General features: G+C 43.2%; 3 protein-coding genes across 5 annotated transcripts; all 3 read left to right on the top strand.

Moving 5' to 3' along the window:
- The first annotated feature begins 79,979 nt into the window (after positions 1 to 79,979).
- Positions 79,980 to 165,946, top strand: LOC144493697 (uncharacterized). Of its 2 annotated transcripts, XM_078213054.1 has the most exons (12): positions 79,980 to 81,135; positions 104,181 to 104,279; positions 110,543 to 110,627; positions 113,834 to 114,007; positions 139,658 to 139,903; positions 142,926 to 143,000; positions 146,970 to 147,068; positions 150,340 to 150,455; positions 153,117 to 153,233; positions 155,001 to 155,114; positions 156,025 to 156,175; positions 162,659 to 165,946. In XM_078213054.1, exons 1-12 carry the CDS (start codon positions 80,812 to 80,814, stop codon positions 162,724 to 162,726), a joined length of 1,668 nt encoding a protein of 555 aa, XP_078069180.1. In that variant the 5' UTR covers positions 79,980 to 80,811; the 3' UTR covers positions 162,727 to 165,946. The 2 variants fall into 2 exon arrangements, with proteins under 2 accessions (XP_078069180.1, XP_078069181.1); XM_078213055.1 differs by lacking the exon at positions 155,001 to 155,114.
- A 6,685-nt stretch (positions 165,947 to 172,631) lies between these two features.
- Positions 172,632 to 212,638, top strand: laptm4a (lysosomal protein transmembrane 4 alpha). 2 transcript variants are annotated; one of them, XM_078213052.1, is made up of 8 exons: positions 172,657 to 172,862; positions 185,561 to 185,681; positions 189,492 to 189,568; positions 189,674 to 189,796; positions 197,665 to 197,760; positions 200,477 to 200,575; positions 202,696 to 202,777; positions 208,526 to 212,638. In XM_078213052.1, exons 1-7 carry the CDS (start codon positions 172,764 to 172,766, stop codon positions 202,768 to 202,770), a joined length of 690 nt encoding a protein of 229 aa, XP_078069178.1. In that variant the 5' UTR covers positions 172,657 to 172,763; the 3' UTR covers positions 202,771 to 202,777; positions 208,526 to 212,638. The 2 variants fall into 2 exon arrangements, with proteins under 2 accessions (XP_078069177.1, XP_078069178.1); XM_078213051.1 differs by lacking the exon at positions 208,526 to 212,638 and having other exon boundaries at positions 172,632 to 172,862; positions 202,696 to 203,650.
- Positions 212,639 to 222,272: 9,634 nt separating this feature from the next.
- On the top strand, positions 222,273 to 269,608 carry LOC144494000 (uncharacterized). The gene is made up of 12 exons (XM_078213573.1): positions 222,273 to 222,399; positions 229,274 to 229,843; positions 239,118 to 239,240; positions 240,759 to 240,881; positions 243,542 to 243,664; positions 250,550 to 250,681; positions 261,865 to 261,987; positions 263,083 to 263,205; positions 267,989 to 268,111; positions 268,595 to 268,710; positions 268,793 to 268,862; positions 269,556 to 269,608. The coding sequence occupies exons 1-12, from the start codon at positions 222,273 to 222,275 to the stop codon at positions 269,606 to 269,608; spliced, it is 1,806 nt and encodes a 601-aa protein (XP_078069699.1).
- Positions 269,609 to 288,358: the final 18,750 nt, after the last annotated feature.

The following is a 288,358-nucleotide window of genomic DNA, read 5'->3' as shown; positions in this document are numbered from 1 at the left end:
ACGTCATGGCACAAATCAATTCCAGCCTCCCGGACTGCCTGGGTCCACTACAGTTCGCCTACTGCCGCAACAGGTCCACAGCAGACTCCATCTCCCTGGCCCTGCACTCAACCCTGGAACACCTAGATAACAAAGACACCTATATCAGATTCTTATTTATTGATGACAGCTCAGCCTTCAACACCATTATTCCTACAAAACTCATCTCCAAACTCCGTGGCCTGGGCCTCGGCTCCTCCCTCTGCGACTGGATCCTGAACTTCCTAACTCACAGACCACAATCAGTAAGGATAGGCAACAACATCTCCTCCACAATCATCCTCAACACCGGTGCCCCACAAGGCTGTGTTCTCAGCTCCCTGCTATACTCCTTATACACCTAAGACTGTGTGTCCAAATTCCCCTCCAACTCGATTTTCAAGTTTGCTGACGACACAACTGTAGTGGGTCGGATCTCAACCAATGACGTGACAGGGCACAGGAATGAGATAGAGAATCTAGTGAACTGGTGCGGTGACAATAATCTTTCCCGCAATCTCAACAAAATGAAGGAGATTGTCATCAACTTCAGGAAGCATAGAGAAGAACATGCCCCTGTCTACATCAATGCGAGTGAAGTAGAAAAGATCGCGAGCTTCAGGTTTTTAGGTGTCCAGATCACCAACAACCTGTCCTGGTCCCCCCGACACTATAGTTAAGAAAGCCTACCAACGCCTCTACTTTCTCAGAAGACGAAGGAAATTTGGCATATCAGCTATGACTCTCACCAACTTTTACAGATGCACCATAGAAAGCATTCTCTCTGGTTGCATCACAGTTTGGTATGGCTCCTGCTCTGCCCAAGACCGCAAGGAACTACAAAAGGTCGTGAATGTAGCCCAATCCATCACGCAAACCAGCCTCCCATCCATTGGCTATATTGATGTTTTGGATACTTTGAGGGGGATGGCCTGTCAGGGGGAGATACCAGTGGTAGCCAGCCCTGTAGCACCACACCTGGTTCTGCTGTAGAGCAGGGGCAAAGAGCAAGTGAGCAGTAGTAATAGGGGACTCGCTAGTTAGAGGCTCAGACAGGTGTTTCTGTGTCCGCAATCAAGACTCCAGGGCGGTGTGTTGCCTCCCTGGTGCCAGGGTCAAGGACGTCTCTGAGCGATTGCAGGACATTCTTAAGGGGGAGGGTGAACAGCCAGAGGTGTGAATATAGAGAGTTAGGCAGTGTAGGAACTCGAATGTAGTAGTTTCTGGACTATTGCCGGTGCTACGTGCCAGTGAGAATAGGAATAGAAAAATTAGGCAGCTGAATGCGTGGCTTGAGAGCTGGTGCAGAGGGCAGGGATTTAGATTTTGGATCATTGGGATCTTTTCTGGGGAAGGGGTGACCTTTTCAAGAGGGACGGGTTACACCTGAACTGGAGGGGGACTAACATCCTGGTGGGCAGATTTGGTAGAGCCACTTGGGAGGATTTAAACTAGTTTGGCAGGGGGGTGTGATCCAAAGCAGTAGGGAGACAGAAGAGAAGGTTGAGGACAGCACAGAAGTTAAAGAGAGCACATAAAGTAGTAAAGGCAGTGTCAGTAATCCTAGTACCAGACAGATCAGGCAAAAGCAGAGCAGAGAGCAAGGGAAGCCCAGATTAAACTGCATTTATTTCAATGCAAGAGGCCTGATGGGCAAGGCAGATGAACTCAGGGCATGGATGGGTACATGGGACTGGAATATTATAGCAATTACTGAAACATGGCTAAGGGAGGGACAGGACTGGCAGCTCAATGTTCCACGGTACAGATACTATAGGAAAGAAAGAACAGGAGGTAAGAGAGGAGGGGGAGTTGCACTTTTGATTAGGGAAAGCATCACGGCCGTACTGAGAGGAGATATATCCGAGTGTTCAGCCACTGAGTCTATATGGGTCGAACTGAAAAATAAGAAGGGGGAAATCACTTTGATAGGGTTGTACTCTAGGCCCCCAAATAGTCAGCGGGAAATTGCGGAGCAAATATGTAAGGAGATTACAGGTAGCTCCAAGAAAAATAGGGTGGTAATAGTAAGGGATTTTAACTTTCCCAACATTGACTGGGACAGCCATAGTATTAGAGGGTTGGATGAAGAGAAATTTGTTGAGTGTGTTCAGGAGGAATTTCTCATTCAGTATGTGGATGGCCCGACTAGAGAGGGAGCAAAACTTGACCTCCTCTTGAGAAATAAGGAAGGGCAGGTGACAGAAGTGTTAGTGAAGGATCACTTTGGGACCGGTGACCATAATTCCATTAGTTTTAAGATAGCTATGGAGAATGATAGGTCTGGCCCAAAAGTTAAAATTCTAAATTGGGGCAAGGCCAATTTTGATGGTATCAGACAGGAACTTTCAAAACTTAATTGGGGGAGTCTGTGGGAAGGCAAAGGGACGTCTGGTAAGTGGGAGGCTTTCAAAAGTGTGTCAACCAGGATTCAGGGTAAGCACTTTCCTTTTAGAGTGAAAGGCAAGGCTGGCAGAAGTGGGGAACCCAGGATGATTCAGGATATTAAGGCCCTGGTCAAGAAGAAGAAGGAGGCACATGACATGCATAGGCAGCTGGGATCAAGTGAATCCCTTGAAGAGTAGAGGGGGTGTAGGAGTAGAGTTAAGAGAGAAATCAGGAGGACAAAAAGCGGGCATGAGATTGTTTTGGCAGATAAGGCAAAGGAGAATCTGAAGAGCTTCTACAAATACATAAAGGGCAAAAGAGTAACAAGGGAGAGAGTAGGGCCTCTTAAGGATCAACAAGGTTATCTATGTGCAGATCCACAAGAGACGGGTGAGATCCTAAATGAATATTTCTCATCAGTATTTACTGTTGAGAAAAGCATGGATGTTAGGGAACTTGGGAAAATAAATAGTGATGTCTTGAGGAGTGTACATATTACAGAGAAGGAGGTGCTGGAAGTCTTAAAGCGCATCAAGGTAGATAAATCCCCGGGACCTGATGAAGTGTATCCCAGGACATTGTGGGAGGCTAGGGAGGAAATTGTGGGTCCCCTAGCCGAGATATTTGAATCATCGATAGTCACAGGTGAGGTGCCTAAAGATTGGAGAGTGGCAAATGTTGTGCCTTTATTTAAAAAGGGCTGCAGGGAAAAGCCTGGGAACTACAGGCCAGTGAGCCTCACATCTGTGGTGGGTAAACTGTTGGAAGGTATTTTGAGTGACAGGATCTACAGGCATTTAGAGATGCAAGGACTGATTAGGGACAGTCAGCATGGCTTTGTGAGTGGAAAATCATGTCTCACAAATTTGATTGAGTTTTTTGAAGGGGTAACCAAGAAGGTAGATGAGGGCAGTGCAGTTGATGTTGTCTACATGGACTTTAGCAAGGCCTTTGACAAGGTACCGCATGGTAGGTTGTTGCATAAGGTTAAATCTCACGGGATCCAGGGTGAGGTATCTAAATGGATACAAAGTTGGCTTCTTGACAGAAGCCAGAGAGTGGTTGTAGAGGGTTGTTTTTCAAACTGGAGGCCTGTGACCAGCGGTGTGCCTCAGGGATCAGTGCTGTGTCCACTGTTATTTGTCATTTATATTAACGATTTGGATGAGAATATAGGAGGCATGGTTAGTAAGTTTAGCAGATGATACCAAGATTGGTGACGTAGTGGATAGTGAAGAAAGTTATCTCCAATTGCAACGGGATCTTGATCAATTGGGCCAGTGGGCTGATGAATGGCAGATGGAGTTTAATTTAGACAAATGGGAGATGATGCATTTTGGTAGATTGAACCAGGGCAGGACTTACTCAGTTAATGGTAGGGCATTGGGGAGAGTTACAGAACAAAGAGATCTAGGGGTACATGTTCATAGCTCCTTGAAAGTGGAGTCACAGGTGGACAGAGTGGTGAAGAAGGTATTCGGCATGCTTGGTTTCATCGGTCAGAACATTGAATACAGGAGTTGGAATGTCTTGTTGAAGTTGTACAAGACATTGGTAAGGCCACACTTGGAATACTGTGTGCAATTCTGTTCACCCTATTATAGAAAGGATATTATTAAACTAAAACGAATGCAGAAAAGATTTACTAGGATGCATTATAAGGAGAGGCTGATAGACTGGGACATTTTTCTCTGGAGCATAGAAGGCTGAGGGGTGACCTTATAAAATAATGAGGGGCATAAATCAGCTAGATAGTCAATATCTTTTCCCAAAGGTAGGGGAGTCTAAAACTAGAGGGCATCAGTTTAAGGTGAGAGGGGAGAGATACAAAAGTATTCAGAGGGGCAATTTTTTCATGCAGAGGGTGGTGAGTGTCTGGAACAAGCTGCCAGAGGCAGTAGTAGAGGCGGGTACAATTTTGTCTTTTAAAAAGCGTTTAGACAGTTACATGGGTAAGATGGGTATAGAGGGATATGGGCCAAATGCGGCAATTGGGATTAGTTTAGGGTTTTTAAAAAAAGGATGGAGTGGACAAGTTGGGCCGAACGGCCTGTTTCCATGTTGTAAACCTCTCTGACTCTCTGACTCTATGGCTCTGTCTACACTTCCTGCTGCCTTGGCAAAGTAGCCAGCATAATCAAGGACCCCACGCACCCCTGACATTCTCCCTTCAACCTTCTCCCCTTGGGAAAAAGATACAAAAGTCTGAGGTCACGTACCAACTGACTCAAGAACAGATTCTTCCCTGCTGCTGTCAGACTTTTGAATGGACTTACCTTGCATTAAGTTGATCTTTCTCTACACCCTAACTATTACTCTAACACTACATTCTGCACTCTCTTGTTTCCTTCTCATAGCGCACAAGAAACAACAAATCAAATCAAATCAAATTAATTTTTGGGAGAGTGGTGAGTTGCACGCCGGTACTGGAAAGAACACGCCGGTGATCCCGGCTACAAAGTGATTGGGTGCTGTTTTGAAAGAGCGCTCTGATCTCATAGTGCACTGGGAAACTCCCTCCCCCGCCCCCATGGGCATTGGGACCCCCTTCATTGGCGGCATACTTCCCCACCCTCTCCCCGACATTAATCACCAGCATCGGGGCATTGGGACCCTTCCAATGGGTCCCTGTCCACCCCTTTGTACCCCACTTCATGCTCATCCCTTCATGACACCCCCTTCAAAATCCCCCCATCATAACTCCCCTGTCATAGTCCCCCGCCATACCGCCCTCACCATTGCCCTCCCCTGTCATGACCACCACTCAGGCCCCAACCCTACTCAGGCTCCGTCCTCGGCCCTGCCCCTGGCACACTGGCAGTGCCCAAATGAAATTGCCAGGATGCCAGATGGGCACTGCCCAGCCATGTCTCCGACCACCCCAGGGCTTCAATGGCCTTCGAGCCTCTCAGCGTGGCCATCATGCCTGGTCTCTGCTAATGGAGACCTGTAGTGATTCTCACTGGGTTCTCTCCACACCTAAGGGGCAGAAGATCCCGTGAGCTAGGAGAATTCAGCATTGAACGGGCTAAGCATATTTAAATGACACTTTAAATATGCTAATCAGTCTTGCACCCTTTCTGGGAGAGATACGGTTTTTGCCAATAGCAGGAGACAGGGACGATCGCAAACCATTTGGTGCTAGGCATAAAACCTGTTCTAGCTATTTCTCAATACCATTGCTGAATCCCCCACTATCAATGTCCTGGCAGTTACTATTGACCAGAAACTAAATTGAATCAGCCATACTGTGGCTACATGAGTAGATCAGAGGCCATGAATTCTGTGTTGAGTAACTCACTTAACTCTCCATAGCTTTCCCACCATCTACAAGACACAAGGCAAGAGTGCGATGAAATACTCTTCACTTGCCTCGATGAATGCAGTTCCAACAACACTCAAGAAACTCAGCATCATCCAGAACAAAGCAGCCTGCTTGCTCAACAACCCATCCAACACCTTAAACTGTCACTAAGGAACACACCGTCCTGAATTAGAATTCTATTCCTTCATTGTCTCTGGGTCAAAATCCTGGAACATGTCCCCTAAAAGCACAGTCATTGTACCTATTCCACATGGACTGCAGCAGTTTCAGGAAGCATTTCACCATCACTTTCTCAAGGGCAATCAGAAATCTGTAGAAATTCTTGGCAATGACCTCTGCTGTTATTGCTTGCCATCATCTTTTGAACATGCGTCTGGAAGTGAAATACTAGAGGCATGATTACATGTGCATGACAATTTGCCAGAAAAGGGAAATGTGCCAGAGGACTTGTAGGCAGCTAATCTGCTTCCTGTATTTTTTTTTAAAAGAAGATAGAACAAGTCCAAGGAGCAGTTCCAAAAACACCCAAGGAGCTTGGCACCATCCAGGAAAAGCTGGCTCCCCATTCATCACATTAGACACCCACTTCCTGCACTTCTGGCACACAGTGGCAGCAGTGTAGAGCATTTAAAATTTGCACTGCAACAACCTCCCAGGCTCCTTTCAGAGCATCTTCCAAACCCACGGCCTCCTCCAAAGATGTGCAGGCTAGGTTCATTGGCCATACTAAATTGTCCCTTAGTGTCCCAAGATGGGGGCTAGGGGGATTATCAGGGTAAACACATGAGGTTACGGGGATAGGACAGGGAGGGGCGGTGGGCGTGGGTAAGATGCTCTGTCGGAGGTTCGGTGCAGACTTGATGGGTCGAATGGCTGCTTTCTGCACTGTAAGAATTCTATATTCTATGTAGAAACAGCAGGTGCTTGGGAACATCCCCTCCCTCCCACCCTCCTGCAAGTTCCTCTCCAAGTCACGCACAATCTTGAACTGGAAATATATTGTCATCCTTCACTGTCGCTGGGTCAAAATCCTGGAATACCATTGCTAATAGCGCTGTCAGTGTACCTATACCACAAGGACTGTCATGGGTCAAGAAAACAGCTTACTGCCATCTTTCCCTGGGCAACTGGGAATGGAAAATAAAAACTGGATTTTCCAGCGATGTCCACACCCCTTGGAGAATTTAGAATAAGACTTTTTTGACATTAGGATAGTTCAAAATGTTTTATAAACAAGTAAATATTTTGGAGTTGAACTAATGTTGTAATGTAAGAAAGAAAATTCTGGCTGTGTATCAGATGGACAGAGATAACTAATAAGGTCTTCAGGTTGAACATCCTTTTGAAATGTAGATAAATGCTACAGTGGTACAGAGAAGGTTAAAACCTACTCCACATTCTGCTTTCTGCTCACTTATTTAGCCCAGACACAGTGAGCTGGTATCTTTTCTCAAAGAACTGTGGTTCAGTGACGTAACTGCAGACTTTCACTTCTTGTGTAACATGGAACCAATAACATTGGACTAATTCAAGCATTGAAACGGGTGATCTGGGTGTTTGCATATAACATCCAATAGCAATCTATCACTACAAGCTGAGCAGGCTAAACAAGTGAGAACAGATTGCTCTTCCCAGACAAAGTTTAAAAAGACATTTACTGTAATTAGATACAAAGCAATGAGTAATTAATTGAATGCAAGTAATGAGTAGTCAATTTAGAATCATAGAATTATGCGGTGCAGAAGAGGCCCTTCGGCCCATTGGGTCAGTTCTAAAACATGAGAAACACCTGACCGACCTACCTAATCCCATTTACCGGCACTTGGCCCATAGCCTTGAATATTAAGATGTGCCAAGTGCTCATCCAGGTACTTTTAAAGGATGTGAGGCAACTTGCCTCTACCACCTTCCCAGGCAGTGCATTCCAGATCCATCGCCACCCTCTGGGTAAAAAGGTTTTTACCCTTAAACCTCCTGCCCCTCACCTTGAACCTATGTTCGGTAGCACGGTAGCACAGTGGTTAGCACTGCTGCTTCACTCAGGGTCAGGGTTCGATTCCCGGCTCGGGTCACTGTCTGTGTGGAGTTTGCACATTCTCCTCGTGTCTGCGTGGGTTTCCTCCCACAGTCCAAAGATGTGCGGGTTAGGTTGATTGGCCAGGTTAAAAATTGTCCCTTAGAGTCCTGGGATGTGTAGGTTAGAGGGATTAGCGGGTAAAATGTGTAGGGGTAGGGCCTGGGTGGGATTGTGGTCGGTGCAGACTCGATGGGCCGAATGGCCTCCTTCTGCACTGTAGGGTTTCTATGTTTCTATGTCCCCTCATGGCTGACTTTTCAACTAAGAGGAACAGCTGCACTTTATCCACTCTGTCCATGCCCCTGAAAGTTTTGTACACTTCTATCACATCGCTCCTCAGTCTTCTCTGCTCCAATGAAAACAGCCCAAGCTTACACAACCTCTCTTCATAGCTTAAATGTTCCATCCCAGGCAGCATCCTGGTTAATATCCTCAGCACCCCCTCCAGTGCATCCTTCTTGGCGACCAGAACTGCACACAGCATTCCAGCTGTGGTCTCACCAATTTAATGCAAACAATGGTGATAATATTGATGTTTGTTCTCTTTTAATATTCATTCATAGGACATTCTATTTAAATTTCTAAAAGGTATATGCATGTACATTGTCTCCAGGAAGGAATGGCGTATTATAAATGGACTCCTTTTAAATAGACGTATTAACAAAGATTGACTCATAAAAAGCCATTTTTTTAATGAATTGGCTTTATTGTATCTTTAAATGAAAATTTGACTTATTCAAGGATTAAAGAAAGGAGAACAGTTTTGGAAAGTTCTCATGTCTTCGAAAGTATGTATCCCCTACCATTTTGTTTGAAGCACAGATACACGCACTGATAGATCAAACTTTGGATTTTCTGATTGAAGTAAACTGTGGTTGCTTTTCAGTTGTGGGAAGGAGGAAGAACAGGCAGCCTATTGAATCCAAATTACAAGGCTCCATTTGCCAGCGAAAGGCCATTGGCTGCAGTGTATAATGAAATGGCTCTTTTTTTTCAAATAGCATCTTGGGTTAAAAATCTATCCTTTTTTTGATTTTCATGGGAATGCATGATCTGCAAGGATGTTTGAATTCCTTCCGAATACAAAAATAAAGTTCTGAATACTGGTGATTGAAATTTAGCCCCGTGGAACAAATAAATGTTGGACAAAGAATGATATTGCCAAATATTTTTGTGTGGAAACAAGTAACAAGGAACAACAGTATTGACCATTGCCAAACTGGAAGGGACAAAATGATTTCTTGAGAATAAATGATCAATCGTCTTTATACAATTGTGCTTTTTTTTCATTGAAAAGGTAAAGATTTATAGCATAATGGCCAAAGAAACTGCCACTGTTTCATTTTATTGTCATCTAATGTGTTTTCAAAAGTTATTGCTTAATTTCAGCATATTTTCTACATCACTGATAAAAACATCAGTTAGGTGGAAAAGCTTTTAAAGATAGAATAAGTTTGAAATACAATAACATTTTAATTATTAGTTAGAAGCAATGTAAATGCATTTCTTTGACCACAATGTTCTAAAGAGCCACAATTTGCTGGAAAATTAGCAACAAATTAATGGTATTCAGTGTTATCAATGTATAAATTGTCCAGTAATTTGAGGAAAGGAAGAGTTGCAAAATTGTTGGACAGTTTGAATCGTTCTGCCTTTAGGCCCATTAAAATAATCACCAAATAATGCATTCATTATCAATTCAACACACAGTGGAAAGTTAGGACTGGTAATTAATGATGGGAGGACCCCTTTAGCAAGGGATTTATGTTCCTGCAAAGCCATGTAATCTCTCCAGCCAAGAAAGGAAACTGTGGAGTTTCATACCTGCAGTTAATAATTATGTGCTAAAGATTTATTTAAGGTCTAAATTTAAATGTCTTTCTTACTTGTCCTTTTATCTCTTTTTCTCACTCGCTTTCTTTTCCTCTCTTTATTTCTCTTTCTGTACCTGATTTGACTGTAATTCACCCAATCACCCTTTTCCATTGTTCCTGTTTCACTGTCAATACTTCAATTTCATTGGTTAATGAGATGGACTGTTCAATAATGTCCCAGACTCCCGGTTGTTCTCGCCAAGTTATTATCACCTCTCATTTCCAACATTTTGCAGCACAAAATTGTTTTGAGCAAAGCAGTGAAGGAAAAAAGTTGAACTAATGGGCATGTCGCGAGATGCCCCACTACAGCAAATTCTGGGCCAATATTTTTTCAATTATTTGGAAGTAGGCTAAACCCAAAGGGAATTTCATGATTCACTATTGTATTGTAAGTTCTGTGCTGACAAGTCTGCATGTGCTGTATCACAAATGTACCTCTGTGCTCAGCTTACATAAGATGTATTTGTCAAGGGTGGGTCAGTCTCTATTACTCATCTCTCCGAAGCAAGACACTCCCAGTCCAACTCAGTAATATAACTAGAGCACAAGTGGTTGGATGTTCAAACAGCATAGCATCATAAGCATGATTGAAAAATACAATATGCAATAGGTTTTGGGAACAAACAGTACTTACAGGTCATCTTCTGTTAGTCTGTATTGACCCACACAGCCAATAGATCAAAATGGTGTTGAAAATCCCAGATAAGGTGGATATAGCCCCTCTGTTAAGTGAAAAGTCAACTGTGAACTGAACAACACCACTACAGACCACTAAAGTGTTGCATTCAGAGGTATACTGAACAAAAAAGGATTAAAGCACAAACTTATAGTGAAAGACACCCTTAGATCTTTTTTTAAAGGTCCTTGAGGTTAACATTTACATTTCTACAATCAAAGAGTAACCTTATACTTTTGGCTCTAATTCCATAACTACATTTGCAAAGTATGATTACATCTGTTGTGAAATGTGGCATTTGAAAAGGCTGGGAAAGAAAGGCTTTCTTTCATGCTCGGCAACCCTTCCCACTTTAATAGTTCAGTGGTTTAGAGGGAAACTAAAGAAATCATCACCAACATGCACCAACAGGCTTTCAGCTGATGGCTTTGGTTAACTGAGCCTGTGGTTGAAAGCAAGTCACAGGATGCTTGCAGGTTGCATACTTCCAGAGGGGGCCTATTAGTGGTAGATGTTTAGCAGGCTCCATCCTGTTTGTTATTTGGTATTTTTTTAATCTGCTCTCCTCCTACACATGACGAAAATTTAAAAAAAGTAACTTTAAAATATGCTTCCCATATGGGGAAGTCAAAACCGCAGAATTACTGCTTAAATCGCTACATTGTGATGAATCCATATTCAATACCATATTGTCCACAGTCATACTAGCGACAGGAGTGACTATAATTATAACGGCGTATATATGGTTGAAAATAAGAGAAATTGCAAAAATATGTAATGAGTTTGAGAACAAAACATATTCATAGCCATTTATTAAACATGGGTAAGGAGATAAGAACTGTCTCCAATAAGTTGGATTTTGTCTTCCTCGTAAAGTTTAGGAAATAATGCTGCTGGACTGGGAGTAAGATCAGCAAACTCCTTCAATTCTGCCTTCAACTGCATCCACAATTTCCTTTTCTCCACTATTAGTTGCCACGCCTTCAGACACCTAGGGTGTAAGAATCAAGAATCCTGAATCATAAAATCCCACAGTGCAGAAGGAGGCCATTCGGCCCATCGAATCTGCACTGACCACAATTCCACCCAGGCCCTATCCCCATAACCCCATGCATTTATCCTAGCTAGTCCCCCTGACACTAAGGGGCAATTTATCATGGCCAATCCATCTAACCTGCACATCTTTGGACTGTGAGAGGGAACTGGAGCACCCAGAGGAAACACACGCAAACAGTGACCCAAGCCGGGAATGGAACCCAGGTCCCTGGCACTGTGAGGCAGCAGTGCTAACCACTGTGCCACCATGCCAGCCCATCTAGATGCCCTTCCCTAAACTCAACCCTTCTCAACCTTTCTTTCCCCCTTTTAAGATGCTGTTTAAAACCTGCATGTTTGGCCAGTCTCTCAGTTATCTTTTAAAATATGTGCCTGGTGTCAGATTTTGTCTGATGACATTCCGGTAATGCACCCTTGGGATGTCTTGCTACGTTAAGGGTATTATATAAATGAAAGTTGTTGTTATTTCATGAGTGTAGAAGGCCTGTCCAGCTCACGTAATAAACACAGAGCTCACAGGATGTCCTTTGAATATCAGTGCTGCAATTCTAAACAGGCAAAAAGAAAAAAAAAACTAGAGCAGAGGGAGGGTTCCTAGATTCACAAATGTGGCGTTGGGTGCTTTATTGATCGAGGCGCTTTCATGGACAGCCAGGAAGCCCTCACGAACCATTCTGAAAAGGGGTGGAAGCAGGTAGCCAGTGACATCAATCCCCAGAGACAAGCCCAAGGACTTTGTCATAGTGCCGCAAGAGGTCAAATGACCTCATGGGATTTGTCAAAGTGAAGGATAGTGAATGCATTTTCATATGGCATTACCTACCCACCGCTCCATCAACCTCTTATCTTCTTCTTGGGCAGTCCCTTGAAGTCAAGAACGACTTGCTTCAACACTAAAAATGAGTTCTCAGGTAACTAAGAACTTACAGTCTCGGTCACAGTTGGGGCAGACGAAAGCTGGAGGATTAGGTGGGTGTGGTGCCTGGGTGCCGCGCACTCCTCTTACTGTGGATGCTTGGCTTCAGCTTTCTCTGAGCAATGAAACTCAAAGTGTTCAGCTCCTTCCTGGATGCTTTACCTCCATTTTGGGCAGTTTTGGACCAGGGACTCGGAGGTATCGGTGGGGACGTTGCATTTTTTCAAGGAGGCCTTGAGGGTCCTTGAAGCGTTTCCTCTGCCCTCCTGGGGCTTGCTCGTTATGTTGAAACTCCCAATAGAGCGTTTGTTTTGGGAGTCTCGTGTCAGGCATGAGGATTATGTGGCCCGCCCAGAACTGCTGATTGAGTGTGGTCAATGCTTCAAGGCTGGGGATGTTAGCCTGAGAAAGAACACTGATGTTGGTATGATTATCTTGTCCATGACTTTAAAGAATTTTGTGGAGACAATGCTGGTGATACTTCTCCAGGGTTTTGTGGTACCTGTACCCTTCATCATGTTGTGTGGCACTACCATCGTGCTCAATGGGATGGATCAAAAACAGATCCAGAAGCTCAAAACTGAGCATTCATGAGGCACTGTGGGCTATCCACCAACTTAAACATTCACTGCCTGCACCAACAATGCACAATAGCAGCAGTCTTTCCAATGTACAAAATGCACTGCACCAACTCACCAAGCCTTAGAGAATGCCTTCCAAACCCTCAACCTCTATCACCTAGAAGGATGCATGGGACTGCTATCACCCGCAAGTTCCCCCCCAAGCCACACACTATCCTGACTTGGAACTACATTGCTGTTCCAAGCAGGAGGTCTTTGAAGTGCTCCTTCCAGCAGGCACTGACTACCTTTTTGTTCTTGATGAGCACCTCTCCATTCTTGTTCAGCAGTGAGCTGGGATCCTGGTTCTTGGGCTATAAGTTGTCTTGACTGCACTCAATCAACCATGTGCATCATGGCTGTTAGCTAACTGCTGGATCTCCTGTGCTATTTCCACCCACCATCTGTTCTTTAAGTCATGGTTTTTTTGCTGGACCTCAGCCTTCAGCTGTCTGTTGAGCTTCTTTCTTGCTCTGGAATTGGGTTCCTGTTTCTGGTTTAGAAAAGCCTTGCACTTGCACCTTATCAGTTCCTGGATCTCTTGGTCACTCTCATTGAACCAGTCTTGGTATTCCCTGGTTAAGTGACCAGGTGTCTCTTGACAGGTGCTGATTATGGAGGCCTCAAGAGCAGACCAGCTGCTGTGAACACTCTGCATCTCTGGGTCACTGGGTGTCGTCAGGTTGGAGTGAGGTGCTGGATAAATAGAGCTCTCTTAACAGGATCTTTGAGTGCCTCAGCATTGATTTTACTGTGGCATTGTTTCTGTTGGTGTCGCTGCTTTGGACTACAATTTTATTGATGTTGATCATAGAGTAGATTAGACAGTCATCCGTCCAGCAGTCATCGGCTCCTGTCATGGCGTGGGTGATGTAAGCATCTTTGTGGCCCTCACTTGGATGATGACATAGTCGAGCCGGTGCCAGTGCTTTGAACAAGAGTGTTGCCATAAGGCCGTGTCTTGTCTCTCTGACAGAACAAGGTGTTGGTTATGTCAAGGCTGTGTTCTCAACATTTTGCCAGGAGCAGTGTTACATTGTTTTTGGATTTCCCTTACCCCTTTCTGCCGATTATACCTCCCCGGTGGTCTGTGTCCTTTCCAAGTCTGGCACTGCAGCCATTAAGGAGGATTCTCCAATCTATCTTCGTAACTGAAGTTCCTCATCCCTGGAATCCGGCCCTTGGGCCAAATGGATCAAATGTCATTCAGAGAATTTTTAGGTGAAAGTGATCACTATATCATAAGCTTTAGGTTGGTTATGGAAAAGGACAAAGAACAATCCAGATTAAGAAAAATAAGCCAACATCAATGAGGCACGAATGGAATACTCTTCACTTGCCTGGATGAGTGTGGCACCAACAACACTCAAAAAACTCAACACCATCCAGGGTTAAGCAGTCCATTTGATTGGCACCCCATCCACAAACATTTACCCCCTCCACCACTGATGAACTGTGATAGTCGTGTACACCATCTATAATCATGTCTTCTGCTGAACAGAAAGAATTGTGTACATAAATTACCCTCCACTTCTGCTAAATTTATCAAGAATTCCCTTTCAGTTTTTGCAGCTATGAATTCATTTCCACTTCAAACTAGAATGCTGACATGCTGCTGGCTGTGTGGCATCGTAGATACAAGCTCCAATCTACTGAGATTTGAACTCAGTCATGTTGGTCAGGAAAGCACCCAGCACAGGAGGGAACGTTTATTAATGGGGGTGAAATTCAGCTTGAGTAATAGTGGAAAATGGATGATGATGATGAATTGGCCGCTCTTTTTACATTCAACATCTAGAATAACTCCAAGAGTCGGCTGTGAAGGAACTGTGCTTTCATTGCACAAAATAAACAATAACCATAAGCCTGTAGCAAACACAACAGATCCCAAGTGGGACTAAAAGGTTAATAGACTCTCTCAGGGTCTTGCTTTATACAGGGCTTGATATACAAGCTCCACCTGGTTGGCGAATTACCAATCCCCAGGGAGCTCGTATTCAATGAGCTCAACTGGGAGGTCAATTAGTGATTCCCCAGGCAGATCATGGGGGTTATCACAAAATCAAAGTGGACAGAGTGCAGAGCAGGCTGCCAATCCACATTGGCCATCACTGCAGCATACATTGATTACATCCCTTCTGACAGCTGGCAGTGAATGCAGTTGTGTTAGCCTGAGAACAGTCAGTCTTCCCTTCATCTCTGCCATAAAGCTACACACCAGAAAAGACCTGCAAGGGAATTAAAATAAAGAGAGGGAAAATTTGATGATGGAGGTGAAATTCATCACTGGAGGGCATCATACTCTTTCAACAATGAATGTATTAATCTAACAAAAGCAGTGCAGCGGTAATAATGATCACTGTTCCTACGACCAATAGGTAAATGACATCCCAGAGTATGCCAAATTTTCAACAATAATACCACACTTCTGTTTTGCATCAGCAAAACTATTTTGTTAACAATGGGTTGCTTTTCTTGCAGTGGCTGCATGTTTATAAAAACTTATATTTATAAGGAGACTTATTACTGTTGAAAACTTTTTGCATGTAAGACTTTGGTAAGGTATGTTTGTGCCAATTTAACAACAGCAATGTATCCCTGCAAAACTTCATGGTAATTTATATTCCTCAAATGTATTGATCTGGACCACAATCATTGGTAATAGGTTAAGTTTCACTGAATGAATCATTTGGGATGTAAATTATCTGATATCAGTGCTTGTGTCTTCTATTAACTCTTAACAGTAGGACTGAAGATTTTGCATTGATCATACTAAGTTATTTTGTGAAGAGGTTCCCAACCATGTGGAAAATTGCTCAAATAATCCCAATCCGTAAAAAATACCAAAGCAACCTAGAGACTAACTTTTCTCTTCAATTAGAGTGAGTACTTGTACCAATTGCTCATTGAAGTGTAATAAATGTGGCTACTGTTAACAAAGTGGTTATTAGCTTCTGCCCACAATCCCCAACATTGCTGCTGGGAGTAAACATATGTCAATTATGTTCACACAGTGACATGGCGTGAATGACATTTGTTTTGTTGTTAACCAGCAATTAGTGGGTGGAAGGACTTGTTGAGCCGAGGAGGAGGAAGCTCAGCTACAATCAATACTTTATGAGTACCATTTATGTGATATTGGCTCAGCAAGACTGGGGTTTCTGCTCCAAGTAGCTAGTGGCTGATGACAGAAATTGGAAACCAATGAAGCTTACCATTGCCTTTTACAAACAATGGCAGTGACACTTAGGTACATCCAGCTTGTCCCACGCAACATTGTTACCTTGTGCATTACAACGTATAAAGTTCCACCTTCAAAACAAGTGGTGTGGGAGTTTAGGGCTTTGAGCATTAATTTTTTGTAAGCACAATGAGTACCCTGAGCATTCCATGTTAGGATCCACAGTGCATGTGTATACCTGTGGGACATATCACACCGGATGCCATACTGGTGAGGGCCTTAGCATATGCAGTGTCATCTGCTATAAGTCTGAAGGACAGGCAGATCATGACATCCATTGGTTGAGTGACTTGCGGGGGAACTTCCAGGTAGTGGTGTTCCCATGTGCCCACTGCCCTCGCAGCTGGTAGCAGTTGTGGGTTTGGAAGTTGTTGCCCAAAGAGTCTTGGTCAGTGCATCTTTAGATGGTGCATACTGCTGTCACTATCCATCGGTGGTGGAGGGATTGCATGTTTGTGGATGGGCTGCTTAATCCTGGATGATATTGAGTTCTTTGAGTGTTGCTGGTGCCGCACTCATCCAGGCAAGTGGAGAGTATTCCATCACACTCCTGACTTGTGCCTTGTAGATGGTGGATAGACTTTGGGGAGTCAGGAGTTACTCATCACAGGATTCCTAACCTTGACCTGCTCTTGTCTCCAGATATGGCTAGTCGACTTCAGTTTCTGACCAATGGTAACCCCCAGGACGTTCTTGGTCAGGGATTCAGCGATGTTTATGCCATTGAATTTCAAGGGGCGATGGTTAGATTCGCTTCTGCTGGAGATGGACATTACCTGACACTTGTATTGTGCGAATATTGCTTGCCACTTGCCAGCCCAAGCCCTGAATATTGTCCAGGTCTTACTGTATTTGGAAAAGGGTGACTATAGTTCTTGAGAAGTTATGAGTGCTGTTGAATATTGTACAATCATTAGCGAACAACCTCACTTCTGACCGTTTGATGGAAGGAAGCCATTAATGAAGCAGCAGAAGATGATTGGTCCTAGGACACTAACCTGAGGAAAATCTTATGTCCTTGAACTAAGATGATTTACTGCCAACCACCAAAACCAACTTCCTTCGTACCAGGTATGGCTCCAATCAGCAGATGATTTTCCCTCTAAATCCCATTGATTCCAGTTTTGCTGGGACTCCTTGGTGCTGCAGACAAATGTTGCCTTGATGTCTAGGGCAGTCACTCTCAACTCACCTCTAGCGTTCAACTTTTTTGTCCATGTTTCAACCAAGGCTGTAGTGAGGTCAGGAGCTGAATGATCCCGGCGGACCCCAAACTGAGTATCAGTGAACAGGTTGTTGCTAAGCGAGTGCCACTTAATAGCACTATTAATGATCTCTTCCATCACTTTACTGATGATCGTGAGTAGACGGATGGGGCGATATTTGGCCGGGTTGGCTTTATCCTGCTTTTTGTATGGAGGACATGTGTGGGCAATTTTCCACATTGCCAGGTAGATGCCAGTGTTGCAGCTGTACTAGAACAGCTTAGCTAGGGCAGGGACAAGCTCTGGAGCACGTCTTCAGTTCTAATACCAGAATATTGTCAGGGCCCATAGCCTTTGCAACATCCAGTGTTTTCAGTCATTTCTTGATATCACATGGGGTGAATCGAATTGGCTGAAGACTGACACCTGTAATGCCGGGGGCCATGATGTGGAGATGCCAGTGTTGGACTGGGGTTGGTACAGTACGAAGTCTCACAACACCAGGTTAAAGTCCAACAGGTTTATTTGGTAGCACAAGCTTTCAGAGTGTCGCTCCTTCTTCAGGTGAGTGAAGAGTTGTGTTCACAAACAGGGCATCAATTGACAAGATAATGGTTGGAATGCGAGTCTTTACAGGTAATCAAGTCTTTACAGGGGTACAGGCAATGAGAGTGGAGAGAGGGTTAAGCACAGGTTAAAGAGGTGTCTCCAGCCAGAACAGTTAGCGAGATTTTGCGAGCCCAGGCAAGTTGTGGGGGTTACAGATAATGTGACATGAACCCAAGATCCTGGTTGAGGCCATTCTCACGTGTACGGAACTTGCCGATCAGTTTTTGCTCGGTGATTCTGCTTTGTTGTGTGTCGTGAAGGCCGTCTTGGAGAAAGCTTACCTGAAGATCAGAGACTGAATGCTCATGACTGTTGAAGTGTTTCCCGACAGGAAGAGAACACCCCTGCCTGGTGATTGTCGAGTGGTGTTCATTCATCCATTGTCGTAGCGTCTGCATGGTCTCTCCAATGTACCATGCCTCGGGACATCCTTTCCTGCAGCGTATCAGGTAGACAACGTTGGCCGAGTCACAAGAGTATGTACCGTGTATCTGGTGGAGATGATGGCATCCGTGTCGATGGTCCGACACGTCTTGCATAGATTGCTGTGGCAGGATTGTGTGGTGTCGTGGTCACTGTTCTCCTGAAGGCTGGGTAGTTTGCTGCGGACAATGGTTTGTTTGAGCTTATGCAGTTGTTTGAAGGCAAGAAGTGGGGGTGTGGGCATGGCCTTGGCGAGATGTTCATCTTCATCGATGACATGTTGAAGGCTCCGGAGAAGATGTCATAGCTTCTCCGCTCCGGTGAAGTACTGGACGACGAAGGGTACTCTGTCCGCCATGTCCCGTGTTTGTGTTCTGAGGAAGTTGGTGCAGTTTTTCGCTGTGGCACGTTGGAACTGTCGATGGATGAGTCGAGCGCCATATCCTGTTCTTAAGAGGGCGTCTTTCAGTGTCTGTAAGTGTCTAGTTGTGATCCTCCTCATCTGAGCAGATCCTGTGTATACGGAGGGCTTGTCCGTAGGGAATGTCTTCTTTAACGTGTCTAGGGTGGAAGCTGGAGTTATCTGTGGGCTTGCGGTACAGTGAAGTACTGAGGTGACTGTCCTTGTTGGAAGTGCGTGTGTCCAAGAATGCAACCGATACTGGACAGTAGTCCATGATGAGTCTGATGGTGGGATGGAACTTGTTGATGTCATCATATAGTTGTTTCAGTGATTGTTCGCCATGAGTCCAAAGGAAGAAAATGCCATCGATGTATCTAGTGTATAGCGTCGGTTGAAGGTCCTGTGCAGTGAAGAGGTCTTGTTCAAACCTGTGCATGAAGATGTTGGCATATTGAGGTGCGAATTTGGTCCCCATGGCTGTTCCATGTGTCTGGATGAAGAACTGGTTGATGAAGGTGAAGATGTTGTGGTCCAGGATGAAACGGATGAATTGTAGAATTGCATCTGGAGATTGGCAGTTGTCAACGTTGAGTACTGAGTACTGACAGCAATGCTGTCGTCGTGGGGGATGCTGGTGTAGAGTGCCGAGACATCCATTGTGACGAGAAATGCTCCTGGTTCAACTGCTCCATGTGTGCTGAGTTTCTGTAGGAAGTCCATAGTGTCATGACAGAAGCTGGGGGTTCTTTGTACAATGGGTTTCAGGATGCTCTCGACGTCGCTGGATAGGTTCTCACACAGGGTCCCATTGCCTGATACGATGGGATGGCCAGGTGTGTTGGCCAAGAGGAGGCCAAGATTAATCATTCACTTGTCAATGCTGCAGTCTTATCTTTTGCACTGATTTGCTGGGCTCCATCACCATTGGGGATCCAGATATCTTTTTTTTATTCATTCGTGGATCATGGGTGTCGCTGGCTGGCCAGCATTTATTGCTCATTCCAAGTTGCCCATGGAGGGCAGTTGAGAGTCAACCACATTGCTGTGGCTCTGGAGTCACATGTAGGTCAGACCAGGTAAGGATGGCAGATTTTCTTCCCTAAAGGACATTAGTGAACCAGATGAGTTTTTCCGACAATCAACAATCGTTTCATGGTCATTCAGTAGACTCTTAATTCCAGATATTTTTTATTGAATTCAAATTCCATCATCTGCTGTGGCAGGATTCGAACCTGAGTCCTGAGAACATTAGCTGAATTTCTGGATTATTAGTCTAGCGATAATACCACTAGGCCATCGCCTTCTCCTCCAGTGAGTTGTTTAATTGCCCACAGCCACTCACGACTGGATGTGGCAGGACTGCAGAGCTTAGAGCTGATCTGTTGGTTATGGAATCACATAGATCTATCTATTACTTGTTGCTTATGCTGTTTAGCATGCAAGAAGTCCTGCATTGTATCTTCACCAGGTTTTCACCTCATTTTTAGATATCCCTGGTGCTACTCCTGGAATACTCTCCTGTACTTTTCAATGAACCAGGGTTAATTCCCTGGCTTGGTGGTAATGGTAGAGTGGGGTATATGCTGGGCCGTGATTTTACAGATTGTGGTTGAGTACAATTCTGCTGCTGCTGATGGCCCACAGCACGTCACCTTTGCCCAGTCTCGAGTTGCTAGCTCTGTTCAAAATCCAACCCATTTATGACAGTGGTAGTGCCACAGAACATGATGGAGAGTTTGTTCAATGTGAAAACAGGACTTTGTTTCCACAAGGACTGTGCAGTTGTCACTCCTTCTGATACTGTCGTGGACAGATCTATCTGTGGCTGACAGGTTGGAGAAGATGGGGTCAAGTGTGTTTTTCCCTCTTGTTGGTTCCCTCACCACCTGCTGCAGTCCCAGTCTAGCAGCTATGTTCTTTAGGACTCAGCCAACTCAGTTTGTGGTGGTGCTTTCAAGCCCCTCTTGGTCATGGACACTGAAATTCCCCACCCAGAGTACATTCTGTGTCCTTACCACTCTCAAGCAGCGTGCCTTAATGACTATCGGCCGGTAGCTCTGACATCCATTGTTATGAAGTGCTTCGAAAGATTCGTCATGGCACGAATTCCAGTCTCCCGGACTACCTGGATCCACTACAGTTTGCCTATCACTACAACAAGTCCACAACAGAAGCCACTTTCCTGGCTCTGCATTCAACCCTGGAACGCCTAGATAACAAGGACACCTATATCAGATGCCTATTTGTTGACTACAGCTCAGCCTTCAACACTATTACTCGCACGAAACTCATCGCCAAACTCCGTGGCCTGGGCCTCGGCACCTCCCTCTGTGACTGGATCCTGAACTTCCTAACTCACAGACCACAATCAGTAAGAATAGACAACAACACCACCTCCACGATCATCCTCAACATCGGTGCCCCACAAAGCTGTGTTCTCAGCTCCCTACTATACTCCTTTTACACCTCTGACTGTGTGGCCAAATTCCCCTCCAATTCGATTTTCAAATTTGTTGATGACACCACCGTAGTGGGTCGAATCTCAAATAATTAAGAGACAGAGTACAGGAATGAGGTAGAGAATCTGGTGAACTGGTGCGGCAACAGTAATCTCTCCCTCAATGTCAACAAAACGGAAGAGATTGTCATTGACTTCAGGAAGCATAAAGGAGAACATGCCCCTGTCTACATCAATGGGGACAAAGTAGAAAAGGTCGAGAGCTTTAAGTTTTTAGGTGTCCAGATCACCAACAACCTGCCCTGGTCCCCCCCATGCCGACACTATAGATAAGAAAGCCCACCAACGCCTCTACTTTCTCAGAAGACTAAGGAAATTTGGCAGGTCAGCTACGACTCTCATCAACTTTTACAGATGCACCATAGGAAGCATTCTTTCTGGTTGTATCACAGCTTGGTATGGCTCCTGCTCTGCCCAAGACCGCAAGGAACTACAAAAGGTCATGAATGTAGCCCAATCCATCAGGCAAACCAGCCTCCCATCCATTGACTCTGTCTACACTTCCCGCTGCCTCGGCAAAGCAGTCAGCATAATTAAGGACTCCACACACCCCGGACGTTCTCTCTTCCACCTACTTCCTTCGGGAAAAAGATACAAAAGTCAAGGTCACGTACCAACCAACTCAAGAACAACTTCTTCCCTGCTGCTGTCAGACTTTTGAATGGACTTACCTTGCATTAAGTTGATCTTTCTCTACACCCTAGCTATGACTGTAACACTACATTCTGCACTCACTCCTTTCCTTCTCTATGAATGGTATGTTTTGTCTGTATAGTGTGCAAGAAACAATACTTTTCACTATATGTTAATACATGTGACAATAATAATTCAAATCAAATCAAATCAGTGCTTCCTCCAAATGGTATCCACATGGAGGAGTACTCCATAGGGCAGCACGGTAGCACAGTGGTTAAGGGCGGCACGGTAGCACAGTGGTTAGCACTGCTGCTTCACAGCTCCAGGGACCTGGGTTCGATTCCCGGCTTGGGTCACTGTCTGTGTGGAGTTTGCACATTCTCCTCGTGTCTGCGTGGGTTTCCTCCGGGTGCTCCGGTTTCCTCCCACAGTCCAAAGATGTGCGGGTTAGGTTGATTGGCCATGCTTAAAAAAATTGCCCCTTAGTGTCCTGGGATGCGTAGATTAGAGGGATTAGCGGGTAAAATATGTAGGGATATGGGGGTAGGGCCTGGGTGGGATTGTGGTCAGTGCAGACTCGATGGGCCGAATGGCCTCTTTCTGTGCTGTAGGATTTCTATGATTACTGATTCATAGAGTCATAGAGCCATACAGGTTTACAGCATGGAAACAGGCCCTTCAGCCCAAATTATCCATGCCGTCCTTTTTTTAAAACCCCTAAGCTAATCCCAATTGCCCGCATTTGGCCCATATCCCTCTATACCCATCGTACCCATGTAACTATCTAAATGCTTTTTAAAAGATAAAATTGTACCCGCCTCTACTACTACCTCTGGCAGCTTGTTCCAGACATTCACCACACTCTGTGTGAAAAAATTGTCCCTCTGGACACTTTTGTATCTCTCCCCTCTCACCTTAAACCTATGCCCTCTAGTTTTAGACTCCCTTACCTTTGGGAAAAGATATTGACTATCTACCTTGTCTATGCCCCTCATTATTTTATAGACCTCTATAAGGTCACCCCTCAGCCTCCTACGCTCCAGAGAAAAAAGTCCCCGTCTATTCAGCCTCCCCTTATAACTCAATCTATCAAGTCCCGGTAGCATCCTAGTAAATCTTTTCTGCACTCTTTCTAGTTTAATAATATCCTTTCTATAATAGGGTGAACAGAATTGCACACAGTATTCCAAGTGTGGCCTTACCAATGTCTTGTACAACTTTAACAAGACGTCCCAACTCCTGTATTCAATGTTCTGACCGATAAAACCAAGCATGTCGAATGCCTTCTTCACCACTCTGTCCACCTGTGATTCCACTTTCAAGGAGCTATGAACATGTACCCCTAGATCTCTTTGTTCTGTAACTCTCCCTAATGCCCTACCATTAACTGAGTAAGTCCTGCCATGGTTCAATCTACCAAAATGCATCACCTTGCATTTGTCTAAATTAAACTCCATCTGCCATTCGTCAGCCCACTGGCCCAATTGATCAAGATCCTGTTGCAATTGGAGATAACTTTCTTCACTGTCCACTTTGCCACCAATCTTGGTGTCATCTGCAAACTTACTAACCATGCCCCCTATCTTCTCATCCAAATTATTAAAATAAATGACAAATAACAGTGGACACAGCACTGATCCCTGAGGCACACCGATGGTCACAGGCCTCCAGTTTGAAAAACAACTCTCTACAACCACCCTCTGGCTTCTGTCAAGAAGCCAATTTTGTATCCATTTAGATACCTCATCCTGGATCCCGTGAGATTTAACTTTATGCAACAACCTACCATGCGCTACCTTGTCAAAGCTAAAGTCCATGTAGACAACATCAACTGCACTGCCCTCATCTACCTTCTTGGTTACCCCTTCAAAAAACTCTATTAAATTTGTGAGGCATGATTTTCCAATTCATCGGCAGAGGAGGGGTGGTACGTGGAAATCTGTAAGGGGTTTCCTTGCCCATATTTGACCTGGTGCCATGAGACTTCATAGGGTCCAGAGTCAATTTTGAGGACTTCCAGGGTAACTCCCTCCCGAATGTAAACCACTGTGCCACGCCAACTCTGGTGGGCCTGTCCTGCTGATGGGACAGGACATAGCCAGGTTTCTGTGAATATAATTATGTCAGGCTATTGCTTGACTAGTCTATAAGACAGCTCCACTAATTTTGGCACCAGCCACAGACACAGCGTCGACAATGCTGTGTTTACCATTATCATTTCTGGTGCCTAAGTCAATATCTCATGTTCAGCCTGGTTTCATTCATTTTTATTGACTGTAGCAGTTTGATAAATGGGTCCTTCCCTGGCTGGAGAAATGTAACTAGCGGGGTGCCGCAGGGGTCAGTGCTCGGACTGCAACTGTTTACAATCTTTATAAGTCTTCTGCAAGCAGGGACAGAGTGTAACAGAGCAAAATTTGCAGATGATACTAAAATAGTATAGCAGGCAGTGAAGAGGATATAAAGATTCTACAAACGGATATAGAGAATGGAGAATGGGCCAAAATTTGGTAGATGGAGTTTAATGTGGACAAGTTTGAGGTTATCCATTTTGGCAGAAAAAATAGAAAAGCAAATTTATTTAAATGGAAAACAGATTCAAAATGCATCCGGGCAGAGGGATCTGAGTGTCTATGTTCATGAATAGCAAAAGTCAGTACGCAGGTGCAGCAATTAATAAAAAAGGCAAGTGGGATGGAGGTATTTTTATTGCAAAAGGACTGGAGAATAAAAATAGAGAAGTGTTGTTGCAATTGTATAAGGTGTTGGTGAGACCACAACTGGAGTATTGTGTCCAGCTTTGGTCTCCTTTTCTGAGGAAGGATATGGTGGCATTTGAGGCAGTTCAGAGGAGGTTCACCAGGTTGATTCTGGGGGTGTAGAGGATGATGTATGAGGAGAGATTAAACGGTTTGGGCTTGTACTCGCTGGAGTTTAGAAGAATGAAAGGGGACCAGATCAAAGTACATAAAATTTTTAAAGGGATTGATAAAGTAAATGTGGACCAAATGTTTCCTCTTATGGGGCAATCGAGAACAAGAGGTCACAGGTATAGGTTGAGAGGTGGTAGATTTAAAACTGAGAAGAAGAGGAACTACTTCTCGCAGAGGGTGGTAAATTTGTGGAACTCATTGCCCTATAGCGCAGTGGAGTGTAAATCATTGAATGATTTCAAGAGGGAGATAGATATATTTCTAATAAAAAAAAGGGAAAGAGGGATTTGGGGAACAGATGGGGAGGTGTATTTGAGACCAGGGAGAGATCAGCTATGATATGATTGAATGGTGGAGTAGACTCGAAGGGCTGAATTTGCCTGCTCCTAATTCCTATGTTCCTATGATACAACTGAGTGGCTTGCTAGATAATTTCAGGGGATATTTAAGAGTTAACTCATATAGTAGCATGGGTTCTGGAGTCACAAGGTCTGGACAAGGATCATAACAATCCTCACTAAAATCTGCCAATAGCTGTAGGCTCTCTATTCAAAAGGGAGCTAATTACATTTCCTTCCCTCTTGTCAGAGATAACCAGGCGGACTGAGCACACAGCCTTGCCAGGAGTGCATTCTTCTCCTTGATGCAGGCTAACATTGACTGGACACACACCATCTTGCAGACACTGCATCATCCAATACCAAAATCAAAAAGAGTTCTGCTCCCTCAGTGTCTATCTGGTGTGTGACCATGCAGAAGAGAGAATCATGCAGGTCACTATCTGGTATTCTGCAACTGTTATAATGTCTTCATTCTGCAGTAGTTCACTTTGCCAGCTGTATTTCAGTCACCACAGTAACTAAGCAAAGTTGTTGGCCGACAAGGACTATCAGCTGACAAAATGGCTGATGTCACCTGTGTGCAAGGCCCAAGCACATGGTTATGGTTTTGAAGGGAGGAAAGTAAGCAGTGTATGCTTAAATCATTTGCTGTTTGTAAATCAGAAGAGAGTGTGGGATGCAGGGTAAGTGGGAGGTGAGACAAGGAATTAAGTATGAGGAAATTGTCACATTTAGTGGTTTTAGCTCCAACAGTATTTACTGCCTCAGCAAATGCTTCCCCTTAATGGCTAATGCCGTCTCCTCTATGGAGATTAGAACATGCCAGCAACCTATCCACAGCTTCCACTGCCTCTGGTATTGCACCACTTTGTCTTGTTAGAGAAAGGAAGAGTGTCAATGAATATCATGTAATTTGTTTGGTTGATGTGATGTCAGGAGGGGCATTGTGCTCAACCTGTTTGGATATGAGACTTGCAGCAGTGTGTGAGGATGCAGTGAAGCTTATGAATATTAGATATGAGGCCTAATATATAGAGATTGATGGTAGGGGAGTATGGATGTGGTGATTTGAGCAATGCCTGAGGCTAGGCTGCAGTTGGTTGGATATGGCATTTGAAGATGTATTGACTGACCAAAATTAACCAGTAGCATGAAGTCATTGAACTTCTTCCAGCACAACATTCAGGTCCTCAGAGTTTGAACCCTAGCATTGACCTCCATGGCTATCTACTTCCACTGTCTTTTGAGCATATGTCTAAGACCCTCATGCCTTTTTTGCTGATACAAGTCATCTCTCCTTCTTTCAATGTGTGCTGACAAAGGCCTCCAATGCAACATTCAAAAATGTTGCAGCCTGCTCTCTCTCATGTTGTGCCATTTTTCAAGGGAAAGAAAATTGGAATTGAGATTGAGAGAAGAAATAAAAAGGTTTTTTAAAAAATGAAAAGTTTAACATTTTACATTTTTAGTGATATTTAAAATCTAAGAGAATAAGACACTTGTAAAAAATAATTTTCACTGCCAGCGAAGTTGCTTGATTAAGTGATTAATCATTTAAAATTTACTAACGCTGCAATGGACATGCCCTAATATTTTCTTGGTATGTACTGTGTAGGCACAGCAACTCCACACCATTCCTGGTGTTTCATTGTTAAAGCTCTTGGTGAGATATCAGTATGGTGCAGCTTCTGGAGGAGCAGGGTATCCCAGATTGCAGCTTCCTGATATCCATGTTTAACTGTATGCACGTTCACTCGAATTTGCCATCCAATTTACACCTTAAACATGATAAAGGCTGATAGTCTCGATGTTGCCTTTAACACAAAATCCAAGCCAATAACTCACATTTAACAAACTAAGTGCGCTAAGATAATTGGTCCCTCCAAGTTTTGTTTCCCTCTTTTTTCTCATAAAATTCCCCAAAAGTGGTAATTATATTGATAGACATTATTGCTGAATTTTCCATTAACCCCAACACCAAATTGTAATAACTTCCTTTGCCTTGCAATGGAGAGATCTCAGAATATACGCACACATTTTCAAATCAGTATAACCAATGTGGGCTGATACACCAAACTTCACCCATTTCATTATAGACGTTTGTTTGCATAGAATTCCTGCTGTTGACAAATCCCAGCACTCGGATAGCACCACACCCAAATATGGTGTGTGTTCTGAGAGGTTCTGATGATAGGGTCCTCGGCCTGAAATGTTAACTCTATTTCGCTCTCCATAGATGCTGCCAGATATGCCAAGTATTTCCAGTATCTTTGGGTTTTATTTATGGCTAGTGTTAATTATCTTCAAGATTTATGTTATTTATCCAGTGGTCACATCTTGTAATTTTTCAGATTTTGAGCCATTTTTCTCAAAGAATATATATATATAATATATATATTCCAACATTGTATTAATATCTTGAAAGTATTTCTGAATAAAAGATACTGCAATTTTTCAACAATCTAAGTGAGGAGTTGATGTTATCATTAATGTAATTTATGTACAACAAAAGAGCCTATTGTGCCTTGGAGGGTTCCAGATTCCACATGCCTCTTTTAGTGAGTCTGCATCTATCACAGCATATTCTGTCCTGCAGTGCACTTATCTACTTCATCATTTTGCCTTGATGCCAATAAAAACAGCTCATATAAAAAAACCTTTGGTGCCGAATACTTTTAAAGAATCTCGTATTCAGAGGTCAGACTGCTCTTTGCTGCAGAGGATTTCTTATTAAATCAACAATCAATAGTAACTAAATTTCACATGAATGTTCCAAGCACCACCCACATTGGCAATGGACAAGAAATCAATGCATATTGAGATGTAGAAAGAAAGCGAGAGGGAGCAAGAGAGAAAGAAAATCAAATAAATTGATTCTTTGTTTAGCATTTTTCACAACAATACATCCCAAAGTACTTTACAGTCAATTAGGAATTTTGGAAATGCAGTCACATTTGTAATGTAGGTAGACGCAGCAGGCAATTTTTCACACAGCAATATTACAAAAAGCAGAGATAAATAACCAATTAATATTTATAGGTATTGGCCAGGACAGTAGAATCACTCCTTGGCTCTTCTGAGTGTTTTTTTTTACAATATTCATGTGCAAAATCTTAAATTTCTAAATGTTTTAAGTTGCACTTAAAATACAGAAAATACCTATAAATTTTTGAAAAATGAGTTTATTATAGGAAACTCTTTGGTCTCCAAAGACTAATAGAAAAATATGACAAAATTGATTCCGCATAAACAGCCACTTGATCTACTAAATGGTATTTGGGCCTATTTCCCACCTTATGTCAATTAACTCTAATGACTATTTGTTACCTTTAATTTAATTTGGCCTTCTTCATAACAAATATAAATGATTTTTGTGTAGTTAGTGGATTTCTTAAATTTCATCAAACAAATTAAATTCAAAAAGGCAACTGACATAGCTGGTAGCTAAAACTATGGGATTAATTTGAGACTGGGTTCAGCTGAAACAGGTTTCTGAAAGTTTGGAGAGGATAGCTTTGAAATATAGTAATGGTGTATGAAGTTTGTACTGTTCACTTATTTGTAATGTGATCAGTTCAAATTGGCTCAGCAAGGTGTAATTTTCCCTCAGACCAGTCCCTGCCTTTGTACTTGCTAAAAACCTGTTCCATCTCTAACTTTGTACAGCTATGATGAAAGGTGTGTGACATGGAGGGGAGCTTGCAGGTGGTGGTGTTCTCATGCACCTGCCACCCATGTCCTTTTAGGCAGTAGAGGCCATGGGTTTTGGAGCTGCTGTCTCTATTACTTTTGTTTTTGGTCTCATATGTGATAGTCGTGGCTCTGGACTTACTGATAAGGCTGGAGACCCTTTTATTGAACATTATGTCATCTATTTACAAGATAGGCTCTGCATGAGGCTTTACATATAACTGTCTCTCTCCATGCTTCACGCAGTCCATGTAATCTTACGACGCTGACGTGGTAGACTATATATTTAATATTGACCCTTTACATTACATCTCCCCAAATCTCTGACACAATAAATACTATTTACATTATCCTAAAGCTCACCTTGAAATCTCTGCCTTCATCTCTGGCTCACAGAAGCACTATTGAGGTTTCACCAATCTCCTCAACCTTGTTTGCATCTCTCTTGGAGGTTGCTTAGGATTCAGATTCTCCCTGTTCTCTCTCAAACTCTGTGGAGAAGCTTGTGAATTTTCAGGAACTCTTGGTTCTCTGTCCAGATTGTCATCATCATATTGGTCCATTCAATTGATGGCCTTCTTCTTGTTAATAATGAGTGCACTTTTATTTCTTCTTTTCCCATTCTCAGTCTCAACAAGATCTCAGACTCTGTGGCCGCAATTCTCCAAGTTCGCCAATGACTGGGATTCTCCGGTCTCGCTGCAGTGAATGGAGTTTAGGATGAGCATCAAATTCTCTGTTCTCACTGGCAGCGGTGGTGGGGTGAGATCAGAGAATCCCACCCTGTGTCTTTTCCAGTACTTGGCCTTCTCTGCTTTGGTCTCTGATCCAGACTGGTTCACCCGGTTGGAATTCTGGTAAGTCATGCACCTTTTGACAGCAATTGTAATTTTTGTCTGATTTGCATGATATTCATCTTCCTTCTCCCTTACTCCCTCAATGTCAGGGGATTTTAGACATGGCACAAGCATATGTTGGAGAACAGGATGTTTAGTGTGTAATCTTCTTCCCACCATCTGATCACATAGAATCCCATAAAATTTCAACAGTGAAGAAGGCCATTCAGCCCATCGGGTCTGCACCGACTCTCCAAGAGCATATAAGATGCAGCTCAGTATCTTACTCTATGCCATAAGCAGTATTGCAGATGATGTTATGGTCTGACAGGGCATAAAAAAGACATATGAAGAGGTTATCAAAGGCTTTGATACTTATTTTAGCCTTTGGATTGTTGTGGGGATAAGTGTGCTGCAATTTTAATGTACTATAAATTGGACTGTATCAGTGTGGTAATGTGGGCCCTTTAAAGGGGCAATGCTTTCCAGGCCGTGTGATCAGGCCTGATCCTATATAGCAGCCATGTGGGAAGCAGGGCCAATCAGGAGTGAGGGTGCATGTCCTGGGACGGGAAGAGCCTTCAGTTGGAACCAGGGAGAAGAAGAGAGTAGACCTATTCATGTATTCTGTCAGACACTGATCTTGTACATAGTTATATTAGTTTAATAAACCTTTTGTTGTTGGAGTTACATTGGAGACTCACTTGATGAAGGAGCAGCGCTCCTTCCGAAGACTCGTGCTACCAAATAAACCTGTTGGACTTTAACCTGGTGTTGTGAGACTTCTTACTATGCAAGAAATCTGAGAGTGTCCCTTCTAAGACTCCCACAACAATGCAATCCCTAAATTAGTTGGTCTTTCAGGGCTACATATTCATAACTTTCTGCAAATTGGTATAGAAATCCATGCTCTCTTCTGGTCTTTGGGTGGTCCTATTTAATTTTGATTGTACTATAATGCTGTTTTGCCGAATATTAAAATAAGTATTAAAGGCTTTGAAACTTCTTCATATGATGTTTATGCTCTGTCAGGCCATAACATTAACTGCACTATTGTCAATGGCAGAGAATAAGGTCGAGACCTGCTCCTTGCTAGTCTTTTCTGCTGTTCCATACCTGGCAAACCTGTTTTACCACTTCTCAGCTTGATCCAGGCTTACCAGGTGGTCAAAGCACTCTGGCAAAGGTAGTATTTTTTCATCCTGTTCTTTTATTGTTGCTTTTTCTGCAGTACGATTGAAAATGTCCCCACTATCTTTCCCCATGCTCCGTTATCACGTGATCTTGTGTCACTAATGATATAGGGATACATTTTCTGGTCTCGCCTGCCACGAGAATCATGGCAGGCGGAAAAGACAATTTGAGGACCATTGAAAGGTCCGTTGACCTGGGACAGGAATTTATTTGAAAGAGTAACAAGCAAATGGATAAAGGGAACAAAGGGATGTGCTGTACTTAGATTTCAGGAAAGCAGGTGCTACATCAAAGGTTACTATGCAAAATAAGAACTTATGGTGTAGGGAGTAATATATTAGCAAGGCTGGGGGTTGTTTAACTAACAGAAAGCAGAGGGTAGCGATAAATGGGTTATTTTCGGGTTCGCAGGATGTAATGAGTGGAGTGACACAGGTTGAGTCACTCAGTCACAGGCTGAGGCCTCAAATATTTACAGTTTATATCAATGTCTTGAATGAAGGGTCAGAATGTATGGTTGCTAAATTTGCTGATGACACAAAGTTGGCTGGAAAGTAGGTTGTGAAGGGGACATAAGGAGACTGCAAAGGGACTTAAACAGATTAAGTGAGTGGGCAATAATTTCACAGATGGAGTATAATGTGGGAAAATGTTGGAAAATCTCAGCAGGCCTGACAGTATCTGTGGAAAGAGAATAGAGCCAACATTTCGAGTCTGGGCGACCCTTCGCCGGAGCTGAAAGCAAAGACAATCGGAAGAGGTTTGAAAAATGTGAACTTGTCCACTTTGGCAGCAAGAATAGAAAAGCATCATATTATTTAAATGGAGAAAGATTGCAGAACTCTGCGGTATAGAGGTATCTGGGTATCCTGGTGCATGTATCAGGAAACGTTAGCATGCAGGCACAACAAGTGATTAGGAAGATAAATAATCTCTCCCTCAATGTCAGTAAAATGAAGGAGCTAGTCATTGACTCCAGGAAATGTAGTGGAGAACATGCTTGGTATGTCTCCTGCTGTGACCAAGACCAGAAGAAATACTAAGTATTGTGAACGTAACTCAGTCCATCACGCAAACCAGCTTCCCATCCATTGACTCTGTCTACACTTCATGCTGCCTCAGGAAAGCCACCAGCAAATTCAAGGACCCCATGCACCCCAGATATACTCTCTTCCACCTTCTTCCATCGGGGAAAAAGATATAGGAGGCAATTCTCCCCCAAAAATTGTAAGGGTCGAATTTACGTGCAAACTAGAGTAAATCACGCTGATTTTTTCAGTGGGAGTTCAGAGAAGAATCTCCCACACTCTGTGGACTGCAGAGAATCCTGTTAAAATTCAGGGGGCGGGGCCTATTCCTGTGGAAGAGGCTGGCAGCGTAATGCTGGGTGGGCCACTGCACATGCACTGATCTGTTAGTGCTGAGACCTCCGCACTGCTGGCCCTCCGAGCCTCCATGGCCCGATTGCTGGTCTCCTGGACATGTCTGGGCCAGCCGCGACCTCCCCCCCCTCCACCTGGCCCCCCTCAATCTCCTGCCCCACCTCCCCACCCCCACCCCACCAGCAGTCCTGACGTCCCCCCAACAAACTGCTTCCCCCCCAAACTGATGGCCAGCCCCAATCACTGGCCTCCCTCCCTCCCCCACTGATCCTGACGGCAGAGTGGCAGTGGGACCCACCCCCCCATCCCCGCCGAGCAACTCCCCAGAGGCCTCGCCCCAGGCTGGCACTGCCAAGGTGGCAATGTCCAGGGGGCATCCCCCAACTCTCTGGGGGGGCCTCGATTGCCATCCCCTTCACTCCAGCGGGGTCGGGACACCAGCCCCCGGCAAGTGGGGAACTATAATAATCCCCGTTGGAGTGAAATACTCCTGCTGGGTGGGAGGAGAGGCTAGTGGACCTGGAGACTTCAGTCCCGGGCCCGCTAATGCCATTTAAATCATATTTAAAATCGGCACTGCATATATAATGCAGCTCTGCGTCTATTTGTGGTGTGGAGCTGACGGCGCCGGAAATCCAGCGCTGAGAGACGTGCTCGGGGCCGGACGCCAAGCACGGATCGCACTAATCCAGCGCCGCTTAAATCCCCTGGCCCGCTCTGCTAAAAATCAGCGCAGCGGGATGGGAGAATCGCCCTAATGAAGCCTCAAAACACATACCAACAGATTCAAGAGCAGCTTGTTCCCTGCTGTCATCAGACTTTTAAATGGACCTGTCATATATTAAGCTGATCTTTCTCTTCACCCTACCTTCACCTGCAACACTATATTCTGCACCCTATCCTTTTCCTTTTCCCCTATGTACTTTATGAATGGTATATTTTGCCTGTATAGCGCACAAGAAACAATACTTTTCACTGTATCTCAGTACGTGACAATAATAAATCAAATCAAATCAAATCAAATGGAATGATGTTGTTTATTGCAAGACGAATGGAACATAAAAGTAGGAATGTTATTTTACAAGGAAATGTTGGACAGACTGGGCCTGTATTCATTGGAGTTTAGAAGAATGAGAGGTGATCTTATGGAAACATACGATCCTGCGGAGAGCTGACAGGGTGGGTGCTGAAGGGATGTTTCCCTGTGTGGGAGAAACTAGAACTTGGGGACACAGTTTAAAAACAAGGGGTCTCCCATCTCAGACAGAGATGAGAATTTTGTTTTCTTTTTATTGAATGGCAGGGTGGGTTCAAGGGACCGAATGGCCTACTCCTGCTCTTACTTTGTGTGTTCGTGTATTTGTCTGTATGTCCATAGACATATATATATTTAACATTAGGGCAACATGGTGGCACAGTGATTAGCACTGTGGGGGTGTTCTTTCAGTGCAGACTCGATGGGCCTCCTTCTGCACTGTAGGGATTCTATGATTAACCTTTTATATTACTGTGTTGAAGAAGCCTCGGCTAGTTGCTGCAGTGTGTCTTGTAAATGGTACACACACCTGCCACTGTGCGCCGGCGATGACAGATGTGGATGTCTCAGATGGTGGATGAGGTGCTGATCAAATTGGCTGCATTGTCCCTGATAAATGCAGAATGTTCCATCACACTCCTGCAGTGTGTCTTGTATATGGTGTAAAGGCTTCGGGGAGTCCAGAAGTGAGTCACTCACTGCAGAATACCCAGCTTCTGACTTGCTCTTGTAGCCACAGTATTTCTGTAGCTGGTTCAATTACATTTCTGTTAAATGTAGACCATCAGAATGTAATGGTGGAAGGTTCAACAATAGTAATGGTATTGAACGTGAAGGGAAATAGATTAGGCTGTCTCTTCTTGGAGATGGTTATTCCTTGGCACTTACTTGGCTCAGATGTTACTTGACACACATCAGCCCAAGCCTGAATATTGTCCAGATCTTGCTGTATGTGGGAACAGATTGCTTCATTAATTGAGGAGATGTTAATGGTATGAACACTGAAATCATCAACAAGCATCTCTCCATCTGACCTTATAATAGAGCAAAGATCATTGATGAAGCAGGAAAGGAACTCTTGGATTGGCTGTAAAGCAATGTCCTGGGATTGAGTTGATTGGCCTACAAAAACCATAGCCATCTTCCTTTCTGCTGGGTATGATTCCAGTCGGTGGAGATTGAGTTTCCCTTGAGTTCCATTAACGTCAGTTTTACTTAGGTTCCTTGATGCTCGACTCAGTCAAATACTGCTTTAATGTCAAGGGCATTACTCACATCTCATCTCTGTAATTCAGCTCCTTTCTCCTTGTTTGGACAAAGAATGTAATGAGGTCTGGAACTAGTGGTCCTGATGGAATCCAAATTCAAGGGCGGAATTCTCTCATCTGGGACTAAATCCTGTGGCGGGGGAAGGAACGTGGAGCGTTTCCCACTGTGGAATTCAGTGGGAAAACACATCATATCTTCTGGCTCAACTTCATTAATTTGGCAACCAGGTGTTTTGCACTATGTTCTGTGGGGGAGGGCGGGTGGTGGTGCAGGTCTGATGGCACATTGTCTGCTGTCCTATCCAGAAGCCATATTGGAAAGGCGCGCAACATCCCTGTTGAAGAAAGAAGATGGACCTCCTGAAAATGAAGATGGATTTCTGGGATCAGCCTGAGGCCGTGAGCTGGATCTCCTGAGAAAGAAAATTGATCTCCAGGCATTGTATAGGCACAAGAGATGCCCCCACCATATGAGGAGACCACCAGGTATATTGAGGTGGTCTTCTAGCATGTTCCTGGTGGGGAGGGAGTGGTGGCATTGTTTTATGTCTGCTCCATGGCTCATGCCCCTCCTCCCTATCCCACCCCACCTCGGCGACCATTGGCTGTCTCTGAGGCCCCAGTGGCACGGCTGGGTGGTTCACCCCTCTGATCAGGGTTCGCCTGCCTGCCCCTGGTACAGTATAAAATAACCCTTGCCTGGCTTTCAAAGGTGCCTCAACATGGAGATTCCCACTTCTACTGCAAGCAATCTCTACTGTGGCCACTGCCGGAGTTGCTGAGCTGCTAATCTGCTATTTGGGCTGGCAATGCAGAGGTGAGTTGCTGTCTTTATTGGGACAACACTCCCCACCATCTGCCTGCATGTGCTTGGGATGAACTTTTGGTCCTGGCAGCAGGGTTACCTATGTTTTTGGAAGATCCAACTCGTAGTCTTTGATTCTCTACCTTCCACTGCTATGTCTGAATAATGTATTTTGGCCCTCAATTCTTTAAGTCTAGTTTTCACAAACATTGCTAACTCTTCCTGAAATTATTATTATCTAGCTCAGCATAATTTACTGTGCTCAATCAGCATCTGTGAATAAAATCCTCACCCCTGCTGTCTCATGCATTGAGTTATTTGTTTAGCAAACACTGCTAATATAATTCATACTGAATTGTGTCATTACACTAAGAGAACAACATGACATATCTGCCTGTGATGTTATCTGAATAAAAATGAGATTTGGTTGTTCCAGCTCTTCATCATGGGAAGCAGGAAGTATTGTCCATAACTCGCAGCTTTAAACACCATCTCCAATCTTGCTTTGCAGATTGGGTCTGTTTTTTCCAGTTCGCCTATTTTAAAGTTCTAATTCAAGCCTCATGAATGACTTTAAATTACCAGCACCATTAATCCTTGGCCTGTGGATTTCTTCCTGCTTTTCCTGATGACGTTATTCCCCAGTCCAATACTCAAGCTGCACTGATCGTCCTATTTTTAAATAAGCTGCATGACATTAGCAGCCTGTCCAAATCTATCCTGAGTGCTTTTTTTTTGAAACCTCTCTAAGTGTTGTTGTGTACCAGAGTCTGGAAATCACAGTCTGCAGAAATAGAACACAAATGTTGAATGAGCTCAAGTGAAATTCCCTTGCCCATTTCTTTAGCAGATAGGATAGCCAGTCAAGCAAATAACATGTACCCTCTGCATTTGAAAATTCTCCCTCAGCCATTATAGATGCTCTCAGTCTGTGTTAAACAGATAATTTTGTTGTTAACGTTATATAAATTCCAAGTTAAGTCAGGGCCAAGTTCAATAAGGGGGTGGAGGGGTGAGTGTCTAGTTCCCCTGACCACGCTGCCAGGACCATCTTAACTCTGCCTCATTTCTGTCCCTCGGTTGAGTCTTCCAGTTGGTCAGTACCTGTCTGGGGCAATGGGAGTGGGATTGCAGGTAGCAGCCTTCCTTGGGGTTGGGGAGAAGCCTGCTGCAGGACAGGCACAACGTTTCCTCACAGGGCCAGGCGAGTGAGCATGTGAATTAGGAGCAAGAGTAGGCCATTCAGCCCCTCGAGCCTGATCTGTTGTTTGGTAAAATCTTGGCTGATGCGGCCACAACTCTACTTTTCTGACTATCCCCTATACCCTTTGACTCCCTTCTCAATCAACAATCTATCTAACTCAGCCTTAAAAACATTCACTGTATTGGGAAGAGAATTCCACAGACTAACAACATGCAAAGTTCTGCAATCTGTTGCTATTTAAATTATATACTTCCTGCAAAAGTGGACAAGTTCACATGTCCCCACATTATACTCCACCAAGGAATATTTTCTTCCATTCTTCCGTCTATTCTGAGGTATTCTGTAAGCCAACACCTATGAGTATGACTAAACCTTCATTATCTTTAATCTCTATCTGTATGGATTGTATTTTTATCTTGCTGATTGCTGTGTCCCTTTTTCCTACTGCCATTTTGTAATTCTTCATATGTACTTCGCCTTCCCATTTCCCTCTCTATCATTTCTAAATCTGTTATATCCTGCAATGCCTAATTCCCAGTCCTCATTTTTCTGTCGCCAGGTCTCTGTAATCCCTACCATATCTGCTTCCTCCCAACCCATTAATGCCTCCAGCTCCCCTGTTTTATTATGGACATGATATACATTAATGTACAGGAAGTTTTACTCACTTTTAACAGGATTTGACTCAATTTTGTTTAATCATTTTTTTAGACTCACATTCTGTAACACTAATTTTTTCTTTGACATTAGTGTCCTCCCTTACTTTATTCTTTCCTATACTCTCCTATCCTGTTCTGTTTGCATTTAGGATGCTTATGTTTCTTTTAGATCCCTCCCGCCTCTTACTAGTTCGACCCATTTGCCCTTGTCCCTATTTATCCTTTCCGTTACTAAGATATAAATCCTATCCCAGTTCAAGTAGAGCCCATCCCATTGGTACAACTCCTTCCTATCCCGTGAAATGGAGCCTTTCTTTCCCAGACCAGCCCTTTAGCCACATATCAATTCTCCCTCTCCAAGTTCCCCTCCAACTACTATGAATATTTCTTACCCTGGCATTGGGCAGGCAACACACCCTTCAGGATTATCTTTTTTTGGCTGCAGAGAACGCTATCTATCCCCATGGATATGGAATCCACTATTGCTACCACATTTTTATTCTGCTCTTTCATGTGTTGAACAGCCTCCTGAGCTACAGTGCCTTGATCTACATCGTGTCTGTCCTCCCTGCTGTCTTTCTTCTTGCCCAAGTACGTCCAGTGTCAGCAGGATCTCCTTCTCGACCTCTCTCAAATCCCTTGTTAACTTGCTGCCTATCAGTCACAACCTCCCTTCGCTGGACTTGTGTTTCGCCCTGGGTTCTGACTATATTTTGGATAAAGCTTTCTAAATAAGCCCTCTACCCTCCACAACCTCCCTCAGACCACTCCCCCGCCACCTCAGCCTCATCCCTTATGTGTTGGAGTCTCTCCAACTCACACCCAAACTCAATGGGTCTGAGCCAGAGTGATTTGAGATGGCAACATCTGCTGCAGGCATGTTTGTTTGAGATAATCTCACTCTGCAAAAACACCCACATTCTGCAGTCCAGACCTATAATGCTGAAGTGTTCTCTTCACAGATATTTATACAAATTTAGAAAAGAATAATTTATCATTTCCTTTCAGTTACTTCCATCATTGTTAATTTTTCCCAAATGTCACAGATTTAATCAGATGCGTCTTTTTTGTCCGTTTATATTTTATTGAGGGAACCGGTCTGATGAAAAAATTTAATTAACAAAATCTTCATCCAAAGATATTATCTCCCTGTAAATATCTTTATTCATATATTATGAAATTGCATCATTCTTCTTTTCAAAACTTTATTTTCATTGACCCTTGCCAAATATACATAGAAACATACATAGAAAATAAAAGCTGGAGGAGACCATTCGGCCCTTCAAGCCTGCTCCACCATTCATTATGATCATAGCTAATCGTCAAAATCAATATCCTGATCCCCCTTCCCCCATATCCTTGATCCCTTTAGCCACAAGAGTGATATCCAACTCCTTCTTGAAATCACACAACGTTTTGGCCTCAACTACATTCTGTGGTAGTGAATTCCACACATTCACCACTCTCTGGTGAAGAAATTTCTCCTCACTTCCATTCTAAAAGGTTTACCCCTCATCCTCAAGCTATGAGCCCTAGTTCTGGACTCCCCCACCATTGGGAACATACTTTCTGAATCTACCCTGTCTAACCCTGTTAGAATTTTATAAGTTTCGATGAGATCCTCTCTCACTCTTCTAAACTCCAGTGAATATAATCCTAACCGATTTAGTCTCTCCTCATATGACAGTCCTGCCATCCCAGGCATCAGCCTGGTAAACTTTCACTGCACTCCCTCTATAGCAAGAACATCCTTCCTCAGATAAGGACTCCACAACTGCACACAATACTCCAGGTGTGGCCTCACCAACGCCCTATACAATTGCAGTAAAGCATCTCTATCTCTATACTCAAACCTTCTCACTATGAAGGCCAACAAACCATTTGCCTTCTTTACTGCCTGCTGTACCTGCGCACTCACTTTCAATGATTAATGAACAAAGACACCAAGGTCTCGCTGAGTATCCGCCTCTCTCAATTTATACCCATTCAAATAATAATTGTCTTCCTATTTTTGTTACCGAAATGGATAACCTCACATTTATCCATATTATACTGCATCTGCCATGCAAATGCTCACACACTCAACCTGTCCAAATCACACTGAATTATCTCTGCATCCTCCTCACAGCTCCCCCACACATCCAACTTTGTATCATCTGCAAATTTGGAGATAATACATTTAGTTTCTTCGTCCAAATCATTAATATATAATGTGACCAGTTGGGGCCTTAGTGGTACCCCACTAGTCACTGCCTGCCAATTGGAAAAAGACCCATTTATTCCAACTCTTTGCTTCCTATCTGCTAACCAGCTTTCTATCCAACCACCTGAAATCCCACGTGCTTTAACTTTACAGAGTAATGTGATACATGAGATCTTGTCGAAAGTCTAAATAAACCACATGCATCGGTTCTCCTTGGTCAACTCTATGAGTTAATCCTCTAAGAGTTCCAGTAGATTTGTCAAACATGATTTCCCTTTCATAAATCTGTAATTTTATAAGTATTTTTACAAATATGGGTATCATTATCATGAAATGCAATAAATGTGATGCCCAGGGTTGTTAATGACATTGAATTAAGGTGTAAAAATACATAACTATTAACCCATTATACTATACACCCAAGTATAATGTCAACTTCTATAACAATGTTAAACTACTTCTTAAACTATTTACATTACTTTTCTGAAACTTTCTTTTACTGTTACTGATGCTATCTGACTCCTACACCTGTTCTTGCCCTGCACTGAGAGCTATCTAAAAATGTGACTTAAAACGCAAACTTTGGATGGTTCCAACAGGATTACACCAAAAGTTACCCAGAAAAACTTAGAAGTAAAACCTCTTCTAAATTCTGTGTAACTATTGTATAGACCCAGACCAAATGTCCTTTGGACATCTTCCCCTCAGCCAGGCCCAACCTGACCTGATCCAAAACCCAACCCTGCATCCCGACTGGATGTGACTAGACATCCTCCCATCGAAGGTCCAATCTCCCCACCTCCATTCATCACCCCAAGGCTGACACCCACACCTGAGGCCCAAACTCCCTCCCCAAGCCCCTCCATGCCCCCCACACTGCTCCGCCCTGAGGTCTGACCACATTCCCAATAAACCCAACCACCATCGCTGAGGCCTTCAGTGCTTTCCACTGAGGCCTTCCGCGCCCCCCACCCTCCCCCATTCCCATCCTTCCCAGGCCTCTGGTCCTCGCCCAGGAACTTCGACCTTTCCAGGCCTCCAATCTCCCCAACTGAGGCCTCCAATCTACCTTCCTGGACCTCCGATCCCTCCACCCAACAAATCCTAACCACTTACCTTCTCCCTGGCCTGTCAATTTCAATGGAACCCTTAAACGTACCTGGCTTATGGCAACATGGGGTGTGGTATCTTCACTCAGACTCTGGACCTCAAAGACACACTGTAATGCCTGCATCGTTCTTCGGCCTGAGTTGGAAGGTCAGGCAAGACAGGCTGTGAAAATAAATAAGGGAAGTAATTAGGCATGGGGTGGCAATCTGACGCTAATTGCCACTCCAAGAAAGTTACAACTTCTGATTTCCCAATGATGTTTTAGAAATAACTTTCACTTTCTATGGATTGTGGTAACATTGCCACGTTTTCCTCAGTGTGGGGCTGCTTCACCATGGACAATGGGAAGGCTGTGTCAGGATAAGAAGATAAGACAACACCAATTCCAGCAATGGAATGAATCTCCAGAATAACATCGAGATGAAATTCTTGTACAGGACTCTGAATTTTTGAAGCTCTGAGGATTTGGCCTCAGCTTTTGTGCTGAAGGACAGCTTTAGAGGGAAGAAGATTTTTGGATGACATTGAAGTGGGGGCATCAGCTTAATTCACCAAAGCCTTGGCAGTTTGAGCCTCGCTAGAATCAAGAATTTTGTTCTCCTGGGTCAACACTTCTTGGTCAACCAATGATATACAAGGCATTGCATTGGTGGGACAAAGATCCGAAATCTGCTCTTCCACAATAAAGACCTGACTCTTCAACAAAGAAACCAGAGAATTTATATGCTTTGGTGGTAGATTTGAGTAGTGTACTAACCGCTAGGAGCACATTTTCCAATGGACCACTCAGTAATACAACTGCTTCTTTCTCATAACCTTCTTCAGGAAAGAGCCAGCCCAGGTCCAAAAGTTCTTCTCACAGACAAACCTGCTGCATGAAAATCCACTGGCTCTAAATGTGACATTGGGAATTCCTCTATGAAAAGGCATCTAGTTGTCCAGCTATAGGTTGTCATCTGCTCTTTCCAGAATGCCCAGATGTAAACAGACATTGCCACTCATTAAAGATATGCCTTGATTGTAGACAACATAGAGGGCCTCAGTAATCTGTAGCCATTTGTAGCAAATGATGGTGATTAACCAACCTTGCAAACCTTGCAACCTTGCAATGGACCTTGCAATTTAGTATCTGATGGATAGAATATTATTTGGAGGCAATTGAAATGATCAGCCAGTATTGTAACACCAGCTTCAGTGTCAATTGAAAGTCAGTGTTGAAGCCTTTAACTTCCACTGTAATTGACCAACAGTCTTCAGAGTGACCAGTTACATCTCCTAGGAAATCTGTAATTTCATGTCTGTCATTTCTTCCAGTTTCTTGAATAGTTTTCATTTCATAAATATTCTCCTGTCTTGTTCCTCTATTGAAATTATTAGACTGACGGAAGTACCTGAAATGTCCTATCTTTTCACACTTGGAAGGACTCTGTGCCCTTACTGGGCAATCGTGCTCTCTGTGCTTCCTCTTTGCACTTAGAGTAAAGACCACAAGATGGTTGATGGAAAGGTTCCTGCCTTTTCACCCATTTTGGTGGGCTTTTGAGTGGGCAGGATTGCTGCCCTTAGACCTACTCAGCTAACAGAGTAATCTAAACATTCAGTGTTGTGAGTGATTATAGCCCGATTTAGCTCTCTGAGTTTGGCCTGCCTTGTGTACTGAACCATTTGGTTGAGAGTGAGGTTGCCTTCCATCTGTAAAACAAAACCCAAGAGCTTTTCATCACTCACTCCATGACAATGCGATCGTGAATAAGTTAATCTTTTAATGTACCGTACCCACAAGAACTGGCTAGGCAATATAGTCTTTAAGAAGAAATCCAACAGATTTGCCTAATCTTTGATTAAATTACACTCACTCAATCACAAGGTTTCATTTCAGACTGAAATACGTGCCAAACACTTTTAGGATTGCCTCAAAGTCTGTGGAAATCAATTCCAACCCCTGTCTCAAAAGGACATCATCAGTGATGACTAGTCTTACAGTGTAGAGAATGAACTAACCTGGTGATTCTGCTCTTTGGTTTATAACCCTCATGTTGTTTGATATCTTAGGGACTGTTTCTCCCTTAACTCCCAATGTTGACCTCTCTCCAGGTCCTCAAGACTTTTGAAGGAGTGGGGTGGGGCAGCAACTGCTCACCTGCTGTTGACATTACCATTTCTTTCCAATGTACCTCCCTTGTAGGTAAGTTTTCAGGTTCTTGCTTTTTACTGGTTTGCTTCCAGTTTTGCGCCATGTTCTGTCGTTGGCACCAACCCTTCATTATATTGGTGTCACCACCACTTCTACCGCATTTCATATGTTGGTCATGTGGCCTAAATTACTTTGAGTAATTCTCTGACTTAGTTAATTATTTCAAACTGCCTTATTAGCACTATATATACATGATCAGCTACAGAGTAGGTATGCCTATCTTGAGCACAGACTGTTCCATCTGCTCTACAACATCTCTTGCACATGACCGCTGATGTCTCTGTTACATTATGATACACATCACTAACTCATTACCATAACTATTAAGCCATGATACTACAATTTTTGAGATTGATTCTTCATTGAGAGGATATATGTTCCTCAGCTGCCACCTCCTCTCCCCACCATCACAAAAACCCAGGTGCAGGTCCAACCCCTTAGTTGAGCTTTATCTGTCAAAATTACTGAGCAAATGCGACCATGGAAATGTGATTAATGACCTCCTTTAATCAACAGTGTGGTGAAGCTGGGCAGCAATGTCATGCTCCTCTTGTATCCACTGGCAAAGGACGGGAAACATTTACCTTGCTCAGGAATGCATTGACCTGTTTGATAATCTGTGGGCAACAAATGGTCAATAAATAGGAACCAGAGTGCGCCTTGACTTGGCAAAACCTGGATAAATGGTGCAAAGTCTGGAGGTTAAAATAAATTAAAACCCCTGTCAATCTATATGACTTACTGGAACATATCATGCCACTTTACACTCTCTTTATCTTTGCTAATTAGCAAAGCTATTATTGTTGGAAAGTCATTGGTAGCACTTGCCTACATTTATGACATGCTGAATCACAGGTGCATATTCATAATTCTATCCCTATTAAGGCACAGTAGAGGCAACTTTGTTCATCTGGTGTATGCTATAGGTGAATGCGGAGATTTCAAAAAACATTTCTTGATGTTTCTTTTGTATCTGTATGATCAAAGAAAATCATGAGTTAAGTTTAGTTTTATTTTTACTTGTATAAATTTTATTGATTCATTTTGAACGTTGGCACAATGAAGATTTCTGTACCCAAGCAACAATTTGCATGTAACAACACATGCAGGTGCTCAGAATTAGCTGAGGTAACAAAAGTTCTCTTGCGTAATAATGTTTCCATGTCTTCCAAATGCAGTTAGTTGCTTCACAAAACTTGTTTGCAGTTGCATTATACCCCCCGGTCATTTCGCATTTGCTATAGGCTTTAATTTTTTCTCACAAAAATGGTTGAGGACAGGATGTCCTGTGTCATTGCTTGGAGGCAGTGATATTAGATAGTGTGAAATTATGACATCTTCTAGGCTTGTCACAAAGATTATGGAGGGTGAATTCCCTTGGGGATTCCATCACTCCACCAGTAAAACTTAAACAGAAATTCAAAGGAAGCCACCAAAACACTTGAGGAATTGCAGCGATTGTTGTGCTGAAAAAGACAGCAACAATTTTATATACAGTCAGGTCCCGGAGACAACAATGAAACAGAAATGATCGATTAATTTCCTTCAGTGTCATTGATTGAGGAAGGTACATTGGGAAGGACACTGGGTGAGGTTCCTACTCTTCTTTAATTATGATGTGGAGATGCCGGCGTTGGACTGGGATGGGCACAGTAAGACGTGTCACAACACCAGGTTAAAGTCCAACAGGTTTATTCGGTAGCACGAGCTTTCGGAGCTCGTGCTACCGAATAACCTGTTTCATCAGGTGAGGTTTAATTAGTAGCTTGAGATTGTTAATATCCATTGGAGTCATTGGAACAGGCAGTTGGGGCTCTATTTTAATACCTCATCTTTCCATGTGCTAAGTGATGCGCTATCAATAAGGCGAAAGACCACCGATATGCCAATACAAGTGTAGGCTTTTATTCACAACAGAATCAGGAGCAGATCCCAACAAATAACCGACCTAGACTGAACAAGGGGGAGGAGACAGCCACCTTTATACTAGGTGCCGAGGGGAGGAACCAAACTGGAAGGGGATGTGTCCAGGTATGACAAGCACACACAACGGTGGTCCATATAGGACAAAGGCACAACTGAGGTCCACCACATTCACCCCTTCCTTGTAAAAAAAACAACACGGGGGTGAAGCGGAAACAATATTACAAGTCCAGACAAACCGGTGGCTTGATCCGCCGTCGCGATCGTCGTAGTGCAGGTCGCAGAGTCGTCCGAGCAGGGAGCGATGTCGGCCCAGGCTCCGCACAGTGAGCGTCGAGGGAAGGCGCCAGGTGGTGTGAAGCGGACCGATCCGTCGTCCCGTCCAGTCGTCGGGTACTGCGTGGCGACGGCTCCGGCGACTCAAGCGAGCTGTACACAGGGGCGAGAGGAGTGAGCAGTGGCCCTGGTGGCGTATGGGGAACAGTGGGAACTGGAGCTGGAGGGTGGGGGGCCGCAACAGGCTCTGGGCGCACTACCTTGGGGACAGGGACTGAGGGAGGAAGAGGCGTAGCAGTCTCCGAGTGGACAACACCAGGGACCGTGGGGCGGAAGGACGTGGTGACCTCAGGGGCACCCGCGGGTGCCAAGTCACGGACAGAAACCGTGTCCTCCCGCCCATCAGGGTAAGCATATTGAGGATTAGCGTGGAGCAATTGGACCTCCTCGACCAAGGGATCTGCCTTATGGGTCCGGACATGCTTCCGAAGCAGGACGGGCCCTGGGGATATCAGCCAATCCGGGAGCGAAGTACCCGAGGAGGACTTCCTGGGAAACAAAAACATCCGCTCGTGAGGGGTCGTATTGGTCGCTGTGCACAAGAGTGACCTAATGGAATGTAATGCGTCCGGAAGGACGTCTTGCCAACGGCTGACTGGAAGGCCCCTAGACCGTAACGCTAATAGAACGGCCTTCCAGACGGTTGCGTTCTCCCGCTCTACTTGACCATTGCCCCTGGGGTTATAGCTAGTGGTGCAGCTGGAGGCAATGCCTTTGGCGAGCAGGTACTGCCTCAGCTCGTCACTCATGAAAGAGGACCCACGATCGCTATGGACATAGGCTGGGAAGCCGAACAGGGTGAAGAGCTTGTTCAAGGTCCGAATCACTGTAGCTGTGGTCATGTCCGAGCAGGGGAAGGCAAAAGGGAAACGTGAGTATTCATCAATGATATTCAGGAAATAAACATTGCGGTTAGAGGAGGGGAGGGGGCCTTTAAAATCAATGCTAAGGCGCTCAAACGCGCGAGTGGCCTTTACAAGGTGCGCCCTACCTGGCCGGTAGAACTGCGGTTTGCACTCAGCACAGACCCTGCATTGCCTGGTAATCGTCCGGACTTCCTCGAGGGAGTAAGGCAGGTTACGGGACTTGACAAAATGGAAAAACCTGGTGACACCCGGGTGATAGAGGTCGTTATGGAGAGACTGCAGCTGGTCTAGTTGGGCGCTGGCACATGATCCACGGGACAGGGCATCTGGAGGCTCATTGAGCTTCCCGGACCGGTACATGATGTCATATCTGTAGGTGGAAAGCTCAATCCTCCACCACAAGATCTTGTCATTCTTAATCTTGCCCTTTTGCCTGGTGTTAAACAGGAAGGCAACTGACCGCTGGTCTGTAATTAAGGTGAATCGTTGGCCCGCAAGATAATGGCGCCAAAGCCGGACGTCTTCCACGATGGCCTTGGCCTCCTTCTTGACCGAGGAGTGTCGAACCTCAGGGCCTTGTAAGGTCCAGGAAAAGAAAGCCACCGGACGGCCCCTCTGGTTAAGGGTGGCGGCTAGGGCAAAGTCAGACGCATCACTTTCCACTTGGAATGGGATGGATTCATCCACAGCATGCATCGCGGCCTTCGCGATGTCCGCTTTGATGTCGTCGAAGGCCCGACGGGCCTCCTCCGCCAGGGGAAAAGAGGTCGATTTTAGGAGCGGACGGGCTTTATCCGCGTAACGGGGAACCCACTGGGCATAATAGGAGAAGAAGCCCAGGCATCTCCTCAGTGCTTTGAGGGTAGTAGGAAGGGGAAGCTGCATAAGGGGACGCATACGGGCTGGGTCGGGGCCAAGGACACCATTTTCTATCACGTACCCAAGGATGGCAAGGCGGCGTGTCCGGAAAACACACTTCGCCTCATTATATGTGAGGTTCAGGAGAGTGGCCGTACAAAGGAATTTTTGTAGGTTGGCATCATGGTCCTGCAGGTCATGGCCGCAGATGGTGATGTTATCCAGATATGGGAAAGTGGCTCGTAGCCCGTACTGGTCTACCATTTGATCCATAGCCCGCTGGAAGACTGAGACCCCATTGGTGACACCAAAGGGGACTCGGAGGAACTGGTAGAGGCGGCCATCCGCCTCAAAGGCGGTATATGGGCGATCCTCCAAGCGGATAGGGAGCTGGTGGTAAGCCGATTTCAAATCGATCGTCGAGAAAACCCTATAGTGTGCGATGCGGTTGACTATGTCCGCGATACGGGGAAGAGGATACGCATCTAGTTGGGTATACCTGTTTATGGTCTGACTATAGTCAATCACCATGCGGTGTTTCTCCCCCGATTTAACTACGACCACTTGCGCCCTCCAGGGGCTGGTGCTGGCCTGGATAATCCCTTCCCGGAGCAGACGTTGTACCTCGGACCGAATGAAGGCCCAGTCATCCGCACTATAGCGCCTACTCTTGGTGGCTATGGGCCTACAATCCGGAGTGAGGTTATCAAATAAGTGGGGGGGGGTGATCTTGAGGGTCGAGAGACTGCAGGTGGTGCGCGAGGGGCGCTGCCGTGACGGCGCCTGGCAGACGGAGAGCGGGGGATAAGGGCCATCATACTGCAGGGTAACACTCCTATGATGGCTGAGCAAATCTAACCCCAGCAGTACAGCTGCGCAGAGTCGTGGCAGCATGAGGAGCCGGAAACGCTCGTAGACTGTGCCCTGTACCGTCAGCATCACCAAACAGCACCCGAGGACCTCCACTGAGTGGGAATTCGAGGCCATGGAGATGGTCTGGCTCCAGGGTCGCACGGGAAGGGCATATTGACGCACTGTGCGAGGGTGTATAAAACTTTCTGTGCTCCCACAGTCGAACAGGCGGTTTTCTGCATGACCATTTACCTTGATCTCCATTATTGACTTGGAGAGTTGATGAGGCTGCAACTGGTCCAGGCAAATCGATGCCACCGTCGAATCAAAGAAGAATCCGTCTTCATCGCCGTCTGATGACGTCACGGATAAAGCTTCCTGCTCAGCGCGTCTTGATGCCAGTCTCAAAGATGGCGATTCCCGCGCTTCCGGTGACCGCCTCAAAGATGGCGATTCCCGCGCTTCTGGTGACCACATCAAAGATGGCGATTCGTGCGCAGCCGCCGCCTGCATTAAAGATGGCTGCGCCCGTGGAACACACATGGTGCCACGAGGCTTCGGAAGCGGCTTTGCCCGGCAGACTTTAGCGAAGTGGCCTAGCTTACCGCATCCGGAGCAAATCGCGTCCTTCGCCGGGCAGCGACGCCGAGGGTGCTTGGGTAGGCCGCAAAAGTAACATTTGGGCCCCGCCAGAACAGCCGTCGTGGTGGAGCCATCGGTAGAACGGGATGCAAGGTAAGACCTGAGATTGTGAGAGGCCGCTTCTAACGTTTCAGCCATCGTGGCTGTTCTTCGGAGATCTCGGTCATCTTGTTCCAGCAGGCGCTGCCGGATGTATGTAGACTCAATGGCCGCAACGTAGGCGTCGCGGATCAGGTCCTCCGTGTTCTGAGCTGCTGTAACAGCCTTACAGTCACAAGCTCGAGCTAGGACCCGCAGGGAGCGCAGAAATTGGGCGCACGAGAATCGTGCGCCCAATAAGGTGACCAATACTGCAGACAATACTCCAGATGTGGCTTCTCCAGTGCTCCTTATTACTGAAGCATAGCCTCCCTACTTTTGTATTCAATTCCCCTCATACTAATAAAGTTCACTTTATTTGTACAAAACGCGCTGGCATCCATCCACTCAGGAATTGATGAAGATTGCCTAATCTTATTTCATGTTGGATTCTTGCAGCTGGGAGAAGGGTGCAGACTCATGCCATAAGTTTGAGCTGTTTTCAACCCACATCCCAGAGGCAAAAGAGTTATGCACTAACTCACAGCACCACCCAAGCCCTCAGGTTTCAATTTTTTAACCAGAATGACTAAGATATAACATGCCCTTCACAGGATGTGTTGCGAAATACCGGTTCCACATTCTTACTCAAATGGTACATTATCGCCTGATTTAATTTGAGTTTCCTGCATTAGGCATTGCTTGGGGGTTTGGGATTGCATTTGCCTGTTTGATTAACAAAGCAGTAGATTCATTAATTAAAACATCATTTATGTGTAGTGACTCGTTCCCAACAAATTGAGGGCCTCAGTTTCCGGAACTCAGATACTGAATTTTTTTTTAGACCATGAGAATAGGAGCAGAATTAGGCCACTTGGCCCATCGAGTCTGCTCCGCCATTCAATCATGGCTGATATTTTTCTCATCCCCATTCTCCTGCCTTTTCCCCATAGCCCCTGGCACCTTATTAATCAAGAACCTATCTATCGCTGTCTTAAAGACACTCAATGACCTGGCCTCCACAGCCTTCTGCGGCAAAGAGTTCCACAGATTCACCACTCTCTGGCTGAAGAAATTCTTCCTCATCTCTGTTTTAAAGGATCATCCCTTTAGCCTGAGGTTGTGCCCTCTGGTTCTAGTTTTTCCTACTAGTGGAAACATCCTCTCCACGCCCACTCTATCCAGACCTCGCAGTATCCTGCAAGTTTCAATAAGATCCCCCCTCATCCTTCTAAACTCCAACGAGTACAGACCCAGAGTCCTCAACCATTCCTCATACGACAAGCTCTTCATTCCAGGGATCATTTTTGTGAACCCTCTCTGGACCCTTTCCAACGCCAGCACATCCTTTTTAGATATAAAATCTTTTCCCACAGCTTACCTTTTGTCATAAGTAATCAATTTGGTTAATGAATGAGCCCACATATGTGGTGTACTTTTTTTCAGTAGAAGTTTAATTAATAAATACAAACACGAGAGGGAGCAAATACATCTGATGTGAATCCTGACTAAATCTATAACCTTGCCATCAATTACACTCCACACCATTGTTTCAAACTGGGGCAGAGAGTTCACAACCTCAGCATTCTATTCTATCCTGAGTTAAATTATAAACTCCAGCGCTGGAATTCTACCGCCCCGCCAACATGGAATCGGAGCAGGCGAGGGGCGGATGGAGGCGTTGACCTCGGGCGGGGTTTTCCGGTCTCAGGTCATGTGAGGCCGTAAAATCCCGCCCATCGATATTTTCCCTATCACTAAAAGTGCTCCTTCCAGCTCTGTAATGTTGCAGTTTCACTTTATAGTTCAGTCCTTCCACCCTTGAAACACTCATTTATTGATTTATCATCTCCAAAGTCAAATATGTCAATGCTCTCCCGACCAGCTCCATATGCACCTATTCATCAACCACCCCTTTCCTCGCTGATCTTCACCGATTCCTCATTCACAAGGTCTCTCATTTTAAATTCACAGCTTTGTACTTGAATCATTTCAGGTCTGATCTCTCCCCACCTTTGCAAACAATGCCAGTTCTACAATCCACCCCCAACCAGCTCCCAACCCAAACTTTCTGTTCCTCTAACTCTGAACTGTTATGCATTTTCTCTCCGTTCCCGGTGTTACTCACTCTCAAGCCTTCAGCTAATTAGGCCTCATAATCTACAATACCCTCCCCAATCCCCTCTGCCTCCCCAGGTCTCTGCTTTCCTTTAAGACCCTTTCTAAAATTCACCTCTTTTAATTCAACTGCTAGCTTTCTTACAAATATCTTTCCTTCAGTTTGACATCCATTTGTTTTGGCAATGTCGCAGTAAAGTGCTTTGGAATGTTTTTCTGCACTAAAGGCATAATATATTGCCATTTCTGAATAAGAGACAAGACAAAAAAAAGTTGATTTTTCACAGAACATTGTAATGATTTTCTAATAAAGGATTATTATCAAAGCCCACTGGGATCACGCTGCCTAGCATTCCCTCAGTGTAAGCGTGCTTTAATTAAATCAAAAATTATGCTGTAGTCAAATGGCGCCATCCACTGTTTGCTTGTAGAATCTGTAACAGCAGCACTGTGACCCAGTCAGTCAGCATTTAGGGAAACGGTTAACCTCAGCTAGCACAAGAAACAAGCTGAAGTATTCTTAAGTGAAGATATTGTCTACTGAACTACCCATGAACACAATTACTAAAATCACTGTCTTTCAGTCACTCTTGATTAACTTGTTGAAGTGTAGAATTGTAATGCTTCCTTGAACCACATTTAAGCAGGATGCCTCAAGCGCCAGGGGCCCGGGTTTGATTCCCACCTTGGGTCACTATCTGCGTAGCGTTTGCACGTTCTCCCCGCATCTGCATGGGTTTCCTCTGGGTGCTCTGGTTTCCTCCCACAGTCCAAAGATGTGGGGGTTAGATGAATTGGCCATGCTAAATTGCCCATTACTGTCAGGGAGACTAGCAGGATAAATGGGGTTATGGGGATAGGGTCTGGGTGGGATTGTTGTCGGTGCAGGCTCAATGGGCTGAATGGCCTCCTTCTGCATTTTAGGGATTCTATAAATCAGTTGAAACTCAAATCTTCTTCCAGCCGTGTTTCCATCAATGTAACCAATGATATAGCAGAGCAGTGAGGACAAATGTTATATGAAGAACAAATTACTCATCACTTCTCAACTGATGAGAATTCCAACGGAAAGGAGGAGGGAAGGGAAGATGACATTGCTCCTCAGGATTATCTAAAAGCTCAAAGGTTCAGTTAGTTAGATACACTGGGCTAAACTATCACACTCTCCAGCCAAACCACTTACACAGGCAGTCCTGTAAGCAGCTATCCACCTGTTGCACATGCACCCATTTATCTCAGTCACTTAACATTGAAATCTTTGATAATTTTAATAGATATTACGGGCTTGGGTGGGACTATTGTCAGCAAAATCACATTCAGAAGACTTCGATATTTGGGCAACTGGGCCAATAAATTGCAGATGCTGTTCAACATGAGTAAGTGTAAAGTGCAAGGAACCAATCAAGGGTATAATGTGCTGACAAGGAACAATGTCAGTGAATGTAATTTTTTAATTGTGTGCAGTAATCACCAAGCCAGGCAATAGCTTCCACAGGGGCTAAATGGGGCTCTCTGAGGCCTCCATTGAATTTTGTCAGGGGACAGTCTTCAATGATGTGAGCCAATGATTGGGGTGCATCAAACTGCAGTCCAGGTTCCTGGCAAGGGCCCACTTGTGCTGATTTGCTGCACAAAGGTCTTGACCAGTGTGGAAATGGTTGAGGAGTGCCCAATGTTGGTGTGGGAGGTTGAAACAGGGTGGGCGGGCTGTGGTATCCGTGATGAGGAATTGGTTTTTAATGGTGATGTGTTGGTTCCATTCCAGCTGCCATAGGGCCTGCACTGTTATTCCTTGGCACAGTGGCCTTAGTCATGCAGGCTGGTCTGATGGGAGATGAGCAGCAGGTGGATAGGTAAGGTTCTTGTGTAGCGGCAGGCTTGGGTTAATGTAAACCTTCTCCAAGAGCTTTCTTGTTGTAATCCTCCTACTTATGTGAGGGGGTGGGATGTTGCTCAGGACTGGGAGCCAGGGGAGTTGAGTTGATTGGTGGGTACCCAAGATGATGCGCATTGTTGTGTTGATCTGGGTACTTATAAGACTGGTATGAGATGAGTCGTACCAGATTGGTACACAGTTCTCTGCAGTCCAGTAGACATTGATATGAGCTGATGTGCTTAATGTTCAAGTATCTGCACCCCATAAAGAGCCAGTCAGTTTGCAAAGGCGATTGTTTTGCATTTCGATCTTTGCTACAGTCTTGCTCAGATGTTTTTGTATGATAATGTTCGGTGAAGGGTAACAACACCAAGATAAACGGGATGTTGTTCATGATTCAGTCTCGTGCCATTCAAGGTGATGTTGGGGGTGATTCTCCCAGCCCACTGCACTGCTCTAGTAGCACAGTGGGTCAGGAGATATAAGCGGAGGCCAAGAGAGTGGGTTTCCTGCTGGGCGCCATGCCCTCCATGTGTCTCCGGGCCCCAGATTTCTGGTAGCGTCATCTCTGTTCTGGAAATCGGCGCAGAGCTGGTTTAAATATTATAATCTGTATTTTAATATCATTAGCGGGGCCGGGACTGAAGTCTCCAAGCCCGCTAGCCTCTCCTCCCCCCCCCCCCCCCCCCCCAGGATTGGTTCAGTGGGGTTTAACAGGGACCTGGCTGCCTGACTCCACTGGAATGAAGGGAGGCCATGGAGGCCCCCCTCCCCCCAAGAGGTCTTGGGTAATGGGAGTTCCCCCTGGGCATTGCCAGCCTGGCAGTGTCAGCCTGGCTCCCTGGCACTGCCCAAGGGGCAAATTGGCAATGCCCAAGAAATACCTTGGCACTGCCCACTGGGTATTGGGCAGTGCCAAGAGGGTGGGGCCAGAGGAGATGTGGCCTATGGGGTTGGGGCCTATGTGTCCTTGTCCAACAAGTACTTGCTCCCTGTGTGGATGAGGAAAAGGGCTGTAGGGAGGATGAGCTAGCCGACACTGCACCGTGGTACAGGGGGCCATTCAAGTGGGGGGGAGCAAAAAGACAAGTGGTAGTTGTAGGGGATTCTATAATTAGGGGGATTGATAGCATCCTTTGTAAGCCAGGTCATGAGTCCCGCATGGTATGTTGCCTGCCTGGTGCCAGGGTGAGGACATCTCTGACCGGCTTGAAAGGAGTGGGAGGGAGAGGATCCAGTTGTTGTGGTCCACGTTGGGACAAACAACATACGCAAGACTAGGAAAGAGGACCTGTTTGGGGATTATCAGGCACTAGGAACTAAATTAAAGAACAGGTCCTCAAGGACTCCAATCTCTGGATTACTACCCGAGCCACATGCAAATTGGCATAGGGTTGAGAAAATTAGGGAAGTAAACACATGGCTAAAGGAGTGGTGCAGGAAAGAGGGGTTTCATTTCATGGGGCATTGGCATCAGTATTGGAACAGGAGGGATCTGTACCGTTGGGACGGTCTTCACCTGAACTGATCTGGGATCAGTGTTCTAGCGAAAAGGATAAATAGGGTGGTCACAAGGACTTTAAACGAGCAAGTGAGAGGGAAGGGAAGAGTAAAACTACAGGAAATATAATGGTTAATGGGAAGCAAAGCAACAGGTTAGCATGGATGTCGCAACTACATCGAAAATTAGGAAAATGTTAAAAGGAAGGAGAACTCAGAAGATGTTATTAATGGAGATGTTAGGATTCAAAAAGATGTAAAAACTAGCATAAGGGCACTTTACCTAAATGCTCACAGCATTCGAAACAAGGTAAATGAGTTGATGGCACAAATCGTCATGAATGAGTATGATTTGGTGACCGTTACAGAGACATGGTTGCAGGGTGGTCACGACTTGGAGTTAAATATCCAGCAATATCAGACTATTCGGAAGGACAGACAGGAAGGTAAGGGAGGTGGTGTAGCTCTGATATTTAAGGATGACATCAGGGCGGTAGTGAGAGATGATATAGGTTCTATAGAGAAAAAGGTTGAATCCATTTGGGTGGAAATTAGAAATAGTAAGGAGAAAAAGTCACTGATAGGCGTAGTCTATAGGTCACCAAATAATAACACCATGATGGGGTGAGCAATAAACAAAGAAATAACTGATGCATGTAAAAATGGTACGGCAATTATCATGGGGGATTTTATCTACATGTCAATTGGTCAAACCAGGTTGGTCAAGGCAGCCTTGAGGAGGAGTTCCTAGAATGTATCTGCGATAGTTTCCTTGAACAGGATCCAATGGAGCTTATGAGGGAGCAAGCTATCCTAGATCTGGTCCTGTGTAATGAGACAGGAATAATTAATAAACTCACAGTTAGGGATTCTCTCGGAAGGAACGATCACAGTGTGGTTGAATTTAAAATACAGATGGAGTATGAGAAGGTAAAATCCAATACCAGTGTCTTGAGCTTAAACAAAGGAGACTATAATGGGATGAGGTAGGAGTTGGCTAAGGTAAACTCGGAGCAAAAACTTTATGGTGGGACAATTGAGGAACAGTGGAGGACTTTCAAAGCAATTTTTCACAGTGCTCAGCAAAAGTATATACCAGTGATAATGAAGGACTGTAAGAAAAGGGATAATCAGCCATGGATATCTAAGGAAATAAAGGAGGGTATCAAATTGAAAGAAAATGCACACAAAGTGGCAAAGGTTAGTGGGAAACTAGAGGATTGGGAAATCTTTAAAGGTCAACAGAAAGCCACGAAAAAAAGCTATAAAGAAGAGTAAAATAGATTATGAGAGTAAACTAGCTCAGAATATAAAAACAGATAAAGTTTTTACAAATATATAAAACAAAAAAGAATGGCTGAGGTAAACATTGCTCCTTTAGAGGATAAGAAGGGGGATTTAATAACAGGAAATGAGGAAATGGCCGAGGCATTGAACAGGTATTTTGTGTCAGTCTTCACAGTGGAAGACACAAATAACATGCCAAAAATTGATGACAAAAAGGCTATGGCAGGTGAGGATCTAGAAACAATCATTATCATTAAAGAAGCAGTGTTAGGCAAGCTAATGGAGCTAAAGGCAGACAAGTCTCCTGGCCCTGATGGAATGCATCCCAGGTACTAAAAGAGTTCATAGAAATCATAGAAACTCTACAGCGCAGAAGGAGGCCATTCGGCCCATCGAGTCTGCACCGACCACAATCCCACCCAGGCCCCACCCCCACATATTTTACCCACTAATCCCTCTAACCTACGCATCCCAGGACTCTAAGGGGCAATTTTTTTAACCTGGCCAATCAACCTAACCCGCACATCTTTGGACTGTGGGAGGAAACCGGAGCACCCGGAGGAAACCCACGCAGACACGAGGAGAATGTGCAAACTCCACACAGACAGTGACCCGAGCCGGGAATCGAACCTGGGACCCTGGAGCTGTGAAGCAGCAGTGCTAACCACTGTGCTACCGTGCCGCCCTACTGTGCTACCGTGCCGCCCTGGCGAGGGAAATAGCAAATGCACTTGTGATAATTGACTAAACTTCGCCGGACTCTGGGGCGGTTCTGGCAGATTGGAAAACAGCAAATGTGACGCCACTGTTTAAAAAATGAGGTAGACAAAAGACGGCTAACTATAGGCCAGTTAGCTTAACTTCTGTAGTGGGGAAAATGCTTGAATCTATCATCAAGGAAGTAATAGCAAGACATCTGGATAGAAATTGTCCCATTGGGAGGACGCAGCATGGGTTCATGAAAGGCAGGTCATGTTAACTAATTTACTGGAATTCTTTGAGGACATTACAAGTGCGGTGGGCAATGGGGAACTGGTGGATGTGCTACATTTGGATTTCCAGAAGGCATTTGACAAGGTGCCGCACCAAAGACTGCTGCATAAGATAAACGAGCACAGCATTACGGGTAATGCATTAGCATGGATAGAGGATTGGTTAACTAACAGAAAACTAAGAGTGGGGGTAAATGGGAGTTTTTCTGGTTGGCGCTCAGTGACTAGTGATATGCCTCAAGGATCAATGATGGGACTGCAATTGTTTACAATTTACATAGTTGATTTGGAGTTGAGGACCAAGTGTAGTGTGTCAAAGTTCGCAGATGACACACAGATGAGTGGTAGAGCAAAGTGTGCAGAGCACACTGAAAATCTGAAAAAGAGATATAGATAGTTTAAGTGAGTGGACAAAGGTCTGGCAGATAGAGCACAATGTTGGTAAATGTGAATAACAGCAAAATGCACTATTATTTAAATGTTAAAAGGTTGCAGCATGCTGCTGTGCAGAGGGATCTGATTGACCTTGTGCATGAATTGCAAAAAGTTGGTTTGCAGGTGCAGCAGGCATAAAGAAGGCAAATGGAATTTTGTCCTTCATTGCTAGAGGGATGGAGCTTAAAAACAGGGAGGTTATGTTGCAGCTGTATAAGGTGCTGGTGAGGCCACACCTGGAGTACTGTGTATAGTTTTGGTCTCCTTACTTGAGAAAGGATACACTGGCACTGGAGGGGGTGCAGGGGAGATTCACTAGGTTGATTCCGGAGTTGAGAGGGTTGGCTTATGAAGAGAGACTGAGTAGACTGGGACTATATTCATTGGAATTCAGAAGAATGAGGGGGGATCTTACGGAAACATGTAAAATTATGAAGGGAATAGATAAGATAGAAGCAGGGAGGTTGTTTCCACTGGCAGGTGAAACCAGAACTAGGGGGCATAGCCTCAAACTAAGGGGGGGCAGATTTAGGACTGAGTTAAGGAGGAATTTCTTTACCCAAAGGGTTGTGAATCTGTGGAATTCCCTGCCCAGTGAAGCAGTTGAGGCTACCTCGTTGAATGTTTTTAAGGCAAAGATAGATAGAGTTTTGAACAGTAAAGGAATCAAGGGTTATGGTGAGCGGGCGGGTAAGTGGAACTGAGTCCATGAAAAGATCAGCCATGATCTTATTGAATGGCGGAGCGAGCTCGAGGGGCCAGATGGCCGACTCCTGCTCCTCGATCTTATGTTCTTATGTGGAGGAGATTGGTGGGGGTAGGGGGGTCCTGTTGCCATTCTGGACTTGGAATAGGTGGCAAAGGAAGGGAAGGCCTGATCAGGGCTGATCCTTGAGGTGGTGGTGGCACTATGGCGGCGGGGGGGGGAGGGTGTCGGGGACATCACAATGCTGGGGGGGCGAAGGGTTGGGGTGATTGGAGCTGGCGGAGTTGGGGAACATTGGGAGAGACCCGGGAGGCTAGCGTTCGAAGGGTGGGAGGCCCTTCAACTCAGATCCCTGGAGCTGCGAGACAGCAGTGCTAACCACTGTGCCATCGTGCCACCCCCAAATATAAATGTTGAACAACATGGGATGAAATAGTAAGTAGTAGTTGGCCAGCTGTGCAAGATCATTGTTTAGTGTTGCCTCTAATTTAGAAAATGTCCAAGCTTGAGAGCTCAGCAAATATCGTCAGCATTGACAAACTTCTGAGACAGGGTTGGAGGCAGTTCATTGATATAGAGATTGAAAAGGGTTGGGGCTAAAATAGATCCCTGTGGAAGCCCATTGTACTGTGCACCCTGAACCGTCTATCCCGGAGTAATAGTTCGATGGCATCAGTAACACACAGAGGGAGATTTGAGATTTTGACAATGTATTCAATCTTATTCAAGGGCCATGGTTAGTGATCAGGTCTGATTTCTATCTTGCCGCTCACTCTGGCAGCCCACTCACTAGCCTAGGTTGCCCATTACTGCTTTAAGACCTCACAGCACACAGAGAGCAGAGATAGTTTGAAGGTAAGTTTGGGTCTTTGCCTGGTTTTGGGAAGCGATGACTTTTGACATGCAGCAGGCTTTAGGCAGTCTTCCTTCACAGATGATGCTTGTGAGGGATTGGGCCGCAAGCAGTGGGCACCTGGGCCAAGGTGTTTGAGCAACTCAGGAAGAATGTTGTCATAGCTGGCTGATTGAACATATGTGGCCCGCCCATGCTTTGGATGGACAGCATGTTGTATCAGGTCAAAGCCGGTGATCTTATATCTCCCAGCTTCGTCGTATGGGGCTCACGTTTGTTGGATACAGATCTCATTAGTTGTGTATTGCTGGGCGAGAGTGCTGATTGCTTGTCATTTGGCACCCTAGACCCTCAACATTGAGTTGCAGGTCTGAGGGCGAGGGGTTTACAGGAATTCATATTGCTGCCGGTTTTCGGTATGTTTATACCAGGATTCTTGAAGACTGAATTCGGTTTGCTTGTAGAATTATTGTCTTCCCCGGGTTTTATCGGGTATTGATGGGTGGCGCGATGTGAATGCTAATCCATAGCCACCAATGTATCTATGAACCCGACAACACAATGTTTAACTGACATAAGAAGCTAAGGAAACAATATACTGGATTGAATTAGGAAAGGAGCAGACTATAAATCAAAGGAGGGGATAGTTCTTGTCACCTAATTATAGGAAAAGTATTACTGCTCTTCAGCGGGTAAGAATTAAAAATTAAATCAATAAGAATGGTTGTTGTGTTATGTTTGGATCAATTTATTTATTAGTGTCACAAGTAGGCTTATATTAACACTGCAATGAAGTTATTGTGAAAATCCCCTAGTCGCCACACTCTGGCGCCTGTTCGCGTACACTGAGGGAGAATTTAGCATGGCCAACACACCTAACCAGCACGTCTTTTGGACTGTGGGAGGAAACCGGAACACCCGGAGGAAACACATGCAGACACAGGGAGAACGTGCAGACACCGTAGAGACAGTGACCCAAGTCGGGAATCGAACCCGGGTCTCTGGTGCTGTAACACAGCAATGCTAACCACTGTACCACGGTGCCTACTGATCAGCAGGGTCTTTGAGGAAATTTAGCAGAAATTTTAAATATTATGAAATAAATTGAAAAACATTCACTATGATAAAGGATTCAAATACCAGAGAACACAAGTTACAAATTGTAGGCTGAATTTCTGTGGAGTTTACCTGGTGTAATGTCGGAGGAAGAGTTTTTTGTGTACCAGAAAATGTTGGATGAGTGGAAGTGCCGACATTCCTACACTGCACCCCCACTGGGAAAGTAGGCAATAAGGTGCCAGATGGGATTTTACATAATGTAACAGATATATAAAATGAGTTACTGGGGAATATCAGGAAACAAATAGTAAAAATTGTAACAAGACACAACTGGCTGTGCTTTCGGAAAGAGAAAGGATCGAGTCATATAATGAGAAGGGATGTAGATAAATGCAATTGATCTTTGAAAAGAGGATTAGCCCGTGACCAATGGACTTTCCCTTCTGCTCAAAATTCTCAAGTTCTTCAGATTGAATGAATCAGAGGATTTGTTGGAGGACACAGATCAAAGAATCTGGCAAGGGAAGGAGAGGACACATTTCCTTTTTACAACAGTAGCTGCTGTATTCAGACAAGTTCTTGAAGTCTAAATCTTTTAATGAATGAATATGAGTTAGTGAATGGGTGAGTTAATGGTTGAGTGGATGAATGAGTGAATGTGTGAATGGGTGAATGGATAGATGCGTAAGGTGGGTAGGTGTGTAGGTGGTTAAGTGCTTGAGACGGGCATAACTGGGTCTGGTGGGGATTATGGTTGGGAGGGGGGTTGAGTCAGGTCAAGCAGGGAGACCAAAGGGGTTGATGGGCTAGTCAGGTTGGGCCAGGCGGGATGGGTAGTTAGATTTTCGAGGGAGGGATGATTGGGTCCATTTTGATACAAAGATGAGTTGCCCAGCCTTTAGATCGGGTATTATACTTCTAACATTTCATAGGTAAATCCTGGCTCAATTCTCCACCCTGAGCTCATGGCTGAGATATTGGCAGAGTGCCTCAGGCAGCAGAGAATCAGGTCATTTGAAGTTTAAATTTCCTGGACAAACACCATGTTTGTCTCTGTGTAAGGACTTCTGCAGGGTCCTGCTGTGCCTCTCCCAATGTACATCCCCTCTCTGACGATCCAGAAATGTGATGATTTGGGCCATTATCTTTCGCTTTCGGACAGTGACCTCTATTGCCTCCGTGTGCCTCTTTCCTCTCCATACCTTTCTGCTGCTCAGAGTTCCACCCTTACAGTAGAGTGCAGGTGATGTACTGCTCATTGCTACTGGACCCAAGGTCTGAGAGTCATTCCTCCATTGGCTGCTGCACCCTTCCCTTTGTGGGCAAGTGGCCATCCTATTGCCTTTGCCAGCCTAGCCCCCTTCTCTTCTACCTCTATGATGCCAGGAGAGTAATGACTCCCTGTACTGCATCATGATGCACTTTCACAGACTTCATTAGAAACACAAAATGTATTTATTAGTAAGAAAAACAGTACAGACGCCAGCAGCCCCCCCCCCCTCCCCCACCATCCATTGGTGGGGAGCAGTTGTAAACCCCGCTGTGGAGACCTCTCTGGTGGGGGAGAGTTGCTAGCGGGCACAGAGGCTACCTTCCCAGGCCCACTAATCATATGGAAATAGCTATTTCCGGCGCGGAGCCAATTATGTGAAAACAAAAGGGTCTGGGAGACTCACGATTGACCGGACGCTGTTCGCAAGTCCCACTAAACGCTACCTGCTGATGTCTTTCAGCCCACTATGCTACTCGCGCACCACAGTAGGCTGGGAGAATCCTGCCCATAGAGTTGCATGGAACTCTTCCATACAACTTTTCTGCTTACTGAGTTTAGTCCTGTACTATTCTCTGACCATGTGACTACATTTTGATTTGATTTGATTTATTATTGTCACATGTATTAGCACACAGTGAAAAGTATTGTTTCTTGCACGCTATACGGACAGAGCATACCGTTCATAGAGAAGGAAAGAAGAGAGTGCAGAATGTAGTGTTACAGTCATAGCCAGGGTGTAGAGAAAGGTCAACTTAATGCAAGGTAAGTCCATTCAAAAATCTGATGGCAGCAGGGAAGAAGCTGTTCCTGAGTCAGTTGGTATGTGACCTCAGACTTTTGTATCTTTTCACTCTTACATGTTTCACTCTATGGATGGTTCCACTGTCCATCCCACATTGACCCTTGCTCTGCCTTACATTATAATGCTTGCAGGCACATACCATCACAATACTATGCAATCTTGTGTCTTGATAGTTCTTTCAGAACTTTGCTCTGTCGCATGTAAAGGAATGGTCATGGTTTCTGGTACATAGATCATGTGATAAAGTTACTTCACTTTCAATTTGGGATCTTTATCATTGACCATTTTATCATATTGGTTTTGTGCTTTTCCATAAACGTGACCAATTTAACAATCTTAGTCTCAGTTTATTTCTCTGTCTGATTTGCTGATTCTGCTGTCAATTTCAATGCTTTAGGTTCTTTGGTTAATTTCTCATTGCCAAACGTCCTTCTTCAAACTTTTATTCTCCTGATTCTCTTGACGGGCAGCACGGTGGCGCAGTGGTTAGCATTGCTACCTCGGCGTCAGGAACCTGAGTTCAATTCCGGCTCAGGTGACATAGAAATTAGGAGTAGAAGTAGGCAAATTCAGTCCTTCGAGCCTGCTCCGCCACTCAATCAGATCATGCCTGATCACTTCCTGGTCTCAAATCCACCGTCCCCACCTGTTCCCTTTATCCCTTTTTTTATTAGAAATATATCTATTGCCTCCTTGAAACCATTCAAGATTCAGACTCCACCATGCTATGGGGCAGCAAGTTCCACAAATTCACCATCCTTTGCGAAAAGTAATTCCTCCTCATCTCAGTGTTAAATCTACTGCCTCTCAACCTATACTTGTGACCTCTTGTTCGAGATTGCCTCATAAGAGGAAATATTTGATCTACATTTACTTTATCTATCCCTTTTAAAAATTTATATACTTTATACATACCTTTATATTTTTATACATACTGTCTGTGTGTAGTTTGCACATTCTCCCTATGTCTGCGTGGGTTTCCTCCGGTTGCTTCAGTTACTTCCCACAGTTGCAAAATGTGTGGGTTAGGTTGATTGGCTGTGTTAAATTGCCCCTTCGTGTTAGGAGGATTAGCAGAGTAAATATGTGGGGTTATGGGGATAAGGCCTGGTTGGGATTGTTAGCTGTGCAGGCTCGATGGGCTGATTGACCCCCTTCTGCACTGTAAGGCCTCTATGATTGTATTCAATTCTTAACTGGATCTGTTCTTATATTCTGGTTGTTCCTTTAATGGAGTTCAGCTTATTCTACATTGTCGTGTTAATTTCTCCTTCTTCTTAACTTCACATTGTCAATTTTTGCAACCTTATTTCAAGTTTGTCGTCAGTCGTTTCATCTTGTTTTTTTCAGATCTTTAGAGCTTTAATTATTTTGTTGATTTCTCTTTATGTTCAATAGTTTATAGTTTCTTTTGAAGTCTTTAATTTCTGCATTTCTTCTGAGGGGAATCCATCATGTTCTTACTTGACACATACATTTCACAAATGGAACCTTCACTTGTATTTGTCTTAACTTCACAAACACCCTTTTGGCTTCAGTTTTGCTTGGCTCTGTCTCCAACAAACTGTTGACATATTCCCAATCTGTAATTCTCTCATTACCCTTCTTGTGGCCCTTCTTGTGGGCTCTTTCATTGCCCTCCTCTTTAATTGACCTTCTGGAGTCTTTAATTCCCCTCTTTCTGGGATCTATCAGTACCATCTTTTTGGGGTCTTCTATTAGCTCCTATCTTCTTTTGCACTCTCTTTGAGATCTTTGTTACCTCTTCTGAGATCTTTGTCACCTCTTCTGAGATCGTCTGTTGCCTCTTCCTTGACGTCTTCCTTGCTTATGGATCTTTTGAGAGTTGCCCTCTATCTGGGGTCTTCTCCAATTTTCCTGTCCATAGCTGTTTGTTCCTTCTTGTGGTTGTTGCTTTAAATGAATTACCTCTTTAAGACTGTCATTTTTAAAAACTGTCAGCAGCTGCTGGTTCTCTGAGTTTTTCCCGCGCTTTTGAAGTTTTGCATGAACCTGGCTGTTCTTCTCTTCCAAACTTCGTTCTCGCTCGCAACGCTGGTGGGATGTGAATGGCTAGAGAATTCCAGCTTTCATTAGAAACATGAAAGGCACTTACTAATTAGAAAAGCTGCACAGATGCCAACAGCCCACATGGCTGCCCTAGTCTCTACATGTCTTCTACATGTCTTCCACCCCCTTGGGTGATTACCCACTCTTGTCCCAATTGGTTCCCTAAGCCAGGTGACCCTCTTCTGCTGTGTTTCCCTTAAATCACCACAAATCACCACACCTGCCCAAGCACTGACTGCCTATTCTCCCCACCACGTGCATAGTACAATTGGCCCTGTTCCCCAAAGGCCAAATCTCCACTGTATCACAGATACTTTTGTGGGGCTCAGAGTAATTCCCTGGAGTGGATATGACTGGGTTTTTGATTTGATTTGATTTGATTCATTACTGTCACATGTATTAGTATACAGTGAAAAGTATTGTTTCTTGCACGCTATACAAATAAAGCATACCATTCATAGAGAAGGAAACAAGAGAGTGCAGAATGTACTGTTACAGTCATAACTAGGGGTAGAGAAAGATCAACTTAATGCAAGGTAAGTCAATTTAAAAGTCTAATGGCAGCAGGGAAGAAGCTGTTCTTGAGTCGATTGGTACATGACCTCAGACCTTTGTATCTTTTTCCTGACGGAAGAAGGTGGAAGAGAGAATGTCCGGGATGCGTGGGGTCCTTAATTATGCTGGCTGCTTTGCCGAGGCAGCAGGAAGTGTAGACAGAGTCAATGGATGAGAAGCTGGTTTGCGTGATGGATTGTCTACATTCACGATCTTTTGTAGTTTCTTGGGGTCTTGGGCAGGGCAGGAGCCATACCAAGCTGTGATTCAACCAGAAAGAATGCTTTCTATGGTGCATCTGGAAAAGTTGGTGAGAGTCGTAGCTGACATGCCAAATTTCCTTAGTTTTCTGAGAAAGTGGAGGCGTTGGTGGGCTTTCCTAACCACAGTGGTTACCACTGTGCATCAGCCTCCCTTTAACTAATCTTCCCCAGACAGCATGTGCAATCCCTGTAAAACTTTCAAATATCTCCTTTAAGGAGTTGTTAATGAGTTATTCAACAAATATAATTGGCCTTAATTGAGGAGATCCCACCCTAGTGAACATTGCCAGTGATGAAAACCATTATACCAGCTGGCACCGGTATTTCTTGGCTCTGTCTGCTTCTATTCCTGACATCACTGACCATGGAAATTCAGCCCCATTCCTATCATCAATACCACCTACTTCAATCACCATAACATTGCACATCTTCACCCCTGCTTCAGCTCACTCACTGCTATCACCTTCATCATTTTCTTTTTATACTTCTAAATTTGACTATGTCTAGCCTCCCAACTTACACCCTTGTAAACCTTAAATCCTCCAAAACTCTGCTGCCCTATTTATACTTTAAGCCACGCCCATTAAACCGATAACCCCTATGCTTGTTAACCTGCATTAACACCCAGCCTGGCAACACCACAATTTAAAAATTCTCATCCTTATTTTCCTATCTCTCTATGCCCTCACCTATCTCTATCTCTGTAACATCCCCCCCAGCCTCACAACTCTCTGACGTCTCTGTGCTGCTCCAAATCTGGCTCTTTGTAGATGCCTGATTTTAATCGCTCCGCCATTGATGACTATGCCTTAGACTGCTCAACAGCTAAGCTCTGGAATTCCCTTCTTAAACATCTCTGCCTCTCCAACCTGCTCTCTTCCTTTAAGATGAACATTGAAATCTAGCTGTTCGCCCTAGTTTTGGTCACCCGTCCTAGTATTTCCTCATGTGGCCCAGTGGCAAATTTTGTTTCACTTCTGTGAAGAACTTTGGGATATTTTATTGGAATAAAGGTGCTACATAAATGCTAGTTGTATTTGTTGTTATCGTGTTAAAACACCTCAAAATATTTAATGAAGCCTGATTTTATGAAATCAAGCCAGGAACCTTGTTTGGTAGACACAGATAATCAGAAATTCAGGCTCGTGTTCTCCATGGCTTCAGGTCTATCTTCTTGATCTGACATTTTGCAGAGCTTGGTTCCCCACTGGGAGTACAATTTTGTAAAATCAGTCCCAATAAATTGCTTTGCACATGTGATGTTGGAAAATGCAACATTGCACAATAAGTAATGAGCAAAGAAGATTCCATTACTTCCAGAAATGCACTCGAATTCAGATGTGGAGTTCAACTTACAGCATTCAGCTCCATTGTTAAGCTTACTAAGTATTAGCTGAGCTAACGCATCCTAAGGATTACTTCCATGAAGACACCACATGAAAACTCACTTCAAAGTCTCTTCAATTTACTATTAAATTAATTTTCTGCTGCAGCAGGCAGAAATGAAAATTTGCTCCTGCCGATAGTTGTAGGAAATTGCATAAATTGGGAAATTCTCATTGCTTTTTTCACTAAAATTATTGACGGAAGGATTTTAACTTCACACATACATAGGATATACATGTCAATTATAGCACATTTTCTCTTCCACAATGTTTAAGAGTTAAAAGATGTTACTACAGTAGATTTGTAGATATTCCAGAAATTTAATTTCACAAGTCTGAAAATCCTAAATGTGAATTCAAGTATCGTCTCCCTGTGGATTAACTAACACTCTGTGAGTGTTTATTTGAATAATCATTGCACGTGCATTCAGAAAACCTGAGATCCCACTTAGTTGGTGATATGTGTGATAGTCATTCAAGCAAAACACAATTTGTCAAATAAAATAAAATTTTAACAGGCCAAACTTTATTCCAAATATATGGTGGAAGAGACTCAATGGTCCAGGATATGTGATCTCTTTTAATGATCCTAAAATGGAAATACAATACTCATCCCTGCAATGCAGCAATATATTCCACAACTGCGCTTAAGAAAATATTAATCTTAGATAATAATGTAACATGCTGATACTTATTTCAGCTTTTTCCAGTTGCCAAAAAAGTACAATAAGCATACAAACATACAAAATACAAACAGAAGTAGGCCATTCGGCTCCTCAAGCCTGCTCCGCCACTCGATAAGATCATGTCCGATCTGTTTGTTTTTCAAGTTCTACATTCCCATCTACCCCCGATAAGCTTTGATTCCCTTGCCTAACAAGAACCTTCTGAGGCAGAGAGTTCCAAAGTCGCACGACCCTCAGAGAAAAGATTTCTCCTCACCTCTGCGCAACAGCAAAATGCAATTTACAACCTGATTTTGTGCAAAAATATTTGAAATAGGTTTTAATTACAAAAAGGATCAACACTCATAAAAGACTTTTGAAGAAGTAATTGCTAATGGAATTCATTCCTCTTTCATAATTTCCGTCACTTTGATAGATAACAGGCGAATAATTTGACACTTAGTTAACAAGTTACACAGTCTGCGTGAAGACACCTGTGAGACACATCACTTAGCCAGAAGATGTCTAGCAACACACTGATATTTTCAGAAACAAACTCAAGGTTTTTTAAAATATCAACAATAATTTGCATTTCTATAATGTCATTAACATAGGAAAACATTCCATGGAGTTTATAGAAATGTAATCAGATCAGGAGCAAAAGACAGAGCTATTAGGAGAGGCGATTAATAACTTGGCCAAAGAAACAATTTTTAAGGAGGGGCTTAAAGGAGAGAGAGAAATAGAAGGACAGAGACTGTGATCTAACGGCCGCGTTAACTGTGGGTGCAATTAACGCTAAATCTCATGAACAGCCAAAAATAGGATTTGTGCCGGCGAGATCTCAGTTTGAGATCTTCCCCGCCCCCGCCAGTGATGTAATCAGGTTCACAGCCAATGTGGGCATGAACCTGATTTTCATCAATTTAAATACATTTTAATCTAATTAATGGTCTTGACGCGTAACGTCTGCCCACAACACCTCATCAAAAATGAAAAACAGTCATGATGACCACATCAAGGGCATGGAAGTGGCTTGTAGACCCTGGGGATTGAGGGACATACCTGCACATGGGAGCACATTGTGAGGCGTTACATCTGTGGGAGCACTGCCAGGGGGGAACATGCGGAGGGGGGATTGCCCTCCTCCATTTGCAGATGTTCCCCTTCTGCGTGTGGGGAAAGTTCCCCTTATTTAATGGGGGCGGGGGGGGGGGAGGGGGGTTGCATGGGGTCCCGTTCTGTGTATGGGCTTTGGGGGAATTTTCCCCTTGTCCTCCAGGGGCCCCAATGTCTTTGTGGGTGTTCCCAATGTTTGTTGGGGGAGTAGCCTTAAATCAGGGCATCCTGATCTCAGATTCCCAGCGTTGCCAGCATGTTTAGGCTCCACCCTTCCAGCTGGCTAGGTGATCCTTGCCAGCAGTCTGAAGTTGCATAGAGTGCCGTTAAATCTGGTGAGAAAAGGCTTTTCACACCTAATCTAACACTCAAAATTGCACCTAGAGAGACTTAGCGAGGGAATTCCTGAATTTAGGGCCTAAACAGTTGAAGGCATGGCCATCAATGGTCCAGTGAAGGGAGAAGGAGGTGCCAGTTTTGGAAGAATGCAGACTTCTTGGAGAGTTGAAGGGGTAGGGGAACATATATAAGAAGAGATGAGGTCTAGGAGGGATTTAAGTACAGGAATGAGAATTTTAATTTGTGACACTGCAGAATTGGCAACCATGTGGGGCTGTCCATAGAATCTCACAGTCCAGAAAGAAGCCATCTGGCCCATCGAGTCTGCACTGACTCTCCGAAAGAGCATCCCAGTCAGGCCCTCTCCTCCCCCCTATCCCCGTAACCCCGCACATTTACCATGGCTAATTCACCTCACCTACATATCTTGGGACAGTAAGACAGTCAGCTGCAGGATTTGGTTCAGGTATAGTATGGTTAACAGAGCTTTGAGTGAATTCAGGTTTAATGAGGATTGAAGATCAGCCAAGAGGAAAGCTGAGTGGCTGAGCTCAGGGATAGCAAAGGCATGGTGAGGGTTTCAGCATAGGCGAGCTGAAGCAAGGGTGGAGAGAGGTGATGTTACAGAGGTTGATGTAGGTGATTTTTCTGATGGAGAGGTTAGAGGGTGTGAAACTCTTCCCAGGGTTAAGCAGGGTAGAGGTTGCAAACAGTCTAATCCAGACTAAGACAGTGGCCAGTGAAGGAAATGGAATCGATGATGAGGGACCAAGGATTGTGGTGAAGGCAGAAAACAATTGCTTCAGTCTTCCCAATTTTAAGGAGGGAAATGTAGCTCATCTAGCTCTGAATGTCAGACAACCAGGTTCATAGCACCAAGGCTGAAAGAATTGAGAGAAGTGATGGTTTATATGAAGAAGCTCATGCTCCATTTCAGTTGATGTCACTGAGGAGCAGCATATAAATGAGAAATAGGAGAGCATCATTAGGGTACTCCAAAAATAACATTGTCAGGTCAAGAAGGGAAGACATTACAGGAGATTCTCTGGTTACAATGGGTAGATAAGAGTGGAAACAGGTAAAGTGGGTGGTGGTGGGTAGGGAAATGGTGGTAAGGACCCCCAGCTGGGCAACCAATTAGAGTGATCAATGCTCTGATCAATCATATCAAAGGCTGCAGACAGGTCCGGAGGGATAAGACGGGCATTATGGTCACAGATTATGTCACTTGTGATTTTGATTTGGTCTGTTTCAGTAGCAAGGGTGAAAAACTGATCAGAGAGATTCAAACATGGAGTTGTAAGACAGCAGGTATAAATTTAGGAGGCAGTCACATGTACATTAGCTTTGGAGAAGGATGTGAGTTTGGAAGTTTTCAGTAGTTTGCAAGGACAGAAGAATCATGAATGGGATTTTTGAGAGGGTAATGTTGGCAGTTTGAAACAGTAAGAAGTCTCACAACACTAGGTTAAAGTCCAACGGGTTTATTTGGAATCACAAGCTTTTGGAGCACTGCTCCTTCCTCAGGTGACTCTTGGACTTTAACCTGGTGTAGTGCGACTTCTTACTATGCCCATCCCGGTCCAATGCCTGCATTTCCACATCATGGCAGTTTGAAAGGGAGAGAGGAAATCACTTGCCAGCTAACATAGAGCCAGAAATGGAGATTGGATGATCAGCAGGTTAATGGGAAAAGGTTTGATCTGGAGGTAGGTCTTTTGGTTACAATAAACTTAGGGAGAGCACAAAGGGAGATGGGAGAGAAACTCGAGAGAGATGTGGATTCAGGGCTAAGGCAGTGGGGGAACCTTGGGCGAGGTTTGACTTAGTGGGCATGTGGAACAGGGAATGTCCAAAGGCAAGTGGATGGATGGTTTTAATCTTCGTGACAAAGTAATCCATGAGATCCTTGCACTTGTTGCAGGTGAAGATGGAGGGTGCAGGGGAGTGGGGTTTAAGGAAACTATTGATAGTTGAGAGAAATAAAACTGGGTTTCTTTTTTGCAATTAACAATGCTTGTAGGGTTGTGAGCAGTTTTAACAGAGGGAAATAGGGGCTGGTAGAGTTTGGTGTGCTCTATCCAAACCTAGCGATGAACTTAGTTGTACGCTACATATTTTCAAATTTGCGTCCCTTGGATTTGAGGGAATGGAGATGGAGGTCAGACAAGGAAATAATTACCAGACTGCGGCAGAGTAATGTTTTTACTGGGAACAGCCAATAAGAGGTGAGTGAGTAATTGAACAGATCAACAGCTGCAGAAGTAAGTTGGACATTGGAGATTAAAAGGTGAGGCAGTTGGGAGTTTGAAAGTGCCAGTGAAAGTGTATTTGGGGTGAGTTTCTTCCCCGTGGTAGGGTGAGATTTGGAAGGAAGTGTGAGGGATATAAAGAGGTAATCAGAGGTGGTTTTGTTTGTGATTGAGACAATTGGAATAGAGAGACAACATTAGATTGCAAAGTCGACCGTGAATATGGGTGGGAGAGTTTACATGGTTAGGGAGAACAGGAGGGCAATTAACTCAGAGGAGATAGTCAGGGTGGGTTAAGATGGAAGTTGAAATTACTTAGGAGGGTGAGGCACTAATTGCACTGGCCGATGGAAAAAGGGAATGAGGAGGTCTTAGTGAGAAACTTGGGCTGGGGCTCGAATGGGTGGTGTTAGAGTATCTGGGAGGCTTCTAGCATATTCATTTGCTGTCCATTAGGATAAATGCTTAATTGGATCATATATTTGTTGCAACCTTTAACTCCAAGCATATTTATGTGCATTTATATGTTTTGATTTAACTTCGTATTAAGCTATAAATCATTATGTCTTTCAGTTGCGGATCATTGTAGGCAAATGGTGGCGAAGGAGAAACAAACCAATTTAAAGGAAGTAATGGGTAATATAGCGGAGTAAATTAAAGGAGCAGCAGAAATAAGAACAAACAGAACACCAAGCAGAGATAAGCTATTCCCATGGGAATCAAAACAAGGTGCTTCAGCTAGAATGTGATAAGGAGTAAGGAGAACTGATGCCTTGGTTCAGGATAGGATGAGGGAGTCCTCCCTAGCTGGAATCAATAGACAATTGAGGAAGGCATGACATAAAAATGACCCTTTTTATTGAGGTGCTCGGATAACAGCCCAACAATAGAAAAACAAGTAGGGCGAGATTCTCCGACCTCCCAGCTGTGCGTTTCCCAATGGAATTCCCATCGATATCACCCCACACCAGCGGGAAAATCACGGGCAGGTGTACGTTGCTGTCGGGACTGGAGAATCCCACCAGCGTAAACGGCTGGAGAATTCTGGTAGTACTGTCAGCAGTCAGAATTGGAAGACAGCAGCGTAGTGGTATTGTCATTGGACTAATCACCCAGAGACCCAGGGTAATACCTTGGGGATCCAGGTTCAAATCCAACCATGGCAGATGGTAAAATTTGAACTTGAAAAAGTCCAGAATTAAAAGTCTAATGATGATCATGAAACCATTGTCAATTGTTGTAAAAACTCAGCTGGTTCACTGATGTTCTGTAAGGAAGGAAATCTGCCAACCTTACCTGGTCTGGCCTACATGTGACTCGAGATCCACAGCAATGTGGTTGACTTTTAAAATACCCTCTGAAATAGCCTAACAAGTCAAGCAGTTTAAGGGTGTGGTAAACCACTGTTAGCTTATTGCCTGTGTGTGTGACATGCCTGGACACATCCCTGCCGGCCCTACCCGAGACTCCTCCCCCTCTGGTCCAGGTATAAAGGCGACTGCTCCCCACCCCCCTGCCTCAGTCTGGACCAGTTCATCGGCATGGGTCTGCTCCAAGTCTTTTGCTAATAAAAGCCTATTTGTTCTTGCATACAAACTAGTCTTTGCTCGATTGATGGTGCATCAAAGGGCAATTAGGGATGGGCAATAAATGCTGGCCCAGTCAGCGACACCCACATGGACATAACATAAAAAAGATGTCCAAAACCTGAGCAAAGACAAAAGTATTTTGTCGGTGGCATTTCTGGAATTGCACAATAACACAATGGGTATAAAACAATGATTGGTGTAGCTAGCAAAATTATTGTTTTTCAGTTATAGAATGGGGTATAAGAAGTGGGGCAAGGTGTGAGGTGGGGGAGGGTGGGGGTGGCAGGAAAGGTCCAAACAGATATTAGTTTTGAAGACATTTGGAATCACTTGGAGGATGAACCCAGGATTCAGATTATGGGATGCAGGTTACCGTGACTTTTATCTGAGACGTAAATGGGGTAATACAATTTGTAATTATGTCTTGTAGTGCTCAGATTTGTAATGTATCAACTCTCACTAGTGCTGAATAAAATTTAATCAATATGGGTTAATGTCAAATCACTGGATATTTACGATTGTCAATAGAAAAACCTAACAGTGATAGAGAATGAAAATTTTGAGGGAGAGGCAAGAAGGTTTGGACAAAGTGAGGTGCTTAGATGAGAAGGTACAGGTTGGGAGGGGCAGGAAGTCACGGAATAACAGAATTGTTACGGTGCAGAAGGCCCATCGTGTCTGCACTGGCTCTGCAAATGAGCATCATGCCTTAGTGTCATGAATAAGGCATCTTTGGGCATGTAAAGTAGCCAGAAGATTGCCATTATTTCAATAAATTATTTAAATTATGTATCTAAAGGTAAAGTCTCCATAGTCCCAGATAACGGCGACACGGTAGCACAGTGGTTAGCACTGCTGCTTCACAGCTCCAGGGGCCTGGGTTCGATTCCCGGCTTGGGTCACTGTCTGTGTGGAGTTTGCACATTCTCCTCGTGTCTGCGTGGGTTTCCTCCGGGTGCTCCGGTTTCCTCCCACAGTCCAAAGATGTGCGGGTTAGGTTGATTGTCCATGCTAAAATTGCCCCTTACTGTCCTGAGATGCGTAGGTTAGAGGGATTAGCGGGTAAACATGTAGGGATATAGGAGTAGGGCCTGGGTGAGATTGTGGTCGGTGCAGACTTGATGGGCCGAATGGCCTGTTTCTGCATTGTAGGGTTTCTATGATTTCTATGAACCATAAGCTGCTCTCTCCCCTTCGAGCGGGAGAGCTGACTGGTGGTGATTTAACCTGAGGATCACCACACCTCTGGCGAGGAGCAAGTTGAGACGGTGGGCCTTTAATGAATAACCTCAGCCAGGATGGGAATTGAATCTGTGCAGTTGGTGTCGCTCTGCATCTCTAACTAGCCTTCCAACTAACTGTATGTCGTTTCCAGATGAACAGGAGTTGAAAACAGATTTGGAAATATAAGGAGCAATTCTCCCATCCTGCTGTGCTAATTTTTTAGGGCGGCCGGCTGGGAGAATCGCGTGTCGGCTAATCCGTGGGACTCACGCATGCATTCCCACCGTGTACACATCTCCCAGCACCAGATATCTGGCGCCTTCGGAACCACGCTAGAAACCGGCAGGAAATCCAGATAAGTCATTTTAATATCTTTTACATATTTTTTTAACGTGATTAGCAGGCCTGGGACTTAATTCCCCGGGCCCGCTCGAATCTCCCACCCCATCAGGAGTATTTCACTCCAGCGGGGTGCAGACTAGCTCCCCACTTTTGGGGAACTAGTGGGACGACTCTGCTGGAGTGAAGGGGGGGGGAAATTGGGGCCCCCCAGGGGGTCGGGCAGCAGGGGAGTGGTGCCCCCGGGCATGCGCACCCTGGCAGTGCCAGCCTGTGCCTCCTAGCACCGCCCAAGGGGCAAAGTGACAATGCCCAGGGGGCACCTTGGCACTACCCACTGGGCATGGAGCAGTGCCAAGAGGGTGGGGCCTAGGGGGTGGGGCCAGCTGGGGGAGGGCCTGGGGCAGGGCCAGCTGGGGTGTGGCCTAGGGGCGATAGGTGGGGATGAAGGGTCCCACTGCCACTCTGCATGGGGAGCGGTCGGGGCTGGAGGGAGGTCAGTGATCGGGGCGGGCTGGGGGTGGGGGGGGTGGTCAGCGGGGAGGGGGAGGGTCTGCCAGCTGGGGTTAGCGAGGGGGGGGTCTGCTGGGGGGAGTGGGGGGATCATCACTGCTTGGAGGGGGGCTGGACATCGGGGTGCTCCGGGAAAGTGGGGAGATCGCAGCTGGCCCGTGAATGGATGGGTGGTTGGGGGAGGTAAGGGGGCTGTGCGGCAGCACTGCAGGGTTCTCGGACTTGCCAGCGATTGAGCTGGCCAGCAAACAGGGAGGCCACTGTGCATGCGCAAAGGCCCATTGGTTTCAGCCTCCTGGGCGGGAATACGCTCCGCTCCCTGAAATTTAATAATATTCACGATTGTGGCCTCTGCAGTGCACAGAGTGTGGGAGATTCTAGTTTTTCCCACTGGGAAAACAATTGTGATTCACACCAGTTTTCCCACGAATTCAGCACTTAGAACTTTTTTGGGAGAATCGTGGCCATAAGGTTTATTTATGGGCCCTGGGAGTCTTGAAAAAGGGTAGTAAAATCCTATCAACAATATAAATTATTCATATTGTTATTTATTATTTCATGAGTTGTTGGTGCCACTGGCTAGCCAGCATTTATTGCCCATCCCTAATTGCCCTTGAGAAGGTGGTGGTGAGCTGCCTTCACCACTGCAATCAATGTGGTGTAGGTACACCCACAGTGCTCTATGGAAGGGAGTTCCAGGATTTGGAGCCAGCAATAAGGAAGGAACGTGATATATTTCCATGTTAGGATGAGTAATGCCTACTGAGGATCTTGCAGATTGTGGAGGGGGCAGGGAGTTGGGCCTGGCTAAGGTGCTCTCTCAGAGAGTTGGTGCAGACCCGATGGGCTGAATGGCCTCCTTCTGCACTGTAGGGATTCTATGATTCTATCTTGAGTTCAAGGGCAATCACTCTTACCTCACCTTTTGAGTTCAGTTCTTTTGTCCAAATTTGGACTCAGACTATAATGAGGTTAGGGGCTGAGCAGCCCTGGCAGAACCCACATTCTGCGTCAGTGAGCAGATTATTGCTAAGTGCCATCTGATAGCACTGTTGACAACACCTTTGATCTCTTTGCTGATAATCAAGCGTAGGCTGATGAGGCAGCAATTGGCCACATTCCATTTTTCTTGCTTTTTATGAACTGGTCATGCTTAGGCAATTTTCCACATTGCTGGGTAGTTAGTGTTATAGATATACTGGAACAGTTTGGCTAGGGATGTGGTTAGTTCTTGAGCCCAACTTCTCCAACTATTGCCGGAATGTTGTCAGGACTCAGCCTTTGTAGTATCTCATGGCTTCAATTGTTTCTTAATATCACATGGAGGGAATCAAATTGGCTGATGACTAGTATATGGGTTACAGAATCAAGGAGTAGAATGGGAGATAAAATAAGTCATTTATATTTCTGTTTGAGAACATCCTAGAGCCTACCACGCCATCATGGAGATAGGTTGTTGGGGTTAGAATGGTCCTTTGTTTGACTCATCTCTGTGTGTTTGTTCATAGAGGCAAGTGGTTTGTTGTAAGCTTTGCTTTTGTGTAGACTGCAAGTGTAGGATTGAGACAGGCAGTAGGAGATGGTTATTATTTTGACCTACATTTCAAGCAGAGAAAATATTACTTCATCTTTCACTATGTGGAATGTGTGTGTGGGGCTCCATCTCAGTTTGGATTTTGTGAAAAGTAGTTGGAAGATATTCTCTAGCTTTCAATTAATCAAAGAAATCTACAGTGGTCCACACAGAGCCTTGTGGCAGCAAGCAGTCAGCAGAGTTAGCTTACAAAATTGTAGCGGGTAATTGCCAGCAACCTGAACTGAGGAGCTGAGGCATCCATCGTTGTGACATCTGTAAAGAAAAGGTGGAGGATCAAGTAGCCAAAAAGCTAATTGAAAGATCTACAAAAGGTCTTACCTTGGAGGAATCACTGGAACATTGAGGAAAATTAAAGTGAATTCTGAGGGATGTTTATACTTTGGTTTGGTCTCTAAAGAAGTGAATGAACATTATTGTAATATAGAAGGGAATTCTTGGTAGGGAAAAAAAAGTAGTTCATAATATACGCAGTTGTAAAATATAATGTTAAGTTAATTATCCATACTTTAATTCTTTTTGGTATACAATAAAGTTTAATTTTGTGTCAAAACATAAAATTTTGTGGCATAGTTCCTTGGTTAATTGCTTGTGTTTGGAATTCTTCTTTGAAAATTAATGATCCTTTCAAGATTTATAGATTTAAAAATTCTCATCCTTGTTTTCCAATCCCTCAATGGCCTTGCCCTTCCCTGTCTCTGTGATCCCCTCTAGCCCCACAACTCTTTGAGATACCTGCACTTGTCTAATTCCACCCTATTGAGCATCTCCGATCTTATTTACTCTATCTCTGGTGACTCTGCCTTCAGTTGCCTAGGCCATAAATCCTGCAATTCCCTCCCTAAAACTCTCTGCCTCTTTCCTCCTTAAAGATGTTCTTTAAAACCAACTCTTTGACCAAGCTATTGGCCATCTGCCCAAATATCACCTTATTTGACTCGGTGCCCAGGTTTGCTTCAGAACATTGCATTACTTTAAAGGCACCAACTAAATACAAGTTGCTGTTGTTCTAATAGCATCCACCAACAGATTCAGTATAGCAGTATGGGGATGGGTGGGTGGGTGCAGCGTTTGGAAAGTGGTAGATCAAAACTCACTTAAAAGAAGTTGAGCAGGATCCATAACAGGATGGGAACTGGCAGAAACAGATCACTTAGCTGGAGCAAAAAATTCCTAGAGGAACAGCAGACAAATATTAGAATTAGTATTGAGAAAGCAGTCTGCATTGAAAATGCCAATGATATTTGATTTGATTTGATTTATTCTTGTCACATGTATGAGTATATAGTGAAAAGTATTGTTTCTTGCATGCTATACAGACAAAGCATACCGTTCAGAGAAGGAAATGAAAGAGTGCAGAATGTAGTGTTACAGTCATAGCTAAGGTGTAGCTTCATGCAAGATAGGTCTATTCAAAAGTCTGATGGCAGCAGGAAAGAAGCTGTTCTTGAGTCGGTTGTTACGTGACCTCAGACTTTTGTATATTTTTCCCGACTGAAGAAGGTGGAAGAAAGAATGTCCGGAGGTGCGTGGGGCTTTAATTATGCTGGCTGCTTTGCTGAGGCAGTGAGAACTGTAGACAGAGTCAATGGGTGGGAGGCTGGTTTGCGTGATGGATTGGGCTACACTCACAACCTTTTGTAGTTTCTAGCGGTCTTGGGCAGAGCAGGAGCCACACCAACCAGAAAGAATGGTTTCTATGTTGGAGGTCACAATGGTGTGTGGAAGGAGTGGAGAAATGGACCAGCCCAGGGGAAAGTAGATATTTGTCCTGAACCTACACAGCAGCAAAATAAATCTGCAAAACCAGCTCAAGTACATTCAAAATCACAGCAGGTAAGTGCAGCAGACAGAAATGGCGTGTAGGCTGGAAACAAATTCCCTTAACCGTGAAGAGATTGAGTAGCAGATTAGTGCTATGGGCCATGATGAGAGAATTTAGTCAATTCTAGCTCCACTCCACAGGTCATAACAAAACTTTAAATGTCTACCTCACCCACAAAACTGACCAATTAATTGCCTTTGATACCGTTATTCCAGCATAAAAGGACTCTAACCAGGATTCTTTCAGTAAACACAAAAATATTGTTTTATTATAAAACAAACTTATTTTCAAAAAACGAGTTATTAAACTGGGTAACATACATGTTGCAATAGTGTAATGATTTTCCACTTTTTCTAAAAAAAAAGATTTTCAAACCCCACATACACTCACAACTACAAAACAGTCCCCTGCGGAGGCTGGTGTATGGGAATGTATCTTTTAAAGGCATAAAACTCAAAAGGAACTTGACACTGTTGATCTGACAGGATTCAGGTCACAATAGATCTGGAAGTTCTTTCAGATGGATTTTTGGTGAAACTGTCCTTGATGACTCTTACTTATCACGACTTTGTAGAGTTTTAAAAAAGAGATGAATTATTCTGATGAGACTTTACTGATGAAAATTTAACTCACTCTAGACCGCTGTGTAACATAAATGTGTGTGTGTGTGTGGGGGGGGGGGGGGGGGGGGTGGAGAGGAATAGGCTGGTGTGAGAGAAAGGGAGAGATAATTTAAAAAAGAACCTCCATTCTTAAAGTTAAAAAAACAATGTTCAGAGTGGACCGGGCAGACTCAAATCCGCTCCTTGCTTGCTCCAAAAACCAAATTCAAATTCCAATAGAGAAAAACATGAGAGAAATTGAGCATATTTTTGCAGCCTGCTTTTAAGGTGTGCACACACACAGTTTGTAAATGATAAATTGTTCAGAGAATACTTCTCTCAGGCCAGGTGTTTGTTAACCAATCAACAAGAGCCTTTAGCCTGGCAACAGCAATTCTTTGTTAACTGAGACATACAAAGTTTCTCTTCCCTCACCAGGTGTTCCCTGCTCGACCCATACTGATGGGTCTGTTGACCTGTGGTTTCTTGAAGAATGGCATATTCACAGACCGGAATTAATCTTGCAGACTTTTAAAAATAACTCAGGACGGAGATTGTCCAGAATTCAACGTCCTTCAATTTTTCAAAGAGGGTTCCTCATAGCGGAATTACAACAACCAAGATTTATAGTACATTCCAATAGGGCAGCAGCACTCTGGTGGCAGAGGTTTCCACGTGTCTCATGAAGTGGAACAGAATTCCAGCCATTAATAAAGGAACTCAGTGAAAACAATGAACAAGCAGCATCATGGGGTGGGTAATGGATTCTGCAAGGGTAGCATTAAACTCATGGCTCCAACTTGCAGTTTGGACTAAATGCGTTCACTATTACAGAAAAGGGCATCTTAGGCAGTGAAAGGGATGATATTGGGAGAGAAAGAGAAAGGTAATAGATGGCCAAAGATCGGGCCGCAAATGCGAGTAATGAGCTGCCAGAGTCATCCTGAAAAGGTATTAAATGTAGTTCCTCATCAAAATGTCCTGAAATGCTTCAACAGTTTGGTTCTCTTACAACAATTGATGAGACTCCCTAAACCTTTTAATATCGTCTCTACATTTACAAAAACATAAAAATGGAAATCTAAACTGATGATTAATAATCCCGTGTCCTCCTTCCCCTCAGTACAATCTTGGTGATTTTGTAGGGCAGAATAGCCAAGGTCCTTAAAGTTATACGTGAGAAGCTTTATTAGCACATTGCGTAAACTATTGCTTCCTTACAACCAGGTCAACAATATTAAGACAACAAAGTGCAAGAAACTGACTCAAAGTAATTCTAAATAAAATAATCGTAAATAATTGATGCACCACTGTTGATGCACCAATTAATGATGCCATTAAGTAGAACACAAATTCAATAACTTCACCCCGGATTGAGAAAGTCATTCAACACAATTATTGCACACCTTCTAACACGAAATTCATTGTAGTTTTGCTGGAGGGCTGGCATCAGAAACCCATTTGATTTCTTAGCCTCAGTTAGTTAGTGCACGGCCGAAGCAGAAAAGGGAAATACGGGGATCAAATGCAGCACATAACTGATGCATGAAAGCCAATGGTCAAAATGCTAATTCAATTTTCCTGCTTCAAAGTGAAGGTCAATTCCCTGAACTATCTATTGATAGGGAGTATGTGACACAGTGGTCATCAGTTAGTTCTTCTACCTCTCTGCACTGTTTTCAGCGTCAGCCTAAGCTGATATGGATGGAAATACAAGTTGTTTAGGCTCAAAGGGTCCAAAGAAGCGCAACTTCAAGGTGCACAGCACGAAACAGCCTATGCTTTAGGACAACGTGGCACTAAGGGTTTTTAAGAAATCTCAAAATGGTTAAGTACCAGTCCAACATTATGAACTGGAACATCACAACTTTGCAAAACACGCTCTTATTCGTGGTGTCGAATGACAAAAAAGGAATTTGTACTCTTAAATTACATGGCTAAGGGATGGAGAAATAACACTGGAGCTCTTCTGAGGTTAGGGTTAATACACACGGGGATAATAATTGCTCTGAGGGCTATGTGCAATGGCATTATAAGTGCCATCATAAGGATTTCCTCTGGTCGGCATTTCTAGCAAGGCATTAAGTTGTTGATTTTGTGATTTCAATAATAATCAGTTAGATGAAATCTTCATATCCGGAACATCGCTGCTGTACATTGCAAGAGTGTCATCCTCACTCTATTGTGATGCTGTTTCCAGCTGTCTGCGCTTTGGACTTTCAGCAGTGAAATCGTTCTTATATTTTTGGCAGCGCACACCTCCTCTCCGCGATTGCTTCACCTGGCTGTCAAGTTAACACATGGATCAAAACGTAAAGCAATTTACGCCAGGTTGTTTTTCGACACGTTTTAATGTACGAATTAAACATTGGTTCTTCGTACACATAGAGAGAGAGACAAAGCATTTCCACATCACTCTGAGAATAAGTTAAAATCTTTCAATATGGCTGTGTGCCTGGATATGTTTTACAGGACTTTGAAAGCGTAGCCCACAAGACAAAAACATGCCCGCGATAAATAAAAACACATATTTGACCCTCCTGCTCAGATGATTGACATTTTCTTTTGTTTACAATTTGGGGCATTGCAATTAGCACATGATTTATCTGCTTTGCCTGATGTTGAGTTTAATTCCTCGAGCTCAAATATTCATCATGTCTCTTAAACAAGCTGCATGCACCCTATGAACTTGGGAGGGGGAGGGGGGAAATAAATCGAGACAGTCGATTGCAATCGTCCAATCGACATTACCAACATCTAAGGTCATGGAAACAGTTCCCCTCCTCCTCCAACAATTATTACATTTTGCACTATTTAGACAAGGGACAAAACATTGAAAACCAAACTGCCTCCTCCTTAATCAGGGCCAGCCTACAATCTGGCTTTAATGTGCAATGTGTGTGTGTTTTTTTTAGTACGATTTGGTCTTTCATGGCCACCGTCACATCTACAGTGGTGCGCACAAGTTGAAGCATTGCAGGAAGAAAAGTTTGGGCAGCCCTGTGGAAAGTGAAGCTTTGCTTTTGCTTTGTGTGTGAGAGAGAGTGAGTGAGCGAGCGAGCTCGCGGCCAGCAGCGCTTGGCCCGCGCGCCCATCCGCCTGGGCTCACATTCGGATTTGGAACGCGGGGTCCGCCACCCCTCCCCGGGCCGTTCCATTCGCCCCATTGTCTCTCGCCATGCTCGAGCCGCTCGCTCGCTGGCTGCAGGTGCTGCTGCTGCGAGGCAGCGACTTGCTGCTCGGAGGCGGGCTTTCCGATCCCGCTCTGCCCGCGATCGCTCTCAGCCTCCTGCTGCTGCTGCTGCTGGCGGCGGTTGTTGTTGTTGTTTTCGTGCAGGGTCGAGGCCATGCTGCTTCTGTCGTCGTCGTCGCCGCCGCCGCAGCCGCCAGCCGGGCCCTGCCGATCGAGGAGCATCTGCTGCTGGAGGAATCCGCAACTGCTTGGAAGAAACCGAGGCAGCACGAAGAGCCGAGGAGGAAGAGGAGGAAAGAGAAAGCGAAGGTAACACTGTACAAGAGAAGGGGGCGAGGGCTTGGGGGAAGGAGATTTAAGAGAACAATGTGCGACGGGTGGAGCTGGTCATTTCCAAAGCTTCCAGCTGAACAATACCCGATGGAGTGCAGCGTCTGCACTGGACCGTTACTCTCAGCACACTGGGCACAAAAAAAATCAGGACAATAACAAAAACAAATGCAGCATTGTGAATCTGTGATACTAGAACTTTCACAGACTGGGCCCATGGCAGGTAGATTTGGCATTGGTGATAAATATAAATCAACCGTTAACAATAGGGCATCCAGTAACTGGAGTTCTGTGTACTGCAAAAAATACGTGGTCTCTTATTTTGGTTTAATATACATGTATGTGCAAGAATATAACGTGGTTGAAATATGCCTGGGCACCTCGTTTTACACATAACGGTGTTAAGGACATTAAACATTAAGTTAACCATGTCTTTTTCTTACTATGGGCTTGATTCCTCTAAAGAAAAGTTTCTACCTGCTAATTCAGGCGTGCCCATGAAACTGCCCTCCTGGTATTTACCATGCTCCTTACACCTCAGCAGCCTTGAGCCATGTTATATAATTAACATGTACATGGGAGAAGTGATTAATCACAGTCAAGACGTCAGTGATCAGTGACATTTTCGCTGCTCTGTTGACACTTTGTCATGAAATTTAGTTAGTTTTAAAAAGTCACTTTTTTATTCTGGAAGGTGCCAGATACGCTAGGGTCTGTAGGAATAGTTTACCCTGGAAAGCTGGCTCAAGTTGTTGCTGAAGCTAAATGTCAATGCTAATTTTACCGGGTGCTATATATCTACCAAGTAAATAATCATGAATTCTTATTTACTCCAAGCATAATAATGCAGCCCTTGGCGATTGAGATTGTGGTAACTATTTATTTCACTGCACACAGCCACAGAGCAGGCGGGCAGGAAGGCTGTCACACTTTTCATGATGTTGTGCTCTTCCTCAAGTCGTGTGGTTGTTAAGTGAGAGACGAGTGCTCATCTTACTGTACCAAGCAGCAGTTTTCAGAAAACCATTTCAGAATTACAAAGATGCAAGCCAGTAATAGCAATTAATTAATGTAGATTGCATTATAAAATTGTGCAAACTAATAAATAATTATTTTGCACCCTTTGAAAATTTGAAACATTTCTTCACCACCATTAATTCCTTCCTGTGTCTTTTAAAACGAACAGGACCTTGGACCACTAACATTTTTTAGCTACAATGAATCCATACTTTGTCCCATGCATGCTACTTGTCCATTGGACAGAACCTGAAATCCAGGGATTGATTCAAGTTGAGTTAACTTGCTTGCTGGTCTGGATATCAAAACATTTTTGTTTATAGTTCCAAAGTATATTATACAATGATGATGGCCCAAACGTAGCGTTTTTAATTAAAGGAACAGTTGAATGGCTGTTTTGGTGCCTTGCAACAGCGCATAGTAAACTTTTGTAACCCTCAGGCTAAATGTCTTTCCATTTTGGCACTTAATGTGTTATCGATCACTCCCATGTCAGGCACATGATGGCTTGCTGCACAGAAAGTTTCAACTCCACTGCTTGAAAAATGCTCAACTCTAGCTCATGAGAGCATCCAGGACTGTAACAGTATGAACCTTTACTATCATGTGGAGGTGAATAGCATAAGATGCATTTAAGGAGAAACTAGAAAGCATGTGAGGGACAGTGGAATAGAAGCATATGTTTAGAGGATGAGATGACACAAATAAAGTGGGAGGAGTCTAATGGACATCATTGGCCTGTTTCTGGGCTGTAAATTCTATGGTAATTTTCTGAACTTTTACAGTAGGAACTGAACTAAAATTGTTTCAAACGTAGCTAACACAGGAGTCTCACAACTGACAGAAAGGACTCTTTTTTAAAATATGGATTGACTTTAAACCCGGCTGCAGAGATGATATGCTAATTGTGTAGCCTGGTTGTTTCATGTTTATTAATAATGATATTTTAAATAAGACCTAGGCTACCATGGCACGATGGTGCCATGCATGATAAGATGGCTGAACATTTAAGAGCTCCACTTTGTAAATAGCAGCCCAGTTATTCATTAATATATATTTAACTTATTTAAATGGTGACTGGTTACTAATTTTTTTTAAAATGGAGACTTCTTTTATCGTGATCAGGAAGTTGCATATTTAGAATAATACTCTTTGAAATCATAAGCTCAATACATGCACCTTGGAAAGATTTGACTGTCTTTTGAAAACTGCCCTTCTCCCATTAGTGCAACCAATGGCAAGAATGGAATTAAGGTATCTTTCTCATTACCTTTAATGCACAAACCTCATGTCCACTGCTGTGTGGTCTTCTGGTTCTCAAAGTTGTCCTTGCATTTGTTTTTGTTTTCTTAAATCTCTGTCATCTACTTAAATGTCTCTCCTCTCTCTTTTGCCCTCACCCCCAACAACATGGGAGGAACTCATGGACTTCTTTGTCACTAAGATTGAAACCATCCATTCAACTGCCATTGCAACTTACCTATCTTCCCCTAGTCCACCAGGCCAAACATCATCCAAGGTTCCCCCTCCTGCTATCGCTCCAAACTTTTACCTTTGTCTAGTTTCCCTCATGTCCTCTCTGAACTCATCTTGTACACGAGATATGCCTTATTTCCTATAAACTGCTGACTTACCCACCTTCCCTTCCAGGTTTCCATGTTAGCTGATATTGTCAGCAGTTAAATAAAAGCAAAATACTGCGGATGAAACAAAAACAGAAAATACGGAAAAACTCAGCAGGTCTGACCGCATCAATGGAGAGAGAATAGAGCCAACGTTTGAGTCTAGATGATCCTTTGTCAGAGCTAAGAGCAAAGAAAATCAGCAGAGATTTATATTATGAGGGTGGGGGGCTGTAATTGGACAAAGGGAATGTAAATAAGGATGAAGAAGGCTGAGAAAGGTTCTACAAGTGTCCATTAAGTGATGAGAATGTGTGAATGGCAGAACAGAGATACAAATGGTTAAGAGACTGCCCTTCTTTCTCATTTTCATTTTTCCACTTCACAATAATCCTCAGGCAGTCCCTCAGTGGGGATGAGGGCTCCCGCTGCCACTCTGCATTGGGATCTGGTCGGGGCTGGAGGGAGGCCAGCGATCAGGGCGGGCTAGGAGGGGGGTGGCGGAGGGAGGGGGCATATGGAGGGGTGGCCTGGTGGGGTGGGGCTCTGCCGGTGGAGGTGGTCTGCTTGCAGGTGTTATCATCACTGCTGGGGGAGAATCACTGCTGGGGGAGATTGGGGCAGACTGGCGAATGGGCAGGGGAGCCGCGATCGAGGGGTGGGTGGGGCAGCAGTGTGGGGGTCCAGGGCTGGCCAGCAATTGAGCTGGCCAGGAAACCAGAGGCTGACACTTCGGGGCCACTGCACATGCGCAGAGGCCCGCTGATTGTAGCTTCTCTGGCATGAATAGGCTCCGCCCCCTGAAATGTAATGATATTCACGCTGGTGACCTCAGCATTGCAGTGTGTGGGAGATTCCAATGTGAACTCCCACTGAAAAAAACAAGGTGAATTATTCCAGTTTTCTCGTGATTTCAACACGTAGAACGTTTTTGGGAGAATTCCACCCTATAAGCCTAGTTTGTTTTATATGCCTTTCTGCACTGGCTATCTATATTATGAGGCTATTGTTAATTCCAAAGTGACCATTTTGTAGATCCATGGGTTTAAGCTGGCCATGCACATGAAGCTACTGCTTTAGTACCAACAGAGAAGGGTACATGCAGTGATTCCAAAATCTTCCTTTGACAGTGTAAGTAATTGTTTTCCCATTTGCACAGGTCATCTGCCATACCACCTTAGCTTCTGGCTACTTTTATCCATTACAAGATGAAACCTTATGTTTTTTTTGCAACCAGAGTTAATGGCACAATCACGTTATTCGTCCAGTCTCCCTTGCACTCTACCCAGTTTTGATAAAAGCAATAATGTATTACACATGCTAGTTTAAAAAAATAATTGAAATGTTCTAAACTAGAAAGCAAGTAAGAGTGAGCTATTTCTCAATTATTTTATTGCAATATTTTGATTTGTGCTTAACTCCATTGTATCATAATGAGATTATGTACTCAATCACCTCAGTCCCTCACTCCCATAATGGGCTGGATTTTTCTGGATCAGGAATCTGTGTGTTTCCCAACCGGGAACCATGGATAAATACGGATTTCCACTGCTTGCTGAAGTCCAGGTCTGAGGCAATCAAGTCAGGCGACCCTGACCTATACGAGAAATCCAGATATGATCTACGGAGATTTGTCAAAGATACCAAAAGACAGTACCAGACCCAGCTAGAGTCCCAGGCTAGCTACACGGATTCCCACTGACTATGGGAAGGTCTGCAAGACATAACAGGCTACAAGATGAAGGCATGTAAAGTCGCTGGCACCAGTGCACTCCTCCCCGATGAGCTCAACACATTCTATGCCCATTTTGAGCAAGAGGTTGGTGAGAGCACGCCCTCCACCCTCAAAGCCTCGGACGAACTGTATTTGAGGTCACCATTGTAGATGTCAGAAGCATGTCTCGAAAGCGTGGGGGGTGGGGGGGGGTGGAGGGCGTGGGGGGGGGGGGCGGGGTGGGGGGGGCGTGGTGGGGGGGGGCGTGGGGGTGGTATTCGCAGACATCTTTAACCTCTCTTTACACCGATCTGAGGTCCCTATCTGCTTCAAGACGTCGACCATTATCCCGGTACCAAAGAAAAACCAAGCAGCCTGCCTTAATGACTATAGTCCGGTGGCTATAGTCACCCATCATTACGAAGTGCTTCAAAAGGTTAGACATGGCATGAATCAATTCCAGCCTCCCAAATTGCCTGGATCCACTACAGTTCGCCTAACGCCACAGCAGTCCACAGCAGACGCCATCTCCCTGGCCCTACACTCAACCCTGGAACACCTAGATAACAAAGTCACCTATATCAGACTCCTATATATTGCTGAGTCTTCAACACCATTATTCCTACAAAACTCATCTCCAAACTCCATGGCCTGGGGCTCAGCTCCTCCCTCTGCAGTTGGATCCTAGATTTCCTAACTCACAGACCGCAATCAGTAAGGATAGGCGACAACACCTCCACCACGATCACCCTCAACACCAGTGCCCCACAAGGCTGTGTCCTCAGCCCCTTACTACATCCCTTATACACCTATAACTCTGTAGCCAAATTCCCCATCAACTCAATTTTCAAGTTTGCTGATGACATCACTGCAGTGGGTCAGATGTCAAGCAATGAGATGGAGTACAGGAAAGACATAGAGAATCTGGTGAGCTGGTGTGACAACAATAATCTTTCCCTTAATGTCAACAAAACGGAGGAGATAGTCATCGATGTCAGGAAGTGTAATGGAGGACATGCCTCTGTCTACATCAATGGGGATGAAGTGGAAATGGTCAAGAGCTTCAAGTTTCTAGATGTCCAGATCACCAACAACCTGTCCTGGTCCCTCATGCCGACACTATAGTTAAGAAAGCCCACCAATGCCTCGACTGTCTCAGGAGGCTAAGGAAATTTGGCAAGTCCACTACCACTCTCACCATCTTTCACAGATGCAGTATAGAAAGCATTCTTTCTGCTTGTCTCACAGCTTGATATGGCTCCTGCTCTGTCCAAGATGGCAAAAAACCACAAAGGGTTGTGAACAAAGCCCAGTCCATCGCTGAAACCAACCTCCCATCTATTGACTCCGTCTACACTTCCTGCTGCTTCAGAAAAGTAGCCAGCATAATCAAGGACCCCATGCGCCCCAGACATACTCTTTCCCCCTTTCTTCCCTCAGGAAAAAGATATAAGTCTGAGGTCACTTACCAACCGACTTGAGAAGAGCTTCCCTGCTGCCATCAGACTTTTGAATGAACCTACCTTGCATTAAGTTGATCTTTCTCTCCACCCTGGCTAGGACCTGGAACACAATCTGCACTCTCTCCTTTCCTTCTCTATGTATGGTATGCTTTGTCTGTATAGTACGCAAGAAGCAATACTTTTCACTGTTTACTAATACATATGACAAATCAAATCATTTGGTGTGCTCCATTAGTTAGAATTTTCCTTGTATTTTTTAACTTTTTGCTCTGGTAACTTGTTGGATGTGTGCGCTGATAATGAAATGATGGTACTGGGACATCTGCATGTGTAGGTTAGGGGGATTAGCGGGGTGAAATTCGTGGGATTACGGGAAGAGGGTGGGATATGGGTGGGATGCTCTGTTGGAAAGTCGGTGCAGACTTGAGGGGCTGAATGGCCTCCTTCACTGTCGGAGTTCTATAAGACACAAAAAGAGAGAGGAAGCAAATTTAGATTAAAAGAAAAATGGAAAAGAAATTGATATTTTTTAACATCTCTCACAATTGACTACACTCAGGAATGAGATTGAACTCCTTAAATTATTCCTATTCTGTGCAGAGAGGTTGACTGGCATTGCATTAGTAATCATTACACTATTAAAAAGGTGCTTTTAATTATTGAACTTGACTTTCTGTGATGCGTTTAAGAGGCAATTAGTCTGAAAGTCCAGCAAGTTCTTAAAAATAGCACAAAAGGTGAGATGTCACTTGTGCAAAGCAAATGGCAGAGTGGTGTAAATTAACCAACAAGCTCTGGAGATTTGCAATCTACAGCATATATCGCAATTTCTTCAACTTGCTGGCCAACTTGCACATTATTAATAATGTATGTCGATAGCACACCATACTTTTTCCAGCGAGATCCCGCTCAACTTGTTTTCAAATAAATCTTAAGATCCAACTTTATTTGAAACCATCTATGATTTATAACTGGGTACTACTGATGGAGGGGGAAAAGAAGCCCATCGGCTACTCATAATTAACTTCTACCTGTATCACCCACGAGGAACCACCCAAATGGCATTTTATATAAGAAAGTTAGCATTCAAGTAGTGATGTTCACTCTGGAAGTAGGCGTATTGTACCAATGAAATGAACAAATGCTGTTTTTGACTCTTATAGTCTCGGTGGTTTCTCAGTTTACTGCTCCTACCATTGTTTTGTTCAAGAGACTTTTGTCCTGATATGACAGGTCTTGTTTTACAGCACTGCTGTTGTTTCTCACTATAGTGTGAATGTGTGAATGTCGAATGGTCATGCAGATTATACAAATAAGTAGGAAAATGGCTTACAATGGTATCTCCTTTCTTTGAACAATGCTTTTTTTCTTTGTGTATCATATTTGATATTGAACTCTCTTGAGCTTTCAGGATGTGCACATCTCTTTTTCTCCCATAAGATTAGCAAAATGATTTTCTAGTCTTCAGTGCAGAGTATTTCAGAGCCAGTGAAATACACACAACCATTGAATACATCCTAAATTTAAGTGTTCGGTTTGCTACAAATTTTTTTTTGCTACACTTTGCATAAAATATGCTTGTTAGTGTATCATATCTTCAAAATGCCAAACAAAATTACACTTTAAAGATGAAACTCACTGCACGATTTTATGACCTCGCCCTGCCCGTTGTTCAGCGAGATGAGGCAGTAAGATAGGGTGAGAAGTGGAAAATCAAGTTTCTCGACTACCCCGATCATACCGGCCTTGTTTTGCGAGAGAAATTGGCTTTGAGCCCTGATTAAAATATTAATGATCTGCTTTGTTTGCTATCGTCCGGGCTCACTTGAACTTACCTGCTCACCGATCTCGCTTCTCACCAGCGAGAATCACAGCCGGCCTCCACCAGCGGAGGCCAGGTATGATGTCCTTGCCAGGGAGATCAGAGGCCATTGAAGCCGGATGGTCAGGGGCATGGCTGGGCAGTGCCCATGGGGCATTGCCAACCTGGCACTTCCCAGTGGGCATCTGGCATTGCCCAATGGGCACGATAATTGACCTGGGGCAGTGCCAAAGCGGTGGGGCCTGAGTAGGATGGAGCCTGAATGGACATGGAACAATGATGGGCAGGAGGGGAAGGAACTCTGCAGACGGGGGTGATTGGGGAGGGAGGGAACTGTGCAGATGGGGGGATCAAGGGGGCGATGTCAAGGAGAGGGGAAGGAGTAGAACGGCACAGGGAATGATGGGCGGGGGGTCCTGATGTTTATGGGGCAGGTGGAGGAAGAAATGGCAAGAGATCCCACCCCATTCACTGGAAATTGGGGTGTCTGTGCAACGGTGTGCCAAGAGCTGAGTAGTCAGCTCCCTGTGAGCTTGGGTTCCTCCCGCTGCTGGTGAGAATCGCACCTGGGAACTTTTTTTGCACTAAGTGCCATAAGATTGTGACTCGCAGCTCACTGAAAAAACTGGCACAGCTCACTCCCGTTTTCTCGCTCGTTTAGCACTTGAATTTTTTTCGCAAGATTGCGCCCACTATCTCTCTCCTTTAACATAAAGGTCTCCTGACTTAATTTCATAGCTTTGTATGGTATTTTTAAAGTCGCGGGCATAAGAACACATCTGTAGTTCCACAATTTTGTTTAGGCTGCTGTCCTTTAGTACAGTAAGAGTTTTTACTGTGTTCACCCCAGTCCAACGCCGGCATCTCCACATCATGACTACCATCGTCCTTTAGTACTACAGATATCATTGCAAAGCTTCCTTTGTTAAGTATTTTTTAAATAATTAAAACTATTTTTAGATATTTGTTGAATAAAGTTCTGTTGTGCAGAGTAAAAAAATGAATACAATGAAAACAGTATAATGCAAGTTCTTGTGAAGGCAAAAGTAACAATATTAGACTAGGGAGTGGAGTTGCAGTAAGGTAGCAAAGTGGCCAACATAAAACATGTGGAAAATCTATTTGGTCAGGCAAACTAAGTCTACAGACCATGGCTGGGGATTTCATTGGAGCAGCTCCTGCTCCACTGCTGTAACTTTGTTGTCAGCACACTGCAGACCCTCATTAAGCCCATAAAGAAGGTATCTGCTTCTCTTCTGGTGAAGCTATGGTGTAATGCATTGGAAGAATTGTTAAGGAAAAAAATGTTTCATGGGATGTGGGCTTCGCTGGCTAAGCCAGCATTAATTGTCTTTCAGAAGATGATGGTGAGCTGCTGCCTTGAATTGCTGCAGTCGTGTGGTGTAGGTACATCCACAGTGCTGTTAGGATTGGAATTCCACGATTTTGACCCAGTGAAGGAAGGGTGATGTATTTTCAAGTCAGGATAGTTTGTGGTTCGGAGGGGAAGTTGCAGGTGGTGGTGTTCCCATATATTTGCTGCCCTTGTTCTTCTAGATGGTAAAGGTATTGCAGCTGTGTGTTGGTGGTGGAGGGAGTGAATGTTGCAGGTGGTGGGTGGTGTGCTGAACAAGCGGACTGCTTTGTCCTGAATGGTGTCATGTTTCTTGAGTTGTTGGAGCTGCACTCATCCAGGTAAGTGGAGAGTATTCCATCACACTCCTTACTTGTGTCTTGTAGATGGTGGGCAGGCTTTAGGAGTCAGGAGGTGAGTTGCTCTCCACAGAATTCCCAGCCTCTGATCTGTTCTTGTAGCCACGATATTTATATGATGAATCTAATTCAGTTTCTGGTCAATGATAATCCCCAAGATATTGATAGTGGGAAATTCCAAGATGGTAATGCCATTAATTGTTCAAGGGGAGATGGTTAGATTCTCTCTTGGTCAATACCTGGCACTTGTGTGATGCAAATTTGATGTGCTATTTATCAACTCAAGCCTAAATGTTGTCCAGGCCTTGCTGTATATGGATGCAGACTGTTTCAGAATCCAAGGAGTTACTAATGGTGCTGAACATTGAGAAATCATGAGCAAACATTTCCACTTTTGATCTTCTGATGGTGGGAACATCATTAATGAAGCAGCTGAACATGGTTGGGGCCTCAGACATTGACCTGAGGATGCCACTGTCCTGCAGTGATGTCCTGGGACTCAGACGATTGACTGCCAACAACCAAACCATCTTCCTTTGTTCCAGGTATGACTCCAACCAGCTTTCCCCTGATTTCCATTGACTTCAGTTTTGCTGGAGCGCCTTGATTGGTGAAATGCTGCATTGATGTCAAGGGGTATCACTCTCAGCTCACCTCGAGCTAGCTCTTTTGCCCATGTTTGGGCCAAGGTTGTAATGAGGTCAAAAGCAGAGTAGCCTTAGCGGAACCCAAACTCTGCGTCAGTGAGTAGGCTATTATTCAGTAAATGCCAATTGATAGCAGTGCTGATGATCCCTTCATCACTTTGATTGCGCATTGAGTGATGGGGTTGTAATTGGCCTGGATGGATTGGTCCTGCTTTTTGTGGACAGGACCTAGCTGGGTAATTTGCCACATTGTCAGGTAGATGTCAAATGTACTGCAACAGCTTGGCTAGGGCATGGCTAGTTCTGGAGCACAAGTTTTTAATATTATTCCAGGAATGTCTTCAGGGCCCATAGCCTTTGCATATCCAGTGCCATCAGCCATTTCTGGGAATCATGTGAGTAAACCAAATTGCCTGAAGACTGGCATTTGTGAAGTGAAGATCTCAGGAGGAGATTGAGATGGATCATCCACTCAGCACTTCTGGCTGAAGATTGTTACAAATGCTTCAACCTTGTCTTTTGCATGATTTTCCTGGGCTCCCCCTCATTTGAGGAAGGGAATATTTTGGAATCCCCCTCCTCCAATGAGTTGTTTAATTCTCTGCAACCATTCATGACTGGATGTGGCAGGACTGCAGAGCTTAGAGTTGATCCGTTGGTTGTGGAACTGCTTGGCTCTGTCTGTTGCTTGTTGTTAATGCTATTTGGCATGCAAAGAGTCCTGGTGACATAGCTTCACCAGGTTGACACCTCATTTTTTAGCCAAGCCTGGTGCTGTTTCTGGCATGCACTCCTGCACTCTTCATTGAACCAAGGTTGATTTCTCCGGCCAGATGGTAATGGTAGAATGGGGGGTTACTCTGGGCTATGAGGTTACAGATTATGGTTGAGTACAGTTTTGCTGCTGATGTCCTCCAGTGCTTCATGGATGCCCAGCTTTGAGTGACTAGATGTTTGAAATCTATTTCATTTTAGTCTGGTGGTAGCACCACACACACACAATGGAGGCTTCCTCAATGTGAAGATGGGATTTTGTCTCCACAAGGATGGTGCAGTGGTCACTCTTACCAATGGAGTATCATGGACAGATGCATCTGCGACAGGTAAATTGGTGAGGAGTAGGCTTTTTTCTTTTTGGGTTTACTCACTAGCTGCTGAAGACCCAGTGAAGAACTGGGCAAGCTCGATCAGTCATCCCCCACCCGGATTACATTCTGTGCCCTTGCTACTCTCAGTGCTTCTTCCAAGTGATGTTCAACATTCATCAGCTGAAGGAGGGGAGATAGATGATATTCAGTAGGAGCTTTCCTTGCCCATCTTTGACCTGATCCATTAAACTTCATGGAGTCTGGCATCAATGTTGAGGACTCCCAGGGCAACCCCTTGCTGCCAACCCTGGTGGGACAGGGCATTAAGAAGTCTCACAACACCAAGGTAAAGTCCAACAGGTTTATTTGGTAGCACAAGCTTTCGGAGTCTTGCTCCTTCCTCAGGTGAATGAAGAGTTGTGTTCATAAACAGGGCATACATACAAGCTTGTGCTACCAAATAAACCTGTTGGACTTTAATCTGGTGTTGTGAGACTTCTTACTGTGCTTACCCCAGTCCAACGCCGGCATCTCCACATCGGGACAGGACATTTCCAGGGATGGTGATTCTGATGTCAGGGATAGTGTAAGCTATAATTCTGTACATATAACTGTCAGGTTGTTGCTTGACTAGTCTGTGGGGCACCTCTCCCAATTTTGCCACAAGCAAATGCTGAATAAATAGTTCCCTGACTCCCCCAGAAATTGTTGAAGAAAAAAATCTTCATATTCACTTGTGCCACTCAACTCAGATATATTATTCTGCACAGACAACATGTTATTCTTCTAATTATTCCTATTTTCTCCTCCTCGTGAACCCCAACCAGCATGTCCCACAGAATGTTTATCGTCTCATTGTAACCCTAAAGTTCCTACCCTGTTCTTGGCTAAATATTTATCGAGCTCACTTTTGAAGAAGATAGTTGAGAAATTATTCGCTGTTGTTCCCAAGATTGTGCTGTCCATAGTTGCAAGAGAAGAGTGCTGAGGATGAAATATACCACTTCTTTGAAGGGATGCATCCATCACTGTTAAGGCCAGTATTTGTTGCCCATTTCCAGTTCTCCTTGAACAGAGTGCCATGCCAGATCACTTCAGAGGTCCATTTTGAGAGTGGATCTGCAGTCACAGGTAGGCCAAGCTGGGTAAGGGCGACTGATTTCTTCCCTAAAGGGTATTAATTTGCCAGATGGAGTTTTACAATAACCAGTGATGGTTTCATGGTCACCATTAATGACACTAAGATTTTTTTTGATTAATTGAATTTAAATTCCACCAGCTGCCATGGTGGGATTTGAAACCAGGGGATTTTCCAGTCCCAACACCAGTGGAACTAATGGGGGTGGAGGGGGGAAGAGGCAGGAGCTGAAAAATCAACTTCCCACTGGCATTAATTCTTCATTCCTCCCCAGTCCAAGTAGTTGAATGATTACACCTGGATCATCTCCATGCTCTTGAATGAGGCAGTGAAAATATTTCTTTTAATCCTTTAAAGAGGGCTTTCTTCATGTCTTTCACAAATCCAATGAACGTCTATCAAATCTTGTTTTTGACGTCACTGTTATCATCTACTCACATCCTTAGTTTCTTATTCACTCTCAGTTGGCACTCACATCTTTGCTAAGGTTGCCAAAAGCATCTCTGTTTGTTCTATAGTACAAAGTTAAAACTGCATTTGGAATTGCCTTTCTAGCATTGCTGTCTTATTCCTGCATGGACACCAGAAAAATCTTCAATGAGAAATGTACAAGCGAGAGGTGTATTTCTTTTCATTCATGATTTATTAGTTTAATCATTCTTTAAACACTGGGTATTTCGCAAGTTCTGATTTTGATAGTCAGTGGACTATAATCAGTTGTTAGGGATGTTGTATTTAAATACAGTGTATGTAATAAAATTTAGTAATTTAAGAGGTACTAATTATGATGTACAGGAAATAAAAAAAGTTCAAACTTGATGGATGTACTTGTGTATGTGGCAGTCTTTCCTTTCTAATGATGTGTTTTGTTTTCATCTCCTTTGCCAGACAATGCGTAGTTCATGATTTTCATGTATTTCTGGTGCAGTTTAGTCCATTGTTGTGTAGCTTTCATGCGTTAAGAAAATAACTACTGGATTTTTTGTTCAGATATTGTTGACTGTCTCTGCTATCAGGTAGTTTAAACTTGTGATAGTTTATGGTTATATGAAGCTAAAGTATTGAAAAAGGACCTGGAATTCTGAATTATTTTCATCCACCCTGGTATGTGAAAGGTATGAGAGTATTCAGCTGATCTGCCTCAAGGCATCTTCTAACGCTACTGTACAGCTTGAGCTGACAACAGTCTCTAAGAGAGTGGTTTATTTCATCTTTTATTTCATGAATCCCTGACTAGGCCAGCTGAGATTGACAATTTGAGAAAGAGGTGCAAAATAATTTCCTATCACTAGTTTGATTTTGATGCTGTAGAAAATGATATCTGTGAGGACAGAATCGCCTGAATAAAACTCTTCTGAAGGTGAGATTTTGGGCTAAATTTTATGGGGGAGCCTATTGCTGCCTCATATTAAAGTTGCTTGGCAGTTTGTTGACTTTATAAAGGGCTGGAGGGTGAGAGTTCTGCCCCTCGGGGAGAATAAAGCCTCGCCCTCCAGAGCTGCCGGACATCCTGATTGGCCAGCAGCTGTGTAGTCCCAGCAGCACCAGAATATAGTAGTGCCCGCTGCTGGAACTACAAGGGAATGCTGAAAAGAAGATCTTGGATACCGGACTTTAAGGTAAGTCCGCGCGCGCGGAGGAATTATCCCTCTTCCTCCCATCTTTTACTCCAAGTTGGGAAAGTATAACGGGTTGGCCAATTTCTGCCTTCCTCTGCATTATGGCAATGGAGGCAGAAAGAGGCCCTCCCCACCAGCAGACTAGGTACAGAATGGAATCTGGGACCACAAAGTTTAAGTGTAGCTGGTATTTAACCCAAGATGTCAGTGATTTTGTCGTTCCAGGATTAGATATTGACTTAGCCAATTTCAATAGGAGGCGATACCAGTTACCATTAACCAACTCCTTCCCAGGAAGCCAGTCATATAAATAGTTTAATGAGGCTGTACCTCAGATTTTATCTCGCTCAACGCTAACATCGGCAGGTTGAGTTTGCCAGTCCCTTTGAGAAATCCGACAGGCCAACAAACTGAGAACTGCTGCATCAATTTATTGGCTTTTCAAACAGAATTTCTTTAGCCACCATCTCCCCCACCCCACCCCACCAACCCAACCTAACCCAGAAAATTCCTCCCTTGATAATATTGGGCTGTGGATTCATTTTTTGATTCAGGTTCTAACAATTCATAAATTAAGAGATGTGACAATATGCATATCAGTATTTTACCGATGGTTTTTTTTCCCCTTTTCCACTGCTTATTGTTGAGTTAGAGGTAAAATCCCAGGTTACAAAACCTGATAACTGTCTTTTTGATACTTGACAATTTTAATAGGAGATTGGTTTATATGCTGCTTTAGGAGGATGGGATTAAATGATTGACTGGATAATGTGTAACATACTTTAGTAATTGGGAACAAAGAAAATATTGGTTAGATTGATTAGTGCAAACAAAGAAATTATGCAGGAACTTAAAATATGCCATTATTTGTAAGAAACTATTTGGAACTAGTTGATTTTCCATGGCTTTGTAACACTAAGAGTCAGATTTAATGTCTGTAATCTGTTAAATCCTAAAAGAACAACAACAGTTTGTATTTGGGCAGCACGGTGGCACAGTGGTTAGCACTGCTGCCTCACAGCGCCAGGGACCCGGGTTCAATTCCCAGCTTGGGTCACTGTCTTGTGGAGTTTGCACGTTCTCCCCATGTCTGCGTGGGTTTCCTCCAGGTGCTCTGGTTTCCTCCCGCGTTCTGAACGACGTGCTGGTTAGGTGCATTGACCCGAACAGGTGCCGGAATGTGGCGACTAGGGGACACAGTAACTTCATTGCAGTGTTAACATAAGCCTTACTTGTGACTAATAAATTGACTTTAACTTTATACATCATGTAAATATAGTGAAACAAGCATGCTTTGCAGGAGTGTTGTGTGACAAAATTTGACAGTGAGGTACATAAGGAAATATTAGTCACAGAGGAATGCTTTAAGGAGTGTCCTGCAAGAGGAGCGATACAGTATAGAGGTTTAGGTAAGGAATTCCAGAACTTACTGTCTTGATAGGCTTGATAGGGGTGTGGAATGGACTGCCTGCAGTGATAGTGGAGTCAGACACTTTAGAAACATTTAAGCGGTTATTGGATAGGCACATGGAGCACACCAGGATGATAGGGAGTGGGATAGCTTGATTTTGGTTTCAGATAAAGCTCGGCACAACATCGTGGGCCGAAGGGCCTGTTCTGTGCTGTACTGTTCTATGTTCTATGATAGCTGAAAATGTGGCTACCAGTGGTGGAGCAAATCAAATCAAGGATACTCAAGATACTCAAATTGGAGGAGCATGAAGAGCATCTTGGAGGGCTGGAGGAGTTTACAGAGAGAAAGAGAGAGAGAGAGAAGCCAGGGAGAGATGTGCAGACGCGGATGAGAGTTTTAAAAAAAAACTTTAGAAGAGTGGATATAGAGTTTTCTCCCTTTGTTTTTTGTAGCAACTTTAGACATCATGTCAGAAATAGTGTTTAAGCAGATGAAAAGCAGAGTCGTGCGGAGGGCCCAGTGTGTGATGCAGCATTTCCTGTGGTGGACCATTAATTACAAAAGTGCCTGCTGTGGGCCGACAGCTATTATTATGCAGGCGAGTTATTAAGTGCCCTCACAGATGTTTTTGCTCAGAGCATTGTTTCAAACAGGATTGTTCCTCAGTCCCTCTTGCCTGGTGGACTTGAGCAAGGGATTAAAACCTGTAGCAGTGGTTCAATAACATGAGAATGAAGTGATGGACAAAACAGTGTGAAATATTTGAATATTTTGAGCATAATGCTGACTTTGCACATATTTATGTAATGGATATGTATAAAACCACAAATAAAAAGAATGCTCAATGTACATTGCATAAAACTTATAGAAAATATGCATTTAAAATTTGTTTCCTTTTTCCTCCCTTGCACCGCTCCTGATGGAACAATCAGTGGTCCCAAATGGGCAGTTGCACTTTTGACTTCTGTTCATTCCTGATTAAGTATTTTGCAGCCAAGTTTTACAACATTTATAAAGAAGGTCAGCTAGTAAGTTCTGTGGCCACATCCAGAGCGGACTTTCTGCCGAGGCAAACAACTTGCAGAATAATTTTGTGTTGCATTTTTAGCAGAACTGACAGATGCATCAACAAAAGTCATGCAAGAATAACACTGTCACAGCCTATTTTAAAATCCGTGTTGTTTTTGTTCTGTGGAGCACATGCTGTGTGTTAGGTGAAACTTTTAGGGTCTTTGAGGGCACTCTCGTACACTTTCCACCGCTTATGTCCATTGAACATGACATTCAAAGCCGATGAATATCTCGGCAAGTAGGCAGGCAGCATCAGCATGAAACCTTAGTGCCATTTCAAGCTTTCTGCCCAGTGGAAATTTATTTCATTAACACCAATGTTCTGATATTTTTCCACCCACACCACAACCTCTCCTGGGGTTATGTGTCCAGGCCAAGAAAGCAACCAGGAACAGCAGTGAATGCAGGCATTCAGATCATTTAGGGAGGTGTTCATTACTTGATACTACCTACTGAGTTGTGAGCTGCAAGAACAAGGGTAAAACTTCAGCAGTGTTTTCCTGATCTTCCACCATAAACGTGGCAGAAGATTAGTGACATCCCTTAGAAACTTTGTGGTTTTTTACATTTATTTTGGCCTTTCTGCTGAAATCATAACAAAAGATGGAAGGAACGCCCCTGAGGAAATTCTAGGCCAGTATTCGGTCTGAATTGCTTCCTTGTGGTAGTCAAGGTAAGGCCCGCTCCCAAACATGGGTAGATTTCAGATCCAACGGGAATTATCACAGAAGTAAGCCACCACATTTAGTACATATAAATCTGGTACCCAATGTGCAGTTTAGCCAAGTTCACTTATGTATCATCTTCTATCAGTCTCTTAAATCCAAGTTTGTGCTTAGTAAGAAGCTTGGAAAGAAACACAGATGTGTAAGCAGATGTTACGATCCCAGTTCATATAACTGGATGGGAAGATCCCAGAATAGAACCGTGGCTCAAATGACTAATTTTTACTTTTCTTATCAAACATGGAGGAACAGAGTCACGGGACCGCTATATAGTTTTAATAAGAAAAGCATTGACTGAACATGGAAAAAGATGGATTATAATATAATACCCCTTTATTCCCCCTGTAGCTTAACAAATACACACAGCTTTTAAGATTTACACAGATATACAAGTATATTTGAAGCTACAAATGTCTCATTAATGCACAAAGTCCTTTTTTTAAAGCACACAGATTGATTGTGGTCAAACACACACTCTGCTCAACGGATTTCTGCTCAACGCCCCCCCAGATGATTATCATATCAGACTTTCCAAACTCCACTCCCAAAAACACATTTTTAAACCTTCTCCCATAACAATACTTTCACTTAGTAGTTGACATTCTGAAATCCAGTCCAGGTTTTACAATTGACTCTGTTAAACAAAGCTTTCACTCCACTTTTAACAGTGAATCCAGTCCAGAATTTTACATCAACCCCATTCGGATTTCTTTGTCTTGACTGCTGTCCAAACGGTCACAGTTGCACTAACTCTCAATTCCCAGATTTTTGTTAAAGTTACATCAAACATTTTAGCTGCCTCTGAGTTCTGCTGCCCACTTTAAATCTAGTTAATGTAATTGTCTCTTTAACTCAGAGCTCTTTGTTTACTCTTGCTTGCATTCCTCCGAACAATACCTTAGTGTCTGTTCACTTACATAAGAACATATGAACTAAGAGCAGGAGTAGGCCATCTGGCCCCTCGAGCCTGCTCCACCATTCAATAAGATCTTGGCTGATCTTTTCGTGGACTCAGCTCCACTTACGCTCACCATAACCCTTAATTCCTTTATTGTTCAAAAATCGATCTATCTTTGCCTTAAAAACATTAAACGAGGTAGCTTCAACTACTTCACTGGGCAAGGAACTCCACAGATTCACAACCCTTTGGGTGAAGATGTTCCTCCTCAACTCAGTCCTAAATCTGCTCCCCCCTTATTTTGAGGCTATGCCCCCTAGTTCTAGTTTCACCCGCCAGTGGAAACAACCTTCTTGCTTCTATCTTATCTATTCCCTTCATAATCTTATATGTTTCTATAAGATCTCGCCTCATTCTTCTAAATTCCACTGGATATAGTCTCAGTCTGTTCAGTCTCTCCTCATAAGCCAACCCTCTCAACTCCAGAATCAGCCTAGTGAATCTCCTCTGCACTGCCTCCAGTGCCAGTATATCCTTTCTCAAGTAAGGAGATCAAAACTGTACACAGTACTCCGGATGTGGCCTCACCAGCACCTTATACAGCTGCAACATAACCTCCCTGTTTTTAAACTCCATCCCTCTAGCAATGAAGGACAAAATTCCATTTGCCTTCTTAATTACCTGCTGCACCTGCAAACCAACTTCCTTGTGATTCTTGCACAAGGACACCCAGGTCCCTGTGCACAGCAGCATGCTGCAATTTTTTACCATTTAAATAATAGTGCATTTTGTTGTTACTCCTACCAAAATGGATGACCTCACATTTACACCAAAATGGGTGACCTCACAGTTACTTAACTTCAGTTGTCTGAAACCTTCTTTCTGTCTCAGTTCCCAGGTTGTCTGGATTGAACTTCGTTTCTTAGGAAGTCTGCATCTTTGCAACTCCCTTGTCCTGTCCAGCTTCTCTTGGAAGAGTTGAGATCTGCCCACTCCCCAGTGATCTGTCTCCAACTGCTCTGGCTTCCATTTAAGACTAAGAAAAAGAAAAACTCTCCCCTCTGAGAAGTGAGCCTCCTATTGCTAAGCAATGCTCCTACTACTATATTTATTCTTCATGTCATAACCCTCAGCACAATAGAATCACAGTTAGAACTTAACCAACCCCCACACATACAAACACCCTTGTCCAGCATGAATCTTAACTATAGGTCCCTTCCAGACACAGAAACATTAAATTAACCCCAGCTAAAATTATACCTTATTTCTAATGTTTACCTATACAAATATAAATCCCTTAAAAGTACCTTTGTTTTCCTAATGCAGATTGGAAATCAATGCACTACTTAACTTTCACTGACAAGTTGAGCAGTTTTCCAAATCCAGTACAGTAAATATTTAAGAGCTCTTAAGATGCTTTTGTTTTCAGGACTGTTGTTTTTTTTAATTTTCAAGAATATTCTTGCACAGATGCCTTTGAATGTTTGTACTTTCAGATTGTACTGTGCTTATGGGAGGGATGCATCAATACATTTAGGTTACTTGTCATGACTGTGTTTATGCCAGGAATAATATAAATCAAGAGACTGCTTAAAGCATATAGGATGATTCTATTTTCTGAGGATTGGAGTGTGGTGGAAGAGAGGAGTTTAAGGCCCTACCTGCATTACGTTGAGCATAATAAATATGTGACCTATGTGGGCTTGCTGACCTCCCGTCTTAGTGGTCTCTATTCTTTAGAGTTTTGTAGCTGATTACAGGTATAAGTCGACCAAGCAACACTTTCAGGGTAATATCTGCTGGAACTTGCCCAGCTTTGGCTTTTGTATTCTAAGTCAGCTTGACCTAAAACAGCAGGTAAGGTGTTCATTTTTTACAATTAGAATTGATACAGAAAGTTATATATTATCATAGGTGAGTCTACTTCTTCTTAGCCTTTTGACTCCTTGACGGAGCATAGGCAACGGACAAATTTTTTCCATCTAATAAAACTCTCCAGTTGTTGCCAAGTAAAGCCCCCCGGCTCTCATCTCCTTTTCTGCATCCCACCTCTATGTGTTTCTTGGTCTACCTTGCTTTCACTTTCCTTGGGGGCTCCGTGTTAACGCTAACTGTATAATGTTCGGCTGCTTCCTCAAAGTATGGCCTATCTAATTCCACTTTCCCCTTTCTATTCGGAGGGTCTTGTTTTGTCTCCTTGCATTGACTAATAGTATTGATGGTATTTGGTAAATTGGAGGTGGATTAAGAAGAGTCCTGTTGTGGGATATCATTTGTAGTTTCCCACTGATCATTCATAGGACTGCGTGAGTTTCAGCATTTTCTTTTTGTTTCTGTTTGGACTATCTTTTTTTTTCAATCCCGCACAGCGCAATCTCCGGATCGAGGGAAGAGTCTCATCCCAAGAAACCTAAATGTAGTGATGCATTCCTCCCATAAGGACGATACAATCTAAAAGTACAAAACACTCAAAGGCATCTGCGCGTGCATACTCTTGAAAATTAATAAAACAACAGCCCTGAAAACAAAAGCATCATTAAGAGTTCTGAAAAATTCACTGTACTGGGTTTGGGAAACTGCTCAGTGAAAGTTAAGTAGTGCATCGGTTTCCAAGCTGTGTAAGGAAAACAAAGGTGGCTGAAGGTGCGGTTTGGCCACCCCTGCCACTTAGCATCTCTCAATCAGTTTTAAAAAGTGATACCTGACTTTATTAAAAATTCTGTGCTTTCCTTACAAATAAGAATTTGTGACAGAAGTCAGATTGGAGTTTTCACCATGTGCAGGATTTTGCAATAATTGCAGCCAATTTACGTACAGGTGCTGATCACGCCATATCTGCCCATTTTTGTGATGGCAATAAGACATTTACCCTCTGGGCAGATTGCCACAGGTGACCTCGATCCTTTTTAAATTTAGTGTTGGATCTGCCTTTTGTCCTTTTAGCCAAATCATTGACCTCTTTATCTTAACTGTACAGTTCTGTTGTTTTGACGTCTATTTGTCATTTGAAGAGAATGGGGAAAAAATCCTGTCATTGTTACACTCAATAATAATAAAACACAATTTTCTTTAAGTCATTGGTCAAAAGTGCTCTGCTTCACATATTTCACATGCCAGGATGGTAGTTGTATAAGAATTAACTAGTAAACATTTAAAATAAGAAATTTCAGTTCTCACTAATAATGATAAATCTGAATTTTGTAAAATGGCATCGAAAAATCTTGTTGGCTGAAAGAACAGCTCTTAACTGAAGTCTACTTTTCAAATCAAATTCATCTACTCCGAGCATCATAGTTACATCATGATTTTTTTCACGCTAGAACAGCAGCTTCAGGCTAATTAAGTTACTCAGCCGTGCCTCATGTCCATATTCTTTTGAAAATTACACTTGAACTTATTTAAATTATGGAACTAGTCTAAGATAAGAACCAGTGCCAATTTCCAACGAATCAGTCCCAGTGGACTGCATCTAAAAAAAGAAGCTGTTTCAGTATGAGATCAGGTTTTGAAGTACAAGATTATCTGTCAATTTTTAAAGTTGGTAATACGATGTATAACTTGAGTATTTTGCAGTAAATGCATCCAGATCTGATCTTCTCATCGGATGGCTTAAGGTTAGCACTCCAATCAAGTAGTTAAGAATTAAAAACAGGTGGTCTACCAATAAAAACTCATTAGAATTACGGAAGGTTTATAGAATAGAGAGCGTCTCCTCTTGTGGGCAAAACAAAACTGGAGGCCATTAATAAAAAATGGTTACAAAGAAATTGAATAAGCGATTTTAGTAGAAATTTATTTACCCAAGGAGCGAGAATGTGAAACTCGGTACCAAAGCGAGTAGTTGGTGTGAAAAGAAGAAATGCATTTAAGGGGTTGCTAGATAAGCGTAAGAAGGAGTAGGGGAGTAGACAGAGGGCCCGATTTTACCATTTTCATTCTAAGTGCTGTATCTGGGCGCAATTCAGATCCGACTTGGAAATCTGCTTTCAGGCGCCCCATACGCACTTAGCCTGAAAAAAAAATCACGAGTCCGAATTGCGCTGTGGGCGGGGCTTAGCGCGCCCGAAACGATCGGAGCTCTGAACTGCGCATGCGCAGTGAGGAAAAAAATGTGAAAACCGCGCCGCTGTCACATCGCTCCCGGGCCGCAAAAAGCGGATAAAGCGGCCCAGGAGTGATGGTCCCCACAGACATCACCCCCACCCCTACAACATAACTTTCCCCCTTATCCACCCCTCCCCCAAAACCAGAGATACATCTGGCCTCCCCCTCATCACCAGACAACGATCGGGCCTCCCTCCCCTGCCATCCACCAGAGATGCATCTGACCCGAAAATGCTCAGGCTTCCCTTCTCCTGCCCCCTCCCCATAAGAGAATGATCTGACCCGCCTCCCTCCTCCCTCCCTCCCCGTCCTCCCACCACCGATCTGAGTCAGAGAGCCGTTGGAAGCTCTGAACTTACCTCTTCAGAAGCTGGAGCGCTCGAAACAGAACTTTGCTGAGCATGTCTGTTTCGCGCCGAATCTGGATGCACGAACGCGATGGTAAAGGGGGAAATGCTGATAAAGTTGGGCGGGCAGTTCATTAATTCAATGTGCCGGCGCGGATCGCGTTAATGGCCTCACGCCTGACTTTACCACGTTTCCCGTGCGCCGTTTGCAATGGTAAAATCGGGCCCAGAGTTAGCTGAAGAAGATTGGGAGGAGGCATGAGTGGAGCATAAACGTTAGCGTGGACTGATTGAGTTGAATGGCCTGTATATCCTATGCAGTTCTATGATATTTTGGACCTAGTAGGGAAGATCTGCTGCTAGGAGACAAGAAGTGTGTATGAATAGTATTTCTGATAGTGATTTTGAACAGAAAAGCTGTCCTTGGTTAATTTGTTATTAATCTGCATATTACTGTTCTTTGAAAAAAAATCTCACCACTGGGCACTGCTTTATATTAATACAATTTTATGAATACTCAAAATGAGGTTGAATTGCCTGCAGTATTCACAACTTTATTTTACCATGTACTTCAGTTTTTTTTTTAGAAAAGTAATGAATCTACACTTTCTTTTCTTTCAAGGTGCCAGTGAACGGACACCCTCCCTTATCAAATGACGTACAGCTAATTCCAGTGGAGGAAACAAAAGGTTCACTAGCTACAGAGAAGAAAGCTCTTAAGGTACAAAGCTCTGAAGACAATCACCATTCAATTCACCCTTTGGTTGAGCTTTTCTCGTGTTTCAGTGGGTAAATGTGCCTTAAGATATTGTATCCATGTTAGAATAGAAGGTGCCAAGTTCCAAGATTATGATGAAAGCTTTTGGCAGTGTGAACAAGAGAATGTATTTGAGCAGAATCTGACCACCGTTCATGCAGGTGGGATTTTCCTGTCCTGCCGCAGCGAACGGAGAGTTGGCTGGCCGCCAAATTCTCCGACACCACTGCAACGGGAGCATGGCAGGAACGGCAGGTAAGATTGCACCATGTGATTGTAAGTCAGCGACAAAGCGGCCACAAATAATTAATTATCAGTAGAAATGTTAGGAGGCCTTTATGCAGTGCATCCCTATTGCATGGAATGCTTTGCTATAGAGTGTAATTGAGGCAGAGACCTGCAGAGTTGTCCTGTGAGGAGAGATTAAGTCTGCTAAGCCTACATTCTCTACAACTTTGAAAAATGGTAGATGAATTCATTACAATATACGATTCTTAAGGGGTTTGGCAGGTTAGATGTTAGGAAGCTGTTTCCCCCAGCTGGGGAGTCTAGAACAAAGAGGCCACCGTCTCAAAATAAGTTATTTCTGATTAGGACTGAGATGAGGAGAAATTTCTTTAGTCAGTGAATCTTTGCAGTTCTCCAAAGAGCTGTGGATGTTCAGTCATTCTGTTTATTCAGGACAGAGGTTGATTTATTTTTTGATTTGATTTATTATTATCACATGTATTAGCATACAGTGAAAAGAATTGTTTCTTGCGTGCTATACAGATGAAGCATTCTGTTCATAGAGAAGGAAATGAGAGAGTGCAGAATGTACTGTTACAGTTATAGCTAAGGTGTAGAGAAAGATCAGCTTAATGAAAGGTAGGTCCATTCAAATGTCTGATGGCAGCAGGGAAGAAGCTGTTCTTGAGTCGGTTAGTACGTGACCTCAGAATTTTGTATCGTTTTCTTGATGGAAGAAGGTGGGAGAGAGAATGTCTGGGGTGCGTGGGCCCTTAATTATGCCGGCTGCTTTTCTGAGGCAGTGGGATGTGTAGACAGAGTCAATGGATTGGGCTACATTCATGATCTTTTGTAGTTTCTTGCGGTCTTGGGCAGAGCAGGAACCACACCAATCTGTGATACAACCAGAAAGATTGCTTTCTATAGTGAATCTGGAAAAGCTGGTGAGAGTCGTAGGTGATGTGCCAAATTTCCGTAGTCTTCTGAGAAAGCAGAGGTGCTGGTGGGCTTTCTTAACTATAGTGTCGGTATTGGAAGACCAGGACAGGTTGTTGGTGATCTGGACACCTAAAAACTTGAAGCTCTCGACCCTTTCTACTTTGTCCCTGTTGACGTAAACAGGGACATGTTCTCCTTTATGCTTCCTAAAGTCGATGACAATCTCCTTCGTTTTGTTGACATTGAGAGCGAGATTATTGTTGCCGTACCAGTTCACCAGATTCTGTATCTCTTTTTAGGATGCTAAGGGAATGAAGGAATGTGGATATAGTGCAGCTAGGTGGAGTTGAAGTTGAAGATCAGCCATGATCCTATTGAATGGTGGACCAGACTCAAGAGGTCAAATGGCCAAATGCTGCTCCTATTTTTTAAGTATTTCTAAAGAAAGAAAGGATAAACACTTGAAGCAGAGGGAGAAAGACCACGGCTTTGCTCTGTCAAACAGCTGATACAGACATGGATGAGCCTGTGACTTCTGTGGCTCTGTATATCTGAAGAGACTTGATTAAAATCACAGGATGTTCCCTCTCTTTTATAAGCTTGCTTCTGGCAACATTAAAATATGTTCCCAGAGCGACAGCTATTTAGGTGAACGTAGATTATTTGGGTTTACAGGACATGAGTAGAATAGCTGCATAAAAGTTTTGAAATTCATTAGGTTGTCAAGAAAGTTCTGCAGATTTTAGGGGTGCTTGTGGGTGCTTGTTCGTCAATATCTCAGGATTGGGTGTTCCAGCCTCCTCCTAAATACAGTTGTAGTACCGACGATTCATGCCTTATGATTTCATTGATCTCATCCAAGATCATGTAGCAACCGGCCTGGTGTTAAAAAGTAGGCAAGACTAAGAAGTGTACCAAACTCTAGCCAGAGTGTCTGTGTTCAGTAAGCCTTGCCTATATGTCTGTCACAGATTTGCCCCAAGATCAATTTAGTGTGCTGCATGGCGACCAAAGAGATGTGGGGAGCAATTGGTCTGTTATGAGCCCTGTTGACTTGGAACAGTTTGATTTGTGCTAGAAAAGTTCTTTGCAATTTCATTGCAAACCATTAATTCAGTTGAGACAACTCTGCACAAGCTGTACAGAACTGTCAATACTAGAACATTTATTTTCTTATTGAAGTTGCCTCATTTAATTGAAATCATGTAACTAATTCAGTCCAGCAGTAGATGACACCATCTAATAACGTAAATATATACTTTTAGAGATGAGGTTTCAACACCATAGAATCCTACAGCGCAGAAGGAGGCCATTCAGCCCATCGAGTCTGCACCGACCACAATCCCACCCAGGCCCTATCCCCATAACCCCATGCATTTACCCTAGCTAGCCCCCCTGACACTAATTTAACATGGCCAATCCACCTAACCCGCACATCTTTGGGCTGTGGGAGGAAACCCACGCAGACATGGGGAGAATGTGCAAACTCCACACAGATAGTGACTCAAGCTGGGAATCAAATCCGTGTCCCCGGCGCTGTGAGGCAGCCGTGCTAATTACTGTGCCACCATAAGGAGGAAGAAGGGATCCTACACGAGGGTCAGACCACTCTAAATAAACCTTCCTTTCTAGAGAAAACCAAGCTCTTTTCAATACCAGCCAAAGGTAAAGCTCCCTGGTAGATGGACGACTGGGACAATACACTAGTTTTTTTTAATACTTCTTAAAATTGTATTATATTTGCTTTAGCAAGTCTGCACAGGGGGTGATTATACTGTACAGTTTTCTGTTATAAACCCTTGTTGAAACAAATTCCTTAAATTGTTGCTTGAATAAGATGAATCTGAGGTACGAATATAAGATGATTACAGGGAATAACCAAGGGACTAGATTAGAATAAGCAGCTTGTGTGGAGAAAAACACCTGAATGGGCCAAATTACCTGTTTCAGGTGCCCAGACTTTCTAAGATTCTATGGAAAAGATCTGCTCGCAATACATAGTAGAGTAGACCAGGAGAGAATGGACTGATTTTTGTATTTGACTGACACCGAGCAGGATAGGGCAGAGGGGTGGATCAGTGACTTCTGGGCAGGTAGCTAAGGCCTTGGTATGTTTGAGGAGAATTTAGAAAACCTCCGTGCAGAGTTTTTATTTGGGAAGTCTGGTCAGTGCATTGTGACTTCTCCTTGGTCCTCTCTTCTGCCTTTTTTAACAATTGGTTTCCTGTTGGAGAATTTTTTTAAAAGATCCATGACCTCCAACTCGTGCACAATGACAGGCTGGAACACGGCAATAAATTTTAGATTGATTTTAGAATCATTGATGCTGACTAATTCTTTCACTGTTGGCCCATTTAACTTGCTGAGTATCATAACCGCCTGTTCTGCCACAGGTATAGGAGCTCAGAGCGTTGGCTAAATTAGTTATAGTATAGAACCATAGAATCCCTACAATGAAGAAGGAGACCATTCGGCCCATCAAGCCTGCACCGACAACAATCCCACCCAGGCCATATCCCCATAACCCCACGTATTCACCCTGCTAATCCTTCTGACACTAAGGGGCAATTTAGCATGGCGGTCAGCCTAACCTGCATACCTTTGGACTGTGGGAGGAAACTGGAGCACCCAGGGGAAACCCACACAGACACAGGGAGAACGTGCAAACTCCACACAGACAGTCACCTGAGGCTCAAACTGGGCTCTTAACCCAGTGTTAACCTCTGTGCCTTGTTCATTTGTATTTTCTTGGAATGTGGGCTTTGCTGGCTAGCCAGCATTTGTTACCTAAGCCTAATTTCCCTTGAACTGAGTGGCTTCCTAGGCTATTTCAGAAGGCAGCTAAGAGTCAACCACATTGCTGTGGATCTGGAGTCACCTGGCCAGACCAGGTAAGGATGGCAGATTTTCTTCTCTGAAGGACATTTTTGAACCAGATGGATAGTTTCATGGCTTGGAATTACTGAGATGAGCTTTCTATTCCAGATTTTATTAGCTGAATTTAAATCCTGCCAGCTGGGATTTGAGCCCATGTCCCCAGAGCATTGGCCTGGGCCTCTGGATTACGCGTCCAGTAACATTACCATTATGCCACCATCTCCCCCAAGTGTCAGTCAGTGAATTGCACTATTTTACTGTACTTGCCTCAAGGTCAAGAGTAAGTTTCAAATCCAAACTGTCTGAGTCAGTGGCCATTCAAGGCCATTCTTGCGACAGTCTGTGCATAATTTATTTCTCTACACCAGGAATCTGAAGAATTGTGCCCACTTACAGTCCAACGAAGCAAGACTCTAAAATGTCTACTCAATTTTACACATTTTTAGGACCAGTTAACTTTCTTGATGTGCCATTTCCGTGAACTGTGCAGCTCAGCCATCACATGGTAAAAACAATAATCTCTATCCATTCGCATCATTCCTGAAGCAATAGGTATTCTTGCAGCTGTTGTTTAACAAGTTATTTAACAAGTTAACTGTGCAGCTGAGAACCAATTCCACTTTCCTCCAGAGCTTTCAATTGCCGTATTTATGTTTAATATTTTAATTATTCCAGATACTTATTATTAGATATGCAGCAGAGTCAGAAGTGGGTGTAAGCTGAAGGGTGGAATGGCACGGTTTCAGACATTTCATTGTGAAAATTTACACAGTAACTCCAGGAAGACAGCCCTGATAATTTACAGCATCTGCATTTTGATGGCTCGACAATGGGAAATTAGCATTAAGCTACTGTCTACTTTGTCATTTGGGTCTGTGCTTCAGCCAAATCCCAGATATAAAAGAGCCCGGAGACAACTTCCTACAAATATGTCAGAGTAAGTTGCAGTCCATCTACCCTCATTAGTATCTGCTCTTGATACGAAAATAACAGGCAGCCACAAGCACAAAGTTTAATTGAACAGCTTTTAAAAAAATGTTTGTGTGAGTTTGTTTATGTTTGAAAACTGTTTGAAAGATGGTGAAAGAGGCAGCAGTGGTGAGCACTGCTGCCTCTCAACGCCAGGGACCCAGGTTCAATTCCTGCCTCGGGTGACTGTCTGGTGATATTTGCAGTTTCTCCCCATGTCTGTGTGGGTTTCCTCCCGGTGCTCCGGTTTCCTCCCACACTCCAAAGATGTGCGCATTAGGTAGATTGGCCATGCTAAATTGCCTCTTAGTGTCAGGGGGACTAGCAGGGTAAGTACGTGGGGTTATGGGGATAGGGCCTGGGTGAGATTGTTGTCAGTGCAGACTCGATGGGCCGAATGGCCTCCTTCTGCACTGTCGGGATTCTATGATTCTAACTCTGGCTGGGTTAGAAGCTGCGGTGCTGTTTTGGGACTGAAAGGTACACCTGAGCCTGTGAGGGTGGCACACATGACCCGCAGGGTGGGTGGGGGATTTTACTGGCTTGGTCAATGAAAAGGCTACTACTGGTTTGGGATCTAGTTAAGGATGGTGACATTCCTCTCGGAGTTGCTGGTCCAATCATAGGTTTGGCAACGCAGCATCTTTGGCAATGCTGCCATGAAAGCTGGCTGAGGCTGCAGAGAGAAACAGAGGGCTCCTCCATGCTGAGGCACCCACGACAGGCAGATAAGGTTTTTAAAATGTGCCACAGTTAGGCAGGTCCTGGCAATCGGAGGGATGAACTCTCTAATGGAGGCTCAAAGCCATCTGAGTGGCCATTTTGCTATTGCCCCTCGCCCCCAAAACATTTGGTCATGGAGTGAAAATGATGGAAACCCACCCCCAACCCCTACTGTAAGGCCACCTCAATCTACCTGGTAGTTTCCCCATTTGGTGGGGGCCCTTCCCGGTGGCAATAAAACACCGGGGGCAGGAAGTGACCATTAATCAGGCAGTTAACTGCATGAATCCAACCAGAGACCAGCAGCTGTGCCATTGACAATATTTCGTGGCAGCAGGAAGATGTCAGACTTCCCTCTCAGTGCCTTTTGCTGTCACTTTGCTAGCCCTGCCGCCTCACAGCCGTAAAATCCAGCTTTGGGTGTCCTCCACCTCCTGTGGTTAAATAAAACATTACAGACCTCTGAGGATATGGTTTCTATTCTATCATAGGCCAAGAAAAAAAAACAACGATCAGATGAGAGGTCGAAGGAACAAAGTGTTTCAGGAAGCAAAGAAAGAAATGAGGAAGAGGCTGGTGAGTTTGAAAACCTCGAGTGAAAGTGATCGTGAAATTGTACATTTTTTTTCTATTTATTTTGTGGGACATGGGCGTCGCTGGCTGGCCAGCCAGCATTTATTGTCCATCCCTAGTTGCCCTTGGTCAGAGGGCAGTTGAGAATCAATCACATTGCTGTGGCTCTGGAGGCACGTGTAGGCCAGACCAGGTAAGGATGGCAGATTTCCTTCCCTCAAGGACATTAGTGAACCAGATGGGTTTTTCCAACAATCGACAATGGTTTCATGGTCATCAGTAGATTCTTAATTCCAGATTTTAAAAATTGAATTCAAATTCCACCATCTGCCATGGCAGGATTCGAAACCTGGTCCCCAGAACGCATTAGCTGTGTTTCTGGATTAATAGCCTGGCGATAATACCACTAGGCCATTGCCTTCTCTCATGGAGGAGGTTAATTGAGCAACATCTTTGGTGGCATGGATTAATTTCCTTTACAATCAGTAAAATATTCTGCGTTAAATTGTGAACAAAATACTCAGAAGAAAGAGACAATAGGCACAGTTTAGTTTGAGGGTGAGTATGTGATGATTTCAATCATGCATGATGTCATCACCAATGCAAGCTTTGTTGAGAGAATATTTAAAATTGGCTCAGGCACTTAGAAGGAAAATGAAGTAAGCATTTAGTCATATGATGGGATTATTATCAGCTATTAAAGACCTGGACGAGCTTCCTGGTAATACCATGGAAATGATGGGATATGCAGCACCATTTGACCCACCGTTGCTACTTGTGGGGAGTTTTCTTTTATCAACTTGATGAAAAGAAGTCCAGACAGGATACATTATGTTCAAATTATTCCCCCAGTTCATGGAAGAAAATAATAGTTATGGTAGAATTTTGATTGGCAGTTTTAAGAAGTTTGTCAGTTTCCTTACTCCACATGCACTGACCTCAAACACACTTTGGAGCTTCCGAGCAAAGGAGACCTCCCACACTCAGACTGTTGATGTAAAAAGGGTTCCATTTTTAAGCTTTAAGCTCATTTAATAGTGTCACAAGTAGGCTTGTGTTAACACTGCAATGAAGTTACTGTGAAATTCCCCAATCACTACACTCCGGCGCCTGTTCAGGTGCACTATCGGAGAATTTAGCATGGCAAAATACAATAAGGCGCAAAAATGGTTGTGGGAATCAGCATTAACCCACACCTCTTCTTCCTTTCCAGGCAGCACACATATTTTTCAACGGAAACTGAAACATTAGTTATCAGATGCTACATCACAGTTGGGTGTATAAGTGTGAGAACAGAACTGACCACTGAAAAGGATGGGCTGTCAACTTTGCACAAAGCCTGATGCCAGACTCGGTCATGCTCCTTCATATTGACATCAGACTTTCTAACAGGCCCTCCAATGCATCAAGTGTTTCTGTGTGCAGACCCTTTAGCCTTTGCACTCGGGGTCTGCACTCAGCTTGCTGCCACAAACATCCAGACTGCTGCTATCATGGCTGTAGGTAACAGTATTAAAGGGAGCTGTATGATCTCAAGCAAGCTAGCAATTTGTCCTCCAATGGTTGGGGGGGGGGGGGGGGGGGGGGGGGGGGGGGGTGGTGGGTGAAGTGGCACTGTATAGCACAAAAGTATCTACTCTTAGGATGACAGCACTTGTCCTAACGTCAGTACCCTTGTTGCTGCCTGTCAGTCAGCGTATGTTGAGACGGTGCATTCCAGCGCTGGTATTTCTAGGGCCAGAACTATGCGTGATTGTCCCGCAAGGCCATTACCATTCTCCCAAGTTAAAGTCAGTAATTGTGTGCCAGCTATGTTGCAAGCTCTAGAGTACTTCTTTGCAAGAGCAATAGACCCAGACAAAGGCACAGAAAGCATGGACTAAGGAATGCAAAAGTATGATTTGTGTGACTTTTGGATGGAATTTTGATTGGTTTGTTTGATAAAGTTGGTTTGGAATTTTCTGGTGACTTTATGCCGGGGTTGGAGGGGGGAGGGGGGTGGAGAGGGAAGGAGGAAGAGGAGTGTTGTGCGTCACCAAAGCCAGGCAGTGCCATTGTTGTGAGTTTGGCCAGTGTTGCCGTGGGTTCGTTCTTCCATGGTGCCCACTGTTCTTTCTACATGGCGGGTGACTTCAACAACGGCTGGACCTCAACTGGCCACTTAGGTGACTCAATTGGACTCCGAGTGGGTGGGCTGTCTGCCACCTTTCCTGCCACTGGCAAAGTGGCATGATAGTGGGAAGATGATGGTGGTTCTGCCACCATCTTCCCGCCTCAAAGCCCATTCCAAAGGGTCCTGATAAAATTCAGCCATTTTGAGAGTTAAAATCGGGATGATTTGATTTGGACTGTTCCAAGGTTAATGTCAGGCTGGTGTAACACATGCAGTGGTGAGAAATTAAAGAACAAGACTACTGTGTACACAAAATATTAACTTAAATCAATAGTAGTGCATTATAGAGATTACAAACATTGATTTCCTTTTAATCAACGAAAATATAAATTCTACTGCAAATATATGTGCTATATCACTGTTCATCTGTTGTAAAATAATCTTGCTTGATAGTCAGAAGTCTGAAGCAATGTCCACGATATTGCTTTTCATAGAAGGGGAAAAGGCCCTCCGGAGGCTGGAATAATTCCAGTGTCGAAAGTAATTAACCGTTGTTGTGCGTGGCCACTGCTGAAAACTGAGATATCATCCTAATTAAGATAGTTTCAACATTACAGGAAACTGGGACCGATCTAAACGAGTAATCTAAAATATGGAAACTGAGAAAGTTGGAATGAGGGTAAAAAAAGAGACATTAATAAATTCATGCCATAATAATTACAAAACTTACAGTTTGATTGGATTTTCCACTTGTTATCTCTGACACTGATTGAAACAATGGCTTAAATTGGACATGTTCACTTAGACAGTGTACTGTCTGTTAGCGGCAGTAGCTGAAAATGGTACCAAGTGTTAGGTAAAATTATCACGGGAAGTAACTGTTATTTGGATCAGATACTTATTCTCTTGACATGGCAAACTTATATGCAACAAATTCATAATTTCCAAGTTGGTTTATATGTTTGTAATGCAGGCTTTTTAAACATTTTTTTGCCTGCATCACAATATTCACTGCACATCAATATCCACAGTGTGAATCATTGAGCTGGTTCAACGTTACAAAGTGCAATGTAAATGCAAGGTTATTATTTTCTAGGGGACTGGGTTATGAAGATCAGCAATCGGGAGAAACGTCAGTTGCGGAAGGAGCGGCAAAAGAAGAAGTGTGACACAACAGGTTTCTTTGATCCTAGTTTTCCCCTTTATTCTGATGGAAGCAAGGCAACTTCAAGAACAGCTAAGGACAACAGGGGCTCAGATGATCAAGAAGGTATCACAAAATGCATTGATATTTTTGTTGGGTATGTAGGTTGAAGTTTAAAGACATGGACAAAAAACACAATTGGAGCACATCTTCAAAAAGGATGCCATTAGACATTTTTGGCCTAGTTATTTTCCACTTGTGGCAGTAAAGTGTTCATTTAGTTGCTGATTAACATCTCAACTTAATTTGCATTTAAAAAGCCACAGAAGCATTCTTCTTTTGTGAAGGAGCATAATGTCCTGAAAGCATTCTGAAAATTCCCCCAATTTTTATGTTGAAATCTGAAGAGTTGGCCAAAAATGGACAGTGATCTTTTTAAATGTGTTAGACATTTAGCTGTGAACACAATTGTTTACAGAAAGCTTGCTTTTGTAATTCCTGTGACAGTGCAGACTCTGCACATTCTCCCTGTTGTCTGCGTGGATTTCTTCTGGGTGCTCTGGTTTTCTCCCACAGTCCGAAAGATGTGCTGGTTAGGTGCTTTGGCCATGCGAAATTCTCCCTCAATGTACCCGAACATTGAGGTGTGGTGACTAGGGGATTTTCAGTAACTTCATTGTAGTGTTAATGTAAGCGTACTTGTGACACTAATAAATAAACTTTTAAAACTTTAATCTAACTGTTGAGTACATGGGGCTGAATTTCTGCAGTAATCTCCCAGTTATCTTTTAGCAGAATGCTGGCACCTCCAGACCTTCGATAGAGATTGATTAGGAGAACCCATGCAGAAATTCAACCCCTTAATAGTATTTCAGTTTTCAAACTACCCCTGTAACCTTTCCTTTGTAAACGATTTTTACTTCTTCTGCAGCTTCCAAACCGGAAAAATGACTTGCTTGTGGAGCTCCACAAGTGCCGATTTACTTTGTTCACTAGGCACTGTAACAGCCTCCTAGGTTGACTGCACTTGCTTTCCCTCTAAATTTTTGAAGCTTCCTATTTTAGCATAAAATAGGAGAACGTGTCTCAGTTAATGCAGATATGTTTCCGGTAATTGAGATAGGTGGCATTGCAGTGTAATGTACACGCTCAGACTATTGGTTTTCTGTTTGGATATTAGGTAGTACCCACAGGGAGAGTTTCTTTCTCATGGGTTGACGTACAGTAGTAGAAAGTAGATGGAAAGCAAATAATAATAATGGAGATTAAACTTATTTACCAAGTGTACTAACATTTGGCAGTCTGAAATTGAAACTGAGTCAGATCTTTTCTTTGGCACATCTCCAATCCCTGCCCACCACTCAACTCTTCATCCCTGTGGTATAACCCCTCTGTTTAGCCCACTATGTGGCCACTTAGCTGTCCCTCCTGCATATTCTGGAGTTTGCCACCATCCCTTTCTGCCTCTCCATCTCCTTATGAACCTTTAAGACCCCTCTTAAGACTCACCTCATTGACTTTCCATATAGGACATCTTTGCTTGTCTCCAGCTACGTCCATTATGACTCTAGTAATACTTTTGCGATGTTCTTCTGCATTGAAGGTATGAGATAAATGTGGGTCTGGGAAATGGAAGAGAGTGATTTTGCTCTATGATGCGTTTCTGATGGCAAAGCAGGCATTCTAGCAGAACCTGAGTTCAGCCCTGGAGCTTCATAAACATCTGTTTGCCTGAAATAACCTTGTAGGACACAGATACTATAATTACTACAGTGCCAACCAGAAGCAAAATGGAACATTCCTTTTACATAATCAATTTTTTTTTTTGCTTCCCAAAATATAACCTAAATACACTTTTGGAATGAGAGTCTCTAGTTAGAACGTAATGTTTTGGAATTCGATGGGATGGACATACATTTTGATATGAGATTCAATTAAGTTTCTAAATGGTTAGAAATACTAAAAGGGTTTAGAAAGTATTTTGGATTAAAGCCATGGCTGAGAAATAAATTGTCTTGAATATTTTGCAGATTTATTTGGGTATTTCGGAGCCTGTCGTGTTAGACTAGACGTGGAGGTGAAATCCTATAACAGAAGCTGAGTTGGCTGATGATATTGTAATAAATAGCTACGGTTGTCATGTCCTGTATTCTGATCTGGATTGCGACTGATTGAAATAGAATCCTCTAATACATGCAGTGTTTGCACTGTTCCACGAACAGTTACATCTAGAGGTCAACCGTGTGGTGTAAACGATGGCAAAAGAAAGTACCAGAGCTGGGAGTGAGCATGTTTTCTTTTGCGTGCTGGAGTAGTATAAAATAGCCACAAAAGAATCAATTAATAGATAGCACAAAGTCAAACATTACTGTCAGGGTTTTTATTTAAAAGTGGATGGTAGGAATCTGAAACAAAGCAAATTTAGGAGAGGTCTGTCAGTATCTGAAAGAAAAAGACAGATTAACCTTTCAGCTGAGATTCTCCATCGGCTATGATGAATACCTATCAGTTCAGATTGAATGGGTGGACCTTTGTAATGCACATTTCCAGAGAAAACATTCATCTGCCTTCCTCTTTCGTATGTTGTTGATCTGCGGAATTTTCTATCATGTTTTTCTACTGTTCTATTGTAAGCAGTCAGAGATAATATTCGCACCAACTCAAACACTACCATCAGTGTGAATACCTCTGGGGAAATGTATTGACCTCTTAAATGATTAGTTTCAGAACAAAACTCATCCCTGCAGGAGATTTTTCTAGATAGCCCTGGAGTTGTATATTTCACTTCAGCATTTTCAGTGAGGTGCGCTCTGTAGGATACAAGGATGGCTGTGGAGAACGCGGTATCAGCTAGGCAGCATTGACTTATTTGTGATCCAGTTTAATAAAATTATAAGACTAAATTGAAACAGGTTTCAAAACATGTTGGCAGCTTGTGATCCATCTTAATAAATGGAAAAGCTAGTCACTGCTGACCGATGGCATTCTCCTTGTGAATCTGCCTGTACTGTGGCAGTGAAGCATGTCCATCACTGAAAGACCTTTTATCAAGGTGTATGACTTACAAGTCTTTACAGAAGAGCCCTTGAGCACCAACAGTGCCAGATTGAAATAGAATGTGTTAACTATAGGTCCTCATTCTGAAGCTAGGGGCTGGACATTGGCTGAAGAGATGGGATCTGGGAGGCAGGTTTGTTTCCGAATCTGCCCCCGACGGGAAGCAGACACGGCTTCCGATTTTGGTAGAGGCAAGAGGTTGGGGTTCGGGGATGGCAGCCAATTAGTGGTGGACGGGTGGGAATGGAAGCAGGACATCAGGGAAGTGGACTACTTTCTGGTCTAATTCTGCAGCTATTGTTGTGGCTGTCACCTGTGCAAGCTTTAATAAAATGAAAGCATTTGAATCTTCATGTTGGCCAGGGCAGATGGAGAGCTCAAACCATGTTGCTAAAATTTAATTGCTGTGCAATATATTTTCTTCAAAACTTTCACTTTTTTCACACTAAGCACCTTTTTGCATGCTGCAGACCCTGTTCCTGACTTGCTGGGGCTGTTCAGTTTTACATGGCTCCCGATGGCTACTCACTCCGGTTTAAAATGAGACCTGAGAAGATGAACTCTTATGGAGCTGTTCAACCCTGTCTACATCAATGGGGACGAAGTAGAAAGGGTCGAGAGCTTCAAGTTTTTAGGTGTCCAGATCACCAACAACCTGTCCTGGTCCCCCCATGCCGACACTATCGTTAAGAAAGCCCACCAACACCTCTACTTTCTCAGAAGACTATGGAAATTTGGCACGTCAGCTACGATTCTCACCAACTTTTCCAGATTCACTATAGAAAGCATTCTTCCTGGTTGTATCACAGCTTGGTATGGCTCCTGCTCTGCCCAAGACCGCAAGAAATACAAAAGGTCATGAATGTAGCCCAATCCATCAGGCAAACCAGCCTCCCATCCATTGACTCTGTCTAAACTTTCCACTGCCTCAGAAAAGAAACCAGCATAATTAAGGACCCCATGCACCCCGGACATTCTGTCTTCCACCTTCTTCCGATGGGAAAAAGATCCAAAGGTCTGAGGTTACGTACCAACCGACTCAAGAATAACTTCTTTCCTGCTGCTGTCAGACTTTTGAATGGACTTACCTTGCATTAAATTGATCTTTCTCTGCACCCTAGCCACGACTGTAACACTACATTCTGCACTCTCTCCTTTCCTTTTCTATGAACGTTTTGTTTTGTCTGTATAGCGTGCAAGAAACAATACTTTTCACTGTATGCTAATACATGTGACAATATTAACTCAAATCAATTGTCCGAATATGCCCAATTAATGCTGCAGGTGACTTCACCCCCCCCCCCCCCCCCCCCCGTCACAAAAACCAGGAGTGTTGGGAACGGAGGCAGGAATCATCATGCATGCCGGCAGCTCCTTTTCTGTCATCGCCTGCCTCCATCCTGACCTGATCCCAGCATCAAAAAATCCAGCCCTAATTATTCTCCTTTTCATTTGTGGAGGGATTCTCTGGCTTCCCCGCAGCTTCCTTCTCACGGCGGGAGGCGCCTGCCGTTCGCCGGCAGTGAGATCTTTTCCTGTTGTCGGTGGGAAACCCACGGCGGCGGGTGTGCTGTCAATAGGACCAGAAGATCCTGCTGGTGTGAACAACCAGAAAGCTCTGGCCTCGGTCTGTGGCGCCACTTCATAGTTTTAGTACCCTGCAAAACAAAAACAATTTCACAAAGGACAACCACGAGACTGCCATGAACTAACAGTATTGCAGCTTTGTGGGCCATTTTACCAGCAATATTGGAGAGGATTGTCACATGAAGCACATAATAAATTAAAGAGCATTAGTGGCTTTATACTCTGGCTTCATCACCCTGTTTGTAGTTATATTTGGATTGATTTTAAACCCTTTGTGTTGTAAATAGAATCACTTATTTGTGATGCTTAAAACGCTGGCCAATGCTGAATCACGTTGTATTTATATACGGTTGAATTAGCCAACGGCTGCCATTTAACATTTTAACTTTATCATTGTATCAACATTGGTTCATACTTTACATTTTGATAAGCTATTTAACAAAGAACAAAGAACAGTACAGCACAGGAAACAGGCCCTTCGGCCCTCCAAGCCTGTGCCGCTCCTTGGTCCAACTAGACCAATCGTTTGTATCCCTCCATTCCCAGGCTGCTCATGTGACTATCCAGGTAAGTCTTAAACGATGTCAACGTGCCTGCCTCCACCACCCTACTTGGCAGCGCATTCCAGGCCCCCACCACCCTCTGTGTAAAAAACATCCCTCTAATATCTGAGTTATACTTCGCCCCTCTCACCTTGAGCCCGTGACTCCTCGTGAACGTCACTTCTGATCTGGGAAAAAGCTTCCCACTGTTCACCCTATCTATCCGCTTCATAATCTTGTACACCTCTATTAGATCTCCCCTCATTCTCCGTCTTTCCAGGGAGAACAACCCCAGTTTACCCAATCTCTCCTCATAGCTAAGACCCTCCATACCAGGCAACATCCTGGTAAACCTTCTCTGCACTCTCTCTAACGCCTCCATGTCCTTCTGGTAGTGCAGCGACCAGAACTGGACGCAGTACTCCAAATGTGGCCTAACCAGCGTTCTATACAGCTGCATCATCAGACTCCAGCTTTTATACTCTATACCACGTCCTATAAAGGCAAGCATACCATATGCCTTCTTCACCACCTTCTCCACCTGTGTTGCCACCTTCAAGGATTTGTGGACTTGCACACCTAGGTCCCTCTCTGTTTCTATACTCCTGATGACTGCCATTGTATAACTCCTCTCTACATTATTTCTTCCAAAATGCATCACTTCGCATTTATCCAGATTAAACTCCATCTGCCACCTCTCCGCCCAATTTTCCAGCCTATCTATATCCTGCTGTATTGCCCGACAATGCTCTTCGCTATCCGCAAGTCCAGCCATCTTCGTGTCATCCGCAAACTTGCTGATTACACCAGTTACACCTTCTTCCAAATCATTTATATATATCACAAATAGCAGAGGTCCCAGTACAGAGCCCTGAGGAACACCACTGGTCACAGACCTCCAGCCGGAAAAAGACCCTTCGACCACTACCCTCTGTCTCCTATGGCCAAGCCAGTTCTCCACCCATCTAGCCACTTCTCCTTGTATCCCATGAGCCTTAACCTTCTTAACCAACCTGCCACGTGGGACTTTGTCAAATGCCTTATTGAAATCCATATAGACGACATCCACGGCCCTTCCTTCATCAACCGTTTTTGTCACTTCCTCAAAAAACTCCACCAAATTTGTAAGGCACGACCTCCCTCTTACAAAACCATGTCACTAATGAGATTGTTCCGTTCTAAATGCACATACATCCTGTCTCTAAGAATCCTCTCCAACAACTTCCCTACCACGGACGTCAAGCTCACCGGCCTATAATTTCCTGGGTTATCCCTGCTACCCTTCTTAAACAACGGGACCACATTCGCTATCCTCCAATCCTCAGGGACCTCACCCGTGTCCAAAGAAGCGACAAAGATTTCCGTCAGAGGCCCAGCAATTTCATCTCTCATCTCCCTGAGCAGTCGAGGATAGATGTCATCAGGCTCTGGGGCTTTGTCAGTTTTAATGTTCCCTAAAAAACCTAACACTTCCTCTCTTGTAATGGAGATTTTCTCTAACGGGTCAACACCTCCCTCCGAGACACTCCCGGTTAACACGCCCCTCTCCTTCGTGAATACCAATGCAAAGTATTCATTTAGGATCTCCCCTATTCCCTTGGGTTCTAAGCATAATTCCCCTCCTTTGTCCCTGAGAGGTCCGATTTTCTCCCTGACAACTCTTTTGTTCCTAACGTATGAATAGAATGCCTTGGGATTCTCCTTAATCCTGCCTGCCAAGAACATCTCGTGACCTCTTTTTGCCCTTCTAACTCCCCGTTTGAGTTCTTTCCTACTCTCTCTGTATTCCTCCAGAGCTCCATCTGTTTTCAGTTGCCTGGACTTAACGTACGCCTCCCTTTTCATTTTAATCAGATCCTCAATTTCCCTGGTTATCCACGGCTCTCGAATCCTACCTTTCCTATCTTTCCTTTTTACAGGCACATGCCTATCCTGCAGCCTTATCAATAGTTCCTTAAAAGACTCCCACATGCCATACGCGGACTTACCCTCGAACATCCTCTCCCAATCAACATCCACCAATTCCTGCCTAATCCGGCTATAGTTAGCCTTCCCCCAATTTAGCAATTTCCCACCAATTTAAATTATGATAAAATCCGCAGGACAAAAGGAAAATTTTCTTCCACTTATAAGGCGCCATTCACGATCTGATCAGATGAAAAGCAGATCCCTGAAACCTCCACTATGCAGCTGGGTGAAAAGGTTTGCCAGTTCTTTGGGTGTTATAAGTGCCCTTAAGCTACAAAATGGCATTCCCAACATTTGAGCACACACTTAAAGTTTTATTTATTAGTCACAAGTAAGGCTTACATTAACACTGCAATGAAGTTACTGTGAAATTCCCCCAGTTGCCACAGCCTGACGCCTGTTCGGGTCAATGCACCTTTCAGACTGTGGGAGGAAACCAGAGTATCCCAAGAAAACCCACGCAGACACGGGGAGAACATGCAAACTCCACACAGACAGTGACCCAAGCCGGGAATCGAACCCGGGTCTCTGGCACTGTGAAGCAGCAGTGCTAATCGCTATGCTAATCATACTGGATACCACATAATGCTTTGCACCTCCCCGCTTCACCTTCACCCAACTCATCACCAAGTCATTCACAGTACCCATAGGTCAGTTGCTGTTTGATTTTATTTGGTCATTGCTTTGATTCCTGGTGCTTTCTACAGATGTTTCAAGTTGCAAAAGACTGCAATAAGCATGTTGAAGGAAGTTGACCTTCAGGCTTCTGCACAGACCAGTTTCTCCCAGACATAGGTGTACCAGTAGGCATCCTATTTATTTTAAAGCTGAGCTAGATTTTTGCTAGCCAAAGGTATTAAGGGATATGGAGCAAAGGTCTGTGTAAGGAGTTAGGTTCAGATTAGCCATGATCTCATTGAACGGCAGTACAGGCTCAAGATGCCTGTTCCTGGTCATGGGTCATGTGTTCCGGCTTTCCAGCTCTTGGTCTATACCCCTGTTGGATTTGGCATTGCACATATTTTCTAAATGTTTTGAGGGTTTCTGTCTCTACCACCCTTTTCAGGTAATGTTCTAGACCCCCATCAGCCCCTGAGTGAAAACAAATTTTCCTCAACTCACTACTAACCCTTCTACCAATTGCTTCAAGGCTATACCCCATGGTTACTGACCTCCCTGCTAAGGGAAAATAGGTCCTTCCTTTCCAATTTTTCCACTCATAATTTTATATACAATTAAATCTCCCCTCGGCCTCCTCTGTTCCAAAACAAACCTTCCTAGCCTATTTAATCGTTCCTCATTGCTAAAATTCTCCACTCCTTGCAACATCCTTGTAAATCCCTTTTCCATCCTTGCTTGTGTGATGCCATCTTTCCTGTAATGCAGTGTGCAGAACTTTACAGAGTACTCTAGCTATAGCCCTGCTAGTATTTTATACAGTTCTAACATAATCTCCCAGTGCTTATATTCTGTACCTCCACTAATAAATGAAAGTATCCCGAACGCCACTTTAACCTCCTGATCTACCTATCCTACTACCTTCAGGGCTATGTAGACATGCACTCCAAGGTTCCTTTATTTCTCTATACTTTTTAGTACTCCAACATTGGTTGTGTGTTCCCTTGCATTTCTTGCCCTACCCAAATGGTGATGTAATTTTAGACATCTGGCTATGTCCAGGCTGGAACATCGCGCAGGTTGCCATCCACTGTCATGTAAGGAGGGTTATTGAGACTGTCTCCCCCATGACATTACATGCTTCTCTCTGGCAAGAGTGAATGAAGAGGGAGCGTAATGCTTTGCTGGAATTGTAGGCTTCCCCATGGTGCAGAATGCCATTGACTACATGCATATTGTTTTACAAATGTCACATGTCAACTCTGCCCTGTTTCATAACCAAAAAGGATTGCACTGCCTTCTTCATGTTCAGCTGGTGTGTGGCCATATCCAGAGAACCGTGTACATTAGTGCTCATTATCCTGGCAGCAGTCCACTGTATCAGAAGCATCATAACCAACCTAAGGGTGACTACTGGGTGACGAGTTACCCGACGATGGTGTGCAAATCATCACAAGCACACACATGAGTATCATGCATACAATGAAAGTCTTGTTGTCTCATGAAATGTCATGGAGCAGACTATTGGTGTGCTGCTACCTGGTTTGCTCTCGAGGAAGTCTGCAGTATTCTGCAGAACAGTTTGATTTGGTTTATTATTGTCACATGTATTAACATGCAGTGAAAAATATTGTTCCTTGCTCGCTATACAGACAAAACATACCGTTCACAGATTACATAGGGGAGAAGGAAAGGAGAGGCTGCAGAATATAGTGTTCCAGTGATAGCTAGTATGGTAGGTCCATTCAGAAGTCTGATCGCAACAGGAAAGAAGCTGTTCTTGAGTTGGTTGGTACGTGACCTCAGACTTTTGTATCTTTTTCTCGACAGAAGAAGGTAGAAGAGAGAATGTCCGGGGTCAGTGGGGTCCTTGATTATGCTGGCTGCTTTTCCGAGGGAAGTGTGAACAGAGTCAATGGAGTTCTCCAGATCATGACGATCTACTGCATGCTACATAGCCTCATCATTTTGGGGGCACAGCCCTTGCCACCAGCTATACAATGGCCAGCTAAGGAGCAGCAGTAAGAGACAGGGAGCAGGCAATCTAGACAGCTCATCTCTGATTATACTGTCTAAAAGAATTAATTTAAGTGCGATACCACAACCCCAATTCCCCATTCACCAACTATTCCACATCTTCCCTCCGTCACTGACCATCACAATACAATGGACACAATGCTTGGTCACAATACAAAAATAAACAAACCTCAAAATAAACATTCCAAACCAAATTTAGAAATAAAAATCATGCCATATTTCATACAAGGATCATTGTGTAAATGCCTCTCTTCCAAGTGTCTGGGTCTGTCCTGGTGCTCTTGTGCAGCCAGTAGCCATTAAATTTCAGTGTGGGAGTCTGAAGGTGGCCTTGCAGGCCTCAGCAGCTCTGGACCCAGAATGTCTGTCAGAGAATTGCACCATCTCAACACAGGCAACAGTGGTCTGAACTAACATGCAACAGCAAGGGCCCCAACAGAATGGTGAGGTAGAAGGATGAATGCTGTCATCCTAAAAGAAGAGAGTAGGTTCGTATTCCGTGGAACATCCCTGGAGAACTATCTCAGCAATGTTTGTAATCTATTGGAAGGACGGACTGTGACATCCTGCAGGCCGTTTTACACATTGTAATCCACAGCTATGATGGCATCAGTCTGCACTTGTGTCAGAAAGCTGACCTTTTATGACCTCAGTCTGATTTTCCATTGCAGCACTCAGATGTTGGACTGCTGCTGTACTGTGCTGTAATGGAAACTGTCACATATGATTAGACACTATTATGTTTGCATCCACAAGTGTGCAAAGGGAGTTGGCCAATGCTTCCATGCTGGGCAGGATGGGTTCCAAGCTCTGCCCAAACTTCTGTGTCAGAATGGTGCTGGACTCTGCCATGTTCATTGAAAATGAACCAAATACTGCATTGTGTATATTCTTTGTCTTCTTTCTCCTATGAGCTGTCAGCTCCTCTTTCCTTCTGCCACTCATACCAGATGGCTTACCATACGCTGGACTGGTAATCCAGAGACCCAGGGTAATGCTCTGGGGACTGGGTTTGAATCCCATTATATCAGATGGTGAAATTTGAATTCAATGAAATTCTGCATTAAAAGTCTAACAATGACCATGATACCATTGTTGATTTAAAAACTCATCTGGTTCACTAATGCTCTTTAGGGAAGGAAATTTACCATCCTTGCCTTTTGTGGCCAACATGTGACTCCAGGTCCACAGCAATTTGATTGACTTTTAAATGCCCTCTGAAATAGCCTAGTAAGCCAGTCTGTTCAAGGGCAATTGGGGATGGGCAATAAATGCTGACCCAGCCAGCGACACCCACATCCCATGAATGAATTTTTTGAAATGATTCTGCTTTTAGCATTCCTCTAAATGACACACACTGTCAGAATCTGAACTGGCAACTGAGAGCATGAAATTGAGTAATGGTGCCTTCATCACTGTGTTTGCTGTTCCTCTGCTGTCTGGGCAGGTAGCACATCTTGGGTATCTGAAAGGAGAAAGGCAGAAGGGAAATGTTGTAATGTGGGGAAGGGGTAAAAGCAAGAGTTGCACACCATCTGCATCTTGTAAATCAAGGGAGCATAGAATGAGGGACAAGTGGGATGAGAGAAGGAGAATTAGATCTGACGAAACCATCATCTTCCACAGTTTCAGCCCCATCAGTGGCAGCAAAAATGGGTTTCCAAAAAATGGCTGGCACCATGTCTTCCATGGGGGTTAGGATATGTAGTGTGGTTATCTCACTGTGGTTATCCTGCTACCTCTGGTTGTGCACAACTTGTCCTGTAAGAGAGAGGGGAGTGAGTGCTGTGCAGTTTGGGTGATGTGGCAATTTTAGGTTGAACATCTGGGAGTGTGCGATTGAATGACGTAAGATGCGGGTTTGAGGCTTGCAGCAGTGGTAGGCAGTAGAGGTTATAAAAAGCATATGAATGTTCGGTATGAGTTCCGATAGGTTGTTGGTGAATTGAGCAGTGTGTGAAGCTACTGGTATAATTAGTGGGATATGATATTTGAAGATGCATTCACTGTCCTGGACCACTTCCTGAAATTCTCGCAATACTGAATCTAGGGCCTTGTGGCTCCAAGCCTCTCCACCTGCCCAGACAGCAGAGGAACAGCAAACACAGTGATGAAGGCATTACTCAATTTCATGCTCTCAGTTGCCAATTCAGATTCTGACATTGTGCGGTCATTTAGAGGAATGCTAAAAGCAGAATCATTTAAAAAAATTAATTCATGGGATGTGGGTGTCGCTGGCTGGGTCAGCATTGCCCATCCCCAATTGCCCTTGAACAGAGTGGCTTACTACGCTATTTCAGAGGGCATTTAAAAGTCAACCAAATTGCTGTGGACCCCCAAGCCTCTCCACACCCATTGTCTTCTGAGCATGTGTCTGAAGGACTTCCTCGTTCCCTAAAGAAACAGACTGTCTCTCCTTCTTTCTACCTCTTCCTCCCAAGGGCTCCAGTGCAGTGTCAGAAAACACTACACCCTGTTCTATCCCATGTTGTGCCATTCTCCACTGTTTGCCAGGTCAGAATTACTTCCTGTACAATTGTCCAGCATCTGCTCCAGCTTTTTTAAGACTTAGGCTTTAGGTGATGATAACTCTTTATAATATTGGATCCTTGCTTAGGTGCGCAGTCAACCAGTGGTTAGTGCTGGCTAATGCTGATATTGAAATGAGCAAGCAGGACAAAGTTGGTGCGCTGTGGCATTGCAATTAATTCCAATTGCAATTTTCTTCCCACATTCAGTGCTGCACTAAGGTAGACTTTCGTTATATGTTTCCATAACTAGTTATTCCTGGAACCAGTTGTGAGTCTGTCGCCAGAAGCTTATAGCTTTAGGTGTGCCACTCCACATCAAACATGACTGACCAGGAGTCTGTCCCACTCTTACCACCAGCCATTGGCATGTTGGAAGGATTTTGCATGGTGACTCTCAACTTGTTTTGGCTGAGTTATGAACATACCTTCCAATTTCAACCACTGATGCATCTGAATCTCTGCTTTCTTTCAGGGGCTATCAAATTTAGCCCCCGCTGTGACTGATTAGGAAGATGGTGGCTTAGCTTCCTTTTTCAGCAGATTGACTTGCTTCCAATCAGCACTTCCCCAATAACTTGAGCTGTGATTCAAATCTAACCCTGTGGTAAATCTCTGGAATAAGCACATTTTTTACTACCCCATTTTAGTGCCACACAGTCTTGCTATCTGTGTATTTAACCTTTTTCAAAGTTGCAAACTTTATAAGTCAGCACATTAATAAAATTTAACATGTGTTTGCAATAGCCATAAAAAAATTGAAAGCAATTTAGAGACCAGACTTCAGTACTTCTTTACAAAGCACCATCGTGACAGCTACAAAAACGGATGACGTAATTACAGTGGGGCAATGTATAATGCAATAGGCAAAGTGTAACAACCTTACATCTTTCCTCATTAACTATGTAATCAAAAACATGGAAGTAATGTATTTCATGTCTACAATGATTTGTCGTGGCTGTCAGCAAGAGATAAGAAATATCTGTGCTTATGAAGCTGCTGATGACGCATTTGTGGAAATATTCATTATATGCCATTGCAGCCTAGGGATGTTCTCTTTATATTTCAGTCTTCCTGCTTATTATCTGCTAAATTCTGCTTATTATCTGCTAAAATGGTATGTAATATAAGTTGTCATTATGGCGAGCCTTACCAACCAAAATACCCACTCCAGGCCAGCAGGAGAAAGAATCCCAACTGACAATGAATAGTTCCAACCTGGCACATCATGGCAAAAAGCAAACAACAATCTAACATTTTTTTCATGACTGTAATCCCAAATAAATTTCTTTAAGTACTTTTTTTTATGAAAAGAAAACAAGTCCAACTTCCTTAACATTTTTTAAATGTTTTAATATTTCGATCACCTCATTTCCTCCCACGAGCAATAATGTTTTTCTTTGGTTAGGTGAAGGGAATTATACCTGGTACCATCGCCTCTTTTGATATAGACTCTGTTCCTTTCCTTTCAGTCCATCCAGTATTTTGTTTCCTTTTGTTTTGACTTCAGTCAAAGATCTATAAAATGGTAGGATGAAAAGTAGAAAAGCAAAATACTGCAGATGCAACAAATCAAAAATAAAACCAGAAAATGCTGGAAATACTCAACATGTTTGGCAGTATGTCCGAAAATCGAAACAGAGGCCTAAATTTTCATTATGATAGAGAGCCTCTTCATCGTGGCGGAGACAACCCGAATCCAGAAGTTCCTGCTCCAACATACATCTTCATGGGGGGCGGGGGAACAGCTGTGGGGACTCATAGAAATCAGCAGCACCCCACCCCCCCAATGTGATTTTGGTGTGAGAGATGCCTGAAATCCATTGGGTGCAGGTTAGACCTGGTAGGAGCAGGCCCAAACTTTGACAATTAATTTGAATAGCCAGGGTAGCCTTTTGAAGAGGTATGGTACTCCTTTGGATATAGACCTGCGACACCTTTGGGGAGTTCAGATTGTGACATTAGTGACATTAAGAGATTTTTTAAAAAAACATGGCTCTGCAGTTGTAAAGAGACCTCTTTAGTTTTGTTCATTGTTGCTGAGTTATCTGGAGGAGTCCTTTTATTGCTACTTCAATGGTTTAAATGGGGTTTTAAGAACAAAGAACAATACAGCACAGGAACAGGCCCTTCGGCCCCCCAAGCCCGCGCCGCTCCCCGGTCCAGGATTGAATCCTGAATCCAGGATCCCCGCCCAATTTTCCAGCCTATCTACATACCAATATCCTATCCACCGAGCTGTCCCTCACAGCTACGATGCTTTGTTCATTACAACCTATTAACTTACCCCCACCCCCCCATTCCAGACCATGTGATCTCCAGGGAGAGGCGAAAACCCAGAGTGAAAAACCCCAGGGCCAATATGGGGGAAAAAAATCTGGGAAATTCCTCTCCGACCCCCTGAGGCGATCGAAACGAGTCCAGGAGATCACAATGGCCCCGATCGGAAAATGCTTCCCAACCCTAGTCATTTCCACTTCCACGAACACCATATGAATTCCCTGCCCCCGAGACAGGTTCCCAACTATCCGCAGTCTCACTCTGTACTGGCACCAGCAAGATGATCACAGAATGAAGCCTTGAAACGAGAAACCAGGAACAATTAGCCCGCGCCGCTCCCTGGTCCAAACTAGACCACTCTTTTGTATCCCTCCATTCCCACTCCGTTCATATACTGTCTTGCCCCTAGGCATGTACACTTTGCCCCTTGAGCAGTGCCAGGGGGTATGGGCTGGCACTGCCAGGGTGCCCATACCCAGGGGGCACCCCCCCCCCCCCCCCCCGTGCCTGGTCCCTTGGGGGGCCCGATTGACCCCCTCTTTATTCCAGCGGGGTCTCTTGCTAGTTCCCTGAACGTGGGGAGCTAGTGTGAACCCCGCCGGAATGAAGTACCCCTGGCGGGGTGGGAGATTCAATTGGGACCTGAAAGTTCCCGATAATGAGCTGCTAAACATATTTAAAATACATTTACAAAAGATTCAAATGACTTGCCTGCCTTCCCGCCGGTTTCCAGCGCGGTCTGACCAGCGACTGTTCGCCAGCTCTGGGAGATGCGCATGCGTTCCCAGCGCATGCGCAAATCCTGGTACAAGACTGGCAACGCGCATCTCCCACTGCGACCCGCCAGGAATGGGAGAATCGCGGCCTGTGTTTCTCTCCATGGTGTTCTGGGAAGCTGTTCTGACTTCAACCTGTTCTGGGTATATCCAGAGAGCTGCTAGAAGTTACAAGGCTGAGAAGTCAGTGTTTCAATTCTCCAACCAAAGGACTCAGGTCCAGTATTTCATGAGCATTAGTCTTTGATGTGTTAAACCTGTGGAAAGGGTTTTGCTTTTGGGATGTTTTGCTTGATTGGAATATATTTGTTCAGGGTTATGCATTATCGTGGTTGTTTTGTTTCTGTTTGCAATTAATAAATGTTATTGCTAATTTTCTTTCCATACATGTTAAATATATTCTTAAATAAACTTTGTTTGATAAAAGCTCTTATTTGTTTGATAAAAGGTCTTATATGACCCTAGTGGGTCATTTGAATCATACCTGAAATGAAACCTGTCATGCTTACCCTAGCCAAATTCAAAGTGCAAAACTGATGATCCAAGCGGACTTCATAAAATAGCTTGGGGGTTTCTGACTTGAATTATAATAAGGTACTCTTTGGGTTATGTAAATGTAAGTATGAATTTGTGTAGTAAGTGCATAAACACATTAGAACTGTTAAAAACAACCATCAGAAATGTCAAGATGAACTGTCAAAGGAAACGGTCAAGGCATTTAAAGCTCCAATCCCTTAACAGTTTGAAAAAAAACTGTGGTGTTAAAAAATGATTGCTTGCTATTTCACTCTATTATAAGCCTCAGGGCTTTCTGCACTGGATTAAGTGCTGCAGGAGTAATTACACAACCTTCCATTATCAAGCCAGGTTGCCTGCGATTTCGCAGTTTGACAGCTCCAAGTGGTTATGGACTCTGAAGTGGGGCTATGAATTCCAATGCTTGATTTCATAAGGAATTTACAATTAGATGAAATGTTGGTTGTTGTAAGGGATAATGTAGTTGAAGGAATGTGAATGTAGTAAATGGTTTTTTATGAATAGTGTTTATTGTAAATAATGACCCAGATTTCTCTTTCCCTGGGGGGGGTTTTACCCTGGAAGATAAGAACATAACAAAATAGGAGCAGGAGTAGGCCATCTAGCCCCTCAAGCCTGCCCCACCATTCAATAAGATCATGGCTGATCTGAAGTGAATCAGTTCCACTTACCCGCCTGATCCCTATAACCCCTAATTCCCTTACCGATCAGGAATCCATCTATCCGTGATTTAAACATATTCAACGAGGTAGCCTCCACCACTTCAGTGGGCAGAGAATTCCAGAGATTCACCACCCTCTGACAGAAGAAGTTCCTCCTCAACTCTGTCCTAAACTGACCCCCCTTTATTTTGAGGTTGTGCTTTCTGGTTTCCTTTCTAAGTGGAAAGAATCTCTCCACTTCTACCCTATCCAGCCCCTTCATTATCTTATATGCCTCTATAAGATCACCCCTCAGCCTTCTAAACTCCAACGAGTACAAACCTAATCTGCTCAGTCTCTCCTCATAATCTACACCCCTCATCTCCGGTATCAACCTGGTGAACCTTCTCTGCACTCCCTCCAAGGCCAATATATCCTTTCGCAAGTAAGGGGACCAAAACTGCACACAGTATTCCAGCTGCGGCCTCACCAATGCCTTGTACAGATGCAGCAAGACTTCTCTGCTTTTATACTCTATCCCCCTCGCGATAAATGCCAACATCCCATTTGCCTTCTTGATCACCTGTTGCACTTGCAGACTGAGTTTTTGCGAGTCATGCACAAGGACCCTCAGGTCCCTTTGCACAGTAGCATGTTGTAATATTTTTCCATTTAACTAATAATCCAATTTGCTATTATTTCTTCCAAAGTGAATAACCTCGCATTTGCCAACGTTATACTCCATCTGCCAGATCCTCGCCCACTCACTCAGCCTATTCAAATGATGCGCTAATGGAACTTCCTGAGGTCCCCAAGCAAGGACTGCACAAGAATTGCCTGGGAAGTTTCAACTCCCTGGAACCATTCGAAACTCTGATAAGTTAAATCAGAGACTTTGGATAGTTCCGACTCTGTTAGCAGAATAGTTACCCAGGAAAAGTTAGAATTAAAACCACTTCTAACTCCCATCACTAGTCCACCCAACTGCCCCTCTACGTTGACTGACCAGCCAAGCCGACCCCACCCCTGGCCACCACACCCATCCTACCCATTTACCTAACACACTTATCTTCTCTTCTGTCACAGTGGTTTCGAGCTTTAAACTTACCAGTTTAGGACTAGACAGGGTAGATGCAGGAAGGACGTTCCTGATGGTGGGGGTGTCCAGAACCAGGGGTCACAGTCTGAGGATACAGGGTAGACCATTTAGGACGGAGATGAGACATTTTTTCACCCAAAGACTGGTGAGCCTGTGGAATTAATTGCCACAGGAAATAGTTCATAGAATCATAGAAACCCTACAGTGCAGAAAGAGGCCATCTGGCCCATCGAGTCTGCGCTGACCACAATCCCACCCAGGCCCTACCCCCATATCGCTGCACATTTACCCGCTAATCCCTCTAACCTATGCATCTCAGGACACTGAGGGGCAATTTTAGCATGGCCAATCAACCTAACCCACACATCTTTGGATAGTTGATGCCAAAACATTGAATGTATTCAACAGGCGGCTAGATATAGCACTTGGGGTGAATGGGATCAAAGGTTATGGGGAGAAAGCAAGATTAGGCTATTGAGTTGGACAACCAGCCATGATCGTGTCGAATGGCGGAGCAGGCTCGAAGGGCCGAATGGCCTCCGCCTGCTCCTATTTTCTATGTTTCTATGACAACCAGTGCTGTAATAAGGAGGCACTACTTCAATTCCACCCAATGATCCTGCATTGCGCTGAACAGATTCTCAGAGCAGCTGAACAGCATATTTCTCAGCAGTCCCAGGTTGCCTGTCTAGGTGAGAAATACACAGCTCCAAAGAAAAGCAGCAGAGTGGCAAACCAACGGTGATTGCCACTCCACGGAAGATTTGGCCCAAAGTCTGTAATAGACATTTGGAACTTTATCGTATTTAGTTTCAGCATGGGTCCTGAGGCCTGCCCATAGTGCATACTGGTTGGTATGGTAGGTGTAAGGGCAAAGGATCTGGGGGTGGACAAGAGTTGGCAGAATGGTAGTAAAGATGTATGGGGATGGGTAGGGGCAACGGTTGGCATAGGGCCATAAAGGGTCATGGGGGTGGTGAGAAGGGCATAGTTTGGCATGGGATTATAAGAAGCTATGGAGGTGGTGTGGGCAGAGGGCACTAGGTGGGATGGTTGGGGCATGGGGAGTGTGTGGCGAGATTGAGGCCTGAAGGACTGTTTTATAGTTTTCTGTTTTTTTTAAATTAAACTCAAACACAGTGCTGGAGCACTAAGGTAGGCCTCTGAACCCAGCACCCTCCACACTTATCCCAGGGTCGCCCGGCCTGACCCCCAGTCAACCCCACCACCCTGGAGCAAAAATCAGTCAAATGTCTTTGAGAAGTCGGATTCATAGAGCTGGGAATTCTCCCTACTCTGCGTACCTGGCACATGGATGAAAATCTAGGCCAGAATTAATGATGTTTTTGAGAATTTATTTTGGTTGTTGTGTGTCCCTTGTTTCCTTGGTTACTGAAGGTGGTCGATGATTGTTAGTGCGCATGTGTGAAGTACATTTGCTTGTTTTGCATGCACTGTTTTATATGCACAGCAGCTTCAGCCACGGTTGGTACATGTGGCGAAAACATTGTATCACCATCGGTCACTCCTGTTGCTTGTCAACAATTTCTGTTAAGTGACAAAGGGCTGGAATTCTGCCAAGCCCCGCCCTTCCCGATGATGGGAGATCCAGAAATCGGTTTCTTTTCTTGCCGGTGTGAATTTACAGCGGGATCTTTCGCTGTTGCCAGTCACGGTGAGTCGGAAAATCCACCAGAGGCCGGCATGAACCTCATTTTCATCTGCCCCCCCAACACCAGATTCTCCGTGGTGCCAGCGGGAAAACACACTGGTGTGGAATACGTTTGGAACAAGGTGGCGCGCAGATGGCCGGACCTGAACAATGCCGCTTCCAGGAATCTGGATGGAGGCCGCCCACAATCCTGGACCCCAGAACACCGCAGCAGTGGCTAGCACTGCTGCGTCACAACGCCAGGGACCTGGGTTTAATTCCAGCTTTGAGTGACAGTCTGTGTGGAGTTTGCACGTTCTCCTCATGTTAGCGTGGCTTTCCTCCGGGTGTTCTGGTTTCCTCCCACAGTCCAAAGGTATGCAGGTTCAGTGGATTGGCCATGCTGAATTGAACATTAGCGTTCCAAAATGTGTAGGTTAGGGGGATTAGTGGGTTAAATACGTGGGATTATAGGGATAGGGCTTGGGTGGGATGCTCTGTTGGAGAGTTGGTGCAGACTTATTGGGTCGAATGGACTGTAGTGATTCTATGACTCTAATTGTGATTTTAGCAATGGGTCAAGGGAGCATCTGCAGATTAGGTGTCCTGGAGGCGGCCCAACTTCCAGCCTCCGGGTGTTCCAAGAGACTTATCTTCATTCTCAGGAGTTCATCAGTGGTGAGTCAGTGATGTGCACCTTTTCAATAGGAGACCTGGACAGAATGGTGGATTACGCAGCAGCCAGGCCTGACCCAGCACTGAAATACCTCACATAACACCCGGTGCACAATTAATGTTGGGGCCGGAAGATTTGGCGTCTCTTCCAGTCAGCTGCTGCAGCGGGAAACACTGCACATTCCTGCACGTGCCACAACACTTAGTCCCAACATGGAAGAATTCTGTCCATTGCTGTAAGCAAAGTAGAGAATAAACCCAGGGCAGTGTCTAACTCCTTCCCTAAAGGATAAGTAGAAAAGAACTAGGAACAGCTCAACAATAAAGGTAATGCAATGTGCTGAAAGGGTTAATGTGTAAGTATAATGCCACTGTTTGAAATAACATCTGGAAATGTAGATTATTCCAAAGTGACTACTTGGATGGACCGAGATATTGCATTTTAGGTTATTTTCCCAAGACCTATAATTCTCCCAGGAGGGAGGGCTAGCCAGCCATCATTACTTCTTACAGTTTTAATAGAAAATGTATTTCCGTATGTTATCATGCATGAAAGTCTAGTAACTCAGTTTATGTGAAGGGGGAAATGAGGTTTTATTCAACAGCACCTTTTGGGAGCTGTTATTAATTTGAAGATCTAGCTGTGAAAGAATAGCTGCGGGGGAAGATTATGGTTACTGTGGTTACAAAATTGATAATAGCAGTCAGAGGCATCATACCTTAGTCTGAACCTAAATATAGACTTGTGTCACTGGAAGTTTGAAAAGATGCTTATCCTTTGCTCTCTGCTTTTAATATTCAGAATTGAGGCCGGCACAGGCACCACAGGCAAGTCTTGACTGGAGGCCAGGTGCTTCCCAGTGAAGTATTAACCCCAACTGTTCACATGTATCTCTGATTCCCTGGATTAGAAAGGAGTCAATGAAGATAGGGAATAAGGTAGTCCACTTGCTCTCTCAGTCAATCTAAGGTGCTAGATGTCAAGAAATAGGAGAGAGTGAGGAGAAATAATCCAAAAGTAGCATTTGAAGATCTCAGTTGACAGGAAATGCGGTTGGCTGCTGCAGCTACAAAATAAATACATAGACTCCCTACAGTATAGAAGGAGGCCATTCGGCCCATCAAGTCTTTACCGACCACAATCCCACGCAGGCCCTATTCCCAATACCCCACACATTTACCCTGCTAATCTCCCTGACACTAGGGTCAGTTTTAGCATGGCCAATCAACCTAACCTACACACCTTTGGACTTTGGGAGGAAACCGGAGCACCCGGAGGAAACCCACACAAACACAGGGAGAACGTGCAAACTCCGCACAGACAGTGACCGAAGCCAGAATTGAACCTGGGTCCCTGCTGCTGTGAGGCAGCAATGCTAACCTCTGTGCCACCGTGTTGCCTCTATTGACTGGTTTTCCATTGAATAGCAACATTCATATTTCGTTGCACTCAGATTTCCACATGCATAGTCACAGGATCTGGAGCAGATCATTGAACCCCTTGAGCCTGTTCTTCCAGTCTGTTAAATCATGATTAATCCATACCTCAAGTCCATTGAACTGCCTTTGATCCGCCTTTGATCCATGGATCATAGTATTCCTCCATAATAAAGATCTGTCGGATGAGCAATATTTCAATTAAGGGATTATGCAATGAATGGAATGTTTGTTGTTGTAAGGGACGATGTAATTGAAGGAATGTAAATGTGGTAAATGGGTTTTTATGGATAAGAACATGTGTCCTTTTGTGGGTGAGAGTCCCACATTTTGAGTTGTGAGACAAAATGCTTATTGGTTTCACTTCTTTCTAATTTTATTATACTGCTGCATTATCGTCAACAAAAGAATTAGTTTCTCTGTAGCTACACTTATTGTATCTTTGTATTATTTTAAGCATTTCAGTTGAATCACCCTCAAGCTTCTACCTTCCAAGAAACACAAATCAAGTTTACATAAGCTTTCTCTTAATTTAACCCTTTCAACCTGGTATATACTGCTAAATTTATTGTACCTCCTCTGAAGCAAATATCATTCCAGAGGTGATGTTCCTAAAACAGTTGGGGTAGGCCTGAGCTAGGCTTTGTACTATCAAAGCAACATTTGAGGAATCTTCCCTATGTATTTCAACCCCATCAAAGTTCATCATTCCATTAGGTTGATTAGTTTTTGGACTTGCACACTGGTTTTTAATGATTTGTACTGTTGCTCCTCCATGATTCCTAGTCTCACACTATTAACAATATAGTCTGATTTGTCTTTCTTGGATCCAAAGTGGATGACCTCTCACTTCACCACATTTAATTCCAATTCACCACATTTAATTAAGGCGGCATTGTGGCACAGTGGTTAACACTGCTGCCTCACAGCACCAGGGGCCTGGGTTCGAATCCGGCCTCGGCTCACTGTCTGTGGAGTTTGCACGTTCTCCCTGTGTCTGCGTGGGTTTCCTCCGGGTGCTCCGGTTTCCTCCCACAGTCCAAAGATGTGCGGGTTAAGTTGATTGGCCGTGGTAAATTGCCCCTTAGTGTCAGGGGGACTAGCAGGGTAAATACATGGGATTACGGGAATAGGGCCTGTGGTGGAATTGTTATCGGTGCAGACTCGATGGGCCAAATGGCCTCCTTCTGCACTGTAGGGATTCTATGATCTATGACTGATTTAACCTGTCTATGCCCCTGTGTAACTTGCAGTTCTTCCCACATCATCTGCAAAACTGAATCCAAGTTGTCGATAGCTGAGGCCCCAGTACATGTCTTTGGAAACATCACTTTTCACATCCTGTTAATCATAGTTGTGAGACTTTGATTGCACTGGAGGGGGTGCAGTGCAGATTCACCAAGATGCTGCTGGGATGGATGGATTGTTTTCGTTGGAACAGAGAAGACTGAGGGGGGGCCTGATTGAGGGAGGGACATGGACAGAATGGATAAGGAGCAGCTGTTCCCCGTAGTTGAAGGGTCAGTCACTTGGGGACATAGGTTCAATGTGAGGGGCAGGAGGTTTAGGTGGGATGTGAGGAAAAGCTTTTTACTCAGAGGGTGGTGATGGTCTGAAATGCATTGTCTGGCAGGGTGGTAGAGGCGAGTTGCTTCACATCCTTTAAAAAGTATCTGGATGAGCACTTGGCACGTCATAACATTCAAGGCTATGGGCCAAGTGCTGGTAAATGGGATTAGGTGGGAATTCAGGGGGGGCGAATTTTCCCGTTCTGCCCACCACGAGAATCGTAGCGGGCGAGGGGTGGACCATGGAAAGGTCCGCTGACCTCGGGTGGGAATTTCCAATTTTGGGGCAAATGCAACTGGAATATCCTGCTTGATGGGCTGAAGGGCCTCTTCTGCACTGTATGTTTCTTTCATAATTCTGCTAATTATTAGAATCAGTAATATCTATGGATGTATTCTGTAACAGTTTAAAATTAAATGGTTCAGTTTGACTTCTGTTAACAATTAACAGTCAAGGTAATTGGGAAAAGGAAAGTGTTGTTAGTGAAGAAACAAAATTGTTTTATGACAAGAGTTCCTTTTGAGTCTTGAGCTGAAGCAGCTGTATGTGTCTTAAGGGCCACAACACAGTTCGGTCTGTTTTGGTTTTAAATCAGGTTTGATGGAATAGCTAAAATGGTCTGAACTTAAGATGACACTATGGCCGCGATCTCAGCAGCTGTGCTAATGGTGGGGGGGGGGGGGAAGAGAGAGAGAGAGAGGAGAACCCGAAATGGCTACTAAATCTCGTGAAATTGCGCCCTGATCTGTGTCAGGCCCCGCCCTGTCACAGGGATGGCACAAACCACACACCCAGATTCTCTGTGTACTTAAGTGCTAGAAAATCTGGAGTGAAAACTTGGCTGTGCATCTGGAGAGATACACGCAGGTTTTCAGTCTGAACCTTAACACTCTGCCACATTTTGGGAAAGATTCGCCCAGTTGCCTGGATTCTCTGGCCACCCTACAGCATTTTTCTTGGATTTCCCATTGATACCACCCCACGTTGCCGGGAAACTTCTATGTTGTCTTCACTGCTTCTTGTGAAGTATATGTAAAATCTTGCTTAATAAATTCTACTTGATTCATAAATACTAGTTTTTGTACCTTGTAATCCAAAACCTTACATAAATTATATATTGCCTTTATTTCTACGCTGTGTTCAAACACCTAACTAGTTACAAGGGCGGTATGGTGGCACAGTGGTTAATAATGCTGTCTCACAGTGTCAGGGACCCAAGTTCGATTCTGGCGACTGTGTGGAGTTTGCACATTCTCCCTGTATCAGCTTGGGTTTCCTCCAGGTGCTTCAGTTTCCTCCCCTAGCCCAAGTTGCCCCTTGGTGTCCAAAGATTTGTAGGTTAGGTGGATTAGCCATGGTAAATGTGCAGAGTTAAGGGATAGAGCAGAGGGTGGCACAGGCTAGGCTTATATCAGTTTAGAAGAATAAGAGACAACTTGATTGAAACATGTAAGATCCTAAGGGGTCTTGAGAGGGAGATATGGAGAGGATGTTTCCTCTTGTGGGAGAATCTAGAAATGGGGGTCATTATTTAAAAATAAGGCAGAGATAAGGCAAAATTTAAGACAGATTTAGACAGAGATGAGGCAAAATTTGGAATGCTCTTCCTCAAAGAGCATTCAAAGAGGAATCCTCAAAAGGCAATGGAAGCAGAGTCTTTGAATGTTTTCACGACAGAGCTAGTTAGATTCTTGACAAGCAAGGGTGTGAAAGGTTATCGGGGATAGGCAGGAAGTTGCAGTCAGATCAGCCATTATCTTATTGAATGGTGGAGCAGGCTCGAAGGGCCGAGTGGTCTACTTCTGATCCTAACTCGTATATTCAGATATATGATGACATCCTCAAAAAAGCTAAACTAGGTTAGGCAGGTTTCTCACACACAGACACCCGCACCCACCCTCATTTGTGACTGCTCCGAAGTTTTTCATTTTTCCAAACCATTTTTCCATCATACAATTAGTAGAAACAGGTGAAAACTGAAAAGCAGCTTGAAAGTTTAAATAATCTCTGGCACATTGGTTAGCTCTGCTGTCTCACAGAACCAGGGACCTGGTTTCAATTCCCGGCTTGAGTTACTGTTTGCACATCCTCCCCCCCGTGTCTGCATGGGTTTCTCCAGTTTCCTCCCACAGTCTGAAAGATCTGCTGGTTGGGTGCATTGGCCATGCTAAATTCTCAGTGTACCTGAACAGGCGCCAGAGTGTGGTGACTAGGGGATTTTCACAGTAACTTCATTGCAGTGTTGACATAAGCCTACTTGCCACACTAATAAATAAACAAACTTTGGTTGTCCTACTCATATCCCCTTGTCTGATTCAAGTTATGAATTAAAGATGTTTTTATTTAATAGCCATGAAAGAGCAATTCTGTCAACATTGGGAAGATCTGAGGTGTGAGACTTTGGGTAGCCAGTAAGGCAATGATTGAGGGCTGAGGTTTGGTGCATATTTGCACCTTTCAAAGGCACATGTAAGAACTGTTCTGAGAAAACTTATTTTGCCATTCCTTTCAAGGAAAAGGATCCATCAATAACCACCATTTATTATGAAAAATCTATAGTCCCGCAGTATTTCAGGGTGATCTGGAATATGTATGTGCTGGGATTAAGTTGGTACATTCAGACTTTGATACAAAAACCAGATATTTTTGTGATCGTAAATCTGTCCCTTAAACTGGACAGTGAATAACTTGTTTTTTTATTAACCTTAGAATACAGTGTTGCAGATTCTATAGCAGATGATATTTAACCTGCTAATATTGTTTTGTTTTTCCAGAGACCGTGGCTTGGAATGCTCCACCTGACTCGGTAGGTGACACGGTGTGCAGCTGGAATGAGGCAACTGACAAAGCCAGCACTTGGCAGCTCACAGAGGGAGGAGATGTGAGCCCTGTGTCCTGGGGACCTTCAGATAGACCAATGGCTACCTCCGGTTGGGGAGTAACAGCCAAGGATTTGAGCAGCAGTGGAGTCGACTGGGATACTGCAGATTCTGCTGAGCAGGACATCTTCGCCAATATAGGTCAGTATCCTTCGAATTGTTTGTAGATGCAGTAAGAGCAAAGGAATGGATGATACAGTGGATCAAAATAGCTGCCCAGACAGATGGGACGAACTGATGTGACAAAAGTCTCCTTGCACTGAGGATTAGGTGCTCACATGATTAAGTATGAGTAGCCTGAATACTGTTCCTAGTTAGTCTGACTCCAGGCACAAAACTATCCGTAATTAATTGTCCGTGGAAGGGTTGAAAGTGAAAATCTCACACTGGATCAGTGAAATCTCTTGAGGCTGGGGTTAAAGCACGTTGTCGGAGCACTGAAGTGGAGTTTACCTATTAAATCTGATATGAGGTTGCACCTGCCCAAACTGATAATTCATAACTGGGAAGAACAGCAGAGGCCAGGGCCGTGACCAGACTGCTCTCGGGCACTTCTGAAACTTATTTATATTCGATTTGATCTTTGGTGCTCAAGGTTAAAGAGAGCCTTGGACATATTATATGTGTGTGTTTTATTAGTTATAAAATAAGCTACAGCTCAAAAAGTAGAGGATTAAAATATAAGGATTGTGGGCGGGATTTTCCGGCCCTTCCCGCCGGTGGGATCATCCGGTCCTGTTGAAGGCATGCCCCTGTCCATGTTCCCCACGGTGGAGGGTGTGAACAATGGAGCATGTGGAAAATCCTGCCTCGTATTTATAGCATAAAATAAGAAAAATACAATTTGTCAACATCCGTAAAATTTTGAGGAGTTCGATCTGGAATGACATGAGTGTGTCTAGTCTCACTTTGAGAATTTTCTACCATATTGTGCTTTGTCTGTATCACATTCATTAAATCATTTGCATAATGGGAATTTTGTGTCTCTGTGTCAGTAGATTTCACCAAGTCATGCAGTCTTCTAATCATACTCTTACGGCCCAAGACTCCCCACACCCCAAGACACCCCAAAGCCTGGCCACCATCAAGGCACAAGTCATTAATATGTTGGAATACTCTCCATTTGCCTGGATGAATGCAGCTTTACAGCTTACTGCCAAAACAATCTGCATGATTGGCACCCCATCCACCACCTCAATTACTCCCTCCACCACCAATGTACATTGGCAACAGTGTGCACCATCTAGCGTATGAAATGTGGTCACTTGCCAAGCCTTCTTCGACAGCACCTTCCAAACATGCAAATGTTATCACCTTAGAAGAACATGGGCAGCAGAATAATGGGACCACCCTGACTTTGAACTATGTCACTGTTTCTTCATTGTTGCTGGGTCAAAATCTGGACATTGCTTCCGGACAGTATTGTGGGTGCATCTACACCACATGGACTGTAGTGCTATTGAAAGCAGATTGGCACCAACTTCTCAAGGGCAATTAGGGATGGCCTTGCCAAGGAAACTCACATCCCATTAACAAATGAAATAAAGATAGGCAGACTCAGCCAACCAATAGTTCCCATGCGGCAGTCCCATAATGTAATCAGAGTTATGTCTCCTAACATGGGTTATAAGAATATTTGTGAAAACTGCTAACTATAGCAATTCTGAATTGAAAAGATTTATTCTGCTGTTAAAAAAAAACCTGTAAAATGTAACTTATGTCAAGTCCCATGGCTACTTCAAGATGATGTGGAGATGCTGGTGTTGGACTGGGGTAAGCACAGTAAGAAGTCTCACAACACCAGGTTAAAGCCCAACAGGTTTATTTGGTAGCACAAGCCATAAGCTTTCGGAGTGCTGCCCTTTCATCAGGTGACTCACCTGATGAAGGGGCAGCGCTCTGAAAGCTCGTGTTACCAAATAAACCTGTTGGACTTTAACCTGGTGTTGTGAGACTTCTCACTGTACCTCAGGATGACACAGAAATCTATTCTGTCTCATCCTGAAGCAGTGACCTTAGTAAGGACAAAATTTATTTGCTTAGGGACATTTCATTATGTGAAAGGTATTATATACATTGAAGTGGTTGATTCAGCCTTCCACCATTGTTCTTCTCACAATGTATGCAGCAATTCTTTTTCCATTAAATACTTATTTTTTGACCTGTTAAACTCAAAGGCCTGTTGCCGAACAAAAAAAAAGCGACAGAAAGATTTTCGCTCCCAATTATTATTCCCTGAGTGGCATTCAAGAGGAATTGTTTGTGTCACTGTCTAATTTGCCGGTATTTTCAGTTTTAATTTTGTGCAGAAGTAGGGGTATGTGAGAAAGAAAGGATGGGGAAAGGAGCCCAAGCTGGGGAACAATAGAAGCCAAAATTTCGAGAAAAAGAGCATAAGAAGGAAAGGGAGAGAGCACAAGTGAGAGAGGGAGAGCTAGGAGAGTCACAATAAGAGAAGATGGCAGCTTGTATAGTTAGAGTTGTAGTATACAATGACGTTTTTCTTTAATATTACTGTAGAAAACTTCAAAGAGCATTGGACGGATAGTGTCAGAATTTATAGAATTTGACTTTGCATATCTACTTATTGGCAGGTTTCAAGAATGTGGGAGTTTTACAAGTAGATTTGGATCAGAATGTCATGTAATTTCATGTGGAAGCTTCTACATTAACAGTGCAATGTTAAAAACTTTATGAACTCATTGTAACATTGTGTTTAATGCATATGTGGACACTTGCACTCTGTTGACATCTTAAAAAGAGTTTGTCAAGAAGCTTGTTTGGAAATAAGAATTCAATTGTAAATTTGACCTCTTCAGGTCTGTTGCCCATTGAAATGTAGAATCACCAAATATTAGAGGTCTTAAGGACTGTTTTCCCTGATGGGATGTTCTCTACTATAAGCAACACTCACAAAAGAGAACTGGTTGGGAAAATGGGAGAGTACTGCAGCCCTGATTTAATCAGGAGCTTGTAACATGGATCTCCTGATCAGCAATTTCTGTGAACATTGTTATGTGCTGGAAATGCCTGATTGGGGAATGAGCCTTTCCATAAGCAATCCTATTCCCCTCCAGTGTAATGAACAATCTCAAACCGGTTGATTTGAGAAGCAACTGTTTTGTTACTTTGTCATGAATTGATCTTGCTGATTTGTGTTTAGGAACGTGGGACAACAAGGCAGGTGTTAGAAACCCTCCTGTGACCTTTGGAGCATTTCCTGATCCTCCTGAAGCAAGTAAGTACGAGAGAATTCTCTGTTTTTAACACAACTTTCAGTTCATTACATTGCCAGCAGTGAGCTGTATTTTGAATTGCATTATAAATAGAGGATGCTGAGTGGTGGCCAGTAAACTCCCACTCACCTGATGAAGGGGCAGTGCTCCGAAAGCTTGTGGCTTGTGCTACCAATTAAACCTGACTTTAACTTGGTGTGAGACTTCTTACGATAGCCAGTAAATCAGAGAACACTAATACAGTTGAGGAATTTTTCTTTATTCTTTCATGGGTGCAAGCGTTGCTGGCAAGGTGGCTACTGGGCGACATTAGCTGTTGTTTGAGCTCATGACTGTGATGTGCCATTTGCACACACATGGGCGGCATGCACACATGAAAGCCATGCTGCCCATGAAATGAGATAGATTTGATCATGGGGAACAGTGCTGCTTGAACTGGAGGAGTATTGGTGGGTGTCAAGATGTGTCGTGGTTCGTGGCATGGTGTCTAACCTTGCCAGCATGATGGCAAGCTCTTAACACCAGCTATCTGGTGGCCAGCTGAGGAATAGAAGAAGGAAGAGAGAAGACAACCAACAGCACCCTGAACTGACCATGAAGAACTCATCCAATTATAGCGATAAATGCAACCCTACTTCCTCATTCACAGCAGATTCACATCTTACCTTCCTTCTGTTACTGATCATCCTGTGCACTTAGCCACGATGCAACAATAAATGCCATTTGAAATAAACATTTTAAACCAGACTTAAACATCAAAACATGCCATATTCTGTACAAATGCTAACTAATTAAGTGTATGCATTACCTTTATGCTTGTGTTCAGTGTGTCTTTGCCTGGCCTCATGCTCCTATGCAATGTAACCTCTGTGACTGCAGCTTGGCTGGTAGGCAGCTGCTGACTTTCATTGAGGGAGACTGCAGATGGTCTTGGTGGATGACCTCCGGCAGCTCTGGACCTAGAAAACAAGAAGCTAGGAGGGTGAGATAGACCAATGTTTGGTCATTGAGAGAATCAAGGGATGTGGGGAAAGGACGAGAAAACGAAGTTGAGGCACAAGATCAATGATGATCATATTGAATGGCAGAGCAGGCAGGCCTGACTTCAGACTGCACCATTTTGGCAGCAGTCTGGGCTGACTGGCTGATGGGAACAGCAGTGCAAGTGGCAGAGTGGCAGTGACTGGAAGATGATAGCTGTCTTCCTGAGAGAGGACAGGTAAGTAAGTGCTTCACAGAGACACTGCCACTCTCCTTGGATGGCACATTAGCATTCCTAATCTTTTAGAGGACAGGTTGCCAGTTTGCTGTGTTACCCTGAAAGCCCCTTTTAATATGATTATGGCATCACTCTGAGCTTGCGTGGAAGCATACTGAGCTTGAATGAGAACAGTCGGAGTTTCCATAGCTGCAAGCTGACCTTGCTTTACAGAAGTCTGAGCTTCCACTGCAGCATCCAGAAATTGAATGGCTTCTGCTGGTACTGCATTGGAAAGGATGGGCACCAAGGTCTGGGCAAAGCTCGGTGTCAAATTGCTGCCAAACCCCTCCTTGACATTGCAGAGTCTTTCTGGCAGTCCTGCGTGCATTACCATTAGCCTTTTCCTGTTCCCTGTCCCATTTGAAGTGGTCATCAGAATCCTCTGCTGCAGAATCTGTGAGCAACCTTGTCCTCTGACAAGTTACCCATGTTCCTGGCTGTACGCCTGTAGTGCTCAAGAGTTTCAACACATGCAGATCTCTCCTTTGAGTTAGTCGCTGAAGTACCTGACCTGGTTACTACAAGTGTGAGAGTAAGTGACAGTGTTTTTTCTTCATTGCTGTCTTCCTGCATTATTTATAAAGAAGGGACATGATTACAGAATAAATAAATAATTTGTCCAGACATTTTTTTGGGTCACTGTTGAAGTACTTTGTCCAGTTTTGGGTGATCCATCACAGAAAAGTCAGTAAAGTCATAAGGAATATGCAGTTCACCAGGATGATACCAGGGATGAAAAACTATAATTATGAAGACCTGAAACACTGGAACTATTTCCATGAGAAGAGAGAAAGCAAAGAGGAGATTTAATTGATGTGAATGAAAAGGAAAGGATTATTTCAAGGGGATAAAAGTTTATAAGTTGTCTGTAAGAAATTGAAGAGAGCAATTACATGGAGGGTCATTATAATGTTGAATGTTCAGCTGCAGGAAGAAGTTGAGGCAAAGGCCATTGCATCCTTTGAAGAAAGAACAGGCGAAAAACTGGCAGAGGAGTTATGGTGAGAGTTTGGGTTTAGTTTTCAATTGCTTCAGCAAGGAACTGGCACAAGCACAACTGACCAAATAGTTTTTTTTAGATTGTAAACCGATATGGCCCTATTGTTCATTGCCAGAAAATTAGGCCTGATCAGCTTTGGAGTATCACATAAACCAAGGTTGCTGTAGTTTCGTTGGATAAAGTCCAGGGATTTTTTTTTTTGCAGTGCAAATTTTTCTGCATGTGTGTTGAACATCTTGCACACTTTAATTTCTCCTACGTTTTTAATTCCTTGTGGAAGGTTTGAGTTTGATGAGTCAGATTTTCTAATTATTGTTCCATACAGGTTGTGGCTAATGAAGTTGGGGGATGGAAATCTCTCTTATTGTTTCCTGAATTGGGTGAGCAGGACCAATTCAAAGGACACATTTTCTTCAGACCTAAAATAACTTCAAGGAATATGTTCCCTTCCATAACTATCGAAGTTATAGACCAAATCACCCATACCTGGGTAAGCCACAGGACACCTTTCTTCAGTGTCTGTGCTTCACTGAAGAGGCAAGTGGCCAAACTATGCCTGCTGCTGCAGGCTGATTTCTGGACTAGGATGATTATTTGTTCAGCTGCATTGATCACTACAGTGCTAATCTTGGATTTTTCCAGGCCATTGCAGAGGGTGTCTGCCAGATAAGCCAGTTTACAATTCATTCCTGTATGAAGCAGGTGATTTGCATCAAGCTTGACAAGGTAGGCACCCTGATCACTTTCCCACTGGAAAGAATATGGTCATGATGGAGGGTGCAAAATTTTACCACATACAGGCTGTCAGATAAGTCCCATGCCATTTTGGACAGCATCCGTGTAGCCATCAAGACTCTTCATTTTAACCCCAAATGCGCACATAGGGCTGGAGTTTACTGGCCTCTAGGGACAGACTGAGAGGCAGGTATGCTGTAAATTGATGAAGGTGGTGTTTTGGTGGAATGCCCTCCCACCCAGAGGCCAATTGGTACGTTCTGACTTACCCAGTGCTCCTGCTTCAAATGTACTGCATTTTCCAGGCTGTGGGAATCTGAACTGGTGCCGTGGGCAGATAAAATGTTGAGCACAATATGCTGCAAAGTATCTGGCACAACTTTGTCTGACCTCTGCATCTTGGGAGGAATCCAAATGAAGCGAAAGGGAAAGATTTATAATACATCCTCCTGACAATGACTTTCAAGACATGCAAGATTGTGTGTGCTTTTATGTGCTTCATGTCGCAGTTTTGTAAAAGTCGTAGCGCTTGCTGTGAAGATTTAGAAAGGAAGCCAGTGCAATTCTGGTAGAATTTATCAATGAGGCAGAAAACTAGAGGTTCTGGTTCAATTCCTCAGCTGATATGTTGCAATTTCAGTCTTATGATTCTTGTAATTTCTTCCCTTGTATATAATATTACATGGTTCCACATGATGTGCTCCAATGTTATCTTGTTAGGTAAGTAATTAAAATGACAATGAAACTAAAATGTTAATTTTCAATGGAGGTTATATCGACAGGAGTATAGGGATGCTGTAATGCAAAACAATTTCTCTCACTGCCATTTCTTAGTAAGCTGTCACACTGTATCTGTGAAGTATATAAATTAGCATATGGATATGTCATAATTACATAGTTAGATTACAAGCTTATCACTTGAGTTTTAAGGACATCATGGATTGATTTGAGGAAAAATGTTCTTTTTGCCTTCAGTTACCCAGGACAGTACTTCATCTCAAGATAGTCCTTCGAGATGTTACTTGAGTGCCTCACTGACATCTCATACAATTGATGAAGCATGGCTTGGACTAGGTAAGGATGCCTCATTATTTAAACACTTACTTTTCTCACTATAAATTTATTGCATGGTTAGAGTCCAAATATAGTCAGTAAAGGAGTTAACAACTTTTACATATTGGTAAGTACAGTAGCTTACATTGCATATTATAAGGCAATCAAACAAAGTGCCTACCTGTTTCCATGGACACTGTTGAAAGCAAATATTTTAGTTGGTCTGAGAATATCCAAGTTTGCAAATTATTTGTTACCAGGTTCATAGGCCAACACTCAAATTTGAATTGAATGCTTTGGATTTTCAACAGTTGCTCTCAGCAAATCTTGTGATTGGGTTATTGACTCACAGGAAGGGGTGAAGTAAAAACAGAAGATGGAGGTGCCGGTCTCACAGTCATGAACTGCCTGCGTCCTTGTTGAAATCTTTTCTTTGTTTTATTACGGCTTGTGCGCCTCCAAACAGTCGTTCCTGAGTTCTGCCATGAAAGGTATTCAAGCAGATTTGCCTTCCTGCTTCACTGCACCCTCATGAACTGAAATTGAGACAGATTATGCAATTTTTCTCTCAACTCAATCTTTTCTGAGGACCCTAAAACTGAAACTTACAGCCAGCCTCTTTTCAGCCTTCACTTCCTGCTACAATCCTCATGCTCTTGAAACCCAAAGTTGATGTCACACACCCACTATTTTCCCTTGTAAGATGTATACAATTATAGAGTCATGCACTTTCAGTAAGAGCTTAGCACAAGGGAGATTGACAGCATCTGGCCCCACAGGGTCCCAGGGAAACTGCAGGGGAATGCCATGACTTGACCTATCTCAATCTCAAGCCTAATATTTGGTCCCTCCACAAGTCACTTGCTGGAATAATGGTGGGAGGGTGCTGGAATTTGGCCCCTCGCTGTTTGGATGAATAACATAAATATGTTTTATTTGAATTTTTGGGGGAATTTAATAAAGAATTTTCCTCAAGGTTTAGATAACATTGATTTAGATGACATTTAATATTAAGTAATATTACGAACCCGCCATCAACAGACATTTAACTAATTGTAGACACTAACTGTATGGTAGACCATTAGAAATTCTTATTTAATAAACTCATGAATGGCATCAGATAGTCAAAGATTTTCACAAACATTTTTGTAGCACAATGAGGTTACCTTGCCTAGTAAGGTAATAGTTTTGGTCATGGAGCATTGCCATGCAGAGACTGGGTGCTTTTTCACATAGAGGGAGAAAAGCCAGAAGAAAAGTCAATTCAAGTTATGCCAGTTAAATGGCATTTCCCTGTTTGCCCAGGGTGGTGTAAGATGCAATACAGGTGAAATAAAAGCTGACATTTTTATATTGAATCAAAATTAGTAAATATTGACTCTTCATTCAGTCACAACCTAAATCACACTATAGGAGGGTATTTCTATTTCGATCGACTTGGAATCCTTGATGCACCGTCTCCTTTACACTTATGTAAACCCTTTACTTACCAGTCAAAATGAACAGACATTTAGCAGGTGTGGGAGTCACTGGAACGGAAGATAAGTATCGCAGATGGCCAATCCATTGCAAACAGTTTTCCAGCTACACTCAAAATGAAAATTACCTCCAAATCTTTCCACCCAGGCCCAAGGCCATCATTGACATTTCTGCCATTAGTGATGGCACTACTGCAAATTGTTTTGGGCAGTTGTCATTGAGTTTCTAGAGGATGGAAGTTCACAGCACTGAATAGGTCACAATATAGCACAAGCTACCAGCCTCATTCAGAGAAATCAGTAGTGTGACTGAGCAGTGAAAAAAAGTTCTGGAGGGCTGCTTTACCATCACATGGGAAAAGGCGCATTGTTAGAAGGGAAGAAGAAGCTTAATTGTGTACGTGACTGCTGTGTTGAACTCAGCACTTAAAAAATAGAAAGGTGATCCATTAACCATCCAACCTCCCCCCTCCCCCCCCCACCTTGCCCAAAATGGCACTCTGCACCTTGGGGAGCAAATAATAAATCTGTCACTTTAAACTAGATTTCCTGATGAAATTGTAACCTCATAATCACAGGATGCTGTATGGCACTAAACATTTCCTGATCTATACAATACGCTACACTACAAAATTGTAGCAATGTGCTTTGGCCATCAAACAAAAATTGCATCATTGATTTAGGTCATTTATGAAGGTTTTACTTCATTACCACTTGTTTTGACTTAAAAATGGGCTAGTTGCAGTCTGACAATAAAGCAGCTGCTTTGAATAGGAATGGGTCCAATACATTTCTATTTACAAGCATAATGTTGAATTCTTATCCTTTATTTCAACCTACAATATTCAGCCCAACGAATCTGCTCCAACAACAACTACCACTAAAGGTGGGTTGTCCCCATTTTCCTACACGGGTTCCAGAACAGGGAATATTAAGAGATCTCAAAGGCCCACCCAAATATAACCTGAAAAGTGGTAAAAGTTTAGGCCTCGTTTACTTCCCCAAGCAGTCCATTCAGATAGCCACCACCTACTGAATAAAAAAAGGTCAGTGGCGATTCTCCCACCCTGCTGTGCTGCTTTTGTAGCGCATCGGGCCGTGGCATCCAGCAGGGAGCTCGCAAAACAGCCTCCACGCATCTTCAGCAGCCAGATTTCCGGCGCTGTCAGCTCCACGCCAGAAATCGGCACAGAGCTGAATAATTTATGTTAATGAGGATTTGAATCAGTTGTTACTATGATTAGCGGGCCCAGGACTGGAATCTCTTGGCCTGCTAGCCTCCCCCTCACCCCGCCCTGCCAGGAGTGATTCACTACAGCAGGGCTTAGTGTAGCTCCTCACTAACGGGAGCTGGCGGCCCAACCCCACTGGAGAGGGGGAGAAGAGAGGGGAGGGGAGCCCCCCCCCCCTCCCCAGAGGATCGGGTGCCAGGGGTGTGCTCCATGGGCATTGCCACCTTGGCCCCCTGGCACTGCTCGACCTATTAAGTTGATCTTTCTCTACACCCTAGCTATGACTGTAACACCACATTCTGCACCCCCTCTCCTTTTCCTTTCATAACATTGAAGGTGCTTAGTTTTAATGTTGGTGGAATTGTTACTTCCTGAAATTGACACTTTTTTCATTCGTGGGAAATGGGCACCGCTGGCTGGCCAGCATTTATTGCCCATCCCTGGTTGCCCTTGAGAAGGTGGTGGTGAGCCGCCTTCTTCAATCGCTGCAGTCCATGTGCCGTGTTTCCAATATTTTCAGATCATTTTTATATTTGGTTGTAGAACAATGGTGAATATCTTAAAATGGTATTTGTTTTACAGATGACCCCTTTGCCATTGACCTGAACTCAGATTGGAACCCACCAACAGAGGAATGGGGCAACTGGACAGGAGAGGAATCTTTAATAACCCAGGAAGTAGGAAAAGAAAAGCTGAAGGTAATAATGAAAAGGTACTACCCAGTCAGTATTGCTGATGAAACGATTCAGGACTCCTTAATGCCCTACAATAAAGCTCATGAGTAACTCTCTTGATTTGTGTTCCAATGCAATTTTAACTCTGGAAGCCAGTTGTGCAATGCTGTATATCAACTGCATGGCTGAAATATGCATAGCCGAGTTTAGATTAAGGTTTCAAAAAATATTTAACTAGTGTGGTTTTCTGTAAGATGTATGAACTAACCTTTTAAAGCCATATTTAATCTTGGTTGCTGTGAAAGTACAGCTCTGGAATTTGCATTGACCACATCAGCACATATTTAAGGAATGCGTTTGCAATTGCATACTTGCTTTTGTGACCACAGGAATCCCAATGCCCTTCAGAACCAATCAAGTATCTTTGAAGTTTCATCACTGTTGTAATGTAGAGGAATATGACTGCCTATTGATGCACAGCAAGGTCCCACAAACACAAGCTAAATGACCAGATATAACCCGAATTGAATTACAACTTGCAACCCCCAACCCCCCCACCTGCCAACTTCCAACTTTGAGGTGGGACAAAGACAGGCAACCATAGGGTTTGTCGGAGGCAAGTTGGTGAAGTAAATATTTTAATGAGGCGGGAAACCTCTGATTTAACTTGCTTTGCCTATTTAATTCTGCTCGCCAGGAACTCTCAGTTCTCGGGGAAACCCAGCATCACCTCCATCATACACCCCCTATTTGAGGATTATAACCCCTCCCCACTCCCCAACGCTGTCACTTGCAGCAGCAGGTGATTTACCTGCACCTCTGACCTGCTCCAGAGTGCTTGAGTGGAAACCAAGTCAAAGCAACATACACAACAGGAAGCACAAACTTGCAGGTTTTCTGACACAAACTATCCTCAACCACCAAACTAACCTACCAATGTAGTCCACACCTGTCAAGATTTAAACCCTCTATTTTATTAGTGTTGGTTCAGGGATAGACACTGACATTGACAGAACTCCCTTGCTCTTCAAAGACATATGCCATGATATATTTTACATCCAACTGAGATGTCAGACATCTTATCCGGAGGTGTTTAACATCTTATCTGCAGGTGGTACCCCTGACAGTGCAGCACTCCCTCGGTGCCGAGCTGACATGCCAACCTAGTCCATAGCTTTAGGATCTTTAACATAACATGATCCTGATTTTCACTCCTGAGGTGGGTGTGCAGAGTTGGAAAACTTCTCCGCTTGCCACACCCACCTTGCCAGAATCTGTCGAGGTGGGCTGTTTAAAAGACCCACTTCAGTGCTCTGGTTCTTTGTCCAAGTTTTGTGGTTGAATATTAGGCCCTCTGGCCTTCACCCAGGCACACTCCATTTCAACTCATGCCAACCCATGTGTCCCCCCACCCCAGATGACCCCTTAGAGCCTCCATAATAAGCTAATCCCCTATACCCATCTCCCATTGCCCCATATAACTTCTATAATCTCTATGCTCTCCCACTCATTCCCATGGCACCTTCCAACTTAGTGTAAACTCATGCCAATATATGACCCCCTCCACCCCAACACATCCCTATGGCACATTATAGTACTTATGCCAACCCATGCGCTCCCCACCCACCACCTCAGCCAATTCACCCAGTATCCACCTTAGGCAGACCACAGGAGTCATGCTGAAATAAAATAAAATAAAGTTCCAAGAATCTGTTACTTTGCTATGTATAAAAAGCACTTATTTGTAAAAACTCATTCAATACATTCAGATACTCTCCCGTACTTAATCCCTTGTAGCACGGTGGCACAGTGATTAGCACTGCTGCCTCACAGTGCCAGGGACCCGGGTTCGATTCTTGGCTTGGGTCACTGTCTGTGCAGAGTCTGCACGTTCTCCCCATGTTTGTGTGGTTTCCTCCGGGTGCTCCGGTTTTCTCCCACAGTCTGAAAGACGTGCTGGTTAGGTGCATTGACCCGAACAGGCGCCAGAATGTGGTGACCAGGGGAATTCCACAGTAACTTCATTGCACAAGCCTTACTTGTGACTAATAAATAAACTTTAAATTTTGTATTCATAGCCACATATCAAAGATAGCTAATCTCTTCATAACTCTTGGAGCTGTCAGTCAATTGTGAACTTACAGTCCCTACACTAATAATAGGTTGTGTAAGCAGTAAAACAGTAATAATATCATAATGATAGGACATGAGGGTATGTCAGCAAACAGCTATTGAAACTGAAAGCACCAATGTTTTTTTCAACTCAGTCACACAGGCAGGCTTTTCCCCCTGAATTTAAAGAGTAGGGGATTTAAATGACTTGACAGTTTGACTGTTCCACTGATCTTATCATGAGCATTCGTGTTTGCTCTTAAAAATATTAATCCACATACTGCAGGGAAACGGATCCATCCCCAGCAAAAATAGGGTCTGTTTGAACTCTGCACTGAGTTCAACTGACCCTGTCGTGTCCAGATTCCCCCGTGTGTGAACTACATCCCTCCCAGTGAAAATAGGAACTGTCAGAAATGGGGGTAGGACTTGCAGACCCGGGATATGGATGCCATTTTGGACAAGACAAATCTGAGCCCATAAACCTAATGTAGGTTAGAGAAGAGCGATTTCTTTAAAAAAAGGAAATCCAGTGACTTCCCTGGGTTGCCATTTTTTTTTTTCATTGCCTAGTTGTCCGACGAGGAGGAAGAAAAATCTCAGGTGAACTCTGCGGGCAGTGGGAAGTCAAAACGAAAGAAGAAAAAGAAGAAGGGCAAGCAAACTGAGGATTCTGTTGGAGGCGAAGAGGTACGTGCAGTTCGTAAAACCCTTAAAAGCACAATAACTTTAGTTTGACCAGCCTTTAATAAAGTAAGAAATGAAGCAGATTTTTGAGAATTTGAGAAACATCGTGTTCTTTGTTATATTAATCACGATGCACTTATTTACCTCCTTTAACGAAGCAAAATGCTTAAAGGCACCATGTAAATGAAGAGAGGGAATGGACTGAGCAAGACTTTATACTTTTAATTTTATGGATGAATTTTCAGCTCATTTAAATGACGAAGAATAGTGCTGAACAATGTAATAATTTTCTTCTTTTTGTTCTGAGTCAGTGTCTTCTGTTTGGCAATGGGGAATCAATAGAATAATTTGCAAAACCAATCATATAAACATTTTTATTGGCAATGTGGTAATGTATCATGTAAATATCATTATAAAACAATCTACATATGTATTAGCTTTCAAATGGATCAAGAACTGTCATAAATATACAATAGTCACCAGCAAATCTAATTAAGAATTTCGGTGGAACACCTTCACATTGAGAATTCTTTGATCCAGAGGACAGGATTTTCTGGCCGAGCTCACTCCAAGACCAAAACTTCCCACCCAAGTTCAATGGACATTTAAATAGTCCGCCGAATTTCCTGTTTCACCCACGATAATTCCCACGGCTGGCGGGATGGGAGCTTTTTGACCAGACTGTCCTCCCTTCGTTAAGAGCAAGACTTGCTTGTCTCTGGTGTTTCTGAGGCCTACAACAGCCTATACTTCACTGGGGACTTTACCATCATTTTAGAGTATACTATTGAAGTATTTCAGTGAAATTATCTCAAGGTCCCTCGATCAAAGGTACTCGGTGCCTGATTGAGGGACTGGACTGTGTGAAGTGGTGTGGGGTGGGGCTGCTGACAGCTGCCCCTTTACATCATCTGTGGCATGGGTCACTCTGCAATCCTGGGGCTCCAGTACCTGTCTTTCCAGCAGCAGCTAAGGCCTGCCATGTGGCCCTGCTGAGCACAAAAGATGTAAGTCTCTAATTGATTTGCAGCTCTGGCTAGACAAGTATTCTGCTCCCGGGGTTATGATGCTAGGAGGTGGCTTCACCACTGACTCATTGGTTTGTAGTTTGTGGGCTTTCCCAAAAACAGAACCTCCAGCTGGCACCTCAACAAGATTCCGCTCACTGTTCAAGCATCCAGCTTTCTCCTTCTATCCACCGATGACATTGTTTTTTACAGTTAAAAGTCAGTCTCATCCGAGCTTCAGCATCTTCCCTACAAGCCTTAGATGTAAAGCGGTTAACATAGGATCATATAAGAGGCCATTTGGCCCATCATGTGTATGCTGACTCTTTGAAAGAGACATCCAATTAGTTTCAAGTCTCTTGCTGTTTTCTCCATAGCCCTGAAAGTTTTTCTTTATTAAGTGCATATCCAGTTCCTTTTTGAAAGTTAGTATTGACTCCCTCTGTCGCCCTTTCAGGCAATGCATTCAGATCGTGACAACTTGCTCCGTGTAGCAATTCTCATTTCCCCACTGATTTACAAGTCCATGCTCAAAGAGTTAGTTAGTAAGAACATGAAAACATCGTGATTATCTACACATAATAAGTGGAGTTATTATTGACATTATTTTACAGAAATAGGTGATAGAAAAATGATAACAAAAGAGATAACAAAATATGATTTAAATGTTCTAAAGGCTGTCCTTATTTTGACACATATCTTCAATTATTAATTCAATAAAAGTTAAATAAAACAAAAACCTGTATTGACCTTTTAACTCTAGGTATCACTGGAAAAACCCAATACTAAATCACAAACTGAACTTGGAAAAACACATTCGGTTATAACCAGCTCTTCTGAGGTCCATTACATTTTAACGGGTTCAGCAATAAATAAGGTATGGTATCATGTTTATATATGTGGATCTTTCACATGACGGTCAAGGAAATTTTTACATTCGATTAAAATCGTTGCTTCTTTGTCCGACAACCAGTATTGGATGAGCAGGAATGTCCTTAGTTAAATATTGTGGAAGCTATTGTCTTCATTCCTCATACCAAACTCCCTTCCCTAGACACCAATTCCATCACCCTCCCTAACCACTGTCTGAGGCTGAATCAAACTGACCACAACTTTGGTGTCCTAGTTGACCTAAGGTGCACTTCCAAACCCATATCCTCTCCGTCACCAAGACTGCCCACTTGCACCTCCATAATATCAATCATCTCCACCTCTTCATCAGTCCATCAGCTCTCCTGGCCAGCATCTCACCTTTCTCTCTCCATAAACGTCAACTCATCCAAAATTTTGATGACCATGGTCTAGCTTTCATCAGTCCCACTCATCCATTACCCCTGTGCCTGCTAAGCTGCATTGTCTTGCAGTCCAGCAAGTCCTTCAGTTCAAATCTGTCATCCTTCTGTTCAAATCACACTGTCACCCCTTCTCTCTCTGTTGCTGCTACTTCCAACCCAATATACCCCCACCTCCGAGATCTCTGCTATCCTACAATTCTGTTCTCTTGTACAATACAATGTCTATTGCCTCATCATTGACAGTGGTGCTTTCAACTGAGTGGTTCCTAAATTCTGGAATTTCCTCCCTATGCTTCTACATGCCTCTACCTCTCTCCTTTAAGATACTCATTAAAGCATACCTCTGTGAGCAGGCAACCTGCCTCAATGTATGCCTTGGTGTCAAACTTTGCTGGATAATAATACTGCAAAGTACTTTGCAGTATTATTAACTTAACTATGCAAGTTGTTGCTTTAAGATGTATCACCATTTTTTTCTTTTTTACATGGAAGCTCAGAGATGATTCTCAAAAGAAGATTCAGATGGATGAGGATCCAAAGGGAATGCTATTAGAAAGATCAGGAGTTGGAGTGGAACAGTGTTTAACAGAGATTGATTTTACTGAACCATGGAATACAGGGGCCAGCACATCATCCAGTAAAAGTAAGCCATGTGATTTTAAAGTAGAAACAAACTTTCTTCTGGGACCTCATTGAAATGTGCAACACTGTCAAGGGTCTTGAGAGAGTAGACACTAAGAGATTGTTTCCCTGGCTGAGGAATCTAGAACATGGAGGTGCAGTCTCGTAACAAGGGGTTAATTGTTTAGGAATGAGATGAGGAGAAATTTCTTTACTAAGATGGTTGTGAATCTTTGGAATTGTCTGCTCTAGACGGTTGCGGATGCTCCATCGTTGATTATATTTAAAGCTGGGTAGACAGATTTTTTGTCTCTTGGAGAATCGGAACACATGGGGAGTGGGCTGTAGAGTGGAGTTGAAGCTCAAGAACAGCCATGATCGTATTGAATGGCAAAGTAGGCTTGAGGGGGCCGTATGTTTTACTCCTATTTCTTGCATTCTCTTCTGGAACTGAATATCTTTTCCAGTTTTTCATAAACAATAAGATGCAAAACCAACAGTTGAGCCACAAACTTACAAACATCCACAGGATGTGAATTAAACTCTTTTAAAAAATATACTTCATGTATTTTCATCTCATTTGTGTATTCATTTGAATATTATTGCTTTGCAGAATTTCAGGTTTTCTTATTTGGCATGAAGGTAAGATAGCAGGATGTCTTAATAACAGAACAAATGTCGGCGCTCCGTGAAAGCAAAACTTAACACAAGAACAAGTTTTGCTTATCGAACGCTGACCCTTGTTCTGCTATTAACACATTCAGCTCTCTACCTTTATGCCGCTGTCACCACCATCTTTAATTTCTAGCACTACCATTAACACTTCCCTTGTCTGGTATTCCATAACATCTTTGTCAAATCTCTTCTGAGCTCCCACCTATCTCTTAGAACTCAAAGAATTCTTAATAAATTTGTCAAATACATTTTCTCTTCCTTAAATCCTGATAACTCAGCTTGATTGTATTATGATTTTCTATGGCTGAGTCTTCCCTCACCTGATGCGGCCAGCCATTGGCCGCTGGCAGAATCTTCCTGTCCCACCGAAGTCTATCAGCTTTTGCATGGCTTCCTGCCCCGCCACCAGGGAACCTGCCGTGAGATGCTGACTTCGGCGAGACCAGAAGATCCTGCCAGTGGGAGGGGCTGGAAAATCCCATTCTCTATTCCTGCTATTACTTTCTTAATGGATTCCAGCATTTCCCAGTGATCGGTGTTAGGTTAACTAGCCTATAGTTCCTTGCTATCTGTCTCCCTCCTTCCTTGAGTAGAGGTATAACATTTGTGACTTTTCAATTTGCTGGGGCTTTTGCAGAATCTTGGGAGCTTTGGAAGTTTGCAACCATCTACTGTCTCTGCAGCCACTTCTTTTGAGACCCTAGGATATAGGCCATCAGGTCCAGAGAACCTGATGGCCTGTCTTTGGTCCCATTAGTTTTTCTAATATGTTTTCTCTAGTATTAGTATTGTTTCAAGTTTACCCCCCACCTTTTACTCCTTGATTTTCTACCATCTTCTAGGGGCGGCGCAGTGGCTAGCACTGCTGCCTCAAGAGCCAGGGACCCGGTTCATTTCCAGCCTTGGGTCACTGTATGGAGTTTGCACACTCTCCCCGTGTCTATGTGGGTTTCCTCCGGGTGCTCCAGTTTCCTCCCCCACTCCAAAGATGTGCAGGTTAGATGGATTGGCCATGCTAAATTGCTCCTTAATTTTGGGGGATTAGCGGAATAAATTCTTGGGGTTACGGGAATAGGACCTGGGTGGGATTGTTGTCAGGCTCGATGGGCTGAGTGGCCTCCTTCGACACTGTAGGGATTCTATGATAAAGTGAAGACAGATGCAAAATATTTGTTCAAAGAGTCTGCCTTTTTCTGTTTTCTCATTATTAATTCGCCAGTCTCATCCTTTGTAATTGTCTTTGTTTCAGTTTCAAACATTAGTTTCAGACCTAAGTTTCTCACCTTCAAACTGAATATGAAATGTTCTTATGTTATGATCACTCTTTCTTTGAGGATCTTTTGCTATGAGATTATTAATTAATCCTGCCTTATTATACATTCTCAGGTTTAAAATGAGCTTTTGCCTTGTTGGTTCCACAATATATTGTTTTAAGAAGCTGTCCCAGATACACTCTATGAACTTGAATTCAAGGCTGCATTTGCCAGTTTAATTTGTCCAATCTATATTAAGATTAAAATGGTTCCCATTACTGTTACTCTCCTACAAGGCCACATTATTTCTTGATTTATATTCTGCCCTAAAGTTTGGCTACTGTTGGTTGTCCTATGAGATACTCCCACCTGTAACTTATTTCCCTTGCTGTTTCTTATCTCCACTCAAACTGATTCTACATCTTGCTCTCCTGAGCCAAGATCATTTCTCGCTACTATACAATCTCACCATTGATTTAACACCACTCCACCTCCATTTCCTTTCTTCCTATCCTTTTGAAATGTCAAATACCTTTCCTTCAGTTTCTCCTGAAATTTCTGGTCTTAAAGTGTTCTGAACTCCAGGTCTCAACTTTTCCTCCTATTGGACTGTTGCTCTAGATTTTAACCTTTCTTCTTTGGTTTTTAACTCCAATTCTCAAATTTGATCCTCTGCTACCTGCAGCACCAAATATTGACCTTTGTCAAACCCCATCTCCTCAAGGTCTTGAGCTCTTCCCATGCCTTGGCCTATTCCTTGGTTTGGACAACTTGTGTAAAGTACAGGAAATTGTGTTTCGCAAATGAAGCCCCCAGAGTACCTCAAAAATATCACTCACATCATTAGTGTGATAAATAAGTATAACTGCTAGATAAATAACAATGGTAGAAGTAATGATTGCAATTATGCTTCATAGGAACTTGGGAAATAGGAGCATTCAACTAGATCATGGCTGATTTTCTCCCTTAATGCCATTTTCCCTCACTATATCTCCATATCCCTTGATGTCTTTAGTATCTAGAAATCTATCGATCTTTGCCTTGAACATACCCAATGTCTGAGCCTCCACAGCCCTCTGTGGCAGAGAATTCCCAAGATTCACCACCCTCTGAGTGAAGAAATCCCTCCACCTTGGAGTCCTATAGTATCCTGAGACTGAGTCCCCTGGTTCTAGAACCCCCAGCCAGCAAAAACATCTTTCCTTCATCTACCCTGTCAAGCCCTGTAAGAATTTTATGTGTTTCAATGAGATCACCTCGGATTCGTTTAAATTTGTCCAGTCTCCTTAATCTCTCCTCATAGGGGAATCCCACCATCCTAAGAATCAGTCTGGTGAACCTTTGTTGCACTCCCTCTATGGCAAATCTATCCTTCCTTGGATATGGAGACCAATACTGCAGGCAACAGTGCCCGTGTGGTCTCAAAAGATTCTATACAATTGCAGCAAGACTTATTTAATTTTATATTCAAATACTCTTGAAATAAAAACTAAGATACAGTTTGCCTTCCGAATTGCTTGCTGCAACTGCTTTTAGTTACTCATGAACAAGGACACTTAGTTTCCCTTTGGACATCAACAGTTCCCAATTTCTCATCATTTAAGAAATACTCTGTATTTCTGTTTTTCCTACCAAAGTTGATAACGTTGTTTTTCCACATTATGTTCCATCTGCCATGTTCTTGCCTACTCACTTAGTCTGTCATTATCCCCTTGAAGCCTCTTTGCATCCTTCTCACAACTCCTATTCCCACTAGTTTTGTGTCATCAGTAAAGTTATAAAAAAATTCATTTGGTCCCTCACATCTAAATCATTGATTATAGATTGTGAATAGCTGGGGCCCACACATTGATCCTTGCTGCACTCCACTAGTCATAGCCTGCCAACCTAAGAATAACCCATTTATTCTTTGTTTTCTGTCCATTAACCAATTCTCAATCCATGCCAGTATATTACTTCAAATCCCATGTGCTCTAATTTTGTTTACTAACGTTATGTGTGGGACCTCATTGAAAGCCTTCTGAAAATCTAAATACACCACAATCACTGGTTCCTCCCCCCCCCCTCCCCCCCACTTCTATTCTGCTACATCCTTTTAAAACTCCAACAGGTTTGTCCAACTTGATTTCCCCTTCATAAATCTGTGTTGACTGTGCCTAATCCTGCTATTGTTTGCTAACTGTCCAGTTATCACATCCTTTTTCATAGATTCGAACATGTTAGGTGGGCACTAGTCAGTTCAATTTTATATACCTTGAAACAGAGGTTGTAATAATCTAACACATGACAGCTAATTTGAGAAATTGAATTTGATCCTCTGCCATTTATTCCTGTCTTTGTTTGAACCAGTTTGTGTGCCAATTATTATCAAATGCTCTTTGTTTGAAGGAAACAAACAGAATTCCATCTGTTAATATCAGTGTCGCTTGAATGTGTTTGGTTCAAGGACAGTTTTAAAGCACCCCTGGGATGTGATCTCCATTTTGTACAATGTCCAAGAAAATTCAACCTTTTACCTTAAAGATAAAAGACAATTTATATGTAGTGCTATACAATGCCTCACCCTCAACAAGACATATTTGAGGGCTGCAGTCAGCAAGGCAGACAATTAAAAGTAGTGGGGACAAACTGGTTGCGGAGACACAACTGGTGCCGACAGCCTATTGAGTTAAAGTCAAAGGACCCTTGCTTCAAGTAAAGGTTGCTTCTGTCATACTTGGCAGGGAAATAGACCCAGGCTGATTTCTATCAGAAGATCTCCCAGATCTGGCACTGTGGGGACCCAGAAGGTTTGCTCTCTGCTACTGTCCCTGCCTGCCCAATTCCCATCAGGAGCTAAAATCTGGTCCAAGGGCCTGAAAGTCCAATAGTATTATGCCTATTTTACAGTCATGAAAAAGCTGCCTGAGCATCCAAATTGAGAGGCAGAGTGTGCTCATTTGCTGCTGAAAGCGCACCACCATCCCTATTGTATCAGATTGCTCTTGTCGACATCCAGGATGCATACAAACCTATTTAAAATAATGAATCCTGCATCCATTTTATAATCTTTTTCTCCATAATGGCCGATTCCAACACCTAAGTCATCATGTGACAAAATCACTCAACAATTCATGGGACGTCAGATAATGAAGGGCCCTTCAGTGTTATTTAAAATGCTCATGAGATAGGTTAGTAGCCGGTTTGTTATTTGAGGCTGCTGGTTAAATTCAGGGCATTTGAGGGTTTTTTTATGACTTAAAGTTAACTCCCTTTGACTGCTGTGAAGATTTTATCGTTGCTGCATTGTATTTGGCAGTCTTTGCTACAGTTGCACCATAGTCAGTCAGGACGGCCTGTGAAGCAATGAAATTCCTAGGCCATAACCTTTTGATTTTATGATGTGGAGATGCTGGCGTTGGACTGGGGTGGGCACAGTAAGAAGTCTCACAACACCAGGTTAAAGTCCACTCACCTGATGAAGGAGCAGCGCTCCGAAAGCTCGTGCTACCAAATAAACCTGTTGGATTTTAACCTGGTGTTGTGAGACTTCTTATCTTTGATTTTAATGCTGTGAAGTAGATCCATGAAATATTGAAGTGAAGTTAATTTTTTTCAATGTTTCCTTATTATGGATGGGGCTATGAAGATATTTTACAGCAATGATTATTGTTCAAATGCACAGGTTACACTACTGTCTGGAAAAACCTTTTTCTGCTTTAGTGTTTTGTCGGCAGAACCCTTTAAACATGCATAGTCCGGATTTCCTGTTTCCAGTGTATATATTTTTCCTATTTTGGTGGCTATTTTGACCAATTTCATTTGCATCAAAGATAGTGCTTAATCAGTGCATTAATTTGCATTGTTAAATCACCAAAACATAGGTTAAAAGCCAAAACCTTTACAGATCAACCTCGTATCTGAGAAAGCAGGCATTAAATAAGGAGAGCCTAATCTTAATTGTCCTCCACTTGGTGGAGGTTTCCCACTGGTCCCCAACTTTGGTCTCCTATTCTCATCCGCTCACCAGGCTCTCTGTGGGAATCTGCATTTTTAAAATTTCAATGAGCCACTACAGTTAAGATCAGCAGGGCATCTGCGTCCCTGGCCTTGCCAATGTTTTCCTGTCTCCCTATTCGTATCGAGGTCACGGAGTCTTAAAGGGTCATTGAGCTTGATGGAGCAGAGAAACTGGGGCCTAAATCTTCCGGTCACACCCACCGGGGAAATCGTTGCGCGAGGGATGGTAAATATGACGGACAAGCCAAAGGTCAGTTGACCTCAGGCAGGAATTTCCTGTCCCAGGGCGGGCGGGCCCAGACAATCCCACCCTGGGTTTTGTGCTTGAGTTTTATTCTGGCGAATGAGTTTTTATTCTACAGATCTTTCTAACTGCAATTAACTTTTTACATTAAGAATACATGCATAATATCACTTCCAGCATTGATGAGCAAAAACCAATTTCAAAAAACTCAATAGAAGGGGAATTATGTTTTATCGGATGTCTCAAAATCCGGGAATGATAAACTTGCTGTAGGTGACAAACTGTTCTGTGAACCATTTTAATCTCAAATGCTTTTGTTTCGTATTTATTACAGATAATGGCTTCACTTTAGATTGTGCCAAAACAGAGAAGAGGAAAATGAAAGCCAGAAGAGAAACTTGACGCTGCCTTTTTATTCGTGTAAATGGTTCAGGTTTTTAATTCTGATATCATCACCAGTTACTGCTAAATTAGCTTCAAGCGTTCCGCTGCAGGAAGCATTGCACTAAGTCCATAAAATGAACAAAGGGACAAAACAGTAGGAAACTCTGGTCTAGTCATGGAAACCACAGAGCAAAGGAAAAGGAGTAGTTGAAGCCAAGTGCTTATTGTTACTGAGGGGTGAAATTCAGCCACAAAAGGGATGTATTTCCTACGTTCCTTGTAGATTTTTCTATTTTAGCACAACATGGGATGCAAAGTCGCTTTGCCAGTAACAAGCAGCCTCGATTTATGGCAGTATAGAAACAGGCTAGGTGACATTGTTTTTTAAAATGTTGCATTTTTAATTGTAATCCATTTAAAACTGTCCATGTTCACCTCATGTACACAGGAACAGATGTGGTGTGTCTTATTGTGAAGCTGTACTTAAAACTAACCATGCCTGCATGTCTGTGTCTTAAGTCATAATACTGGTTACTTGCAGGTAGGATCATACTCAACAGTGTTGAGGTGTATATGTGGAGTTACCTGTCATTTGTCCACTGTCAGTTCATAGCAATATTCTAGCACTTCAGGTATTACTTAGTAACCTTCTTGTCCAGATTTACTATTTAAATAATTTTGCAACTTTTGGGATGAAAACACCGAATTTATTTTTGCAAACTGTGCAGGGGAGCCATAGAACCCCAACCTACTCAGCACGTTATGTATCTTTTTGTCAGTGGTGCCAATGCTTTCACTTTGTTTATTGACAAATCCTTACTTTCAAGTTTAAAAGTGCTCTATATCAGTCAGACTGATTTATTTCTAAACCCCTGTATCAAACAAAAGGGGAAATAATCTCCAAAGTTAAAGTAAATACTAAAGTCTAATATTACCTGATTAGTTGATGAAAGGATTCAATTGAACATTATTCATGGGAATATCTTATTCCAATCAGAAGAGAATCCTTGGATTGGCATTACAGTTATTGATCTAAGTAACATTAAAGATCAATATTTCCAAGAAATGTGCTGTCATTTCAATCAGGGTTGCTGTACAAGTGTAGTAGTGTAAGAATAAGTATTAGCTGAATCGGGGCCTTCTGAAAAGATCCACTTCTTTTGCTCAGTTTTGTTGCTCTGAAATGTTACCATTTCAAGATGCATTAAGATAGTTTTCAAAAACTGTAAGCATCAGTCACAGGCACTTAAACTTAGGATATAATGATCTGTTCATTGCCTTCTGAAATCTAATGTCTTTTTCCATTAACTTTTTTAATTAATAGTTTATTTCATTTTCTAGTTTCATCCAATGTGTTTACACTAAATTAACCAGTGAGCATTAATATGACAAATAGTGTGATATTTGGTGGGATGTGACAACTAAAGGTGTAAGGATAATTGTTTGAACTAAAGGGATTTATTGTTTATTGCTGTGTTGGGATCTGACAACATCGAAACCTGAGTTGTTGCAAACAAAGTATAAAAATGTCAACAAGTATTCCCAACAGTATTGTCTATATGAAGGCTAGAGCACCCACATTAATTATCTTGCAGAAAGTGAATCAGCACCTGTAACTTCCCTAGGTGTATACCCTGTGTATCATTTGCTTGAATATTCAATATTAGATATAATCCTGTGTAAGATAGGGGTGAATTTCCAATTTTCTTTGGAAGATAATTCAGTTATAGGGCAATCTGAAATCAAAGCAACATCGTATTTTATGTGAATAGCCTACTAGTTAACAAACAACCAATACCTCCTAAACCAATATCCTTAAATATAGCATTTACTATTTGCAAAGAGCTAAACTATCCAGAATTATGAAGGTGTTTGCTACAGTTGCTCACCCGTTACATTTTTTTTCACAATCAGTGATAATGAACTCGTGCAAGATTCTGAATAACTGCATGAAAGATGTTTTTTCCAGCGAAACAACTTTTTAACTGTCATGTGGTGGCCAGATTAGCCTTAATGATGACTTAACAATTTTATAAGGAGAAGATTTAACAGTTCTCACCAGTGTTCTTATAAGATAGTATTTCTTTCCTTTTTATAACTCTTGGAGTGCTTTATTTCCTACCCCTCCCCCAACAGCAACGGTTTATATAGAATTACGATGTACTTCTGTGATATATTTCTTTCAAAATGTCATCTGACTTCAAATCTGCTGTGAAGTTTTATGCCTGTTTTGCTTTAGCTGAATATTTGACTTTTATTTTGTAAACATCTTGATGCAATGATAATTTGCTGCATCAATTAATAAATTAAATTTGAAATGCTTTTGTAGCAAACAACGATAACAGTTTAGGACTGTCAAGAGGTGTTTTATTCAAATCTATATATAATTATAAAGTCCAGTTAATGCATCATTTCTCTGTTCCAGTGACTGATTTGGTTAACAGGACAGATGCAAAGTGAACCACTACAAAAGTCATTCCCTTACTGCTTGGGAAACTTTAAAATGGCGCAGGAATTTGCAACACATCAGATTTTATGGTTGGTTTACACTGGACAAAAAATTTCATAAGGGAATTACATTTTTGCAATATTGAAGTTACTTTTCATATTTGAATTCTGGGTTTCTGAAGCTTACTGATTTCCTACTTGTAAAAAAACTGAACAGTCATTTGGTTAAAGGTAGTCTAGAAACAAGTTGCTGGTCTTTTGATAATATGGACATTTTTTTCAGTATAAGTCTGCATTACTGTATAATATGTTTGCACTTTATTATAGAGTTTGTGCGATATTTTTAGTTTGTGTTATAATGAATGTTCAATGTTTCAACAATTTGTTCAAAAAAGCGAGTATTTATCATGAGGTAAATACGCTACACAATGGGGAATAGTGGAACACACAGTTTATCCTTTTCATAAGATAGACCTGCATTTCATGAAGGTCTTAAAAAGGATAATAAAAAATATCTTCATGATAGTTAACCACGTGTGTGGTGTAATCATTGTGTTATGTTAATTTATGTAGAATAATTGTTTTAACAAACGTTTCACAATACTTTGGGAGTATTTCTCAAACTTTACATATATAGCTGTGAAAGTGGAATTGTACAGTGGCATTGTGATTTGCAATACAGTGACTATGGTGAAGGTATTCTCAGCATATGCTGGTAAATGTTTGATCATTTTTTAATGTGTAAGGAGAGTGATATTTTATTTGACAGCTGATATTAAAAGTCTCATCTATTTCGGTATTCATTTTATTAGACCTGCATAAACTGCTTTTCAGAATTACATTTGAAAAACACTTCACTAAACATCAATTGGCCTACTCAGGCTCTGTTTAATAACTTGATGAGCTGTGCTGCGTGCCTTTAAAATATATTTCTCACCATTGAACATCCCACGTTCAATCCTTGAGCTGTGCTAATTAACAGATCGCAACCAAGATGATGGTAGGAGCACTACAGTTAACCTCATCTTTGCAAAGTGTTGGATGACATAGCTCATGAAAGTCTGCTGATGAAAAGATCAGGCTCAACTGTAGTTGTCCCTGTACTCAAATACCCTATCTGCACTCATTCTCTAAGCTGACTTTTGAAAAGTAGCCACTGAGGCAAAGTGCGAAAGGCTGCTGGTGCTCTGGGAACTGTCTTTTCGAGTGAACCTGTGCCCTCAGGAGAAGAGGAAAGAAAATTGACAGACAAGAACTTAATCTTGCCCATTTTCATTAATGAACTACACAAGAATGTTGTCAACTGTTAATATTCTTTCATCACTACCACAAACGTCATCAGAATATACAGATATAGAAAATAACGTGACGTAGGTCAACAAAAGCCAAGCTGTATTATAAAAGTATCTATGCCTCCTCAAACAATACACATTTTCTTTGAAACTTCAATTTAAATATTTTGAAGCCAAAAGGTAAACTTGGAAGATCTTGTTATTTTTAGGTTTGTTTTAACTGATGGGAAATATGTAGAAACATGTTGGGATCATGCAGTATTGGTTTGACGCTCAAGAGTCTATTAATTAAAACTGAGGACCTGCCCTATTAATATGCATATATACATATGGGTATCATGCCATTCATTCGAGTACCTGAGGCTATCAGTTTGTGCATCTACCATTTTAAATAAATGGCAAAATATGTTATCAAAAAGCAAGTGAAGTGCTTGTTCTTTGTTAGGTAAGCTGCTTGCCTGACATTCTGTACTGGGTGAACAAAAATTTCCTCCAACTAAACATTGGAAAGAATGAAACCATTATCTTTGGTCTCAGCCAAGAACTCTGTTCCCTAGCTACTGGCTCCATTTCTGTCCCCGGCAACTATCTGATGTTGAGCCTGACTATCCACAATCTTAGTATCCTATTTGATCACAAGATGAACTTTCAACCATCACCAAAACTGCTTACTTCCTACCTCCATAAACATTGTCTGACTTGATCCCTGCCTAAGTTTCTCTGCCTTTGTTACATCTAAACCTGACTATTCCAATGTACTGGCTGCTTCTCTCATTTTACCCACCAAAAACCTGAGGTCATCCAAACTTCTGCTGCCCAAGTCAAGTCCCATTAACCCATCACTCCTGTGTTACCTAACCTACAGTGGCACCCAGTCAAGCAAGGCCTCAATTTTGAAATTCTCAATTGTTTTCAAGTCCATCCATGGCCTAATTCCCTCCGTTCCTATCTCAGCCCTGCAACCCTCCCAAGATATCTATGTTCATTTAATTCTGGCTTCTTGAGCATCTCCAAATTTTAATTGATCACCATTGGTAACTGTTGAGCTGCATAGGTCCTGAGCTTTGGAATTCCCTCCCTAATCTTCTCCCTTTTTCCTCCTTTAAGACCTTCCTTAAAATTTACCTCTCACCAATCTTTTGGCCATCTGCCGTGATATTGTCTTATGTGTGTCTCGGTGTCTAATTTTGTTTTACAATGCTCCTGTAAAGTCCCTTGGGATGTTTTATTGTGCTAAAGGTACTGCACAGTTGTTGTTGACAACTAGACCTACGTATCAGTGTGTGGCATGAAACAATTATTTTTTCAGGATCTATTTAACAATTACATACAACCATCACCAAAAGCTCTGACTAATATTTTAGCCCTGCGTCTGGGTAGGGGAATTAGATGCCATTTTGCCCAATTTGGACATAAAACGGTGGCAAAAATGGCTAATGGGGGACAGCACAACCTCCTGTGCTCAAAAGGCACCACGGAAAGGTCCACAACATATTCATTCAGATAGTCCATAGGCCTTCCTAATGGAAACTTGAAACAATGCTAACCTAATTAATACATAGTAATAAGGGTCCTGGTTATGCATTATAGGCTAGTGTTGGGGGGGGGAGGGTGGTTTTGGGTTAAAATTGTGACCATCTTAATTGATACTTCAATGTCCAGTAGTTTTGAAGATAGAGTTTGGGGAAGTGCTGCAATCTTTGCAGGATTGGCTTCAGTGCAGTGATGGAAGACTGATTAGTTGAAGTTTTTAAGGCTACCAAATGAATATGAAGAGCAATAGCAAGAAAAGCAGCACAGAACTGGAGAGGCTGTTGGAAAAGAGCAAAGGAGGGGATGGCGCAGGAGGCATGCTAACATGGATCTTCAGGAATATCAGGAAATCCTTTGGAATGCTACCGCTATAACTCAGTTTGTTGTGCACAGTTCCATCAACAGATAGTGAGTGGCAAAGTGACAAGAATTCATCACCTCCCAATGGAGGTTGGCAACAGGAAAGAGCTGTGGGATGTGGAAAAATAGGTTTCACTTTCCACACATGCGCTTCGGTAGAGTTCATGTTTTCTGTTACCAACTTGGAATTTTCAATCATAGGGAGACTCCTGTTCATTCAACTCACCTGCGACTGCAGGCTGGGAATAATGCAGGTCTGTTCCTGTTTTCCTGGCAATAGGAGTGATGCTTTCATAATGTGCAAACCCTCCCATTGGGTCAGAGGTTAGAAATGCAACAAGCTTTAAAGCATTGATCTGAAATGTTAATTCTGTTTCTCTTTCCACGCGTAAGGCTGAATATTTTCTGTTTTTATTTCAGGGTTCCTGCATCTGCAGCATTTTGCTTTTAAATTACCAGTCTTCTATTGGTCATTAAACCAGTGCAATTTAAAAAATGACATTGACAATGGATAGATAAGCAGATGAAATTTAAGGGAGAGAAGTGTGAAATGAATGATTTTGGTAGGAAAAGTGCAGACAAACAAGATAAAGTAAAGGACATAGTCTAAAGAGAGTTCAGGAGGAGAGGAACCCAGCTGCGTATCGTCATAAATCATTTAAGGTGACAGAACAGGTTGAGGGCATAGTTAATATAGCATATGGCATCTTGGACTTCATCAGTAGATTATCATAGAATCCCTAGAGTAGAGAAGGAGGCCATTTGGCCCATCAAGTCTGAACCGATCACAATCCCACCCAGGCCCTATTCCCGTAACCCTCGTTTATGCTGCTAATCCCGCTGACATTGGGGTCAATTTAGCATGGCCAAACAACGTAACCTGCACATCTTTGGAGTGTGGGAGGAAACCATGCCGACACAGGGAAAAAGTGCAAACTCCACACAGACAGTGACCCGAGGCCGGAATTGCACCTGGATCCCTGGTGCTGTGGGGCAGCAGTGCTAACACTGTGCAGCCCTATGTATTTGAAACCTAAATCATAGAATCCCACAGTGCAGAAGGAGGCCATTCGGCTCATAGATTCTGCACCGACCTCAATCCCACCCTATCCCCATAACCCCATGCATTTACCCTAACTAATACCCCAGACATGAAGGGGCAATTTAGCATTGCCCATCCACCGAACCCGCACAACTTTGGACTGTGGGAGGAAACCCACGCAGACACAGGGAGAACGTGCAAACTCCACATAGACAGTGACTCAAACCAGAAATCGAACCCGGGTCCCTGGCGCTGTGAGGCAGCAGTGCTAACCACTATGCCACATAGTGATTCAGCCTCAGCTGGTGTATTGCACTCATTTCAAGGCAGCACACTTAAAAAGCCATATTTAGAAAGGGTACAATAAAGATTCACAAGAATGGTTTCAGGAAAGAGGAACTTCAGATGCATAGAAAGATTTGAGAATGAGAAAATGGTGTCAAAGTAGACAATCACTCATGATTTAGTTGAATGGCGGAGTAGGCTCAAGGGGCTGAATGGTCTACTCCTTTTTCTTAAGTTAGAACTGTTCTTGGAAAAGATGCTTGAAAGGATATTTAATATAAATATTCAAAATCATGAGGGTTTGGAGAGAGTAGATAGAGACTGTTCCTGTAGGTGGAAGGAGTGAGAATTAAAGTGAGAATAATCTGTCCCTCAATGTCAACAAAATGAAGGAGATTGTCATCGACATCAGGAAGCGTAAAGGAGAACATGCCCCTGTCTACATCAACGGGGACAAAGTAGAAAGGGTCGAGAGCTTCAAGCTTTTAAGTGTCCAGATCACCAACAACCTGTCCTAGTCCCCCCATGCCGACACTATAGTTAAGAAAGCCCACCAACGCCTCTACTTTCTCAGAAGGAAATGTGGCATGTAAGCTACGATTCTCACCAACTTTTACAGATGCACCATAGAAAGCATTCTGTCTGGTTGCATCACAGCTTGGTATGGCTCCTGCTCTACCCAAGACTGCAAGAAACTACAAAAGGTCATGAATGTAGCCCAATCCATCACGCAAGCCAGCCTCCCATCCATTGACTCTGACTACACTTCCCGCTGCCTCAGCAAAGCAGCCAGCATAATTAAGGACCCCACGCATCCTGGACATTCTCTTCCAACTTCTTCCATTGGGAAAAAGGTACAAAAGTCTGAATTAACGGACCAACCAACTCAAGAACAGCTTCTTCCCTGTTGCCGTCAGACTTTTGAATGGACCTACCTCACACTAAGTTGATCTTTCTCTACACCTTAGTTATGACTGTAACACTGCATTCTGCACTCTCTCGTCTCCTTCACTATGAACGGTATGCTTTGTATAGCACGCAAGGAACAATACTTTTCACTACGTTAATACATGTGACAATAATAAATCAAATCAACGATTTGACAAAAGAAGTAATGGCAACCGTCTTCCCACAGCAAGTGGTTTGGATCTGGAATGTATTGGCTGAGAGTGTGATGAAGGCAGGTTCAATTCCAAGTTTAAGTTTATTTATTAGTGTCACAAGTAGGCTTACATTAACACTGCAATGAAGTTACTGTGAAAATCCCTGAGTCGCCACACTCCCGTGGCACCTGTCTGGGTACACTGAGGGAGAATTTAGCATAGCCAGTGTACCCAAGCAGCATGTCTTTCACACTATGGGAGGAAACCGGAGCACCCAGAGGAAACCCACACAGACACAGGGAGAACGTGCAGACTCCTCACAGACATTGACCCAAGCTGGGAATTGAACCTGGGTCCCTGGCAGCGTGAGGCAGCAGTGCTAACCACTGTGCTGCCTCCAAAGGAATGTGAACATTAGCTGGAAAAAATGCTGGGCCATGGAAAAAGACAGGGTGGTGGCATGGGTGACGCAGAGGGATGATGGGCGCAATGGCCTCCTTTCTGTGCTATGAGGAATGACAAAAGCAGATATAAAGCCCTTGGTGGCTCAGTGCTGTGACACATATGCTGTGGCACATATACACACACACACACAGCTGGGAGACACAGTTACACACAGTGCTGGGAGACACACGCAGACACAATTACACAGATTTGATTTGATTTGTCACATATATCAGTATAGTGAAAAGTATTGTTTCTTGCATGCTGTACAGACAAAGCACACCGTTCATAGAGAAGGAAACAAGAGTGTAGAATGTAGTGTTACCGTCATAACTAGGGTGTTGAGAAAGATCAACTTTATACGAGGTAAGTCCATTCAAAAGTCTGACGGCAGCAGGGAAGAAGCTGTTCTTGAGTTGGTTGGTACGCGACCTCAGATATTTGCATTTTTTTCCCGACGGAAGAAGGTGGAAGAGGGAATGTCAGGGGTGCGTAGGGTCCTTAATTATGCTGGCTGCTTTGCCGAGGCAGTAAGAATTGCGGACAGAGTCAATGGATGGGAGGCTGGGAGACCAGACACACACAGTTACACACAGTGCTGGGAGATACACAGTTACACACAGTACTGAATACAGTGCTGGAAGATACACAGTTACACACAGTGCTGAACACAGTGCTGGGAGATACACAGTTACACACTGCTGAACACAGTGCTGGGAGATACACAGTTACACAGTGCTGGGAGATACACAGTTACACACAGTACTGAACACAGTGCTGGGAGATACACAGTTACACACAGTACTGAACACAGTGCTGGGAGATACACGGTTACACACACACTGCTGAACACAGTGCTGGGAGATACACAGTTACACAGTACTGAACACAGTGCTGGGAGATACAGTTACACACAGTACTGAACACAGTGCAGGGAGATACACAGTACTGAACACAGTGCTGGGAGATACACAGTTACACACAGTACTGAACACTGCTGGGAGATACACAGTTACACAGTACTGAACACAGTGCTGGGAGATACACAATTACACACAGTACTGAACACAGTGCTGGGAGATACACAGTTACACACAGTACTGAACACAGTGCAGGGAGATACACAGTACTGAACACAGTGCTGGGAGATACACAGTTACACACAGTACTGAACACAGTGCTGGGAGATACACAGTTACACACAGTACTGAACACAGTGCTGGGAGATACACAGTTACACACAGTACTGAACACAGTGCAGGGAGATACACAGTACTGAACACAGTGCTGGGAGATACACAGTTACACACAGTGCAAACTCCAGCCTGTCTGTCCAGTCAGTGACGAAATGAAAGTGGAACTCTGTGACGCAGTCGCCACCTTTCCATTGGTTGGTGTATGCCTGGGCTGTGATTGGAGGAGAGCGGCTGTCAATCAGGCTTTGTGGGCGTGGTTGATGAGCTCGGGCTGAGAGGCGGTGCGAGGTGAAGGCCGAGCCTGCGGTGCGGACATTGTTGAGCCTACGGCGCCTACCCAGCCAGCCAAAGGATGACTTTCAAATCGGTCGGCAGTCGCCTGTACAGCACCCGCTGCTGCGTTTTCTGCCATGTCCGCACCGGCACCATTATCTTGGGGACCTGGTACATGGTGAGTCCGACATTCAAATTGGCGCAGCTGGAAGCGGGCCAGCGGAGAGATGGAAAAAAAAACGGTCGCCCGGGGACTGAGAGACGGTTAGAGGCCGAGGCCGGGATCCAGGCGGCCACGGTCTGCCCGGAATATCCAGTCTACTCCGAGTGGGAGAGTAACTGCGTGGTCCCGGGGTTCGGACCCCCCCACCCTTGGGTCTCCCCCTCCCCGTTACCGGGGTCCCCGGATTCGGGTCTGGGTCTCAACCTCCACCATTGCCCGGGGTCTGGGTCTCACCATCCCCCCCATTGCTCGGGGTCTGGGTCTAACCCCCCCCCCCCCCCCCCATTGCCCCGGGTTTGGGTCTCACCCCCCCCCCCCCCCCCATTGCCCCGGATTTGGGTCTCACCATCCCCCCATTGCCCCGGGTTTGGGTCTTCTCTCTCCCCGGGACTGGCCATTCCTCTGCTTCTTGCCCGGGTTACGTGACGTTCTTTGTTGTCCTTACTGGGGAATGAATTTTTTTTTAAAAAGTCAACAACTTCGGCTGGTATCCAAGTGATCGTCTCAGTTCATGGCCAGGTTTTTAAATGAACACCAGCACTTTGTAAATCAAAATATCTTAATACCTGGATATCCATAGGTCTGGATATTGATTTACTTCATTTAAGATTAGCTAACTTGATAAAGCCGTGGTGAATTGGAGTGTTAATGTCTTGAGATTTTTTTTCAAAGGGCTGACTCAACCTAAGGTTTGGTTGCTACATCCTTTCTATGGAATTGCTTAGCGTCGCTGAATTTCAGTTTGTTAACCCACACAAAATTCGCATCTCGATAGATAGTATCTAAAGATGTTTGTATGTCATGCTGATTACTGATGAGTTAAATTTCTTGAGTAAATATTTGGTATTCCAGCAAATCCACCTTGCTACCTTATGCGTGTTTGACTTTTCTAATTGGGTGCTAACCTGAAATGTTAACTGTCTGCCTTCTCTACAGATATTGGCCAACATGCTGTATATTCCAACTTTTCCTTTTTCACCTATTTGATCCTGCCCTTGTTAATTAATGCCCAGGAAGTGCTCTACAACACAAGTGATTACACTTCAAAAATACTTCATTGACCATGTAATACTTTTTTAACGATACAAAAACCTCATCTAAAACTCGAGTCATGTGCTATACGATGGTAAAATCCTGCTTGTAGCTAACCCATTTTCAAAATTCAGTGGTAGAGGGGGATCTGGATGTCCTAGTACATGAATCATAATAGCAAGTAGTTAGGCAAATAGAATGTTAGTATTTATTGCAAGGGGCATTGAATACAAAAATAGGGATGTTTTATTGCAACCTTGATGAGGCCAAGCCTGGAATACTGTGTACGGTTTTAATCTCCTTATTTACAAAAAATACATAATTGCATGGGAAGCTGTTCAGAGAAGATTCACTCGACTCATTCCTGGAATTAGGTGCTTATTTTATAAAGAACAGTTGAACAGATTAGGCCTATACTCATTGGCATTTAGAAGAACGAGAGGTGATCTTATTGAAACACAAGATCCTGAGCGGGCTTGTCAGCTTGGGAGGATGTTTCTACTTGTGGGGGAGACTCGAAGTAGGGGGACACAGTTTAAGAATAAGAAGTCTGCCTTTTAAAATGGGCCACAAGAAGTCTCACAACACCAAGTTAAAGTCCAACAAGTTTATTTGGAATCAGGAGCTTTCGGAGCGCTGCTCTTTCAAGGTGCAGCGTTCCGAAAGCTCATGTTTCCAAATAAGCCTGTTGGACTTTAACTTGGTGTTGTGAGACTTCTTACTGTGTCCACCCCAGTCCAAAGCCAGCATCTCCACATTATTTTAAAATGGAGGAGAGTTTCTTCTTTTCTCTGGGGGTTGTTAGTATGTGGAATTCTGTTCCCCAGAAAACAGTAGAGGCCAAGTCATTGTATTTATTCAGGACAGAGTTAGACAGGTTTTTGATAGACACACGAGTCAGGGGGGAAAGGAAAGTGGCATTCAGACTGTGTTTTTGGTACTGGTACCTTTCAAGATCAGTACACGTAGACACGTGATTAATATGGCAACTGTCCTTTTTTATTGCTTCAGCAGTTTACCGAACAAGTAAACATGGATCCTATAATCCCACAATGGACTGGCTTGCAAAGTATGGCAAGTGAAACAAGACATATATTACATCACATTTCTTCTTCCCACCGTTATTGGAAGTATCAGTTTAACAAAATATTTTCTAAACTAGGGAAAGAGGGTAGACTTCCTCGAAAATGAAACACATGGAATCACCACTACAGTTTGAGTGTGGTCATGCATGGTGGTTCTTGTTGCCTTTTCACTGTTCTCTGTGACTGTATACATCAGAGTGGGTGATGCTGTTCTCCAGTCTCATGTTAACCCTTGCTCTGCTGAGCATCTTTACATTATAATGCATGGAGGCACACCACCACATCCCTTCTCAATAAACTTCCCTTCCTTCTGAGTATTAAACACTTATGAATGATATGAATCTTTTCATTCAACTTGGCTTTTCTATCTTCTAGTGTTTTGCTGTTCAATGTCAGATTTACATTCTCCTATCCCATTTCTGGCTTTTTTCACCTGCCTGTAACAGAACTTTGGTCTTTGTCCTTTCTTTTGGCTTCACTGTTGTCCAGTTCTGTCTAGCGTTAACTTGCTTCCATTCTGCAATTCCCTAGTCTTTCTCCCACTGGGGTCTTTTGTTGCCTCTGGATCTTTGAGAGTTACCCTCTATCTGGGGTGTCTGCTAATTTTCATGTCTGTGGCTGTACATTTCTTGTGTTTGCGCTTTGAATTCCCACACTTGCTGTGGTTGCTAGGATACAGTTGCTTCCTTTTTTTGAGGTGTCATTGCTGGGCAGATCTTTCAAAAATAAACTTGGCAGGTGTATTTTACAACAAATGTTTCAATGAAGGTACAGAGCTGCAGCTTTTGTACTGTATCACTTTGAATTTGGAGCTTAATTCTGCTCTTAAAGACATTTCCTTTCAGTTAAAACAAAGATTTCAGCATTTCATTCCAATTGTCATGAAAGGGATTTTTAAAAACTTTGCGAGTGTTCCGGGCCATTCACATTGAGCTAGTTCTTCGTTTTTAACTTAAACAGCAATCTGAAGCCTGCAGCTTTATTCTTTCAAATCTCCTGCACAGCTGCAATTTAAAAAAAAATCTTATGTTCTACAGTTTTATTTTTAAAGTCTGCGAGTTCCTGTGTCAGCCCTTTTAAGTCCACATGCGGTTTACAATTGAAAAGTAAAGCTTCCTTACTTTCATTTTGAGTGGCCTTACTGCAAAGGTCAATTATTTGCATCGCCAGTATGTTTTTGGTCCTGGTACCTTGCAAAATCAGTCAGAACATATATATAGACACAGGTGATTAACTTTGCAATGGTACTTTCATTGCTTCAGCAGTCGACAGCAAGAAAGCATGGATCCTCCAATCCCATCATGCAAGCCAGACGAGACAAAATATATAACACAGACCACAACCAAATCAGTGATTATCTTATTGGATGACAGCAGGCTCATAGGGCTGAATGGTCAGCTCCTGTCCCTAAGTCCTATGATTCTGTTGCATTGTTTTCAAACAACTTTGTAGTTACAGACCCTCCTTGCTCTTTGATCTTATGTTTGCAACCATCTGCAGCACTACATTCAATCCCACTTTCTTCCCTTCAGGCACTGGCCTACTGTGTTTTTCCTTTATGTAATGTCAGTGGCATCATGCTTGCTGCAATTTTATTTTTAAACCTGTTACCTTGCTACTGGTCATAAACCTCGTCAAACTGGTTTTAGCCATCTTTGGTCATCTCCCCATACTCATCCTTGGTGCCTTAAGTTTTGACACTCTAGTGGATATTACGTACCAGTGATTGGTACTGGAGCAACAACCCAGTTTGAGTTCAAAACCTATCATGGTGTTTTGTAGAATTAAATTCAGTCAGCCTTGTCATTTGTGGCCTTGCACGAGAGTGACCATGAATGCTGTTAGGTTGTTTACATACCTGACGTCCAAGTAGGAAGCTTGTAACATATGTGCAACTCCAGCCCCCTCACTGACTAAATTTTAGTAACGACCATCTATTGTGATTAGAGTGAAAGCATGGCATTTGAAAACTTATTTTCTTTAGTCATGGAAGTAGTCCCAAAACAATTACTGAAGTTAGCCTCAGGTTGTTTTTTCCCTTCCTTTTCACAGCCTTGCAGATTAACAGTGCTGACTGATTTGTGAAACACTATATTGACAGTGCAATGTGTCACTTCTAAGCATTTCCTCCTGCTTTATATTTCCCTTCACACTAATTACATGATTGATTTTCCTGATGCTTTATCTCCCCTTTAGCATTCCTGTTCCTGGTTACAATGACTTTGCTTACTCCTGTGATTCTGTGACTTTTGCTTTCCTGATTCTAATGTATGAAATTTTTATCTTCAATATGTTCTTCTGGAAATCAATACACACAGGTTTTTTGAGCAATATGTGTTTCTTGTTTTGTAATCTAAAATAAACAGTATTAAGTTCCAAGGTTACTTAGGCCACTCCTGGAAGTGATCATTGTCTTGTTAGACATAGGTTGGGGTGAAATAGACCTTTATTCGATTTGGCTTCATTTTCCTAACTCCCGTCTGCTTGAAGTGACCAAGACTTTCCTCAAGACTTTCTGGCTTGAAATTAACTTTCCTAAGACTTTCTAATATCATGATTACTGCAATTATGTGACAAAACCCTTTTATGCTTGGTGCTAAATACATAAAATTGCTTTCTGTAGCCCTTTGAAGAAGTTTTTATTTTGGAATAATTATGCTGAGAGGCTTTGGAAATGACTGCTTTTCAACATTTCTGCATGTCCATCCTATTTGAACAGTGCCATTGGATTCCATATACCACCCCCTTTGCCACTGTAGATGGTGCCAAGTGTGGTGACTTCTTGTGAGTTGTCCCCAGTATATCCTCTAATTCTATCTTTTACTCTTGTTCTATGCATTTAAAACTGCCTATAACTGTAACACTACATTCTGTGCCCTCTCCCTGCCTCCTCTTTAAATAGTATGTGCAAGAAGCACAACTTTTCACCATATACCAATACATCTAATAATAAATCAAATCAACTGTGCATTCAGAATGTATTATCTACAGGATGCACTACAGCAACCTTGCTTTGACTAATTCTGGCCCTGACCACCAAGGACAAAAAAGCAGCAGGATCAAGGCAATATCGTCACTTAGGAGCTCTGCTCACAACTCATGTACTACAAAGTATTTACAGCACAGAATTGAGCCACTTATCCCAGCAGATTCAAACATGTGTGTAAACTCCACAGGAGTTTCCTTCCCACCTCATATCTATTTATTTTTGTTTGAAGTGCGCAAGTCTGCGTGGGAACTTCTGGGTTGCTGAGCAGCTTAAAGAAAACATTGCTCTCATGAACATCTAACCTGCCTTTAAATGCAGCCTCAACTATTTTATTGTGATGGACCTAACTAGATCATCTTGGACAGATATTGCTATTTCTTTGTTGTGTTTGAGTCAAAACCATCCAGTTCTCTGCTGCACACCACTAGTATAAGGACTGCAGAGCAGGAGAACAAGAGGTGGATGGTAGATGTGATTATGGCATCTTTGATCATGTTTCAAAACTACTTTGGAGAAAAACTCCTAATCGTTTGGAGGATAGTTAAATTGATGATTAAGTTGACTAGTTCTATGCTTTGGGGCCTGAAGTGAGGCTGGAGGGGCACAGGGCGATAGAAGGTACCTTAGAAAATGGTTTGCCTAGGCAGAGTGAGGAAGAAGAGCAGAGCCTGTGCTTTATCTTGCCTTCCAGGAAAGTCTTGGAAGTAGTTGGTCTTTTTGGATTATGTTTGATATGGTTAACCCTAAAATAAATTTTGAGGAAGAGTTTATCTGTATTTTAGTCCTGAATATTTTGCGTTGTATACATTTTGTTGTGGTAATTGGGATGGGGGTGGGTGATTTACTAATCAGTGACATGAATAAAAGAAATGTCGCCGTCATTAAAAATTGGCTGCTGTATTTTCTGCATTAACATTTGATACAATTTAGAAGCCTATCCTTTGCTGTAAAGTATATTGAGACACTTGGTGGTTGTGAAATGTGTCTATGGATGCTTGTCTGGCTTCTAGTACCTGAGGACCTTGTATAACCAGGACCTAGATCATTGACTTCCCTTTGTATAACTCTTCTAAATCCTGGAAGATATGTAGAGATGGCCCATGTTCTACCATCACCTCCAGAAGATACATGCACAGGGGGCTAAAAGTGCTAAAACCACAACAAAATGTATACAACACAAAATATTCAGGACTAAAATACAGATAAACTCTTCCTCAAAATTTATTTTAGGGTTAACCATATCAAACAGATTCATTTCTAAAAACAGAAAGGCAGGTGTGTTAGAATTGAGCAAAAGAGTCAACCTCACCCTATCAGGGTTGATAGTTTTAAAAACTGACATCATTCATTGGTTTCACAGCTCTTGTTCCTCTTGTGAGTTGCTCTGAGGAAACTTAATGTTATAGTGATCCTAAATTTGTAACAGATCCAAAACAAATCCTTGGATTATTAGGACCATATTTTGCAGTAGGTTGAATATTTTGGACAAAAAGTGTTAATTTGAATATTGAGTGCATCCCTTGGTATTACCATCACCTTTGATTCCAATTAGCCATCAAAACTTTAGTTTATTGCTCAATAATTTGGCTGGTGCAGACAAAATATTTCTATTTAACTCTGACACTGACATAAATTTATGTATTTGCTGTTGTGTATTCATATTTTTTTCTGGTTAGAGCAAGGTCACTAAGAGTCTGATCACGTGATGTATTGATGGTGTCATTCGCCATTTGCATTGCCAAATCCTAACAACCTGTAGAGTAAGCACCTTTTCAACAAAGCTCTTGTTTGTACCTTTGTGGTCTGCAAGCCTATCCTTACCCACAAAGAAAATTGCCAGCGAAGAGGTCGGAATCACGCTGACGGATTCCATGGAGAAATAATTTAAAAATGTAGAAAAATCGTTGATCCTACTGCAGACATCCAAAAAGGATTAAGATGATAACATCGCTACACCAAAGCTGCCGATGGAGTGGTGCCAAAGAACGGCAGCAGCCATTGGAGGAAGCAAAATGTAACCAAAGATTTAGGCGAAAAAACATTTTTTTAAAAAGCTGACCTTGTGCTCTGCCTGGAAAATGTTGAACAGTCCAGGGAGCACTGAGTAGCATATACCCTGCAACAATAATTTAGAGCCGAGGCTGTTGCAAAACTTGGAAGGAAATGCGTTGAGCTGAGCCCAAGGTTACCTTCTTTGAAAGAAAAGGAAGCAAGGTAATGCTATAACCTTTGTGGCACAAAGCCCTTCCCATAGCAAAAAGACCAGAGATTTTGGCACTGTGGGACCATGTGATGAGCACACTGAACGGTGTAGCTTATACACTAAATATTTGAATACTTTGTTCAAGCAAACAAAATTGTGGTAGACATAACAGTCCTAACTTTCCTGAGCATTATGGAGGGATGGGGGGTTGGTGTTCTGAAGTCTGGTGCAGGTTGAAAAACTTATGATGAGATTGAAGGGCAATTTTCACAAACCTTTGGTCAGCGCTGAGGGGCTTGGGTTCCATAAACATAACCAAGAAGGTGAATCAGTCGCACAATTTGTAGCTACTTTAAAGAAATCAGACTACTGTGAATTTAGCGTTGACTTGAATGATGCCATTAGAGATGGACTGGTTTGTGGGTTAAGAAGCGAAGCTATCCTGAAAAGCCTGTGAACAGAAAGCAACTTAAACCTAAAGACTTTAGAAGTTCTGATCTCTATTGAATTAGCAGCTAAGGAAGCCCAATAATTAAAGTTCAAGCACTAAAATCTATAAGGCATTGGCTGAAACACAAACACGGGTCCGAATTTGGCACCGACGTACAAAAACTGGACTCTCAGCAATTGACTGGTGCAATGATGCGAAATACAGGAATTGTGGTTAAAAGGGGTACATGCATATTGGAGAAAGAAGCAACAGATTCCAAACAAGAATTATGAAAAGGAAGGATTAAGTGCATCAAATGGAAAACCAAATGAGATGGAAAAGGATCCATGGAATCAAAAGGACCAGAGTCACAGTCAGATGACGAACTGTCATTGAATGCACTGGCCATTGTTGGTGCAACAAACCGTTACCGAGTTGTTCCTTTACTGGATGGACAACTGATGAAAATGGCAGTGGAGCAGCAGTTTTGTTGCACAGATAATACTCGAAGCTATACTAGGGAAGTGGTTCCCTTAAGAGGTCCTATCGATGTAAATGTGCAGCTAACAGGCAGATTTGCCCCTGTATGTCATTATTGGTAACTATCCAACCCTAATCGGGAGAACTTAGCTGGAGAGAATCAAACTAAACTGGGTTGAGATGAAAGCAGGCACTGAAGATTTTGAAGAAACATATAATTGTCTTTAATGGAGTGCTGGGAAGCATGAAAGAGCTCTGTCAAGCTGAAGGATGAAAGCCAAGCAAGATGCTTAAAGGCTAGGTCAGTATCATATGCCATCAGGCTGAAGGTCAATGCAAAATTAGAGGCTGGTCAAGATTGGTGTCCTTGATCCTATTAATGGATGTGATTGGGCCATGCCGATAGTATCCATGCTGAAGATTATTTGGTTCACGTAGCAATTTTAAAGTTACTGTATGCAGTACATTACCCTCTGCCTTTTAATTGATGACTTATTCACTGGGTGGGCTGGAGGCCAGCAGTCAATAAAGTTGACCTTAGTCAAGCTTATCTCCAGATAAATATAGATCCAGATTCACAATATTTGACAATTGTGACACATAAAGGGCTATTCGGATATAAAAGGCTTCCAATTGGCATTACATCTGCACCTACATTGAATCTTCTGTTTGGATCAAATTCTAATCGGACTAGGAGTCCAGTGCTACTTAGGCTTTGGGTGGAAGTGTTATAAAAGTGTGAAAACTGGACTCTTCCACACTGGTCTTTTGGGTGAGCTCGGCACTGCAATCTTCCAGCACTCTTGACAGTTTTTCTGACAACTGGGAGCTTTGCGCTGGTTGGGGGTAGGTGGTGGCAGAAGGACCCAGGTACGCCAGGGAAGCCGGCTTCGGAGGGCTTGAGCGCCATTGTGCAAGGTGTCCTAATCTACTGAACTGGGAGCCACCCCTCGCTCCCATCATCGGTGGTATTGTCATCCACCCCCACCAACACTGGTCACTAGCTTCAGGGTATAAGGACCTTCCTGATGAGTCCTCCTGGCGGACCCCGACTCTCTAGATTTATCTTCACCTAACAAATCATCAATGAATAGTTTGAGTGGTAATATTTTCTGTTTTGAAGTTGACTTCAGAAATGGTCAATTACTGTCAGAAGTTTATGGACATTGTACTTTGTGACATAGCTGCAGGAACAGACGGAGTTGAAGCTATATGTTACTCAAAGACTCAAGCTATCTATAGGCTGGTTGACTTCTGGGCAATGAGGATTATCATTCTACCATTAAGGAAACGTGTGCTAAATCAACCTCACGAAGATCATTGTGGGATAGTGAGGATGAAGATTCCCAGCTTGGGTCATTGTCTGTGTGGGGTTTGCACATTCTCCCCACGTTGGTGTGGGTTTCCTCTTGGTGCTCCGGTTTCCTTCCACAGTCCCAAATATGTGCAGGTTAGGTGGATTGACCCTTTGTGTCAGGGGGACAAGCTAGAGTAAATGCATGGCGTTAGGGGATAGGGCCTGGCTGGGATCAGTACAGACTCATTGGGCTGAATGGCCTCCTTCTGCACTGAAGGATTCTATAAGGTGGTAACCAAAAGTTATTTTTGATGGCCAGGGCTCCATAATAAAATTGAGGCGAAGGTGGGTATGTGTTCAACTTGTGCAAAAGTTTGAAACCTGCTGCTACCAGCGCCCTTACACCCATGGGAATGGTCAGAAGGGCCATTGCAAAGTGTTCATGTAGATAATGCTAGTCCATTTGAAGCATGCATATTTTTCATTTTGGTAGACATGCACTCAATCGTCTGAAGTCGGAGAGAATAATAGACTGGATAAGATTTTTGCAAGTTTCTGTTACTCTGAGCAACTTGTTAGCAATCATGGGCCACAGTTTATTTCGCAAGAATTCACACGTTATCTAAAGGAGAACAGAATGCAACACATCCGATCCACTCCCTATCCTGCCACCAATGGGCTGCTGGAAAGTTTGTTCAGACAATGAAGCATTTGTTGAAGGTAACTCGTGAGCAAGGATCATTTAAATGACTAAGCCAATTCCTGATGACACAGGTTCAACAACCCCAAAGTTCTCCAGCATTACTCATGATAATAGCGTTCTCGGCCTTTTGGCTAAGATCAAGTGTAGTTATGCGGATGCTGCACTTGATTGAGGTCGGTTGGTTGCATTTAAGCTTCATTTTCATATGAAGCAATTTTTAAAAGTGGCATCTCGGCCTTTTGGCTAAGATGTAAATGAGATCAAGCCTTGGAGGCAGAGATGCCCGCCTACTCCAATCAGCTTGGCTCATGTAGATCAGGCCCAAGACAGGGTAAAGGGTCACTTACCCCTGTCTTGTCAGCTTGGATCGGAAATGTCTCAACTTGTTGAGACTCTGAATTGGACTTGATTTGATTGAATTGGAAAAGTATTTTTAAAAAGTTAGTTACACATAGGCAGCTTCAGCAAAGTAAACTAAGATAAGAGAAATTGTTGAGAGGAAACAGCAAAGTCAGGTTTTGCAACCCAAGAACTGTGCTCAAGTGTTTTTCAGAAAGATCAGGAACTATAACACCAGTGAGAAGTGGATACCTGCCATCGGTGGTACAGTGGTTAGCACCGCTGTCTCTGTGCCAAGGACCCAGATTCAATTCCGGCCTCAGGTCACTGTCTGTGTGGAGTTTGCACATTCTCCCCATGTCTGCGTGGATTTTCTTCGGGTGCTCCAGTCTCCTCCCACAGTCCAAAGATGTGCAGATTCGGTGGATTGGCCATGGGAAATGGGCAGAGTTGCGAGGATAGGGTGGAGGGGTGGGCCTGGGGTAAGATGCTCTGTCGGAGAGTTGATGCAGACTCAATGGGCCGAATGGCCTCCTTCTGCACTCTGGGATTTCCTTGGATTCTATAGTATTAGCACAGACAGGACCGATCTCCTACATGTTAAAACTTGGGATGATGTGTGGAGAAGACATGCTCATCAACTTTTAGTAACTAGAACTAGTTTGGCAGAGACCATCAACTGAAGAGTACTAAACAAACTGTGCCAAGTGAAGACCAAAACATTGTCAGAACCTGACAATACCAGAAACAGCAGTGGAAGACAGTAACTCAGTTGAGAACACTTTGACACTGAATAAACCGCCAAATCCTACATTGACTCCTGTTGAGACAACTACAGATGACATCCAAACCTGACCAAAAGCACCAGAGGTTGCACTCAACATGGAAAAAGCAGACACCTGAGGTTCTTCAACAACACAGGAATTGTCCTCTGAAACATCTAACTTTAGACTGTTATGTTTCACATTATAAATTTTGATGACTTATTCTGTTTAATTGCAGGAATGGGAGAGGAAAGCGTTGTGTATTCAGTTTTTCCTAGTTGGGACAAAGTCACTTTAACAGTCCGATCTTTGGCTGTTAGGATTAACTGCTCGTTTGCCTGTGCTAACAGCCTTTAAACATCTCTCCAGTAAAGATCTTGTTTGTTTGTACCTTCGTGGTCTGCAAGCCTATCCTTTTAAAACACCACATCTGACATTTTGCTTTTGGATGTTATGCACTCCATATCTGGGCATCACCATTCTCCTGACAGCCGTGCTTATAACTGTAGATTTCTACCACTAGCTGGAGCTCTACAAGCTACATATCTTCATGCCTACAACATCACCAATGCATTTGGAATGTGCTTTGTCATAACTTGGTCATCCACTAGGTAGTAAATTTAAAACCTATTTAAAAAGCTATTTTTTGTGCAGTGGACCAGGAATGTACAGAATGATCTCCACCTAGTAGTCAGAGGAAGGTATTCAAAATAGTTATGGAGCACAAATGAGTTATGATGGGTTCCAAAGTCTGCAAAACATTTTCCATGCAAGTGTAAGCATCTACAGACTTTCCTGTTCTTCATGTTGCTGTGAAACGTAAGTAGTTTCTTCAGTACCAAGACCTTTAAGCATACTTAGCTTGATTTATAAAAGCAAGCACCGTAAGCATTTAAAAAGCCTAAAGCAATGCTAACATATGGGAATTCTGCAGACTGCACCTCGTGTTTCATACTTGATTCCTCATCTTTAATACAGTGCTGCTTTGTAGACTCTGAAAAGCAGTTGGCTGTTTAAGCCCTTGAGCTTTTTCTACCATTCATTGGATTGTGGATCAGTTATCATCCAATTTCATATCCATGCCTTTGCCCCATATCCCTTTCTAACTTTAAATAACAGTTCATCATTTTTAATTTTAACTGCTCATTACCTTAATTTCAGAGCGGAGTTTGCACTAGATGTGGGAAATGCATAAGATAAATATTGTATAAACTTGTTGATTCTTTGCTACTTTATGACGTGGTGTATATAATAAAAGGGTTTCAAATTGTTCTGAAGTCCAGTATTTTATTGCCTAGTAGTTATTACTCTATAAATCTTTTTTTGAGTAGGTGGTGAACTTGCTGATGGGCATTTTATTGACGGTGGCAATAACTCATCCTGAAACAGTACCTCCAATGGACATACAATATGAAGTTATTGGAAACTATTATTCCTCAGACAGAGTAACAGGTATGCATAATATTTTACATGCTTGGCTTTTATTCAGTTTGTGAGCAGCTTCGTTTCTCGCATAGCACGTATTGCAATGATAACTTTTTCGGAAGCAGTTCTTATGTTATCGATTTATCTGATGAAAAGCTGTGATAGTTTCCTCTGAAGATATGCAACATTGGTGAATCGTTTGTTAGTCCAGTACCATAAGATAAACAATCCAATGCGTCTCCTGTTCCAGTAACTTTTATCTTCTGTGTGGTGACTGGCAATGACTCGGCATCCACTGCCTTTTGGGTGAGGGTTCAACATTCCCCCCGTATGGAAAAAGTCCTCCTTGGTATTACTCCTGAATGAGCTTATGTCTCTTTTTGTATTGAAGTTTCCAACCAGAGCAAATATCTTGCTATATCAACTCTCCTGAATTTTTAATTATCTTAGACACCTCTATTAAGTTAACCATCAGTCTTTGAACTGCAGGCAATAGAACTCAGGTTTAAGCAACATGTCATCAACGTTTAATTCATTTAAGCTCTAGTTTTTCAGTAAACCTATGCTGCACCCACTCCAAGATGATTTTCCTTTCTGAGGCGCAATACTTCAAACCAAAAGCATTACTTTAAATGAGATCTGACCAAGGCACTATACAACTAAAGAATAACTTCCTCCCCTTTGTATTTTGACTCTTGTAAAGTAAAGGCTAACGTTTCTTTAGCTTGTTGTACACTTGTGTATTGGACTTGATACAATCCTTCTCATCTTCACAACTTCAAGATGTCTCAAAACACTTTACAACGCTGTTGTAATTTAGAATATACAACAGATAGTTTGTACGCACCAATGTCCTGATTATCTGTGTGATCTTGGTAAAGGGATAAATGTTGGGATTGGCTTGGGTCACCAGGCAGAGCTTCGTGATTAGCGTACAATTGTTAAGAGATTTATCCACCTGAGGGACAGACCCAGGCCACAATTTAATATCTGAAAGATGGCATCTCCAGTGGTGAAGCATCCACTCCGTATTGGACTGGAGTTAGATTTAATGGTACAAATCTGGAGTGAGACTTGATCTTTAGACTTCAAGAGAAACCACAGCTGCCACCTATTTCATAAGTGGTGAATCCCATTTTAAATGTATTGACAAACAAGTGAATCAATATTTTTAAAAATTACAAAACTGTTGCGCTGCTGTTTAGTTACACTCGGTGATTGGTGTAATCTAGTGCAAAGGTTGTACAATTTCATTTGATGCAATACAATCACCTTGATAGACATTCTAGTTGGGAGGTGGTGGGGTTGGAACTTTGGCCTTCTGTATGACAAAACATTTCATTTATACCTGAATTACCTAGGCTAAGTACCTTTTAAAAATCATGTAATTGCAATTTAAATTACTTGACAGGTGGCTAAGTCATCTATCTTGTGTGCACAATGATCAAAATACCTACTGTAGATTTTATTCTGAAATCAATATCTTTTCTAATGAAAGGTCAGCAACCTGAGAAGCTAATTCGGTTTCTCCCTCCATGGATGCTCCCTTGCCTGTTGGGTATATCCAACATTTTCTGTTATCTTTTCTTCTAAACCTGATGCTCCAGCAAAGAATCCTGAATATTAGTTTGTGCTGGGCGCCCGGACCTCCGCACATCTCCCTGTTGCTCTTTTTGAGGGTAATCAGCTCCGCGCAGGAAATTGGTGTAGAGCTGATTATCATATTGAAATAAGCATTGGGGCTGGAGGGGGTGAAGCATACTGGTGGGCATGGCCTATTGGTAGGGCAATCGGTGGGGGGACCCACTGCTGCCAGTCTGCAAGAGGGGGAGGGAATGAGGGCTATCAGGGCTGGCCATCGGGGTGGGGTGGGAGTCAGGGCTGATAATCAGGTGGAGGGGGGGTGGGGCAGAGAGAGAGTTTGAGACTGCCACAGTTTAATGTAGCATCTTTCTGTGTGCCAAAGAAACCTGTGCACAGCAGCAGTGCTACATTATTTCATCACTAATGTACATTTATATAATCAGTTTAATGTCCAAAAAGCATCCTATAATGCTTCAAAAAACGTTTCACAGAAGTAGTTGGTTTATTCCTGTGACAAAATCACATGGACTTGAAATATGAACTGTTTCTCTCTCCACAGATACTTTGATTTGATTTATTATTGTCACATGTATTAACATCGTGAAAAGTATTGTTTCTTGCGCACTATACAAACAAAGCCTACTGTTCATAGAGAGGGGAACGGGAGAGTGCAGAATGTAATGTTACAGTCATAGCTAGGATGTAGAGAAAGATCAACTTAATGCAAGGTAAGTCCATTCAAATGTCTGAGCAACAGGGAAGAAGCTGTTATTGAGCCGGTTAGTACATGACCTCAGACTTTTGTATCTTTTTCCCGAAGGAAGAAGGTGGAAGAGAGAATGTCCGTGGGTCCTTAATTATGCTGGCTGCTTTGCCGAGGCAGCGGGAAGTGTAGATGTGAGGCTGGTTTGCGTGATGGATTGGGCTACATTCACGACCTTTTTGTAGTTCTGTGCTGTCTTGGGCAGAGCAGGAGCCATACCAAGCTGTGATGCAACCAGAAAGAATGCTTTCTATGGTGCATCTGTAAAAGTTGCTGAGAGTCGTAGCTGACATGCCAAATTCTCCTTAGTCTTCTGAGAAAGTGGAGGCATTGGTGGGCTTTCTTAACTATAGTGTTGGCATGGCGGGGGGACCAGGACAGGTTGTTGGTGATCTGGACACCTAAAAACTTGAAGCTCTCGACCCTTTCTACTTCATCCTTGTTGATGTAGACAGGGGCATGTTCTTCTTTACACTTCCTGGAGTCGATGACAATCTCCTTGTTTTGTTGAAATTTGAGGGAGGGATTATTGTTGCCGTACCAGTTCACCAAATTCTCTCTCATTCCTGTACTCTGATGCTGCCAGACCTGCTGAGTCTTCCAGCATTTTGTTTTTATTTTTGGCTTATTCCTGTAAATTAATAATGATATGGTATACTTATTGGAATATAATTGAGAATTTTAGCAAATTATTTTGATCTTGGTCACAGTGAATTCTATTTAAATTAGCAAGATGAAATTCAGGCTCTCCTGTCTTGTGTAATTTGGATTGGGACCAAAAGCAACCCAGGTGGAGACAATCCCCAATCAGATTGTGCAACTGTTCATCTTGGAAGGTACACGTAGAGCAGTTTGGGGATATTGAAGAATTGGTAATGAATGTAGATATTTCTCAGCTTTATCAGTATTAGGAGTGCTTTGAAGTAACGTTTATGCTGTGGACAAAAGTACTTGTATGCTTTGCAGTATTCTTTCCCTTGTTGAAGATGTAACTTATTTTCAGCAGAAAAGGAAAAATAACATTTTGCACTATAGAATACCTAGTTTTAGAGAAGCAACTTGTAGATGTAGGTAATGAATTCCCAAACACCCTTATGTTCTTTATACAGAAATGTTATTTGAAGCTTAAGATAAATGTGTACTAATGGTACACATTTTGTGGAAATGGTACACACTTTTTGAGGAAAACTGAATTATCTATTTCTTTGGAGTGCTTTCGATCATTTTCTGAGATTTACAACCTAGTCTTGGTGTTTTAAATTGTTGAAGCCATTTAGCAGCTGTATCTGTGGTATTTAGTGACTAACCTTTCCTCCATTTTGAAATTCTATTAGGGCTCCTAACAATCTAATGAAGCCTCAAATATAAATGTATGAAGTTTGAATGATAGATTTTTCAAAATTTGCTGCCGACCAGATCTTCTCAACCAATTGAATAAACTCCCTGTCAAGATTTTATGAATTTCATTTTTTTCCTTTTTTCCTCTATAGAGAATGCTTGTGTTGGCTTTACCATCTCACTTTTGATGTTTACTATCAGTGCCATGTTGGTGTATGGTGCTGTCACTGTAAGTACTTTCATTACTTTGCCTGAAAGGTTTACTTGTTCTTGGGTTATAATTGCCAAATATGCAACTTTTTCTAAGTGTTTTTTGCTTTTCCCTTTCGTCCAGCATCGTGGAGGATGGCTGATTCCATTCTTCTGCTACCTGTTGTTTAATTTTGCACTTTTGTGCCTTGTTGCTATCAGCTCTCTCACCTACGTGCCTAGAATCAAGGACTATCTGGACCAGCTGGTAAGCTCTAGTTAAGTCAATTTTTGTAACAGTTGAGAAGTATTGAACTTGGGAGCATATCTTTGTGCCAGTAATCCTAACCACTGACGTGTGCTTTCAATTGTCCTCTATTTTATCTCCTATTATATTGAGCTTTGAATTTGTAGTGACAAATGTATAGAGTAGCTAAGTTTCCAGCACCATTTCTAAACCTTGTACACTTAACGTAGGATGATATTTCATTGCTTTCTGCGAAAGTGCCCCATTGTTGGATGTGCTGTCTTTTCGATAAAATGTTAAACCATTTCAGTTTGAAATAAATGTTCTGATGATACCTACAGAAGTGTAGTGTTCTCCTTGGTGTCCTGGCCAACAACCCTGAGTCTATTATCCCATTTATTGGTGTTAGAGCTTGCTGTGGGAAGTGGTTGTCATGCTTGCTGATACAGCAAGAGAAAGTTTGCCTGGATGTAGACGGAAGACAAATGCAAATTATTTCAATTGTTGAACTGAATTATTTGCATTCAACTTTGCATTGGTCATACAGCACAAAACAGGTGCTGTAAGTGAAGTATGTGATTTATTTTAGAACCTTAATTTTTAAGATTATTGTAGTGTGGAACTGTTTATTTAAATGTAGGTTAAAAAGTCATGTGACCCGTGTTGTCATCTGTCTGACCATAAGCCTGGTTAGTTCAAACTGAGAAAGGAAGAGGCCAAATGTTAACTCTTGTCTGTTTTTAAGTCCACAATCAAGAGATCTTGGTCTCCTAAAACCCAGAAAGATGTCAGTATCAAGTTATAAATAGTTGTGCTGGAACCTGTCCCTTTGTTTCTAATATGCAAAGCAGTGATAATTAGAGATAGCTGAATAACATTTCTGCTTGGATACAGCTTTGATGTTTTCCAACACCATGGAGAGGAGAGCAGTAGTCATTTTGTGGTCAGATTCCCTGCTTCCCTGTAGTATCTCAGACAGTAGGTTGAGTTGCTGTTTGATCCTTGGTGACCTGTTGCTACCTAAGAACTGGAGAATGAGAAGGTAGATGTTAGCCTGCACCCTAAGCAGTGAAAGTGCTGACTATTGTTCACCACGTGAAATGTGGATGAGAGCTTATGCCAATTTTGAAAAACCTAGTTTGTGATGAGTTAAAACAAAGCTGGTGGGTTTGCTGAAGTTCGGGTTGGTTCCAGGAGGAGCAAACATCAACTTAAGAGCAACAACAAAATTGAGGTTTGTCCCGCCAGTAAAAGTAGAAAGGGGCAAATTCTGCTGGGATATTTAAAATACAAGTTGCCTACAAGAGGGGTGGGGTTAGAGTTTAATAGCTCTTTGTCTTTTGTCATTGATGTAGTAAAATCTCTTTTTTGACATGTCATCCTTAGCTGATAATTGAGAGTTTAAATTTTGCCTTAAACCATTACCGACCGATTTGTACATCGATTTTACCGCAGGTCTTGCAGCCAGACCAGTTCATGTAGGTGTTCATGTTTCACTCGAGCCTCCTCCTGTCTTTTGATACCTAAATCTATAATTGTAACCATCTATTCCCTTCTACCTCATACTTGTCTAGCTTTCCCTTAAATGCATTGATGCAATTCACAAGAACACAAGAAATAGAAGCAGGAATAGGTCTTCAAGCCTGCCCCGCCATCCAATACAATCATGGCTGATCTGTGCCAGCTTCAACTTTTCTGTTCCATTTCCCCATAGCCCTCTGTCCCTTGATCTATCAAATATTTATCCACCTTCACTTTAAATGCTTCGAATGATCCAGCTTCCACTACCCTTTGGGCAGAGATTCACCACCCTCTGCGAGAAGAAATGTCTAAGCACTTCAGTTTTAAATGATCAACCTTTTCTCTTGTAGCTATGTCCCCTTGTTCGAGACTCCCCCATTAATGACAACATCTTGCCATCTACCTTTTCAAGCCCCCTCAGGATCATATGTTTGAATAAGGTCACCCCTTACTCTTAACTCCAAATACAGAACCAGACTGTTTAGTCTCTCTTGATAAGACAACCCTCTCATCCCTGGAATTAGCCTGGTGAATCTCCTTTGGACTGCCTCCAATGTTGCTATATCCTTTAGGTAAAGGAACCAAAACTGTACACAGTACTGTAGGTGAGGCCACACCCAACACCCTGTACAATTGCAACAGAACCTCCCTATTTTTAAACTCCAACCCCTTTGTAATATCCAAAATGCCATTTGCTGCCTTAACTACTTGTTGGACCTGCCTGTTAACTTTGTGATTCATGCACCAGAACACCTAGATTCCTGTCTACTTCATTCACTTGCAGTCTCGCTCCATTTAGATAATCTGCCTATCAAAGTGCATGACCTCAGCCTTCCCCACATTAAACTCCATTTGCCAGGTTTTTGCCCAGTCACCCAGTCAATCTAGATCCCATTGCAGAATCACAATATCCTCATCATAACCTGCCCTTCCGCCTATCCTTGTATCATCAGCAAATTTGGAAACCTTGCATTCTGTTCCTTCTTCCAGGTCATTCATGGAAATATTGAACAATTGTGGGCCAAGAGCTGATCCCTGTGGTACTCCATTAGTTGCATCTTTCCACTCTGAAAAGAACCCATTTGTTCCAAAAAATGCTGGAAAATCTCAGCAGGTCTGACGGCATCTGTGGGCAAAGAGTCATCTAGACTCTATGTTGGCTCTATTCTCTCTTCACAGATGCTGTCAGACTTGCTGAGAATTTCCAGCATTTTCTGTTTGTTTCAGATTCCAGAATCTGCAGTATTTTGCTTTTATCCATTTATTCCAACTCTTCTTTCTCTGTGACATCCCAGTTTTCAATCCATGCTAATACGCTTCCTCCAATTCCATGGGCTTTTACTTTATGCACCAGCCTCTTGTGTGGCACAAGAGGCGATGGTCCAGTGGTATTATCGTTAGACTATTAATCCAGAAACTCAGCTAATATTCTGGGGACCCGGGTTCAAATCTGGCCATGGTAGATGGTGGAATCAGAATTCAATAAAAGTCTACTGATCATGAAAACATTGTCGATGTCGGAAAAACCCATCTGGTTCACTAATGTCCTTTTAGGGAAGGAAATCTGCTGTCCTTATTTGATCTGGCCTACATGTGACTCTCAGCTGCCCTCTGAAATGGCCTAGCAAGCCACTCAGTTGTATCAATTGCTATAAAGTCTCAGCAAATAAATGAAACTGGAAAGACCACCTGGTATCGACCTAGGCACCGGAAAAGACAACGGCAAAACAAACAGCCCTGTTGACCCTGCAAAGTCCTCCTTGCTAACGTCTGGGGGTTAGTGCCAAAATTGGGAGAGCTGTCTCCCAGACCAGTCAAGCAACAGCCTGACATAGTCATTCTCATCATATCATACCTTACAGATAACACCCTAGACATCACCATTACCATTCCTGGATATGTTCTGTCCCACCAGCAGGACAGACACAGCAGAGATGGTGGCACAGTGGTATACAGTCGGGAGGGGGTTGCCTTGGGAGTCCTTAACATCAACCCTGGACCCCATGAAGTCTCATGGTTTCAGGTTAAACATGGGCAAGGAAACCTCTTACTGGTTACCACGTACCATTCTCCTTCGTGGCTGAATCAGTATTCCTCCATGTTGAACAACACTTGGAGGAAGCACTGAGGGCGGCAAGGGTGAAAAATATACTCTGGGTGGAGGATTTCAATGTCCACCACCAAGAGTGGCTCAACAGCAGCACTACTGATCGAGCTGGTCAGGTCCTAAAGGATATAACAACTGGACTGAATCTGCAGCAGGTGGTGAAGGAACCAACAAGAGGAAAAAACATACTTAATCTCACCCTTGCCAATCTGCTGGCTGCAGATGCATCTGTCTATGAAAATATCAGTAGGAATGACCACCACACAGTTCTTGTGGAGACAAAGTCCCACCCTCACATTGAAAATAACCTCCATCGTGTTGTGTGGCACTATCACCGCGCTAAATGGGACAGACTTGGAACAGATCTGGTAACTCAAGATTGAGCATCCATGAAGTGCTGTGGGCCATCAACAGCAGCGGAACTGTACTTCAGCACAATCTGTAACCTCCTGGCTTGGCATATCCCCCATTCAACCATTATCATCAACTCTGGTTCAATGGAGAGTGCGGGAGGGCATGCCAGGAGCAGCACCAGGCATACATAAAAATGAGGTGTCAACCTGATGAAGCTACCAAACAGCACTACTTGCATGCCAAATGGCATAAACCACAAGTGATAGACAGAGCTAAGTGATCCCCCAACCAATGGATCAGATCTAAACTCTGCAGTCCTGCCACATCCAGTCATGAATGATAGTGGGCAACTAAACAACTCACTGGAGGAGGAGGCTCCACAAATATCCCCATCCTCAATATGGAGGAGCCCAGCACATCGGTGCAAAAGATGAGGCTGAAGCATTCGCAACAGTCTGCAGCCGGAAGTGCCAAATAGGTGATCCAGCTCGGCCTTCTCCAGTGGTCTCCAGCATCTCAGATGCCAGTTTCTAGCCAATGCGATTCACTCCACATGAAATCAAGAAATGGTTGGAGGCACTGGATACTGCAAAGGCAATGGGCCCAATGATAACATTCCGGCAATAGCACTGAAGACTTGTGCTCCAGAACTTGCCACTCCCCCAGCCAAGCTCTTCCAGTATAGTTACAACAATGATGTGGAGATGTTGGTGTTGGACTGGGGTGGGCACAGCAAGAAGTCTCAACATCAGGTTAGAGTCCAACCTGTTATATTTGGTATTACGACCTCATTACAGCTCCTGACCTCATTACAGTCTTTTGTCCAAACATGGACAAAAGAGCTCAATTCCAGAGGTGAGGTGAGTGACGCCCTTGACGTCAAGACCGCATTCAACAGTGTGGCATCAAGAAGCCCTAGCAAAACTGGTATCAGGGGGCAAACTCTCCACTGGTTGGAGTCATACCTGGCACATAGGAAGATGGTTGTGGTGGGTCAGTCATCTCAACTCCAGGGCATCTCTGCAGGAATCCCTCAGGGTAGTGTCCTAGGCCCAACAATCTTCAGCTGCTTCATCAATGACCTTCCCTCTGTCAAAAGGTCAGAAGTGTGGACGTTTGCTGATGACTGCACAATGTTCATCATTCGTGACTCCTCAGATACTGAAGTAATCCATGTTCAAATGCAACAAGGCTGAACAATATCCAGGGCTGACAAGCGGAAAGTAGCATTCATGCCACACGCATGCCAGGCAATGACCATCACCAATAAGAGACACTCTGACCACCGTCTCTTGACATTCAATGGTTTTACCATTACTGAATCCCCCACTGTCAACATGCTTGTGGTTACCATTGACCAGAAATTCAACTGGACTGGCCACATAAACATAGTGGCTACAAGAGCAGGTCAGAGGCTAGGAATACTGCGATGAGTAACTCCCCAGAGCCTATCCACCATCTTATGGCACAAGTCAGGAGTGTGATGGCATACTCCCCACTTGCCTGGATTGGTGCAGCTCCAACAACACAAGAAGCTCACCACCATCCAGGACAAAGCAAACCACTAGATTGGCACCACACCTACAAACATCCATCACCGACACTGAGTAGCAGCAGTGCTATCTACAAGATGCACTGCAACAATTCACCAAAAATCCTTAGACAGCACCTTTCAAACCTACGACCACTTCCATCTAGAAGGACATGGGTAGCAGATAAATGAGAATAACAAGTTCTGCTCCAAGCTATTCACCATCCTGACTTGGAAATATATCACCGTTCCTTTGCAGTTGCTGGGTCCAAATTCTGGCATTCCCTTCCTAATGGCATTGTGGGTCAACCCACAGCACGTGGACTGCAGCAATTCAAGAACGTGGTTCACCACCACCTTCTCGAGGGCAACTAGGGATGGGCAATAAATGCTAGCCCATGTCCCATGAATGAATAAAAAAAATTTTGTCAAATGCTTTTTGGAAATCTAAATACTCTATATCTACTCTCCATGTTACACACACACAGAATTTGACCAAATTTGTCAAACATGGTTTACCTTTCATAAAATCATGTTGACCAGGTTTGATTATATTCGGCTTTCCTAAATGATCAGCTATTTCCACTATTATTGACTTCAGCTTGCCAATAATAGATGTTAAACTAACTAGACAATAGTTCCCTGCTTTCTGCCTTTCTCCCGTTTTGAACAAGTGTCACTGGCTGTTTTCCAATCTCCCAGAATTTAGCGAGTTACAAAAAATTTCAACCAATGGGTCCACTATCTCTGCAGCCACTTCCATTAAAATCCTAGCGTGCAGTTCATTGGGTCCTGGCAAATTACCCACCTTTAACCCCTTGAGTTTCTCTAATACTTGTGGTTGGAATTTTTTAAAAGTTCTACCATGTTATTTAAAATCCGGCCATCTGATAACTTGGGAATATTTGCAATGTCTTCCACAGTGAAGACCAATGCAAAAAATTTATTTAGCATATCCGCCATTTCTTTATTTGCTGTTTATCTATCACCTGCTTTGTTCAGTAGAGGTCCCACATTTACCTTAGCTGCCTGCTTCCTATTTATATATCCATAGAAACTCTTTACTGTTTGTTTTTATGGTGCATGTAAGTTTTCTCTCAATTCATTTTCTCCCTTTTTTCCTTCACTTAAATTTTTTCACATGATGTGGATGTCACTGACTCAGCCAGTATTTATTGGTGGTGAGCTACAACCTTGAACTACTGCAGTCCATGTGTTGCAAGTACATCCACAGTGCTGTTAGAATGGGAATTCCAGGATTTTGACGCAGCAGCAGTAAACGAACAATAACATTGTTCCAAGTCAGGATGGTATGTGACTTGGAGAACTCAGAATGGAGTGAAATGGCTCTAATGTATAACAACTATAAACAAATCTGTTTAAAACCTTTCATTAGTCTCAGACCCCTATTAGGTGCTAAGCCTTTTTTTGCAAGAGATTCATCCTGTCAATTCTCTTTTGATATGTATCCACTTATTTCATCCTTATAAACTATCCCGGCAGCGTGTCCAGTGCCACTAGAGGGGCTGCAGAGAAGATTGTCCAGGATGGGGCATTTGAGCTATAAGGAGAGACTGGGACAGGTTTGGATTGTTTAAGAGCAGAGAAAGGGATAAGATTTGAGGGGTTTGGACAGGGTGAATAGGAAGCAGCTGTTAGTTTGGGGGGGTTAGTCACGAGGGGGCATAGTTTTCGGCTGAGGGGCAGGAGATTGAGGGGATTCAGAAGGGTGGTGGGAATCTGGAAAGCACTGCCAGAGGAAATAGTGGAGGCCGGAAATATTTGGATGAGCACTTGAAATATCATAACATTCAAGGATATGGGACAAGTGCTGGAAAATGGCATTCGCATGCCTGTAGTGGCAGTTATGGTCGGTCCAGACTCAATGGGCCAAAAGGTCCTTTTATGTGCTGTATAACTCTATTCTTTTTAAAATATGGTGACCAGAACTGCACGTTGTCTAACCATAGTTCAGTACAATTTAGAATAACTTCAATACTTTTTAATTTTATTCCTCTAGAAATATAGTACCTGGTTTGCTGATTATATGGTCTCGTTAATCTGTAGTGCAGCTTTTAGTGAATGATGTATTTGTACTTCAAGATCCGTTTTTGTTCCTTTACCCCACCTAGACTTGCCTCTTCCAAGTAATAAGTGACCAACCCTATTCTTCCTCCCAAACTGTACTATCTCAGATTTGTATTGAACTTAATTTGCCAATTAAATTTGCTGATTGACAAACTGGTGGATATTGCAGTTATATTATTTACCATGTACATGTTTTCAGATGATTAAATGTTAAGGTGTGCTAAAAGTCTGAACTGCTCTGGTTAATATTTCAAATGCACAACATAAATGTTGCATTTTTATTTACAGCCAGACTTCCCTTACAAGGATGACCTTCTTGCTTTGGACTCCAGCTGCCTTCTACTGATAGTTCTGCTTTCTTTCACCATTATGATAACTGTTAAGGTAAGGCAATAGAAGTGAAACCATAGCAGTTTGTGGCTTGAATGTGTATGACGTATTGAGTAAAAAACTTGTCATAATTTCCATATTTGGGGAACAAATGAAAAGCTTGAAGCACAAATATAAATATAGAAAGATACCTACAGGAACAAAAATTGCTGCTTTTAAAAGCACACTTACCAAATTGCCAAAACAGTAATTTAGTAGATCAGACAGCTTGCAAACCTAATCATTACAGTTATAAGTATAATTCTATAAATGTACTATCATTCTCTAATACTCACTGAAGGAAAAGACTCCTCGCAGTGACTGATGGTACAATATTACATCCACTAAATATGGCATATCTTTTTCAAGATAAGCATATTTAAATTAGACTTGATTTTGGTGCAAATCTTGTTAACACTTCAACATTTAAATATGTCTACATTATGACTGAGTCACCAATCTGTTTACTTCCTTGTTGTGGTTAACATTTTATTTTCCCAGTCAATTAAAAATATTTAAACTCTTCGTTCATGTTACTTAGCTTTTCTGTCCGATTTTCTTTCTCCCAATCATGTTTGGCTATCTGATAATTTTCCACCACCTCATCTTTTTAAAAAGGAAGTTACTTGTTTAAAATGATGTGCAAATGAAATTGTAAATTAACTCAAACTTGGGTCCACAATTTGTTCATTCTCCCTTCTCAAATGATAAATTCAACCTACGTGCTTCGGTACAACTTTTTCATTTTCACAGTCTGAGGATACAAGATAGACTGTTTAGGACAGAAATTAGAAATTTCTTCACCCAGAATGTGGTCAGCCTGTGGAATTTGCCACCACAAAGTAGTTGAGGCCAAAACATTATGTTTTCAAAGAATTATGAATAGCACTTGGGGAGAAGGGGATCAAAGGATATTTGGGGGGGGGGGGGGGGTTGGTTGTTAAGTGGGATCAGGCTATTGAGTTGGATGACCATTATGAATGATGGAGCACATTTGGAGAGACAAATGGCCTCCACCTGCTCCTATCTTCTATGTTTCTATGATATTCTCCATTCGCCTGCTAAGGAGACGTGTAGGGAAACAGTGTACCTCCTCACCTTATTTCATCTCGCTTCACACATTCAACACTGTCAACAGAGCAGAATTGTGCAAGACTTTGGGGGAAGTTAGCTGTCCACCAAAACTGCTCAGTCTCATCTCCTTTCATGATATCATGCACTTCATGTGATGCAGTTTGAGGGCTCTACTTCCAACAGTTTCAGAATGGCGTGAAATGGCTGCAGTCTACCCCCACTTGTATATGCTCCTCCATACTCCCTCTATTATCTTCACTGGAGTTTGGAAGGAGTCTACTTGCACAGTAGGTCAGCAAGCTCTATAATAAGCAAAGACAAAAACACACTGCATCCTGATCGGGAACTCCACTATGTTGATGATGCCGCACTGGTTGCCCACATGGAAACTCAGTTACCAAGATTTATGGACTTTCCTCCATGTCTGTAACTTGTTCTCCCTAACAAGCATCAAGAAAACCATGGTCATGGGACAAGGTGTTGCATCTCTGACCCTGATCTCTCACACTAACACCTTCTTTGAAGTGATTAGCAAATTCTGCTACCTCGGGGCCCATAGTGAGACAATCTGTCCCTTGTTGCAGTCCTTGATACACGAGTAGGGAAAGCACCACTGACTCATGACACGTGCATGGGATAACAGCAAGCTCAACCAAGCTGATGGTTTTTATAAAGCCTGTGTTCTCAATTGCTTGCTGTATGACAGAGTTCCCAAGTTTGTTAGCACTCATCAAACACAGGCTGCTTCTTTGGCTCATGATGGAAGACAGTCATGTACCAAACGACCTCCTGTAAGGTGAGGTCGATGGAGCCAGAAAAGTGTGGGACACCCAAAGCTCTGCTTCAGAAATGCTTGGCAATGTGACAAAGCACCTAAACATCAATTAGTGCACCAGCTGACAAAGGAAAATGGTGACACCACCTTTGGGCTGCCATACACCACCATGATAACAAGTGGCTCCAGGCATCAATGCACAGTGACACCAGGAAGCTTTATGTGCAGCACGTCTAGCAGAACCTACCCCTCAAAGATTGGCCTTTTCAGCCATCAGCCAAGATCACCATATGAAGAAACCTTAACTGCTGCTTCTACGTCATCGTTCATAGATGGAAGTATGCTACATCCACTGCCAAAACCTTTTTTTAAAAAAGTAATGCTTGCTCAAGGAGTGCAGCTTTTTAAGTCGGTGTCAAAATGCACCTGGGTCTGCTCAGCCCAAAAAGATGGTAACCAGCGAGTGGTGGAATCTGCAGCTTCACTGCTGACTGAAAGGTCCAAATCACTGGATCCACATCATAAATGTGCATTCTCTGACAATTGTGTGATCATATAGAAGAGCATGACTGATTTTCACATTGCTTTCCCTACTTGACAGTTCTCACAATTTCCCATACAAGGTCATTACGAAAAAGTCTTAAACCGCATTGACACCAATGCTCTAATTGCTGTAGCTTTGATCCCTTATTGTCTCACCAACCACAATTAACTAACTTTATTAAAACCTGATATGGTGTCTAAAAGCAAACAAAAGCCCATTCAGCTTCACTATTGTCTCATTTAGTGCTTATATCACAAGTTTATAAATGTTTTAATCTTTTATTTTGTATTAATTAAAACAGCTAATCAAGTGCATATAATAGTAGTTTTATTTCACAGGCTTACTTCATCAACTGTGTTTGGAATTGCTACAAGTACATCAACAATAGGAACGCACCTGAAATAGCTGTGTACCCAGCATTTGAAACGCCTCTACAGGTATGCAAAAATACTGTAAATTGCGGACATCCAATATAGATGGAGGTGAAAGAGCAACTTCACTTTATTTTCTCCTCTTTTAGTACAGCTCTGTTCTCTTGTTATGGTGTCTGACTTTTTATCAAATATGTAATATTCAGAAAGTGACACCTAATATTGTAGTGCTGCTTTTAAGAAAATGCTGTGGTTGTAATTTTCAACAGACTTGAAGCAGCAACTGGCTCGGAAGTAGTCAAATCTATTAGTCCAGACTCCGGGTGCAAGGGATGAGTTTAGTTGTTGTTTCCAATTTGGTTTGCAAAATGTCTTCATTTGGAGGAGAGTACGGATTTTTAAATGAGTATAGTGTAATTTCTAGGATATTCCTCCTTGCGGATTTTGTTTTCCAACACTGATCAAATGTGATTGTGAAGTTGATGAATTTTAGCTGAGCTGTTACAATTCTTAAAATGGAAGTAGCTAGCTGGCACAATGTCAAATGCAATCTGCTCAATAGTGAAGATGCATCACCTGATTGGGTACCACTTGAGTTTCAAGTGATGTGTTGACTCTATAGCACAATTTTAACAAGTGGCTCACCTGAAGCATTCTTTTGACCCAGGTTTTGTTTACAACTGTAACACTGAACACATACAGCCTTGTCCCCCAAAAAGAGAGAACTTGTATAATCACTTGTCATTGATTAAACTTTTATAACATGGCCATGTCTTCCTCTGGATGTTTTTCAACAAGTGAAGTTTGTAATCATTCTAGACCTGGTTCAGTAGCTAGTGAGGTATTTAGTCTGTCATCTACATCATAAATTGGTTTCCTAATGCTTCTAAATTGTAGTGTGATACTTTACTGCACTGAGTTGTATTTCAGGAATTCAATCTGCTGTTCCATAGTTAAACCATTCATGTTTAATCTGTGGATTGAGTCCCCATGCTCCTCTCTCCCTTCTCCTTTCTTCTTTTTTTCCACCCATCCCCTCCCACTACAGCCTATGGCTCAAATAACTTGTATGCCATTAGTGGCCCTTTTGAATGCAATTCCTGCTATTGCTATAACAAATACTACTTGGAATGCTTTAGACAACTGTGCCAGTGAGCAAATTAATAGGCTGCATGTGACAGCTTCAACAAACACTTCTTAAATTAAAACCCAGAGCTGACTGCAACAAAACATTTTCAGTTAAATCAATGCTTGAAAAAAAAACATCTTTGGATTTGTCAATTGATTTGAATTGTCCAGTTTAAGCAGAGCTGGTTTTAATCACCTGCTTTCTTCCTTGTACCCAACTCCAACATGAGTAAAACAAGTTCCAATCAAATCAAAGTCACGCACAGCACAATGGTTAGCACTGCTGCCTCACAGCACCACAGACCCAGGTTCAATTTTGGCCAAGGGTGAATGTCTGTTTGGAGTTTGCACATTCTTCCCGTATCTGCATGGGTTTCCTCCAAATGCTCTGGTTTCCTCCCACTGTCCAAAGATGTGTAGGTTGGATGGATTAGCCATGGTAAATGCATGATGTTATGGGGATTGGGGAGTGAAGGCAGGCATTTCGGTGCTATTTTGAAGAGTCAGTGCAAACCAGATGGGCTGAATGGCCTCCTTCTGCACTGTAGTGATTCTATGGTTTAAAAGGCTGTTTTCCAGCCAACTGAAAATCGCAAGTCTTACAAGTGAAATGTCACACGTGGCTGCATCTAAATATTGATTGGTAACTCCAGGAGTTACCACATTTGTTTGTTCAAGGAAAGTTCTTTACGACATGAACAGGTTATATTTTCTATCTGCTTCCTCTGTTACTGTTGATTGCTGTTTTCAAAGGCAGCAGTGTAACAAATGATAGCTTTTTTATTACACTTCTCAATAACAAATAGGTATTTTGGATACTTATTGCTGTACTTTATCTTCATTGGTGCCAATTGAACTATCATACTTTTTTCTTGGTACAATCATAACTTATTTTGTCTAAAGTCTGTCATCAAGTTAATTAACTGGAGGAGAAATTGTGAACATTTAGCTGCCTGTATTGGGTGAAATTACTAAATTGAATCTGTATTCTTAGATTTTTTTTAGATGGCACAGCTCTAATATTTAGTTATGCTTGAAATGTATTTTTTATTTTTTAGTATGTGCTGCCAACTTACGAAATGGCTGTGAAGATGCCAGAGAAGGAGCCACCACCTCCTTACATGCCTGCTTGAACTCAATGTAAATCAATAACAAATGAGCATTTTTCTTAAATTCTGATTACCTTGCAGTTAAACTTTGAGACTTTAAGAGGTATTCTGTATTTGTGTAAACTGCTAAGTATCTAGAAAATTATATTTTGTATGTAAACTTGATTGAAACTGAGAGCCTTGAATATGCATTTTTCTACTTTCTCGAATTACTTAACTGGGTGAGTATCTTTGATCTTTCTGCACCAAGTTGCGATTTTCTTTCTTTCAAATTGCCTTTCATTAAAAAATTTTGGGTGTGTTTGTATTTTTATGTTTTCGTCATAACATCAGATGGAGATTAGAATGGTTCTTGGAATAAATACAGGACAGAGCTGGTTGTTAATTTGAAATTTGACCATTTGAAGTAGATAAGCAGTTAAAGCACTTGTTGGAATACAGTGCAGAACTTGAAGTTGAAATAAACAGTACTTGGTTTCTGCCACTAGAGGTTCCAGGTGATCTATTAAATGTTAATGCAACCTCCTGAGGCAGAAATCATGTACAACACAGTAGTTTTCCACTGGTCCATCCAACTTTGCACTTTTCTTTTTACTGCAAGACAGACTTCAAACTTTTGGACTTTTCAATTCAGACTGGTGAATTATGTGCATTGACAATATGGAAATATACTGTCATATGTATGGAAAAAAAGTATTTGTGCACTTCTTGTGCTGTCTTTTTTCAGATCCCTTTCGGTATAATATGTTATGTTTTTAGGTGGAGAGGAAATTGTAACGCTTAAAGTTGTTGTTTTCTGCATTTTATAACTGATACGTGTAAACAATCATTTTAAGGATTGTATGATTCCTTTATTTGTCACTTTAATCTGAAAAAAATATTAAATGTTTCATTTTATAATGCAGTTAAATTTCTCTTTAAAATTTAGATTAAAAGAACTGTTATTTCCTTTCAATATCCCTACGTTCAGATTATACAATAAACTTGCCTATGGTTAGTATTTTTTTAATTCTTTCCTGGGACATGGGTGTCCCCGGCTTGGCCAGCATTTATTGTCCATCTCTAATTATTCTTGAGGGGACAGTTAAGAGTCAGCCACATTGCTGTGGATCTGGATTCACATGTAGGCCAGACCAGGTAAGAATTGCAGATTTCCTTTTGTCAAGGACATTAGTGAATCGGTTGGTTTTTTTAAGATAATCGACAATGGTTTCATAGTCGTCATGAGACTTTTAATTCCAGGTTTTTTTAGTTGAATTCAAGTCCCACCATCTACTGTGGTGTGATTAAAACCTAGGACCCCAGAGCAATGCCCTGAGTGCCTGGATTATTAGTTCAGTGACAATGCCACTAGGTCACTGCCTCCCCCATATTTATACTTTAAAATATATTTGTAAAAATCTGGCTTGAGACTGATCTATCCCCAATAGAAAAGTCTTTGTGCCTGAAAGTAGGTATATTTGCAATTTGACTAATTTATCTCTCCAGCTTTTCTTAAAACCAATTCTGATATTTTATTAACTGTTTACAGTACATATACCCATCTATAAGTAGAATAATTTGCCATACTTAGGGAAGAAATATCCTTTTTTTGTTTCATGCTGTGCAGTTGTTCATCTGCAACTTGTAAAGTGCTTTCAAGGTAGTGAAATGTCTTGATGCTTCATGACCATCTAGAAATTGATGATCCTTGGACAGATGACCAAATGCTTAGTCATAGGGGAAGATTTTAAGCAGCATCTTAAAGAGGGAAAAGAGGTGGAGAGAAGAAAAATTTGGGAAGGGAATTCCACAGTTTGGGAGCAAGACAGCTGAAGGCACAGCAGCCAGTAGTGAGGCAAAGAAAGTGGGGAATGCACAAGAGTTCGGTAGAGTAGTGATCTTGAGGCTTGTAAGCCTGGTGCAACGAACACATTAGTATGAGGCCATGGGGGCATATGAACATGAGAGTAATTGAGGTGTTGATGGATAGGGAGGTAGTGTAGGTAAGTGAGTACGTGTGATGGGTGAATAGGAGTTGGTGCAATTCCCACACAGTTTGGATGAGCTCAAGTTTTTGGAGGATAGAAAATAATAGTTATGTTCAAACCACATCCTCAGTTGCTACTGGCAAAGGCTGTAGCTGTTTTTTGTACCATCCTAGAAAAATTCAACATCTGAATCCATTGATTTTTCACATTGCATCACCATTCAGACATTTATTTTCCTCCTCCGCCCACCTCATTCTCGTCACTGGATGAAAAAGTCTCCTTTCTCTGAAAACTGTAGAACTATTTGGTGTGACATGAGATCTGTGGTTTCAGCCCAGTTTCGAATAGGTAAATGAACCCACAATGCAAAATTGTTGCAGTTTGTTCAAGGCCATAAGGACAGCAAGCGTGGAAAGTAACATTTGTGCTTGGTAGGTGGGAAATAATTCATCATACAGTTGGAAAGGATATTCTGAAACAATAAGACAGGAGAAGAGCTTTTATATATTAAGAATTTGGAAATCAAGGAAGATATCCTGGGCAAGATGTAACGAGTTCAAAGGCAAAATACTGCAGAAGCTGGAAATCTGGAAACACTCAGCAAATCCAACTGTACCTGTGGAGAGCGAAGTGTTTTAACTTTATTTTTTAGAATTGAAAAATGTTATAGATGGTTTGAATACAAAGGCAGGGAACGGGGTGTATGTAGGAAATAACAATGGCGGAAGGAATGAATAAATGATGAATGGGATAGTAAACGAAAGATGGATCTAGTGGGACAAGTGGAATGCCATTGTTGGGAAGTTGGTTAGCTCATTTAGCCAGGAGTGATGCCAACAGCAAGGGTTCAGTTCCCATACCGGCCAAGGTTATTCGTGAAGGCCCTGCCTTCTAAACCTTGCCTCACTTAAGGTGTGGTGATTCTTAACTTAAATCGATACCAGTCAGGTCTCCCCCCCCCCCCCCCTTCAAAGCATATGATCATCTGGGACTATGGCAACTTTACCTTTTAAATGGCAGCAGCAGAATCATTACATATATTGGCTGTCTGAAAAAGGCTGCAATGGTTATGATCCAAAATTAATGAACTCTCTAGTTCAGAAGGCTAAATGCCTAATTGAAAGATGATGTGCTAATCCTTGAGCCTCTTTTTTGATCTGAAGTTCCCATTGTCAGATCAGCAGAACAGGTTAGAGGTTTATTTCTAAATGGTCAGGGCAACCTCCAGAACAGACTTATCCAAGGCTGACCAGATAGGGCTTACACAGTAAGAAGTTTAACAACACCAGGTTAAAGTCCAACAGGTTTATTTGGTAGCAAAAGCCACACAAGCTTTCGGAGCTCCAAGCCCCTTCTTCAGGAGACTCACCTGAAGAAGGGGCTTGGAGCTCCGAAAGTTTGTGTGGCTTTTGCTACCAAATAAACCTGTTGGACTTTAACCTGGTGTTGTTAAACTTCTTACTGTGTTTACCCCAGTCCAACGCTGGCATCTCCACATCAGATGGGGCTTGCCATGTCCTTTAAGTTCAACTTCTAAATTTCCTGAAAAGAATGTCAAAAAATGATCAGTGCCTGCACAGCCAATCACTAATTTGATTTTTTTATTGTCACATATATTGATATACGGTGAAAAGTATTCTTTCTTGCGCGCTATACAGACAAAACATACTGTTCAGAGGACAGAGGGGAGAAGGAAAGAAGGTGCAGAATCTAGTTGCAGTCATAGCTAAGATGTAGAGAAAGATCAGCTTAAGGTAGGTCTATTCAAAAGTCAGTAGGGAAGAAGCTGTTCTTGAGCCAGTTGGTACATGATTTCAGACTTTTGTATCTTTTTCCTGGTGGAAGAGATTCTCCATGAATTGGCTGCTGATGGGTGGCTATGTAGGGTGAAACCAGCTGGTGATCGGACAAGCAGAATGTCATCAACTGCCAGAGGTAAGTATTGAATATCTTTCCGACTAGGGTTCAGGGTGGAGAGCTCAATGCGAGTCAGTGGTGGCCTCCCTGGCCCAGAACAGCGGCCTCATCTCGACTTCAGGCGACTGCAAATTTACTTTCACTGGGGGACGAGGGTAGGGTACTGGCTGCTGATGTGTGTAAGTGAGAGAGAGTGGGTGGGGTGGAGTGTGTGTATGCCATTGCCTTTTTGGAGCAGGCAAGCTATGGTGGGTGCATCGGAGATGGGAGGGTGGGTGCTGTTGGGTGTTCAGAACTGAGGGTTGCCCAGATTTCTGGTGGTCTCTTCCACAAAGGGGGAGGACGCAATCACATCTGGTGCTGGAAGGGTGTGGCTGCATCTGATTCAGAGGTGCTTGTGGAGGTGAGTAAGTGACTGTGTCTGGAGGGCAGTGTGAGACATTGTGCATCTGAAGAGCATTGTAAGAGTGTGTGGAGATGAGAGTCTGCCTTCTACTCTGACTCGATTTTTCTCACTTGCTCTTGCCACCACTCATCAGCACGTACACACACACACACCTACATACCTTCTCTCACCCTGTGCGTTTTTATTATTTACTCTATTTCAACTTAATAATTCATACCCTTGCCCAGCAATTGTTTCTGTACTTAAATTGATTTTTAAAATTGAAGTTTTATGGCCATGCCAAACCTTATCTTTCCAAAATTTGCTCATCAGCCCTTGAGTAAGAAAAATATGCAAATGTCTCCCCCCCCTCCCCCCCCTTCCCGGTCAAAGGTTGAACAGGCCTGCTATAGAGTATAATAAAGAGAATGTAAAAGCCATGCAATGGTGTCAAACAGTGTTCTGGTTCATATGCTGTGAGTATAGAACAAGGAATGTACAGTCAATATTCCCCTTTTCCATATAGAATAAATCCAACTCTAAATGCAGAATTTATATTCATTTTTGAAGTTGGAGGGGACGCTTCAGGTGGAAGGTTCGCCTAGGGCACCTAACGTTCTAAGACTGGCCCTGGGTCGGAGAAGGGTCATGTGGAACAAATCATTTGGGTTGAGTAGCCTGTTTGTATGCTGTAAATTGTACTTAACTTAAATCGATACCAGTCAGGTCTCCTCCCCCCTCCCCCCCCCCCCCCCCCCCCCCCCCCCTCAAAGCATATGATCATCTGGGACTATGGCAACTTTACCTTTTAAATGGCAGCAGCAGAATCATTACATATATTGGCTGTCTGAAAAAGGCTGCAATGGTTATGATCCAAAATTAATGAACTCTCTAGTTCAGAAGGCTAAATGCCTAATTGAAAGATGATGTGCTAATCCTTGAGCCTCTTTTTTGATCTGAAGTTCCCATTGTCAGATCAGCAGAACAGGTTAGAGGTTTATTTCTAAATGGTTAGGGCAACCTCCAGATGGGGCTTACCAGATGGGGCTTACACAGTAAGAAGTTTAACAACACCAGGTTAAAGTCCAACAGGTTGCTGCAGACTCGATGGGCCGAATGGCCTCCTTCTGCACTGTAGGGGTTCTATGTTCTATGTAAACACTTGTAAATGGAACAATTTAACAAATAATATGCAATCGGGAGAATTCTAAGCTAAATTTAATCCATGCAGTTGATTAAGGTAGCATCTACTAACCTTGAGATTAATCACAGGTAATCAATCCTAAAGTAAATTGTTTTAGAGGGAGCTAGCTTGGTTGGTGAAACAGCCTTTAGTATTCTGCATTTTATCTGTTTTTGGAATTTGTCAGCAAAATAGTATGACCATTCACTTCTTGTGATTTGCTAGTTGCCATTACGGATTTTTATTTCCTTGTTAAAAGCAATTATTGCTTTGTTGCAATAAACCTCAGAGTTGTCATCTATTTAAACTTTTCTCATTTCACAGGAAAACAAAGCCCATTATTGTTCCCATGAGCAGGCCAGTGTGGTGGAATCTTCTGAGCAGTTTATATACTTGCATTGGGCGTTGAGGTGGTCTTGGATTTAGATCTTCAGAATCCTACTTCCAGATTCCATCTGTTTCGGGCGATTGAAGCAGAAGAATGCATTAAATGGCCATTGTATTCTTTTAATGTGTCAGTCTCTATTCTCTCAAATTATTTCACCCTCCGCTCTCTATCCAACATGAGCAGACTGAGAGCAAAGTCTTTCTTCGTAGATCAGTTACTTGAAATCTGGAACTACCTTTGTTTTTCATAACTATATTGACTAGTTGATTACTTTTGGTTTCAGCTTTAGAAATGATGACCATTTCATTATCGGGTCTCTTTAGAATACAGCGGCCTAAGATCACTTCAGAGGTATTCATTTGAATATTTGGATCTACTGCTGACAGACACACACTTGGAGAAAGTAATCTGTGACACTGCAACCAGTTGTATGTTGTCACTGGGACCAGCCGCAATAACTGCTCAGTGTTGCCTCGAACTGAAACTTGAACGTTTCTTCTTGCTGCTGTTGATTCTTGATTGCAGCATTGTTCCACTGAATCAGTCAAGATCAGTCCATTCAGCAGAGATCAGTAATTGAACCTGTGATCTGATCTGCCTGACTTGAGACTCGTGGAAAGTTGCTAAGCCTTCAGTATCTTGACTGATATCTTTGAGTAAATAACCCTGTGGTAGTGGGTAGGGAGGCAATGAGAAGAAAATTATAAGGCCGAAATTCATTTGGTCCGTTACTAGCTTCCATAAACTGCTTCTTATGCCTGTCTGATTTCTATTTCGTTGTGACCTATAGTTGAAAACTGAGATTCATCTAATTATTATAAATTTGGAATTGTATTTAATATCAATTTGAGAAGAAATACTTAGACTGCAGTGGTTCAAGAAGACAGTTCATCACCATTCTCAAGGCCAGGGGTGGGCAAAAACTGCTGGTCAAGCCACTGATATTCACATCCGTGAATTAATAAAAAATGTTTTAAAGCTTGCATGTTGAAATGCTGAGGGCACTTGTGATTTTATACAAATGCATTGGTCCACAGTCTTGATGGTAATAGGTAAACAAAGGCAATACTAATATTTCCACGCACTAGAAATCTAATAATTTCACCTGTTTGAAGGGGCCGAGAAACATTTGCATTTCACTACTAATCATTAAAAATGTTATTTCTAGCTGTTCATGTTGCAGTGACTTTGCTGCTTTGTGCTATATTGTATACTTGCATTCCTTGTCACAAAAAAAATTCAGATCTTTGTCTTTGTCTACTCTCTCTCCCCTGGACACTACAAAAGTAAACAAATAGGCTTCAGCAGTGGGAATGAAAGATCTATTCTAGATCCACTGATATATACTGACATTTCTAGAATTTAATGTATTTACATTGCAATCTTGCCTAAAGTTTCCAATTCCTCATTCTGTCCGTGCGACACAAACTGAGAACCAGTAAATAATATCAGAGAATGTAATTTAATCTAGCCCATTTACTATAGATTATTGTCCATGTAATTTGCATGTAAAATCATCTATTAATTATTGCAGGAACACTTAGTATTACAGGAGCTATATTACACATCTTTTGTGCATTTCTTCTGGTTCATATGCTGTGAGTATAGAACAAGGAATGTACAGTCTCTCAATATTCCCCTTTTCCATATAGAATAAATCCAACTCTAAATGCAGAATTTATATTCATTTTTGAAGTTAGAGGGGACGCTTCAGGCGGAAGGTTCGCCTAGAACACCTAATGTTCTAAGACTGGCCCTGGGTGGGAGAAGGGTCATGTGGAACAAATCATTTGGGTTGAGTAGCCTGTTTGTATGCTGTAAATTGTACTTAAATTTCACTAATGTTAGAATGGTTGTTTGTGCATCAAACTTTGTATTTCTCCTTGCAACTACTGTCCTACAGAATGACCCATCTTATTTAACAAAATACATTTCATACTTTTATATTTGCACCCATATAATCTGTTCTAATGTCTAAGAAATAGATTTCCTGTCTTTCATGATCAACAGATTGTGGTGGACAGGAAATTACATGGACATTGCAATCTCCTGGGAGCCTTTAATTTGGGAAAACAGTATTCTGGCACAAATTATGAGACAGCTTTGTTTTCCCGCTGCTGCTTTTTCAGGAAGGAATTTCTTTAAAGTGAACTTTTCAAATCAATTGCTAAAAATATCTCAATAGGAATGATGTTCAGTTCCCTCTATCCTTGGGTTTTATTTTAAAGGGAAAAATATCTAGGACTGCCTAGGAAGTTCATCTGTGGAGGACATGGGTCACTTTGTCCCTGTCATTATCCACTTCATACTTACAGACATACTTTTTTTTCAATGCAATCCTGTGTTGGAAGGCAAAGGCAGTCTTTTGAGGGATGATTCCTTGGAAGTGAAAGCATTTTGAAGATGGTCTTTCTGCAGCCAAGTTAGGTTAGAAAGTGAATGCTGGTAGTAGCACTACCCCTGTGATCAGTCTGAGGGTCATAGAACAGACTACTGACTTTTTGAAACTTCCCTATGGGTCAGATGCCATCTATTAGCAAAGCTGTGCCACTGATTCAATTGCATGTTACACAATATCACCATCGAGAGCGGCCTAAATGTGGATGAGGTAGAACAGAAAGCAATCTGAAGTCCATGGAAGGTTAAATTGGGTTGAGTGTATACTTAATTATTTTAATAATGCACAATGTTAAAACTACTTTCCCCCTCGTGCACCAACTTGTCCTGCAAGATAACGGTAGATAAGGACGACACGGTAGCATAGTGGATAGCACTGCTGCTTCACAGCTCCGGGGACCTGGGTTTGATTCCCGGCTCGGGTCACTGTCTGTGCAGAGTTTGCACATTCTCCCCGTGTCTGCGTGGGTTTCCTCCGGGTGCTCCGGTTTCCTCCCACAGTCCGAAGATGTGTGGGTTAGGTTGATTGGCCAAGCTAAATTGCCCCTTAGTGTCCCGGGATGCGTAGATTAGAGGGATTAGCGGGTAAATATGTAGGGATAGGGCCTAGGTGGGATTGTTGTCGGTGCAGACTCGATGGGCCGAATGGCCTCTTTGTGCACAGTCGGGTTTCTGTAAGGAGTACCACTAAAACTTTGTGAGTTATCACTAAGCATTTTAATTTTTCAGCTGACTTCTCATCGAAGACCATGTGAAGAATGTCTAATGCTGCAGGGAGAATTAGTTTCTCTGCAATGGTGTGGGGCATTTTCTCATTAGCTAAGTGGGCTTTGTCATTCAATGTTAAGTTTCTGCTAAGAGCTTGAGCTGATGACTTCAGTTCATGCTGTCTGATGAAAAAAAAATCCAAAGGTTTGTTCTCTGGATTGCCATGTTCAGTCTTCAGATAACTTTGCAGTTTTGAGGGTTTTAAACTCTCATTCACCAGTATTTCCTGCATATGACACACACAGGTTTTGCATCCTGATTGGCAATTAATAAAACAATACCTCAAAATTCATCTTTATACTGCTTTTTTCCTGATTTTAGTATTTTTCTTTGCAGGGTATTCACTGGAAGCCCTGGCTCTCTGTTCATAATTAACATTGGTACCGCTCATTGCTAACACTACTGTTCTGTCCTGTCATGGACTTGCAGAACAGCTCTCTCTGGCAAATTCAGATGCGTGACCCTGGCCAGTAGGTTTATCGGCTGTGGGTGTCTCTGGCCCTCTCTTTCATGTAACAAACCAATCCATGCCTACAATCAGCTTACTAAAAAGGGAAAGAAAGTTGGCACCAAGTACACTTGTGTATAGGATGCCTGGTGCCAAGTGCACAGTCAGGGCACACTGACCTGTTTATTCTTGCTTCGTGGTTATACACTGTACTGCAGCAGGAATTTACCCAAAGAGAAAATGGGGGAAAAAAGGTCAGGCGATCTTTGGGGATAATTTTTGGTGACCCATTTTTCAACATCCTGTGAACAACCCGTGGGTTGCGATTCCCCACTTTGAAAAACGCTGCTGTAAGGGACCTATGTTTGTCTTTAATCTTTTTCTTTTTGCATATTTGTATAAGCTTTTACAGTCCACTTTTATGTTACTGGCAAGTTTGCTCTCATAGATATTTTGCTCCTCTTAATCAATCTCTTGGTCCTCCTTTCCTGAATTCTGAAAAGTTGCCAATGTTAAGGCTTATTACTTTTTCTAGCAGCTTTATATGACTCCTCTTTAGATCTAATGCTATCCTTAATTTATTTTGCTAGCCTTGGTTGGATTGTTTTTCTTGTCTTTTTTGCCCCAGAAAGGAATGTTTAATGTTCCAATGCATACGTTCATTTCCTAAATATTAGCCATTGCCTATCCACCATCATGCCTTTTATGAAGTTCCGCAATCTATCTTAGCCAATTCATGCCTGGTATCTTCGTGGTTTCCTTCGTTTAGATTTAGGACCCTAGTTTCAAATCAGATGTTTTCACTTTCCAATTAAAGACACAGAACACAAGAAGTTATGCTAAACTTATACAAAACACTAGTTTGCTTTGGTGGAGTAGGTTGTAAAATTCTGGGTACTACATTTTAGGGTGGACATGATAGCTTTAGAGAGTGTACTGAAGAAATTTACAAGAATGGTTTCAGACATGAAGGGTGACACAAATAGAGGGATACAAACGGATGGTCTAGTTAGGAACACATGATCGGTACAGACTTGGAGGGCCGAAGGGCCTGTTCCTGTGCGGTTTTGTTCTTTGTTTATTACATAGAGAAGCTAGGGTGGTTGTTCTTAGAGTAGAAAAGGCTAAGATGTGATTTGATAGCAATGTTTAAAATGATTAAGATAAATAGTGAATAAGGAGAGACTTTTCAATTGCTGAAGGGTCAATAATGCAAAGACAGATTTAAGGTGATTGGCAAAAGAAACACAGGCAACATTAGAAAAAATATTTTTATCTGCAATGAGTGGTTAGGATTTGGAATGCACTACCTGACTGGGCGGGGAAAGGTTTAATGGTAGCTTTCAGAAGGGAATTGGATAACTGAAAGGGAAGAAAATTCACAGATATGGAGGAAGACCAGGAGAAAGGATTACTCATTAACTTTTTGGATTTACAGGACATGATTATGTTGTGTTTCATAAGAACATACATAAGAACATAAGAAATAGGAGCAGGAGTAGGCCATCTAGCCCCTCGAGTCTGCCCCGCCATTCAACAAGATCATGGCTGATCTGAAGTGAATCAGTTCCACTTACCCGCCTGCTCCCCATATCCCTTAATTCCCTTATCGATCAGAAATCTATCTACCTGTGATTTAAACGCATTCAACGAGGTAGCCTCCACCACTTCAATGGGCAGAGAATTCCAGAGATTCACTACTCTCCTGAGAGAAGTTCCCCTCAACTCTGTTTTGAATCGGCCCCCATTTATTTTGAGGCTGTGCCCTCTGGTTCTGGTTTCCCTTCTAAGTGGAAAGAATCTCTCTACCTCTACCCTATCCAGCCTCTTCATTATCTTGTATGTCTCTATAAGATCACCCCTCAGCCTTCTCAACTCCGAGTACAGACTTAATCTGTTCAATCTCTCCTCATAAGCTACACCCCTCATCTCTGGTATCAACCTGGTGAACCTTGTCTGCACTCCCTCCAAGGCCAATATATCCTTTCGCAAATAAGGGGACCAAAACTGCACACACTACTCCAGTTGCGGCCTCACAAGTGCCTTGTACAGTTGCAGCAAGACCTCCCTGCTTTTATATTCTATCCCCCTCGCGATAAAGGCCAACATTCCATTCGTCTTCTTGATCACCTGCTGCACCTGCAGACTGAGTTTTTGCGATTCATGCACAAGGACCCCCAGGTCCCTCTGCACAGTAGCATAATGTAATTTTTCTCCATTTAAATAATATTCCAATTTACTATTATTTCTTCCAAAGTGGATAACCTCACATTTGCCAACGTTATATTCCATCTGCCAGATCCTCGCCCACGCGCTCAGCCTATCCAAATCTCTCTGCAGACTTTCTGCGTCCTCCACGCAATTCGCCTTCCCACTCATCTTCATCTCATCAGCAAACTTTGCTGCCCTACACTCAGTCCCCTCCTCCAGATCATCTATGTAAATGGTAAACAGTTGAGGCCCCAGCACCGATCCCTGCAGCACGCCACTGGTCACCAACTGCCAACCAGAAAAGCACTCATTTATTCCAACTCTCTGCTTCCTGTTAGATATGATGTGGAGATGCCGGCGTTGGACTGGGGTAAGCACAGTAAGAAGTCTCACAACACCAGGTTAAAGTCCAACAGGTTTATTTGGTAGCAAATACCATAAGCTTTCGGAGCAGAGCTCCTTCATCAGATGGAGTGGATATCTGTTCTCAAACAGTACACAGACACAGAAATCAAATTACAGAATACTGATTAGAATGCAAATCTCTACAGCCAGCCAGGTCTTAAATGTACAGACAATGTGGGTGGAGGGAGCATTCAACACAGGTTAAAGAGATGTGTATTGTCTCCAGACAGAACAGCTTGTGGAATTCTGCAAGTCCAGGAGGTATGCTGTGGGGGTTACTGATAATGTGACATAAATCCAACAAGCTGTGGATCCAACAGACACTACGACAACGGATGAATGAACACCGCTCGACAATCACCAGGCAAGACTGTTCTCTTCCTGTGGGGGAGCACTTCAGCAGTCACGGGCATTCAGCCGTGGATCTTCAGGTAAGCGTTCTCCAAGGCGGCCTTTACGACACACGACAGCGCAGAGTCGCTGAGCAGAAACTGATAGCCAAGTTCCGCACACATGAGGACGGCCTAAACCGGGATGTTGGATTTATGTCACATTATCAGTAACCCCCACAGCTTACCTCCTGGACTTGCAGAATTCCACAAGCTGTTCTGTCTGGAGACAATACACATCTCTTTAACCTGTGTTGAATGCTCCCTCCACCCACATTGTCTGTACATTTAAGACCTGGCTGGCTGTAGAGATTTGCATTCTAATCAGTATTCTGTAATTTGATTTCTGTGTCTGTGTACTGTTTGAGAACAGATATCCACTCCATCTGACGAAGGAGCTCTGCTCCGAAAGCTTATGGTATTTGCTACCAAATAAACCTGTTGGACTTTAACCTGGTGTTGTGAGACTTCTTACTGTCCTGTTAGATAGCCAATCCCCAATCCACACCAACACCTTACCCCCAACTCTGTGTACCCCAACCTTCTGCAGCAACCTTTTGTGAGGCACCTTATCGAATGCCTTCTGGAAATCTAAAAACACCACATCCAGTAAATTCGTCAAACATGACTTTCCCTTCATGAATCCATGCTGCGTCTGCTTGATCGAACCATTCTTATCCAAATGCTCTGCTCTTTCCTCTTTAATGATGGACTCTAGCATCTTCCCAACCATGGACGTTAAGCTAACCGGCCTGTAGTTACCCGCCTTTTGTCTACTTCCTTTTGGAAAACAGTTACTGTTATGCCGCTGTTTAAAATCAGCCGGCACTACCCCAGAGTCCAGCAAATTTTGATAAATAACTACTAACGCATCTGCTATTACCTCAGCCATTTCTTTCAGTACCCTGGGATGCATTCCATCCGGGCCCGGGGACTTGTCTACCTTCAGTCCCATTAGTCTACCAAGCACTACCTCTTTAGTAACAGTAATTGTATTAAGGACCTCACCTCCCACCAACTCTCGATCTCTAATATTCGGTAAACTATTTGTGTCTTCCACCGTGAAGGTCGACACACACAACTTATTTAAAGTCTCAGCCATTTCCTCATTTTCCACTATTAAATCCCCCCCCTCTTGTCCTCCAAGGGTCCAACATTCACTCTAGCCACTCTATTCCTTTTTATATATTTGTAAAAACTTTTACGATCATTTTTTATATTTTGAGTTAGTTTAGTTTCATAATCTATCTTTCCTTTCTTAATCGCTTTCTTAGTCGTTCTTTGTTGTTTTTTAACGCTTTCCCAATCCACTAATTCTCCACTATTTTTGGCCACTCTACGCATCTGTTTTTATTTTAATACTCTCCTTTATTTCCTTCGTTATCCACGTCTGGTTATCCCTAACTGGAACATGGAACCATTTTTTCCCCCTTTTTCCAATTTCTCTGAGATGTGTTACAAAGAACAAAGAACAGTACAGCACAGGAAACAGGCCCTTCGGCCCTCCAAGCCTGTGCCGCTCCTTGGTCCAACTAGACCAATCGTTTGTATCCCTCCATTCCCAGGCTGCTCATGTGATTATCCAGGTAAGTCTTAAACGATGTCAGCGTGCCTGCCTCCACCACCCTACTTGGCAGCGCATTCCAGGCCCCCACCACCCTCTGTGTAAAAAACGTCCCTCTGATATCTGAGTTATACTTTGCCCCTCTCAGCTTGAGCCCGTGACCCCTCGTGATCGTCACCTCCGACCTGGGAAAAAGCTTCCCACTGTTCACCCTATCTATACCCTTCATAATCTTCTACACCTCTATTAGATCTCCCCTCATTCTCCGTCTTTCCAAGGAGAACAACCCCAGTCTACCCAATCTCTCCTCATAGCTAAGACCCTCCATACCAGGCAACATCCTGGTAAACCTTCTCTGCACTCTCTCTAACGTCTCCACGTCTTTCTGGTAGTGCGGCGACCAGAACTGGAGGCAGTACTCCAAATGTGGCCAAACCAGCGTTCTATACAGCTGCATCATCAGACTCCAGCTTTTATACTCTATACCCCGTCCTATAAAGGCAAGCATACCATATGCCTTCTTCACCACCTTCTCCACCTGTGTTGCCACCTTCAAGGATTTGTGGACTTGCACACCTAGGTCCCTCTGTGTTTCTATACTCCTGATGACTCTGCCATTTATTGTATAACTCCTCCCTACATTATTTGTTCCAAAATGCATCACTTCGCATTTATCCAGATTAAACTCCATCTGCCACCTCTCCGCCCAATTTTCCAGCCTATCTATATCCTGCTGTATTGCCCGACAATGCTCTTCACTATCCGCAAGTCCAGCCATCTCCGTGTCATCCGCAAACTTGCTGATTACACCAGTTACACCTTCTTCCAAATCATTTATATATATCACAAATAGCAGAGGTCCCAGTACAGAGCCCTGCGGAACACCACTGGTCACAGACTTCCAGCCGGAAAAAGACCCTTCGACCACTACTCTCTGTCTCCTATGGCCAAGCCAGTTCTCCTTGTATCCCATGAGCCTTAACCTTCTTAACCAACCTGCCATGTGGGACTTTGTCAAATGCCTTACTGAAATCCATATGTTGTGCTTTATGTATACATATATCTCAAGAAAAGCAGTTTGGAAATCTGTACACCATTGTATTGCCCTCATTAATCATTTCTGTTACTTCATCAAAAACACTCAATCAAGTTGGTTAAATACAATTTGCTGTTAACACATCTATGCTGGCTTTCAATGAAACAGTTGGCCTCTTATGTGGTAGCTTAGCATGTAGCTAAAGCAAAAATCCTGGCTAATTAATCCATATTATCAACTCTTAAAAACTTTCCCACAACTGCGGTTAAATTGACTTGCCTGTAATTGTTGGGTTTAACCCTAATTTTGGTTTTGAACAAGGTTCATATTTGCATATTACATTTTCATATTTACATTCATAATTCCATTATGACATTCCTGTCCAGTATTTCAGACAGGCTTACATTATAGTGAACTTATATTGGGTTCCATTAAAAAAGCAAACTCCACACAGACAGACACCCAATGTCAGAACTGAACCTGGGTTCCTGGTGCTGGGAGGCAGCAGTGCTAACCACTGTGCCCTCCTACAGGAAGCACATCCTCTGCTGACTCCAGCAGCCCTGATGACATATTGTGCTCTAATGAGTGTTGATTGGCATGAGGCAGGACTTCCACTCCTCATTTGGGGGGGGAAGTTCCATCTTCGAGAGCTGCCAGCCAATCTCAGCTCTCCAGTTCCTCCAGGCACAGTGTTGAAGGGGGTGGAAGAGGCTTCCTGGTACTAAGTCCTGGGAAACAGAGAACGAGGTGTGACAATGGTCTCAGGGTGGGGAGAGTAGGGAATGCCTTGGGGGGACCATGAGTGGGCCAATCAAGCTGGGGGTTGGGGTGGAGGTCACCAGGCCTTAAGTGGAGGGCACCCCCAGTCAAAATGGCCAAGATCCAACTATATTTCCACATTTGCCACTGAGCTGTCATCCATCGCCAGCCTATGTGTTGGGCACAAAACCGCCCATAAATGGCCATTAAGTGGCTTAGTTGTGTCAAGGCTGGGCTTCCCATCTAAGACCCTGCCCATTCCAGCATAAAATCACTGCTAGGTTGGGTTGGGCAGGAACCCAGAGAGAATTCCATCCCTTCCATTTCAAATTCTTCCCCCAGCTCTGAACCTACCCACGGAGGGGGGTGTAAAATTCTGGACAACGGGCAGGATTTTACGGCCTCGCTTGTCCCAAAACCATAAAATCCTGTCTGAGATCAATGGACCTTTCCATGGTCCGCCTCTCACCCACTCCGATCCCGTGGCATGCGGGACGGTAAAATTCCAGCCAATGTTTCTATTGATTTGCATGCATCTCTAGTTGTTGCACTAACCAGTCTTAAGAGTTCTAGGCTGCAAGTTGGTCATCCTTGCTCTAATTCTTTATTTCTCTTTGAGTCTTTTCCTTTTGTCCTATTTCATGATTCATATCACTCCCACTTTCCTCTTTATGCTTTGCTCATACTGTTGATACTAGTGTCCTGTGTGTTCTGGTGCAGATAGGGAATTTCTATTCATTTTTGCACAAATATAAATAGAATAGTGGTGGAATTTGGAGTTCATCGCAGGCGCAGAATATAAATGACAAACTTCTTATATTGTACATGTGGTTCCTAAACATTGAACCCAATTTGAAGGGACAGAAATGCAGCAGCATATTGGACCTGGGCACTACAGTGACACAGGGGTTAGCGAAGCTGCCTCACAGCACCAGGGACCAGGGTTCAATTCCCAACTTGGGTCACTGTCTTTGTAAAATCTGCACGTTCTCGCCATGCCTGCGTGGGTTTCCTCCGGGTGCTCCGGTTTCCTCCCACAATCCAAAGACTTGCTGGTTAGATGTATTAGCCAAGTTTAATTCTCCCTCAGTATTACCAAACAGGTGCTGGAATGTGGCGACTATGGGATTTTCATAGTAACTTCATTGCAGTGTTAATGTAAGCCTACTTGTGGCACTGATAAATAAACTTTAAAAAAAACACCTTCCACATCAGCACGTTGAAAATCGGTGTGACATTGGCCCTAAAAGTGTAACATAACTCCGTTTCTAACACTATTCAAGAAAAAGACTTGAGTAAACCAGTTTTGTTTGCAAACCCAAAATGCAATGAGGTAACTTCTATAGAAATACATAATGTGTCACCCTGATGAAAGTGACATTTGTCTGTTTCCCTGCTCAAGCAAGGAAAAATATGTAACATTTTTGTGAAGGTGATGTATTTACAGAACGTCTTTCCAAACTCCAGGCTGGCGCTATCCGCGACAGACTGGATAAGAAAGGCTGAACGGGGGAAAAATCCATACATCAGACTTCCAAAATGTATAAACTGTATACGAACTAACACACTTGTTTCAAACACATTTCGATGTGTAACAATGCCAACAGCTTGATTGGTTGGCAATTATTACCCAGCTGCAACTAACTTTAGCAAAACAGGTTTATATCTATATTCTGTGTTGCAGCATATTTTAAAAGCCAGCCAGATCATTCAACCGAACACATCGTTTCAAAAAAAGCAGCCACCTCAGCCGGAGAGTTGAGTTGGAATTTGTATTTCCATTTGTACCCAAGAATAGTATGAAGTCATTTCATAGAAATGCTACAGTACAGAAAGAGACCATTCGGCCCATTGAGTCTACACCGACCACAATCCCACCCAGGCCCTACCCCCATATCCCTACACATTTTACCCGCTAATCCACGCATCCCAGGACACTAAGGGGCAATTTTACCATAGCCAATCAATCTAACCCGCACATCTTTGGACTGTGGGAGGAAACTGGAGCACCCGGAGGAAACCCACGCAGACACGAGGAGAATGTGCAAACTCCACACAGACAGTAACCCAAGCCGGGAATCGAACCCAGGTCCCTGGAGCTATGAAGCAGCAGTGCTAACCACTGTGCTACCGTGCCGCCCCAAGAACATTTCAAATCAAAATAAAGTGCTTAAAACTTTTCTGCATTTCTACCTAGCATATTCAAACACAATTTCGAGACTGCAGTTAAACGCAGAGGAAGTCACAAAACAGTGGCTTCACACACAAACATTCACCCCAGCTCATAGTGTCGGTGTCACGCATACAAATAGTCACATCATTATTTACATTCGAAAATATCTCACAGATCTTCCCTACTCGAACATTAGAAATATGACTTAGGTTCGCCTCTATTTTTATGGTTGCTTTTGTACCAAAATCTTTGCAAGTCCTTTACTAACTTTCAACCCCTGAAAACATTCCGTTGTCAAAGAATTGGTATCTGCATCAGTCCCAGACAGTATTAAAAGTTATCTTTATTTTGGCTCTTAGTATTGAAGCAATGAAGAGAATTGAACAACTTTAATCGAAATGTAACGGAGGCCCCCACGTCTTCTCCACACGCAAAACGCGACCCCAACCATTTCCCTAAACAAAACACAACCCTCATGCTCACTTACTCACACAAAGCGACCCCCAGTCAATGACTTCCTCACACACACACACTCAGACCACCACATGCCTCATTGATACAGAGCTATATCCCCATCCACTGTCTCCCCACCCACACACAAGACCCTGTCCACAGCGTCCCCCACGCACACACCCAGCAAGACGCTCACTCACAATTCCTCCCCCCACCACCCTCACACAGAGCAAAGTTCACAGTCTCCCGCCCACCCCCCACACAAGACCCTGACCGGTCTCCCTCACCCACACACAGTAAGGGCCTCACCCACTGCCCCACACATATAAGACCCTGCCCACAGTCTCCCTCACCCACACACAGTACAAACCACTCAATCTCGCCCACCCAAACATATTGAGACCCCTCACCCACTGTCTCCTTCACCCACACACAGTAAGAGCCTCACTGTCTCCCCCAGCCACACACAGTAAGAGCCTCACTCACTGTCTCCCCCACCCACACACAGTAAGACCCTCACTCACTGTCTCCCCCAGCCACACACAATAAGACCCTCACTCACTGTCTCCCCCACCCAAACACAGTAAGACCCTCACTCACTGTCTGCTCCACCCACACACAATAAGACCCTCACTCACTGTCTCCCCCACCCACACACAGTAAGACCCTTGTTTCCCCTACCCACACGAAGTAAGACTCTCACCCACTGTCTACCCCACCCACGTATAGTAAGAACACACCCACCCCTCACTGTCTCCCTCACTGAAACACAAGAAGCCCTTATTTCTTGTCGAATATTTGCCAATGGTTCGAGGGGGTGGGTCCACCAGCCCAGTTTCAACAACCGTAACGCGATCGTGCTCAGAATTCTGAGCTTTCGCCTATAAGTTTTATTGGTGATTGGTTGAGTATTTCACACGTGGTTCGGACTAGGAGCTTTAAGTTTATTCAGACAGCTGCAATTTCCAAATGAACTGCAAAACTCACGGATACTTGTGAGAAAGAGAAGGGCAGTGAGAATAAGAAGAGACATACATCATGAAGCAGTTGTGGAGTGGCGTTCTCTGCTGTGTCCTTATGCTCATCCTCCAAGTTCGTGGACTTAATTACCGTTTTTACAGGGTCCCGACCCAGAGAAATCGGATCTCACCGCCGGTCAGATACACCAAACCAGCTCTTCCACAGCGCAGTAATATTGCACAAGGTACATTGAAAAATAATAGCAAGTTTCGCTCTTTCACCTGTACGCAAGATCTTACTCGTCACTCCCTTGATTGAAAAAAAAGTCATCTATCATTTTGTACAAGTGGTTTCTGCTTTCAATTCTAATCGTTTGAGCATGAGTAATTCCAACTGTTTACATTTGACCATTGTAAAATGTTTTCGAGGTTTATTTGCAAAGAATGGTGGCTGTCTGTTTGACAATTAGATTCCCCACCCCCCCCCCCCCCCCCAAATAAAGGCATTACAAGGCAAGCTGTTCGAGAACCACGCTTAAATAAACGTTGATCTCATCAAATAGATGTAACTTGCTTAAATCCCCCTATTTGGCCACAAACAGGATATTTATCGAAAAATATCTTTCTGAGAAATAAATATGTTGGACACTGAAGCAAATATTATGATTATGAATTTTACGTTTTTCCACCTACGGTTCTGACTGGTCAGTTTTATAATTATAATTGTAATTCATTTGGGTTCCATTGTATATGTTGAGCAATTGAATTATTTTTTCAATCGTATTTACAGCTGTGCCTCAATTGGTCAATTTTAAAAGAAATATTTCACATGCCGAATTAATAGAACACAACAGAATACAAAGATTCAGACCGCGAAGTGTTAGATTGCAAGAATTTGTGGGGAATTTGGGTAATAACTGAATATGTCTAATCAAAACATTGTGCTTCGCATCATTCTGGCATTGTATTCCTTCTCTTTCTCTCCATCACTTCTTCATCATCTGCATTTGAACTTGAGAGGTCCGGACCCTCCATGTCTGAATTCCGACTCCTGTAATTGGTCACCTCTGTAAGTAAAGGATAATTATCTGATTTAAGCACTTCTAAGCAACCTGATAATCCTCCATGTTCTGCACATTATTTCTTGATATCTTAAACTTATAACTTTCCTGATCAGATGGAATAAAGTAGAAGCCAGATTGTTTAAAAGGTTTAATGCAAAAGTAAAGATACACTCAATTCTTCCCATTGCTACATACCCGATTGTAATGGGGCGGGGCGCGGGGGGGAGACTAACTACGATAATCTTTGCAACACTTGCTCGGGATGGGAGAGCCCGTTTTCTGCATCGCTTCTGAAATTCATTTCTGATCTCAAACCCGGGGGTAAAGTGCACCTTTCTTAAAATCTCCAGACACAGCCATGGGAGACAGCGGGTGAAGAGCTGTTATTTTCCCCAATACCCCGTGTACTCATGCCCAGTTACCATGCACATTTTGGTATCCCGGTGCCCCTGCCAATGTGCGGCAAACTGCTTCCAACTTCAGGAAAACCTGGAGCCCGTCGTCTGAGAGAGGCAACTCACACGCTGCCAATTAGTGCACATTAGTGGCGGTGCAACTCCAGCATTTATGCTTTCACACTCACAAATTTTAAGAAGATTTACAGATAATCCAGCCTTTTTCTAAACTTTAAACGGCAGCCAGTGGCTGAAAACGGAAATAGAAACAGAAAATGCTGGAAATACTCAGCAATTCAGGCAGCATCTGTGGAGAGAGAAGCGGAGTTAATAGTTTCAAGTCAGTGAGCTTTCACCAGAACTAAAGATAGAAATGTAATGATGCAAAAGTCAAAGAGGCTGGTGATAGGTAAAGACACAAAGATGGGGCGAGAATGGTTATATAGCAGCTATCCGAATGCAATATGAAGGCATAAAGAGAAAATAAGGCAGCAAAAAAGACCTCAAGAAACGGTAGCACAGTGATTAGCACTGCTGCCTCACAGCATTGGGGACCCGGGTTTGATTTCCGGCTTGGGTCACTGTCTGTGTGGAGTCTGCACGTTCTCCTCGTGTCTGCGTGGGTTTCCTCAGCGTGCTCTGATTCCCCACAGTCCGAAAGATGTGCTGGTTAGGTGCATTGGCCATGCTAAATTCTCCCTCAGTGTACCCGTACAGTGCCGGCGACTAGGGGATTTTCAAGTAACTTCATTGCAGTGTTAATGTAAGCCTACTTGTGACACTAATAAATAAACTTCACCCATCTCTCCCTTTCTTTCCATTAGACTGTTATTCTGTCTAATTTATCACTGTCAAACATTCGAGTACCTTTTTAACCATCTTGTCTGCCTTTTGTCTTTCCCTCATCTTTCTGGCCAGCTTTTATTCCTTTAGTCTAACCGATTCGACATGCTGTCCCTCGGCCTCCTCTCAGTCCACATCAGGGCGTCGTCACATGGAATTAAGCCATTACCCCACAAAGACAAATTCTGAAATTATTGCCTATTTATCTCGCAAGCTTTAAAATCTTGGGGAAAATGTAGCGGTAATCAGATAGCAAGATTGGCAGGATCACCCTGTGAGCAGAGAAGGGCAAATGCAACTACACCTTTGTCAAAGAAAGAAATCTTTGTAATTGTGGTCACCTTGTTCAGCATTAGCCAAACTCAGCAGTGTGAAAGGAAGACAGACACATTTGATCTGCCTAACGATAGGAGCTAGTGCAGGGAGGTTAAATTCATAAATGAATGATTATTCACCATTAACAGAAACAAATGACCACCAGAGGCTGCACTGGAGTTTCTGACTTAGAATCATAGAATCCCTACAGTGCAGAAGGAGGCCATTCAGCCCATCGAATCTGCATGACTCTCCAACAGAGCGTCTTTACCCACCTTCCCGCCCCCCCGCCCCTCAACGTATTTACCTGCTAATCCCCCTAGCCTACATCTTTGTTCAGTAAGAGGAAATTTACCGTGGCCAATCCACCTCAACTGCACATCTTTGGACTGTGGAAGGAAACCAGAGCAGCTGAAGGGACAGACACAGGGAGAATGTGGAAACTCCACACAGACAGTCACCCAAGGCAGGAATCAAACCCAGGTTCTTGGCGCTTTAAGGCAGCAGTGCTAACCACTGTGTCACCATGCCTCTGGCACCAACTTCCCCTTGTGAATTTCTGCGGGGTTCTCCAGCTTGTCCTTCAACAGAAGAGGGGCATGATCCCATTAAAAAGCTGTAAATATTTCTGCTGGTCTGGATCTTCTTGTTCGTGGTGAAAGAACCATTTTGCCAGGCTATAGAATGGAGGCATCCTGACAAGGGATTTCTGTTGCAGCACTCTGTCATCTTCAGGTGCCTGTGGACAGGGCATGATCCAGTAAGGCTCCTCAAGCAGTGCAAATGAATAATCTGTACTGAGCTATGCAGGAAGTATAATGCAGTGCAGATTAGTGTGAAACTATCTACAGAAAGCAAATACAGATTGGGGAGAAGCAGGTTATCTCTGGCAACAAGTTCTGAATTTCCACTCATGCACACCAGAAGTTGCTGACACATCTATTGTATAATAACACAGCACTGAAAGTCTAGGTGATATTATTACAGTAAAATTCAGACTATAAATTAAATTCAAATTATATGTAAAATTCGAGATAAAGATTGAGAAATACATAGATTAGGAGGCGGGGTGAAAGTGGCATAAACAGAAAAAGCAAAAGACTAATAATTTATTTAATTTTAAATCTGCAACATTAACTTACTTCTGAGGGAATGAGATGCCACACTTGTAAAAAATATTATTTCATCGCCAGAGCTTTGATTTAACATTTTGTTACAAAACTCACTTACTATTAGACATACAAGCCCAAACCTTTTCAATTATCTTTAGTGAGGAACTAAAGGGCAAGTACGCAGGTTTATGACATTACAGTAATATCACTGCAGTGATTATAGGGAGACTCTGTGGCACAGTGGTTAGCACTGCTGCCTCACAGCGCCACAGACTCGGGTTCAATTCTGGCCTTGGGTCACTATCTGTGTGGAGTTTGCATATTCTCCCTTTGTCTGCGTGGGTTCCTCTTGGTGTTCCGGTTTCTTCCCACAGTCCAAAGATGCGTGGGTTAGGTTGGTTGGCCATGCTGAATTCCCCATTAGTGTCAGGGAGATTAAAAGGGTAAATACGTGGGGTTACAAAGATAGGGCCTGGGTGGGATTGTTGTTGGTGCAGACTCAGTGGGCTAAATGGCCTCCTTCTGCACTGTAGGGATTCTAAAGGCTCAAAGAGTGCACTCAGTGGAAGAGTAGCATATCTCACAGCAACTTGTCCATTTCTGCAATTAACTATACATATACAGATGCCAGAGTTTGCTATCAGATTTACCATGCAATAGTGGTGAGTGTAGATGGTCTGCCTCACTGTTATTATAACAGAAAAATCTGAGTCAATAACTTTTTCATATGGCCATATTTTTTATCCTTCTTTGGCACATACTGGAATTGAAATGTGATTGGTCATGTCTTCACTTTAAAAAAATGTCAAACTTATTTAAAAGGAAGGTGAGCCTTCTCATTTTTTCCCCTCTTTGATACCAACCATTGGGCATGCCATCAAAAGAGATCTGACAGCTATTCTATCGAGGTGAGGATTATGTTCCTGCAGTTTTGTACTTTCAAAACTCTACTTCATATTCTGTTCCACAACATGTCTCCATCCATCACTCTGCTTTCGCCAATCTCAATTAACTTCTACTTGAGGACACGGATTTCAAAATCCTCATCTGCACGTACAAATCTCATCACATTCTCTGCCTCATTTTATTGGCAATCTTTTGACAGACCATAGGCCATAAGATGTAGGAGCAGAAGTAGGCCATTTGGCTAATTGAATCTGCTCAGTTCAGTTGGTCATGACTGATCTGATATGAACAGGAGGAATTGTGAATAAGTTCTGATTAAGCACAGTACTTAAAGATTAAGTGACGTCAAGTCGGTTTAGAATCCCATTCGCCAAGGTGAAAATTAGTATGTCATGTACCAAACTACCCTTGCTGCTTTCCATAATGGCAAGCGATGAAAAGTAATTTGTTATCTTACTTCACTCTAATGGCATGACATCCACTCGAAATGGTATCCAGTGGAGGTTATTTGCAGAAAATGTATTGTTTTGCTTGACAGGGTTACTGGTGAATCCCTGAAAGGGGAAGGAGTTAGAGAGACAGTTTTCCCACTTCCAGTGAATATAGGAAGGGCAAAGACAAAGAGATACAAATAAACCAATTAGGTGGGTGTGTGGGGGTGGGGGTTGCAGATGCAAAATTCAATGTACCATACTCACCCCTCCCTACCATTTACTGTGGCCATTCATCCCAGCTTTCACTGGATAGCTATGCCTGATTCACTGCATCCCCCTGATTCTGGCTTCCTTCACATTCCACTGCCCTTTCCTACACCAGTGGTGATAAACTTCACAGCCACATGGGCCCTACAGTGCATAAATCTCTGAGCCTTTCAAAACTTTTCAACCACTGCTCACCATCTATTTCGACCCTGTCATAGAATCATAGAAACCCTGCAGTGCAAAAAGAGGCCATTTGGCCCATCGAGCCTGCACTGACCGCAATCCCACCCAGGCCCTACCCCCAAATCCCTACATATTTTACCCGCTAATCCCTCTAACCTACGCATCTCAGGACACTAAGGGGCAATTTTAGCATGGCCAATCAACCTAACCCGCACTTCACAGAAATATGATATTTCTGTGAAGTGTTCTGGACAATTTAAAGGTTAAAGCTACTGTATAAATTTAATTTGCTGTTGTAATGCCTCACAACAATTGTTGCGTAACCATTATTATTTATTAGGGAAGACCAGTTACATTGAATGACATTTTGTCTGGAGCTTCACTTCATTACTTCATTGCCACTGGGTCTAAATCCTGAGACTCCTTGAACATCTTTACTATGTAGACTGCAGCATTTCCACAGATGGCCACCCAGACCTTCTCAAGGGCAATTCAGGATGGGCAATAAATGCTGAGCTTGCCTGAAAATGAACGTATAAAACAAAAGAAAGTACTTTGAAGAACTTTCCCTCAGAAGATTAAATACACAATTGTGACCAGTGATAAGAAGCGCTTGTCTGTCACAGGCAGGACTTTGATAAGCTGAATTTTTTTATGTGCTTGAGTTTATGTTAGTGATCTCTAGAAATATACAATTTACTCATGTTAATAAAAGGCTATTCAGTTTAAAGAAAAAAAGTTGAATTTCAAATGTGTGTGTTTTAGGACACACCAAGAACAAACTTTCAACGTTTTAAAGCATCAATAACAGGTACTGCAGGATGGGATATTTGTTTTTCCTCAATTGCCCTGCCATTCATTTTTCAGCAAGTAGAACTCACTGGATCATGTTTCCTGTTAGTTATCATTCCCACAAGGAGTCTTAAACACTCCAACATGTTACCTTTTCATGTGACTACTGGAGTGTTGTACAAATAGCAGTTAACTGTATTCTTTTAATGATAGATTTGCAATTAACTTATAGATTTGCAATTTGATTTTTTTTTATTAGGAGGAAGCCTATGGTGCTTGATATTGTTATAAAAGTAGTGAAGATGATAAAGTAGATCAAGAAGTAGCCATTTCTTGATATAATCTTTGGATTTTCAAAGTCTAGATTGTAGAAGGAAGGAAAGCAGTCCACAGTTTTAAGGCAGTGGGAAAGAATGAGTTCTATTATGAAACACTGTTGAGTCATGATGCCAACACAGCAAGTATCAGGGAGAAGGTCAAAAAGGAAATATTTTAAATTTCTTTTACATTTGCATAAGACATACATTACACACCTTAATTCTTGCTGTTCCGACCTTGGTTAACTTTCTGTCAATGCTTCTCATTGCAAACTGCTAATTTAATACTTTGAATTTTGCTCGGGCAAATGTCTTAATGTAGTTGTCGATTCTACCAGGAGGTGGCCTTGTAGAGTGAATTTCTGAAGTCTTTCTCCCAACCCTTTTGCCACCTTGTACACAAATGAACGGTATGTATACCATATCACTGTATTTTTTTAACATTGTATTTCTACAAATGTGTACCTTTTTTATATTTCTTACTTTCACAGAAGCACAATGTAAAAGTCGACCCCACGATTTGGTTTTTATCATTGATAGTTCCCGTAGTGTCCGATCTCAGGAGTTTGAGAAGGTGAAAGTCTTCCTAGCTAATATGATTGACACATTGGATGTTGGACCTGCTAGCACCCGAGTGGCAGTTATCAACTACGCGAGCTCTGTGAAGGTAGAGTTCATGCTCAACACCTACAATAACAAGAACGACATGAAGCGGGCAGTTTTACAAATTGAGCCCCTTTCAACTGGCACCATGACTGGTTTGGCCATTGAGAGTGCGATGAATGAGGCTTTCCTGGAGTTGGCGGGAGCAAGAGCTGAGGAACTTGGTATCTCCAAAGTGGCCATCATTGTGACAGATGGGAGGCCCCAGGATCAAGTGGCAGAAATATCTGCAAGTGCCCGGGCTGCTGGAATTGAGATCTATGCTGTTGGGGTGGACAGGGCTGACATGCAGTCACTCAGACTAATGGCCAGTGAACCACTGGATGACCATGTCTTCTATGTGGAGACATATGGTGTGATTGAAAAGCTGACTTCTAGATTCATGGAGACGCTTTGTGGTAAGCTATTTCTGTTGTCACTAAAATGCGGGGATGTAAATTAAGCAAATAAAGTAGCAATCTAATAATGCACTGTGCTTCCACACTATCTAAAATTGTCTATAGTACTTTGCAAGCTCTGCTATCTGGATTTTGTAGATCATGTTATTTGAATGAAAGAAAAAGTTGAAGCAACTTCTCAGAGAAAATGGGTGTTCCTCAGAAGAATAACAAGTCGTTTTAAAAACATCCATTTCAGGTTGAAGAAAAATCTAATAAAGCGTTCAAGAAATGGGGAAAAACATAATGAACTAAAGAATCCATCTCTGTATAAATAGAAATAATAAGACATTGGGGGAGAACTTACATGGAGGGTTTCCTGTCATCAATCGTTACTTTAGCAGAAGGGCCACAAAAATCTGAAAACAAATTCAGCAAATTGGTAAATTTAGAGTGGAAAAGGGGCAGAACTCTCATGAAAATTCCTCAATTTCACAAATTCACATGTCCACTTGATATTTTGGATAGATTCCTTTACGAGTACAGAAGTGAATAGATGGAACTGACTTGCCCAAACAATACTATTGCCTAAACTATACTACAAGCCTATAGCAAGTCACACATCTTGAGGGTAGGCGATGGTCTAGTGGTATTATCGCTAGACTATTAATCCAGAAATTCAGCTTATGTTCTGGGGACCTGGCAGCTTGTGGAATTTGAATTCAATAAAAAATATCTGGAGTTAAGAATCTACTAATGACCATGAAATGATTGTCGGAAAAACCCATCTGGTTCACTAATGTCTTTTAGGGAAGGAAATCTGCCATCCTTACCCTGGCCTACATGTGACTCCAGAGCCACAGCAATGTGGTTGACTCTCAACTGCCCTCTGAACAAGGGCAACTAAGGATGGGCAATAAATGCTGGCCAGCCAGTGATGCCCATGTCCCACAAATGAATTTGAAAAAATCTGAAATTGGCCAACTTATTAAATATTAAAATAAGAATTAATTTTCAGTTTGAAAATATAAATATACTTTTTTATGCTAGTAGCATGATTTTTAAAGATATGCTGTTCTCCACTCTGTCACCATAACTTCACCAAAAATGCAGTATAAACCTTAGTTATACACTTTGGAGGAAATAATAACAAATGGGATTACTATCTCAATGGAAACAAATTAAAACATGCTACCGTGCAAAGGGACCTGGGGGTCCTTGTGCATGAGACGCAAAAGCCCAGTCTGCAGGTACAACAGGTGATCAAGAAGGCAAATGGGATGTTGGCCTATATCGCGAAGGGGATAGAATATAAAAGCAGGGATGTCTTGATGCACCTGTACAGGGCATTGGTGAGGCCACAGCTGGAATACTGTGTGCAGTATTGGTCCCCTTATATGAGGAAGGATATATTGGCATTGGAGGGAGTGCAGAGAAGGTTCACCAGGTTGATACCGGAGATGAGGGGTTTGGATTATGAGGAGAGGCTGAGGAGATTGGGTTTGTACTCGTTGGAGTTTAGAAGGATGAGGGGGGATCTTTTGGAGACTTATAAGATAATGCGGGGGCTGGATAGGGTGGAGGCGGAGAGATTCTTTCCACTTAGTAAGGAAGTTAAAACTAGAGGACACAGCCTCAAAATAAAGGGGAGTTGGTTTAAGACAGAGTTGAGGAGGAACTTCTTCTCCCAGAGGGTGGTGAATCTCTGGAATTCTCTGCCCACTGAGGTGGTGGAGGCTACCTCGGTGAATATGTTTAAAGCGCGGATGGATGGATTCCTGATCGGTAAGGGAATTAAGGGTTATGGGGATCAGGCGGGTAAGTGGTACTGATCCACGTCAGATCAGCCATGATCTTATTGAATTGCGGGGCAGGCTCGAGGGGCTAGATGGCCTACTCCTGCTCCTATTTCTTATGTTCTTATGTTCTTAGTTATGCATATTGGCCATCAGAGTTTAGAAAGGAAGTCAAGGAAAGAGAATAGAGGAAGTTTACCAGGTTACATGGAGAAATTGGAGAAGAAACTCAAATTGTTCTCTTTAAACACGAGAAGGTTAAGCAGGGAAGGCATTAGCAAAGGCATCCAAAATTATGAGGGGCTTTGATAATGGGAATTGGGAGAAACTGTTTCATTTGGCAAGTGGTTTTTGTAACCAGAGGATATAGATTGAAAATGGCAAAAGAACTAGACAGGAAATTGAAAGAAATATTTTCACACAGAGAGTTGTTAAGAAAGCACAATGTGAAAGTGTTGTGGAAGGAAACACATTCAATAAGAACTTTCAAAAGGCAATTTGACATGTACTTGGAGGAGACTAATTTGCAGGGTTATGGGGAAAAAACTGGGATATGGGATTTGGCAGCTCTTTTAAAGAGCTGGATACAGGCTTAACGGGCTGAATGGACTATTGCTGCTGTAAGATCTATGAGTCTATGTTCAGAATTTAAACTACAGTATAATGAGTATTTTGTTGCACTTCTGGTGAAGTTATAGCAGTGAAGACAGCTCCAAGGAAATTCTAGGCCATCAATTTCTAAAATAAATTTTCACTGGGCATATGTGCTGCAAATATTACTTAAATGCTAATTTAAGTTTAGAGTTACGCAAGACCATAAGATACAGGAGCAGAATTAGGCCATTTGGCCCTTTGGGTCTGCTCCACCATTGTTTCATGGCTGATGTGGAGCACTCTCAGCTTTGCAGCCAAAACGGTGGAATGTAAATTGTGTGTCAATGCCCGAATTGACTTTGAGGTGGTGGGCTTAACATCTCCATCAGTGTGTTTCTCTTCTGTTTGCTCTGATATCAGGATAAGTTCTGACAACAGATTCTGATACTAATGAGTTTCAAATTATACTTCCAAATGCCTACTCAAAAATAAATGCAATTCATCCTGGGCCAACATCTAATCAAAGTCATATGATGAGCTCTAAAGATTCTATGTGAAAAATAATCTAATTTCAAAACAAATAATTTGTTAAACCATTGGCCTAGAAATTCAATCATGCAATGCTTGTTTTAAAGAGCTAAAATGGGTGCCTAATGGTCCAGTTTAGTGGGTGGCATGTATGCATTCATTCTGAGCTTCAAGTTTGGCAGCCGCCATTTTGGTTAAGGCTCCTACATAGGTACCTAGCACCCGAACTGGAAGTATTGCTAAGCATTGTTATAATACTTAAAAGTAAAGTTAAAGTAAAATGTATTTATTAGTCACAAGTAGATTTATATTTACTGTGAAAATCCCCAATCTATAACCATAGATGCCTTTGTGAAATTGATTTGTCATTGTGCCTGACTCACCAGGTGATAGGCTTGCTTGGGAACTCATGGTGGTAACAGGCAGAAATGATTGAGTTTTCAGCTCTTCAGGATTGTCCTGGAAGCTTAAGAAATTACAGGTTAATTCCAAGTCATTGGTGTGAACCATCCAAGAAAGAAAGCAAAGGGGCCAAAAAAATTGTATTTTTATAAATTTTTCTTTGAACACTTTTGTTCATTAGTCATAAAAAATCTCAGATATTGAAGAAAAGTCTGTTTGATTGACTGTCATGAATCATCCGCAAGAAAAAAGCCATCCACTTTCCAATTGGTTGAGAAAGTGGAGCACTGAGTTTGACCATGGTGGGCCATCAATGTCAGGAGTGTGAGGTTGGATGGGATGGTGGGAGGCAGGAGATCATTTGATGACAATTGGACAGGAATATGTCCAACCAGAGATGACAATCCTAAAGAATGATTCTTCAGAATCTCAAATTCAAGGCTCATCCACTACATATGACTGAGTTGCTGCTCCATCCTTTTAGGCTGCTGGTTAACTTTGGAGAATTTTTGATGACATTCAGTCCATTAACAACTCAGTTGCGAATTATATTAATTGGCCGGGATTCTCCCAGAAAAACTTCATGTCCCCAATTCACGTGAAAATGGGAGTAACGCCCGCCAATTTTTTTGGCGTGATTTTCAGATTGAATCTCTGACACTCTGTGCAACAAAGAGTGCCCTGGCGGGATTCCCTCTGAAATTCCCGCCCAAGAGGCGGCAGCATGGCACTGAGCGGGACACTGCGCATGTGCCAATCTGTCAAAGCGGAGATCAGCGCTTGCGCAGTGACCCTGCACTTCCGGCCTCCCGATCGCTGACCAGCCCCGTAAACCCTCCTGGACCTCCCTGCCTGGGCAAACCCTGACGTACCCTCCGCCGCCCACCCCACCCCCTTGGCAGCTCCGACCGCCTCTCTGGTCCCAACGCCCCCCAGCACCCCGCCCCCCCCCCCCCCCCGCCGCCGGCACATTGGGTAGAAACGTCTGCCCTTCCCCATGGTGCATCTGGTATTGGGCACATTTAATCGGACGGAGTGGTGGTGGGTGAGGGAACTGCCATCTTCCAACCTCCATCCTGATTAAGTCTGTGGCGGGAAGGTCTGTGGGTGGCCTTCCAGCTCCATCCCACTGCAAATTGCTGCTGCCACTTAAGGGCTCAATCCCCCTCTCCCGCTGCTGTTATTAGCCCAGTAGCAGGTAGGGGGTTTGCAATGTAGTGAGGATGACAAGCAAACCTGTGTAGGGTTTCTTGTGGGCTCCCGGCAGAGGAAGTCTCTCATTCAAAAGCACCAGACACTGGGTGGGGGTTGGAGGGGGGGGGGGGGTGGTAACTGCTGAGAGCCACCCTCTGCCCTTTCTACTGACCTCCACCCCTTGCCCACCCTGTGACCTTCCCTCCTGCCATCACTCATCTCTAGCCTGGGATCCAGTGATGATCTTGGCTGAGTGTCACATCAGCAGCAGCCACTGCCTCCCCAGTGACAGTGCCATTCGGTAGAGCCCCTAGATGCTAGAACGCAGAGATATTTACATGAACCATCTCTCTCATCCCCAAAATATCCTACCTTATCATGGTTGACCTTACAACTACCATCCAAAGCATTGTGGATGTTCCTACAACACATTGACTGCAGCAGTTCCTTCTCAAGGGCAATTAAGGATGGGAAATAGGCAATGAATGCTGACCTAGCCAGTGACACCTATATCCCATGACCAAATTTTAAAAGATCCTCCTTTAGTTCAGCATTACAAATCTTGCTCTCAATTGACTACAAGTATCTGGTGGAATTTTCCAGTCTCATCTGTACGGGACCCCTTGCAAGCAAGAATGGAAAATTTGGCATTCCAGTCAAACTCCATCCACTTTCAGCGGCACTAGAAAATCCCAGCCGCAAAGAAGAATGGAAGATTTCGGCCATTAACACAAGCACAAATTTTGAACAAAAACAACAGCTAAATTCTATCTGCTTTACAATATTTAGCAGGAACAATTAAAAATTATCCATGAGCCCCCTGTAATCGTGTGTTCATTTACCTATTCAAGTTCTTTGAGGAAGTGTCCCCCAGTGGTTACAGCTTGGGAATCAAAAGGCTGCTGAGTTTCTATTGGGGACACTGCAGATGGCCGGTTTAACTTTGATCAGATCTGGACCCCAAGTGCTTGTTTGCAGCTTAACTTGGACTGGGCACTCTGGCCCAGCTGGTTGTGTGGCACTAACGATGGCACTGGTGGAGTGAATGCTATGGAACAGGCACACGATCATCCTGAAAGATCTCCATAGGTAACTCTTTCACAAGCCGAAAACATTGTGGAAGCTCCTGCCATTACAGACCCTCAAAAGTCAATGTGACTGACCACTCACTCCATGTTGGACAGAATAGTTTCCATTCTATTGGTGAAACCCTGACACAAGTTGGAGCTAGATCCTGTTCATGCTCTGAGCCATTACACAGAAGTTCGCTGGCAAGTTTCCATTCTCCAGAACCTGGGCCCTCAAAGTCAACATCTGAGACTGCTGCAAGTATGCAACATCCAGCAAGCCTCCTAGATCCTGCACTCTGCAGTTCACCATTTGAAGATCCCTCCATTAGTCTTGCCTCTAAAGTATGCATGGTTCCAATATCTAAGCTCCTGCTTGCAGGGGCCAGACTGAATGATGATGTAACTATCGGAAGGATGACTTCCCCTCTCTGAAGTGTACTGTGGGTGCCAACACTTTTAGGACCCAGAATGAAAGAACAGGTCAAGGCTTAGGTTTTCGTGTGAATGAGAGCAAAGTGGGATGAGTGACTGCTGGAAGCAGCTGCAGCTTGTAAGGTGCGATAAAGTAAGAAAGTGAAAAGGATAAAGAAGCCTTGGATAACATTTTCCTCTAGTGCTGCCACAAGACACTTCCCCTGCCCATAAAGGCACATTTCCTTCCATCGGGGACAGAGTTTGCATACTCAGATTCCTCTGGTCACAGCTTCCTGCTGAATGTAGTGTGTCGATGTTCTCCAAACAAGCTTGTGAGGTTTTTTGAGGATGGTGCTGTCATAATTGAATAGTTTGCCTAGTGTGTGGAAAATGTATTGATTGAGGATTTATCAGTAGTAATATCACTGGATGTCAAGAAGAGATAGTTAAATTTTATCTTGTTGTAGATGTCAGTGGGGCGGCATGGTGGCACAGTGGTTAGCACTGCTGCCTCACAGCGCTTAGCACTGCTGCCTCACAGCGCCAGGGACCTGGGTTCGATTCTGAGCTTGGGTGACTGTGTGGAGTTTGCACATTCTCCTCGTGTCTGCATGGGTTTCCGCCAGGTGCTCTGGTTTCCTCCCACAGTCCAAAGATGTCCAGGTTAGGTGGATTGGCCATGCTAAATTGCCCCTTAGTATCAGGGGAACTATCTGGGGCAAACGCATGCGGTTATGTGGATAGGGCTTGGGTGGGATTGTGGTCGGTGATGACTTGATGGACTGAATGGCCTCCTTCTGCATTGTAGGATTCTATGATTCTAGCACTAGTGAGACACTATAGTGAGACATTACAACCAATTGACGCCAATTATCCCTAAGACACTGGAATTTCGTGATGGCTCAGGGTTGAATACAAGTGGCATGACTTACCTGTGCCTCCAGAAAGCGAACCGATTGACCCTCTTGGGTTTGTCTGCAACCTTCTAGGGAGCCCCCTTCAAAGCACCACCCCTACCCCTCCCACGGCCTTACGTCCAACTCACCTGACCTACCGCCAATCTCTGGTAAAGACCCTGGGGCACTATGGGCAGTATCCACTGCTCCCAGTTGTATTGCCAGCCCCTGATTGATCAGTGGCTCTTTGGGGGGGGGGACGGGGGGCTTATTATAGTTTTCAAAATTATTAAACGCTCTCATGAAGTAACTAAGGAGAAATTGTTTCCACTGTGAAATGGGCTGATTAGCAGAAGATGTAGATTTAAGATAATTGTTTAAAGAATCAAAGAGGAGATTAGGAAAACTTTTTCTACACATCTAGTTATGTTCTGAAAGGGCATGGCCTGAAAGAGCAGTATAGAAGATTCAACCGTAACATCCAGAAGGCAATCAGATAAATACTTGAGAGGGAAAATCAGTATTGCTATGGAGAAGGGGCAGAGCAGTGGGACCAATTAGATGTTTTTTTTCAACAAGGCATGCGGTAATGAGGCTGAGCGCCATCACAGGCATGATGGTCCCAAGGCCTCCCCCTGTGCCATATCTTTTCCATGATTCTGTGAGTGTTTAATGTCTGACAGCAGATAAAACAACACAGGATTGCTTGCTAGAAGTTAAATGATTAATATTGTACAGCTTAATCATATTAAATACTGGGTCAATAAATGCATTATTCCATACCTTGTCAATAAACATTCATACTGAACATGATCGCATTTTTATTAATAACTGTAATCATCACGTCTTAATGAATATTATACTGATAATTAAAAATACTCCTAAAATACCTAGCGCAAAGGACAAAAGTTGTGGTTATTAGAGGCCTATCATCTTAGCCCCAAGACTGCAGGAGTTCCTCAGGGCAGAGTCCTAGGCCTAACCATCTTCAGTTCTTTCATTGGTAATCCTCCCTTCAGCATAAGGTCAGAACAGGGGTGCTTTATAATTGCACAGTGTTCAGTTCAATTTGCAACTCCTCAAACAATGCAATAGTCTATGTCCACATGTAGCAAGTCCTGGACAACACTTAGCTGTGGGCTGACAAATGGCAAGTAACTATAGTGTCTCACTAGTGCTAGATAATGACAATCTACAACAAGATAAAGTTTAACTATCTCTTCTTGATATTCAGTAATATTACTATTGATGAATCCTCAACCATCAACATCCTTGGGGTTACCATTGACCAGAAACGTAACTGGATAAGCCACATAAATATTTTGCTACAAGTGACGATCAGAGTCTGGATACTCTGCTGTATGTAACTCACCTGACTCCTAAAGCCTTTCTACAAGGCACAAGTCAGAGGTGTGATGGAATACTCTCCATTTAACTGGATGAATGAAGCTCGAATAGCACATAAGAAATTCAACACCATCTCGAACAAACCAGCACACTTGACTGGTATCCCATCCACCTTAAGCATTCACACCCTCCCGCACCAATGCAAAGTGGCAGCAGTGTATACCATCTACAAGATACACTGCAGCAACTCATCAATATTATCAACAGCATCTCCTGGAACATGTGATCTAGAAAGTCAAGGACAGCAAATATATGGGAACACCATCACCTGTAAATCACACAGTATCCTTGACTTGGAACTACATCACTATTCCTTCACTGCTGCCAGGTCAAAATCCCAGAACTTCCTTCCTAAAATCTCTGTGGGTGTACCTATCTACACCAGATGGACTGCAGCAGTTCCAGAAGGTGTCTCACCACCACCTTCTCAAGGACAATTAGGGATGGGCAATCAATGCTAACCTTGCCAGGGATATCACATCCCCTGAGCAAATATAGAAAAGACAAAAAAAGGGAAAGAACACAGATCATCAAATTATAAATCATTAAATTTAACTTTCAAATAATTTTGCAAAGATTGAATAGATAGAACATAAATAAACTGACATTTCCCATAATAGCATCATCTTAATAATGTTGTGCCTACAAAGTATCAGTAAAAACATGAAAGATCCCTTTTGCTAAAATATTATTGAATGGATTGTCCACACAAGGGGAATGCGGTGAGAGCACATTGTTGTTTATTTATTTATACTTACATTAAAAGGGGTTTGCAGGTACATTTGTTCAAATTTACAGTGAGTGATATAATTGGCTGACCTAAGAGCCCTGATTAACATATTTACTACGTAAGAGCTACATAATACTGATTTCATAAATCACATTTATTGTTGATAAACCAATAAGAAATCTATTTGTATTATCTGTGTTTTTAATATAGGCTCTATTTCCATCTAATATTGCTGTCAAAGCCTTTAAAAAATATCTGTTTCAGGTGTGGATATGTGCGCCATTGGAAACCACGACTGTCAGCAAATATGTGTGAGCACTACAACATCCTATTACTGCAGATGCCGTCCCGGTTTTATATTGAATGAAGACAAGAAAACCTGCTCACGTAAGCTACTTACCACTGGGGGGGGTTTTGCCATTTTATGAAGGTCTGAGAGGTTATAGTTGGTCATGGGTGGAATGAACATGCCTTAGTCCCTATGAAAATCATTAGCAAACATTCTTTTCCCTTTTCACAGTTCTTGGCAAGATTTAATAACCTTTTTGTACCTGTACTATGAGCGTAGGTACTGATAATTGTTCTATTTGCCAATAGGTTTTACACTAAAAAGATATTGAATGAATTTCCCAAGGTAAGAAAATGGGCTGAACTTTCCCAGATCATTAGCGACAAGCTGGGAGGTGGGAGGGTAAGCAAAATGGAAGATAAAGAAATTGGGGGGGGGGGGGCATATTGTCTCTCCACTGCTATGCCATACTGCTACTGGCGGGAAGATTAGCGGCCCTGTGGCTCACTGAGAGACCAATTAAGGATCACTTCCAGCCTCCGCAAGCGTCTTGCCCACGTCGAGACAGCTGATGGCCTCCTGGCAGGTTATGGGGGGCCCTCTTTGATGGGCACACCATGTCCATGGGGCACCATCCCCAGCCCCCTGGAAACAAAGGCCAACTGTGCAGGAACAATGCCACCAGTGCTTACCAAGCCACCAGAGTCCCGTTGCCAGTCCAAACAGGGTCAGCTCCCACTTTTAGCTTGGTCACAGGACTTCATCATTCAGCCCAATGTATTTTTAGATACATCCCGATAGTTATTTAATGCTCCACTCCAGGGAAAAATCAAGAAGTATAAAACAACACTTTTGATTTCATATTGATAGAATAAGTACAACAGATCCCACTTTCCCATTAAATCTCTCACTGGGTCATTTGCTGTTTTATGAATCTGGTGCCAATAGGGAAGATGCAAATGTTTGAGTGTGCCCTTTATGTGGACCAAAGGAAGAGGGTGAGTGAGATGGGTTAAATGTTATTCCTTCTCATTTCGATCTTCTAGTGTTAATATAACTGATAATACATCAGTTACCAGAGTTATAGGTATAGATTTATTTTGTTGTCTTTATTTTTGTGCAACTTTTATTTTGCTACGTTTTCTTTGTCCAAACCATTCTACTTAACATACTCACCAAATAGTAATAAATCCATCAAATCCATGTCTTCTGTATTCCTGCACCAGTCTGGATTACAATCCACTCACTCAAGGATTAGAAGAAAATATTGGAACTGCTGGAACTGATTTCTAAAAAGCCGAGTGGTTCAGTTTGCAAATCAGTGCAGCATACCTGAAAACTGGGGATCATTGTCTACAAGTTTCAAAACTTGTGGACAATGTTTGATATCTTTGATATTTTGTTATCCAGGTAACATTTACTATTCTCTACACCCTTTCACATTTATTCTCGTGCTCTTCCTCTCATTGTTAAAGTTGACATCAACTAAACTTCATACAGCCAATATTAACAGTTTGTGATTATTGCCACAATTAAAATACATCAATGAATTTCAAGTTGCTTTTCTTCATAGAATTTTATGGATAATATACATTAATTTTGATGAAATATTTTAGGTGAGAATGTGTGCGCCACTGGGAACCACGACTGTGAACAAATTTGTGTGAACACCACAACGGGCTTTCAGTGCAAGTGTCGTCCAGGCTTTAGATTGAACGAAGACCAGAAAACCTGCTCACGTAAGCCACTTGCCATTGAGGGTTTGCCACGTTATGTTGAACATGGATTTTCTTGTAGGATCATAGTTGGTTGTGGGTGATAAAAGCCTAAATATTGCTTTGTCCTTACAATTTGAAAACGATAATCACCATTCATTCATTTGCATAGTTTTTCGCTGCAAAATTCATTCATGTAGTGCCACTTCTCATGGTGCTACATGGCCGCACCATGTACTATTCTTCAATGATTTGGTAGCAGGCTGTTGTGTTCACCAGAATGCGTTCAATCGCAGTTATCCTGATATCACACAGCCCAACCTACTGCTGATGTGACGTTGAATTTCCAGCTTTGAACAATGGAGGTCTTGGCAACACCTATATTGTCCACTCCTGAAAGAAAAAAAAAGGAAAAAAACAAGGTTGGGCCCTGTTGCAACATTAATTAAAGGACCAGCACCTTTTGCAGGTGAGCTAAATGTTTGGAACTTTTTCTATTGGAAAGCATCCAAAAGTACTCTGGGCTGTTTTTGGAGATATTTTGGTACATTTGCCAGAGTGTTGCTGCATCTTCACAGGGTTGTCAGAACAATAGATGACCTGTCCTTACAAAGGCTATAAGGGCAGCTGTAGCAGTCCCTCTTCTGCAGCACCACAGGCAGATGGAGCAGAGGTTGTGGAGAAGGCAAGCTCTACACCATGCCATCTGTCAAGTTAGAGCAGAATTCTTCCATGTTTTTTAACTGTAACAGAGGGCTGTCTGGCAAATGAGGCACCCAGTATCTTGATGTGTATGTCCATCAATGCTGTCCTGTATGTCGTCCACCAACATGTTCATGAATCTTCTGTAATGAATCTCATCAATAATCTCACCCTCAATGAGCTGGCAATTTAACTAAACTTTCATCCTGGCCTGATTATAGCCCACTCATGCCCAGTGACTCACTATATGCTAATCCCTTTCTAAACTAAGTGCAATGCCACTGTCTGAGCTGGTGGCTGCAAGTATCAGATCAAGGGCCTGATTTTACCATTTTCATTCTAAGTGCTGAATCTGGGCACATTCAGATCCGACTTGGAAATCTGCTTTCAGGCGCCCCCAGACGCACATTGCCTGAAAAAAAATTGCGGGTCTGAATTGCACTGTGGGCGGGGCTTAGCGCACCTGAAACGATCAGAACTCTGAACTGCGCATGCGCAGTTAGAAAAAAAATCGAAAATCGCGCCGCTGTCACATCGCTCGCGGGTCGCAAAAAGCGGATAAAGCACCCCCCCCCCCCCCGCCCCCCACCAGCCAACGATCGGGCCTCTCTCCTCCCTCCCCCCACTACAGAGAATGATCTGACCCACCTCCCCCCCACCAGACAACGATCTGGCCTCCCTCCTCCCTCCCCCCACCCCCACCAGACAATGATCTGACCTCCCTCTGCCCTCCTGCACCCCCCTCCCCCACCAGAGAGCAATCTGTGCTCCCTCCCTCCCATCCACCAGAGATACATCTGACCCGCCTCCTCCTCGCCCCCCCCACCAGAAAATGATCGGGCCTCCTTTCTTCCAACCCTCCTCCCGCCACCAGAGAATGATCTGACCCGCCTCCCTCCCCCTTCCACCACTGATCTGAGTCAGAGACAGTAAGAAGTTTAACAACACCAGGTTAAAGTCCAACAGGTTTATTTGGTAGCAAAAGCCACACAAGCTTTCGGAGCTGCAAGCCCCTTCTTCAGGTGAGTGGGAATTCTGTTCACAAACAGAGCATATAAAGACACAGACTCAATTTACATGAATAATGGTTGGAATGCGAATACTTACAACTAATCAAGTCTTTAAGCAGCGTAGTCTGTGTTGTAGGTTGACCTGAGTGGGTTCGTGATCCGTAGTCCTTTCGGTATTTTGTCTGCTTTCTTGCATCTTTGTAGAAACTTGATGTCTGTGTCGATATGCACGATCTTCTTGGAGATCCTCTCCACTTGGAGCCGGCAGTTTGTGGTGTCTATGGTAGTCATGATGTGGAGATGCCGGCGTTGGACTGGGGTAAACACAGTAAGAAGTTTAACAACGACACAGACATCAAGTTTCTACAAAGATGCAAGAAAGCAGACAAAATACCGAAAGGACTACAGATCACGAACCCACTCAGGTCAACCTACAACACAGACTACGCTGCTTAAAGACTTGATTAGTTGTAAGTATTCGCATTCCAACCATTATTCATGTAAATTGAGGTTGTGTCTTTATATGCTCTGTTTGTGAACAGAATTCCCACTCACCTGAAGAAGGGGCTTGCAGCTCCGAAAGCTTGTGTGGCTTTTGCTACCAAATGAGTCAGAGAGCCATTGGAAGCGCTGAACTTACCTCTTCAGCAGCTGGAGCGTCCGAAACAGACCTTTTGCCGAGCATGTCTGTTTTGCGCCAAATCTGGTCGATTTTACTGCCCTCTGAAATAGCTTAGCAAGTAACTCAGTTTTACAAATAATCTCTAATGAGGTCCACCACTTTTTCAGGGCATGAATCATAACTTTGTTCCCATTACCTGCATTAAATTATAAGAAACCCTTATATCTGGGTAATGCTAGCATTTGTGTTGGGGTGTTAATCACCATTAAAATACAGCAATAAATTTCAGGTTATGTTTCTTCACCAATTTTTATGGATAATATACATTAATTTGAATAACATACTTTCAGGTAACGATATGTGCACCGCTGGAAACCACGACTGTGAGCAAATATGTGAGAGCACAGCAACATCCTATTACTGCAGATGCCGTCCAGGTTTTGTACTGAATGAGGACCAGAAAACATGCTCACGTAAGCCCGTAACCATTGTGTTACCTGTCCTGAATTTAATAGTCACAACCACCAAATACCAGCAAAGTCATCACATCCATGCCTCGTGAATTGTTGCATCAGTCTGGATATTACGATCTATGGTTCCGAGGTTGAAAGTCAATGCAGGAACTATTGTTCTGATTCCTAATGAAACTAGTGGTTCAATTTACAAATCAACATTGCTGTTAATAGCAAATGATATTCTACCAGTTTCAGAACACATTGGCCTGAATTCTCCTGCCGTTCATATCCCATTGCCGCTGACAGTGAGGACGGAGAATTTAGTGCTCAGCCAAATCTCTGATCACTGCAGTGGGACCAGAGAATCCCACTAGTGTGAATGGAGGGAGGATCCTGCCCATTGTCTTTGACATTTTGTTATCCAGGTAACTCACTGCCCTCTACAGCCTTTCTTGCTTATCATTTTATTGAAAGTTGCTCTTCCTCTCACTGTTAGTGTTGAAAATCAATTGATTTGATTTATAAAAAGGATAATGAATAACTCATAGATACATAATTCCAAATGTAGTGTATTTTCCTACTGTAGCAAATCTCAGTGAAAAATCGTCGAACTTCATTTGGGTGCACGGTGGGGAATAATGGGACAAATCCTTCAAAATGGAAAGAAACATCTCTAGTTGACATTATGAAGTTCACATATCCGGCAGAGTACCTATACTCAACCACAACAACTTGCATTTATATAGCAACACTAATGTAGTAAGACATCCCAAACTGTTCACAGGGGCATTCGCAAACCAAGTCACATAAAAAAATATTAGGACAGTGACCAAAGGTTGGCCAACAAGGTAAATTTGAAAGAGTGCTTGAAGGAGGAGACAAAGATGGAGAGCTTCATTATATCTAGTCAAGCATGACATGGTTGGTTTTAAATGCCCTCTGATCTTCCCAAGCAACTCAGTTGTGTAAATAATCCCCAAAATTGCCCATCACTGCCTCCTCGGGGCGCCAATTGTAGCTATTCGCACTTCATCAACATTAAATATTTTCAATAGCTTTGCATGAAAGGTGTTTTGTGTTTTTCATTATTGCTACCATTAAAGTACTATAATTAATTTTAGGCTGCTTTTCTTCATGAAAATTATATTACATTTAATTAAATATTTCAGCTGCGGATATGTGTGCTGTTGGAAACCATGACTGTGAGCACATATGTGTGAGCACGGCAACATCATATTACTGCCGGTGCCGTCCTGGTTATATATTGAACGAGGACCAGAAAACCTGCTCACGTATGACATTTATCATTATTGCATTCTTTAACCAAATTTCCACAGGCCACTTAACAATCCCGCCAAATACTAACAGAAATTTTTGCTTAGCCAAGTGATGGGAAAAGAATTGGAGCCTCTACCATCACTAACTTTTGCACCGGTCCACAACATGCATTGAAAATCTCATTTCCCTTCAGTGCATGGGAGGAAATCACCAAACAGTGCATCAAGGTGGAAATTATGATATTTGGCTGACACAAGTTCACATATTCAGCACAATACCAATATTCAAAAATAGCAACAACTTGCATCATATAGCACCTCTAACATGGTATATGGTCCATGGCACTTCAGAGGTGCGTTGCCAAACAAAATTAGTCACAGGGCCCGATTTTAACATTGCAGGCGTGGAAATGTGGTAAAGTCGGGCGTGAGGCCATTAACACGATCTGTGCCCGCGTCCGTGCAGATGCCCACTTTACCGAGGCCCGGGAATAGCCGTGATCCGATTCGTGCCCGAAATGGGCGCAACGACGATTTAAATGCATTTGCTTGCATTTAAATTGAATTAATGAACTGCCCGCATAACTTTATCAGCATTTCCCCCTTTACCACCGCATTCGCCAATCTGGAATCGGGCCGAAATGGACATGCTAAATAAAAGTCTATTTCGGGCGTTCCAGCTGCTGAAGATGTGAGTTCCGAGCTTCTAATGGCTCTCTGACTCAGATCGTTGTCTGGGTGGGTGGGGGGGGGGGAGGGGGGGGGGCGGGGGAGGGGGGGTGGTGAGTGGGGGGGGGTGCGGTGGTGGAGGGGAGGTGGGTTAGATCATTCTCTGGTGAGGGGGAGGAGGGAGGAGGCGGTGGGTCAGATGTACCCCTGGGGGGGGAGGAGGGAGGCGGGTCAGATGTATCTCTAGTGGGGGGGGGGTGGGGAGTCCAGATGGATCTCTGGTGAGGGGGATGGGGGGGGTGGGACGGGGGTGGCAGGAGGGTCCGCTGCCATTCTACGGGTGATCAGTGGAGGGGAAGGGGGCAGGGGGTCGTGATTGGTCTGGGTAGTGGGGTGGGGGTGGGTAGATAAGGGGGAAAGTTATGTTGTGGGGGTGGGGGCGATGTCTGTGGGATCCATCGCTCCTGCTTTTTGCTCCTGAGCTGCTTTCACTGCTTTTTGCGGCCCGGGAGCGATGTGACATGGACGCGCTTTTTCAATTTTATTCTAACTGCGCAGGTGCAGTTCAGAGCTCTGATCAGGTGTGCTAAACCCCGCCCACAGCGCAATTCAGGCCTGTGATTTTTTTTTTCAGGCTAAGTGCTAATGGGGGCGCCTGGGAACAGGTTTCCAAGTCAGATCTGAATTGCGCCCAGATTCAGCACTTAGAATGAAAATGGTAAAATCAGGCCTACAGTGTCACCTATGAACAGGTTAAAAACAGCTTAGTCAAAAAAGAATATGTTGAAAGAGGAACCAAAGATGGACAGCTTCATTTAACTCTAGTCAAGCTACATGATTGGTTCTGAATGCCCTTTGGTGTAGTCTCACAAGCAACTCATATGTACAAATATATGACCCACTAAGTCAACCCACCACCATCTTCACAGCGCACGGTGGTAACTTTTGCCACTTCATCCACATTAAATATTTTTAATAGCTTTGCATGAAATATATTAACATTTACTTTGTGATTGTTGCTGCCATGGAAATGCAGTAATGAATTAGGTTTTCTTGTTCACTATATTTTAAACAAAAGATATAATAAATTTTCTCAAATATTTCAGCTGCGGATATGTGCGCTGTTGGAAACCATGACTGTGAGCACATATGTGTTAGCACGGCAACATCATATTACTGCCGGTGCCGTCCTGGTTTTACACTGAATGAGGACCAGAAAACCTGCTCACGTAAGACAGGTACCATTTACACATTCTTTAACCAAATTTCCACAGGCCACTTAACAATCCTGCCAAATACTAACAGAAATCTTTGCTTAGATAATGATGGGAAAAGAGTTGGAGCCTCTACCATCACTAACTTTTGCACCAGTCCACAACATGCATCGAAAATCTTCTCATTTCACTTCCGTGCATGGGAGGAAATCATGAAACAGTGCATCCAGGTGGAAATTACTATATTTGGCTGAAATAAGTTCACATATCCAGCACAATATCAATATTCAAAATTAGCAACAACTTGCATTATATAGCACCTCTAACATGGTATACATTCCATGGCACTTCAGAGGTGTGTTGTTAATCAAAATTAGTCACAGGGCCCGATTTTACCATTGCGGGCGCGAAAACTTGGTAAGGTCGGGTGTGAGGCCATTAACGCGATCATCGCCCGCGTCCGCGCAGATGCCCACTTTACCGAGGCCCGGGAACAGCCGCGATCCGATTCTTGCCCGAAACGGGCGCAACGGCAATTTAAATGTATTTGCATGCATTTAAGTTGAATTAATGAACTGCCCGCCCAACTTTATCAGCATTTCCCCCTTTACCACCGCATTCGCCAATATGGAATCGGGTCGAAATGGACATGCTAAATAAAAGTTTGTTTCAGGCGCTCCAACTGCTGAAGAGGTGAGTTCAGAGCTTCCAACGGCTCTCTGACTCAGATCGTTGTCTGGGGGTAGAGGGGTTGTGGGGGGGGGTGGAGGGGAGGTGGGTCAGATCATTCTCTGGTGAGGGGGTTAGGGAGGAAGGAGGCCTGATTGTTGTCTGGTTGGGGTGGGGGGGGGAAGGGAAGTGGGCCAGATCATTCTCTGGTGAGGGGGTGGGGAGGGAGGAGGAGGTGGATCAGATATACCTCTGGGGTGGAGGGGGAGGAGGTAGGTGGGTCAGATGTATCTCTGGTTTCAGGGGGGGAGGCCAGATGGATCTCTGGTGGGGGGGCTGGGGGGGGGGGGTGGCAGGGGGTTCCGCTGCCACTCTGCGGGCGATCGGTGGAGGGGAAGGAGGCAGGAGGTCGTGATCGGTCTGAGTAGCGGGGCAGGGGTGGGTGGATAAGGGGGAAAGTTATATTGTGGGGGCGATGTCTGTGGGGTCCATCGCTCCTGCTTTTCGCTCCTGAGCCGCTTTCTCCACTTTTTGCAGCCCGGGAACGATGTGACATGGACGTGCTTTTTCAAATTTTTTTCTAACTGCGCATGTGCAGTTCAGAGCTCCGATCAGGCGTGCTAAACCCCGCCCACAGCGCAATTCAGACCTGTGATTTTTTTTTCAGGCTAATTGCTAATGGGGGCGCCTGGGAACAGGTTTCCAAGTCGGATCTGAATTGCACCCAGATTCAGCACTTAGAATGAAAATGGTAAAATCAGGCCCACAGTGTCACCTATGAACAGGTTAAAAACAGCTTAGTCAAAAAGGAATATGTTGAAAGAGGAACCAAAGATGGACAGCTTCATTTAACTCTAGTCAAGCGACATGGTTGGTTCTGAATGCCCTTTGGTGTAGTCTCACAAGCAACTCATATGTACAAATATATGACCCACCACCATCTTCACAGCGCACGGTGGTAACTTTTGCCACTTCATCCACATTAAATATTTTTAACAGCTTTGCATGAAATATATTAACATTTACTTTGTGATTGTTGCTGCCATGAAAATGCAGGAATGAATTTAGGTTTTCATGTTCACTATATTTTAAACAAAAGATATAATAAATTTTCCCAAATATTTCAGCTGCGGATATGTGCGCTGTTGGAAACCATGACTGTGAGCACATATGTGTGAGCACGGCAACATCATATTACTGCCGGTGCCGTCCTGGTTTCACATTGAACGAGGACCAGAAAACCTGCTCACGTAAGACAGGTACCATTTACACATTCTTTAACCAAATTTCCACAGGCCACTTAACAATCCCGCCAAATACTAACAGAAATTTTTGCTCAGATAATGATGGGAAAAGAATTGGAGCCTCTACCATCACTAACTTTTGCACCGGTCCACAACATGCATTGAAAATCTTCTCATTTCACTTCAGTGCATGGGAGGAAGTCATGAAACAGTGCATCAAGGTGGAAATTACTATATTTGGCTGAAATAAGTTCACATATCCAGCCCAATATCAATATTCAAAATTAGGAACAACTTGCATTATATAGCACCTCTAACATGGTATACATTTCATGGCACTTCAGAGGTGTGTTGCCAATCAAAATTAGTCACAGGGTCCGATTTGACCATTGCAGGCGCGAAAATTTGGTAAAGTCGGGCGTGAGGCCATTAACACGATCTGTGCCCGTGTCCGCACAGATGCCCACTTTACCGATGCCCGGGAACAGCCGTGATCCGATTCGTGCTCGAAACGGGCGCAACAGCAATTTAAATGCATTTGCATGCATTTAAATTGAATTAATGAACTGCCCGTCCAACTTTATCAGCATTTCCCCCTTTACCACCGCATTCGCCAATCTGGAATTGGGCCGAAATGGACATGCTAAATAAAAGTCTGTTTCGGGCGCTCCAGCTGCTGAAGAGGTAAGTTCAGAGCTTCCAACGGCTCTCTGACTCAGATCGTTGTCTGGGTGGGTGGTGGGGGGTCGGGGGGGGGGGGGGTGGGGGGGGGGGGGAGGTTGGTCAGATCATTCTCTGGTGAGGGGGGGAGGGAGGAGGGAGGCCTGATCATTGTCAGATTCGGGGGTGTGAGGGGGGGTGGGAGGGAAGCGGGCCAGATCATTCTCTGGTGAGGGGGTGGGGAGGGAGGAGGAGGTGGGTCAGATGTACCTCTGGGGTGGGGTGGAGGAGTGCGGTGGGTCAGATGTATCTCTGGTTGGCGGGGGGGGTCAGATGGATCTCTGGTGGGGAGCCGGGGGGCGTGGGGAGGGTGGCAGGGGGGGTCCGCTGCCACTCTGCGGGCAATCGGTGGAGGGGAAGGGGGCAGGAGGTCGTGATTCGGTCTGGATAGCGGGGCAGGGGTGGGTGGATAAGGGGGAAAGTTATGTTGTGAGGGTGGGGGGCGATGTCTGTGGGGTCCATCGCTCCCGCATTTCGCTCCTGGGCCGCTTTCTCCGCTTTTTGCGGCCCGGGAGCGATGAGACACGTACGCGCTTTTTCAAATTTTTTTCTAACTGCGCATGTGCAGTTCAGAGCTCTGATCAGGTGTGCTAAGCCCCGCCCACAGCGCAATTCAGACCTGTGATTTTTTTTTTCAGGATAAGTGCTAATGGAGGCGCCTGGGAACAGGTTTCCAAGTCGGATCTGAATTGCGCCCAGATTCAGCACTTAGAATGAAAATGGTAAAATCAGGCCCACAGTGTCACCTATGAACAGGTTAAAAACAGCTTAGTCAAATAAGAATATGTTGAAAGAGGAACCAAAGATGGACAGCTTCATTTAACTCTAGTCAAGCTACATGATTGGTTCTGAATGCCCTTTGGTGTAGTCTCACAAGCAACTCATATGTACAAATATATGACCCACTAAGTCAACCCACCACCATCTTCACAGCGCACGGTGGTAACTTTTGCCACTTCATCCACATTAAATATTTTTAATAGCTTTGCATGAAATATATTAACATTTACTTTGTGATTGTTGCTGCCATGGAAATGCAGTAATGAATTAGGTTTTCTTGTTCACTATATTTTAAACAAAAGATATAATAAATTTTCTCAAATATTTCAGCTGCGGATATGTGCGCTGTTGGAAACCATGACTGTGAGCACATATGTGTGAGCACGGCAACATCATATTACTGCCGGTGCCGTCCTGGTTTCACATTGAACGAGGACCAGAAAACCTGCTCACGTAAGACAGGTACCATTTACGCATTCTTTAACCAAATTTCCACAGGCCACTTAACAATCCCGCCAAATACTAACAGAAATATTTGCTTAGATAATGAAGGGAAAAGAATTGGAGCCTCTACCATCACTAACCTTTGCACCAGTCCACAACATGCATTGAAAATCTTCTCATTTCTCTTCAGTGCATAGGAGGAAATCATGAAACAGTGCATCCAGGTGGAAATTACTATATTTGGCTGAAATAAGTTCACATATCCAGCACAATATCAATATTCAAAATTAGCAACAACTTGCATTATATAGCACCTCTAACATGGTATACATTCCATGGCACTTCAGAGGTGTGTTGCCAAACAAAATTAGTCACAGTGTCACCTATGAACAGGTTAAAAACAGCTTAGTTAAAAAGGAATATGTTGACGGAGGAACCAAAGATGGACAGCTTCATTTAACTCTTGTCAGGCTACATGGTTGGTTCAGAATGCTCTCTGGTGTAGTCTCGCAAGTAACTCACATGTACAAATACATGACCCACTAAGTCGTCCCACGCCATCTTCTCAGGGTACGGTGGTAACTTTTTCCACTTCATCCACATTAAATATTTTTAATAACTTTGCATGAAATATATTAACATTTAGGGTCCGATTTTACTATTTGGAGTCTAAGGGCCGGATCCGGGCGTAATGCAAATCCGAGCCCGGAATCCGCTTTGCAGTGCGGCCATACGTTTTTTGCCGGCTCCAGTCCGATCCGCACAGTGGGCGGGGCTTAGCGCTGCCGGAACGATCGGAGCTCTTAACTGCGCATGCGCAGTTCGAAAAAAAATCTGAAGCAGCGCGCCCGGGCGCGAAAGAAAAAGACAGCAGAGAGAGCAGAGAGGGGGGGAGGGTGGAGTTGGGAATCTTGCAAACTGTAAATAATGTAGCATCTTCTTTGTGCTGCCTAATAATCTATGCGAAAGGTAATTAAACAACAGTGTCCTAGTGAGCAATTAGTGACCTGTATAATACATTTGTGATCTGTAACTGGACTGTTGATGTCCCTGTAGCCATGATCCAGGTGGTCAAATGTTCAGAGTCATGTGGTGAACTTGGAAGAATTGTCCCAGTGGTGGAACCTGGTTGGAAATAAGATTCAAGGAGATTACTAAATCTGGGAAATCAACCATAGTGAAAAGAAGTTTGTATTGGCAATTCTTCTCTCACATTCCATGGCAGATGTGCCCCTAGTTATGAATGTGATTTGCATGGGCAACGTTGCGTGCAGCTAATCTGCCTCTGGAACAGCCTTGGATCCTTTCTTTCATCTTGTTTTCATCTGAACATTGCACAGAATTAGAGGAATTCCCTTTGGAAGATAATGTCAAAATTATAATCACAGGAACTAAAAATCTGACAGTCAAAAATTTGGGAAAATATTTCAAAATATATATCCCCCCATCCATATTTTGAAATATTTTCCCAAATTTTTGACTGTCGGGTTTTTAGTTCCTGCGATTATTACATAAGAACATAAGAAATAGGAGCAGGAGTAGGCCATCTAGCCCCTCGAGCCTGCCCCGCAATTCAATAAGATCATGGCTGATCTGAAGTGGATCAGTTCCACTTACCCGCCTGATCCCCATACCCCTGATTCCCTTACCGATCAGGAATCCATCTATCCGTGATTTAAACATATTCAACGGAGGTAGCCTCCACCACTTCAGTGGGCAGAGAATTCCAGAGATTCACCACCCACTGAGAGAAGAAGTTCCTCCTCAACTCTGTCCTAAACTGACCCCCCTTTATTTTGAGGCTGTGCCCTCTAGTTCTAGCTTCCTTTCTAAGTGGAAAGAATCTCTCCACCTCGACCCTATCCAGCCCCTTCATTATCTTATAGGTCTCTATAAGATCCCCCCCTCAGCCTTCTAAATTCCAATGAGTACAAACCCAATCTGCTCAGTCTCTCCTCATAATCAACACCCCTCATCTCTGGTATCAACCTGGTGAACCTTCTCTGCACTCTCTCCAAGGCCAATATATCCTTCCGCAAATAAGGGGACCGATACTGCACACAGTATTCCAGCTGCGGCCTCACCAATGCCCTGTACAGATGCAGCAAAACATCTCTGCTTTTATATTCTATCCCCCTTGTGATATAGGCCAACATCCCATTTGCCTTCTTGATCACCTGTTGCACCTGCAGACTGGGTTTTTGCGTCTCATGCACAAGGACCCCCAGGCCCCTTTGCACAGTAGCATGTTGTAATTTTTTTCCATTTAGATAATAATCCAATTTGCTATTATTTCCTCCAAAGTGAATAACCTCGCATTTGTCAACGTTATACTCCATCTGCCAGATCCTCGCCCACTCACTCAGCCTGTCCAAATCTCTCTGCAGACCTTCTACGCCCTCCACACGATTCACTTTTCCACTTATCTTTGTGTCGTCTGCAAACTTTGTTACCCTACACTCAGTCCCCTCCTCCAGATCGTCTATGTAAATGGTAAATAGTTGAGGCCCCAGTACCGATCCCTGCGGCACGCCACTAGTTACCATTCGCCAACCAGAAAAGCACCCATTTATTCCGACTCTCTGCTTCCTGTCGGATAGCCAATCCCCCAATCCACGCGAACACCCTACCCCCAACTCCGTGTGGCCCAATCTTCTTCAGCAACCTTTTGTGAGGCAACTTATCAAACGCCTTTTGGAAATCCAAAAACACCACATCCACCGGTTCCGCTCCGTCACCAGAAGGACGTGGAGGCTTTGGAGAGGGTACAGAATAGATTTACCAGGATGCTGCCTGGTGTGGACGACATTAGCCAAGAGGAGAGGTTGGAGAAACTTGGTTTGGTCTCACTGGAACAATGGAGATTGAGGGACGACCTGATAGAAGTCTACAAGATTATGAAGGGCATGGACAGAGTGCATAGTCAGAAGCTTTTTCCCAGGGTGGAAGAGTCAATTACTAGGGGCACAGGTTTAAGGTGCAAGGGGCAAGGTTTAAAGGAGATGCACAAGACAGGTTTTTACATAGAGGGTGGTGGGTGCCTGGAACTTGCTGCTGGGGGTGGTAGTGGAAGCAGATACAATAGTGACTTTTAAGGGAATTCTTGACAAACACATGAATAGGATGGGAATGGAGGGATATGGTCCCCGGAAAGGTAGGGAGTTTTAGTTCAGTTGGGCAGCCGAAGGGCCTGTTCCTGTGCTGTAATTTTGTTTGTTTTTTGTTCTTTTGGGTTAAGCTACCACCAGTGCCCTGAGAAGATGGTGGTGGAACATCTTCACGATTCTTTGTACATCTGAGTTGTGTGGTAGGGTAGATCAGAGGACATTTATAATCAACTATGCAGAAAGAATCTCTCGACCTTTGGCTCCATTCTCAACATATTTCTTTTTGAATAAGGTGTTCCTAAACTGTTCTTAGATGACTTGGTGGTCACGGCTGCAGGCAACTTCAAAAGCAGCTAAGTGCTTTCAGTTCATCTTTTGTGTAAACACTGCAGTTAGGAACAGGGGGTGGGGGATGTGGGGGAAAGTGAGTACTTAAGAAGTATTCAACTGTGAAGGGAAAGATCAATAAAATAAAGCTAACCACATGCCGTCTAAAAATCATTAAGCTGTCAATCAAAAGAAAGTTAAAAGGACTGGATGGAAATTGAATGGAAACAAGGCTTTACAAAGGGTTTGAAGGGATTTCAAAGGCTGTGAACTTTCTATGAAGCTCCAGAGACTTGAAAAAGTGCTCTGTTAAAGGAATGGAGTTGAGTGAGTAGGTGTGGAGAAGAGAATCCCCACTTGTGAAAGTGACTGACTGAAAGGAGTCTTCTCACACTTGCAGCTTCTGAGAGAGAGAAAGGGGAATCACTTCTGCCGAATGGAATTCTGCTGGGATTTGGAAGCCTGCCAGCTGTCCAGGGGGCATGGATATCTAAGTGACCAGGTCACCTCAAGTATTCATAGTTGACAGACAGGAATGAACATTTTGTTCAGTGAGATGCCTGAAATCACCATGCCAGGGACCATCTAGCCACTAGATCCCCATCCCAGGGGTTATTGCTAAGCTCAACCACTTTGCCCCAGCCCAAGCTCACAAAACCATGACCCTTGAGGGACCCTCCCTCTTTAACCAGGCAGCAGCAGAGGAGCACATGGGCACTGCACATATCTCCTTGACCCCCTGCGGGATCCAACAAACCAGGCCAGGTTGTCACTGCCAGGGTGTCAATGCTAGGGAGTAGTAAAAGGCTGGCATTTCTGAGGAGGAGGGAGGATGAGAGGGGCTGAGGGGGGTGGGTCAGGTCATCCTCCTGACTGCATGGTGTGGGGGGGGGGTGGGTGGTGGAGCGGACGTTCCTCTTTGCCAAGGGCTGGGGTTCTCCCCTGGTCATTGAGTGGTCATCATCTCCGTTGTAGGGGTAAGGAGGCCTCTCTGTGAACACAGAGATCCGTTTGACATTATCTTCCAAAGGGAATTCCTCTAATTCTGTGCAATGTTCAGATGAAAACAGGGTGAAAGAAAGGATCCAAGGCTGCTCCAGAGGTAGATTAGCTGCACCCAACGTTGCCCATGCAAATCACATTCATAAGTAGGGGCACATCGGCCATGGAATGTGAGAGAAGAGTTGCCAATACAAACTTCTTTTCACTATGGTTGATTTCCCAGATTTAGTAATCTCCTTGAATCTCATTTCCAACCAAGTTCAACCACGGGGTCAATTCTTCCAAGTTCACCACATGACTCTGAACATTTGACCACCTGGCTCATGGCTACAGGGACATCAACAATCCAGTTACAGGTCTGATCCCGGAGGGGGGGGATGTCTGCCGGGGTGGTTAGTGGGGAGGTCTGCGAAAGATGGTCGAGGAGGATGGGCTTCGGAGGTTCCCCTGCAGAATAGAAATCCGCTTCGGATTTTTATTCTGCAGGTTGCTTACAGCGTGGATCTGGAACGGACCAGAAGACAGTAAAGTGGGATTTGGTGGTAGAGTTGGGCGCGCGGTTCATTAAGTCGATTTAAATGCATGCTAATGCATTTAAATCGTCAGGCCGCCCGATTCGGGCGCGGACCGGACCCACGCCCGAATCGAGTGTCAGTTAAGCCGCGATCTGCTCGGATTAGGGTGCAGATTGCATTAAAGGCCCGACGCCCGACTTTACCGCGATTTCGGGTGTGAATATTTGGTAAAATCGGGCCCTTTGTTTTTGATTTTTGCTACCTTGAAAATACAACAATGAATGTTAGACTGTTTAGCTTCATCAATTTTTAAGGAAAAAATATAATAAATATAATCAAATATTTCAGGTGAGGATATCTGTTCCATTGGAAACTATGACTGGCGACAAGGTGGCACAGCGGTTGGCACTGCTGCCTCATAGCTCCTGGGACCTGGGTTCAATTCCGGCCTCGGTTGACTGTGTGGAATTTGCAAATTCTTCCCGTGTCTGCGTGGGTTTCCTCCGGGTGCTCCAGTTTCCTCCCACAGTCCAAAGATGTGCAGGTTAGGTTGATTGGCCGTGCTAATTTGCCCCTTAGTGTCAGGGGGACTAGCGGGGTAAATACTTGGGGTTCTGCGGATAGGGCCTGTGTGGGATTGTTGTTGGTGCAGGCCCAGTGGGCCGAATGGCCTCCTTCTGCACTATAGGGATTCTATGACTGTGAGCACATATGAATGAGCACAACATCATATTACTGCCAGTGTCGTCCCGGTTTTATATTGAACGTGGATCAGAAAACCTGCTCATGTAAGACACATACCATTAACTCATTCAGTAACCAAATTTCCACAGGTGACTTAACAGTCCCACCGGATACTGACTAAGTTTCTTGCTCTTACTCTCAAAGGTAATGTTGAAAATTGATTAAATTGTGTCATTAAAAATATGAATAAATCTCTCATGGGTATGTAATTTCAAATGTAAGGCACTTTACTCAATAGGATGGGAAGATCTTACAGCACATTAGATAAGCATCCCATCCTCTGAGTTAGAAACTTTGAGGTCAAGTCCCACTCCAGAATTTGATGGCCAAGGTTCATAATGCAGCCAAACAAGTTGAGTATCAGCCTGTAACTCATTTCAACACACGCCACTAGCAGATTGTAAGAGTGAGAAAGATTATTGCCCAGTCAAGTGAATGAGAAGAGTGTTGGAACCTCTACCATCACTATGCATAATTCCAATCTGAAAGTGTATGTTGTATGACAACTTGGATTTCCTGAAAAATCTGTAACACATCAGCACTGCTTCATTAGGATATCTGAGTGAACGTCTCCTAAACTCACTTCAGTGCATGGGAGGAAATCATGAAACAATACATCAAGGTGGAAATTACTGGAGGCGATTCACCTGAATTTGGCTCTAAGTGCCCATGCTGGCGGGAAAACTGGAGTGTTTCCCACTGGCATTAGAGCAGTGGCTGTGAGGCGGGATTCACCCACCTTAACCATTGAAATTAATGCAGAGTGTGAAATATCCCAGACAGTCTGGCTGTTCACAGGTCTGGGTGCCCTTTTTAAAGGGAAGCCCGATTTCTGTGTTCACAGAGAGGCCTCCTTACCCCACTAGTCCCCCTGACACTAAGGGACAAATTAGCACGGCCAATCAACCTAACCTCACATCTTTGGACTGTGGGAGGAAACTGGAGCACCCGGAGGAAACCCACGCAGACACGTGAAGAATGTGCAAATTCCACACAGTCAACCGAGGCCGGAATTGAACCCAGGTCCCAGGAGCTATGAGGCAGCAGTGCCAACCGCTGTGCCACCTTGTCGCCAGTCATAGTTTCCAATGGAACAGATATCCTTACCTGAAATATTTGATTATATTTATTATATCTTTTCCTTAAAAATTGATGAAGCTAAACAGTCTAATATTCATTGTTGTATTTTCAAGGTAGCAAAAATCAAAAACTAAGGGCCCGATTTTACCAAATATTCACGCCCGAAATCGCAGTAAAGTCGTGTGTCGGGCCTTTAATGCAATCTGCACCCAAATCCGAGCAGATCGTGGCTTTACCAACACCCGATTCAGGCACAGGTCCGGTCCGCGCCCGAATCGGGCGGCCCGACGATTTAAATGCATTAGCATGCATTTAAATCGACTTAATGAACCGCGCGCCCAACTCTACCGCCAGATCCCACTTTACCGTCTTCTGGTCTGTTCCAGATCCACGCTGTAAGCGACCTGCAGAATAAAAATCCGAAGTGGATTTCTATTCTGCAGGGGAACCTCTGAAGTCCATCATCCTCGACCATCCTTCGCAGACCCCCCCCCGCTAACCACCCCGGCAGACAACCCCCCCCTCTGGGATCAGACCCCCCTGGGAGGCAGGTCCCCCCCGGCAGACCACCCCCCTCCCCGGGATCGGACCCCCCTGGGAGGCAGGCCCCCCCCCCAGCAGATCACCTCCCCCCCGGGATCGGATCCCCTATGGGAGGTAGGCCCTCCCCCGGCAGACCTCCCCCCTCCCCCCGCACCCGGGATCGGACCCCCCTGGGAGGCAGACCCCCCTCGGCAGAGCACACCTCCAACCTACCTCGATTGCTGGTCTCCCTCCACCATCCTTCCGACCTGCAGTCCTTCGAGAGCCTGCAGCACCTTCCTGGCCTTCTGCTGGAGTCCGCTGGAGGAGGTGGGGCGGGCTCAGATGGATCTCTGGTTGTGGGGGGAGGATGGGGGCGAGGATGGACTTGGGAGAATCTTGCAAACTGAAAGTAATGTAGCATCTTCTTTGTGCTGCCTAATTATCTATGGGAAAGGTGATTAAACTACAGTGTCCTAGTGAGCAATTAGTGACCTGTATAATACATTTGTGATCTGTAACTGGATTGTTGATGTCCCTGTAGCCATGAGCCAGGTGGTCAAATGTTCAGAGTCATGTGGTGAACTTGGAAGAATTGACCCCGTGGTGGAACTTGGTTGGAAATAAGATTCAAGGAGATTACTAAATCTGGGAAATCAACTATAGTGAAAAGAAGTTTGTATTGGCAACTCTTCTCTCTCATCCCATGGCCGGTGTGCCCCTAGTTATGAATGTGATTTGCATGGGCAACGTTGGGTGCAGCTAATCTACCTCTGGAGCAGCCTTGGATCCTTTCTTTCATCTTGTTTTCATCTGAACATTGCACAGAATTAGAGGAATTCCCTTTGGAAGATAATGTCAAACGGATCTCTGTGTTCACAGAGAGGCCTCCTTACCCTTAGAACGGAGATGATGACCACTCAATGACCAGGGGAGAACTCCAGCCCTCGGCAAAGAGGAACGTCCACTCCGCCACCCCCCCCCCCCCCCACACCATGCAGTCAGGAGGATGACCTGACCCACCCCCCTCAGCCCCTCTCATCCTCCCTCCTCCTCAGAAATGCCAGCCTTTTACTACCCCCTAGCATTGACACCCTGGCAGTGACAACCTGGCCTGGTTTGTTGGATCCCGCAAGGGGTCAAGGAGATATATGCAGTGCCTATGTGCTCCTCTGCTGCTGCCTGGTTAAAGAGGGAGGGTCCCTCAAGGGTCATGGTTTTGTGAGCTTGGGCTGGGGCAAAGTGGTTGAGCTTAGCAATAACCCCTGGGATGGGGATCTAGTGGCTAGATGGTCCCTGGGAAACCTAAAGACTCTTGGCATGGTGATTTCAGGCATCTCACTGAACAAAATGTTCATTCCTGTCTGTCAACTATGAATACTTGAGGTGACCTGGTCACTTAGATATCCATGCCCCCTGGACAGCTGGCAGGCTTCCAAATCCCAGCAGAATTCCATTCGGCAGAAGTGATTCCCCTTTCTCTCTCTCAGAAGCTGCAAGTGTGAGAAGACTCCTTTCAGTCAGTCACTTTCACAAGTGGGGATTCTCTTCTCCACACCTACTCACTCAACTCCATTCCTTTAACAAAGCACTTTTTCAAGTCTCTGGAGCTTCATAGAAAGTTCACAGCCTTTGAAATCCCTTCAAACCCTTTGTAAAGCCTTGTTTCCATTCAATTTCCATCCAGTCCTTTTAACTTTCTTTTGATTGACAGCTTAATGATTTTTAGACGGCATGTGGTTAGCTTTATTTTATTGATCTTTCCCTTCACAGTTGAATGCTTCTTAAGTACTCACTTTCCCCCACATCCCCCACCCCCTGTTCCTAACTGCAGTGTTTACACAAAAGATGAACTGAAAGCACTTAGCTGCTTTTGAAGTTGCCTGCAGCCGTGACCACCAAGTCATCTAAGAACAGTTTAGGAACACCTTATTCAAAAAGAAATATGTTGAGAATGGAGCCAAAGGTCGAGAGATTCTTCTAACTCTCTGCATAGTTGGTTATAAATGTCCTCTGATCTACCCTACCGCACAACTCAGATGTACAAAGAATCGTGAAGATGTTCCACCACCATCTTCTCAGGGCACTGGTGGTAGCTTTACTCAAAAGAACAAAAAACAAACAAAATTACAGCACAGGAACAGGCCCTTCGGCTGCCCAACTGAACTAAAACTCCCTACCTTTCCGGGGACCATATCCCTCCATTCCCATCCTATTCATGTGTTTGTCAAGAAGTCCCTTAAAAGTCACTATCGTATCTGCTTCCACTACCTCCTCCCAGTCTGCAAACTTACGAATCAAACCAGTTACATTTTCCTCCAAATCATTTATATATATTACAAACAGCAAAGGTCCCAGCAATGATCCCTGAGGAATGAAACTTTTCACAGCCTTCCATTCAGAAACGCCCCCTTCCACTGCTACCCTCTGTCTTCTATGACTGAGCCAGTTCTGTATCCATCTTCCCAGCTCACCTTTGATCCCATGCGACTTCACCTTCTGCACCAGTCTGCCATGAGGGACCTTGTCAAAGGCCTTACTGAAGTCAATTAGACAGCATCCACTGCCCTACCCTCATCAATCATCTTCGTCACTTCCTTAAAAAACTCGACCAAGTTAGTGAGACACAACCTCCCCTTCACAAAACCATGTTGCCTCTCGCTAATACATCCACTTATTTCCAAGTGGGAGTAAATCCTGTCTTGAAGAATCCTCTCCAATAATTTCCTACTACTGACATAAGGCTCACCGACCTGTAATTACCTGGATTATTCTTGCCCTTTTTAAACAAAGGAACAACATTAGCTATTCTCCAATTCTCTGGGACCTCCCCTGTAGCCAGTGAGGATACAAAGATTTCTCTCAAGGCCCCAACAATTTCTTCCCTTGCCTCTCTCAGTATTCTGTGATATATCCCATCAGGCCCTGGGGACTTGTCTACCTTAATGTTTCTCAAGAATCCCAATACCTCCTCCTTTGTGATCTCAACATGACTCAAACTATCTGCACACCCTTTCCCAGACTCATCATCCACCAAGTCCTTCTCTTTGGTGAATACTGACACAAAGTACTCATTTAATATCTCGCCCATTTCCTCTGGCTCCACGCATAGATTCCCTCCCTTGTCCTTGAGTGGGCCGAACATCATCCTGGCTACCCTCTTGCTCTTTATATATGTGTAAAAAGCCTTGGCTTTTTCCTTAATCCTGCTGGCCAATGACTTTTCGTGACCCTTTTAGCCCTTTTTACTCCTTGCATAAGTTTCTTTCTACTTTCCTTGGATTCCACACCCGCATTGTGTGTTCACAGCCTCCTAGCTTTGACAAATCCTTCCTTTTTATCTTTGACTAGGCTCACAGTATCTCTCCTTATTCAAGGTTCCCAAAACTTGCCATACTTATCCTTCATCCTTACAGGAATGTGCTGGTCCTGAATCCCTATCAACTTGCACTTGAAAGCCTCCCACATGCCAGATGTTGATTTGCCCTCAAACATCTGCTCCCAATCTACATTCTTCAGTTCCTGCCTAATATTGTTGTAATTAGCCTTCCCCCAATTTAGCACTTTAAATTGAGGACTACACTTACCTTTACCTTAAAGCTTACTGAATTATGGTCACTGTTTCCAAACTGCTCCCCTACTGAAACGTCGACCACCTGGCCAGGCTCATTTCACAATACCACGTCCAGTATGGCCTCTTCTCTAATTGGACTTTCTACATACTGTTTCAAGGAGCCCTCCTGGATGCTCCTTACAAACTCTACCCAGTTGATGCACGTTAAATATTTTTAATATTTCTGCATGAAAGATGTTATTCTGTCATTGTTGCTACCATTAAAATACAACAATTCCTCTTCACCATGTTTTAAGGAAAAGATATATAAAATTTAATTAAATATTTCAGGTGAAGATATGTGTGCTGTTGGAAACCATGACTGTGAGCACATATGTGTGAGCACGGCAACATCATATTACTGCCGGTGTCGTCGCGGTTTTATATTGAACGAGGACCAGAAAACCTGCTCACGTAAGCCAATTAGCACTGATGCATTCTTTAACCAAACTTTCAGAGGTCACCAACAGTCCCACAAAATACTAACAAAGATCTTTGATCTTCCGCTCATTCTTAATGTTGAAAATTTATGAAATTATTTCATAAAAATATGAATAAATCTCTCATGGGTATGTAATTTCATATTTAGGGCATTTTATCTCAATAGGATGGGAACGTCTTGCAGCACATTACATAAGCATCCCTGCCTCTTAGTCAGAAGCTCAGAGTTCAAGTCCCATTCCAGGATTTGATGGCCAAGGCAGGGGCATTTATAACACAGCCAAACAAGCTGAGTATCAGCCTGCAAATCCTTTCAACACCCGCCACTAGTCGGTTGTAATAGCAAGAAGGACCATTTGTCATGATGAGAAGAGAGTTGGAGCCTCCATCATCACTACGCATAGCTCCAATCTGAAAGTGTATGTTGTATGGCAACTTGGATTTCCTGAAAAATCTGTAACACTTCAGCACTGCTTCATTCGGATATCTGAGTGAATGTCTCCTAAATTCACTTCAGTGCATGTGAGGAAATCATGAAACAGCACAGCTAGGTGGAAATTACTGCTGTTGGCTAACATAAGTTCACATATCCAGCACAATACCCATATTCAAATGTAACAACAACTTACATTATGTAGCACCTCTAACATCTTAATACATTCCATGGCACTTCAGAGGTGTGTGGTCAAACAAAATTAGTCACAGAGTCACCTACAAACAGGTTGGGAACAGTTTAGTCAAAAAAAATGTTGAAGGAGGAGCCAAAATGGAGAGCTTCATCTAATTCTAGTCAAACTACAAGGTTGGTTCTGAATGCCCTGAATGTCTCGCGAGCAACTCAGCTTCCAAATAATCTCGAAGAGGACCTATCACCACATTCTTAAAGCATTACTGATAAGATTTGTTCAAGTTAATCATTTTATATACTTCTAATAAAACATTTTTGTGGGCAATGTTAACCTTTTTGTTTGTGATTGTTGCTACCATTAAAATACAGCAATGAATTTAGGTTGTTTTCCTTCACCAATTTTATGAAAAAGCTGTATTAAATTTAATCAAATATTTCAGGTAAAGATATCTGCGCCATTGGAAATCATGACTGTGAGCACGAATGTGTGAGTACGGCAACATCATATTACTGCCGGTGTCGTCCCGGCTTTATACTGAACGAGGACCAGAAAACTTGCTCACGTAAGACACTTACCACTAACGCATTCTTTAACCAAACTTTCAGAGGCCACTTAATTTAACAGTCCTTCCAAATACTAATAACACTTTTTCTCTTTCTCTCATTGTTAATATTGAAACTTAGTTAAATTGTTTCAGAAAAAATGGATAAATCACTCCTGGTATGTGATTTGATATTTAGGATATTTTACTTCAGTAGAATATCTTGTTGAAAGTCTCCTAATTTCACTTCAGTGCATGGGAGGAAATCATCAAGATGGAAATGAGTATTTTTGGGTAACATTATGAAGTTCACATATCCAGCACAATACCCTTATTCATCCATATCAACAACTTGCACAATATAGAACCTCTAACATGGTAATACATGGCACTTCAGAGGTGTGCTGCCAAACAAAATTTGTCACTAAGTCACCTAAGGATAGACTATAAATAGCTTAGTCAAAAAGGAATATGTTGTAGGAGGAGCCAAAACTCTGGTCAAGCTACATGGTTGGTACTGAACACAAAACATAATTGTAGATTTGCTCACATTACTCACTTAAAATATTTCTAATAAAATAGTTTATGGGGGAAATGTTAATCTTTTTGTTTGATTATTTCTACCACTAAAATACAGCAATGAATTGTTTTCCTTTTCCATTTATTGTCGATAAGATACATTAAATTCAAAGAAATGCTTCAGGTGAGGAAATTTCAGGTGCACCATTGGAAACATATGCGAGTGCACAGCAACGTCCTATTTTTGCAGGTGCCGTCCCGGTTTTATACTCAACGAGGATCTGAAAACCTGCTGAAATAAGTCGCTAGCCTCCAGGTTTTTACCATGTTATGATGGACATGGGTTATTCTATGTGAATATAGTTGGTTGTAGGTGTTGTGGGCCTAAGTGTTGCCTCTGTCCCTCTAATATTAAAATGTGATCATCATAGATTCTTTGCCCTTTACACAGTTTGTGGAAAGATTTATTTTTCCGTTTTGTACTCATATTGAGTGTAGATATGATAATTATTTTATTTGCTGAAAGGTTATACCCTAAAAATATGCTGAACTAATGGACTATGGAAGAATTTTTTTTTAGGTACATCCTGTAACGTATTTCTGTTTCATTATAAGCAAACTTCAAAAAGTATAAAGCATTAGATTTGCTTTCGTACCACAACACAAAATACAGCAGATCCCACTTTCTTGCTCAGGCCAAGAGAATGGCTTATTTTTTCTTTTATGAATAGGAAAGATAAAAATGTTTGAGTGTGTCCTTTACATGCATCAATAGGAGAAGGTTAAATGATATTTCTTCATATTTCTATCTTCTTGTTATTGTATAATAAATGAGTTTCTGTCATTATGGATATAGATTTATTTTATTGTTTTCCTGAAAATTTTACTTCCTAACTTGTTTTCTGTTCAAACTTCTACAGACCAATTCACTTCACACATATATCAACTCCATGTTTTCGGAATTCTGTTCACGTTGTTCTTTTCCTTGTAGTCGAAGCCTTTTCCTGTCCTGTTCATGTTTCCTGGCTTCCCTTTCTCTCTGGCTTTCTCTTTTTGTTTCTATTGGAATTCAGTTCAAGTGTTTGCACTTCCCTTTCCTTCTCAAACTCAACTGGCATGTTCTTACCACCCCGTTCCGCCCGTCGATTAGTGCGGCAAGGCGGGAAAATAGCATGCGATGTGAAAAACCAGAATCATGTTCGGTGGTGTGCTATCTTCCCAGCCACAACCTGGCATGAATGGTTTCATGCCCAAAATGGATGTGAAGCCTATTTGCATGTATTTGAATGGATTTCAATATCATTAGCAAGCTTGGCACGGCTGCTTCCCCACCTCCCAGATGCTTCGCACCTTGTTGGTGAGGCATCACGCAGCGTGAATCCCAGCTGCTCTATAAGAGTCTGGGTTAGGTGCAGCGGTAGTGAAGGGGGAGCGAGGAGATGAGTATCACTGAGCATGACGGAGCTGGAGATCCAGAGTGTACAAGATCCGCATGTCCTTTGATGGGCTGCCATACACTGAATGCTGCCACAGGCTCTGGCTCAGTAAGGAGACAATGCAGCATCTATGCCAGGTCCTCGAGGACCTGGCACCTTGTGTCATGGGGACACCTGTTCCGGTGGCAGTGGAGATCACAGCGACCCTCAACCTTTATGCCACCAGGTCCTTCCAGGCAGGTGACTACATCAACTTTGACGTGAGCCAGGCCCAACAGGAAACCCGGGCTACAGGCTTCGGTGCCATCGCTGGCATGCCCCATGTGCAAGGGACCATGGATGGCACGTATATTGCCCTGCGGTCCTCATATGACCAGGCAGGAAGGCGTTCCACTCCTGAATGTGCAGATCATGTATGACCACAGGATGATTATCATGCAGGTGTGTGCATGACAGCTTCATCCTGCGCAGCTCCAACATCCCTGAGCTCTTCGAGGACCAGCTCAGGACACTGGGATGGCTCGTAAGGGACAAGGGATACCCACTGCATCATGGCTGATGACACCAGTGCAGAGGCCTGAGAGTGTGGCAGAGACCCATTATAATGAGGCCCACGCTGCCACCCGGTCCATCGTGGAGCGGTGCATCGGGCTGCTGAAGGTGTGGTTTCGCTGCCTGGACCGCTCAGTGGGTGCCCTCCGATACAGCTCCATGCACGTCTCCCACATCATCGTAGTCTGCTGTGCGCTCCACAACCTGGCACAGCAGTGGGGTGACATCCTGGAGGAGGAGGAGGACTGGGGGTGGGGGTGACATGGTGGTGGGGGCCCAGCAGGATGCGGAGGAGGGGGCCAAGGAGGAGCCAGTGGATTGAGGGTAGGCAGCAGCAGCAAGGGTCCGGCAGGGCAAGGTGGCATGGGAGGCCCTAATCACAAAAAGCTTCTCCCAATAAGAAGTGTGGGGTCTATCCTCAGCCTCCCCTGAAATCTCCAGTGTGCGCTTCTCAAATGGGGTGAGGAGACGCAGCTCAGGAACCCCACCTCCGGTCTTCTCCTGCACCCAGCGATTATAGACCTGCACAACTGACTACATCCACGTTACCGTAAGGTACCCATTGATGAACCAGAAAGGTTAATTAATAGGAAGGTTTATCGCTCCTTGAATGTGCAGTTGGTCTGAGACCACATGCATATGCGTGCTTTCATTCTCCACCAGTTAAACTTTCTGCAGCCTCTCCATCTTACCCTCCAGGTCAGTAGATGGCTATTAGGGGAGTAGGGCTATTCTTAGAAGTTCCTCACTCCTCTACGTGTGCAAGGAACAGAAGCACTGAGGCATCACAATAAGAGCCATCTGCTCACCAGAATAGAAGTCTATCAGGCTGCTAATGATGCAGTTTTGCTGTCTGGAGAGCTCGGGTGGTGCTAAGCAATGCACGTCCGCAAGGGGCTCATAAATAGTCGTGATCTGTTTGTCCTTCACACTATGGCCATTCAAAAAGTGATCCTTAATGATGTAAAACAGTGCAAGGTCTGTGCTGGTCAGAGGAAGTGGAGGAACAGGACATGGGAGAGGATGGGGCAGAGGAAGTGGAGGGGGAAATTACTGTTGCGTAAGGTGGTCTGACTAAACATAGAGGTGTCCAGGCCTGGTGTGTCAGAACAAAGACTTTGCAGGAAGCATGATTGTGAAAGATCATCTGATCCAGCAGAAGTTTCTGAAGGATAGCAAAGGTTATGAATTCTCCAGATCTGCGCTTTGGCAATGAATGTCAACAGTCCCTCAGGGCTGTGCAAGCTTTGCCTCTTGGAGATCGAACTACTGCCTGGAATCTTCACTGTCACTTCACTGGTGAGGAGCTACCATTTTGTTTACACACCGTTATTACTGTTTGACACTGCTTTGCACAAATTTAATATAATTTATGCATTTCACTTTGCAAAGATTTTTTCTTTGAATTCTTGGCCCATCAAGAGAGGAGATATTCCAGTGTCTCAAGCAAACTGCAGCAGGAGAGGTAGCAGAACCATTTATTAACTACCTTCCAAACACTTGCCAGCACTTCAAACGGAGTTCTAAGCAGCAACCTCAACAATTGCTACTGAGGCAGGCACTTTGTCTTATCTGCTCTGGTGACGGATCATCTCCATTTCTTCCTCCTGTTTGCATGCTCCCGTGGTAGACTTATCCCTAACCTCAAGATGTAAACAAGTTCTCTGATTGATAGTGTGAAGTTCACATATACAGCATATTACCCATAGTCAACAACAACAGCTTAACCACTGGTATGTGCCACAAGGGACTTCGCAGGATTGTTAGCAAATACAATCTGTCATTGACCAATTTGGGAGATATTAGAACAGGTGACCAAAAGCTCAATAAAATGGTATGTTTTAAAAAGTGAAATAAAAGATAAGAGAGAAGTAGAGAGCTTCATGTTACTTTGCAACAGCACACAGTTGATTCTTAATGCCCTCTAATGTGTCCCAACCTAGTTGGACAAATAATCTTTAAGAATACCCATTTCTCATGGCTTAAGCTTTGCTTACATTACCCACACAAAATACTTTAATAAAATGTTTTACATGGAACATGTTAACGTTCTTTGCTTTGACAAAGGGTCATCTGGACTCGAAACGTCAGCTCTTTTCTCTCCTTACAGATGCTGCCAAACCTGCTGAAATTTTCCAGCATTTTCTCTTTTGGTTTCAGATTCCAGCATCTGCAGTAATTTGCTTTTATCCAGATGTTAACATTCTGGTTGTGCTTATTCTAGCACTGAACTTAAGTTGGTATTTTTCACCAATTTTTTATGGTGGAGATGCATTAATTTTAATGAAATATTTCAGGTGAGGATATGTGTGCCATTGGGAGCCATGACTGTGAGCAAATATGTGTGAGCACAGAAACAGACTATTACTGCAAGTGCCGTACAGGTTTTATATTGAACGAGGACCAGAAAACTTGTGCAAGTAAGCCACTTATCTCTGTCAGAATTTGATTCCTTCAGAACACATTTCCACAATATTACGTTCCCCATAATTTTACAAGATAACGTGCACTCATTTCTTCTACCCTTGGTTCTGGTTCTTTTTGGGTTATTGCTGGTATCATGTTAATTAATTTGAAGGATGTGATTGTTTTGCACCAATTAACCCTATCATGACTTGTAACCTCCTGATTTCTTTGACTGAATTCTTTGAATTAATTTTCCTAACACCTGCCTGCCTCACTTTTAAAGTGTTATTGTCGAGCAGTATTTTACTGACCATTTATGTACGATGATTTGTGATTTCAATGATTGTCATTTACTTTGTCATTCCTGCATGAATAATTTTCCTTTAAAAAATATTGAATGATTTGCTATCCCATTTTACAAAAGCAGTTCAATTATTAGCAAATAAAACTGAGTCAGTGGCTTGTCCATTATCACTGAATAGAATTTTACTTTGCAGAAGAAGCTCAGAGAAAAATCACTATTCAAGATCCATGCGAGTGTGAAGCTCTTCTTGATTTCCAAAGGAATGTCCAATCTAATTTTCAAGAGCTGGCGAGTAAAAATATCCTTTTAGTATTTAGTTAGTTACCTTCATCCAGATTATTTGTTGCAGATTGCTTAATGGTTTTTGTAACTGGTTTTCTTGAATCTGAAGCTAAAAACAGTTGCTGAAGAAATAGTAGAATATAATAAGCTGAATGAAGAATGCTTTTCTCTTGGTTACGGTTGTTATACAGTACTGCACTAACATCACACTTTGCACGCGTGAGGGTGATATTTGGCTGACCTCAACGGAAGAGTTTAGCTGATATTATTAAGTGGCAGTGGAAAAATTCAGCACAGGTTCATACCCGTCCATTTTATAGATCATAGAATCCTTGCAGTGCAGAAGGAGGCTGTAATAAGTCTTCAGCAGAAGTCCCTTTATTTACAATTCTAACAGCAGTACACAGAGTGCTATCAGTCAGCAGTCTACCTTCGGAAGTGCCAGAGGAACTGACACTCCCGGTTAAATGCAAGGAAAAGACTCCCTGATTGGCCCATCAATTGAGTCCTTCATCAGGATGTTCATATTCCAATAGGCCAACTTTAATGGCCTGATTGAAGTCATTACAGAGGCTACTCGGCCCATCGAGTCTGCACCAACTCTCTGACAGAGTATCTTACCCAAGCTGATATAGATGGGCGCAGATAGAGCATAAACAGTGTTGAGTCTAATACTACTGTCATGCCTATAGGAAAGGATCAGAGAGGGAATAAAAATCAGAATTAATTGAAAGAAAGAAAAATTTTAATTAAGTGCACATTTTTTAATGCATAGATGATTAAAGATTTAGTACAGTAATATACAGTTCTTAACTATTGTAAAGTTATTTTGAACAACCTAATGTCGTAATCCTTAACTTATTTTATACTAGATCGTGTAACGAAAAAAATGCAAACATTTGAATACCAACTGGACCGATACTGAAGACTCTGTGAGCACTCTGTTTAAAGAGTGCATGCACTACTCGTCAACCGTTTTATTGAGCATAGTTCTTTCCAAGCTTTTATTGTAATCTTGATCTGACTAGTTACTTTTACTTCCATGCTGCGACTATAGGTTTTAAGAACTATAACAAGGCATAGAATATTAACATGTGCCGTGAAGCAAACTGAAGCCATTCATTCAGGTGTTACTACATACTTGCTCAGCTGCTGAAAGTATTGATTTTACAACTGTGACGTATTGCATAAGTGCGATTTATCAATATTTGTCTTGACTGTATACACTTCACAAATGAGTAAGTGGGTAGACAAAATAAATTAGGGGTAAAAGAATGCTTAAATATATTATGTACGAAGATCACTAGCTGATTGATTGATTTTATTTGTCATCAAAGCCGGTCTCTGGACATAACTGACCACAATTTCTTATCACTGATAAACATTGATGCTATTGACAAGAATATTCATAATGTATATTTGAGTTCAGTTTTAATGTATTCTATTTTCAAATCCAGTAAAATGTATATTTGACAGTAAAGAAGTTCAATGAATTGTGTTTCATTCTATAGTGTTAGTGTTCCCAATCCAAATATAATCTGTAGATTATACAAGGCTATGTGAAGTTTCTGACTCAGTAAGAATATGAAAATGCACCAACCCGCTAGTTTTCTGTTCATTCATTTCCACAAACATGTATTAAAACTTGTATTTAATTTTATTATATTGTGTCTTTATTCAATCACTTTGCTTTTGTACATTGAGCTTTACTATCTCATGAGCTAACCTGATCTGGTCCTAACATTTACCAGGTGATATAAAACAAAATATTTTCCTATCTCGCTTCAAACTTTAGCTTAAAATTCAAAGTCTATTATTTAAGGCATTTCTTAGCAAAGGAAAATCATAAAACATAACAAAACATGTGCACTCTCCCTAACTGATTCTTCCTGCCACATAATATCTCAGTATGCCAATCCTTATCACCAGAATCATTGGCAATTTCTTTTGTTAAGGATGATTTTCCCTTGTGGATGGCTGGGTTTATCTGAGACATCAGTGTTAACTGTGGGTTCACAGATGGCTAATGAGTTCTATCTTAGCCTTATAGACTCTCTAATTACAGGCCATAGGCCAACAAGGTGGCGATGGATTGTGGACTTGAACAGCTGCCCTTGCTTTCATTCCCTCTACTGTTCTCTCTCAGTGGCTGCAGTTCTTGATTGGAAGGTCTTGACACTATTTTTGATGATGGATTACTATTCTGGTCATCTACTTCCCATGTTTTGATGTCAATAGAGCAGACCTTCATAGAGGTTTGTCTTTGAAATATTTCCTTTGGACTCCATGTGAATAAGCTCCATTGTGCAGCTGAGTAGAGCAACTGTTTGGGCAGTCTTGAGTCGGGTATTCTGATGAAATCTCCTGTCCATCTCAACTAGTAAGATGATCATGGCTTCTATACTTGGTGGGTCTTGTCTTGGAGGATGCTCATTTTCTTTCTTTTGTCCTCTCACTTGATTCACAAGATCCTTCTAAAACAGCACTGAAGATGTTCTCGGGCCTTGGTATGAACATAGAACATAGAACAGTACAGCACAGAACAGGCCCTTCGGCCCACGATGTTGTGCCGAGCTTTATCTGAAACCAAGATCAAGCTATCCCACTCCCTATCATCCTGGTGTGCTTCATGTGCCTATCCAATAACCGCTTAAATGTTCCTAAAGTGTCTGACTCCACTATCACTGCAGGCAGCCCATTCCACACCCCAACCACTCTCCGAGTAAAGAACCTACCTCGGACATCCTTCCTATATCTCCCACCATGAACCCTATAGTTATGCTCCCTTGTAATAGCTCCATCCAGCCGAGGAAATAATCTTTGAACGTTCACTCTATCTATCCCCTTCATCATTTTATAAACCTCTATTAAGTCTCCCCTCAACCTCCTCCGCTCCAGAGAGAACAGCCCTAGCTCCTTCAACCTTTCCTCATAAGACCTACCCTCCAAACCAGGCAGCATCCTGGTAAATCTCCTTTGCACTCTTTCCAGCGCTTCCACATCCTTCTTATAGTGAGGTGACCAGAACTGCACACAATATTCCAAATGTGGTCTCACCAAGGTCCTGTACAGTTGCAGCATAACCCCACGGCTCTTAAACTCCAACCCCCTGTTAATAAAAGCTAACACACCATAGGCCTTCTTCACAGCTGTATCCACTTGAGTGGCAACCTTCAGAGATCTGTGGATATGGACCCCAAGATCTCTCTGTTCCTCCACAGTCTTCAGATCCCTACCTTTGACCCTGTAATCCACATTTAAATTTGTCCTACCCAAATGAATCACCTCACATTTATCAGGGTTAAACTCCATCTGCCATTTTTCAGCCCAGCTTTGCATCCTATCTATGTCTCTTTTCAGTCTACAACTGCCCATCCTATCTATGTCTCTTTGCAGTCTACAACAGCCCAGTATGACATTTATGAGTTGTTCAAACCTCAGCACATTAGAGTAGCGTGGGAATAAGCACCGCCCAATCCCCACCAACATGATTTCCAAGTTTGCTGATGACACCACCATCATGGGTCAGATCTCAAACAATGATGAGCAGCAATACAGGAAAGAGATAGAGAATCTGGTAAATTGACGTGACGACAATGCTCTCTCCCTTAATGTCAGTGAAACAAAGGAGATAGTCATCGACTTCAGGAAAGGTAGTGGAGGACATGCCCCTGTCTACATCAATGGGGACGACGTGGAAATGATTGAGAGCTTCAAGATTCTAGTTGTCTAGATCACCAACAACCTGTCCTGATCCTTCCACGCTGACACTATAGCTAAGAAAGCCCACCAACACCTCTACTTTTTCAGGAGGCTAAGGAAATTTGGCATGTCCGCTACGACTCTCCCCAACATTTACAGATGCACCATAGAAAATATCCTTTCTGGATGTATCACAGCTTGGTATGGCTCCTGCTCTGACCAAGATCGCAAGAAATTACAAAAGAGTTGTGAACATAGCCCAGTCCATCACGCAAACCAGCCTCCCATCCATTGACTCTACACTTCCCGCTGCCTCGGAAAGGCAGCCGGCATAATCAAGGACCACATGCACCTCAGACATACTCTCTTTCACCTTCTTCCGTCAGGAAAAAGGTACAAAAGTGTGAGGTCACGTACCAACCAACTCAAGAACAGCTTCTTCCTTACTGCCATCAGATTTTTGAATGGACCTACCTTATATTAAGTTGATCTTTCTCTACACCCTAGCTATGACTGTAACACTACATCCTGCACCCTCTCCTTTCCTTCTTCCCATGTACTCTATGAACGGTATGCTACCTCTGTATAGAGTGCAAGAAACAATACTTTACATTGTATACCAAAACATGTGGCAATAATAAATCAAATCAAATCAAGTCTGATACTACTGAGTATACAAAAAAAATTCCACTGACTCTGTTCTATCCACCCACATATTTCAAAAAAGGGCAGCAGAAAAGCCAATGTATAACTAGATTATGATTGGTATGCATAATATAATTTATTTATTATATGTGTCAGATACCACTCTGATCCTGCTCAAGTATCCTTCACTAGCCTGATGCCATAATGGACCAAATTTTGCTATTGCAGGATACCTAACAGCATCTGTCATTAATTGGACTTGAACAAGTACATGTAAAATTATACAGAATAAACAACACAGAAACAGGTCATTCAGCCCAGGTTTTCTGTGCTGATGTTTATAAACCACGAGTCTCCTCCTATTCCATCTCAGTCTGTCACTATAACTTCCTATTCCCTTTACCTCATGTAATCAGCTAGTTTCCTTTTGAAAGAATCTAAACTATTTGTTCCAGCCATTTCCTTCAATAGTGGGCCCTATTTTACCATTTTGATTCTAAGTGCTGGGTGGACTTGAAACTGGGAGTGTTTCAGATCCAACTTTTAGACCCGTTCTCTGGTGCCCCCATACGCACTCTGCCTGAAAAAATGTCAGCAATTCTGAATCGCGCTGCACAAGCCTGTGGGCGGGGCTTAACATGACCAAAACCTTGCAGCTCCGATCGGTGCCTCCAACTGCACATGCGCAAAAATAAATGATAGAATGCGACTCCCCTGCCACATCACTCCCGGGCCGGATAATGCCTCCCCCTGGCCCCCCTATACATTGCCCAACCCCCACAACATTATTGATCCCCTTATACCCCCATCCCCTCCGCCACCCAGACCAATTGCGGCTTCCCTCCCCCCTTCCCTCCACCAACCTCAGGCAGAGTGGCAGCGGACACCCCCCTCCCCCTCACTGATCACAAGCAGAGTGGCAGCGGGTCCCCTTTCCCCCTCTCCCCACCAATCTCAAGCAGAGAGCCGTCAGACCCTCGGCACTTACCTCCTCACTAGTTGGAGCGCCCGAATCGGACTTTTGTGGAGCATGTCTGTTTCGCGCCAAATCTGGATGGGCAAATACATTTAAATGGTCATTGCGTCCATTCCAGGCATGGTACCAATCACGGCCATTTTTGGGTAAAGGCGGATCGCGCTACTCGCCTCATGCCTGACTTTACCAATTTTTCACACCCAAAAACGGGAGCAATGTGATGGTAAAATCGGGCCCTGTAAGTTCCATATTCTAACTACTCTTTGAGTAAAAAAAACTCCTTATTTCCCAATTGGCTTTAATAGAATCCATCTTGTATTTATTGCCCTTTTGTTTTGGATCCCAGATGTGGAAACATTCTCTCCACATCTACTCCACATCCAATCCATTTGTAATTTTAAAGACCACCATCAGGTCTCTATATTGTCTCTACATCTTCTTGCTACCAAAATGCATCACCTCACACTTTTTCCACATTGAACTTCATCTGCCACCTATCTGCCCACTCCATCAACTTATTTATGTCCTTTTGAAGTTCTACACTATGCTCTTCACTGTTTACAATACTGGCAAGTGTTGTGCCATCCTGCAAACTTTGAAATTGTCTCTTGCACGCCATGATCTAGATCATTCATTATAAATCAGGAAAAATAAAGGTCCCAATATTGACCCCTGGGGCCACCACTACAAACCTTCCTCCAGCCCAAAAAATATCCATTGACCATTACTCTCTGCTTCCTATTATTCAGCCAATTTTGTATCCAAGGATAATTGATATCTACAAGTCAGGCACAAGTTATGTTAACGACAAATTGCAGCCAGTGATAAATCAGACCAGATAGCATATTCGAACCTTTACACTGATTGGATATGATAATCAAGTAGATGTGCACATGCTGTGATTTGTTAGTAGTATTCGTACCTTATACATGATGGTCCCTATAGAAGTTACTGTACTGTAGAAATTATCTATATTCACTCAAAACTATTGATTAGGTTTACATCATGTATAAGGTACGAATACTACTAACAAATCACAGCATGTGCACATCTACTTGATTATCATATCCAATCAGTGTAAAGGTTCGAATATGCTATCTGGTCTGATTTATCACTGGCTGCAATTTGTCGTTAACATAACTTGTGCCTGACTTGTAGATATCAATTATCCTCCCCATGTCCAAGATCCCTTGTGTTTGATGAATTCTCTTAGGATAGGAGATTCGATAGATAAACAAACCCTATATTCAAGTTGTAAACATTGTTGCCTCCCTATGTTATCTTTAGACCTTTCGGTTGTTTGAACAAATTGGCGAACAGTCCCTCATTGTTTTAACCTGTGAAGGTTGACACCTACGATGTTTCTGCCCAAGAACTAACAGCCTGCAGTTTGTGCCCTTGGGCACTTATTCACAGCTAGCGGTACGTATGATTTTTTTTGCTAAACTGCATCCTTTAACCCTTTCAGTGAGCATGATTATTAGTATGGCTACTAGTCCCTTCAGGAATAATCTGAGTTTATGGCTCAACCATGACTGGATCTCTACTGTGTTGCCTTCTCCATGTACCTGGTATGTCCCTGATCCAGTGTGCAACCCATGTGGCCCCACCAAAGTCCCAATCTTGCACTTAATGAGCTCACCATTACCTCCTCAACAGGAATAATTGGCCTCATCCCAAATTTGGCAGGCTTTCAGAATCCACTTTTCACTCAAGGAAAATCATCAGTGGCAGGAGCAGCAATATGAACTGGCATGCCAGTTTACCGTATTATTTTTAGAGCCCCCCTCCCTCCATTTCAGCCTCAATCAGGACCTAAAACTCACCCAGTTAGGCGTCTAGGACCTTCATGAAGAGAAATTCTAGCACATAGCTTTAATCAATCAGATTGAAGAATTGAGAAATAAGAAGGAAGTGTTTGAGTGGATGGGTTCAACATCAAATCAGATGCACAAAGAGAAAATAAAAAGAGGGAATTAAAGTTAGGGTGAATGGAGAGGGAAAAGAGATAGAAGGGGGAAGAGAAAAAAATTAAATAGAATTTTACATTTTTAAAATCTCCAACAGTTAAAACCTGGAGGAATGAGGGTTCACATTTGTAATATTAACCTTCAGTGCCAACGAGTTTGATCAGTATCAACAGCAATTACCATGTTGTTAAAAGAGTACTTGGACTGAAATGATTTGTCACAGCTTCCTGAGACAAGTTCGAGCGTGTATCTACAATCACAGCAATCACATGCAATTTCATTGCAAACCAAGATGTTTTTTGTTATTTTGTGTATAAGGACAGTAGCTTTCTTCAGCATCTGTTTCTGTAAGAAGTTTTATTTAACTGATCTTAAGATTATTGCCTCCAGCCTCAACACAGTCATATGACTATGGAAAGCCAGAGGTGTCAATCAGACTGGTTACATTTCAAAACCCAAACATTTGTGCAGTAACACAGCAGCCTTATTTATTAGATTCCAGAATGATAAATTTAACTCCAAAGACTTGTCTTAAATGTGTGTGTTACTCTTTCTCCAAGCCCCAACATGTATTTTATTTTTCTTGTCAATCTTCTCCCCTTTATTCTCTGTCCTGAAAGTTTTGTCTATTTGCAGAGATGTAGTGGGATGTCAGCAGGCTATTCAATTCTGGAAGAATCATTGCTGTCTCCAGTCCTGCCTGCACCTGATTTGCACATTTCTGGCAGGGATTACTGGAAAATGATCAGGGTAATGAATCCTAGATGATTTTTCCTTTCCTAAATTCAGGACATAGAGGCCAATTGGAGCTCTCGTGCTGTCACCTCAGATATGGTTAACTAGCTTAGTATAAACTGGAAACAAATTATTTTTCATTCTGTGTATCTATGTGCTATGCATAAGGTAGAAGTTTCTTTAGAAATAAAAGATAAACTTCCATTCAGCCTATTGTTCCCTCTTCCTTTCTCTCCACAATGACACTGAAGAGATAAGATTTCTATTTCCGAGGCTGTACTCTATCACGCAGTCACAGTCAAGGCTGTTAAACAGTTCACTCACTTCTGCAGCAACAATATCGCTTCTCGGCCTTTTGGCTAAGATCAAGTGTATGGTCAGCACCTCATTGTCGGCCGCACTTGGTTGAGGTCATTGGGTTACGCTGAGGCTTCATATGTTTCATATGAAGCAATTTTTAAAAGCAGCATCTCGGCCTTTTGGCTAAGATGCAAATGAGCTCAAGTCTTGGAGGAGGAACCTCCCCCTTCTCCAATCAGCTTGGCTCATGTAGATCAGGCCCAGGACAGGGTGGTTTGGTCGCTCGCCCTGTCTTGTCAGCCTGGATCTGAAATGTCTCAACTTGTTGAGACTCTGAATTGGATTTGATTTGATTGAATTGGAAAAGTATAAAAAAAACAATATTCCTTTAACAATATCTACACAATTACAATGAAGGTTTATCACTATCATGATTGCCTTATTGCAGGTACCTGTATTGACATTGCTTGTATTAACATACACCTGTATTAACAATGTTTACATTTTGCATACTTTTTTTCCGAGTCATGACTCATCTCACATTTTTGCTAAGGGTGAAAGATGTTTAAAAAATGGAGGCCAATATTATGCACTTCCTCACAGTTGTCACTATAGAAAATATCAGCAGTATTCCCAGACACCAGAAAAAAAATTAGCAAGCAATTAAATGTTCATTTAAAAAGGAATACTTGGGTGTTGATAAACCTTGGAGGGCGATTCAGCCGGCCCACTGCACTGTAGTGCAGTGGGCTGGGAGACATCAGCGGGGGCCGGTAGCGGGACTTGCGACCACTGTCTGGAATGTACTGCAAGCCCACGGATAACCTCACGATGCTCCACTTCTCCAGCTTCCACCCTAAACACGTTAAAGAAGCCATCCCCTACAGACAAGCCCTCCGTATACACAGGATCTGCTCAGATGAGGAGGATCGCAACAGACACCTTCAGATGCTGAAAGATGTCCTCATAAGAACAGGATATGGCACTCGACTCATTGATTGACAGTTCCGACGCGCCACAGCGAAAAACCGCACCGACCGCCACAGAAGACAAACACGGGACACGGCGGACAGAGTGCCCTTCGTCGTTCAGTACTTCCCCGGAGTGGAGAAGCTACGACATCTTCTTCGGAGCCTTCAACATGTCATTGATGAAGACGAACATCTCACCAAGGCTATCCCCACACCCCCACTTCTTGCCTTCAAACAACCGCACAACCTCAAACAGACCATTGTCCGCAGCAAACTACCCAGCCTTCAGGAGAACAGGCACCACGACACCACATAACCCTGCCATAGCAACCTCTGCAAGATGTGACGGATCATCGACACGGATGCTATCATCTCACGTGAGAACACTATCCACCAGGTACACGGTACATCTTGCAACTCGGCCAACTTTGTCTACCTGATACGCTGCAGGAAAGAATGTCCCGAGGCATGGTACATTGGGGAGACCATGCAGACGCTACGACAATGGATGAATGAACACCGCTCGACAATCACCAGGCAAAAGAGTGTTCTCGTCCTGTTGGGGAACACTTCAGCGGTCACGGGCATTCGGCCTCTGATCTTCGGGTAAGCGTTCTCCGAGGCGGCCTTCACGACACACGACAACGCAGAGTCGCTGAACAGAGACTGCTAGCCAAGTTCCGCACACCTGATGGCCTCAACCGGGATCTTGGGTTCATGTCACATTATCTGTAACCCCCACAACTTGCCTGGGCTTGCAAAATCTCACTAACTGTCCTGGCTGGAGACAATACACATCTCCTTAACCTGTGCTTAACCCTCTCTCCTTTAAGACATTGTCTGTACCTTTAAGACTTGATTACCTGTAAGGACTCACATTCCAACCATTATTTTGTAAATTGAGTTTGTGTCTTTATATGCCCTGTTTGTGAACAGAACTCCCACTTACCTGATGAGGGAGCAGCGCTCCGAAAGCTAGTGGCTTGTGCTACCAAATAAACCTGTTGGACTTTAACCTGGTGTTGTGAGACTTCTTACTGTGAATTGAAAATCTCACAGACCCTTTTTTTGACGTAATCAGCCTCGTGCCGGAAATCAACGCGAGGCTGATTACCATATTGAAGTCTCAATTTCAATATGATTAGCGAGCCCGGGATGATAGTCTCTAGGCCTGTTAATGTCTCCCCACCACCCCTCCACCCCCACAGCCCCCCAGGAGAGGTTTTCACCAGCGGGGTTTATAACTGGTCTCCACGAAGTGGGATCATGCGTGATCACCCCGTTGGTAGGACAGAAACCATTGAGGTATCCCGGGGAGGTCAGAGGCAGGTGAGCCTCTTGGGCAGTGCCAGCCTAGCACCCTTGCACTGCCCACTGGGCACCATGGCACTGCCCACCAGGCATTCTGGCATTGATCACCAGGCAGTGCCAAGGGGGTGGGGCCAGAGGGGGCAGGCCCTACTGGGGTGGAGCCAATCGGTGGTGGTGGCAGGTGAACCTGCTGCACATTCTGTAATGGCTGGGAAGAAATTGGAAGACTGGCAATCGGGAAGCCGGCAATGGGAGAGCCAGTGCGCATGCGGCGATCTCCCTACTGACAGATTGGCATGTACGCAGTGGCTGGCTCAGCATGTTGATTCCAGGTTTTCCCGTGGGAATTTCACAGTAACTTCATTAGTCAGTAAGCCTTACTTACTGACTAATAAATAAACTTTATGAGGCCCCTCACCCTCCACCCCACCTCCCACCCTCCGCCCATCCCCAACTTACCGATGTGAATCTCCCTGAGGCACTTTGTGGAACACAGAGTGCCGGAGATTCGTAAAACTAAGTACACCCAAAAAAACGGGTGGGAAAATCTCCCATTTTCCTGCCTGTTGGGCACTTCATTGTTTGGGGAGAATCACCCCCCCATTACATTGATAAAGATGTCAGCTGCCCCTCAATTGGTAATACTCTTTCCTCTGACTCAGAATGATGTGGGTTTAAGTCTCGCTCCGGAGACAAGGCTGACACCCCAGTGGAGTATTGTGGGAGGGCTGCACTGTTGGAGGTACCATCTTTCAGATGTGGCATTAAAGCGAAACCCTGTTTGCACTTATTCTGATGGAAGTGCCGGGGAGTTATTCCTGGTGTTCTGGCTAACATTTACCCTTCAATCAACATCACAAAAACCGATTATTTGATATTATCATACTGCTGTTTGTTGGAACTCACCTTGTGCAAATTGGCTGCTGCATTTCCTACATTGCAGCAGTGAGTACAATTCAAAAGTATTCCATTGATTGTAAACTGCTGTGAGGTGTCTGGTGGTTGTGAAAGGCACTTTTCAAATGCAAGTATTTTTGGCCAAGGTGGAATGTAACAGACAGTACGAAAGTAAATATTAGCTGGAGAGGAGGGGATGTGGCAGCAATTTTGTTAACACAAATGTGGACAAGGATGATAGAAGATGTGATGACATTCTTTTTAAGTTGGAACTGTGGTCTCAGAAATTATAGGCCCCTTAGTTTGACATTTACAATGACAAAATAATTATGGCTTATTATGATGGAAGTAGGGTGCAGACATCTAGGCAAAGTAAAGGCAATAAGTCCAAGTCAACATGAAATATAAAAAAGAAGTATTATCCACTGGAATTTTACAAGAAATTCCAGATACTACATCTTAACATTTTAAGGTATCACTTTAGGCAGTGTGCCATTGACATATCAAATAGAAGGCTCAACTCAAAATGTCACTAATATAAGCTTTTCGCCAATCACAGATTTTTTTCTGTTGTAAAATATTCTTGACCATATTGGTGTGACATACCAATTATTACACATGTGAGGACATTGAACATAACTCAAAGGCCTAATAAAGACATCCTTTCTATTTCCAGCATATGGTTTGAAAATGGTCCACTATCTACTTGGGTTGGGCAGTACATCTACATTCCCTGGTGATTGAGTCGGTTGTATATGGGAAATTGTGAGAATGATCAACCTTTCCAGTCCAAGAGGAACATTGTTAAATGATTCCCCATATATTATTCTGTTTCCTCTCTTTAATATTTTAACTATTTTTCCCATAAACAATTTGATTTCTCAGGGGTCAAGAAATAATGTTCAAAAATGGGGGAGAATATCAGGAGAGAAGCTGAACAGATATTAATATATATGGCCAGATTTGAATTCTGTGGAAGTGGGTGAATTTTGACTCAGTTACGTTCTGATCCATAGAATCACAGAATATAATTAGAATGTTACAGTGCAGAAGGAGGACATTGGACCTGCCATGCCTCTGCTGCCCCTTTGGAAGTGATCCAATTCATCACACTGTCCTGCCCTTTCCTTCTAGATATGCACATATTCCCTCTTCAACTGTGTGTCCAATTCTCTTTTGAAAGCTGTTATTGAATCTGCTTCCATCCCTTTTTCAGGTAAAGCATTCAGATCATTACAACTCATGGCATATAAAATGCCTCATAAGTTACTTCTGATTCTTTTGCTTATGAATCATCTTAGTTCTGTATCCTCTGGTTACCGACCTTTCTGCCATTGAAAACAGTTTGTTCTCATTTACTCTCACAAAAAACTTATCATAATTTTGAAGACATCAGTCAAGTTATCCAATGTTCCTTTGCTCTGAGGAAAGCAACGCCAGATGTTCCTCACGTAACTGAAGTATATTATACCTGGTACTATTCTGGCAAATCTCTTCTGAACCCTCCCCTTGGTCTCAATATTCTTCCTAAAGTTGGTGCTCAGAATTGGCCACAATGCTCCAATTATAACCTAATCAGTATTTTATAAAGATTTAACATAAATTCCTTGCTGTTGTACACTATGCCTATATTAATAAAGTTTTGGAACACATTTGCCTTTTTAAAGCCTTCACAATTATGATTGCTGTAAATTTCTCCAGCACTTAAGATGGACAAATGGAGTGAATGAAAGAGCATCTTTACCTCGCCTCCTGTACCTAGCCTTACCTTGCTACAGTAGCAGATACTGTTTTGGCAGGATTAAACTGCACTTAAACTTCTGATGGGCACAGTAAACTTATATAGTGCATATATAGTTATATAGTGCATTTCCCAACCTCAGGATGTCCCAAAACACTTTACAACCAATTAAGTACTTTTGAAGTGTAATCACTGTTGTTATTTAGAACACTCAGCAACAAATTTGCACACAGCTTTCTTATCCTTCCTACCCATCCTATCTCGGCCCCATATAATTTTGTACACCTCAATTAAATCTCCCCTCAGCCTCCTCTGTTTCAAAGAAATCAACCCTAGCCTATCCAATCTTTCTTTGTAGGTTAAAATCCTCCATTACCAGCAAATACCTCATAACCTTCTTCTGTATCTTCCACAATATGATCACAATATGTAATGTGGTGACCACAACAGTACACAGTACTTTAGCTGCAGTGTAACTAGTTTCAGTATAACCTCCTTCTTTGTATACTCTATGCCTTGGCCAATAAAGGAAAGTATTCTGTATGCCTTCTTGACTATCTCAAGTATCTCTCCTGCTACCTTCAGGGATATGTCAATATGCATTCCAAAGACCCATTGCTCGTCAACACTCTGAAAATCCTACCATCTGTTGTATATTCCCTTGCCTTGATTGCCCTCCCCAAATGCATTCCCTATTACTTCTCTGGATTGAATTTAATTTGGCATTTTCCTGCCCACGAATTAACAGCAGGAGTAGGCCATTCAATCCCTCAAGCCTGCTCCACCATTCAATAAGATCATGGCTGATCTGAGTGTGGTCTGAACTCCATATTCCTGCTTACCCTCAGTGACTTTTGATTCCCTGATTGGTCAATAATCTATCTATCTCAGCCTTAAAAATATTCAAAGATCCTGCCTCCACTGTTCTCTGGAGAAGAGAGTTCCGAAGACACAGAAAAAATTCTTACCTCTGTCTTAAATGGGAGACATGATGTGGAGATGCCGGCTTTGGACTGGGGTAAACACAGTAAGAAGTTTAAGATACAAACTCCTGTCCTGCTGTCCTGTCTGGAGACACACGACGGCGCAGAGTCACTGAGCAGAAACTGATAGCCAAGTTCCGCACACATGAGGATGGCCTCAACCGGGATATTGGGTTCATGTCACACTATCTGTAATCCCCACAGCTTGCCTGGACCTGCAGAGTCTCACTGGCTGTCCTGTCTGGAGACAATACATATCTCTTTAGCCTGTCTTGATGCTCTCTCCACTCACGTTGTTTGTATCTTAAAGACTTGATTAGCTGTAAGTATTCGCATTCCAACCATTATTCTGTAAATTGAGTTTGTGTCTTTATATGCCCTGTTTGTGAACAGAATTCCCATTCACCTGAAGAAGGGGCTTAAGGCTCCGAAAGCTTGTGTGGCTTTTGCTACCAAATAAACCTGTTGGACTTTAACCTGGTGTTGTAAACTTCTTACTATTAAATGGGAGACCCCTTATTTTTATACCATGTCTCCTAGTTCTAGTCTCTCTCACACTAGAGGAAGCATCCTTTCAGTATCCATCTTGTTGAGACCCCTCAGGATCTGACATGTTTTAGTAAGCTCACCTTGTATTCTTCTGAACTCAAATGCACTGATCCCTGCAGAAACACACTGGGGACAGCCTTTCACTCACAAAAACACACAATGACCATTGATGTTTCGAGTCCAGATGATGCTTTGTCAAAGCTAAAAGGCATAGAAAGTGGGAGATATTTATAATGCAGGGTGAGGGAATGAAAGATGAGTCATAGCCACAGAAACCAGGGGAAAAGGCTGCTAATGGCAGTCCATAGAGAGAATAAAGGGTGTGAATTGGCCAAACGGCAGAGAAATCAGAGGGTAAACTGTGACAGATGAAGATGTGGGAGGAGGGGGTCACTCTTCCCCCCTACTTTATCCCCCCTTTCCTTACCTTTTCTCCCCCTTTGCTTCTCCTTTCCCTTTTTCTAAATTTTACCTCTCTCCCACCCATTTCCCTCCTCCTCCCACATCTTCATCTGTCACAGTTTACCCTCTGATTTTAGCTTCTCTGCCGTTTGGTCATTCGCACCCTTCATTCTCTCTATGGGCTGCCATTAGTAGCCTTTTCCCCTGGTTTCTGTAGCTATGACTCATTTTCCTTTCCTTACTCTGCAGTATAAATATCTCCCATTTTCTATGCCTTTTAGCTTTGACAAAGGGTCATCTGGATTCAGAACGTCAGCTCTTTTCTCTCTTTACAGATGCTGAGAGATTTTCCAGCATTTTCTCTTTTGGTTTCACATTCCAGCATCCGCAGTAATTTGCATTTTTACACAATGACCATTGCCCTTTGCTTCCTGCCACTGAGGCAATTTTAGATCCAACCTACCACTTTCCTTTGGATCCTGTGGGCCTTTTCTGACCAGTCTGTCATGTGGGATCTTGTCAAAACCTGGAAAATTGACGTAAACTATATAAAACCACTACTCTCAACAACTCTTATTACTTCATCAAAAAATGAATCAAATTAGTCAAACATGACTTTCCCTTTATAATCCATACTGGCTACCTTAGATTAATCTATGCCTCTCTAAATGATGGTTCATTCTTTTTCTCATCACTTTTCCCAATAATTTGCTCACCACTGAGATTAGGCTAACTGGTTTGTTATTATTTGGACTATCCTTTCCTCCCATTTTAAGCAATGCTAAATACCTTGATATTTCCTACCCACCATATTTATTCCATCCAATGTTTCACACTCCTCCTTCTCCTTATCAACAATGTCTGTTTCATTTCTAGCTTTAATAAAAATGGACACGAAGTATTAATTAAGATTCATGTCCATGTCTCCTGCCTCCTATCATAAGTTACCTTTTTGGTCTCTAATTGGTCCTACTCTTTCCATAGTTATCCTCTTGCTCATTATGTATTTGTAAAACATCTTTGGATTGTCCTTGCTAATATTTTTTGCATGCCTCCTTTTGGTTTCCTAACTTGTTTCTTTCATTACACCTCTAACTTTTTATGGTCCTGTAGCATTGAACATTTGGCACTATCATTTCTTTTGTATTATTGTGTTCCGAATGCTCTTTGACATCTGGGGTTGGGGGGGTGTTGGGGGGGGCGTGGGGGGGCGCGGTGGGGGGTGGGGGGGGGTGGGGAGTGGTAGTCTTAGTGGTCTAGATTCATAGAATCATAGAATCCCTGCAGTGCAGAAGGAGATGTGGAGATGCTGGCGTTGGACTGGGGTAAACACAGTAAGAAGTTTAACAACACCAGGTTAAAGTCATAAACCTGTTGGACTTTAACCTGGTGTTGTTAAACTTCTTACTGTGCAGAAGGAGTCCATTTGGCGCACTGAGTCTCCAAATCTCTGACAGAGTATCTTACCCAGGTCCTCTCCCCTGCCCTATCACTGTAACCCACACATTTACCATAGCTAATCCATCGAACCTACACATCTTGGGACACTAAAGGGCAACTTAGCATGGCCAATCTACCTAACTTGCACATCTTTGAACTGTGGGAGGAAACCGGAACTCCCAAGTAGACATAGGGAGTATGTGCAAACACTGCACAGGCAGTCACCCAGGGCCAGAATTGAATTTGGGTCCCTGGCTCTGTGAGACAGCAGTGTCAGCTACTGAGCCACCGTGCCATCTGTAATTTGTGAGTCTCACTCTTTTTGTGGAAGTATACTTGTTCTGCATTCATTTTGGCTCCTCCATGAATGTGTCCCACTGCTCTAGCATTGATTTATCTTCAAGTAACTGTTTCCAGACATATCACGACTGGGATTTTTCAAAGGGGCTTTGAAAAATCACAGTCCCAGAAATTATACAAGGATTGCAAAGCTCTAGGGCAGTTTCACATTTTGAAAGAGCCAGCAGGGGGAATGAGCAGGGATTGCACTCACACCTAATTAGCCTTTGGCTTCTTAAGGAACTTGTTAAGGTCTCTGTCAGAACAAAATACAATTTTCAAAGTTCTCTCTGACAAATAGCCTTCTATCTGCCAAAATTCATTATCTAAAACTAAGTTCCATACGGTACATTATTTTGTTGGGTTTGCTACCAGTGACTTGTATACCAGTCATTGAAAGCAAACATGAAGATGCAGCAAGAAGGCAAATGGTATGTTGGCTTTCATTGAAAGAGGACTTGAGTACAGGAGGAAGGATGTCTTATTGCAGATGTATGGGTCCTTGGTGAGACCATAGCTGGAGTATTATGTACAGCTTTGGTCTCCTTATCTTACTTACCATAGATGGAGTGCAGCAAATGTTCACCAGACTGATTCCTGGAATGGCAAGATGTTGTATAGGAAGAGATTGGGTCGACTAGGCCTATAAATTCTTCCAAGAGCATTTTGAAAATTCTGCACCCTTCGTATCTTTCAGAAATGTAAAATATAGGAGTAGACCATTTGACTCCTGGAATTTATTCCATCATTCAATATGATCATGGTTGATCCTCTATCTCAATGCCATACTCCTGCTCTCTCCCCAAATCCCTTCACAGCTTTAGTGTCTAGAAATCTATCTATTTAAATATATTCAGTGACTTGGCCTCCACAACCTTCTGTGGCAGAGAATTCCACAGGTTCACCACCCTCAGAGTGAAGAAGTTTCTCATCTCAGTCCTAAATGCCTACTGTGTATCCTGAGATTGTGATTCCTTTTCCTAGATCATCCCAGCCAGAGGAAACATCCTCCCTGCATCCAGTCTGTCTAGCCTTGTCTGAACTTTATATATTTCAATAAGATTCCTCCTCATTCTTCTAATTTCCAGTGAATACAGGTCTAGTCGACTCAATCTCTCCTTATACAACATCTTGCCATCCCAGGAATCAGTCTGGTGAACTTTTGCTGCACTCCATCTGTGGCAAGTAAGATAAGGAGACCAAAACTGCACATAACACTCCAGCTGTGGTCTCACCAAGGACCCGTACATCTGCAAAAAGACACCCTTATTCCTGTACTCAAATCCTCTTGCAATGAAAACTAACATACCATTTGCCTTCTTACTACACCTTCATGTTTGCTTTCAATGACTGGTATACAAGGACACCCAGGCCCCTTTATACATCAACATTTCCAATCTATCACCATTTAAATAATACTTTGCCATTCGGTTTTCCCCCACTGAAGTAGATAACTTCACTCTCATCCATATAATACTGCAACTACCATGTATTCGCCCATTCACTCAACTGTCTAAATTTTGTTGAAGCCTCTTAACATCCTCCTCACCATTCATTCCCAACAAGTTTCAAGAACAAAGAACAAAGAACAGTATAGCACAGGAAACAGGCCCTTCGGCCCTCCAAGCCTGTGCCGCTCCTTGGTCCAACGAGACCAATCGTTTGTATCCCGCCATTCCCAGGCTGCTCATGTGACTATCCAGGTAAGTCTTAAACGATGTCAGCGTGCCTGCCTCCACCACCCTACTTGGCAGCGCATTCCAGGCCCCCACCACCCTCTGTGTAAAAAACATCCCTCTGATATCTGAGTTATACTTCGCCCCTCTCACCTTGAGCCCGTGACCCCTCGTGATCGTCACCTCCGACCTGGGAAAAAGCTTCCCACTGTTCACCCTATCTATCCCCTTCATAATCTTGTACACCTCTATTAGATCTCCCCTCATTCTCCGTCTTTCCAAGGAGAACAACCCCAGTTTACCCAATCTCTCCTCATAGCTAAGACCCTCCATACCAGGCAACATCCTGGTAAACCTTCTCTGCACTCTCTAACGCCTCCACGTCCTTCTGGTAGTGCGGCGACCAGAACTGGAGGCAGTACTCCAAATGTGGCCTAACCAGGGTTCTATACAGCTGCATCATCAGACTCCAGCTTTTATACTCTATACCCCGTCCTATAAAGGCAAGCATACCATATGCCTTCTTCACCACCTTTTCCAGCTGTGTTGCCACCTTCAAGGATTTGTGGACTTGCACACCTAGGTCCCTCTGTGTTTCTATACTCCTGATGACTCTGCCATTTATTGTATAACTCCTCCCTACATTATTTCTTCCAAAATGCATCACTTCGCATTTATCCGGATTAAACTCCATCTGCCACCTCTCCGCCCAATTTTCCAGCCTATCTATATCCTGCTGTATTGCCCGACAATGCTCTTCGCTATCCGCAAGTCCAGCCATCTTCGTGTCATCCGCAAACTTGCTGATTACACCAGTTACACCTTCTTCCAAATCATTTATATATATCACAAATAGCAGAGACCCCAGTACAGAGCCCTGCGGAACACCACTGGTAGTCATGATGTGGAGATGCCGGCGTTGGACTGGGGTAAACACAGTAAGAAGTTTAACAACACCAGGTTAAAGTCCAACAGGTTTATTTGGTAGCAAAAGCCACACAAGCTTTCGGAGCTCTAAGCCCCTTCTTCAGGTGAGTG

The sequence above is a fragment of the Mustelus asterias genome, chromosome 5 (assembly GCF_964213995.1).
Source record: "Mustelus asterias chromosome 5, sMusAst1.hap1.1, whole genome shotgun sequence".
In the NCBI taxonomy this organism is placed as follows: Eukaryota; Metazoa; Chordata; class Chondrichthyes; order Carcharhiniformes; family Triakidae; genus Mustelus; species Mustelus asterias.
This window is presented reverse-complemented; position numbering and strand designations above follow the sequence as displayed.

Bases quoted from the DNA above. Each gene is read 5' to 3' on its own strand.
- LOC144493697 (XM_078213054.1), top strand. From the start codon at position 80,812: ATGCTCGAGCCGCTCGCTCGCTGGCTGCAGGTGCTGCTGCTGCGAGGC. The intron at 104,280-110,542 runs GTACAAAGCTCT...ATTCTATCATAG, and splicing joins CAGAGAAGAAAGCTCTTAAG to GCCAAGAAAAAAAAACAACG. The intron at 139,904-142,925 runs GTCAGTATCCTT...ATTTGTGTTTAG, and splicing joins GGACATCTTCGCCAATATAG to GAACGTGGGACAACAAGGCA.
- laptm4a (XM_078213052.1), top strand. From the start codon at position 172,764: ATGACTTTCAAATCGGTCGGCAGTCGCCTGTACAGCACCCGCTGCTGC. The intron at 189,569-189,673 runs GTAAGTACTTTC...CCTTTCGTCCAG, and splicing joins TGGTGTATGGTGCTGTCACT to CATCGTGGAGGATGGCTGAT. The intron at 200,576-202,695 runs GTATGCAAAAAT...TTTATTTTTTAG, and splicing joins CATTTGAAACGCCTCTACAG to TATGTGCTGCCAACTTACGA.
- LOC144494000 (XM_078213573.1), top strand. From the start codon at position 222,273: ATGCTCATCCTCCAAGTTCGTGGACTTAATTACCGTTTTTACAGGGTC. The intron at 229,844-239,117 runs GTAAGCTATTTC...TATCTGTTTCAG, and splicing joins ATTCATGGAGACGCTTTGTG to GTGTGGATATGTGCGCCATT. The intron at 240,882-243,541 runs GTAAGCCACTTG...ACATACTTTCAG, and splicing joins AGACCAGAAAACCTGCTCAC to GTAACGATATGTGCACCGCT.